Source organism: Dermacentor variabilis, chromosome 7 (genome assembly GCF_050947875.1).
Source record: "Dermacentor variabilis isolate Ectoservices chromosome 7, ASM5094787v1, whole genome shotgun sequence".
NCBI classification, from domain to species: domain Eukaryota; kingdom Metazoa; phylum Arthropoda; class Arachnida; order Ixodida; family Ixodidae; genus Dermacentor; species Dermacentor variabilis.
Genome location: NC_134574.1, coordinates 128,042,173 through 128,317,599, shown reverse-complemented (window position 1 = coordinate 128,317,599; position 275,427 = coordinate 128,042,173). Strand labels below are relative to the sequence as shown.

General features: G+C 46.3%; 8 protein-coding genes across 14 annotated transcripts; 5 read left to right on the top strand and 3 right to left on the bottom strand.

The window, feature by feature from the left end:
* The first annotated feature begins 2,607 nt into the window (after nt 1-2,607).
* Nucleotides 2,608-14,648, top strand: LOC142587122 (uncharacterized). Its single transcript, XM_075698011.1, has 6 exons — nt 2,608-2,699; nt 5,289-5,502; nt 5,983-6,159; nt 12,205-12,302; nt 13,578-13,806; nt 14,493-14,648. Exons 2-6 carry the CDS (start codon nt 5,296-5,298, stop codon nt 14,517-14,519), a joined length of 738 nt encoding a protein of 245 aa, XP_075554126.1. The 5' UTR covers nt 2,608-2,699; nt 5,289-5,295; the 3' UTR covers nt 14,520-14,648.
* A 43,188-nt stretch (nt 14,649-57,836) lies between these two features.
* Nucleotides 57,837-63,777, bottom strand: LOC142588847 (uncharacterized). The gene is made up of 4 exons (XM_075700667.1): nt 63,681-63,777; nt 61,513-61,628; nt 59,175-59,354; nt 57,837-57,845 (listed from the first exon to the last, which is right to left on the bottom strand). Exons 1-4 carry the CDS (start codon nt 63,697-63,699, stop codon nt 57,837-57,839), a joined length of 324 nt encoding a protein of 107 aa, XP_075556782.1. The 5' UTR covers nt 63,700-63,777.
* Nucleotides 63,778-79,040: 15,263 nt separating this feature from the next.
* spn-E (tudor domain containing 9 protein spindle E) lies at nt 79,041-179,540 on the top strand. 4 transcript variants are annotated; one of them, XM_075699224.1, is made up of 35 exons: nt 79,041-79,141; nt 86,506-86,686; nt 95,753-95,931; nt 97,700-97,760; nt 98,727-98,933; nt 101,288-101,509; nt 102,791-102,913; nt 103,767-103,847; nt 104,436-104,594; nt 105,243-105,346; nt 111,427-111,488; nt 112,580-112,637; nt 113,665-113,749; nt 115,526-115,583; nt 119,258-119,362; nt 121,333-121,430; nt 128,737-128,868; nt 132,707-132,869; nt 133,420-133,483; nt 134,790-134,853; nt 136,202-136,420; nt 136,878-137,293; nt 138,030-138,117; nt 139,040-139,147; nt 146,087-146,191; nt 147,442-147,543; nt 149,913-150,035; nt 152,806-152,937; nt 158,357-158,500; nt 160,055-160,125; nt 165,168-165,374; nt 169,446-169,584; nt 171,087-171,208; nt 173,144-173,368; nt 177,657-179,540. In XM_075699224.1, exons 2-35 carry the CDS (start codon nt 86,549-86,551, stop codon nt 177,835-177,837), a joined length of 4,545 nt encoding a protein of 1,514 aa, XP_075555339.1. In that variant the 5' UTR covers nt 79,041-79,141; nt 86,506-86,548; the 3' UTR covers nt 177,838-179,540. The 4 variants fall into 4 exon arrangements, with proteins under 4 accessions (XP_075555339.1, XP_075555338.1, XP_075555341.1 ...); XM_075699223.1 differs by having other exon boundaries at nt 95,750-95,931; XM_075699226.1 differs by lacking the exons at nt 79,041-79,141; nt 86,506-86,686 and adding an exon at nt 91,039-91,227.
* A 7-nt stretch (nt 179,541-179,547) lies between these two features.
* On the bottom strand, nt 179,548-209,888 carry LOC142587892 (uncharacterized). The gene is made up of 6 exons (XM_075699227.1): nt 209,758-209,888; nt 206,371-206,474; nt 199,295-199,499; nt 191,770-191,867; nt 184,037-184,286; nt 179,548-179,957 (listed from the first exon to the last, which is right to left on the bottom strand). The coding sequence occupies exons 1-6, from the start codon at nt 209,854-209,856 to the stop codon at nt 179,805-179,807; spliced, it is 909 nt and encodes a 302-aa protein (XP_075555342.1). The 5' UTR covers nt 209,857-209,888; the 3' UTR covers nt 179,548-179,804.
* Nucleotides 209,889-229,335: 19,447 nt separating this feature from the next.
* On the top strand, nt 229,336-237,037 carry LOC142588846 (mambaquaretin-2-like). The gene is made up of 3 exons (XM_075700666.1): nt 229,336-229,378; nt 231,243-231,425; nt 236,962-237,037. Exons 1-3 carry the CDS (start codon nt 229,336-229,338, stop codon nt 236,988-236,990), a joined length of 255 nt encoding a protein of 84 aa, XP_075556781.1. The 3' UTR covers nt 236,991-237,037.
* Nucleotides 237,038-239,420: 2,383 nt separating this feature from the next.
* LOC142587121 (uncharacterized) lies at nt 239,421-240,750 on the top strand. The gene has a single exon (XM_075698010.1). The coding sequence runs from the start codon at nt 239,703-239,705 to the stop codon at nt 240,315-240,317; it is 615 nt and encodes a 204-aa protein (XP_075554125.1). The 5' UTR covers nt 239,421-239,702; the 3' UTR covers nt 240,318-240,750.
* A 3,204-nt stretch (nt 240,751-243,954) lies between these two features.
* Nucleotides 243,955-254,473, bottom strand: LOC142587889 (uncharacterized). Of its 4 annotated transcripts, none has more exons than XM_075699219.1 (7): nt 254,242-254,473; nt 252,412-252,658; nt 251,729-251,842; nt 250,747-250,854; nt 249,403-249,573; nt 248,679-248,887; nt 243,955-246,168 (listed from the first exon to the last, which is right to left on the bottom strand). In XM_075699219.1, the coding sequence occupies exons 1-7, from the start codon at nt 254,268-254,270 to the stop codon at nt 245,859-245,861; spliced, it is 1,188 nt and encodes a 395-aa protein (XP_075555334.1). In that variant the 5' UTR covers nt 254,271-254,473; the 3' UTR covers nt 243,955-245,858. The 4 variants fall into 4 exon arrangements, with proteins under 4 accessions (XP_075555334.1, XP_075555335.1, XP_075555337.1 ...); XM_075699220.1 differs by having other exon boundaries at nt 249,403-249,552; XM_075699222.1 differs by lacking the exon at nt 254,242-254,473 and adding an exon at nt 253,945-254,201.
* A 333-nt stretch (nt 254,474-254,806) lies between these two features.
* Arp10 (Actin-related protein 10) lies at nt 254,807-275,086 on the top strand. The gene is made up of 13 exons (XM_075699218.1): nt 254,807-255,055; nt 255,619-255,691; nt 256,951-257,030; nt 258,160-258,268; nt 260,143-260,250; nt 261,616-261,683; nt 264,214-264,296; nt 265,586-265,621; nt 267,295-267,383; nt 268,139-268,215; nt 268,959-269,040; nt 270,805-271,006; nt 272,781-275,086. Exons 1-13 carry the CDS (start codon nt 254,979-254,981, stop codon nt 272,909-272,911), a joined length of 1,215 nt encoding a protein of 404 aa, XP_075555333.1. The 5' UTR covers nt 254,807-254,978; the 3' UTR covers nt 272,912-275,086.
* Nucleotides 275,087-275,427: the final 341 nt, after the last annotated feature.

Here is a 275,427-nt window from a genome sequence, read left to right as displayed (position 1 = left end):
ACACACACAGAGGAATCCAAAACGCACTCTAAGAACATTTAACGAAAATGTTAATGGCACAAAACAGGACAAGAAGGCAGCCACTGTGCTAAGATGTTTGACGAAACTGCTGACTCCTGAGGAAAAGTTGCGGCGAAAAAACAATTTTGCATTGACTGGAAAACTTCACACTACAACGATGAATGTGAGTGCCTTCATCGGTGACAAAACTTGACGGAACTTAGATCGAGCGAAGTTGATAGAGCAAGGAGTGGAAAAAGAAAGATAAGCGAGGGGACGCACCGTGGTAGTTTGTCAGCGGTAGTTTGCCTGACGTGGCGAAAACTTTTTTTCGCCGCTCACGAAGCAAGATGACACGGAAGGAGTGCGCGTCTTCACCGCGGCCGGACAGCCACAGACATCGCACCGTCGGGTCACGTGTTTAATCAAGTTTGTTGCACTGTTCTTACATAGCGCTACAAAGCCCATGTAAAAAAACAGTTGAATAAAGGTAGCGTGGAACAGTGCAATAAATGTACTTATACGCGCGACCCAGCGGTGCAATAAATCTGGTTGTGCCCGCGAACACGCTATCAACGAATTATCAATACCACACGCAGGCCGAACTCATATGTAGGGCTTAAGCAACGGCGATAGACTGAAGACAACGGTCCTGGCTGCCTCATTTGCAAGGATGTGTTATCTATTGATGCAATGAAGCAAATGGAGCCGAATGAACACATAGGGGACATTTCTTGAAGTTCTGTCAGCGTTTTTGCTGTTGGACCGCGTTAACGGCGGCAAGGTTCTAGCGTTGGAAGGCGACGCATCGGAAACGGTGGGTGTGGCCATAGCCTCTCATTGTTGGTTGCGTTTTATTCGTGCGTTTCTCCTGCGTGCAGAATTGATCATTCGTTGTCAGCACGTTCGACGGCGCTAAATGACCGCGCGCAATCACCGCTAATGGCACCACGCACCTAATCGCGTGGTAGATTTTTTTTTCTCTCAAATCTCGCACGCTTTCTTTGCAGCTCAGGAAAAAATTGCACCCGCGCGCAGATATACGTTCGCGGAAAGAAATTGTTTGGACATTTCTCGATACTTTTCGCAAGTTCTCTATTGAATAAACTTTGTTTAAAGCAACACTTTATAAGTTGCTTAGGTAATAACCGTTAATTAATAAGTTAAGCTTGCAGTAAAATATGTTTGAGTTGCTGAAGAGGATAGCGAGCAACATATACTAAAGATTCTTGCATTCTTGCAGCACTCGATTGGATGTTTGAAGCCTCAGCATGACTTAGTTGAAGCACGTGCCCTGTGTATACTGGCTGTGTTTTTGTCAATCCTTAATGGATTTTTTTTCGAAATCTACCGTGGCATATGGCACAAAAGTTCACTTATGCTAGAGTACAAGGCGGAAATTATCTGCACGAGAAATCAAAAGACTATTTGACAAGCTAACAATTTTTTTTTTGACTCGGGTTGCCACGCGGCAAAACGTCATAATGGAGTTAAATGTAAGCACGCAGGCCCGTTTCATGGAGAACACTGCAACAGTGACTTATAAAATGTGTTGTCGATAATCCGTCTTTCATCAACGAAGTTACACCAGTTAACGTTTGAACCAATTACTCCACCGCACATAATACAGTTTACGCATTGTAGCTGGCGACTTCGAAATATATGTCTACTTAAAACAAATTCAGATGATGACACCAGTTTAGAGATATGCGTTCCCCAAAAATTGCGACGGAATACTTTGGAATTACAGTAGTTCTCGAGCTTAAATGCACAAAAAAGGCGTTTTGTTGAAAAAAGAAAAAGTAAATGCAGCGATAGCGCATTTTCACCGCAAGTTTGACAGTGCTTATCTCAAAACTGGTGAATAAAACAAATCGTTTCAAGTGAATGTACATTTCAAATTTCCGTGTGTCTGTCTCTAATAGTGACCACGCTAAATTAATAAATTTTTGCTACGTGCTGCAGGACATTAGATAAAAGCTTGTGGAGTGCGTAAACATTTTCGAATCCAAGCCAGTCAGACCCTGTAAATTTCCCCCAGTCGTCAGCGGCGATTTCAATCTTCGCAAGCCCGGAAGTTACTCGCTTGTCTACTTCGTGGCTAAAGCGTATGGTCTCAAAGTAACATGTGCCTCATCATAGATGGCATAAACTTAGTGGACATTCGGTCAACATTCGTTCAACGTTTGGTCAACATTCGGTCGACAACCGTGGTGGTACAGATCACGCATTCGTAAGGGGGCGTATACAGGCGGTCAACTTTCACAGATGCGTTTCCTACTTCAGCGTCCTTGTGTCTATTTTGCCTTGCACGTCCTAGTCGCACCCAGACACGACGGAACTCGTGCAAGAACCAAAGCATGAAAGTCGCGCGCACCAAGTGCAAGACATCATCGCGTCCCCGTGCGCCGTTATGCGTACCAGCGAGCTTTGTCTTCGAGTTTCAACCGTGTTAAACACGCGTGTAGCATGAGTGTACACTAACTAAGGCGTTAACCATTGGTTTAGACTTTCTTCATAAACTCCAAGAAGCTACGTGTCGTTTATGCGTACAAACGTTGCAAGGAATTTGTGCTTTTTTTTGCTGTTTTTATATTGCAGGAACCAATCAATGCGCTAGATAAGGATTTCAAAGTCGACTTCAAGAATAAATGCGTGAAGGAGTCAAAGGTCACTGTTGTCCTTGAAATTTTACCCTCGTAAGCACTCTGCACTTTTCTGCATGTTCTATGTATCGGATTCTGCGGCCCTCTGCCACTAGGGACATTCAACTGAACAAATTAGAATCGAATAAGGTACAGATTAGATTTCAATTCGATTCCCATTCCTTATAATTCCTGGATAACTCATGAAAAGCAAAACGAATCCAAATTTGACTTGCATCGAATTGAATATAAAGAATTTGGTTTCACAAGCCAGCGAAGAACGTTTCACTTCATTTTGAACACAGCCATGATTGCCAAATTGTGTATCTCGCTTAAGACGATCTAAGAAATCTTCAGGCATTCAAGGGAAGAAAAATCTTTGATCAGGTGACTGTGTGGAAAATATCGCAACATAAAAGAAAGAAATTGATAGACACGGTGCTTCTGAAGTCGATGCATCTTTTCATTGGCTCGCTAATTCCAGGAGAGATGCGCTGCAAAATCTCGTATGAGGCGGCCTTGCAGGGTTTATATTGTATTCACGCTACAGGAACTTATAACTTATAACCAAGTACCAGGCACAGGCAAATACGCACTTTAAAGTTCTACGGCTAGGTTCAAGATACAAGGGTGAAAAGTATTTGAAATGGAGAAAGAAGACAGTACAGGATTATTTACAACCACATGATGTCCGCAGACAATGAAACCAAGGAAAGCATGGGGGTTTCATTGTTGGCTTTGTACGATTGTGAGTAACGAAAATCGGGTCACTCGGTTCCCTTTATTGCTCTTTCATTAGAGGATTGGTTGTATCCGATATAATGAATGTACTTATTTATTTATTTGTTTGTTTGTTTGTTTGTTTGTTTGTTTGTTTACAGAAGACAGCAGTCCTTGATAGGCCCTAAAAGAGGGGCAATTTAACAAAGATTAAAAAAAATCAGCGGACACCTAAGCATTTCTTACGAGTTGTGAATGCGAAAGCATTGATGTCCGATTGAACGCCGCTGAGCGGTCCTTTGAGTTTCGCGCTGCGAGTAATGTATGCACAGCGGCGCGTGCTTCCCGAGCCAGCAGGCTGCGGTGCCAACGCCGCGTGCCACCGATGCCGTCCTGCGCGACGAGAGAGCGAGCAAGCGCGTCACGTGACCGGCCCGCCGACGACAGCCCGTGTCGTCACGTGGCTGTCGCGTCACCGGGCCTGCTACGTCGAGGCGCGCTGGTCACGTGGCGTCGCGGCGATGCAGCGTCTGGCGCGCTATCGCTTCAGCAGGTGTTCCGATTCACCCGCTGCGCTCCGTCGAGGCCCGTTCGTGACGCGGCGTCGCATCCAATGGGAATTTAGGTGCCTTTTCGCTGCTACAGACACCGCCGGCTTTTTCGCTGAATGGGCCCATTTGTCGCTTTCGCATAGAAAACAACGGAGTTATGAACACAGACAATGCGATTGTATGGGGAGTGAATCATTCAATAGTAAAAACGTTATTGATGTAGGAATCAAACATAGATGTATGATCAACATAAAGAAACACTGGCCAATAGAAACGCTGTTAACAGCAATAGTACGTGCCAACATCATAATGAAACGGCCAACAAGGAAACATACAGCTGTATTATATGTAAATAAGATCAGTTATTTAAATACTCAGTGTTAGGGCTGGTGGTAGTTTGTCCCTCTCACTTACTGCTGTACGAAAAAAAAAATTATTTAATGCTCTTAGTTGTGGGGTTGTATTAGGTTAGTTATGGGGTTGTAAACAGCGCAGGTGATCATGCCACGTTTCCCTTATAGATACGTAGCTTAGGCATGCTCAGAATTAAGAAAAACCTAGTTGTTTTTAATGAAAAAGAACAGCAATATTCAGTTACATTTACGCTGGATTCCTCTAAATAGGAAGCTTTAGCTCGGCGCCAACGCCGATGCAGCCTTACTGAAATACAAGTAAAACGCAGAAATGCTTTTAGGAGACAGCCCTTGAACCGATTTTAATTTAATGCGTTGCATTTACGAGAGAACGTTAAATCCTAGCAGACTCTAATGAACAAAATCTTGATTTACGCCTGGAATACTTCTGGAAAATTTTGGAAAAGTGGTAAGTCTCAAAAAAAGAGAAAAGAAAAAACAAATAGAAGCACGAAGTGCACACATATGTACCTTGACCCCAAAACAAAGACTGCAGTTCCGTAAACCGAATCTGTTAGAGCATCTCGAGGGAACAAATTTGATATATGAATTTAGAGCTTACGCGAAATTGTCACAATGTTTACCCAAGTTTTGCAAACGACCTCCTTCAAAATTAGTGGAGCGTTTCAGAGTGGTGTATAATAAGTGAATTTTGTCCGCTTATAGATTTATTATTACGCGCAGTTTACAAAATTGTCATATATTTTTCTTTTGCTTTTGATATAGTTGCAGACTTGACAGTTCTCCTTTCTGCCATTTTTAGTTTTCCGATTTCCAACAATATTCATTTAAAAATAATCAGTCGCCTAAATAAAAAGTCTGGCTCCTACCGTCCCAGTGTTGTAAAGTTTCCTACGAAATGACACGCGGATTAGTAAATAAAGGCGCCCCAATAGATTTTGCCGGCTAGGGAAAATCACTCAAAAGAAGGCAGCTACGTAATTTCTCGCTCTTTGCAGCAAATTCATGGAGCTTTGCTACGAGACGGTCGAGGACAGCAACAAATACTTCTACGTGCGCCAGGATCCGCAAGACAGCAAGCTCTACGTGGGTAGCAGGCACCTGCAGTACAGCAACCATCACCGTTACGACCTGACTCTGAAGAAGGCCACCACCATTAGCAGAAAAATTTACGTCATCCAGTTGGAGTGGAATTCCAGTAACAAAATCGAGGTACGTATGATTGTTCACTCTGATTGCCGAGATTGAGGAAGAGGAAGAGAGAAAAAAAAATCTAGTGAAAAGACTTCTTTTCTGCTTCTGCATCAACTTGGTTGCGCAGAATCTTCCCCTTTTTGTTGTTGACACGATGTAGTAGGAGAGACTGACGCCTTTAGGCGGCACCGACTACTCCACGGGGGTCTCAACAGAATTTGTCACAAAATGTGGCACACAAAAAAAAATCGCAAAAAAAACGTCTGTCGGCAATGTGACAGGAGGACGTGGGTCTAGGGACCCACCAAAGATAAACGAGCATTCCGTATATGTAAGCACGTGCGATTCGTATGTTTCCGAGAACGCGCAAAGAAGTTCGCAGTCCCACAGACGAGTGCACATGCCGTAAGTTATTGTGTGCCCTGGCAGGGTCGTGCAAAACGCGAGCCATCCTTAACTCCTCCGTGATCGAGCCTTCCGGGCGTTCCGCCATTGCAGGTGTACCTGGACGGGACGCCCACTATCTCTTCAAGTCCCGCTGCGACCATGCTCAAGGACTGTGCGCGCCTGACCCCCGGTGAGGAGTTTGTAGGAGACACATCCAAGAAGATGCACGGCTTTATAGTTTACGAAGCACACCACACTTCTCCTAAACAGATGACCCTGACAGAACTGGTATGTATTCGACTACGTGTGCAATATCTCTTGTTCATTGAATGAATGAATGAATGAATGAATGAATGAATGAATGAATGAATGAATGAATGAATGAATGAATGAATGGTGTTTCTTATTATTAATAGACAAGATACAGTACAAGGGAATGTTATACAGGAGGATGTACCGAGGTCAAATACTGTAATCAAAGACTGTAATATATATACAGCTGCATCGAAGCATTGCAACAGGTGGGAAATAGAGACTATACATAATTTACGATGAGGAATAAGGGAATAAAGAAAGCATGACAAGTGCAGGTTATCGCGACAAGTGCAGAGGTGCAGATTCGCGCAGATACTGTGACATGGCATCTCAGAGGTGCGAGTAACACCGCTTTTGGTGTAATGTGTCCTACATGTTTATTGTACTAGTGAGAAACGAATTTTCGTAGACAGTCAGCGGCACAAACTTTTGCTTTGCGAATTTTCTCGGCATGAAGGAGCCTCTTTGAAAGAAACTGTGGAGGAGATAGCTGAGTTTGAACGAAGATAAAGGCTTTGCCAAATTATATTCGATACGCGAATTCGAGCTTCCTGTCCAGCCGGTGGCGCTCGGGTAATCGGTCCCCCTCTGCAGTTGGTATTTCAAGGTCCTTGAGGGATATGTTTTATGTATGTACCTATATACAAGCAACCGTCGTGGTCCGGAATTTCGATCCGGACCGGGTGCGATCGCGTTGGAAAGTGGCCGTCTGACGTCGGCAATAAATTTGTGACCGAGTTGGGGCACTGCCTTGTTCTTTACAGTCATCACAATGTGACGCGAGCGATGTAAGCACCCGATCAGTAAATATGGCTTCAAGCATGGCTTCAAGCCGGGTCGTTATGTAGATGGATTGTTTTGCATATAAAAGACGCTCACAGCGCCGCTAATTTAGATTTTCTTCGTGCTCCTACCTGCGGCATGCTACTTTGCTCGCGCGGCTTAACTGGCGCGTGAAATAAGGATCCCTTTCGCGAGTAATCACCAGCGTTTGATTATGTAGAGTGACCCGATTTCCTACAGCACTCAGTCATGTCCGCGACTCAGGGGCACTGCAAAGCACCGACCCATCTTTAAAGATGTCGCAACAGCGAAGCAACACCAACGGAGACGGCAGGGTCAAAAAACACGTACTATCCCGCTTTCCTACAAGTTGACCAGAATGCGAAATGGGGATGCGGCCAGTCTCAGCGCCTAGCGGGCACACGTGACACATCACACCTACCGACTGAAAACAGGCGGTGCGGCCTGCTTCAGCGCCAGCGGCGCAACCAATAAGTTCGGCCGCGCCGAGAACCAGCTGATCTAGGTTCAGCCGCAAGTTCTCACACTACGGTGTGCACTGCAACGTTGCCTCGTAGTTATCAAAACGTCGTGATGCCGCTGTGAACAAGTCCAAAAAAAAAAATACGGCTATCGAAAGAATTTTGCTGTTTACCATCACGGTCATATCGCGGCGGACAGACGGCAACTCGTCATTTCATAGTTTCCCGAAAGTAGCAGACGACGCCCAACGGAGAGCGACATGAATGAGAAAATTGCGCATTGGAAAAAAAAGATGACTGACACTATATGGTGGCTTGTTCGAAACAGTTCGCTCGAGACGATTTCTGTGTTCCCGGCGAGGAGACCGTTTCCTTGTTTTTTTATATACCTTAAACGTGTTTCTGGCGTCTCGAGTCGCGGAATGTACTTTGTTCAGGCAGACGCTTTCATAAATTAGTAATGTACGCTTAAGCTTGATTTTGGTGTGGTTAGTTCCGTCTCCTGCCGCAGCATTTGCGTTACTAATGCCTTAAGCAGCAGGAATATTCTCGTTAGCGTACTTTTGTCCGCAGGCAACGGTGGCAGCAATTACAGATATACATCAGAAGGTCCGAAAGTTGATCTTGACACAAATTATACCCCGAGGCGACACATCGTTTTGTAAGCAAGCTTTAGTGTAGCGGTGTAAGCAGAAAATGCTGTTTTCTCATTCAGCGCGGTGTGCTGTCAATTTGCTCGCAAGAGATTTAGACGCAACTGCAAATAGCGCTCGTTTCAGAGTTGGAACGTTCGGCCTGGCCAAAGCGCCGCTAGTTTGATTTCCGACACTGTGCTCACCGCTAAATTCCATTGCAACTGGTTCGATTCCTTTCTGAGTCATGCACTTGTGCTAATGCAAGTGGAATTGCTCAAAATAAAACAATCGCTAAATTTCGGAAACCCATTGGAAGAAACGCAACTTGGGCCGATTGGTTGGTACTTAGTTCTGTATAACGCTCGGTTCGAGATATCTTCTTCCATCGCCTCCAAGGTTGAGCACTAAAATCGGTCGCGTGCGCCGCCCCATCTCGGAAGCCATGCTTCTTTCCTCCAAACATGTGCCTCAGAGCCAGTGAGACCGCCATCAATTTTTTTTTTTACCTTATCGACCACTGTGGTTTCTTTCCGCAGCTGCAATTGTGTGCATTTGCAAGGAACGTGGAACGAAAAGCGGTGGTGACACTTCTCTGTAAGCACACTGTCCCGAATATAAATGCACAATCATTTCTACGTCCACTCACTCGGGGAGACCGCCGCTGACGCGTTACGCTTTCACTGCACAAAGGAAAACGTCGTATTAATCAAACAAAACAAAAGAAAAAATAAAATTAATAAAATAAGATAAGATTACAAAAGATATAAAACTCAAGGAAGAAGAAGCCAATGACAGTGATTTTCGAAACATGCGATTTCTTGAGCCAAAGTCAGGTACCTTGAGTCCCTGCGCTACCCACCCGCTTCGGCGAAGCGGCGTACCAAACCAGACGTCTATCGTGTTTTCGCAACTGTGCGTATACTCAAGGACCGCGTGTGATGAAGGGCGTGAAGAAAATAATAATAACGTGGTGGTACTAACGTGCGCATATGTAAGTTATTCTAAGTGTGCTAGCACCGTATACCTTTCAATGTTGTCTCCAGGTGTCTTGGAGGTTGGAAAAGGGTATTCTAAGTGTGCTAGCATCGTATACCTTTCAATGGTGCCTCCAGGTGTCTTGGACGTTGGAAAAGGGTATTCTAAGTGTGCTAGCATCGTATACTTTTCAATGTTGCCTCCAGGTGTCTTGGACGTTGGAAAAGGGTATTCTAAGTGTGCTAGCATCGTATACCTTTCAATGTTGCCTCCAGGTGTCTTGGACGTTGGAAAAAGGTGTTCTAAGTGTGTTAGCACCGTACCCGTTCAATGTTGCCTCCAGATGTCATGGACGTTGGAAAAGGGGTATTCTAAGTGTGCTAGCACCGTACCCTTTCAATGTTACCTCCAGATGTCTTGGACGCTGGAAAAAGGCGTTCTAAGTGTGTTAGCACCGTACCCGTTCAATGTTGCCTCCAGATGTCATGGACGTTGGAAAAGAGGTATTCTAAGTGTGCTAGCACCGTACCCTTTCAATGGTGCCTCCAGATGTCTTGGACGCTGGAAAAAGGTGTTCTAAGTGTGTTAGCACCGTACCCGTTCAATGTTGCCTCCAGATGTCATGGACGTTGGAAAAGGGGTATTCTAAGTGTGCTAGCACCGTACCCTTTCAATGGTGCCTCCAGGTGTCTTGGACGTTGGAAAAGGGTATTCTAAGTGTGCTAGCATCGTATACCTTTCAATGTTGCCTCCAGGTGTCTTGGACGTTGGAAAAGGGTATTCTAAGTGTGCTAGCACCGTACCCTTTCAATGGTGCCTCCAGATGTCTTGGACGCTGGAAAAAGGTGTTCTAAGTGTGTTAGCACCGTACCCGTTCAATGTTGCCTCCAGATGTCATGGACGTTGGAAAAGGGGTATTCTAAGTGTGCTAGCACCGTACCCTTTCAATGGTGCCTCCAGGTGTCTTGGACGTTGGAAAAGGGTATTCTAAGTGTGCTAGCATCGTATACCTTTCAATGTTGCCTCCAGGTGTCTTGGACGTTGGAAAAGGGTATTCTAAGTGTGCTAGCATCGTATACCTTTCAATGTTGCCTCCAGGTGTCTTGGACGTTGGAAAAGGGTATTCTAAGTGTGCTAACATCGTATACCTTTCAATGTTGCCTCCAGATATCTTGGACGTTGGAAAAGGGGTATTCTCAGTGTGCTAGCACCGTACCCTTTCAATGGTGCCTCCAGATGTCTTGGAGGCTGGAAAAAGGTGTTCTAAGTGTGTTAGCACCGTACCCTTTCAATGTTGCCTCCAGGTGTCTTGGACGTTGGAAAAGGGTATTCTAAGTGTGCTAGCATCGTATACCTTTCAATGTTGCCTCCAGGTGTCTTGGACGTTGGAAAAGGGTATTCTAAGTGTGCTAGCATCGTATACCTTTCAATGTTGCCTCCAGATGTCATGGACGTTGGAAAAGGGTATTCTAAGTGTGCTAGCATCGTATACCTTTCAATGTTGCCTCCAGATATCTTGGACGCTGGAAAAAAGTGTTCTAAGTGTGTTAGCACCGTACCCGTTCAATGTTGCCTCCAGATGTCATGGACGTTGGAAAAGGGGTATTCTAAGTGTGCTAGCACCGTACCCTTTCAATGTTGCCTCCAGATGTCTTGGACGTTGGAAAAGAGTATTCTAAGTGTGCTAGCACCATACCCTTTCAATGGTGCCTCCAGATGTCTTGGACGCTGGAAAAAGGTGTTCTAAGTGTGTTAGCACCGTACCCGTTCAATGTTGCCTCCAGATGTCATGGACGTTGGAAAAGGGGTATTCTAAGTGTGCTAGCACCGTACCCTTTCAATGGTGCCTCCAGATGTCTTGGACGTTGGAAAAGGCTATTCTAAGTGTGTTAGCACCGTACCCTTTCAATGTTGCCTCCCGATGTCTTGGACGTTGGAAAAGAGTATTCTAAGTGTCCTAGCACCGTACCCTTTCAATGGTGCCTCCAGATGTCTTGGACGCTAGAAAAAGGTGTTCTAAGTGTGTTAGCACCGTACCCTTTCAATGTTGCCTCCAGGTGTCTTAGACGTTGGAAAAGGGTATTCTAAGTGTGCTAGCATCGTATACCTTTCAATGTTGCCTCCAGATATCTTGGACGCTGGAAAAAGGTGTTCTAAGTGTGTTAGCACCGTACCCGTTCAATGTTGCCTCCAGATGTCATGGACGTTGGAAAAGGGTATTCTAAGTGTGCTAGCACCGTACCCTTTCAATGTTGCCTCCAGATGTCTTGGACGTTGGAAAAGAGTATTCTAAGTGTGCTAGCACCATACCCTTTCAATGGTGCCTCCAGATGTCTTGGACGCTGGAAAAAGGTGTTCTAAGTGTGTTAGCACCGTACCCGTTCAATGTTGCCTCCAGATGTCATGGACGTTGGAAAAGGGGTATTCTAAGTGTGCTAGCACCGTACCCTTTCAATGGTTCCTCCAGATGTCTTGGACGCTGGAAAAAGGTGTTCTAAGTGTGTTAGCACCGTACCCGTTCAATGTTGCCTCCAGATGTCATGGACGTTGGAAAAGGGGTATTCTAAGTGTGCTAGCACCGTACCCTTTCAATGGTGCCTCCAGATGTCTTGGACGCTGGAAAAAGGTGTTCTAAGTGTGTTAGCACCGTACCCGTTCAATGTTGCCTCCAGATGTCTTGGACGCTGGAAAAAGGTGTTCTAAGTGTGTTAGCACCGTACCCGTTCAATGTTGCCTCCAGATGTCATGGACGTTGGAAAAGGGGTATTCTAAGTCTGCTAGCACCGTACCCTTTCAATGGTGCCTCCAGATGTCTTGGACGCTGGAAAAAGGTGTTCTAAGTCTGTTAGCACCGTACCCGTTCAATGTTGCCTCCAGATGTCATGGACGTTGGAAAAGGGGTATTCTAAGTGTGCTAGCACCGTACGCTTTCAATGTTGCCTCCAGATGTCATGGACGTTGGAAAAGGGTATTCTAAGTATTCTAGCACCGTACCCTTTCAATGTGGCCTCCAGATGTCTTTGACGTTGTAAAAGGATCGCCTACATGCCGCGGATACGCCTCGGTCCGTGGTGATCTTTAGTGTACCGAGCTGTTGCGCTGCCGCTGCTCTCATCGACGTGTTCGCCTCTTTTTCTTTGCAGAACCACAGCTACACGCTTCCCCCGCAGTACGTCGTGGGCGCCGGCGGTTTCCTGCGGTTCACCGGGAAGTGCATTATGCGCGAGAATCCCACGGGAGAGTAAGGACTGCTTCAATCGATCAATCAATCGATCGGTTTAAACACTCAGTGCGTGTTGTTTCCGAAGTAAAAGAAAAAAATACAGCTCGACGCCAGTGACTCTACAGTTCCCTCTTAAATAACAAACTGGCACGGGCAATTTAATTTTTTTTTATTTTATGGTACAAACGCGGTGATTATTTTTAGGTCTTACAGAATTTTTAACGATTGCCTGCCTGTTGCAGAAAACGTAATCATAGTCCGCGAGTTGGATTATGCTAAGACGCAGGTATCAGCTGCGCAAGAAATCGAAATATATATTCAGTTAATGAAACAAATATTATAATTAGCTTCTTATTTGTTACTTTTCGGCACGTATCGCACATTACGAATTTTAGCCGCCGAACTTGCAAGGCGTATTCACTTGAGATGAATTTTCAGAACGACACTTTATCAACAAGCTATATGCTGAAAGAGAGGTGCCAAACGATTGCGAGGAGTGTAATGGCATCGTTACTCTGGACCGTTTGCTTCGGCAGTGTCCTGTGTCTTTCACAGACTGTGACAAGGAAGGACACTGGTGGTGAAGAGCCCCTCACAGTAGAGTTCCTTTAGATCAACCACAGGTCGTCCAGACGGCCCACGATACGGCGGTAAGGTTAAACCTTACTGTCCCAACTTGGGAGCCACCTGCGTCAACCTAAGGGTTGATCTTCAGTACCTGAACAAAGTTCATCATACCATACCAATTTGGAAATAGGCGCCGTCGAAATCCCTGTAAAGATTCACTGTCGTTCCAGTTTCCCGAATGAAAGAAAGAAATAGGCGCCACTTTCCTGAATGAAAGAAAGAAATGCGCGCCACTTTTCTGAATGGAAGAATGAAATACGTGCCACTTGCCCGAATGGAAGAATGAAATACTCTCCACTTTCCTGAATGAAAGAATGAAATATTCGCCACTTTCCTGAATGAAAGACTGAAATGCTCGCCGCTTTCCCGAATGAAAGAAATGCGCGCCACTTTCCCGAATGAAATACGCAAGAATGAAATTGGCAGACCACCAGCGCTCGTTTAACCACTTAAACGAAAGCTACACTTAACATATATATATATATATATATATATATATATATATATATATATATATATATATGTGTGTGTGTGTGTGTGTGTGTAGTATATTCCAAGATATGCATCGGGTCTGTACAATCTTGTTTTTGTTCGCTTTGTTTTGTTTCCTGTTTCGCGTGCGATCCGAATTCCTTTTTTTGTTCTCGGCGACCCCGCCGCCGGCAGGATCAGAGTGTTGTACGGCGGCCAGGTTGCGGCCACGCTGGGGGGCTTGCAGAGGAACATGGACATGACGGTCGTCATTCAATTCCACGCCGACAAGATGGCCATCTCGCTGCTCGGCGCGCCCGAGCCGAAGTCGGCGGTCGTCGTGCCCTTGACGAGATCGGCCGCCGACCCGACCATCAAGGAGATCACGGTCAGCCGAAACCTGCAGACGCACACCGTGGAAATCGTGAGTGCCGCACGGAGGCGCCTTCCTCCTTTTTCGACGCTTCGTCTTGTTTTTCTGTATTTCTGTTTTTTTTGTGTGTGTGTGTGATGAAGTGCTATACGATAATTTTAGATTACGGTACTTACGAGCGTTCGCGCAAACTCCATTCTAGGCCCTGTGCGTTCTCTTTCTTTCTTTTTTTTTGTGTAAGCCCGGCGATTTGCGAACCCCAACGCTTGGTAACCCTAATCTAAAGACCAAACTACACGTAGCTCGCGCCTTGCGTTTGTTTGTCGCGCCTCGCGAGGAATGCAAGTTTCAGCCCACAAGCCGCGCGCGTCCACTTGGCTACATATTGTCGCCTTTGTAGACATCGCTTCGTATACATTGTTTCGTACCGCAACAATATTTTTTTTTTGTACTGCTTAGCACGTATAGAGCGTTCTATGGGAATATTTATGCCGCGCAATCACAGCCCCGCCGCAACATCGCTTCAATTTATCGCCCCAAATGATGATGATGATTATGATTATGGTGATGATGATCGAGCATTGAGCGAGTAACTACAGGAGGGCCTATCGTTTTGTTGGCAGATGGATCACTCTTAGAGTTAAGAAATCCTGAAACTGAGAGCGCACCTCTAAGTTATTTTTTCGGCACATCTTATCACCTCGCCTTGTCTGATGCGAGCTCCTTCTCGTTCGCAGTACACCGGCCTTTCATCAGCCGTGTGAAACAAGTGCGGGGGCCGGAACGCACGCTGGACCGTTCAGACGCTGGAGACGCGTGGCTCACCTGCGCGCACGTTGACTTTCAACCTTCGCGCCTCCGAGGAAGAGAACGAACGGTGTTCAATAAACGATTGCTCCTCACAAGGTGTTCGCTTCCTCGATCCCTTTCCTTGTTTGATTTCCTTTCCTCTATTGAACGATTACTGACGTGATTTAGCGAGGCATTGGTTTGTGCTAGCACGTGATCCTTAGATTTCGAGATACGAATTTTAGGACGCCGCTTGGAAACACGACACGGCAGGCGCAAGCGCTAACTTCCAACTAAAGTTCAATGCCAGACAGCTTGGATAAATATGCAGAGTCAATACGGGTAAAGAACAAAAGAACAAGGAGCAGGAGCGGAAAGTAACGAGTCGATAACGTGGTAGTGCCAGCACGCGTTCGTTGTCAACAAGCAATCCACTGTCACCAACTGCCATCAAGGAAACCAATTTCATTTTTTTTTAGATGAAGAAACCGACAGAGAACTCAACGCGCACTCATAATTGTCACGTCGCCATCGCTACTGCCTCGACAATCTAGCACGTGCAGCGATCTCTGTTCTCGAACAGAACCACAGCATCGTCAAAATATGGGGCACACTCGCAATCGCGGTAACGAGATGAGAGTTGACCTTCTCCCCCTTTCCACACATTTCTGTTGCGCTCTCTTTTAGACGTTCACTTAGGCAAGTGTCTTCCCGACACACACTTTGCCGCAGGACAACGTAATCTTTGTGTGTACTACGCTTTCAACGCACACAACAAACCTGTTCTTGTGCTTTACGTTGCGCACTCTCTTGCACCTCACTATCGGTGGCGTCGTTTTGCAGAGTTTGATCAACTTATACCAACATCACCTAGAAAGCACAAGGCCTTTTCACTCGGATCCTTGACGTCATGCTAGTGGACCGGCTGCTATAGAATCTAATGGCGATGCTCCCGAGTGCGCAACAGTGATTTTAACGTCACCGCTTTCGGCACGCCAGCCTTGGCAGGGAAAATTCTGGGCCACTAGCATGACGCAGTGAACAGGCCTTGTGTTATCTAGGCGGCGTTGCTTATACGAGGCAGACGAAGCGACCTTCATGCCAGCCTTATTCGCAATCTTCTTTAAGGTGATGTGAAGTTCTGTGTGTAAGTACGGAATGACGGCCACCCATGACGGTCACCCTGTTTCGACCGTGGCTAATTGTGGACACGTGCTTCATTCATCACGCCAAGAGAATAGCCTCAACCACTACGCCGGTCCAATGCCGAGGACGGCCTGCCGCAGTCAAGGCGCTGCGCTTGTACTTGAGAGTTGTCTGGTCTCTTTTGATTTGGCTGCACTTTTTGCGCTTTTCCAGGGAGACCAGTACTTGTTTGTCCTAGAGTTTGCAGCGCAGAGCGCGCCGCAAGCACCGAGCTCTTCGATTTGAGACTTTGTGCAAGGAAAGTTCTGCGCGAGTTCGCGGTTCTCCTGCGCTCGCTTTGCAAGTGCAGGCATCCTTCAAGCTCTCGGTAGCAGACGACGTGGAGCAGCTCTAGTTGAATAACAGCGCGCAGACGCAAATATCTCCCGCTTTGGTTACAGCAGTTTCTGTCGGTGGCATAGGAAATGTGAGGTACGAGTTCGATGCCTGAATGATGGTGAGGGCGGGCTAGTGAATTCGGGTGACGGGCATTAAATTGCCTTCGATCGCATGTGTTTCTCTTGGAAGGAGTTCCCTGACGAAAAAAAAAAACGTTATGCGCTACCATATTTCCGTTCTCACGTCTTAGTACTACCACGATAGCGATTACTGCGATGACAGAAAAGAAAATGCCCCCCCCCCTGCCTTTTTTTCTTTTTATGTGCATATCTATGGAAAAGAGTCACGACAGGCCTGCACTAAGTTGACGCGAGATACTGCCAGATTGCAGAAGCATGTCGGCCCGGGAGCCAGGCTTAGTGCACAGCATACAGGGTCCATCTAAATAAGTCGCGAAGCTTGGAATGAAAAGCGTGCCAAAACCTATCGCCAGAGTGGTGCATGATTGAAGCGCGACTAGATGAAGGGGGTTCAAACACTGAAACTAGAAAACCTACGTAAAAAAAAAGTGTCCGAAATTTTTTGATCAGAATACTGTCATACGAGTAAATATTCCGTTTCAAATATTTTGCTATACTAAAACAACAAATGTCAATTTTTTTTTCTATTACACAATTTATTAGTTCGTTCTTGGTGACCCCTACCAACCAGCGATTCTGGCGCAAGACTGTGCGAACCGGCTATTATGTCGTGCGGAATGACGTTGGCTCACTTGAACGCGGTGGTTTCGTCCGAGTTTTTTTTTTTTATTTCCTTACGTGTTTGTTCAAAGTGTGGCTTCCGCTTCACTTGAAATGTTGAGTGACGTAGCGCACGACATTCATTGCCGAAAGTTGTGAGTGCAGCCTTTTTGTTATCGTGGCAAGTTCACGCTGCGGCATCCGACGCGCTGTCTCTCCTCGTGACCATAAATGCGGAACGCTCCCCGAAGAAACGTCGCGCTATGTTCGTTCACTCTCCGACATGCAGCACAAGTAATAAGTCGAATCTTTTCTAAATGGTAATGTGGGGCAATGTTGTCTGGTCTGTTAACTGTTGGATACGAATACATGGTGTCGCACGGAATTGCGAATGGTTCTGTGGAATGTTTCGCGCACGTTGCTATACATTACGACTGTGTGCTGGCCAAAGTATTTTCATACCCGCCGTGGTTGCTCAGTGGCTATGGTGTTAGGCTGCTGAGCACGAGGTCGCGGGATCGAATCCCGGCCACGGCGGCCGCATTTCGATGGGGGCGAAATGCGAAAACACCCGTGTGCTTAGATTTAGGTGCACGTTAAAGAACCCCAGGTGGTCAAAATTTCCGGAGTCCTCCACTACGGCGTGTCTCATAATCAGAAAGTGGTTTTGGCACGTAAAACCCCAAATATTATTAAAGTATTTTCATCCATTGAAACATGTTTTGTTTGGCCGGTTATATTGGTTGCATTATTCTAGACGAATAAAAGTCAAGTTGCTTTTGAAACCTCTGTGACGCTGCCGTTTATTTCCATCCTCTTCACTCTCCTTCCTAAGGAACCTATTGGAGCAATTGCCGTCAATAACAGACTAATTATGCTCCATTTAATACACAGGCCACTCCTATAGTTTAATGACACGCTGGCACCTCAACTGAGGCGAGTCTCCAAGCTAGCCTCAGCCTCAAAACAAAAATAACTGCTGGCGTAGGGGTCGAAAAGACGGACGCTAAAGAAATTGAAACATTCGCGCCCAGCAGCATAAGATCGTGACGTCACTGCCATTTCCGGTTTCGACGTCACTTTCTTTTTTTTTGCTTGCTGTTAGTTGTCCCTTCGATACAGAAATGGCGATGGTTGAAACGAGCCGTCATTTCCTTGACTTCTGGGCTTCCATGGAAGTTTCGCTGCCAGTTCACGTATACCTTGCCGCTTACTTGAAAGCAAAACCTTTCTCGAACAGCGAGCAGCAGCAACTCAAGAAAGAGCCCGTGCAGGACGATGCGGCGACAACAGGAGATGGCACGACAACGTCCCGCAGTACGCTGTGGCGCGTCACAGGAGCGCACGCCACGACAAAGTGCGCCAAACGCGCAATACGCGCCGAGCAGACAGCAAGGCGCGCACTTTTCTGTTCGTTTTCTAAACATACGTGCAGCGCTATAGTATACATAGTATGCACGCAGGTCATTCAAGGATACTCCGCGACTTCCGGTTTACGGCGGCGCTATGTTGGCGAACCTATAGGCCTATGTGCGCGCCTGTTGATAAGGTTCCTCAAGATGGCGGAAGGTAGCGGAAGCAGACGACAGCAGCGGATGCAGCGGATGTGACGTCACGTGCAAACTATGTATACACTGCACTTCCAACTTTTCGAACTGGCGCGCTGCACTCTGCTGCACCCACGCATGGTACACCGCAACGGAAATGGTGCAGAAAGTGCAGGCAATTCGAAGAGATGTCTCTCGATTGCATGCAAAGTGTGCACGTGACTCTTCTTTGCAATGCGTTATATGCGGGCACGTCTGTGCGGTTCCTTTATTTTTTTACCGATTTCGTGTGAGCGGATATGAGCGGTTTGCTGAACGTCGTCTGTTCAGGTTTCTGGGAAGCCACGAAGCAGAAAAAAAAAAAGAAACCTTGTTATCGTTCGTATCCGCGCTCACACGAAATTGGTGAAACGAGAAATCAAGCGCACATGTCTGCATAACGCTTGGAAAAAGTGCACTGCGCACTTTTCGAACGATACGAAGCGGAAACTGACTGTGTGAAAATTGTCATGTTAATTCAATTAGGGCCCTTTGTGGCTTTTTCTTTCTAGGATTCGGGGTTCTAGCATCTTTCAGCTAACGCAAAAAGAGAAATGCAGAGTAAAAAGATACCATGTCGGTATACTCCTTTAAGCGGAAGTGTGACTTTGTTAGGTCGTCCATTAACTTCCCGGGTCGGACTCTTGGCGTTGAGACCTTTGTTCTTGCTGTTCTCGTTGTCGAACCTTTTTACTTTCGATGCTCCCTTTACTAAATACCTTTTGCAGGGCCTTTGCGGCGTTTTTTGCTCAAGGACAGGGGCGAAGAATATTAAACTTTTTTTATGAATTCGTTATAAGGGACATGCTATTAAAACAACCTTGCCAGAGCTGCGCGGTTGCTAGCGGTCTAGTTTTCTTAGTAAGAGCATTCAAGTAGCACCTCAGTAGAGGTTGTGGGCACCGAGTGGTGATTTGATGTGGAACATAATCTCGGATTATGGTCTCCGAGGTTTTCAGCAACCCACGCGCACCGCCCGATCTCAGAGGTCAGGCCCAAGCGCCACGCAGGTTCTCAGCTTTCTGGGCTCGGCATCATTTCCAGCAAGCCGTAATGGCGGAGGTTTTTATTTGTTTGCCTGTTTGTTTAGGTATAAAAGAAACGTCTATTTTCTTTTAAACTATTCAATTTTGCAAGCATCCCCTCGTGCACAAAACGTAACACTTTGCACAGGCGCTGCTATACATTTAGAACCCGCCGTGGTTGCTTAGTGGTTATAGTGTTGGGCTGCTAAGCACGAGGTCACGGGATCGAATTCCGGCTACGGTGGTCGCATTTGTCCATGGTGGTGAAATGCGAAAACACCCGTGTACTAATATTTAGGTGCACGATAAGGGACCCCAGATGGTCCAAATTTCCGGAGTCCCCCACTACGGCGTGCCTCATAATCGGAAAGTCGTTTTGGCACGTAAAACCCCATAATAAAAATATATATTCAGATTGTGAAACTATGGAAATTGTTTGTCGGCTCGGAAGTATCTGCTTAAAGGCCAACTGCATGGTAACTTTGGACAGCGTAAAAAAGCGTTGTCCCAAATTTCCGTGCAGTGAGCCTTTCGGCAAATAAGTTAGAACTCTAAGCCGACGAACAGTCTACTGTGCTCTGCTTCGTACATAACAGCCAATACGGTGGAACTAAAATAAAAATGAACACGAGTGTCACGTGACAACCATAAAAGTCAACATAAAGTGTCACGTGACAACCATAAAACCTAGTCTTTAAAAATATAAATGAGAAATGTTTCTCACGTGATAGGGAAGCGGTAGCTAGACGTCTGCATACGTGTGCACAGACGTCTTCATAGACGTCTGCCATACGTCTGCTTCGGTGGTTTCATCTCTCGCCTCTTCCCAGGTTGAAAGCGGCGGGATACATATCGACAAGACAAAAGAAAAAGTGCGTAGATCCGAAGCCTTGTCGCAACAATGACAACGCGATTTCGAGGCGCTTTTGCGCAGGCGCTGTTGCTTGACGCTGACGCTTGACGTCGTTTGCGGCAGAGCGCGCAACCGTTCGCTGTCCGCTTCATCGGAGGTCTGCTCCAGGCATCTCTGGTGGTCTCGTCTCACCACCACTCGGATTTGTGCCACAAGAGTGTCTGTATGCAAACACTTCCACGCGTGCTGCTCGGCGTCATTGTTGCCTCCACGCTTGGGTTTTTATTTTACGCGTGTTGTGTACGCCGTGCTTGAGAGGCGTCAGACAACGACCACCAAGCAAATCGGGTAGAGTTTATGTACAGTGTACCTCACCACGAAAATCATCGCAGTTGAAGGTGCGCTGCGGCTGAAATGACGAATCTTAATGACGGCATAGAGCAATACCCGATTTTTCTTTTCTATCTAAATTTTATTTAGATAAAGCATCATGCTGCAGGCACGTTGTGGCCCAAGCAGGAGGGGCAAGGTACACTGGCAAATATGCATACAAAAGGCTAGAACGCTAATGTGCAAAACACATCGAGAATTAGCATAATCTACAAAAAAGAAAAATGTTTTGAGTAAACTCTTTCAGCAATAAGGGGGGGGGGAGGCAACACCAGGTAGAAAGCTGGAAGTGGGCTTCCCCCCAAGCTTCCTATGGCTACGTTTAGGATTTGTACAGGTTGCTCTCGTCATATATGTGAAGTATAAGTGTACATTTCATTTGCTTCACATTACGTGTAAACGACTTCAGCCAGCGATCTTGCACGGTTTCTCTCCTCTGCACACGATTTTGAAAGGAACGGAGTCACTTGCTTAACTTCTTCCTCCATCCTGCGTTCCTACTTTAAACCAACAAATATCGCTCGCTGTGGTGGCCGTGTTGGCCGAAGATGCATTTAGCCAAACACTTCGTACTCGATACCGAAATCTTTTTTTTTCCCTGGTATGTTGATTGTAGGCGACACTCGACAACAAAGTGTGAAGAGTGCGTGGGCAACTCTCGGGCTTTCTGCACGTGCGCTTCGAGGCTAGAGCGCTGGCTACTTCAAAAGAGAAATCGACGACCGAAAAACTGACGATCCGCGCCAAAACCACCGGTTGGCAGGCAAAGATAGCTTCGGTTCGAAATCGAATACCTGAGATAGCCAGCCTCACGTTAGCTAAGACGATAACATACGTGGGCCTATTTTTTCTTTTTCAATTCGTTCCTCCCTTTCTCGTTTCATCTATAGACCTATGAACATTTCCACGTTTCTGAGCAGCATTCAGAACAAGCCCCAGGTGAAACGCGACACATTCTGTCTCTCTTTTCCACTTTCCCCGCCCCACAGCGTAGCCAGTCCTCACTCGATGGACTGTACTGATGACAATTCTTTAGAGGACCTTTGTCTATCCTGCCAACTCCCTCCTACCTTCTTCGTCAGACCACCACCTTCGCTCATCTCCCATAGAATCCGGTGTCTCCCTTTACTTATCTGCATATATCGGAAGGCTAAAGAAAGTAGCAAAACACCAGCTCTTATCTGTGACCTTACCTACCAGGAGTCAAGACTAGATACGCCTTTCTGAAGTGAGCGCGGCTTGAGGCGCCACGATCGCTTCTTGTCTACTGCAAATGTATAGAAAATGTGAATAACTGGCGATATAGATCATATTTCAACTCATCTATCTTTGGAGTTTAATGAAACACGATAATCACCAACTCATGGGGAAGGGCAAGGCCTTGTCTCCTTCACGTTCAACGTTCGCGCTGCATCACCTTCGCGCTGCTTAGTCCTAGCCTCCTCCACACTTACAATCCCCAGCTGCATACATTACAGCGGGGACCGATAGCTGTCGCGTGCACTGCTACGGCCGTTAAGAGAAGCACGCAGTACTGCGCACTTTTATTTGCAATTACGAATGACGTATAAAGTCCGCGAAGACAATGGCGCGTTCCAGTCTGATCCCATCGCCGCGGACGCTTCGTCGTCACTTCTCGTAGTAGAGCTTGTAGGTCGCGTAGGAGCAGTGGAAGGCGTGCATCCCACCCGTCATCAGGCCCGCCATCTGGTGTTTGAAAAGGTGGGCACGTGACAACACCATTGATTGAGCAGTCGATTTATTGACTTGAACACTGGGGCATATCAAGATGCAGGGCCACAGACACGACAATAACAAGCAAGTTGATTGATTGATTGATTGATTGATTGATTGATTGATTGATTGATTGATTGATTGATTGATTGATTGATTCATTCATTCATTCATTCATTCATTCATTCATTGATACGAAGTAACATTCTTGCTATAGGGAGACACCGCAGGACTCTGGGATGACAACTATTGACTCATTCAGTGTTTGATCGCTTTAACATCCGAAAGTAACACTGATGCTATATGGAGACCCACATAACGGGGAGCTAAGGATTAATTTGTACCACCTTGGCTTCTCGACGATGAGCGTAAATCTAAATACGCAAGCCCAACTTCGTTCCACACCGTTTTGGAGTACTCTGAGAATTAAACCTGCATTGTCTTGAGGGTATAATAAACGAAAAAATGAAATAAGAGCATAAAAGCACCGTAGCCACGGCAGTGACCACTGGGGACCCTTTCTTCTCAAAGGAGGGCCGTATCATCCGACGTGACAAAATATTCAAACGATGGTTTGGTTAGTCGGCAAGAGGGCATAAATAAACCATGCATCATAAAAAAAGCAGAGTTTAAGCAGGCACGTAACATAGAGACCCCTGCCGGCTGTTTTATTTATGTAGTAGTTTGGTATTGTTTATTAGTGCATTTTTCAAAGGGACGCTTAAGAGAACAAAATTATTTTGAGCTGTGTCAATAAATTGTCCTTTTACAATACTAACCAAACCTATTTACCATGAGAAGCGTGTTTCTCAACCTTAATTTTTTGCTAGGTGTCATTCTTGTGGGTGCGAGAAGCATGAGACCAGTATACTTGTGTGTATAATGTGTGTTAGTATACTTCGAAACAAGCGCAGCCTGCAATACAGATACATGCGAAATGGCTTCAGTGATGCGAATAAAATCTCCTGAGGTCTAATCTACAGGTCTAAACGGTATACTTTTTGGGGGGCTCTCTGCAAACGCCTCTATAAGCGGAATCACGACTCATATACTGCATCCTTAGAAAAGAGCGCCTACGACTAGCTGGTGGAATTATGGCAGTGTATTCGCAAGCGCTCTAGTAAACGGGGAGAGTGATTTCGCCTGCTCGACTCTGGCAGAGCAGAAGTCCAAGCAGTCGCGGTATGTTTTACTACCAGTTTCTCATCCTCCTACAAAGCTTCACGTCTCAACGCTGGTGCTCATGAGCAGCACACGACGGTTCCCACATCGAGCGCTGTGTTTGACGAGAAGCTCATCAGCGAATGCCTGAAGCGCTTGTAGACTTCCCTATACCGCGGCCCTGATGGCATCCCCTCCGCAATCCTAAAAGCTTACGGCAGTGTATCTGCCCAGTATTGACATCCATATTTAATAACCCTTTGAGCGCTTCCACTTTCCCTAACACGTGGAAACCTGCTCGCGTTCTTCCTCTATTTAAGACTGGCTGCAACAAACGATGTCTCTAGTTAACGCCCGATTTCTCTTCCGTGTGACACGTCTAAGATTATTTAGCTCGCTCTTCACAACGTGTGGTCTTTTACGGTGAAGAACACATCGATTCCGAATCAGCATGAATTCCTCACCAGCCGCTCCACTATCACAAATTTCGCGAGTTTCGTGACACAGATCTCTGCGCCGGTATTTCAAAAGGGGGCAAGTTGACGCCATTCACTGTGGCCTCAGCAAAGCTTTTGATGTAGTCAGCCGCTCACTAGTTATGATCTGAGCTTACTCGCCTGGTGTTGACTCGGCAGTCTCTCGCGCAGTTACCTTCTTGATGCATTACGTTATGTTAACGTCAGTGGACAAACGTCTCATTTTTACGTGGCAGCTAGCGTCGTCCCTCAAGGATCAGTACCCCTTTTATTTCATTTGTATTAATGACGTTCTTTCCGCTATTCAGGGGTGCGATCGGAGATGGTTGTTCGGCGCGTTCGTTCGGTTACCGGCGCGCGCGATTGGCCTACTCCGCGCCGACGTCGCCAGCCGCGGGGCGCCGCCCCGTTTTTGGTGACGTCAAAATGACGACACGCTCCTGTCAATCATCCGCCCACCGAGCATTTCGTCCGAACGCGACGGGAGTTGAGAAGTTTGGAGCGATCATACGGCTTCGCATGGCGCGTCTGGTGGATTGGATTGGATCCAACAGGCGGCCTTTTCGGCTGCGGAATGGCACGTTTGAATCCAATTCATAGTTTAATTCTAGAAAATGGCGCTTCCGTTGGAAACTTAGGTTGTTGCGCTGGCTTTTCTAGAGGAAGGAGGAGAGCGGGTGGCGGTGCGAAACGCGTTTGAAGAGATGGCAGAAAGTGAATTCCGGCGTCGTTTTTGTTTCTCGAAACAAATAATCCGTTGGTTGTACAGAGAAATCGACAAGACCATCGGTGCCAGCGAGCCACTGGGATGTTGTCGCTGCCTCTTGAAAAGTGCGCCACTCTTCCCGTCGTTTTTTTTTCCTTCTCGCTGTGCGCGACACCAGCTAGGGACGACGCAAAGAACCTAATAGTTATAAATTGCAGTAGTCACACGTACTACTATTTGAAAACGTGTTTGGGCTTGAGAAGAAAAAATACATTTTTTTAGATAAAGATTTCATTCAATTGGAAGACGAGAAACATTTGGCTTTGTAGTATACTGTTTGCAAGCAGACGACAAACGACGGAGATAAACTTCCGGGGAGGTCACCGCTTCCTGATTGGCTGCTCTCTCCGCCCCGCTGTCACAAATTTTGCATACTGCAACTTTGTGACGTTGCAGCAACTGAACAGAACGCGTATCGAACAAAATATCTCCGATCGCGCCCCAGAATTCTCCTCTTATTCTACATGCCGTTGACATGAGGAATTTTAAGGAAATACGTGCTGTTGATGGCTGTCGTATATGCAGTCTGACCTTTTCACTATTTTTACATAGTTCGAAGATAATGACCTCACCTTGAATGCTGCTAAGACCGAAATTGTGACTTTCACTCGCAAATGAGCAAGCCATTTATTTTTTCATATTCTGTAGATTTTGTACCATTGTGTAAGGTGTGCGAGATCAATCATGGCGGTGTACTTTCTGGCACACACTTGCACTTTTCTGCTCACACCAGGCGCGTTGCAGCGCGGGGCATACACTCTCTGGGCTATATTTGCCGACTAACTGGGGAATTCAGTTCGCTTACACCGTTCCGTGAGCCCGGAAGTTTGTGCACAACAATCGGCCTTCCTCAACTCGAATACGCGTTCGTCGTCTAAAATGGCATTTCCAGGTCCAACAGTGACCTTATATATCGGGTCCAGAAACAGTTTCTAAGAATACATCATCACCGCTTTGCTAACACAGACATTGGACCTTGTTCTAGCACTATTGGATTATTGGCATTGCCCTTACTTCGCTATCAACCTAATCGCGTTGAGCTTCTGTTTCTTTTCAAATTACGTCAAGGTATCTTCACCTGCCCCGAACTGCTCAGTTGTATGATGTTTCGTATTAGGTGCAACCTCACCAGAGAACACAGATCTTTCCATGTTCCTGCCTGTCATTCCCAACACTCAACTGTCCACAGAATACTGAGGCGTTTTAACGCGTTGTCTTTTCATACTTTTACGCATTCTTCAACTTCCTTTCTCCTCTTTATTTTTAGTCACCTTGCGTTGTTTTTTTTTTTTTTGTGTGTGTGTGTGTGTACACTGTTCTTTTAAGAGGAAACTTTAGCTCGGGTGCTCCTATATAATTACATGTAAAAGGAGAATTCGTTTTTCTCGACATCTATTGCCCCAAGTTTGACGACGTTTGTTGGATTTAAAACAAAAATTTTAAATCTAGTGACTGTTGGTTCATAATTTTCAATTGAGGTGCTCAATTTTTTTATAACAAATTGTCAAAAATAGAAAATTTTCAAAAGACGAAACTATCAAGTTTACACGTCCAACTGAGCAACCAAAAATGATAATACAATTCTGGGAATTTCATCTAATAGTACATCTAAAGCGGACAAAATTCATATGTTACATGTGAATCTCAAAGAAATTTAGTAATAAGTAAATACAGCTTTTGCAGAACTCTTGTAAACAACGTAACAAATCCACCTAAGATATGAAATGACATATCAAATTTGTCCGCTTTCAATGGTCTAATGGATGCCGTTTGCAGAAAGAAGTGCGACATCTGCTCTTGGTGCAGAGCTATCAATTTGTAAACTTATTGCTTCTATCTTTTTCAAATTTTCGAATTCTTGAAAATTTTTGTAACGATATTCAAGATCAATATCAAAATTGCGCTTTAAACAGTCACTAGAACTTAACTTTCTCACTGAAATGAAACAAATTTCATTAAAATCAGTCCAGGGGTTATCTCAGAAAAACGTTTTTGCGTTTTACATGTATTTGAAGAGGCCGCGTCGGAGTTGGGCCGAGATAAAGCTTCCTCTTAACAATTGTTTTATGTACACTCTTTTTATGCACACTCTTCTCTCAAAAATTTTCTTTTTATTCAGTTTTTTTTGCTTCTAATTTCATGCAGTCTTTTTGTTTGTTTTTTGTGTATTCGTGCGCCAGCACTCAGACCTTAGGGTTATTCGTGGGCTTGGTAATTGATTGATTGATTGATTGATTGATTGATTGATTGATTGATTGATTGATTGATTGATTGATTGATTGATTGATTGATTGATTGATTGATTGATTGATTGATTGATTGATAATACCGGTAGCGAAAGGAAGCAGCAGCTCGAGGGGCGATACACGACTCGAGTGACTGTATGAACAAGATGGGCGCATCGTATGTAGGTTGGTGATGTGACGAAGGAAAATTGGATACCACAAAACGTGGGAGCACCACTGAAGATGGTAATATAAGTAAATGTAGTACTGATGACGGTTCGCGTGAGAGAACATCCGGGTACCACGTCCAGCGGGAGCTTACGGCTATTACGTCACGAAGCAACGTAACGTGCAATATGCCCATTAAGAGGACGATCAAATGAGGGCGGCGGCTACGACAACGCGCTGAAGGCACTCGGACTACCGTGTCAACTGAAAGCGTGACCCAAGCAATGCGAAATAATGTGGCGACGGGACAGCAAGCAGCCTGCAGAGTATCGCCAGTTCCTTTGATATGTATTATATGGGCTTTGAATTGTGCGGTTCTTGAGCTTCGAGCGAGGCTGCTCTCTCCCTCGCTCGTGCTTCGCGATATACGATTCCCTTACTTCGGAATACACCGCACTTCTCCACTTTGGACACTGTCTGCCTAACAAAACAATTTCGTATGCTGTCAATGTCGTGGCTCGTCCGTGATCCTCTTAAGGAAGTTTTAATGTTTCCCTAAAATTTATTGACCATTTCCACATCGTTTGAATTACAGTAGCAAGGAAACGTGAAATCGTTGGTCTGCCTATGAAACACACACACACACACACACACACACACACACACACACACACACACACACACACACACACACACACACACACACACACACACACACACACACACACACACACACACACACACACACACACACACACACACACACACACAAACACACACACACACACACACACACACTCACACACACACACACACACACACACAAACACACACACACACACACGCACACACACACGCACACACACACACACGCACACACACACGCACACACACACGCGCGCACGCACGCACGCACACACACACACGCACACTAGATAAAAAGGCAGAAAAATGCAGTAAACACATAACTGCGTTCATCTTGTGCTACTGTTGACGTTGGGCGGCGAAGGCGAACTTACCGTACACAGTTCTACTTCGTGCGACTCCCGCACCAGCGTGATGGAAGTGAATATGTACAGGACGCCAGCCGTTCCGTGGAATATCACGTACTGCGAGTGAGCACAGGACAGACCTCACAAAAGATCCTGTCACAATTTGATACCACGTTTCGTGGGTATGCCTTATACCCGCGAAATTTGCGCACTGCCAATCGAAAAGGACCGATCAGTTGATTGGCTGAGTTTCCACGACAGAGTTAAGCGAGTACTGACACGACATTTTCGACTTGCCATGTTTTTTTTTTTGTTGATAAAATGAAGGTACTATAGAGCTCGCTATCCAAGAGCAAGTATTGGCAAACGCCAGTGCGCCGTAAATATTTCGCCTATAATAGTGTTCTACGAACCAGTTTCTATGAACGAGTTGCGAAATGAGGATGGCTGCCACACACAAACTGTGTACATTCTGGAATATAGCTTTAGCGTTATATATCCAATAAAAAAGTCGCAGTTCCGCCCGAAAGGCCAAGCATCGATTGCGATAGCAAATTGGTACACAGCTATACGCAGTAAAGATAGCTGTTTTATCGCCGCATAAACTTGGGAACATTCGCTTACTAACTGAGTCAACAAGCGTGCTGTCAGCGCGCACAAGCAAACACACATATATACATATAATACTATGTTCTCGATTGCGGTAAGTACGCAAACGCAACAAAGTGAGGGGCAAAATTACGTAAAAAGCATACCGTTACATGCTAGCATTTCGGCCGTGGCGCCGGTGGCTCTGAAGAAGGCGGTGACATGACCACAACGTCACCATTATGATTTCAATCCAGGCTATACTTTGCTGAAAAGTTGCGATATTTCTGTTGTTGATTTTCTGTTTCCAAGTACAAACCGCTGTCTATATATCAAGTATATCCGCTGTTTGTATAGGATGTCCCAGCTAACGTTAGCCCAAGTGTCTAACCAAAAAAAAATAATGAAAAAGAAAAAGCACGGTGCAAGTTACGATTTCATGTACTGCCGTGTTCGATCTTAGGCCTGTAACAACGGAACATCGTAGGTCTTATAATTGAATGTTGCACGGTGTATGTTCGTTACAATTGCAGGTTGACCAGTCTCTGTTTGTTTGTTTGTTTGTTTGTTTGTTTGTTACAATTGCACGTTGACCAGTCTCTGTTTGTTTTGTTTGGTTGGTACAATTGCATGTTGCACGGTGTTTGTTTGTTACTCTCTTTTTGCGCTGGACAGCTTGGACTGACGCTGTAGCCGGGACAAACGACATCGCGACGCGGCGCCAGGCGCAGCACTGCACTCACGTAGAACAGCACGGGCAGGTAGTAGGACGAGGTGGCGCTAAGTATGCTCGCCACCAGCATCATGAAGCCGTTGAACCAGAAGGTGAACGACGTTCCCTTCAGGCAGCGCTGCGAAGACGACTCCGCCCGGTCCACCATCAGGAACACCGCGATGCCCCCGCACTGCGAAGGTCACGTGCGCGCGCTGACCAATCAATACGCGAGAACGCCCAGCGACGACGACGGCGGCGGCGGCGGTACAGCTTCGAGCTGTAGAACTTCACGGCAGATTCACTGACGCGTCAATCCGCTTCATTTTGGAATCTACACTGGCCGAAAAGCTTTCTTGAATCGTGTTCGAGCAAACGCCGTCCATAAACGGGCACGCGGCGCGTGCGATTAAGATTTCGTTTCCAACTCGCGCGATCCTTTACTCTGGGCCACAGGTTTGTAGTACGCAGTGAAACGCTTTTGTAGCAATGGAGCAGATTTTGAAAACAAGAACTCGTCTATATGTATATATAGTAGGCAAAGAGGAATTCTTAAGGCTACCTTTCCAACGTAAAGAACTTGAGTGGTGCTATACAAGGTAAACAGAAGAAGTATTTAATTTCAACAGTTTCGACCACTGGACCGATCTTCATCAGGGTTTACAAAAACATGGCAGTTCGCACCTGGTAATGAAGACACCAGACCGGGTGACCGGTCGTTCTCAGATACATCAAAATGTGTTTCGGAAAATCCATTCTTAATTCCTTTGAAACATGGAAGACGAGACAACTAAAAGACTTGATAAGCCTCTCTTTTTACCGCCGAGGCCTCAATTTCAAAATCGCACTACACAGCGATTACACGATCAATTGTGTAAATTAGACTCTTCAACTTTTTTTTATCGCAATGGTGAAACGGCGTATGCTAACGGAAGACTTAGAACCCATAATCTGTTCCTAACGTCTCCGAAATACAGAGATCAGATGGTGCTAGCTGTTGCTGGGTAATGAATTACAGCCGATTTCGTCCACAACACGCCACAACTAAGCTGCTGAAGCGCGCCGCTGTGTCGCCCGTGGTCAACGTCGACGAGTGACGTATTGTTTCTTTTATGACCATTATAGTCGGACTTTCCACGGGAACCTAAACCTGACCTCGCTGACGTCACCACTAGCCCCCCCCCCCTCTTTAGTCTGTTACTTCTGAGAACTGGAGTGGCGAGCTAGAGGCGCCGAACGTATTTACTACAGAATAATGCCTGGCGACCACTTCCAATTTCCCCGTTCACATATACACAAAAAAGAAATAAATGAACTCCACAAACGTCCGCGGAACAAGATTGTCCGTAATGTAATGCCATTACTCCATGCCAATACGAAATGTAATGGACAATACTCCGCTATGTCCGTAATAAAGGACATTACGGAGTCATTGTCCGTTAAAAGGAAATCGATAAACGGCAATCCAGGCCGTCGCTTACCACCTCAAGGAAGTTGAAGAGTCCGTTGACGGTGCCGACGTAGTCGCTGAAGCTCACCTCGAAGATCGGACGTCGCGCGAGCACCTCCATCGTCTCGGCGGTGTGAACCATCCTTGCAGCGAAAGTGAAGAAGCGCGGTGACACCTTGACGACGCTGACGAGCGGCAAAATGACTCCTGCGCGTATCAAAAGGCGCGGGCGCGCCGCCGTCTTACAGCGCGCACATCGTGCACTACGCGTGCACAGCGAACGTGTATACGAACCAGGAATGGCGCGATAAAGCTGATTCTATCACTCCTCTGCCTGCAAGAAGTAACTTGAAATTGAGGACTTCCGTCCGAAATTTGGCATTGCGAACTTTCCTGCGGGCTTTTCGATTTGAGCTTACGCGCGATGTAATTACGAAAAAATTCTCTTTTTTTTTTCAGTGACCCTGTGTTCCGCATACTTTTGCTTGCGGGTGTACTTCAAAGTACAAAACTAACTTTTAAAGACATACTGAAGGATAACGCTTGTAGAAGCGGTGTGTGGCTATAGGTATCGCCTTCGGATTCCGGTATCAGCAAAAAAATATAAACAATGCCATATTGTCTCCCGCAACGGATCCCGCGACCTCGTGCATAGCAGCGCAACGTGTTCGCCACTAAGCCAACCACGGTGGGCGAACGCGAACACGAGCGATTTGTTTCGAAGCGCTCGTTACTTCACCTTCGCGTTTCAATTGTGTGTCTAGTAATACACCTCTACAGCGCTGTATCCAGAAACTGTTAATACGGTCCCTTGAAAGTCTTAACTCTTCCTGTGCGTTTTCCACTCGCCTGTCCCCGCGGGGTTCCCTTCAAAGACGTCTTTAACGCCACCGCGGACCAGTAATACGAAGGCGCGATAAAAAGGGCAGCACGCTTCAAGTGTACTCCTGACAGCAAAGAAACGTTACCTTCCCTTGCGCCGATGCACCAACCTTTGCTTCGACCTAGCTCGCAGGCAGGCTGATGATGATAACCTCCAAATGGTGGCGCAGACCCACACAAAAGTGTATTGATGATGATGACGAAGACATTTGAACGCATGTTGCTCCTACTCACTAAGGCGGATAGGCGAAGAATCCGGTTGATTCCTTAAGTATGATATATAAAGGGTATTTCTTTCAACGGCAAAAATTTTTTGTTTAATTTTTTGTGGAACATGGCGCAATTCTAACCCTCGATCGATGAGGCGGCCATTACTCCGACGAGAAATCAAAACACCTAGTTAAATAACCCATATAACTACCTTAATCAATATCTCAATTATAATATGGCAGATATATTAATCTATACGAATTGTAGCTAGCGAGTGTGCAAGGCGTACCCATTTGGAACGAATTCTCCAGACTGCACCAATTTCGGGATATTAATTTTCAAAGTGCCCGACGAAATGCACTGGTGTTCCAGTTACTTTTGCGTTTGAATGCATAAAATAGCATTTTTTTTTAAACGTTACTGGAACGCCAATGCATAGTGAGTTAAGTGAATATCACTGAAGGTATCTAGGAAGCAAGAAGTGACTATACTCGCGGACAACTCTCTGGGACCATGAATGGAAATCTACGGGGCGGAGCTTCTGTACATGTGTCACTGCGCCAAATAGTCCGGCAGCGTCCGACAGCGCTTTTCGGTTGCTCGGAACAGACGCTAAATCGACGGAGCTTCCACGTGCGACGGTTTCACGTTTCCCCAGACGCTGAAGGCGAAAACTGCAAAATAATTAAGCTTTTACATTCAGGGGTGTGTTTTATCTTATTTAAACTGTTGCTAATAAGGTGTTTACGTTTTCTCTTCCCCAGCCTAAACCATCGTGAATTAAAACGCGGGACTCTTTTAAGAAGCGCTCTCACTATTGTGCGCGCTTTGCCTCCGCGGCTTTCCCTTCGTCGCCACTGTTACGTTTCGCCTACGACGCGCGGTTTAGCCGGCGCGACTGCAACAAAGCGGCAGACATTTTGGCCCGTTCGGCGTCGCCGCTACGCCTCCCCGCCAAGCGCGTCCAGGCATGTTCCGATGCCACGTGTCTTCATGTGCGTGTGTGAGTGTATGTGGATATGGTGCCCGACCGGCGGCGACACGACAGTAGGAGTCACCTTCTCCTCCCCATTGTGCCCGACCGGCGGCGATACGACAGCAGGAGTCACCTTCTCCTCCCCATTGTGCCCGACCGGCGGCGATACGACAGTGTGAGTCACCTTCTCCTCCCCATTGTGCCCGACCGGCGGCGACACGACAGTAGAAGTCACCTTCTCCTCCCCATTGTGCCCGACCGGAGGCGACACGACAGTGTGAGCCACCTGCTCCTCCCCATTGTGCCCGACCGGCGGCGACACGACAGTATGCGTCACCTTATCCCATTGTTCCCGAGCGGTACAGTCACGTGCTCGTCTATTGAGGGGTTCCTTCTTGCCCTCAACTGCGAGAGTATAAAAGCAGCTGCCCCCGGACGCAAAAGGGGGGCTCCGATTTCTTCTGTTGAGTAAAGTGCACTCCCGTCTCTCTACTTCGGTCAACCTGACCGCCAACTCTTTGCGATGTTAGAATAAACAAGTTGTTTTGTTGTTACCAGTCGACTCATGCTTTGCCGGGACCTTCGGATGCTTCCAGTTGTACCCCAGGCCGCCAGGCCAACGCTACCCTTGGGGCTTGCGACCCAGGTGCAACAACGGGCGTCAGCGCCGAGTTCCCAACAACTCGTACCAGTGGTACGACCACAACACCACAGAAAGTTGCCCGCGAGTACAGCTGCGGTTAATTTTTTTGCAGTTGTTGTTGATTGGCTCGTCTTCGTCCTTTGCCTATGTGTTATGCTTAAATGCGGCGCGTGCCTGCGTTGTGAACTGTCATGTTGTTCATCTTTAAGTTGACGAACCGGCATAGGCGCTGAGCTGTGTGACTACTATGGCGTGAACAAAATGTCGTATTCCTGTTTTTTAAAGCGCGCCTCAATAAAGGGGCTCATAGACCGAAGGACGTGGCGAAGGAGAGAGACAAGACACATGCGCCGACTACAAATGAGCGTTTACTGGAAAAAAGGCGAAAGGCCGAATGTATATATACGTAAGCAACATACAAAAGAAAGGCATTGCGCATTAGACAGACGGTTACGTATAGCTATGCGCAACAAAACAGATTACATCGTTAACGTTTTCCGATTTTTATCATTCTATACCATAGTGCTGCTACCCATTTTATTGAGATCTTTCAGGCGTTGGCAGCTCCGTGGTCGCCGCCTTCTAGCGCGTAATTCTTTCAGTAAAGCAAAGCCTTTTATGCCCTCATGACTGCATTGCGCTTAGTGTTACACTGACGTAACTAATGGATGAACGTAAGCAAGAAGATGTGGACGTACGTGGCGCCTTTCTTCTTCTTTTTTTGTTTTTGTTTGGGGGGTTTGACGCATTTGCCTTGTCGGCTTCTCGCCGAGTAAGGCGGGGTCGGTTCTAGAGATCATCATCATCATCATCATCAGCCTCCCGGATCAGCCTAGCAACTCTGCTGAACCGGGGAAGCACGTTTACAATTGCTAGTAGGTACAGCGGGGCGGGGCGTTTCTCGAGGAGCTCGACGTTTCTGCGCAGACGCAAGTAAGAGCTGGTGCGAGAGAGAAAATCTGGAGATCTTTGCTCCTTGAATATGTGACTCTGCCTAGGCACTGCGGTGGAGAAGTTTATTTGCGCGTGTTATATGCGTTTGTCACTAGGCGTGCCGGCTTTGCGGAGTGGGGTCGAGTTTTTTTTTTTACTCTCAGACGCTGGCTGTCACAGGTGAAACAGGTGAACCAGCGCGCACTGACGCCCCATTTGGTGATCGCTATGGCTAAAGGTACGTCGGACAGACCTTCTCGCACGTGCGGCGCCGGTGCTGAGTCATTCATGCCGGATTATAACTTTGTCGCGCCTTACGGTACTCTACCTTTAAAAAAAATGAGAAATGAAACGTCCCTGATTTTGCCGGGAGAGCAATAGGGGCCGTAGTAGAGGCCGGGCCTGCTCTCCCGGACTTTTAAAGAGCATATTTGAGTGGTCTCCTCTGAGTGAAATAGGCGCCCACAGCGCCTTAGCACCGTACACATACGACGGGTGAAGGCGATTACCTCATGTCTCGCCGTGAGGATTATTGCATTTGCGTCTCGTCCTCGTTAGGTTACGTTAGCGTAAAACGCGTAAGGGGAGCGCGGCGTATTCTCATAGCACATGCAGGGGCGTCGAGCATCATCGGTGCCCTTTCAGCCACTCGCGTTTAAACGCGGTTACTAAGGCGCTCTGCCTTCTAGATTTTCAATATATGTGGACTGGCCTCTTCCACGGTCCCTACTGCTCTCACGGAAACTTCTGAGATGTTATCACCTGTTTGACAGCGCTGGCAGCCAGCGTCGGAGCGTAAACAAACTCGACTCCACTCCGCAATTCCCCCCACGCCTAGGGACAAACGCATAGAACACACGCTAAGAAATCTCCTCCTTAGTGTCTAGGCAGTCTTATATTCAAGGAGCAAAATCCCCGCGTTTTCTCTCGCACCCGCTCTTACTCGCGCATGCGCGCAAATGTCCGGCGCCTCCGCAAGTGCCACGCCCCGCTGTACCTGTACTTACTAGCAATTGTAAAGTTGCATCCGGGAGGTGGCGTAGTTGCAGTGACGCTGCGCTGCAGTACGTCCTGCACACGATGACCAGTGTTACAGGATTTAACTGCCTGCTTCGCGAAAGCTTCGCGTCACATAGTTCCAAAATGTGTGTTGAATCTAAACATCTTTTTTTCGTCTTCATGTTTTTTTTTTCGGCGATAGCTTTTATGAAATCACTCCCCTGGTCTGCCAGTGTCTGTTGCTGGAATAAAAAAGAAACTCAAATTTCGCATTCCGAGGTTCTGTCTTTCAGCCACTCTGCCGGTTTTACAACAGCGAAGAAAAGTTCGCCAGCGCGTTACACTCCTGTAAACACCTGAAGGTGCAAGCATGCTGCGCACTTGGTATACTGGGCCGTCTCGCACCGTCGCGTTGCTGCTTTCGCCGTTCGGTTTCTTTCGGCTCGTTTTCGACGCTTAGCTGCGGCTTCGCGCGCTCCTTTAGACATTTTTCGTCCGCGATGTGGCAGCAGTGCGTTTACGACCCCAGAGAACTTCCGGTCGGCCATTTCCGAGAGTCCAGTTAGCCAAGAAAAAAAGAAGCATTTTGCCGCATAGTGTAGTGTAGGTACGCATTCTCGATGTTTTCAGACGTAAAGAACATGCACTGTGGATCCAACTCATGTGTGGGCTCGCGAAACAGGGTATACAGGGCTTACTGCGCATTGTGTTTCGCCAGCCATCACGCCACCGCTTCGCTTTACAGGCAAATATATATATATATATATATATATATATATATATTCATTCTTGTCTGAGTAGAGTGCTTGGAATCTCCAACGAAGCCTACACTTTCCCACTTTCTGTGCATCTAATGTAACACTGGTACGAAAACTTTACCTTGGTGAGCCTTCGGGAAAACGTGCAAGGTTGACGGGTATAGTCGTTTTCATAAGCCTTACCTATAGGATGCGTGCAAGCGAATGCAATGCCCGAACAGGGGCCCCACTGACTCGGAGAATGTGCTTGCAAGTGGGCTAAACTTCCAGAACCAAGAATGAGGACGCGCACCCAATTTACAAGCGGAAATTTTACTTCTATGCTTTTACGCCCATTTCGAATACTTTAAGTGTACGCGTGAATGCATTACATGTGAAAGAAAAAAGTAAATCTCTGTTTAAAATAATTGGGTGCGTTATCGTGTGCGAGAATATTGCTTTATATTTGTAAATGCCCGTGAAACTAACTACTCTATTTCCACTGCTATAGTTTGTAGAGCAGTGCATAATGTCTCTCTCTCTCTCTTTGTCTCTCTCTCTCTCTCTCTCTCTCTCTCTATATATATATATATATATATATATATATATATATATATATATATATATATATGCTGCCGATGCTGCTGACTCTGTGCGCACGTTCGTTATCTTCCTTAAGATATATATATATATATATATATATCTTAAGGAAGATAACGAACGTGCGCACAGAGTCAGCAGCATCGGCAGCATCGAACGCGCAGCAGAGGCTCGAGTTCGGGAACTGCTCGGTGCATCTAGAACCGGCGGTCGCTACGAACCCCAATAAATCTCCTTTATAATATATATATATATATATATATATATATATATATATATATATATATATATATATATATATATATATATATATATATATATATATATATATATATATATATATATATATACACACAAGGGGGATTGCATCACATTTCGTTTCTCGTATGTCCGCTTTCTCCGCTTGAAATGCTGACTGGAGCAAGAGCCCTTGTCAGGCTATATGCCTTCAGCTTAACTTTCATTTGCACTTGGAAAGAAAGAATGAATTCTTCAAACTTCAAATTTCAAACACTGACAACACCTTAAGTGTTGTTTCTTCGCACGTGCGCTGCGGCCGTCAGTCCGACCACGCAGCATCTCCCATAATTGGACCATTGCAAGACAAAAAAAAAAAAAAAAACAGCCCGGCACTTAGGCCTTCACATAATTGTTTACTATTGAGCTATAGACTAGATCAACCACACCACGAACGGCGCAAGTGCAAGACAGACGCTTCTTTCGTTGCGGGTGTTTTTGCACGTTCGGATGGAGTGGACCGTTTGATGTGAACTGTCGGTGCACGAGTGAGTGCATAATCGGCTACTTGTAACGCGAAGCCGATAAAGAATAACGACTACACGATAGCATCACGAGGAAATAACACGAATCAATAAGTGCGCTGTCTCGACGACTTTCGGATTGCCTCCGTAACCTGGCCGTTTCTTAATTCTGTATAGGGAAGTACATGTATACACAACAAAACGTCTCTTGCATTCCACCCGTACTGAAACGCGGGCGCGCCTTGACCGGAAATCGAACACAGGCGCGCAGCACTGCACAAATTTAATCCGCGATTGCACATGAAATGGAGAAGGGGCGAAGACTATATACGGGGCTCAGTTCGGTGCAGCAGCGGTCCGGCGCTTCGTCGTCACTTGTTCTCGTAGTAGATCTTGTACGTCGCGTACGCGCAGTGAAAGGCATGAAGGCCTCCCGTCGTCAGGCCCACCATCTAGAGTGTAAGAAGGAAAGAAAAAACGCAAAAAAATAAAGAATTCATGCGCCGAGCGGGATTGTTGGAGCTGGAAACACGTAACGGCCGCCGTGTTTTGGAAATATAATTTCGACAACCCGAGTTTCTGTATCGTACGCCCGAAGTTCGGTACGAGTGAGTGAATTCTCACATTTAAAAGCGAACCTTTCTTTCTTTTTTTTCTGCGCGCCCCGCATGGCTGCTGGCTGATGGGTCAGTCGGTCGGTATCTCAGCGTATCTGTGAATATCTACAGGGTGTCCCAGCTAACTTTAGCCAGAGTTTAAGAATATGCAAATGCCACCACGTAGCTGGACAGAACCAAGGTAATCTTGTTTGCCGTAGCTTGGAGATGCTGAAATTGCTTTTTTTTTTTCGTTTCACCTAAATATATAATTGGTCGTAATTAGTTAACTAACTTCTCCAATATTATAATTGGCTGAAAAGTGTCAACGAGACAATTGTAGAGCGACATGAAAAACTCCCGATACAGCTTTCTGTTGCTCAATACGTGCTACATAAAGGTGTTTTTCCGAGCGTGAAAGAAGCTCACGGATACGCGCAAGATTGTCGCGCGACGGGCCTTTGGTTCTTATTCTATGGTTTTATTTTATGACTGGCAGCTCGAAGCACTTTGCCTGTATTCGCGGACTTCTTTCGCGCTCGGCAAAACACTTTTATTCTTTATGTAGCACGTATTGAGCGACAGAAAGCTATATCTGGAATTTTTCATGTCGCTCTACAATTTTCTCGTTGGCACTTTTCAGCCAATTATAATATTCGAGAAGTTAATTAACTAATTAGGACTAATCGTGTAATTATGTAGAATGAAAAATAAAGTAATTTGAGTATCTCCAGGCGCCGGCAAGCAATATTATCTTGGCTCTGTCCAGTTACGTGGCATTCGCGTATGTTTACACGCTGGCTAAAATTAGCTGCGACACCCTGTATATTAGAGGATGGTTTGTACGCAACAGACGAGATCAGGAGAAAGGTTTTTGACGTAATATTCTTTCTAGCAAATCTAGCACCTTCATTTTTTTTTTACTGAGGAAGAAAACCGTGTTACTAGTTCAAGAGCCTTATAGGGTTCGCTGCTGCACATTTCGGCTAACAAAATAACACGTCAGTACTGCGTCACGTTACCATCAAAAGCAAACAGTTATCCTTCGGCGCCACGATGTATGCTCGTCACGCCCAGAATGAGCACTTTTGGCTTGGGAAAGCAGCCGTTGCGTGACGTCATGCTACGCGTCATAGCTTCTTCTTTCCTTCCTCGACGAGTTCGGGAATCGGGGGTGGCAAAATTCACCGGCGCTAGGTCGACCACAGCGGCAGAGGGAACGCGAATGAGCTAGCCTCGCTTACACGCCAGTTTCCACAATGCGTCGGATGGACGTAACCGTTTAAGAGGAAAATTATTTTGAAGTTCCGCGTTAGAACATCTTCGCCTATTGTGAAAGGCGATAGCGTACGGACGTTCATAAAAAAAATGTTGTAGCAAGGAGGAGTTGCTGCGCCGGAATCGTTTGTCGACCATGTGATAATGGTAAGCCTTGCTTTGGATTAGTAGGTAATAGCAGAGTCCCTTCACGAATTCAATACATAATGGCTAATTCACACCGACGGCTTGAGGAGGTCGCGCGACCATTTGCGACTCGCGATCAAAAAGCGACCGAAGGCGACTGACGTTCACACCGGGAAGCCCGGCTGAGGCTGACCCGCGAGTCGCAATCCCGGAGATTATCGTTCTCAGCGAGAACTCTCGGAATCTACGCGGAATTTGTTGCGACGCGGGAGGAGGCCAGATGTAGACACATGAAAGATCACTTCCGGTGCGCCGCTGATTGGTTTATCAGTTTTGCGACCACGGTCGCGCGACTGAAAAATCGCGCAGAGAGCGACTGGCCCAAAATGGTCCCTTTTCGAGAAAAGCGACCGTTTGTGACCATTTGCGACTGGTCGCTTTGCGACCAACTAGGTCGCGCGACCGCTGTCAGTCGCCGGTGTGAATGAGCCCTAAAAAAGCAACGAAGGACTCTGGTTACAGCTAGCGTTGCAATGCGGGCTTGCTGGTACGCCAACTTGGAATACAATGCTAATGCACAGATGCGCACGGCACCTTGTCTGTGCGTTCCTGTACGAGCTGTTCCAAGTCCTGCTCCTGTTCGCGCTATACGCGTGCTCCAAGGATCAGTATATGGTCGTCTGCTCGAGGCTCTGCGAGGCAGACGATTCGGATTTCCGGTTCGGCAAGTTTTCCGCTTCACCGTGAATTCCACTCGCGTATGCGTTAGAAGTTTCAAGCTATCCAGGTACTTTTTTTTTTGCTTCGCGTGATACGTTAATCGTGACACGTCGAGCCTACGGCGCATGCGCTGTATGCGTCTCCCCGCGGTGACGGGCAGAAGTTGCACCCGCAAGTACAGCACTTTGCACTCGCGCCTGCGTGGCGCGGTGAATTGAACGACGCGTAACTTGACTGCAGTTATTTCTATTTGCATGGCCATTTTTTTAGAGGTGGAATCGCGTAACTGCAATTTAATCACGATTGCTTTTGCCTGTCAGATATAAAGATTATACCGTAAAGTTTGTATTTGTGAACGTAATAACTGGCACGATTAGCTCAATTAATGAGTGGTATTTCTTTGGTATTTGGTGTTTTTTGTGAATAGTGTCCACCTGGGCAGGTATAATTTTTCTAAAGGGACATAATTCGAGTAAATAATGTAGTGATGTTGTTTGATGGTCCAAGTAATAATGAAAGAAAGGAACACTGTATTGAGTACAGCGCTGACGCTGGCAGATTTGGGCCATATTGGCGTGTGTTGCACTCACCGCAGGCATGCCGACTTCTTTGTTCGAGCGAACGATTAAGATGCTGCAGAATATATACAGGATGCTGCCTGTTGCCTGGAACAGCACGTACTGCGAACAGACAGAAGACAGGCTTTTTTTGCAATTTGCAGGGCAGTCTGTGTGAGTTTAAAGAGATTTCGCCACCCACTCTATAAACATACTGAAATTTACGAAATAGCAGACGCGCAGACGACAATGGATGGACGGATGGATGCTGTGAGCGTCCCCTTTGGAACGGGGTGGTGGGTCGCGCCACCAAGCTCTTGCTACTATACTCCCTAATGTCCTACCTAGGTTAAACAATTAAAAATACACACTATCAACTCCCACACCCAAATTTTCTGATCCCCTATTGCGAACTGTGCTCTTGTACATCTCGGTTTTTTGTCGTTTCCCTACTTTTCCTCCACCAATCCTCCAATCGCCTCTTACTAATGCCTATTGCGGACATGTTTACTTTTCCACTGCTCTCGCTAAACCCAAGGGCTTCAAGGAGGTCAGTGGTGCCTAAATCGACCTCTGGGCAGACGTCTTCATATTCTAATAAAGCATACTCCATCGTTTCCCTAGCTTTACCGCAGCAAGCACATGCTTCTTCTTCCTTTTATATCTCGGTTTATAGGTGCGGGTTCTAAGGCATCCCGATCTCGCTTCAAAATGTAATGAGCGTCCCTTTGAGTTATCATAAATTGTTTCTTTCCTGATTTCTTTTTTTCATCTTAAGTAGTTACTTGTGGCAGGTTTCTTTTCCATTGCCGCCACCCATGAGATTATTTCAGCCTCTCTGACTTTCCGCTTGACCTTCTTTGTTGCTGTGTTGCCCACCCTACAGGCCGCATACTTGCTGGTAAGCTTCCTAGTTGTTTTCTTCCACTGTGAATCAATGTTTTTCCTATACAGATACCTGGAGAACACTGAAGCGCTGGTAGCGCCATCCTGCCACGTTGAGGTCAACTAGAGGGGTTAAAAATGTTACTCCAGTGAGAGACTATGCGCAGTTTAGCTACTGCTCATCAATGTATCACGGCTTTCTTTTTCTTTGTTCTTTTTTTCTTCAGAAAGAAAAGAATGCCATACACAATAACGTTTCTGATGGTTTGTTCTAGAAACGAACCGTCACAAGATGTTACCAGCGCTCCTGAAGCCGCCTACATGTCTGATATTCCGGTGTTCCCTAACCAGTTCCGTGCAGCGCAGCGAAAGCTACGAGTCGTGTCAGCCAACCAGAATTGAGAACCACAAGAAAGCCTCCTCCAATGTCGGCCTGTCATCGCCCTCCATGGAACACCGACTGAACGCAAGCTCGTTCGAAGCATTAGCAGCACACATAGAGCGAGCCCTCCACACTTTCGCAGAAGGCACTGTCGGCTCTCGTTACTTATTGGCTGACACGGACCCTAGCATTCGCGGCAGTGCGCGGAGCTTGTGAGACGGGGTATTTCGCAGAAGGCACAGTCGGCTCTCGTTATTGATTGGCTGACACGGACCCACGGAGCTTGTGAGACGGGGTATTTCGCAGAAGGCACAATCGGCTCTCGTTACTGATTGGCTGACACGGACGCTAGCATTCGCGGCAGTGCACGGAGCTTGTGAAATAAGGGTATTTAGCTTGTCAGTAAAACGTATTGCCACTTACGGAATACCGGCCGGGTGGCTGGAAACGTAAATGATGATGATGATGATGATTATGATGATGATGATGATGATGATCCTTGGCATCTCGTTTGAAAGGGGGCGGGGGCAAATAGTCCCCTATCCTGCTTGATTTAGTCAGGTTTTACTGTATTTACCATTATCTATCCTTTGCCTATCTGATATCGATCTCAACTTTCGTGTTTGAAAGCTTTATCACTGCGTTGTACCATTACATACGCTTGCAGCGACTCCGGTTCTATCAATCTCTTCCATGCTTTCTTTTTTTCCCACCAATACTCTAATCGTCCCTTACTTATCTCGACTGCTGACCAGCTAATCTTTCCGTCTCCTTTGAATCCCAACGCATCTGCAAGGTATCGCTAGGTGGATATATCTTGACATTCTATTAGGATGTGCAGAGCAGTCTTCGGGCTTTTTTTTGCATCACAATCGTGCCGCCTCCTGTGGCACATATTTGCTCCGGTATGTATTTTGTCCTCAGGCCGTTAGCTCGGGCCTCAACTTGCAAAGGAACTGCGTTCTTTACGTTATCATACAGCCTTCCCGTCCTGATTTCTTTCATGCCATTTTCGTAAATCACCGTGGTTTTTGTAAATCTCCATCCTTACCATCCAATTTACTGTCTCTGTTTCCCTTCCTTCAGGAGCATATTATACCGCGAAGGCGATAGAACTGCCAAACATTTATGTATAGCGAAGCGTTTCAAAAACGTTAGTGTACAACGGGGTCCTTCGTTACAGCTAAGGAATCGCACCAGATGTAGCGAAGCGGCCGGCGGAAGTGTTGCGTACAGTTTTCATGCAAGCGGGGGCGGAGGGGTGGGGGGTGGGGAGGGGTGCGAGGTGCGGCAAACCAGAATCCAAGACTTTCCAAGAGAGGCTCTCTTGAACACAGCGTCGTTGCCTTTGAGGTGCGAGTCGCTCGGATTCGCAAGCATCCGGGAAGTACCTTCTTCTTTAGCGCACAGGAGGTCCGCGGCTATGTATAGTAGAGTGAACGACGCGGAAACTCACGTAGAAGATCGCAGGCAGGTAGTGGGAAGACGTGGCGCTCAGTATGCTGGTCAAGACCATGATGAAGCCGTTGAACGAGAAGGTGTACGCCGTGCCTTTCAGTAAGCTGGCAACGCGCCCTTCTGGCTTGTCCATTATCATGTACATCGCGAAGCCACCGACCTGCGCAGTCGCGAGCAAACAAGAACAGTAATAGCAATGTCTGTCAACCAATGTCTTTGCATAAGTACCTGTGAATTATCAAAATAGTGCGTGCGTGCGTGTGCAAGTGCGAGCGCGCGCGCGCGCGTGCGTGTGCGTGTGTGTGCGCGCGTGTGTGCGTGTGTGCGTGTGCGTGTGTGTGTGTGTGTGTGTGTGTGTCTGTGTGCGTGTGTGTGTGTGTGTGTGTGTGTGTGTGTGTGTGTGTGTGTGTGTGTGTGTGTGTGTGTGTGTGTGTGTGTGTGTGTGTGTGTGTGTGTGTGTGTGTGTGTGTGTGTGTGTGTGTGTGTGTGTGTGTGTGTGTGTGTGTGTGTGTGTGTGTGTGTGTGTGTGTGTGTGTGTGTGTGTGTGTGTGTGAAAACTTTTATTGAAATGAGGTTCGGAGGCTGGACTTTTTAAGCCAAGGCTTCCCCGCTGGCACCGTCAGGCCAAAGCCTTCAGTGCGTGCGTGACATCATGGGTCTCTGGACGGCCCTTATTTCATCTTGAATTGTAGCGCGAAGTGACATAGACAGAGACTAGAAGCAGACAGGACCTGTCTGTTTCTAGTCTCTGTTTGTGTCACTTCGCACTAAAATTCAAGGTCATGTTACCGTACCAACCCGCCCAACTTTCTATCCTTCTGCGGCCCTTATTTGGTCTTGAAACAATGGGCTTTGAATACTTTTCTCCCACTGTGTCCATTCCTCAACGAGGTTGGGGAGAGTCGCGTAACTCCCCGCCAGAATATGTCCGATTCCAATGATGTCATTACAATCGTTGCAGTCCGTCTTAACCTGCCTCTCTGGATATATTTTATTCATGTGGTACGGCGTGGGATATGTATCAAAATAGTGGTATGAAGAAAAAAAAAGACGCCCTGTATATTTTCTGTCTTCTTCCCAACAAACACTTCCTGGAAGTTATAACGCCTACGTGGCTCGCTTCCTTTATAGTTGGGCCATTTTTCCTCTCGTTTACTGCGTCTTCACATACGCCGAAAATTCGGCACGATTCATCTCACGATGACTCCCAACTGTAATGCGTTTAGCATTGAATCAATATAGCGACACAGTGTATTTCCACCGTCGAAACGAGTTACGTATTATTTACTCATACTGTTGGCCTGTCGCACGTTACAGGGTCGGTCAAAAGCAGCACTTCGACAATTAGTACAATACATGAATGTTCCAATATTACATATGGCACAATAACAAAAACAAACAGGTCTATAGCAGTATTTCGGCAATTAGTACAGTACATGAATAAGGTAGTACATGAATAGGTGAACATAAGTGAAAAAAAAAACGATACGCAAGCAAAATATTTTGCACATACTCCGATCAATAATACAAGACTATAAATGCAGCGTTAACAAACGAGCTCATACACCCCCCCCCCCCCTCCACAGAGAAAAGAAAAACGGTGAGCACGTATACGTGCGTGCATCTTTCAATGTAGCTTTAAGATTTCCTCAAATTGTTCTGCACTGGTGCTTCCTCGTGTTAACACTGGTAATTCATTCCATTCTTTAATGGTTCTTGGGAGGAAGGAAAATGTGTAAGCGTTAATATGCATCTGAGGTATTTCAAAAGTATTATATTAGCTTTTCCTTAGCGTTCTACCTTGTGATGCTATCAGATACTGTTCACTATTGATGTTGAATGTGTTTTTAGTGAGAAAAATATTAGTTATGAGTTATGCATATATGACGGCCCGAGTGTTCTTAGGGAAGCCCGAAAAAAAAAAGAGAATCTCTCTGCCCTACATGCCTCATACGTAACTCGTTGGACAACACGTGTTATGTCGCTTCATATTGATTCAGTGCTAGAAGCGCTACCGTCAATAGCCATCGTGACTATGTCGGGGTATGGTGTTTATTTTTTTGCCTATTACTAATGCGATAGACATTCTTTGGGAAAATTCACACATTTCGAGACGTAAGCCTTTAGTGGCTCATGAGCGTCCGTGAACAGTCTGTGGTAGACGCAGGAAAATCAATCGCAGCAGGTGACAGCTGTCACAGCGCTTGATGGACGACCCTAGATGAGCAATGCGTGATCACCATGATAAATAAAAAAATTAAAGAATATATTATAAAATGAAATACACAAAAAAAATATAGCCGAGTCAGTCGGATGTCTCCGAAGAGCGCGCGCCCTGCGCTTGCAACCCATGCTCGCTGCCACGGCGGCGTCCGTTCGCAGAGCAGTTCAGACAACAGCAACAGAGGCAGTCATAGAAAGGCTTTCGCCTATCGTAGTTTAGCTCGGCAAAGTGCCTATAGAATTTTTTTTCTGTATGGCCGTCCACATCTGACCCTTTGCACGCCAACTTAGGCCACTATACAGGTATGTTGCCTCTGGTTTTGTACCCGAATAGACAACTTGGGGAGTCGACAACATGGGTCACTGAGTATCTTCAACTGGGCACGCGTGTCTCGGTTGTGCAAGAATACACAAATTGGGGGGAGGGGGGGGGGGCTTTTGGTATGTGCAGACGGGCGTGTGACGCTATAGGTATGTGAACATTCTTGGCCATTAATCCTCCAGAATGGGCATGTTCCACTGGGTAGGCGTCGGGATAGGCAAGCAGAACAACAGGGAAGAAGCGAAGGAGCCGGCCTCAAAAGCAGCCGAACGTGAAGTGAACGAATTGATACCGGAACGCGCATTGAGCGAGGGGCATTGAGCGACAGAGAAAAGATCAAGATGTCGGCAACAGAGAGTTTGAAGAAGTCGGCTACACGGAAGTGAATGATTTGGCGATACGGCGAGTCTCGCTACATTGCTTCTATGCTAATCGCATTATCGTCGATACATTCATCGTGAGATGAGTTCTACCGGCATTTTGTTTCTTCTTTTTTTCAGCTACGCACAAGTGTGCCACAGAGTTGGGAAGACTGCGGAGCTTCAAAGCGCCGGCGTCAATCGCCTTTTGTTTTAGCGTCTTTTCTGGCTTTCCAACCCTAGTTCTTCTAAACGTGGCCGTTCTGCAGAAGCGTAATAACAAACGCAGTATAGAGGAGTAATGACAGTGTATTTCCGACTTCTCAGTTTGTTTTCTTCTATTTGTTTTTGCGCTAAATGAAGGTCCTAGACCTCTAAACCCAAGAGCAAACACTGGAAAGTCTCAAAACGCCCCTAAATAATTTAATGTAATAGCTCTTCTACAGCATTGTAACATCACGACGCAAAATGTTCGGTTGCCTCCAATGCTGTTGCTCGTTTTGGTGGCCGATGTGTAGAGGTCTGGAAAAAGTATAGAGAGAGTGCTACATTGCACAAGCGTCTTTTCCAGACTACCTTCCGTAAAATACGGTCGTTTTCCTTGCTGACCCTTACATAAGAACAGGATACCGCCGGGCTTACTATCTCAAGGACGTTGAAGAGTCCGTTGACGGTGCCGACATACTCGTCGAAGGTGACCTCGATGATGCGACCCCGCGCAAGCACTTCCATGGCCTCAGCGGTGTGAACCATCTTCGGGTTGATCGTGCCGAGCGCGAAGTTTGTTGACTCCTGCCGACGAGCGTATCGCTAACTCCTGCGCTGCAAGCACAAACAGCAACATCGACATTCGCGTTGCATTTTCAGCTGAGCTGGCGCTATAGAAACCACGAAATCAATTTTACCGTCGCAGTTCATTCTTTTCCGACGGCGCGATATTTCGGACATTTTGTACGAAAAATCAGTCGGCGACTGCGAATGTGTTCGTAGTCGGCCGCCAGTGATTGCGCTATTTCGCATAGTAATCTTGGCGCTGTTCGAGGCTTCAGTGCGTAGCCATAAGCCTGCCATGTGTAAGGCCCACACCCATCAAAAATATTTTTTTAAGTGCGGACCTTACAAGAGTAAATACGATATATACTACTTATTTATAATCATTTCAGCCAAAGCGAAATTTTGCTGCAGTTGGCCTTTAGCGCTGATGTAGTAAGTAAAGTTGATAATCGGTACTTTAGTAAAGCAAGCAGTGTCGCTATAACTTTTTGAAGCGTATCGCTACAGTGACATGAAAAAGTCGGTGAATCCTCGCTAAATTTTAGGCAACGTAGGCGTTTGGGAAGACTACACTATACGCTAGCATGGCGTAAGTCATTTACCAAAACGCTCGCGTTTGTCTAGGGTTCGCGTGAGTGAAGATAAACACAGAATTTGACAGCAGTGTGTAATGAGCCGTTACATTGCTTATATATATATATATATATATATATATATATATATATATATATATATATATATATATATATATATACATATATATATATATAATGTGTGTGTGTGTGTGTGTGTGTGTGTGTGTGTGTGTGTGTGTGTGCGTGCGTGCGTGTGTGTGTGCGTGCGTGCGTGCGTGCGTGTGTGTGTGTAGGCAAACGTTAGTTGCACACAAAAATCAAATGCCTAATCGACTAATTACCAAAAATTCGCTAAAAACAGATTTTAACTAAATACCGTATGTTCCATATTGCAGTTAACGAATTCTACCCGGGGGGTTTGCAAGACGGATCCACTTGGAACGAATTCTGAGGATGACACCAGTTTCGAGATAATAATTACCGGACTTTGCGGAGACATGCACTGGCGTTCCAGTCACTTTCCTAACAAAGCGTCTTTTTATGCATTGGAGCGAGGCACGTTACACGTTTGCCTCGGTTTAGTGACATGCGCGACAAGGCGTCGCCGGCATTCGCAAACGACGTCATACTTTCAGAGCGACCGCGGAATCCAACGAGACATGCCCGCGTGAGACGGCGCGTCTAAAACCATTCCAATTCTTTTTTGGGTGTCTTACCCTTGCGCTGGTGGACCGACACGCTTGCCTGTAGCCAACAGCCAAGTGACAGGTCTTTGTCTTCCTTCTCGGAGCTGTTGTTTACGTTTTTGTTGTTGTTTTTGTTGCACAATGGCACATATTGAGTGCAAAATAGGAGGAAGATGAAATGAATATAGGAAGATGAAGACATGGAGGAAAGAACGAGCACATGGAAGATGAAGTGATCGAAAGAGGCAATTACATAGGGCATAGAAGAGGTACATGACGTTGGTAGGGGGTATCGGCCTAGTGAGTGACGTGGTAGTTGACAGTGGGTAATGCTGTACTTATAGAGTGGGCAATCAGCTTGTGCCTACGCGGCAAGACAGCAACACCGGCAACGGGGGAGTTGGGAGGGGAGGCAAAGAAAGCTTCGCATGAAAAACAAGCTGAATAATTGACATCGCCAAGCGATCTTTAAACGAAGATCGCTAGGCCATCATTTCAGTACAGGAAAACGCCCCGCAGTCTGGCAGGCCTACAGCCAGCAGAGCCACTTATGGGCCGGTCATTGCGCACGTCTCTCAAAGCTCTGCGCGTTGACCTTTGAAAGAATGCGGACGCAAAGCATCTTAAACGAAAAATGCGGAAATTATATAGACTCTACGCGCTGCGGGAGTCGGGTCTAAGCGAAGCTGTGGTGTGTCGGCAAGACGAAAATTCGCCTCTCGACAAGATATGCGTGGCGGAGTTCTTTTGTTTTAACTGTGAGGGTAAATGCCTCAGGGCATACAGGGGTATGAGATGCGTGCGAATAAGGATGATTAAATGAATGAGAAAAATATTTGCGGATCTAATGAAGCCCAAGAGGGATCGAAAACCGCCAGACAAGGTAGAGAAAAGCGCCACCACCGACATCGGCACCTAAGCCATCGGACGCCACAAACGTCTCGCTAGAGAGAGCCCGTTTGCCTCAAAGAGCTAACTGACGGCAGAAGCGCACGTGCGATGGACGCCATATACTTCTCCGACCCAACAAAACAGGAGAAAGAGCCAAAGAAAACCATTCGCTGTGCTCAAATAATGATGCCATCGAAGGCGTAGGTCTGTTGCAGCGAGTTTTTTTTTTTTAATGTGCTAGCAATCTTTGGGCTACCTATCTGCGTATCTATGCATCTATCCATGTTTGTAACTAACCGTTTTCCCACCTGCCTGAGTCCCTGGGTATTCAGAGGTGGAATGGGTAGCGCATCGGGTTGCTGTGCGGAAGTAACTGGGTTCGAAGCCAATCATCGGACCAACTTGAGTCACTGAATGTGACTCAAGTTGAGTCACATTGAGACCAACTTGAGTCACGTGCCGCTCTTCAACGAACCTCTTTCACACCGACATGGACTGCTGTAATTGCGGGACTGGTTAGGTACCGCTGATCGAAGGAACTCTTTGAGGTCGACTTGGAGTTCGGGGTATGTGCCACTCGGTCTTTTGCTGGTCTCGAATGAAACTCTTCGGTGCCAGCTTGGGTCACTGGCTATGCGCCAGTAGGTGTACGCCACTCTTCGGTGAACGCCTTTGACGCTAACTATAGGGTAACTGGGCAAGTGTCACCGGGGAATGTGCCGCTCGACAACGACGAATAGGATCCCTTAAATTTCTCCGAAGCCGAGCGCAATCTAAACCACGTCACAAGCGTTCCTCAAGAACAGCAACCCGACGCATTGGCAGGCTGCGCCATAAAAGCGCTGCGCGTGCGCCGCTTTTCAATCAATGTTTTTCACGCCGACGCTTTAGCGAGCCTCTGCCATGAATTCACTGGGTGTGTACCCCTCTTTAGCGAACGTATCGCCAACTTGGGTCACTGTGTATGTTGCCGCTGAGTGTGCGGCAAGCCAGGGAACAATGCTCAGCGTTCACAGGCACCGCCGCGACGCGCTTCTGGTCTCGGAGGCCATGCGCGGACTTATCGGCGGTGCCACTAGATGGCGCAGCGCGTCCAGAAAGAAACGCGAGAAAGGAGTCCGGTTGCCGCCTGACGCGTTTCTCAGCATTCGCACGCAACGCCGCGCCATGCATTTCGAAAGCCACGCGCAGGGTTCGCGGTGGGAGCGCCAAATGGCACCGAGCGTTCTTTGAGTAGCGCGAAAGAGGAATCATGCTGCAGTACATTGCCTCGTACATAGCTCGTTTCGACAGTGGCAATACGTTGTGCCACTGTATTGATTCGATGCTAAACGCATTACCGTGGACAGTCATCGTGAGATCGTGAAACTCCATGAAATCAAATTACACTAAACACGCGAAGGCTAGAACTTTCCGCGCGCATGCATTGCAGCTTGTTGCATTCTTAACGCAATATTAATTGCAAATTATTAATTTAAGAAGCAGCAAAGCCGTTTGAAGGCAGGAAGAAGAAGTTTGGACAAGGTCATGAACTGTGCCCATCATTGCCATGTTCGCTGCATCGCCATAGTTGCAAATCCGGTGGACACTAGCGCTGGCATTCCTTCAGTTATTTTTATTGTGATAGCAATTATGTTGACACTCGAAGCGCGTTCACACATTGGCGCCGGCGCCGTCGTGCTGTCACAGTATCGATGGCGCATGCATGGTCAGAGCGTGGAAGTTTAGGAGGCCTTCAGAGACGCGCAATGCGTTTTGCTGCAAGAACAACGGAGCAAAGTGGATGCACCGTCGCGCTCTGCTCCCTAGGCAATGCCGGCGCCATGAGCGACGTTCCCGCGTCGCTACTGACTTGAGCGTTGCACATGCAGGCATTATCGTTTGTGCTGAGGAATTGATCGCATACCACAGCGTGCTCTATGCACGGGTCTGAGCGAAACGGATAGGATAAGCCTCAAGTCTTTCTAATCCTTTCATTAGGCGCTGACAAAGGTTGACGGCTTTCCGTCGGTCTTATCTCGTGCACCGTCGAGGCGCGACGCCTGCAACGCGCCGCTGCCAGCGTTCTTCGTAGCACCTGTGATATGCCTGGTTTACGACTTGGCGCTGTTTCTTTGGCGCAGAAGCAATCATTTCGCATGCTGCGTCGGTCCACAATACCTCCGCGCATTGTAAGAACACAGTGCGAGTAGCTCGAGAGCAACACTAAAATTTATCTGATTCCAATGATGTGCCTTCAGGCCAAAGCTAGTTTTTTTCTTACTTTTTTGAAGACCGAGCTTCCTTAGATGAGTTCACGTGGGTTTGGCGCATCTGGGATCGCGGTATCTTGTAACCAATCCCAGAAAAAAAGTTGACGGTCACTTAAGTATCCTTACATGATTTGAAGGGCTGAGGACTTGTCCAAGCTATCACCTTAAATAAAACTCCACCTTAATCTACCTTGCTTTCATTTGTACCAACCTTAATCTACTTTAATCCACCTTGATTAAGTCGCCTTCATTCGCTTTGCTTCACCGTGGGATTTCGCAGTGCGAGCGGCAGTTGGTCCAGCAGCGGGAACGCGACGTCATCGCTTTGTCGCAGAGCAGGTAAAATTGAAAGAAGAAATGGAAATGGATGAAATGGAAAGAAGAATGATAGGCGTAACATTAAGGGATAAGAAAAGAGCAGATTGGGTGAGGGAACAAACGCGAGTTAATGACATCTTAGTTGAAATCAAGAAAAAGAAATGGGCATGGGCAGGACATGTAATGAGGAGGGAAGATAACCGATGGTCATTAAGGGTTACGGACTGGATCCCAAGGGAAGGGAAGCGTAGCAGAGGGCGGCAGAAAGTTAGGTGGGCGGATGAGATTAAAAAGTTTGCAGGGATGGCATGGCCACAATTAGTACATGACCGGGTTTGTTGGAGAAGTATGGGAGAGGCCTTTGCCCTGCAGTGGGCGTAACCAGGCTGATGATGATGATGATGAGGTAAAATTAACGGCACGGCTAGTTAGCGCTTATATAGTTGGAACAAAAACACATTGACAGCTTGTTCATTTGTGCTAGTTGGTACATCTTGTAAACAACAGCTTTAAACATGCGCGGCACAGGACAGAGCGAAAGAACCACAGAACCAGTTTGCATTATATCCCTGTAAAGGGTGCACCGCCACACATATATACATGTTGAGGCAAAGCCAGTGTACGGCACACTTTTCGGTAATGGGGCGAGTTTGCTTGGACTAAGCAGGGCTCACGCGAGGCAATAGTGTCAGGATGATGGCTTCGGCGGTGCCCACAGGAAGTGAAAATTAATCGCAGAATAGATAAAATTAATTTTACGGGCGTAATTAACCCGTTTAGTCGAAAACAAAACTAATTTATCTGTGGGACCGGCCCATCTGGCCTCTTGATCAATCGCATTTAGCGTCAACCAGGTGTTAACGCTAAAGGTCGACGTAATTGCGCGCGAAGTGCGCGTAATTGCCGGTAATTTCACAATATGATTAAGATATGTAATCAGTTTATAATGAACAAGAAAAGTGGCACAAATAGACAAAATAATGAGATGTATCGACATTTCATCATCGAATCATCGGAACCCCCATGTACGTCAATATGTTGTGTTCTTTAGCATCGACGCTTGGTTCACCTTTTCTTTTTATACAGCTATATGCTTGGAATTTGCAATCGGATGCCGGTTATTGTAGACAAAATAACCAAGGTTAAACCAGTCGACAGACTAACCGTTGCCCTGCACGGAAATTTTGACACCTGAGGAAGCACTGCCTCTCTAACCCGGCTGCATCTGTAAGATGCCAGTGAAAACACTTCGTACGCCCAAAATAATGTCTCAAGACTCGTGCAATGTTCAAGGGGCAGACAGAACATCGCCGGGCGTCGAAATTTCGCATATCTTACCAATGACATCCCGAGGTTATCGCGCCTGGATCTTTTTCGGTCCACTCGTGAACATATGTAGTTGTCCTCCCGGAGACATTGCTAGCTTCCTCGGGACGAAATTGCTTTCTCGCTTGTTCAAGTCACGATTTCAAGCTGCCGTATCAGCAGCTCCCGTGTGCATCGTCTTTTGCGCGCGTACTTTGCGCGCGTACTCTGCGCATTTTCTGAAGCAAATTAACAGGAAAACTTCGCTACCTTAAATATGTCGCTTGGTGTCTCGCGGAAGACCTAGACGATCGAGTTCCGAGTACCCTGCACTCCCGCGCTCGCGCGTGTGCGCATATGTGTTCACACGATGCATCTGATCTGGCGCGCAGTATCTACATCACCATCATCATCGTCATCATAATCATCATCATCATCATCAGCCTGGTTACGCCCACTGCAGGGCAAAGGCCTCTCCCATACTTCTCCAACAACCCCGGTCATGTACTAATTGTGGCCATGCCATGCCTGCAAACTTCTTAATCTCATCCGCCCACCTAACTACAGCGAACGTAAATTTACTACGGCAACTGCTGTGCAGAAGTCCCTGACATGTCTGTGCAATGTACCCAGCATGTCCTCCGCGATGCCTCCCGCGTACATACACGAAAATGACGGGATACCCGCATGACGTGGAAAGTGCGGCCGAACGATCATGCGCCCTTCCGTTGGATAAGTTCAGCATGTATCCCCGAAATATCCAAATCCTTGCAGTGGAGGTACAAATCACATCCGCTGCATGTCAGAGCGGTCGCTGGGACGAACCGTCACAGTAATTGTACAGACGCCACCAGCACCTCTCGGTTCATAAGCTGTCGCTGGAGTTCCATGGGCCCAACCTAACGTCCGTTTATGCAGGTGAGTTGGAGTAGGCAGAGAGATTTAATGTTGTTCCCGGCGAGGACCATGTGGGACAAGGCGCCTCACAAAAAATCTTGCGTCGCTCCAGTCGTTCTTCGATCTCTGAATAAAAGACGTGAACGCATAGTCGCGGACCACAACGTTTCCTACAGATATCACCTGAAAGAACTCTGGCGATAGGATCGTATGGCTATGCAATGAGAACTACGGAGAGCACATGCATTTGCTCAATCTTCGTGCTACCGGCTTGATACGCGTCTAATCAATCAATGCGTGCTGTCCCAATCCAAGCGACAGCGACGACTCCCACTGAGTAACTGGAACCAATCTCGAAGGCTACGCCTTTTTAGTTTGCACTCGCCGAAAGCAATCGCAGTGCCGGAAACCCGTCATGGATGCCTTGTTTTGGACATCACCTATTGTTGTTGATTTTTCTTAAAAGGACGAAGGCAACAAGTTTTAGTGCACATGCACACCCATTGTAAACTGTTCCTTTCGTAACGAAAATGTGTGTGCGTGTGTGTGTGTGTGTGTGTGTGTGTGTGTGTGTGTGTGTGTGTGTGTGTGTGTGTGTGTGTGTGTGTGTGTGTGTTTGTGTGTGTGTGTGTGTGTGTGTGTGTGTGTGCGTGCGCGTGTGTGCGTGTGCGTGTGTGCGTGTGCGTGTGTGCGTGTGTGCGTGTGCGTGTGCGCATGTGCATTGCAGGAAACGTGCTTTATGCTGCAAGGGCTTAAAACGAAGATTGTGTGCGTCAAATTTTTTTCGTGAACAATCGTAACAATTATGAGCACATTGACTGAATTGAAAAGCATAAATTAGGAAAGGAAATGAAACGTTGTGTGCGTCACGAAATAATAAATGGCAATAATACACTAACTTTACTAGAAGTGATTCTTGAGAAGATGTGCGGTGTCCGCTTCCTGGATGCGCGAGTTCGGAGCCTCTGGAATCGGTAAGTCCACAGATTCAGTGTTCTTTTCTTTTTTTTTCTTCTTTAATTATAGACCGGGCATGTAACACTTGCACTCTCGTAAGCCCAAACGAGCAGAAACGATACCAATGGCGACACGCTTTAATTGAGACAAGCCCGCCCACGCCTTGCATCTGGCGTATGCCTAGAACCACCTTTTCTCTTTGGGTTCAACGTAGTTCTTGTAGCAGACGTACGCGAAGTGGAAGGCATGTATTCCGCCCGTGCACAGTCCGACAATCTGCAGAGAGCGCGGAGATTCGAGGGAGAAAATAAATTAGTGCGATGACGATATACGGATCATTCAACTGCGGGTTATGGTCGAGAGCAGCCGGCAGAGAGGGAAAGGCGCTTGGACCAACATCTCCGCCAAAGTTTTGCATATCTGGCGTTGCGTGTGTGGCAAACATACGCGGAAGCCCGGCGACGAGATCGCGAACGTTCTCGCAGTATAAGAGAACAATAAGCAAGCACAGAAGACTCATGTAGCCTTGACGAAACGCTGTCCAATTTCTCTGTGAGTGCTTCTATTAGTAAATATCTCCCCAAAGCCGTAAATAAGCCACGGGCCTTAAACTTTGCCCACCACACATCACCCATAACGAACCCCCGTTCCGAGGTAGCTTGAAGGGGTTATAATATGTTTGACTATTCATTTTTTTCCGTCGTTGAATGAGCGTCCCATACCTTCGAACCACAGAAAAATAATAAGCACAAGCTCCAGAGCACCGCAAGTAATTTAATATAACGGCTATTCTACCGCCAGTTTTGTTTTTCTTTCCTTCAACGATACTGTGCTGTGACGTCACGACACAGTATGTGACCACGTGGTAGCAAAACACCGCGACGTTTTCACACTCGCTTAAGCTCCCTCGGTCGCTTCGTATTCTGTTACTCGTTGTGATGGCCGACGTACGCATACACAATAGATTCATCTGTTTATCTATATAAATTTATCAATACAAGGTGTCCAAACTCACATGCGCAAAGATAAAAATATGCAAATGTTACGTAGCTGGACAGAACCAAAGTAATGTTGTTTGCCGTCGCCTGGAGATACTCAGAGTATTTCATGAACACAACCTAATTACATCATTAGTCTAAATTTATTAATCAACTTCTCTAGTATGATAATTACATGAAAAGTGTCAACGAGAAAATTGTAGAACGACGCGAAAAACTACCGATGCAGCTTTTCTGTCGCTCAATACGTCCTGCATAAAACTCTTTTTCCACGAGCGTGAAAAAAACCCACGAATACCCGCAAAGTGCTTCGAGCGGCCAGTCGCGCGGCAATTTTAACGCACCATCCAGCTCTTTCATTGCACCAGCGGCAAATCTATAGTCTGCATTGTCAAACTTTTGGCTCTGGGACAGACAGTCCTCAAGCGCCCAGCCCTGGTCTAAGGTAGTTGACATGCTCTCCCTTCAGAGTGATAAAAAATAAAAATTGTACTCACGACTTGTAGCGACACGTCGTGGGTCTGCCGTGCGACCATGAGGCCGCTGATGATGTAGCAGGCGGTGCCCACTCCCTGGAATAGGACGTACTGCGCAGAGGCAACAACGACCGCGAGGGCGTGGCGCGTGGTTACCAGTCAGATTAAATAAACACGGACGAAGGCAATAAACTAGGAAGGATAGTTATGTCACACAGCCAGCCTTCGCAAGCCAACTCTCCGCGAAGCCATCCGCTTTCGTACTTACTATGCTTAGCAGCGCAACACCATAGTCGCTAAGCCTCTGCAGCGGGTATGTATGTATGTATGTATGTATGTATGTATGTATGTATGTATGTATGTATGTATGTATGTATGTATGTATGTATGTATGTATGTATGTATGTATGTATGTATGTATGTATGTATGTATGTATGTATGTATGTATGTATGTAGGTATGTATAGTTATGTCACACAGCCAGCCTTCGCAAGCCAAATCTCCGCGAAGCCATCCGCTTTCGTACTTACTATGCTTAGCAGCGCAACACCATAGTCGCTAAGCCTCTGCAGCGGGTATGTATGTATGTATGTATGTATGTATGTATGTATGTATGTATGTATGTATGTATGTATGTATGTACGTACGTACGTATGTATGTATGTATGTATGTATGTATGTATGTATGTATGTATGTATGTATGTATGTATGTATGTATGTATGTATGTATGTATGTATGTATGTATGTATGTATGTATGTATGTATGTATGTACGTATGTCATGACTCATGCGGCTTCCGAATAACGAAGCTGGTTCGCAGAAACGAGTATTGTTGAAAATTACTGCTGTCGCTCACGTTGTTTGTGCCAAGTTTGTCCCAATTTGACCCAATTTACCCCCATCGAGCCATGCGCAAATTGTACCGTTTTTACACTCAGTGCAAATTCCATTTCGCTTTTGTGCGCCGAGTACTCTTGCCCACAACCATATTGGTGCATGCACTACCATGTTTGACGGTATGCTCGACATGCTACGTTCTGTAAGTGATGGGGAGAACATCGTTTTTACTTTCTCGTTGCACCTCCAGCCGATAACTCACTTGATGGTGCTTTGAGTCGGTAATTCTATCCTCTCTAGAAAAAAAAATTTTAAAAAAAGCACGACATGAATGCCTGTACACTTGAGCGATGAATAATTGATGTGTAATGTATGAAAATGTGCTATGCATTAACCTACTCCCTCGACCTCCTTTCAGTGGAATCTGCAGAGGCTTGTAATAAAATAACTGACACTTTTATTGACAGTCCACCATAATTCGTGACTGAAGGGGTTATTTGGGGCACACTGGAATTTACAAGCGTCTTTTTTTCTTTTCTTCTAGGGTTCGGAGGGCTTATACCATTCATTTCGTGCAAAAGTAAAAAAAAAAAGTCATTCAGATCCCACGCACTGTGGGAAGCGGTCTAAGCGAAGCTTTGATGAACCGGTAAGACGACGGCGCATCACAATACGAAGTGCACAGCGTATTTTCCAGACGAACGCGTCTCGTAAAAGTCATCAGCTACGGTGGCATATACCTTGCAGAAGGAAGTGAAGCTTTTTCTTTTTGTTTTGTTTTTTCTGAGTTGTTGTTCGGGGGGCGACATTCTCGAGCGGCCACTTCCGATGACACTGCGTACACCGTGACGCTGTCAGCGGCATGCGCCGACTTGTCCGGTGCACAGTAAACCAATTTACACCTTTAAAGGTGTTTTCGGTTTATAAATAGCACATATACACCCTTGAGGTGAAAAGGTGTGAGTTATAGACCGATTTGAATAAAGCGGCTTACAGTGGCACCGGCTTAATTATTTATTCATACCTCAAGATCCCCATTTGGGGTTTTACACGAGGGGTGCGCATATCTAGGTCACGTTTTTCAATGAATGCCTTGAACGACGAATGACTGGAGTGGTGCATCCAGTGGCGTAGCTAGGTCGTCTGGCCCCCGGGGCCCTTAGCGCTTCTGTCAACCCCCCCCCCCCTCCCCGAGTGTAGTCGAGGAAGGCGAGGATATCGACAATTTTCGGGTGTCTTGCGACGTATATGACACCCCCCTCCCCCCTACTGGCCCCGTGCACCCGGGGCCCACGGCCCCCCGGCCCCCCCTGTTGCTACGCCACTGGGTGCATCCCTTCAGCAGCTAGATGGTTCCAGTCTTGAGCAGTTTGAACGAAGAAAGAGTTCAGATCAGCCGTGGTGCGAGCTGGAGAGGGAGGCTGCAGCTCGCAGATTCGGGCGAGACCTCGCAAAAGTTGATCGTATCTCCCACATAGGCACCTACCGTGAGACGAGGCAGCCGACGAAGACGCGCAAAATTGACTTTCAGTTGTCTTTCGCACAAACGGGCGAGCCGGAAATGTATCCCACGTCCGTACTCCTTCAGACGCGAACGTGTGATATACGCAGTGTAGCTCACTTACGTAGAAGAGCGCCGGCAGGTAGACGGCCGAGGTGAAGCTCAGCATGCAGGCGACCATCATGTAGAAGCCGTTGAAGCTGAAGGTGTAGGCCGAGCCACAGAGGAAGCGCTGGGCCTTCGAGTCCCCCGCCCTCCTCGGGTCCGAAGAGGACAGTAACACGGCCAGCGTGACACCGCCCAGCTGCGCGGGTGGCAACGATAAGTGTACCGTCGTGTGTATCACTGTAAAATAACTTACACCCTAAAAAAAGTAAATAAGTGTGTAAACCAATCTATAACTCGCACCATAACCCCCATGAAGGGTGTAATGGTGTGAGCTACCCGTCTATTCGCACAGTCATTCTACGGGCGTAAATTATTTTACAGTGTAGGCATGTAACATTATCGGAAACTATCGAATAACTAATCAAACATTGGAGTGAGCGAGCGTAATAAGAGAATCCGAGGGACTCGATATTTTTTTTTCTATTTTTTTTTTCCGTCGCGACCATACGAAGAAACAGACAGTGACGACACCAGTAAGTGCAGAAACAATAACATAAATGGAAACGTAAGCGGACTAAAAAGATAACTTGGCGCAGGTGGGAAACCTGGTCTTCCACGTTACGCGTGGGGCATTTTACCAGCTGAGCCACCAACACTTCCATTCTTCCCGTCCACTTTCTTGAGTATTTGCGTTTGCGAGCACAAAAACATTAGCCCCGGGAGTGTTACAGCCAGCGCTGTCGCGGGAAAACGCGGCGGATGTAATGTCCTATTTCATTCTCTCCGCGAACTGAACGGCCAAATTGACGGCTGCGTATACTTTGCATTCAGTAGACACTTCAGCCTTGCTATTGCCTGTATTTGTAATTGCATCGTTATAGGCACCTTTTCACATTTTTCATTTAGTTCGGACTTTTCAAGCCTTCGTCGGACGCAGTGCGAAAACGCAATGTAGGTGACGCAGCCCCGATAGGCAAACTGGGCCATTTAGCCGCCATCTCCCGAGACTGATACGAGAAGAAAGGAAACCGAGGGGCCCGATTTTGGTTAGTCATATCATAAGTGTGGGCGCGTGCGTGCGCGTGTAACGCTCATCAACTTCTGCACCTGGATTTCTGAAAGAGGCTGACATTACTTAAACTGGAAATAATTATGCATAATTGAATAATAACTGTTTTAAAAATGATAATAGTGTCTATACTGCAATGCACGACTTGAAGCAGGTTATTTCACAGCGCGCGTTGACTCGTGGAAACAAATTTTGAAACGAGCGTCAGTTTTGAGATATGCGCACTCAAACTTAGGGTAAAAGTGCACTGTTGTCCCACTACGTCTTAAGGAAACGCCTTTTTTGTTCATTGAATTGCTAAACTTACTGAAACACCAATGCATTTTGTCTCAAACTTCGGGAACATGTATCTCGAAACTGATGTCATTGTCATAACCCGTTCCCAAGGAGATATGACTTTAGAAATAGCTGCCTAGAATTCGTAAACTGCAAAAGTGTGCAAAAAAATGTAATTGGTTTAACAGTTAATTAGCGATAAATGCTAATTAGTCAAGTCACCACTTTGATTTCTAGTGCAAGTGCGTTCTGCCTTTGAGAATAATGTACCTCAAGAAGCTAAGTTGTGTTGAATGCAACGGGACATCTTTTTTAATTATGTTAACAATTATGAGAGTATGGGAGTATGAAGTATGGGAGAGGCCTTTGCCCTGCAGTGGGCGTAACCAGGATGATGATGATGATGATGATGATGATGATGATGATGATGATGATGATGATGATGATGATGATGATGATGATGATGATGTAGAAATGTGCCAGCTAACATTAAACAGGCTGTTAAACGAAAGAATTGCTCGAAGAAACACTGTACAAAATTTCAATTTAAGACCTATGCTGTTAGATTGTCGGAACTCCGTCGACCAAACACCGTAGTTCCTATATTTGTATCTTGCACCATGCTTTTCTTTAACATCTTCTTTTTCGTTGAGCAGCTTGGCTAACGTTAGCTGGGACACACGGCATATACAGGCATATTTTTGCTCACGAATATCTAGATGGCGTTCTTACAATCGCGTAAATTGCTTTTGCCCCCTGCTGCACCCTTCTCCAATGCTACCACGGTAATGATGACGTTAGAACAAAACAATTAAAATGTAGTTAACGAATGTTTGTTATTTAGCGAACAGACTGCGACAGCTGTTCGAACGTTTATAATGTCTGCCATGCTGAAAGAATGTCTAGCGAAGGAACTGTCATCACATGGTTGAAATTGTACTTTTCTTTAACATCTGTTTACGTTAGAACTTTGCGACCTGGCGTATATATAAGCGAGCTCACAACTTACGATCTCCATGAAGTTGAAGAGACCATTGACCGTTCCGATGTAGTCGTCGAAGTTGAACTGGAAGACGGGCCTATCTCTCTTGAAGATCGGAACTGAACCCGGCAGCGCCTCGTATGCTGCACGAAAAAGAAAAGAAAAACTAAAATATCAAGCAGTGATGTTCTAGTACATGGAACGAAGCAAGAAGCCCCGGGTTCGATCCCATTCCGCGGATTCCAACGGGGATTGACTACAAGGACGCGTGTGTGCGCAGTTCTGTATATTTAGGTGATTGTAGAACATCGACTGCTGGTCTTCGCTAAATTCGTATCTCCATCAAGCCCACTCTCACAGATACTGACGGCAGGTTAAACTCAAGCCGGTTGGTCGGTCATGCAATCAATCTACAATAACCCGTCGAATAAATGCGCTGTTATCCAGTGTATACGCAAAGAAAGAGAAAAAAAAATGTTTTGAATACGTATAGGGGGCGCCACGTACTCCATGGTCTTCGTCTGAGTTACTATTATTTATTTTTTTTGTTACCCGGTGCTTGTCCAAGGGTCACCCAAACCCCAAGCGTGGAGCGGTCCATCTGTATACGCACGCCCTGCCGAACTGGAGGGGGGGGGGGGGGGGGCAGGCGCGCCCTGAAGTGTTGTATTGCATGGAGCACTGCCTCTAACCCCTCGCCCCTGCCTCGCACTGAGGTCCTGCTTCTCGTCAAGTATAATAAGTTAAGCCTCCGTTTTACAATTACACACGCACAAAAAGAATTTCGTGCAGGCGAAAAGAGCCGCGTCTGCTCCGCCCCGGCGCACATCCTGTTACATACTTCCGGAGACACTGAGACTGAGACGAATACGGCGCTGTCAACCTGTGAGCTTTGTGAACTGTCAAGCTGGGTCTGGCTTGCCAATCTGCGATTTTTTTTTTAAATCCCACCACCTCTGGAATAGTGTACTTGCGTGCGTGATTGTGTGCGTGCGTGCGTGAGTGTTTAGCTGCGCCATTTTTTTTTAATATGGCCGGTGGCAAATAGCAACTAAACGACTCGATGCATCGTGAGTGCATCGCGACTGGCGACGGGGAAGCGGCAGGGCTTTCTTCATCTCCTCGGCAGCGCTCGGCCAGCAGCATGAATTTGCGCCGTCATCCGACGAGAGCCGACTTTGTCCACCGAACGCACGCTTGCGAACAGCGCGATCCTTCTGCGCAAGCGCTCCGTCACGTGGCTTTGTTTCATATTCCGCGGGCTTTCTTTGGAACCCGGAGAAAAAGGACTACGTGAGGCGTATCGTACAGGAGACAACTCGATCGGTGGTTTCTGAAGGTGCCCTACAAATCTGCGTGTCACGCTGACGGTCCTCAGCCAATGATTAAAAAATTGAGTTACTAAAACTAATTAGTGAGTGAGCTATTGGGAAAACAAAAAAGAAATGCCCGAGTTACTATAGGCCTGAACGAATAGTGTGCGTTCGGTTCAATTCGCTTCCGACGCGTCTTTCGTTTTTAAAATGCGGGTCAAGTTACGTGGGGCACCCTGTATCGCTTTGCGCTGCCGCAAGAAGGTGGCGCAAGCACAATCATATCTTCTTTTCTGCGCGCATTTCCTTTTTCAATCTTGCGTCGCGCCATATTTCAACGTTAAGAGCGTTACAACATTTTCGCGAATAGAATTTACTTTTCGTAAAACTTGGAGCAGCATTTGCAAAATCGTAGAAGGAGCCCAAATTCGTAAACATTGCGTAAAATTTGGAATGGTTGTCAGGTATGTAGTATATAAGGCGGTATATAAGGCTGACGTTAACGAAGCTCTTCAACAACAGCAACAACAACATAAATTATAAAAGCGCAATGCCAGATACCATTTTAACATCTACGGTGTTCAGTCGTCAGACCTCTCACAGCAAAGCACCGCCGCTGTTGTAATTGTAGCTTGCACCGTGTTTTTTAAATCGTTTTTTTTTTGTTCTTTCATTGAACAGCTTGGGTATAAAGTTGGCCGAGACACACGGCATACGTCATTGGGCTCTGCGCTGTCCAAAAAGGCCTCGTATTCATACCCAACGTAGAATACGAGTGATTAGCGGGAGAAACGTGACGCTCCGCGCTGTGATCGCCTGTCACGATTTCCGCGACAATATAGCGGACAGAGGAAGGGACATATGTACATCGGATCCAAATACCTGCTTCGGTAGAGTTCATTCTTTTTCTGCTTGCGTGGCTGCGGTGGCCGAGGACGCCTCTTCTGCTTCTTCTCGCCTCCACCGCGTGCAGCGTCCGCACGTGGCGCTGCGGCAGATATGCAAATTGCAAGGAGAGAGAGAGAATAAACATTATTATTAGGTAAATGCAGCTTTGGAGAGGCGTCCTCATTCCAGAATGCCTTGAGCTCGGGCCGCGTCCTGGGCCCTCGCAATCAGCCGTTGCTGATCCTCGAGGTCGGAGCTGGCCAAGGCTCTTTCCCAAAGCTCGTTAGTGGGGTAAGGGTTCGGAGGATTTAATGGTGCCGCTCTGCAACCCCCTACTACCTGAGGGACCCGGGCTCAGCGCAGAAGCGGCATTGCGGAGAGAATTTTGTAGGGTGTATGAGGTGATTTCTGGTTGGGTGGGGGAATGTATTAACCTGTAGAGCTCGGAGGAATCGCTCCTGCTCTCTAGGTAGTGACTTGTGTGGGGGTGCATATGTTCTGCGGGTTAGCTTGTAGTGTTGTGTGATGTCTTGGTAAGAGACTAGAGGGTGCACGCGCTCAGGTTCAGATTCCTCGCCGTCGGCTCGGTGGGTCAGATCTCGAGCCACCTGGTTGGCGACCTCATTGCCAGGAATGCCTTGATGAGCTGGCGCCCAGATGATCATGACTGATCTCGTTGGCGGCTTTTGATTGATGATCCGAAGCGTAGAGGTGTGAATCCTGCCGCTAGCAAAGTTGCGGCACGCCTGTTGGGAGTCGGTCACTATGACTTCAACCTCTGTTTGGGAGAGCGCGAGGGCTATGGCCGCTTCCTCGGCTTGGAGGGGATTGTTTCGTGTGAGCGAAATGCTGCTCCGATGTTCTGTTTTGACGACTACGGTGGCTGTTGTGGCTGCGCGTCTGGAGTAAGAAGCCGCGTCCGTGTAGGCTGTAGATGGTAAAGTTCCGTATCGCTTGTGTATGGCCAGGGCGCGGGCCTCCCTTCGCTCTGCGTGGTGCACTGGGTGCATATTGCGAGGTAGAGGACGTACGGTGATGTTTCTCCGGATGGCATGGGGTAAGCTCACAGTCTGAGGCGGCGGATGGCTCAGAGGGGCAGAGAGCCCCAGGCGTAAGAGAATGGACCTCCCTGCTTGCGTAATCGCCAGCCTTGTTCGCTGACTGGATAAATGTGCCTCGATCAGCTCCTCGGCCGTGTTGTGCACACCTAGTCGTAGTAGGCGTTCTGTGGACGTACTGATTGGCAGGCCCATCGCCTGCTTATATGCCTTTGTGATCATTGTGTTGATTTTCTTGAGTTCCGTCTCGTTGAGTAGTGCGTATGGAATAGCGTAAGTTATTCGAGACACGACGAAGGCTTGGACAAGCCGAAGCGTGTCCGCCTCCCCCATGCCTCTTGTCTTGGTTGTTATTCGCCGGATCATGTGCGTAACTTGGGCTGTTGTATTCTTAAGCTTTTGAATTAATATTGTATTGGTGCGATACGACTGGAAAACCATTCCCAATATCTTTACGCTCTGAGACGGAACGTGGTGTGTCCCTCCAGTTGTATGGTGATAGTGGGCGAGTCGGATGTGTGCTTCTTTCGCAGTGAGACCAGGAGTAGCTCCGACTTTTGGGGGGCGCAGCTGAGCCCGCATGACTTAGCATAGTCGCTCACCACGTCTGCAGCGTCCTGCAAGCGGTTCTCCATTTCCGCGATGGACCCTGTGGACGACCAGATGGTAATGTCGTCGGCATATAGGCCATGCCGGATCCCTGGGATGTTATCGAGGAGCGGCGGTAGGCCTATTAGGGCGATATTGAAAAGGAGAGGGGATAACACTGCGCCCTGTGGTGTGCCGCGCCCGCCCAGTAGCAAGGGGTTTGTGGCATTGTCCCCGACCTCTAGGATGGCTTTTCTATCTGAGAGGAAATCTCTGATATAGGAGTACGTCCTGGCCCCACAGCCCAGCGCGTTTAGCCTCTGTAAGATTGCTGTGTGCTTGACGTTATCGAACGCCCCTTTAAGATCTAAGGCGAGGATAGCCGTGGGGGAGTTGCGTGTCGCTGGTACAATCACCTCCTCTTTCAGCTGAAGTAGGATGTCTTGAGTTGAGAGGTGTGGACGGAATCCTATCATCGTTGTTAGAAGTTTCCCCGAGTCCTCCAAGAATGGTTGTAACCGATTGAGAACGATGTGCTCTAGCTTTCCTACACACGAAGTGAGGGAGATCGGTCGTAGGTTCTCAATGGCTGGTGGCTTGCCTGGCTTCGGTATCAGACGAACCTCGGCTATTTTCCAGTCCTCGGGAAGGTTTCCTTTCCTCCATACTTCGTTAAGATGAGCGGTAAGCTCTAGTAGCGAGGGGCTGTCAAGATTTATGAGTGCCTTATTGGTAATTTGGTCCATTCCCGGGGCTGTGTGGCGTCTCAAGCCCATTATCGCCGTTGTTACCTCATGTAGATGAATGTCCTCATCTAGGAGCTCGTTAGGGGTGTCGGTGTAGGGTGGCAGAGGCTCCGATGGCTGTGTGGGGAAGTACTGGGCTTTGAGAGTCAAAAGGAGGTCCGCCTCGTTTCCAGGAAATTGGTGAATTACTCGGGCCATATTGCGGTGGGATTCCGTTTTGCTGCTGGCCGGGTTGATTAAATACCTCTAACTTCCACGTCTTGGAAGTACTCAGTCTTCCTCTCAAGCTGTCGCAGAGGGATAGCCAATTCTCTCGGCATAGCGTGGTAGCGTATTCCGCAGCCTCTTGTGTAAGTAGTGCTATTCGCCTCTTGAGCTTGCGATTTAATCTTTGCCTTTTCCAACGCTTCAGCAGGCTACGCCGGGCTTCCCACATGTGGAGCAAGCGAGCGTCGATGCTTGGAGTGGTGGTGGATGTTTCAAGCGTTTTGGTGTGCGCCTTCACATCCTTCTGAAGCTGAGTGATCCAGTCCTTAATTGACTGAAGCTGTTGGCTCTGTTCCTTCGCAGCTCTTTCTTCTCTGATCTCCCGCAGCTTGGTCCAATCCGTGAGGCGAGCCGTGCCTATCCTGGCTTTGTATTCGAGCCCATGGAGAGTGGTGGCTAGCAGCGCGTGGTCGCTGCCTAGGTACTCCTCCAGATTGGTCCAGCAAGCTTGGGGGATATTTCTGGTGAGGGTTAAGTCGGGGTTCGTGTCTCTCTGAACACTTGTGCCAAGCCTCGTGCTATTCTTTGGATCGTTGACGAGTGTGAGATCCATGTCCTCAATAACTTTGTGAAGCATGTTTCCCCTGGGGTTGGTGTACGTATAACCCCAGAGGGGGTGGGCTGCATTAAAGTCGCCCACAATTAGAAGTGGATGGTTGCCTGCTGCGTGCGTGGCTTGCTCCAAAACCAGTTTGAGGACCGATGGCGCGCTTTTCGACCGACAGTAGACGTTTAGAACAAACATGGGACCCTTCTTCTTTGTTGCCTGTGGGATAATTTCGAGCAGAATGGCAAGCGGTTCGGATTGCTGGAGGTGGTGTTGAACGGCCACTAGCTTCTTAGTGACCAGGGTGTGAAGGCTGCTGCCTGTATCGCTGCCATAAGTGACGTATCCGGGTAGGCGGACGTGTGTGTTCGTTTCTTGCAGTGCGATGATTTCAGGTGGTCTTGTTGATGTAGCGATGCATTGTATCAGTGATCCACACTTGTGCTTGTAGCCCCGGCGATTCCACTGCCGCACCGTGGTTTCGCCTGGGGAGTCCCCGCGCTTACTGCATATATGTTGAGGCGGAGCCATCTTGGTTATCAAGGGGTGGTGATGCGTGCACAAGATGGGGTTCTGGGGAGCCCAGAGAATCTGGCAATTCTGGTAGGGTCTGATGAGCTGTTTTCTTGAGGCGCCGGCTCTGACGAGCTTCCAGTGCTAGTATGTGTTCCTCTAGCCTCATGATGCGTTCCGCCAACTGAGTGTTAGAGTGTTGTTGTTGAGTTGCGAATTGTTGTTGTTGTGCCGCTGACTGTTGTATAGCTGTGAGTTGTTGCTGCATGGTAGCTTGTAGGGATGTCTGAAGGCTTTGAATAGCTTTTGCTACTACCTCTTCTACCTTCTGGAGAGTGGCATATATTGGACGGGTATGACTCCCTGCGGTGCAGTGGGCTGCGCGGTTGCTCGTTGCGGTGTCGGGTTTGAAGTGACTGTGTGAGCTGGCTGTTCTTCCCGTTTCCGCTTCTCCGGGGGTGGGGTTGAAGTGTTTTGTGTAGGGGTAGTGCTATTTCTTCCAAGCAATTCATCTTTAAGTGCTACGAATTCTGCGTGTACGCTAGTGATTTCTGATTTGAGTTTTGCGTTTTCTTCAGTGAGACGCCTAATTTGGGCATGTGCCTCTGCCAGCTCTGTGTCAACAGGGGGGGGGGGGACGAGCTTTGGGAGAAACAACCTGTACCCAGCTCACCTGCTGCGTGACCTGCGCTGCTCCCTTGCTTCCCCACCTGCCGCTTGCGGAACGACCACGGCTCGAGGTCCTGCCATGGGATGGCGTCCGTCGTCGCGATGAGGTCCCTACGCCTGGAACCGGAACGCGGCCTCGAGCTGCTCCTCCCCTGGACAACTCCGCGTCGTTTCGGGGACCGCGACTTGCGGGATGCTGAGTGCTCGCCACGCGGCCTCGGAGACGAGGAGCCTGCTCTCAGGGTCTGCTGCGGTTTCCGGCGGTTGACGGGCGGCAGGAATTGCAAGGAGGTTTTACAAGAAAATTCTGGAGTGGCAACTCCCACAGATTCCTACCGGCAGAGGTGGGTGGTGGATGGATGGATGGATGGATGGATGGATGGAAAACTTTATTTGGTCCTGCAATTAGTGATAACCACTAAGCGGGCCGCTCCCACGTCGGTACCGGAAGGCCAAGCCTCACGGCCACGTCGTGAGCCTGCTGGACAGCCCAGAACTTTTCATCCAGGTCCGGCCTGCGAAGTGCAGCCTCCCAACTGGACGCATCCTTGATCGCCGAGTCTTCAATTTTTTCGCAAGACCAGAGCATGTGTTCGCGCCTGGTTAAAGCACCACAATCTTGGCGATAAGGCGTGGCTAAAGCGCCACAATCTTGGCAGAGGTGAAGCCAGCGCTTACTTCATCGTTAAAAGCGTGGTGAACTAGGCGGAGAACAGCCGCAGTGCAGCTGCTCTTGCTCTGTGATAATAAATTCTGGAGTGATCGAAATAATAAAATTCGGGCTAGAATATTGCCATTGGTTCAGTCGTCATATCGCGACCTCCCATAAGTTGTCCAGACGTTCAATTTTGATCCTAAAGTGAGTGGCACAGACAGAGACATCAAGAATCATCTGCGTGGCAAAATTGGCCGTTTCGAAACAGCTGAAAACGAAAAAGAAAGCGCTTCCTCTACTCCGCCACATCCTAACGTTAATCGGTTCCCTTAGTAAGATGGCGGCGGCCGGCTTCAATTTCAGGGCGCCATCTCCACTCCAGAATTATTTTTGAAACCTCCTTGGCAAAGTGAGCGAACTCGATGATGATCATGATGATGATGATGATGATGATGATGATGATGACGACGACGACGACGACGAAGGTGGTGATGAGATGCTTACGATGATTCTCCTGCAGTGTGCTGCGGCATATATACCCACAAAGGGTGCGTTGGCCAATATTTGGGTGACCGGCAGGGCGCTTAAGTCACCTATATAATATTCAAAGGGGGAGTACGAAATACGCAAGAGACGCAAACAGAAGAAACGAGAATACTGGATAATTGGGCAACCGTGAACTCCGCAAGGGACTACACAACAGCGAAGCATCCGAGCTTTTCCTCCCTTTATCATCTGAAATATATATATATATATATATATATATATATATATATATTGTAATTAAGAAGAAGAGCACAGGAACAAGGCCAGCCAGATCGTCTCTTCCATGCCTGCTGTGCAACCAGTGGGCCAGCCGGATCGCCAGTGCTTGGCACGAGTGTGAGCCGTTCGAGCTACCAGCTGCTCCTGCTCTGCGTCACCTGCCTCCTCGGTTACGAAGAGACGTTACCGTCGGAACTGTTCAGTGCACCCATTACAATTGGTGGAGGTGCGGGGTACTCAAGAACATCTACACCCTGGAACTCCGGTCTCGGACTCTGCCTCCCGTCATGCCTGACTCTCGCCAGCCGACGCCGCCGCCACCCCCCGTTGCCTGCTCTGGCGCTGTCCCGCAACGCCATCCAGCGGTTTTCAGCGGTACGGACGAACAGGACGTCAATGACTGGTTGGTTACGTACGAACGAGTGAGCTTGCACAATCGATGGGATGATACCGCCAAGTTAAATGCCGTCATATTCTACCTAGCGGGTGGCTCACCTGTGGTTTAAGAATCACGAAGCCGACTTTCAGTCCTGGTCCGCGTTCAAGACCAGTTTCGCCGCAGTTTTCGGTCGCCCTGCCGTCCACAAGTTGCGCGCCGAGCAGCGGTTACGAGAGCGAGCGCAACAACCCGGTGAAACATTCACCTGTTACATCGAAGAGGTTCTCGACCTGTGCAAACGTGTGGATGCTTCTATGCCCGGAAATGAGAAATTAAAGCACATTTTGAAGGGCATCGCCGATGACATTTTTCAAATGTTGATCGCCAAGAGTCCGCGCACCGTAGCAGAGCTCATAAACTTGTGCCAAAGCTACGACGAGTTGAGAAGGCAACGCGCTTTGACCAGGCGCCCCTCAGTGGCCGACGAGGCCCTCTCTTCCATGACCGTCCTCCCTGATCGCTCCCCCCTGCTCACACAAATCCAAGCTTTCGTGCGGGAGGAAATTGCACGTCAGCTCTCTCTAATGCCCTTTGCTGAGCTACCCCAACAACAGCCGCTGCCTTCACAGCCTCCTACACAGCTCGCCCCTACGCTCCGGCGGGTTATTGAAGAGCAAGTTGCTGAGGCCCTACCTATGCAGCATCAGCAGTACCCTGTCGCCGCGCCACTTACCTACGCAACCGTCGCCGCGCAGCCTCAAGTTGCTGAGGCTCTACCAATGCAGCATCAGCTGTACCCTGGCGCCGCGCCACCTACTTACGCATCCGTCGCCGCGCAGCCTCCTCGTCAACCACTCGTTGCGCTACATCCACGACGCTACCACCCGTTCGTCATCTCGTTCATCGACCTGCTCCTGCGTTTGCTAATCCTTGGCGCACACAAGACAACATGCCCATATGTTATGCCTGCGGTATTCCCGGCCATGTTGCACGACTCTGCCGCCGCCGCATGCTGCACTCTGATGGGTTGGTGCAGTCGCCTCCCTACGCCGACGTGCAACCTTTTCAAGACACTTATCTTAGTCGGCAGTCGAACAGGCCACCAGCCGAGCGCCCGGTCCATCCACGTCGTACGCCTTCCCCGCGTCGCCGCTCGTTATCCCCCTTGCGTCGGCGCCCTTCACCCACGCAAGAGGAAAACTAAGCGCCGCAGTTCAGGAGGCAAGAACTGCGTCGCCATCGATCTGTACAAGTCCTCCATTGTCGCCTTCGAACGTTGTCGATCTAACTGTGGACGGCCTCCCTACCGTTGCGCTAATTGATACAGGAGCAGCCGTGTCTCTCCTAAACGAAAGCCTCTCTCGCGCCTTACGAAAAGTTACGACGCCACTTTCTGGGTTTTCTCTTCGCACAGCAAGCGCCCAGCCAGTGCAGCCTTCAGCAGCTTGCACAGCTAGAGTTGTTATTCAGGGCGTTCTCTATATTGTGGAGTTTGTGGTTCTTCAGTCCTGCTCTCACGACGTGATACTTGGGTGGGACTTCCTTTCGCGAAATAACGCCGTCATCAATTGTGCACGTGCTGAAGTCGAATTATCGCCTCTGTGTGACGTACCCCTCGTCGGCGCCACATCTCTTCCCGCTAAGCTAGTCCTTCGGGAAGACATCACCATACCGCCGTACTCGTCTGCCGTTGTTCCCGTCTTCTGTGGCGCTGTCTCTGGAGGCACTGTCCTCTTCACTCCTTCGGAACTCTTCATAACCCGCGAAGATGTTCCCCTCCCTTTCGCCACGCTTGACATTTCAGCCGGACTCAGCGCCATCGTTGTCTGCAATCCGCTTCCTACAGCCCTGACGGCTCTTTGCGGTGAAGCACTTGGCCGTGTTCAGCCTCTTGATGACATGTTTATAACCGACGTGCCAGACGCTTCGTATACAGAGCTCACTGACTTCTGTGCACTTTCCACTTCTGCTCCGCCATCAGGTGACTTATTCACACCTTTCATTGCCGGTGACCTTACTTCCGAGCAGCGCTCCCAGCTTCTTCACCTGCTTGCCCAGTTCCGTTCTTCTTTTGTTGTCGCTCAGCCTACTCTGGGTCGCACGTCAACCGTCAGCCACCACATCGACACTGGCTCCAACGCGCCATTGCGGCAGCGCCCGTACCGCGTATCCGCCAAGGAGCGTCAGGTGATCAGTGAGCACGTGGACGACATGCTTCAGCGCGGCGTCATTCGACCTTCCAATAGCCCGTGGGCAGTGGCGTAGCTAGGTCGTCTGGCACCCGTGGCCCATAGGTCTTCTGTCACCCCCCCCCAGGTGTAGCCAGCGGAAAGGGTGTCTTCAGGCGTATATGACACCCCCCCACCCCCCACTGGCCCCTTGCACCCGGGGCCCACGGCCCCCCGGCCCCCCCTGTTGCTACGCCACTGCCCGTGGGCATCACCGGTGGTTCTTGCCACAAAAAAAGATGGTTCCATTCGGTTCTGCGTCGATTATCGCCGTCTCAATAAGATAACGCGCAAAGACGTATACCCTCTACCGCGCATTGACGACGCTCTGGACAGCTTGCAAGGCGCTAAATTCTTCTCTTCGTTGGATTTACGCTCGGGCTACTGGCAGGTCCCGATGTCAGCAGTTGATCGCCCTAAAACTGCACTCATTACGCGAGATGGTTTATACGAATTTAATGTGATGCCATTTGGCCTATGCAATGCACCTGCTACCTTTGAACGAATGATGGACACTATCTTGCGCGGCCTCAAATGGAGCACGTGTTTGTGCTATCTCGACGACATCGTTGTGTTCGCCCCTGATTTCAGCACGCATCTTCTTCGCCTTAGGCAAGTGTTGACGTCCTTGACCAACGTAGGCCTGCAACTGAACCTGAAAAAGTGCCAGTTCGCCGCGCGCAAGCTCATGATTCTGAGTCACGTCGTATCACAAGACGGCATTTGCCCCGACCCATCAAAACTTCGCGCCGTGGCAGAATTTCCGAAACCAAAGACACTCAAAGACCTCCGCGCCTTCATCGGCCTCTGTTCTTACTTCAGGCGCTTTGTTCGCAATTTTGCCTCGATAATATCACCTCTGACACAACTCTTAAGTGGCGCCAACAACCTATCCTCCTGGTCTCCTGCATGCGACACCGCGTTCGTGACCTTACGCCGTCTCCTGACGTCTCCGCCTATACTGCGACACTTCGGCCCCACCGCCCCAACTGAAGTGCATACCGATGCCAGTGGTATTGGCCTTGGCGCTGTCCTTGCGCAGCGCAAGTCTGGCTACTCCGACTACGTCGTTGCTTACGCCAGTCGTGCGCTGACAAAGCGGAACGCAATTACAGCGTCACAGAAAAGAATGCCTGGCCATCGTTTGGCCACTCGGGAAGTTTCGCCCCTATGTATACGGCAGGCCTTTCAATGTGGTTACTGACCATCACGCCCTTTGTTGGTTATCCTCTTTAAAAGACCCGTCTGGACGCCTTGCCCGCTGGGCTCTGCGCATTCAAGAATACGACGTACACGTCATATACCGCTCCGGTCGCAAGCACACTGACGCTGACGCTCTGTCCCGCTCTCCGCTGCCTGCCGACGCGGCCTCCCTCTCCACCATTGAGGCGGTCTCCTCGGTCGACATCGACACGTTCGCATCAGAACAGCGCAAGGATCCTTGGGTGGCCTCTCTTTTGGATCTCCTTTCTGGCTCGCCTGCATCTCCCATCTCCCGCTCCCTGCGTCGCCAGGCTGTCCATTTTGCTGTCCGGGATAAACTCTTGTATCGACGGAACTACCAGCCCGATGGTCGCCAGTGGCTCCTGGTTATCCCTAAGACTTTGCGTTCCGACATGTGCGCGTCTTTCCATACTGACCCACAATGTGCACACGCAGGCGTTTTGAAGACGTACGAGCGCCTGCGGCAACGTTACTACTGGCGCGGAATGTTTACTTTTGTCCAAAAGTTTGTCCGCTCGTGCCCGCAATGCCAAAGCCGCATATCTCCGCCTCATCCAGCCCACGGATTATTGCAGCCGCTTCCGTGCCTTGCTCGTGCCTTCGACCGTGTGATAATTGACCTGTACGGGCCGCTACCACTAACACTCGCTGGAAAACGATGGATTATTGTCGCAGTTGACCACCTTACACGCTATGCCGAAACCGCTGCTCTACCTGCAGCGACCGCCAGTGACGTTGCATCCTTTCTGCTCCATCGTTTCATTTTTCGTCATGGACCACCTCGGGAGCTGCTGAGTGATAGAGGCCGTGTGTTTCTGTCGCAGGCGGTTGAAGCTCTGCTTGCTCAATGCCGCATAGTTCATCGGACCACCACGGCGTACCATCCTCAAACTAACGGACTTACAGAGCGTTTCAATCGCACCCTTGGTGATATGCTCGCCATGTACGTTTCATCGGAGCATACAAACTGGGACATCATCCTCCCATTTGTCACGTACGCATATAATACGGCTACACAAAGTACCACAGGATTTTCTCCATACTTTCTTCTCTACGGTCGTGATCCTTCCCATACCATCGATACGGTTTTGCCTTATACACCAGACGCGTCAGAATGTGCTCCCGTTTCAGCCGTCGCCCGATGCGCCGAGGAATGCCGTCAATTAGCCCGAAAGTTCACCTCCGCTGACCAACAACGACAAAAAGCCAATCGTGATGGCGACGCTACGAATCCGAACTTCGCTCCCGGCGCCCTTGTCTTGTTGTCCGTGCCTTCTACCACGCCTGGACTTTCGACAAAACTTCTCTTGCAGTATGATGGACCATACCGCATCGTCGAACGGACCTCTCCTGTCAACTATGTCATAGAGCCGCTTACATCGACATCCGACAAGCGTCGCCGTGGACGGGATGTTGTTCACGTGCGCCGCCTGAAACAATTCTATGACCCGCTCGTCTCCACGTCTTAAGTCGCCAGGATGGCTCCGCTTTTGCACCGGGGGTAATTGTAATGAAGAAGAAGAGCACAGGAACAACGCCAGCCAGATCGTCTCTTCCATGCCTGCTGTGCAACCAGTGGGCCAGCCGGATCGCCAGTGCTTGGCACGAGTGTGAGCCGTTCGAGCTACCAGCTGTTCCTGCTCTGCGTCACCTGCCTCCTCGGTTACGAAGAGACGTTACCATCGGAACTGTTCAGTGCACCCATTACAATATATATATATATATATATATATATATATATATATATATATATATATATATATATATATATATATATTTACAGTGAATGTGTATATGGCTAGGATCCCGAGATTCTTTCGCGTCCGCCGAAAGGAAACTATCATCATCAATGGCTCATACTTTCGTAAGCAAGCAAGAGATAGAGAATTGATATGAAAGAAGAAGGATGTACAACGGTGAAAGCAAGTTCAACATTCTGATGTTAAACATTCAGAAATCATATCCATGAAGCCACTACCGGGTTCCATATCTTGTCCGCATTCACTAGTTCAGGTGAACCTAGAGAAGCATGCAAAAAATACAATGGCTACATGCACTCAGCAATGTGAACCGACCAGTGCATACATTATATGGAATCACGCATACAACATACAGAACAGAATGCGTTTCCATAAAGAACGAGCTCAAAACAAGCATCCGAACCGCATAATTGGTGATAGGGCGCTCATGATAGCAATGCGAAGCATGTAGTGCTCCCCGCATACGTTTCCCGATAAAGATTGCTGTTGCTCAAGCTGCCGCGGCGACGGCAGCTTGCGAAGTGGGATGTGACGTCCCTAGCCTTTCGTGTATAAAATAGCCTGCTAAGCAACTGCTTTCAATGTTGTTCCAGTACCACTGTGGGCGGCGGCGTGCTGTCAAAATTACCATTACTCCCATTACTACCTTTACTCTAAAGTCATAAAGCATTACCACCCTCACCAATTGTAGGGGTGGTTTTCAACAGCGTCGCTCTACATCCACTTTCGCAGGGCCAGTATGGCGAGTCATTCTTTTATGTTAATTTGAACAACAATTCTTAATTTAATTGCAGCTGTGACAGATATAGCGAGTTTCTGCATTTCTTTCGGTCCATGCCTGCCAACCTGTGAACATTAAAATTCGTAAACATTTCGCGGAAATTACAAGAAGCGGGGTGGGGGGGGGGGGGGGTAAGAGCAAGCATTACATTAAGTTTTGCTCTGAAGAAACGCCTTTTATGGGATACATACGCACTTTATTAACGATAATTTGCCTCTAGACTGAGAAGCGACACATAATTATTAGATCACGGTTATTTCATCGGTGAATGTACTATTGCCGATTTCACCTGCTTTAGGAGCTTATTTGACTGAACTTGCTTGAAGCGAGAACCCCACTAGTACATGGTAGAGTTGACTATAGGGCTGCCACAAAAGAGCGACGCAGACACTACCGCAGTTTGTTTCTTGTATGTATTCTTTTTTTTTTTTTTCACCTGGCGCCGCACCGTCCTTCAACACGTTTAAAACTTTTTTTTTTTCGTCAACTGAACCCATCTTTCGTAAGAAGAAATTGACGCAACATTCGTAAAATCGTAAAAATTCGGGAGAGTTAGCAGGTATGTCGGTGTATTCTGGAGAGAGGCGAAAACCACGTGCATGAGAAGTCGCTATGTTCAGGCAGGAAATTAAAGATATTCGTAAATTATTCTTCTTTTTACTTATCAGCCGGGAGACACATCCGCGAGGAGTAGTAAACTCACGTCTGCTTAGCAGGAATATCTTATGGCTGGACGTGCTTTCTGAGCATTCATGCCCCAAACCTGCCACAAAATGCACTAGTTTCCCGCCTAACATAGTTCTGAACGGCTAGAGGAAAGATTTCAGGAAACTTTCAGCTAGAACTCCAACGATGTATATCGCAGCACATTTTTAGAACGTATGCGTATATCTAGAAAGTTGCACTAGTCACAATATATTTCTGCTAAGCTGACATAACTTCATTATACACTGCTCGGCTTCAATTTCGCAACTACAGTTACGCCCTGAAGTCAATATTTGAAAATTTAGTTAGTGAGTCTTTTCTTTTTCTAGTCAGCTACCTGGGCAACGCGATTTCTGACTCAGGTAATTTCGCCTCTTCCATAAGCCCCCTGAAAAGTTGAAACAGCGCTACCTATCGAAGGCACCTTTCTTTAAAACTGTTTGAACTAAAGAAAGAAAAGAACTGAGACAGCTATAGGTTGCAGAAGAGTACGCATTTGGGCTGTTTGGTTCATGATTACGAGCAGTAAACAGCTCAGACTGTGGATACAGACCACAGTACTGTGGTCTGTATCCCTTTCTTCGTCCTGTTGTTTAGCGCTGTTTACTGCTCGTAAGCTATAGGTTGTGTTTGTTTCTGAGCGTGCGATGCCTGAACAGAATTTAGAAGGGAGACATAGACAATGGGTGAGCGCAACGCCATCTTAGTTGCACCAAAAAGTGAGCTCGAAAGGGATGGAAAGTGGTCGCACCTGATTTAACTTCTAACAACTAGGAGACATGCCACGACCTGCCCGAAATACGGATCCTAGACTCAAACGACAGTTATTGCCGTCGATAGATGCTCTTCGGCAGCGAACAGAAGAGGAGGTGAACTATACACTGGCACTCACCGAATCATACGAACGCGAGGAGTGGTTTTCATCCGTGAACTCAGTGAAGGACAAACTACATAACGGTTTCTTGTGATCGCAAGCGATGCGCCATCCTGGAGTTCAATTCTGATCGCATGATCCCCTATTCCCCAGCACAGGTATAAAGCCATCACTGGGAATAAAGTTATCCGATCAACGAACTCACTACAGATAGTAATTCTGACTTCTCTACTTCCCGATAACATTCAAATGCGTACTACCAACGATGTCACTCGGAAAGAGCTGCGTCTCGCGCTGATTTGCCGGGATACGTGTTTTAAAATAAACGCAGTGACCAGAAATAAACCAATGGCCAAGCACAAGTCCCATATTTGCCCGTGCACCCGTGGTCCATGCGTAACGTGCCACAGCAGAGCCAAATTGGGGTGAAGACTGCGAAGTCTCACATCACAATAGTGCACCTCTTCTTATAACTCCGGATACGTGCGGTAGAAACGAAATCTAGAATCGTTTCGTCGCAACCGTCAATGACAAGCGCTACACTGAATAACCTATCGACATGGACTCCGAGATTGGGTGGCGCGCACCACCCCTATCTCGGAGGCCGCCGTCTTCGCATGAATGGTTTGGACAAAGTCGCAAAAAGTTCCCATCAGTCCGTACATGCACTCCGATTGCCCGCTTTGGTCTCAGATTGATCCAAAAGATGCACCAGCTAGCCCAGGAAGAAGTTGGACCCAGAGCTGAGAGCGAATGTATTTGCTTATGCGATGCAAAATTTACCCGAAGATGGCGAACACCATCCCACCTTCCCCGTGAAACTTAAGCTGAAGCGAATGTCGGCACATGCGTAGAGTTCTATTGAGCGATGTCAAGTGTGATGACCTCGTTCGCTACATGTGGCCGTAAACGAGTTCTCAGAGTGGCGGCAGCCGTAAGGACTTGCGCCCGCAATGCGTTTATTATATCCAACGGACGGTCAGCTCCTCTCGCCTGCAGCGTTTACCATACGCCAGAGGTATCCGCTGAATCGACAATCGAAACAACATGTTTCTGCACTCTTATGTATGACAGAAGATTTGGTTCACAAAAAAAAACGAAAAAAAAGAGACTAGTGTCTCAAGCCGGCGAATCACCTCTGGAAGTGTCGCAGTACATTAACAACCACGACGAGTACAAAGCGTTCGGCTTGACGAAACCGAAACTGTTCTTCAGAATAACGATACCTTGATAAACAAGAACATATCTTCTTCATTATCTCTTAATTGCACTTGCGTTATTGCAATCTGTATTAAGAAATTTGTGGAGAGAATTGGAGAAACTATATTCTGTATTTTGTTAAACTAGACGGGATAGTACACCTTGATGGATATATTCAAATGACTTGTACACTGCTGATCTCGTTCAGTCTGATACGATACACGCATGTCGATCACGTTCGTATACCTCGTCGGTCTGTTATAGTGTCTTTCTTGATTATTTTTTTCGCTAACAACAAAGCTATCTTGTTCAGTCTTGAGCGTCTTGAGCTAGCTTCCACAAAACACTAGTCTAGGCGGCCGAATCAGTCATCATGACGTCATTGGTGTTCGAACGATAGAGATGGATAGAGCTTGTCGAGCGTCCGCTAGCGAACGCGTTCGACGCAGCATTCGTCAGCCTATTTCTGCAGCCTGTGTCAAGACGCCAAAACAAGGTACGGAAATGTTACTTTCTTTTTCTATTACGATGCACTTGTTAGACCGCATGCTTGAGTGTTGAGTGACCGCATGAGTGTTTAGTGCGGCTCACAGAAAAGGCCATTCGGCAGCATTTCCCCCTGCGAAACCACACGCAGTCGGCGTTGCTTCGTTACTTGCCAAACACTTTGAATTTGCGATAACAGAAGCAGCTTAGGTATTTGACGTGTGGTACGCATGTTGTGACTTGTAAAATGCAATGAACCTGTGTTATTTATGGTGTACCGTGCACTGCGGTGCGCTTTTGTGTTGCACCGAGTCGGCGTCCGCTTCGTATTTTTTCCTTGTTTAGATGGATCACAAATAATTCAACTTGTGTCCGAGTCGGTGCGCGAACGACTGATTGCCGTATATGCGTGGATAATGTGCGAAGAGCACGTATCACACAAACCTCGTGGGCTCGACTGGTGGATATATTCATAAATGGGGTCCTCGCTGACCACGTCTGTCGATCGGGTCGTTCGTCATCAGAGATGCTGCCGAGCGGAAACAAAGAATGCCTGCCTTTCCACTTGCGGGGCAGTGCACGATGGCAGTTGCCTTGCCGGCTTTGTTACGCAGCTCGGCCCACGTGCGACGAACCCGCAACCTTTCTCTATGGTGCAACTTTTACAAGACCTTCTTTCTCGCGTTTTCCCGGCCATTGCGCGCATGCGTGAATTACGCGAGAGACATGTCGGGACTTTTTCTCCAGGAAATGTGCCGTTCCCTACATGTATACCCTGCAGCACAGCGGAGGAGGGCGCGCTTTGCTCCATTTGTCCCTAGCCGAGCTGCACTAAACACGCGGGAGTGGATAAATGCGTAAGCTAGCCCTCCGTTCGCCCAGAGTCATTTGATGCTTTTACACCTTGGTGCTTCGAAACATATATATTAGAGTTAGTCCCCCATGGTGAAAGCGCAGCGGTGGGAACGTGAATAGTGCCAGATGGTGGCAGCATGTGTATTGACGATTGTCTGGAAATAATAATAATAATAAAAAAGATAGAGTACTCTTCTTCAGCTTTCGTGGCGCCGCGCCCAAGCATTCGACCTCGTGACTGAGAAGTCCTGTGGTCGACTATGCCGTGCTTGAACTTTCATTTTACTTTATTTTCTTCTTTTTTTATGTTTCTGCGTTATTGTATCATGTACCCCATAGAGTTTCTCACTATAACACCTAGAGGGTAATCTGGCGCCACCGTCTATGGGAGTTTCTTAAGGGGGCACCGTGCCGTCATGTGAATGACGGTATATGTGTCTGCGACGCTCGCGTTGGCTGGTGTTGTAAGAGGCTTCGTCTAAAACGTGGATATGGCTACGCAAATAACGCGTTCTCAAAGTAAAATCTTCATAAAATGTTTCCATTCACGCATATTACATCTTTACTCACCCACGATGCATGACCAAGCAAAGAAAAGCTAGAACAGACGACCAACTGTTGCAAAGCGAGCGCGAACCTTGTCGTCTGTCCTCCAACTTTAGCGACCCGCTGATACTTTTTACGTAATATGTAGTCGTACACACAATAACAAGTTCTCATAGTTAAAACAAAACATGTTTTCGCGTAATAATAAAGCCAAAACAGCTTTTCACGTGCTGTTTTAGTAGAAAATGAATCATTGTGACAGACGGGAACGGTGCTTGCCAAGTGCGTCTTCAAGGTGTCCTGTCTCTATGAGAACGATGCCAATCCGAATCCACAATATACCGGCATTCCCATGCATACCACAGCGCAGCAGCGCCAGATTTCCCTCTAGGTAATGTAGTGAGAAACTCTATGATGTACCCCTTTCACATCTACAGTGACTTTTCTCTCTTTTTTCCCCCCTATATGGTTCGCCACCACGCCTCACAAGGAGGGTTCCTGCCAAGGGGAGCGAAGCCATCAGGCGCGCAGCGCGGGGGTTGAGTCATAGATAGATACCGCTTTAGCTGCCGCAGACCAATAAATAACGACACGTTGTTACTGCGAATTCGCTTAGTGGTGAACAATAAATTGCACGTTATACTGACGGCACTTTTTCGTGGCTGGGCTGCGAATACGGAGAGCGTGCCCACGCGGCACGTGCTCCTCCCTTCGGCGACGACCGGGCCACAGGCTGAGCGCCGAAAACGTACACTGCGAAGCGGCAAATCTTGTGTTACGTGCACCTCAGTGACACGAGCCATGCACGCGCTTACGCTTCGCCATTACACACTCTGTATCGGCCACTACGATCCCGTTTGCAGCACTATACGATCCCGTTTGCACGAATTTACTATAGGCGGCCGTCGTCGCATGCCTTTCGTCCTCGGTATTTACTCAGAGGCACATATTGTGGCGCAAGAGAGGCTAGATTCCCTAGCAAACAGTCTCCGCAGAGGTCGAGACTCCCCAGCAGTATGTCCCCGCATTTCTCTCTGGGGACTTTCTTGGGTCGGGTGAACGGGGGAAAGAAGCTCTCGTGCGACTTTTCGTGTGTTTAGGGAATAAAAGAGTTCATGATGCGAAGGCATCGAATGGCCCGTTGAGCGAAAAAAAGCCGGCGGCGTCTGTACCAACGGAAATTCCCATTGGCCGCGACGCCACTTCACGAGCGCGTGACGCTGGCTCGTGCCTAGACGGAACAGAGAGGGCGAAAGGGCACACCTAAGGCCGCTTTAGGAACACCTGCTGCCACGGAATACTGCGCGAGAGGACAGGGCATTGCCGCGACGCCACGTCTACCTCGCTCTCGCAAGCCTCGTTCCTTCTCTGCGCAAGCTCTCGCCTGCGTTCGAAGTGCGCCTCGGTAAGGCCCAGCGAAAACGCGCCAAGCGTCTCAACGCGCTCGCTTGCCCGCGAGCAGTTCACAACTCGAATGACCGACTCAGCTTTCGCATTCTTAACTCGTGCTTAGGCGCGGCCGCTGGATTAGCAAAAAAAAAAAAAAAAAAAGGTGCGGCCTGCCGCGTGGGGAGGGCTGCTAGGAGCAAACGTGACAGCCGTATAGTTGCATTCAAGGCCGCCTGTCTGGGCCGCAGAAGCTTGATGTGGGCGAATTGGTTTAACATACTTGAAGAAAAGAAGTGGGCGCTACAAAGACGCGGACTGAATGGACGCGCCTGTCCGTCGCGCATGTTCTTCTCTTAGTCCGCGTCTTTGTAGCGCTCATTTCTTCTTTCTTGGCTGGGCCGAACAGCGCTAGCTCTCGGGTGCGGGACCCGTCGGTTTCCACGGGCGACGGCGCTCGAAGCGCGTTCCTCACGCATTTTATATGCCGATACCAGAGAACAGTGCCCGAGTGGAGGCGCAGGGGCGGATCGCAGCTTTTTCGATGCAAGCGTCAGGCCGCAGAACTTTTTTTTTTATCCAGTGGCCATGGCTTAGGTGTCGTCGGATTTTTTAAATCGTCTAGATATATATAGTTCGCGTTCACTGTAGAGTCAGATATTGTAAGCACGGGAACGCTGTGCGAAACAGTGAAACGACAGCTGAGACGATCGACACGTGTTACATTGAGTGTGCCCCGCGAAGGATTAAGATTAATGTTACAGCAGATATTGTCTACGAACTATTTGTGTGCCTATTGCAGAGAATTAACGACGCTTTGTTAAAAACGATTGCGCGTTCGTTGCTGTCCTCGTTAATCACAAGATACACTTCTTGAATTGCAGTTGTTGGCATTCTGGATGTCCACGCATTTGAGATCTACTGTGCCCCAATCTTGGAAGCCTTGCTTCCTGTGTTGGAACTGCTGCTACATTGCGCCACAATTGCTACAAAATGCAAAATCTGCTACGTGATGCTGCAAGTAGTAGTTCTGCGGAAACCCGCAAGGTGGAGAGAAGTAATTAATAAAGCGAAAAATCAGACATCCACCCATTCGTCCCCAGCCAGGACGAATTTCTCTTCAACTGCGAAGCTTTTCTTTCAAGGAACCCGTATGGGTTTCCATTGTAGCAATTGCTACGATTGGGTGGATGTCTCATTTTTTCCCTTTATTAATGATGCTGCAAAATCCCGATTTTTGCAAAAATTGGGCGATGTTTGCGCCAGAGGGGGTTTCAGAGGATTCTGCATAAATAGGTCTTGTGGTAGCGATTGTGAAAGCGAACAAAGTGGGGTGTTCCCGGGCAGCACCTGGGTGCCGCTGCAGTGGTACCCTCAACCGGCGGCAGCGGAGGGGGTACTCCGGGATCTGGGTTGACCCGGAATGCTTCCACGCCCAAGCTCGAGGCGCTTGGGCGCAAGGCTGACCCATTTGCGGATCTAGGAATTTCTCGTCAACACTGCTAATCACAGTCACTTCCGACTACAAATCGAGTCATTATATTAAAATCCTGCTAAATATGCACCACGACCACACTTCGTACAACTTCCAATAGCTGTATGCATATACGAATAACTCTCCAGAAGGAAAGAAAGTGGACCAGCAGCAGCTTAGATATAAAAATCGGAATGCAGCTCCGCCTATCCATGTCATGGTTGCATACCATGGCACAAAAGATTCAGCATTTCATGCGCAGGGCAGGACACTGTCATCATGTTTATAAAAGCTCATGTTCGAGTAAGACTTCTGTACAATGTCCAAAGATCACTTGAACATAATGCATTCTTCTATTGCACCCAAGCCTAACGATGATCACTTAGTCTCTCCACTGTACACTAGAACAAAGTTTATGCTTTTGCTATGATGTCAATCTGAGGCTAACACCCATCTATCCACAATCGCAACCAGCCTGTATGAGAACAAATTTATACAGTATCACACCTTGCGAGCAATTCATGACCATGTAAACCACTGAAGCCCACTGATAGCCCACTGAAGTGGGCTATCGCTTTGTTTCTACGAGAAAAAAGATCCGGCTTGATGCAAGAAGTTTTTAGGTATCAGCTGCTCAGTACCTGCTTTCTAGACTTCTGCACAGGTCGTGCTCACTGACCTTAGGTTTTCTTTTTCTTTTTTTGCAAGATGAAAGTTTGTTAGCGTCACAGGGTAACTTTGCGAAACAAATGCCGCTAGTAGACAGTTCTAGATTAAGGGACGCAAGCAACTTGCGTACGCAAGAACTAGGGGCCACGGTACTGCGCAGGCGCAGACCCCTACGTCTGGGTCTGCGCATGCGCAGTATACCCTCGCCCCTAGTTCTCACGTACGCAAGCCGCTTGCTTCCCCTAACCTAAACCTCTCCAGTATTTGCACTATACGCTAAATCTCCTCCCTGATTGACGGGTTCGGCCTACTGATGACGGGAAGTGGTGAACACTACCCCCGTGGACAGAGTTGGTGACTTCCTGCAGAACTTTTTTTTCACCTAACGTTGCCTGATGTGACGAGTAATAACGCCTTGCGGTGAAAGTTTGGAAAAGCTCTTCTGAGCCTGTCGCACGGACATGTGAATGTACAGAGGGGCTTTAACGAAAATAGACGCATGTGATATGCGAAAGCGAGCCAACTCTTCAATAGCCGCGTGCATGCATGGACTCCTCTCTGTAATTTCACATTAAGAAAGATTTGGGTGGGATCCAAGAATGATTCCCCTGAGGAAGGAGCTCATCAAGTGAAAGGTTCGAGATAACAGTTTTTTTTGTTACTGCCAGCTCTTACAGAGTGTTTTTTTCTTGCTTCTTGCAGCGTTTTAGATTCAACTGAAAACGCTGTGAGAGTCATAGATTGTCTTTGGACATAGTGTAGCGATCCAAAAGTGTGCAAAATAAAAACCAATATATCTTCTACAAGGGCACATTCTTTCCTACTCCAATAGCTGCTTCCAAAGGGCCTTTCTCCCTGTTCCACCGCTGTATAGAGTCGTGTTGTTTAAGTTTTGCTTTTGCTATGTGCCCATCCCGCTCGCTTCACCGAGCTTGACCTCTGATGTGGATGGCGTGGCTGTCGTGTCTCGCTGCTGAGCGCAGGGTCGCGGGTTCGTCTCCCAGCCGCGGCGGCCGCACTCAGACGGGGCCGGGATGCAAGGAACGCTCCTGTGCCGTGCTTTGGATGCACGTTATAAATGACGAAAGGATGTAACTAATAATAATAATCAGCATCTCTCCACTATACTCAACAACGTTTCTCCTAGCCCATGTGAATAAAAAGAATGGTAGGCGACCCTAATCTTTGACTTGGTGTTAGGCGTCTCTTGGTGGCACTCGCACCTCGGCGTTGGCGTTCGTTAGGTTAAGCGAGCGGACGTCTTTCCCCTGGCACGATGTGCGGGCGAGGAGCGAGAGAGGGCGAGGAGGAAGCGCAGCGCGCGCCACCAGGCGGGGCGTTGCCCCCTAGCGAGCGGCGCACGAAGCGCGCCTTACGCGCCCTCTCCTGTGCTGACGTCAGAGCATGTAACGAGTTAACACCACCTAGTCTAGGTGGTTCTGAACGAACAAGCCCGCCGGGAGAGGAGAAGCGAGAGAGGAAGTAACGTCACATCCGCTGTGCTAGGCACATATGTTCACTCTATGCAAGGCAACTGTTTTCAATTGATCAGCAGGTTAAATATCATGCCACCTTGTGTGTGACGTCATTAATTCCGCTTTCCACTTCCGGACTTCCATGACTTTTGCCAAAGTCGTGCTTACTTGGCGGGCCTCTAAAAGTCTACGATTCCGTGTTTCGATGTGCGGTAATCGGTGATTTCTAATTAATTTTAATTATTCCAGACACTTCAGTAACTAAACTTATGCTCTGATATCACATTTATAGTAAAACCCATGAATTTTGTACTGTACCATTTTTTTTTCTTTTTTTCCCTGGTTTATTTTGAATATCGTCCCCGGTCGCCTCGGGAGGTGAACCGGAAGTTCTGCGCAAGAAACAAGAGTGTCACTCAATGCCCGTGTAAAAAAAACTAGAAAGCCATTATGCATTACTTAAACAAATGTAATACGTTCGCATTATATATATATGTGTGATCTTATCCTCATCCTGCCAACCCATATCCTATCATTCACTTGTTCCAAAGCACCATATACTCTTGACAACGAAATCAACTCATTCACTTTGTTCGCTAATACCCAACCACTTTCCGCCAAATAAGTGGAAATGTGTTTTTGATAAAAATATACCCAGTAAAGGGGGGAGGGGACGTCGAATAGCGCCGGGTGCACTCCTCCTCACCAAAATATTCGAGGTGGTGGGCTCGTTGGCGATCGTCATGACATCAAACGCATATCATTCTCATCATTCTCAACTGTCACTTTTTGGTCTTCAATGCCTACAGTTGCCGAACCGCCGTCTAATCTAAATAAGCAAAGTAAGTAAATGAAGCAATTCTAACGAGCGTCTTTTATTCGATGCCTTTCGTCTCTTCCGTTACCTCGATCGTTGAAAGAAAAGTGTTCTCAACAAAATAAAGCGATGAAACGGACACGGTCTCGCAGGTAAAGAAGGCGTTCTGCACCAGAGTTCACCTCGCCGGAAACAATGGTAGGCACGGAGCATCAACAGCCCCACCGCAGCGAGTTGCTGGTGGGCCAGGGTCCACCAGAACCGGTTCAGTCGGACGGCACGATGTCTCCGAGCTCGAGTTCTGGCACCCAAGAGGACGACCGGAAGCCAGCGGTAATATTTATTTTCTATGTAGATTTCACTTCTGCAAAAGTCGTGCTCTTTAATTTCGCAGTTTAGGATCATCTAACGTCGCTTCAATTTATTTTTCTGGAAATTTGTATTTTTTTTAACCCTTGAGATTCACGCCTTCTCGCTACGGAACAACCAACCGACTGGCCGAACCTTATCTATTATTTCTTTTGTTTTGACCTTAAATCATGTGATCTCAAGATACGTTACAGCTTTCTTCTCGGCTATACATTATTTTCTTTTTCTCAGCCGCTCTCTATTATGCTGAGTTTTGATTACAATAATAAAAAAACGCTAGTAAAACCACCTGCTTCTTAGTCCATCCCCCGCTGGGGATATGAGTCATTGTTTAGAAACAAGAACAACGAGCCGAACGATTTTGTTCCGGTTTCCCTGAGCCTTCGGATTACCACGACTCCCAGAAAGCGATCGCAGGAAACCGTGGAGCAGCTGGCGGTACTTCTATACTCGTGAGACCCCTCTGTGTATATACTGTGAGCATACATCCAAACCCTAACGATTCAGAAACTATATACTCCAACTCGTTCCTTTTGCAAGTTCACCTGGGCTGCGACTTCCTAGCGATGTGCCCTTTCCGATCGATGACCCGCCGTGGTTGCTCAGTGGCTATGGTGTTGGGCTGCTGAACACTAGGTCACGGGATCGAATCCCGGCCACGGCGGCCGCATTTCGATGGGGGCGGAATGCGAAAACACCCGTGTCCTTAGATTTAGCTGCACGTTAAAGAACCCCAGGTGGTCTAAACTTCCGGAGCTCTCCACTACGGCGTGCCTCATAATCAGAAAGTTGTTTTGGCACGTAAAACCCCATAATTTTTTTCCGATCGATGCTATTCGGAAAACGCTCCGCTTGCGTTATCAGTGGGGTTATCGGTGAACGCTTGTGGGTACGAGCGGCATATAATCGAGCGCAAGGCATCGCTATACGAAATCGGGCTGTTAATGAGCACAGCGGCTTATTTCAGACTCCGGAACATACGTACACTCCGCATTACTCCATGCCTAGAAACCATCATGAGAGCGATCACACTTCTCACTTCCTCTTTTCTGCACGTAAAAAGTGTGATCGATCGATTATTTCCTGTTCGAGTTTCGATGTATATGCTGATGGTATATTCTAATGCACGTTGCCTTCAATGCAGATAGCATTCGATCGTTTTTCATAATTGCCCGGGACATGCCCGATTAAACAATGTATATATATATATATCGCGCCATAGTCTATAGACATGAAATCAGACAATTTTCATGCAAGCTGACGGCAATTAGTTTCGCATGCGTCCGACTCCACGTCAGGGACGAATGTGTGTGTCTATATATATAGACACCCTGCTCGCAAGCCGCGACAACACGCGGCTTGCGAGCAGGGTGTGCTGTTCTACAACATCGGGAAATGCCGCAGTATTGTCGGATTCGCCATCTTGTCGGTTCTGATTGGCCCAGAAAACGTCTTCGGCCTCTGTGGTTGGCTAGAATTACCGCCGTTATACCAAAGCGGACAAAATGGCGGAATTCGAGAATGTCCGGAATAGCACCCCAGGTTTTCTTATCGGCGCGCCTTTAAGACATACGTATTGTACGCCGCTGCTGCAATCGGAGCATGGCCACACGATAAGAAAAACGTCAGTTTTGTCTCTAAACACCATGCACGAAATGAGCCGTTGGCAGTGTCGAAAAAAAAAAAAAGACTGTGCAAGCGCAGGATATCTTGTTGGGAAGAGGTAAGAAACGCGCACGGCCAGTGACCACCGAGTTCGCCAAGTTACGGACACCAACACCGCATTGTGGGCGCAGCGTCGATTATTAAATCCAACATACACTTTTCCAATACTGTCGGTTTCGATTGAATATATGACGCCAAACAAGACTGCATTTCTCTGTCAGCAAAAAGTGTGACGTTTCCTGCGAGAGTGGGGCCCGTACGTGAGGCTCCCGCAGAAGTTAGTTCCGGCCGTCGCTGGTTCTGAGTTTACGGTAGAGTCAAAGCACTGTCATGAAGTGCGTTTCGAACACTGCGAGTTGACACAAAAATGCCAGGACGTTGCGTGAAAATTCCAACCTGCCACACGGATGTTGCGCCTTCATTGCCGCGTTTAAGCAATGAACATCTTTTTTTACGCCAATAAGCATGAGGAGAGGGGTATAGGAAGTTTACAGGACGGCGGAATCCGCGAAAGCGTTGCATTTCCGAGCAGTTTGGGACCGTAGCGAACAAAACTGTACAGTATATATGTTGTTAGCATATTACCAGTGTACAGGCTAAGAATTGTAATACCCGATACTGGACCGAGTTCGGAAACTGCGGTATTCAGATATCGCGGTCCGTAGACTTTTGCGGTTGGCTCTATACATGGAGGTGCTGTAGTCATGTCAAGCTGAGGCGACATGTCAAGCTGCGACATAGAGTCCATCAGCGAGGCAACATGCGAACGGAATGGCATCGAGCTGTCGATATCCTATAGCGGCGCCAGTATCTACGCGTTTGCGGACATCACGCCGGGGGATAACTACTACAATCGAGAGTTTTAGCGCGTCCGGTATTCGGGTAAGCGCAAGCGGACTGGCGGGCTGGCCGTTTTACCGGATAAGCGGAGGCGCAAACGTGAGCGGTGCAGCCACCTGGTGGCAAAGAGCTCAATTAGGCAAACACAGAGCTAAGATGGCAGTAACCAAGTGTAATGTGCTTGGCTGCTGGTGTAAATGTTTGGCAGAAGCGTAATCGGGAACATGTCTATTTAAATGTTTAAAATGTTTTGGAATTTGTTACGACAATAGTAGCTCTGTGCTTGGCTGGTTAAGCTCTGTGCCACCAGGTGGCTGCACCGTGCAGGCCGCTCACGTTTACGCTAAAGTAGCTAAAAGAGAATTTTAGTGCGTCGGGTATTCCGGCAAGCGCGGGCGGTTTGCCGGTATAGCGGGGGCATAAGAGAATTTTAGCTCGTCCGGTATTCCGGCAAGCGCGGGCGGTTTGCCGGTTTAGAGGGGGCGTAAACGTGAGCGGCCATAATGGTGGCGCAAAGCTCAACCACACAAACACAAAGCTAATTACTATATTCTGCTCAGCTGCTGGCGTAAATTTTTGATAGCGGCGTAATCGTGTTCGCAATTACGCCGTCGCCAAAAATTTGCACCAGCAGTGAAACAGGATATAGTGGGTTACTGCGGTTTTAACTGTGTTTGTCTGGTTGAACTCTACGCCACTAGGCGGCTGCACCGCTCCGACCGCTCACGTTTACGCTCTCGCAAGTCCGGCAATCCGCCCCCGTTTGCCGGAATAGCGGACAGGCCAAGAGAGAGAGAGAGAGAGAGGAGAGTTCAGGAAAGGCAGGGATGTTAACCAGTCAATAGTCTGGTTGGCTACCCTACACTGGGGGATGGGAGAAGGGGAAGAGAAAGAAGGGAGAGAGAAGGTGTAGATACGTGTACGGACAGCACTTCAGTTAGAGTCGCTCGAGCAAACCAGAAGTTCTGAGAAAACACAAAAGTGCCTTCACTGCCTTCTGAGCCGATGATCGGTCGGGACGGTGCTCTAATATGGTCTGTTCACTAAGAACAGGCCAAAAGTCTCTAAAATCCCTTAATCACAGCGGTAATAGTATGGAGGTGCTTTAGCTTACGCCTCTGCTCATCCGTCAAAACGCCCAGCTTGGCTGCTGGGCGTTTTGCTGAGCGTTATGTACCGGACACACTCGATCGGCTCTACTACAGAGCTATAGTGAACTAGAATGTACTTTCAAATAGGAGACGGAATTCACTTAAATTGCGGCGCTAATTTTTTACTGTGGCTGTACCCTACGCGTCTACAAAGTATGTCCAAACCGTTTAAGGGAGCCTCTAAAAACCAGTGGATTAACGCTGCCAAGTGTTACATGTAGACTCCAAAACGAGATCTTTCTTCAAAACGTCAGCAAAACAGTGCAGCGGTGAGCACGAATCTTTTTTTTTTTCGAACAGTTAAAGGGAAATATGCACGCCTATGTACTATATATACAAGCGAGATTCACGTCAAAAGTGCTTTTTTTTTTTCACTGATTACGTAAGGCCCCGATTTCGCAACCGCTGTTATCCGACTGTGTTTCAAAAGTTTCGGTAACATAAAAAAAAATGAGTTGTGGCGTAACCACTTCGCGACGAGCCGAACTATGAGTAACGTAATGCTACCGTATACAACGCAACGTTTTTGATATCCCGATTTTAGGACGTAAGTACGGTACCTACTGGAGGGTTTCGCCACTGACCTGATCGGGTGCGATCGCGCAAACAGCTCGCTTTTTATAGGTGATCGGTGGGTTTCGCTTTTGTTTTGCCGCCAGAGGGTTCAGTGTCGGGTTCGGGCCGTTCGGTTACTCGCATGGTGCATGGGTGCGTGTTGGTTGTGGCGGAAAAAGCTGTGAATTTGTGTTGAACGCGGCGATTGGAAAGTTCACCAATGTGTCATATTCAACGAGTGAGTGCCACCGAACGACTGTGCGAGTGACTTCGCCCTCGACATCAAGACCGCGCGTGAGTAGTGCAAGAGTGTTTGACATGTGCTTTCCATACAATGCTCACGGTGCAGCTGTCGTGCACCGTGAGCTGTCGTGCAATTTCACTCATTAGAGAGAGTGATTTCTTGAAACGGTTGCGAGTTACGCCTTTTCTCGTTCTCTTCTTTGTTTTAGTTTTCTTGGGTTTGTCTGACTTCCGTACTTTCAACTAACCAGTTCATTCAAGAAATGAACGAGCGTTACGGCGTTGAGCGTCGAATGACATGTAAAACCACCAGGAACACTTCGTAAAACTACCAAGTCGCCCGCAGCTTTAGCGAGCGACTTGGTAGGTTGTTGTGGTGGCTTCAAATTTCAGTCAACCCGCATGCTCGTGGCATGCGGATTCGCTTGCTCGGTTATCACTGCGTTGAAGTCAAAAGACGCGGAATGTTTGTTGTCACTACGCAAGTCAGTTCCTGACGTTGTTGTGGGCGAGCAATTGCGCGGCATTATGGCAATATTAGCTAAAAGTGTGGAGGTATGTTCTTTTAGAATGGGATAGTGTCATGTTACATGTGAGTTGCTACATTCATTATACGTGAATGGCGGTGCCTGTGCTTCAAGGCAACGTACGTTAGACACTAGGGCTTTTTTTTCCTTTCCTTTTTAGCTGGTGTAGAAAAGGTGTAGCCCTGCCCGTTTACACGAAGCCATTTTTTTAGCAGTAGTGTACCATGAAAACTACTTTCTACACCGCAGTTTCGATGAGTGTTGGTAGCAGACGACTAACAGGCCCGCGTTGCAAACGCATGGCGCCATTTTGTCTGCGACTGTTCGCACTGATGTGACAAGTGCGGGGTTATACCAATGACGCATGCACTTTCATTTTTTTATGTAAGTAGGTGTGAAACAATAAAATATATTGTTGCAGTGCGAAAGGTTGTCAATGAAGCAAGGCAACTAATGTTCTGTGTTGTAGACAGACTTATTTGCTTTGTGTTCACATATGTTTAAGCGTTTATCTCGAGAGTTATGTATGAAAAAAATCTCAAGCTTCGGATGCCAGAGCCTTCAAATTATGCCATGCTTAAAAGCTGAGAAGATTGACGTTATCAATCACTCAGTTCCAGCCTCAAGCAGCTGGAGCTAATACTATTCTGTTAGACAGGATGACTTTTGTATTGCTAATATTTTTTGAAACCTCTAGAGATTCACAATAACTCATCTCCCAACTTCAGGGCATCTTTATGCTGTGGCATAGCCAGAAACCATACTCGCATTTCATACATGAGCAAGCAACACTACAATTAGAAATTGTGCATTGCATATGAAAGAAAGATGCAGGTATTGCATCATGTGATTCATTGTAACATTAGGTCTCGCACCTTTTATGCCCCAAAATATGGCCTAATCACTATACAAACGATGTCGCAGATTGAACAAGTGGTGTGACGTTTCTGTGATCAGCGATTACAGTTCTCCACTTGCGCTCGTGACCAACACATGACAATCTTGCTTACCGAATGCACAGAGGCGCACAGATATATGATTTTGGTATGACCATTGTGGTCCACAAGTTGTAGTTGAAGAATGGGATGGGGCCATTCCCTCGAAAGTGTCACAGATCAAAACCAGCTGTACTGCGAAATGCACGGAGTGTGACTTTCATGCGTTGGCACTGCTTGCATAGCTTTCGCAGTGTTGCCTGCAAAGTATGAAACGGAGTATCCTTTCAATGTGATGGGTGAGGTACTTTCTTTCTTGCCTAGCTGATTTTGATGTATATATATAAATACATTTTCATATGTCCTGCCCACAAGTTTGTTTTTCAGAGGGACTAGTCCATGTACAAAGGAAGGAAACTAAGAGGAAGCGATAAAATTGAAGCCTGCCAAAGTCAGCGAAATTTATTAGTATCCTGACCCAGCAGCTCTTAATTTTGCCCACTTCTCCGTTCAACACGTGCTCCTCTTAAAGAGACAACAGGTGCCATAGCAACGCGCGGCTGCGTCGCCCGCATGTTGCAAAGAAGATAAGTATATACATACAAGAAATTGCCTAAGTGCCGCAGCATCTAAGGAGAAAATGTGTGCAGCACGGTTGGCAAAGTGCCTGAACAGGTGCACTTTGATTTAAACCTAACACCAAACATACCGGACCGAACCGAACATACCGGACTGACATACCGTGTGCGAAGCCTTTCTGTGGGACGTTGGACTTCTTTCTAGATTCTTTCCTTACTTCATGGACTAAACGGAAGCCAGACACGCATGATGATTCAGCTTGTTGAATGCTGATTCAGCTTGTTGGTGACTGTAACGCTGCGCAGTGTCACTGACTCGTGCCACACGCGGGCATGTCACCGACGAGCTTGCTAGTGGCATGATTCTTTTGCAGCGCAGCAATGTTGCTGTTTTCTGCAGATTTAAATCTGCAATTGAGCATGTCATGTGAATTCACCTTTGAGTGCCACTTTAGACTGGTGAAGTGGTCTTCCAACACTTTCATTTTTATTTATTTGAAGGAAATGGCTTGGTTATTAAATACCTATCAACTCTCCCAAATTTCCTGTAAGGTTCATGAACCTGGGCTCAAGTTACAATTTTACAAATGTTGCATCATGTTATGCAAAAAAAAAAGTAAATTCGGTTCGACAGAAGTTTACCCATCAGTCTCTTGGCATACCCTTTCAAGTCAGCGGAAGGACATTAGATGGTACCTGCTTTTATTAATTTACTCAAGCGGTCGAAATCAGCAACAACATTGTTGCTGTCTAAAAACAATGTGTTACTTGTCATTTGGTGCTGTTCCAAATTTGGTTCTGCTTCTGTGCTAAACCACGAGAGGTGTGCGCTCGGGGTAAGGGAGGTTGAGGTTCAGAAGGGAGGCATCATACTTCTGCGTCTCTTGTTCACCTCAACCTCCTGCCCTCCCACCCCGAGCGTCCACCTTTTGTGGTATATGTACGTGCTATAACAAAACATCCTTTCTTTTCCTCTTCCTGCCCCTTCTTTGGTTGTTGTGTCTACAGGATTCTCGTAAATTTTATTTCCAGAAGTTTGTGGATATGTTAACTGAGAGGGCCAAATTTTCTCTTATAGAACTTTGTCTCCACAATTGCAGCTGCAGTGTCAGTGCAACATAAGATTTCAAATCATTTTTGCTACTATTGGATTCTTGTTGCTGAAAAAAAAAAAAAAAACTTGCGCAGTCAGTTAACCACCTTGCAAAGTTGAGACTTTAAAGCCGATGAAACTGTAGCAAAGCAGGTTGCAGTCAAGGTGCCTGTTATGTAAAGCAAAAGGTCTGCATGTTCAATATGGTATGACGGTGTAAGGAAAATATCCAGTGCAAAAAAAAAAAAACAAATATTTTAAAAAGACACTTTAAGATAAGCGTCAAAATGTAATTATGGTACATAGATTGTTTCATAACCAGAGTTTCCTTTGTTTTACTGGTGTTGTTATTTGCGTTTTTGTTTTGTAATTTCACTTGTTTCTTGTTTCTCTCCTTTATTTTTTCTTCACAAATGCTCTTGTGTGTGTAAACAGTCCCGCCTCTGCTCCTAATGTTTGTATGTGTCTACTCATGTTAGCATATTCTTAGTGTTATAACTATGGTGTATGGGTAGGTTGAATTTGTGTTTTTTTGTCCTTGCCCTTTGGAAGGCAATTTCTAGCACGTACAGGCTCTAGTAAGCTGTGGCTGCTATGTATAAAAGCCTTAGAGGTACGCTAAACACACACAAAAAAAAATATTATTTCAGCTATATTAGTAAATATTATGTTACACCAGCAAGGAAAGTCACTCTCACCATAAGGAAAGGCTTGTTAAGCCAGAGGAAGTGCACAAATGTGGGCAGAAGTCACCGCTGCCTTGAAGGTTGCCGCACCAACTTGCTGCGACGGCGGTGACTGCCCGGGCCTGGATAACCTTTTTTTTTTCGATAAAGATTGACTGCATTGCATTCTTAAGGAGCCCAAGGTTGCCCTTGGCATGTTTTGAGAACTTGTACTAAGCCACGACAGCCCAAACATGAAAAAATAAAAATTTGTAGAAATCCGTAATGTCACAATGATGTACCACCTCTGGGGTTTTGGCACGGGGAAAAAAAAAATGACACTTTGGACTTCTTTTTCTCTTCTAATAATCAACCTGTTACCATGAAATTGACGAACGTAAGGATTTGTAGGAGTATTTCATCAGTCCAAACTGGTTTTGTGTGCAGTGTCCCTTTACTTCCCCAAATGCTTTCACATCACCGGCATTCACATCACCGGGCACAAGAAGCCGTCTGTATTGCTGCTGTTGATTTGGTTTTTGAGCTCCATTTGGAGAGGCTTTTGGTTTTAAGAGAGGGGCAAAAGAAGGTAAAAACTTCAGGTGTGCAAACATGGGACACAAGTGGAACAAGAAGGACAACACAAGTTTTGATGCTGAAGTCGTTGTTCTCAATTCTCTTGTGTCCGTGCTTGCACGCCCGCCTTTCCGTAGAACGAATCCAACATGCACAACTTTTCAGCCGTTCGTAAGACTGCGATCGCATTCTGCTTCAGCAGGGAACCCCGGCAGCCGCCATGGCCGAGAAAACGGCAGCCCAGATCACACTCGACGACATACTGACAGTCTTCAGCGCCACAAAGACGGTTAAGAAGGTCGCGTCGAACCAGAAGCTCTTCGTTCTGCCAGAGCCATCGTCCGACGACATCAAAGCCCTCGAGCCGCCAAAAAGAGCATTGTAAGTGATGGACGTTCGAATAACTAATTACACACTGTGATGAGCAAGAAGAGCAAAAGAATCCAAGGGGCTAGATTTTTTTTCTTAGTCACAACCATGCAAAGAAAGACACTGAAGCCAGAGAAAACATAGAGGAAGATAGTTGTTACAGTTAGTTGAAATATAGAAATAGTAAGGAAAAGGGTAATGAAAGGGGACGAAAAAAACAATTGCCACAGGTGGGAGCCATGCCCACATCTTCCGCATTACAGGTGTGGTGATTTGCCAAGCCAGCTACTGTGGCAACAACCTTCCCGCCCACTTGGGTGCCATTTTTTTTTGTGTGTGTGCGGTACTATCCTAGTGAGTGTTAGCCAGTTCCACTCAAAGCGAAGACAGTGGGCATGGAACATCCTTTCTTTTTTAACAGCAGGCATCGCTTAGTACACAAGCTTGGGTGCAAGCAATTGGCCAGTAAACCCTCGTATGTCACCTTGTGGCATCAAGACTGCCAAATTCAAGGTCCTGACTATGTATGCAGTGGCGAGAGGAATAGGAGAATCCGAGGCATGTATTTTGGGAGGTTACAACAGGCAACACATTAGCAGCCGGGGATGACACGTGCATCACAAAGAAGTTGTTCTTGGAGAGATGGCAGGACCCACCTCTTGACAGTAGTGTTGCTGTCACGGTAAACGAGTTCAGAGCCAGAGAAAAGGCTGAAGTGTGACTAAATTTCTTTCTCCTAATTCACTCCAGTAAATAAAGTGCAGTGTTCCTAAATTCAAACGCAAACATTTCCGAAACTACTTCCATGCATTGGTATTTGTAATGGGGGTTTAATTCACAGTACTCCAAAGCATACACTTGGGACTAATACGGCCTTTTAAACCAGCTACAGAGCAATTACATATCACACTTTCGTGTAATTCTGCATAGAAGGTGGTTGTTGCTTTTCCCATTTCAGTTTATGAGCACTGTACCTGCATTTTGTATCTATTCCAAACTGCCGTTTTTTTATCTCCTAAAGGAGCCCTGGAAAACCTTTACTTCAGAACTGGCAACACACTGGAGTGTGATGACTTCCAATGAATGTATTCCCCGAAAAATTTTGCAAATGATCTGATAAGATGTGTGTGTGTGTGTGTATTGCTTGAGAGTGCAATGTCATTTCTCTTCACACTGGGTTGTTAGAGGTAGTCGGAACTATTCTAAGTGCAAAAGCCAGAATTACCCTGATGAAACAGGACTTGAAGCCGGAGAAACAAACTTGCACTTATTAGGTTGCCCTAAATTGGACGTGTCTTTCTGTGAGAACTTTGCAAATATGTGGTGGCTTCGGTGATGACGGTGCATACTCCTTGTAGTGACTACTTTTGTTGAGCGAGGGAGATGGGTGGCTGCGGGCGGTGACCCTCCACATGGCCTATGCTCCATCTCACTGGCATTATTCACTGTGGCAAAAGCATAGTCAGATCACTCGGCAAGAGAAAGAAACCAGAAGAATGGATCCTCTGTTGACCTCCTGTGATTGCCCTCCGCATAACATTAACCGGGTGGACGCTCCATGAAAGGATTTGTAGCGCAGAGTAGGTTCACCCACCTCCCTTCTCTGGCACACCCAGCTGGTTCTTGTAATTGATTGGCTTATGCAAGCCTCAAGTCCTTGTTGCACTGCATGGAGTTCGCAAGAGGGAAGCGCAGACGAGGTGGACAATTTATTCGAGGCTTGTCGCTGGGCGCGGCGGCTGGTTTGGCTTCTCTAATGCTGAACTGTGCACTTTTGCAGCTCCAGTGGAACGCACTACGCCAAAGAATATCAAGAGAAGGAGCTGCAGCTGTTGAAGCAGGTGTGTTTTTCACCTTTCGTGTGCTTCAGGACTGAAGCATAGTTGTCGTGCCACACAGTGTTTTACAAAAATTACTGGAGAGAACTCTAGCACTGCTAGCTTGCGAGAGCTGTGAGCATAGCGGTTGAGCCAACATAAAAATGAGTAGTAGTACATGGATTTGTTTTAACTCTGGCCTTCTGACTTCAAACAGGTCTGTGACTTTGCACAAATGGACTATTTCTAACGAACTGTATTGCATTAGGAAGGCAGTAGTTTGCAACTGTTACACATGTGTGCAGAAATTTATTGCCTTGCGATGTTTACAAAACAACAATTGCCTAGAAATTTAGAAAGATAAAGTGTAATAAATAATGCCATAAGCTATTAGCACTAAGACGAAATCTTGTCCTATTCGTTATTCCCATGGTAGCTGCATGATTGCAGCGCCAGAGTTCTGTGTTAGTCATTTTAGTGACGTACTGCAGCAGAAGCTCGTTGATATGTTCCTGTTTGTTACATTTTCCCATTTCTTACGCTCTCATATGCCAGTCTCATTTAGTTGCCATAGGATCATGTTTATTAGCTTCCCATTTGGTTGTTCAGTCCAACAACAGCAATGATGCATCACTGATGCTGCCTCGCTTGTCGGCATCGACTACTTTACCATCACGTGTTGCCATTAACAAGTCACCTCCAGGGTTTTCAATTGTTTGTTCAGTACTTCCAATTTACAGATTTCTCAAGGTTTGTCTTTTTTCTATTGAAGTTCAAATAAAGCCTTGTGTGGGAGCAGCTTTCTACCCCTTCTATAGTGCAACTGCAGGTGTTATCGGACATTGTTTTCCCTGATCATGCGTTCTTTCCTGCGGACGATCCCCTAAGGAACGTATCAGCAGTGCTTTGCTGTAAATGGTGATGCAAGGCTTTTTGTGTGCATCCGTGGCTTTGTTCACGCTGTCCTACTTTTCTCTCGCTGCCAATCAGTTGGAGCCAGTGGACCCGGCGGGACCATCGAGGCGACCCGGGGATGGTGTGGGCGACGATCTCCTTGCTGTGGCGGGGTCCCAGGCCGGCCAGTCTGCCGCCCTTTCGGACTTGGCGGTGGAGAGCACCCAGCAGATCTATGCCACCTACTGCCAGCGGGCGCACGTGCCGAACATGGACCTGCCAATCATGGAGTGCAAGGAAGATGTCAGTGATGTGCCCACAATCTTGCATGGCAGTTGAAAGCTTCTTGTCTTTCTGGAACTGTCAGATGATAGTTCAGATAATTGGAGGGGAAAAAAAATTTGGCAGCACATCCATCCTTTGGAGATGATTGACAGTGTTTACGCAATTAGCAGTCTTTCTTATGGTGGGAGTGTAATTGGTGATGACATGTTTTACATGTTATGATTATAATGATGAAATTAACGAGACAGAGTTATGATGTTAGATGTTGTACAAGTGCAGAGGGTTCATTGAAGGAATTGATGAGGCCTGTGGAGATGCCAGGCTCCTCTTCTGCTTCTTTTTCCTTTTCATTGAAGAGGGGCATATGCCCAGTAGCACAAACCTAGGGCCCAAGTCAGCGGGAAAGAAGTTACGAATGGATGTTTGTAAAAGTGCACATAGTTCCCAAAAGAATGCTTATCGCATGTGAAAAGGGTTTATGAATTGCCATGTGCATACCTGCCAGCTCTCCGGAATTTTCCGCAAACTTTTCAAATTTGGGCTCATTTTATTTCGCAAATGTTGCATCAAGTTTATGAAAAATTTTGTTGAAAAAAAAAGTTTTCTGCACCTTCCGTTCAAAGTTCTCTAAAAAGAGATAGACACTAGAGGGATACATCCTTCAGGCAACTTTTCACAGGTAGGTTTCTGAAGCAGGCGCAACTGGCAACATTAGAGTTGCTGGGAAAGTCGCTGTGATAAAAAAAAAAAAAACATTGCTTGTCACTATCTGCTTGCGACTGTTTGTGTGCTGCCTGTGAAGGTATGTCATTGCTAAAAGAGAGTTTTAGTGCATCCGGAATTCCAGCAAGCGCGGGCAGTTTGCCGGATGAGCGGGGGCGTAAACGTGAGCGGCCAGATTGGTGGTGCCCGCTGGTGTTGCAAATCTCAGCCACATAAGCACAGAGCCAATTACTATATTCTTCTTAACTGCTAGTGCACATTTTTGACAGCGGCGTAATTGCGAACACGATTACGCCGTTGTCGAAATTTTGCACCAGCAGCGAAGCATATAGTAGGTTACTGCAGTTTTAGCTTTGTCTTTGTCTGGTTGAGCTCTATGCCACCAGGTGGCTGCACCGCTCCGGCCGCTCACGTTTACGCCCCCGCCCATCCAGCAATCCGCCCAAACCACCCCCGTTTGCTGGAATAGCGGACATGCTAAAAGTCTCTAAAAAAGTAGTATGTGTGTATCCCACAAAAGGGCATGTGCTCAAGGCAAACTTAAGTAAATGGCCAAGTTTTTCTCAGTTGCATTGCCAAAACGTTTCTTTATGTGAGCTTTTCATCGTGAATCCACTCATACATAAAGTGGAAACTGGAGGCTGCACTATATCCACGCTATCAGAAGCTGGGCTTTTTTGACATTCGAAATTTTCGTTACTGTTGGCTTGGGATTTTGACACTATCGGCTCGCCATCAGTTATCATCACTTTTGATGAGCCCACTTTGTTGCTGGCATTTCTCTATTTTCTTAATGACTTGTTGCGTACGAAACACCCAGCTAGTGTTTTTATTCTGGACTAATTCCTGGTTTTGTTTTCGGCTTACCACGGGTGCATTTAGATGGGAGGGGAATGCAAGAATGCTCGTGTATTGTGCCTTGTGCGTACCCTAAAGAACCCCAGGGGATCGAAGTTTAATCCGGAGCCCCTATTACGGAGTACATTTATAGCCCGCTATGGTAGCTTTGCATTGCTAAAGTAGCGAAAGCTTTAAAAAATTACGATATTCAGTGCTTAACTTGGTAAAAGCCAACTGCAGTGACATTTTGGACTGTGTAACATGCCTAGTTCCAAATGGCATATATCTAGGGCAGCTTCTGTACGGAATGTTGTGCATGAAATACGAGAGAACGTGTAAGAAGAAGCTAGAAGAAATAGGCATTCGTTATGCTGAAACGAGAAGACACTGTCATAACTGCTTGCCGAAGATGATACAGAAAGCAGATTGTTGAATGAATGCAGAGCCCTGGGCGTGGCCTCAGAGATTAAGCGGCACTTCCATGGTGTGCTGGACATCTCTGAGGCCTGCGTCATATCTGCCAATCGAGAGGGGCCCACGTTGTTAGCTAAGGTGCTTCGCTTGCAGGATGTTTATAAAAAAAATAGGCAATCGCGAGCTGTGAAACTTTGCCAGAATGCTTCAGCAGCACATAACTACTCACTTGTAAGCCAATTGCTTTAGCTAAAGTGAAATTTCGTTGCCGTTCCTGTTTCAAAAAGGTTAGGAAATTACCATATTGATGATTGTTCGCTCTGTGGTGGTATGGCTGCATTAAGTAAAGAAAAAAAATGCCTTGAGGTGATTTTTCACGTGCCTTCTTGCGGCAGGTGCTGCGAATGGTGGACACATACTCCACAGTGGTCATCCGGGGAGCCACGGGTTGCGGCAAGACAACGCAGGTGCCCCAGTTTGTGCTGGACCACTGCGCCTCCATGGGCGTCCACTGCAACATCGTGGTGACGCAGCCGCGCCGGATCGCAGCCATCAGCGTAGCACACCGCGTGTGCCAGGAGCGCCACTGGACACTGGGCAGCATCGTCGGATACCAGGTGTGGGGGACGCTTCCTACACCAGATCACCGTCTTTGCCTTCACTCTCACTATAGTTGTTGAACTACGATATAGTGAATTACTGAATGCAGTCGACTCTCGTTAATTTGACCCCTGTTAATTCGACTTTTTGCCTAATTCAAACCCACGGGAATGTCCCAGCAGGAAGCCATAAATTGCTATAGAAGGAAAACTCCTTCATTTAGAATACGATAGCATGTCACTTCGGTGAACGCCAAACCGGCGCTTTCTCATGCATGCAGAGACGGTTTTGCATCTCCGTGTAGAGCTTGAAGACCCAAAAGAAATTCAACGGATTGCGCTACTGGTTCCCTAGGTAATGGGGGCGACAACAGCAACCTATCCTGCAGTGATGATGACAATTTGTGCTGAACCATGGGCGATGTTTATTTTGCAAAGTACGCTTGAGTTAGGTGTACAGTTGATTAGTAGGCTTATATGTACCATTAACATAAACCCAAATGTGAACAGCAACAAATGCCTGTTACTTGTAGTTAAGTGGAAGTGCGACATGTAATCACACTGTAGCCGTTTTCTAAGCATGAAGTAGCCCCGAATGTATGCTTTGGAGGAAATGAAAATTGCTGGCGCACCGGTCCATTGGAAATGACCTCCAATGTTATTGTGATTGGCACTCTATCTTAGTGATTCAAGTTGGTATCAAAGAAGTCAGTTGAAGAACCACACACACCCAGTGACAAAGAACCCATGGGACACACCCAATGGCGCGTGCCCAGCGACCAAAGTTGGTGTGAAAGGAAAACTGTTATAGATCCCGACAACGATATCGGAAAGTGCTTGAAGTATCCCAAGGATGCTAATCGCATTGAAAGACGACTTACTGCAGACTAGATCTGAAGTCACACCTTACGCATTATGCGTGCGGTGCTCTACCGGGTAGGCTAGTGAGATGGCCATCCTTCTGCCATTTTCTTGGGTGTTTGTCTACACGTACAAGGTTATCGCGGGGAGTGTGATCCAGCGTCGCTCATGGCCATGGCAGCAGGTGTCGAACCACAGCTGCGCTGCAAGGCTACCGCCGTTGTGGCCGGTTCAAAGGGGAGTGTCTCCCAGCTTCGGCATTCTGCCACAGTGTTCTGGGGTTGGCAGTTTCTTGAGCATTTGTGTGGAAGATTAGCCTTGGCAGTGTTAGCCAGTGCCGATTGTTTGTTTTCTGATTGTGATTGTGACTAGCGAAAAATCTGCTTCTTCGCATCTGCTTATTCTCTTTACCAATTCTCTTTTGCTGGTGACTTGCAGGTCGGCATGGACAACCAGACTTCGGCCGATACGAGACTGGCGTATGTGACGACGGGCGTGCTGCTGGAGAAGCTCATCGGCAAGAAGGACATGAATGATTACACGCACGTGATTATAGATGAGGTGGGCTGCTCTTTGTGTACAGCGTGCAGTGCCTTGTGATGTTGCAGCTTCGATGCTGGAAATTTGGACGATGGAAAGCTGAATGTGTGGATAATTGTCATGCATGCGTATTCGAAAGCCTAGTGCGGTGGGAATGGTCTTTGACATCTACTGTACCCTACGATATATATGTGTTCCAAGCCAGACACCAACTGAAAGTGATCTTTATTTCAGGCAACCCACATGTGTGGATGTGCACTGGTGGCGCCATCTCTTGATGGCAACATTAACTGTAACAGATCCGCCTTGTGTCTGTGTTTAACATCACAGGGCCCTCAGAATTCATCAGACTTGTAGGGGTTTTGTTGCTGTTAAATAAAGCAGCTTGTTGATGGCAGTGGAGAAGCTTCTGCAATTTCTCGTGGAGCTTTTGCACTGCTATAGCATTGCCGTCAACAGCATGCGTTTCTGTTGATGAAAAAAACCAATGCTGCAATCTGCTCAATTCTGCTATTCCAAAAAATTATCTTTCACCAAGCTCTGCAGTATACAGATAGCATTATGGCGAACACTAGGCAATCGTTCTGTGCTACAGTAGAGCTCTCTATTTAATTGCGGGCTCACTATTCAAAATAACACAAGTGAAGGAGCGCCTTCTGGGGCATGTTCATTTGTTTGTGGTGAATTAACCTTTCTAGGTCATTTCCTTTCTTCTCAGTCTGTTAGGCGAATGCTGCCTGTACACCTTGGTACAGTGTTAGGCTGTCTGCTCTGACGTGTCCCCTAATTTCGTTATCCGAGCTTGCCTTTGTTAGGGCTTACAAGTTGCTTTTTTTTTCTTTGTTGTTATTTTTCGTGACTCTCTTTCCGCCAGGTGCATGAAAGAGACCAAGAAACGGATTTCCTCCTGCTTGTGGTGCGCAAGTTCCTGCGGTCCAACTCTCGTGGCGTCAAGGTCAGTCGAGTGCCTTCCTTCACTACTTTCCGAGTACTTTCCTTCAAATCTACACCCTAACCCATCGCATGTGGGTTTCTGCTGCTAAGCTGAGCGCAAGGCCACAGGTTTTATCGCCTGCTGCGATGGCCACATTTCGGTAGGGACTGAATGCAAAGAGGCTTGGGTACCAAACTTTGAACCGATAGTTAACCAGGGTTCAAAGTGACCCTTCAAAGCTGTGATAAACCTTTGAATATGAAACTGCCATATTCAAAACGTTGAAAATCCTAAACTTTATTTCGCACTGCTTAAACATTTTTCAATTTAGCTTTCAGCTAAGCTTAGTTGATTTCATTATAAAACTTTGTTTCAGCATGTCAATTTGTTGTAACTGTGTCAACACATTTTTTTGTTTCGCATCCACTTGTAACGCACGGGCAGGAAAAAGGTGCACGGTATAATTGCGGATACAACACTGCGCCCAATGAGCACCAAATCCAAAGATATGGCAATTCCTTTTTTTTTTCTTCTTTTTTCTTCCACGGGACTCTAAGCATGAATCTGTACCTTTGTTTCAATCTTGTGTCTACGGTGCATCAATTGCAGGTTATCCTTATGTCGGCCACGATCAACGTAGACTACTTTGCGGAGTACTTCTCGTCGTCGCTGTTTGAGCATCTGGAGCCGGCGCCAATAATTGAAATTCCAGGCAAGATGAAGGAGGTCAGGGAGTACTACATTGACAGCCTGCGGACGCTGGGCGAGGTAAGCACTCTGGTGCCGTCACCAGACTTTGACCCCTCATTTCTGGTGGAGTCGGCAATTTGGTGTTTTGGAAGGGCCACCAGAGGAAAATAGGAAGCCGAGCTAGATCGATACGTTGTTTGTCCAGAAGCGTACCGACATTCACTCTGTGCCAATATACGACTTTGTTGCATCGAAAATTGCCACCAAAGGCCTCGCTGCTGCTTCTGAGTTTCAATGGCCTATGCGAAAACAGACGAATTGATGTAATCTCCACGTGACCCCCCCCTCTGTGCCGTTGTGCGGCCAAGGCCGATGTCGCATGAGGGATACCATAGTCCAAAGTAAATGGGGGCCACTGCGATTTTTATTTTTTTTGCCATTTTCTCGCTCACAAAAGCTCTTTTCCCGCTACCAAGTGGTGTTTCTTGAAGCTGCTGAACTCTATTCCTAGAAACCTTTCACTTGTGCAAATTATTGTCTGAAGGAATCTGTGGGCACTCCGCCTAACTCTACATATCAGGCCACTGACTGTGTTGAGAAGCGGTATGACTGATCACTGTCAAAACTATCGGTTGGCGTCTGTAAAGCAAAATAATGGTTCTCGTATAGCGTGCATGCTTCGCTGTACAGTGACTCACTTTGTTTTCCTCTTGCTCATGCCAACAGCTTCCAGAGTTTGTCCCGGAAGACCCTGGCATTGCACCAGAGTCATTTCGCATTGCCCACCGTCTTATCAAGGTCTTTGACAGGATCGAAGCGGTGGAGCAAAAGTAAGTTCACTCCTTCACTCCAGCAATGGATTTTGATACCTTATGTATTAAACAATTGTTTTTGTGAAGTTCACAAATTCCTTAGTACTTTGGCCATGACAAACTATAGAGGTATGATGCGCATACTAATTTTTTAGGCCAAACTGTATACGAATAGAATAGTCAAACCCTTTTAGAATGAACTCGATAGTTCTGCAAAAATTGGTCGTTGTATCAGCAGACTGTTATGTGTAGAATCACCCTTCAAATTGCGCGAAAATTCAGGACACTAAACCTGGTGCCACCAGTTATGATTCAATGTCACTTTGGTCTCAAAATCGTGTTTTCAGCATTTTAATTTTTGTTCCCGTCAGTTTTCTGCACCTAGTTGAAAGCTTCTGTTAAGAACGTTTCCTAAAGAACGAAATGCAGTGTTGTAGCTCTTCCAAAATGGCAACTGGCCGGTTTCGATCAACAGCCATTTGGAAACTACGGGCACAGCGGCTGCCATTCTTTTTCTAGAGATTTACATACAGTCAACGACCAATTTTTCTGACTCTCTAGGTGCTGCAAGAACGTCTGAAAAATTGGGCAGTCCGAATTAATGAATGTGTGCCTTTTACAGCCCCCAAGGGCTCAAACCTACACAAGCACATTCAAAGTAGCTCTGAAGGCCTGCTGGTACAATAGGTGTACCAATTCTCATACTATGGCAGGACATGGCAGGTGCACGTGTGTATAATTAAGGAATACATATTGTGTCACGTGACAGTGGCCCATTTCCAATCTTGGTATGCTTCACCCCAATACATTGCATGTGCCTCACCGCTTAACACCGCTGTATTGCGGCAAAGCTGACTTTTGGGAACCGGAATTATGCAACATTTAACCTCTACCATTCTTTCTGTGCTTCAAAGCCACCGGCGAGGTATGACAAAGGCAGGGTCCCAATACAGTTACGCTTTTTTACCGGGGAATTAGATCTCGGAAAACGCTCCCTTTTGGCACCAGCGTTCAGTAAGTCGCCACACTACGATCGTGCAATACGTTTTCTGCTCTCTGGATCCCTTGTAAACGAGAAAAGGATCGAGGCACGCGTGATCAAGAGCAGCAGGTGCCTACCGTGGCAGCTTCCGTGTGGTATGTGCCTGTCCGTGTCATGTGAAAATGCCGGCACGCCGTCAGTTTCCTCTTCTGGTACTGGCAAATCTCATGTGTTGCAGCGCGCTGGGTCTGCAGCTGTCGCCGTGAACCCGGCCCTGATGAGCATTTACCTAGCCGTGTGACCACGCGTCTGGCATAGCACCGTTGGAAGCATATTGTGTGCATCTAATAGGCCACAACCCAAATGTGCTGCCGTTTCCTGCTGCAGGTGGCGGGAAGTGAACCACCATGTGTCGCTCTGGCGGCATCATATTGTGGCATTGCTGAACAGCTCGATTTCATTTTGGTTTCCCATTTCCGTCTTCGAACACTATGCGTTAGGAAAACAACAAAGTGCACCTCAAGCCGCTTCGGCCCCACCTGGTCGATGTGCGTCGGCACCTCTTGCTGGGTGGGCACGAGCAAACATCTTGCCAAAATGCCTTGCCCCAAGAGACTGTCTTGACCCAGGCTGAATTCCAGAAGTGCAAACATAAGCTTGCCAAAGCTGCAAAAACAATGCTAGTCTCTGGCCGTGTGGGTCCCACCAGCTCGGCACGCGCCTGCGTCTCATGCTGCAACACCTTGTGTAACGCTTGCATTGCGTAGACGTCGACTGCATTTTTAAGTCTGCCAAATATTTTTTTTTATGACTTCGGATTGTACATTTTCTCAGTATGCTTTCTCTCACATTTTCTTCCGAAACGTATAAAAAAGGCTCCGCTCTATATCCTAAGCGAGGTATTCATATTGAATGACTCGAAATTATCGAGAAGAAATTTTGTGCCCAGCGCATTCGCTCGGTGACTGAGGCCTTTGCAGGTGTCCCAGAGCAGAATCATTCAGACTAATCATCATTTGCATCAGTGTCCAATAAGTATTATCTCTTGTATTCGAACGGAAACTAATATTTAAAACTCGGAATAGAAAAAAAAATTGCTGCCTCAAATATGAACTGAATATCAAACTTTTCTATTTGTGTTCAGAATTTTGAATATTCACGTGCCCCTACTTTGTTTAAAGGGCCCCTTACCAAGTCTGGCCATTTTGAGCTGACAAGCCCTGTGCATACAATGTGTGCTAACGATCATGTCTGCTAAGTATTACATTGCTACACGCCGCGGTAATAGCTGAAATTTCAAACTGAATGCCATTTGCCCTTCTCCTCGTGGGCACTGCGCTCCTAGCCGAAGAGTGACGTATGTTGCACAAGTGTGCCTACGTATATCGCACTGCTGTGACGTTGCTTGTAGTGGCACGTGACTTCGAGAATTATTCAAGGCAGCATCTGTTATTTGTGAAATCTGTTGCTTCAATAGACAAATTAAAGTTTAGAGAAATACATGTAACAAAACACAAAGCGAATGTCTGCGTGTTGTTTTACTTTGCACTGCAGCAAGAGATATGTATGTACTTCTGCTTTGTCTGCTTGTTTCCATGTCGTGCACTCGCGTGCACCGACCTTCGAAAGTATGCAATTTTCTACCGAATGTTCCAGCGCGCCATCGTGTTCTATGAGCTGCTTGTGTCTGCCTCAGTATTTGTGTAGCACTGACTTATGCCGCTGGTCAGGTGTTCTTGTGCACGGCGCACTAAATTGTGTGCCGTGCGAAATGTGACAAACACGACAGCTCACGCACGATGCCGTCAGTGCAGTTGCACAGCGCAGCAATAAAGAGGGGGGAAAAAGTGAAGGCATGGCCCGTGACGTATGCGTGACGCAATCTTCGAGCTTCGGTGTGGAAGAACGCAGGGAAGGAATTTCGCTTCGGGGGGCTATACGGGGCAAGTGGAAAGAGTGTCTCTCTTGGCAGTGCCCCTCTCCTTCTAAAATCACGGGTTTGCGGCGCTGAAATATTTTTATCTCGGCTATTAGTGAACCAATTTGGAAAGTTCTTGCGGCAGAAAGAACGCTGCCTAGAGGGCACATAACCTCCAGCGCATAACCGAAATTTGCTGTGTGGCCTGGTGAGGGGCCCTTTAACGATCGGAGAGAGTCACTGCTGAAACACTTGGTATTGCAAACTGTGGCAGCATGGCCTCCACTGCTGTAGCTGCTTGGTTCATTTCAGCATGACATGAAAAATACGGCATTTCTTCTACTGTGGCTGTGGCTAAGCACTCGGGACTAGGTCTGCTTGGTCAGCCGGTCCAACTGGTTCAGTTACACTGCAGCATTCGGAGTTGGGCCCTGATCCATGCATTGTTTGTGCAATACAGTAAAACCTCGTTAAGCTGTACTCGCTTAAACAGTAATTTCGTTTTAAAAGTAGTAAAGGGAAATTATAGACTCAGCGACAAATGGACATAAGGCGTTTTGAATCTTCATAAACCATGCCAGCTTATTGCACATGTATCTGTTAACACGTAGTGTTTACACTTTTCATCGCAATATCATGGCGGTACGTCGGCCTGGCAGAACAACGAGCCTCAGAGATCGGAATGGCCTCCTAGCGTAAACGCAGAGGGCGCTTGGAAGGGTGAAGCCACATAAACATCACTTCGGTGCCGTGACAAAGTCGGAGCATTGTGCCCCGTGTTGTGGTCTTCTTTATTCTATGTTGTGGTTTTGGGCAAGCTAGGACAGTAACCGGACGCTCGGCATAGAAGAAAAATTGGACATCATTCATGCTATCGAATGTGGCACGAAGAAGTCGGTGCTGGCACGCGAGGGGGATCTACCGTTGACTATGGTGTGTGGCATTTGGAAACGCGAAGAAGTTGGTAGGCAATGCTGCTGCGACTGTGAAAATATATATGTCGGCTACGAGGTTCCACTTTTCGCCATCGTAGCCTCTGTTATTGCCGAAGTGTCGCCTAGTGACAGTGGTGAGGACGGCACGGAAAGCTACAGCACGAGTGATTCAAGGTCAGCAGTGGCACATGTTGGGTGCTACGTCAGCCTAATGCAAGTGTTTGCGGAGGAGAGGGGGCTGGTGAAAAAGCTGGCTCGTAGCTTGAGTGAGTTTGAGGCCGTCGTCATCGTCATCGTCGTTACTGCTATAGTCGGATACAACTTTAGAAAAAAGGGTGCGTTTACTCCTCCGAGGCGGAAGCACACAAGAACCCACCAATGGGCGCGCACTCTGGACTAACGTCATCAGCCGGACGGACGGTGACTCCGCCGACGGAGAAGATGGCCACCCGCGCTTGGAACTGGGCGAGGTTGCGTCAGCTGTGTGCTTCAGCCCCTCGTCAAGGTGAATTCCAGAACTGTTTGTGATGGTCTATCATGCCGTAAATATTACTGCAAGCTTACCATGCAGCATTTGTGCCGCGTGCATTTATTCTGAGCCGTGATCTGGCGAAGGAACATTGCAGCAAGCATCGCTGGCACTGTGCTACGCTTTGCCTGAAAACAGGATCCTGCGGTGACCGCTACGAACACACATCATGCGTGTTTGTTCCATGTTGTTTTATTTCGCTCCCGAGTGAAGTTACGACGAGAAAAGTTTTCCAAAGACGGGTGCGTACTGTTAGTGGCGGGTGTGTTCGTGTACTGTGTCGCTGCGTTTTTCGTCAGACGGGGTGAAGTGATGGAGCAAAACAATTCTCAGGAGAAATCGGAAAAGTGTGCGCGCATGAAACAAACCTACGAGTGTCTCAACAGAAAATATTTGCAGAAGAAGCCTTCAACGCAAAGATTTGTCGCCGTCAACTTGGCGTGAACGATCATTGTCAGCAGTGAGATAGCCAAGAGTCTAGTGACGGTGTTCGAGCATTGTGTAGCACCGTCGATTGATTGCTGTCCACCAGTGCTCACTGCACGCGCAAGCTGTAGAATGCGTGCTGTGAAATTGTGAAAACACAGAACAAGAAATATAAATTTCATGGCATTTAAAACCAAGAGTACTTACTTAAAACAATGAATGAAGCATTTTTGTACCTTCCTGCCTCGACCGTATTCTCGCCCTGGGTTTGTAATGGTTGCGATAAATGCATTGTTTTATATAAGTACTTTTTCAATAGCAACTGATTCATTTTAAGCTTGGAAAACGAGTAGTAGACATGCTGTGTACATGTGAACAAGCGCAAAAGCCTTGCAGAGCTGCTCTTTTTACTTTTGTCACTTGCAATGAAGCTAAAGAGCAGAAGACGGGCAGCGTTGTAGAAGGCACGGGGTTATTTTTCTCTCGCGATCTGGCATGTGCTGTAGCACATGAGACCTCTACTAAACCAGTCATAAAAATACAAAAGTGTTTATTTATACCGAGAATTACGCGCTTCAGGAGCACGATTTTTCGAGCATGACTATTTTAGTCGCGGAGGCAATCGGCTGTCGCGCTTCGGTCATCTGGGCGGGGCCTCCCCTTCTTTCTAAATTTGTATCCGACTATAGTGCACCGCAGCATCGGATGAAAATAACATGCATTTGTCGCGCGAAGTGCATAAATACTGCACGATTTCTGCCTTTTGATCGCAATATCTCGTTGTTCCGTTTTTGACAGGTAAGTGAGCAATCTTGCGCTATTTCAATTAAGCAGTACTACCGTTTGGTACGTACTTTTTCCAAGCTTCGGCCAACTACGGTTTAGTGAGGTTTCACTGTATAGGATATGGATAGCAGCAGCATTTTACTGCAATGTCTCATACCAATGTCATCTTGTCACCGTGTCACTATCATTATTGTTATACTTGTCATTGTCAACAATGTTGTCATGCCATCATTGTCATTATCATGCCATCGTCACCATGCCATGGTTGTCATACCATCAAAGTTATTATGCCCTTATTGTCATGTTGCCATCACTGTTATGCCTTCACTTTCTTCGTGTTTTCATTGTTATATACAGTGGGGGAGTTGAAACAAAAATGCAGGATTTTTGCATAAACTTGGGGTCTGGCACGAGTCATTGAAGTAACTGCTGTTGCAGTAAATGAACCAAGGTGCGTTACAGTCACTGAAATCTGCTTTTTTATCTTATTCTGGTTTCTTCAATTCTTTTCTTTCCTCGCAGGGTTGATGTGAACAAGGAGAGGTTTGCTCCGAATCGCGGGGCCGTCCTTGTCTTCCTTCCCGGTGAGTGGCACAACAGAGTGTGTTTTGAAAGTCCAGAAACATCTCACTGCTGGCAGCAATGATGACAGCAACATTATTCCTGGCAGCATTTTTTTAATTGCATAGTGCCTTAGAACTGTTGTGAAATGACAAGTCGCGGGTTGTCATGGGTTTTATCCCCTGCAGCAGTTGGGCCCCATTCTTTGAAGCATTGTGACATATGTGACATTTGTGCTCAGTAAGAGGACTCCAAACCAGCCTTCGATCCTTATGACGCCTCTCGTAGCCCGAGTGTTTCTTTGGCAATTGATAAATCAGTCTGTCAATCAACTGACACATCAATAAATTTTACCTGCAGGAATGCGCCAAGTCTGCAGATTGCGGAATCTTTGACAGGGGGCATATCACGCCAAACCTGACAATGAAACAAAGCAGGCGGAATTTTGTCTTTGCTGTAGGCATCGGCAACACGAGTCACATGATGCGTGATCCTTTCGCCTGTCGCGCAGATTGACCTTACGATAACCGACCTGCCGTAAAGTTGGGATAGTGCTTCTGCATTTTGGAGAAAAACTGGAAAGCAAAACTTTCAATGCAATAAATAAGATCGCTGCACAGGTCCACTATTAAACATAGAACCTCATTGGTATTCAATACAACAGAGCATCACTAATTCATTAGTTTCAGAGGAAAAAAAACATTTGATTCTGTTCAAAAGAAATTGTATTGATAAAAAAATAATATTTTATAAACCTTCGTATACTACGACTGAGCTGTAATCAGTCCTTGCACACTAATTTGGGGTTCCCTTTAAGAGTAGACCATACTGTATGTCTTGATTATTAATGATAGCTTGCTATATTCTTGTTATGCAATGCTAGAAGACTTCCGAGCATTATTCGGTCTGCCGCGAAGCAGACCGAATAATCGAGCATGTCCGAATTTTTGGAGTCCGAAAAATCAGTCGGCGACTATATCTTGATTAGATCTTAAGCTTTTCTGGCTTTGGCTTTCATATTTATCATTTGGTCAATAGGTCTGGCTAGGTGATATGACCACTGTTGCTCCTCTTGAAGTAATTTACCAGTTGCGTCCTTTCCTTTTTTTCCCAGGCTACGAAGAAATTTCTGTGTTCACTGACATGCTTCGGGAGGACTGTATTTCCCTGAGGTACAGTACAGTAATACTTTGATCATTCGAATTTCCTGGGACTGGAAACAACGTTTGAATTAACTATACATTTAATTATTGAATGCGTAGAGGAAATGTTAAACAGATGCTTGCTACATCAGCGTGCCCTTGTTTACTGCAAAAGCCCACAACTCCCATTTACATTTTGCACAAAATCGGCTGGATGTGCAGTTTTCATCTTGTCTCAGATAGGCACACACGACATTGAGGGTTTGACGACTTCCTTCGCAGTGTAACAGCAGCTTGAAACGCTGGTGTTAATTCAGTAAACTCTCTTGGCATGATTTCACAATTATTTATTGTCAGTGAGCTGATGGCAACTGATCATTCATTACCATGTAGCCAGTGCGTCTGACGCCAGCAATCGGGCCACAGTAGAGTTGCTTTTCATCCTCAACGGCTTCTGCCATCACATTGCACATACTGTGCACTGAATAAAAAATTTCTCGCTGGAAGCATTGCAGATGAATCCGTGGTAGCTATCGACACGATCACTGCTGACCACGCAGTTCTGAAAATTTGCAGCCAGCGCGGCGTCGTACCAACGTAACAATAAACAGGTGCAAAGTGTTATAAATGGCATTCCTATACGGTTCCTGCTGACTAGCACGCTGTTGACTTGGCCGCTTTGTTTCGGTCGAACGCTAGTGCTGCATACGGTCTCTTGCGTGGCACATTTGTGGTGCCCCATGCCTGGCACACTGGTTGTCCAAGCTACCTGGTACATGGCCAGATGCATCCGAATTAATGAATGCTCGATGCCATTCAGTGATGCATAAGCCTGCTGGAACCAGAGGGCGGGTCCGAATTATCCAGATGGTCTAATTAACGAGAGTCAAACAGATTTTACTGGAGCTCGAAATTCTAATCTAGCTCAGAATGCTCTGGCGCTACAGCTCAAAATGCTCTAGTTTTGCTCAAGCATTGCGGAACAACGCCACTGCTGTTTTGCTGTTTGCCTCAGTTTCTTCCTTTCCCAACTTTAATAAAATGTGCTTCTCTCTAGGTGGACAGTGCTTCCCCTTCACTCCACAGTGACTCAGCAGGAACAGCAGTCTGTCTTTCTCTCTCCGGCCAAGGGCCACCGAAAGGTACTTGCAAGATAGAAATGATTTATTTGCTTACTTATTCGGTTGAGGCTGAGCACAGGGTTTGTTGGTTTCTCACCGTCGCCAACGCTGACAGAAAGCAAGAACACTCATTTGCCGTGACCTCCACGCTAGTTGCACAACACTGAATAGCTGCTGTTGACCTGGTGGTGCCCCCTCCACTATGCTGTGTCTTAAAAACGGCTGTAACTGCATAATGTGAAAGCTAGGGTTCTGTGAATGTTTGAAATTTCAAATGCAAATTATTTGAATAGTCTCTGCTACTCTGTTCCTACATGATGCATGTTGCTTCTCTCAGTAAACACAACACTTTATGTGACCTACTATCGAGTTGTTCCCATATTTCATTGCTGACATTGCCGAGAGGCTCCAGGTAATAAAAAGCCTTTTACAATTTTCAAGCTCTTCAGTGAATTGGCCTTGTTATCATGAATGGTATTACGTGCATATGTCAATGTGTGCAAGCCCAATTTCTTATCTTTTACCCAACGGACTCCATGCAATCTTTGTATTTGATGTTGCTTCCCAAATGAGAAATACGCAATTTGATATTTGAGGGACATTTTCTTGAATAAACATTTGTATTCCATTTGAATTCACTGTTCAAACACTTCTGGTTAAAGATTATTTAAATAGGGCCATGACATGGTTGTCCTCTACTCTCAGTTCATCATTGTAACTGAGAGAACAATGATGGAACGATGATGAAGAGGGGTCAATATGGTTATATGTACAAAAAATTCACAATTGTAAATTGCCGCAAAAGAGTTTGCCAAACTAATGGGGGCGTAGTCAAATTTGCAAATTTTCCAGTTTGTTTTTTTAATGCACTTTGTTTTTGTAATGACACTAGAAATGTAGATGTGGCACTCATGGTGAAACTGTGCACAGGAAACAGCCCCACATTGTCTCAATTTCAAACATGACCATTGCTGCTCTAATTTGCATGCGAGGCAGAGAAGTGTTCTTGCAGATTAGGAAAGGAGCCTGTTTTGCTTTGTACTTTTGCAAAGGTTGAAATGTTGCTGCGTGTTGTCATGTTGTGGGGATACATTTAATTTTTTTCCATTCCGGTTATAATCGAAAGTTCAGGTTACCACGCACACTCGAGAGCCACAGCCCCAACTTAGTAGCCCCCCTCCCCCTTCCCAAGAAAATGAATGCTTGAAGAAAAGAAAGTAAAAGGAAATGCCCGATGGCACTGCCCGTGGCATGCGTTGTCTTTGGAAGTTGTTGTGGAAAGCTTTTAAGTTCCAGGCATATCTAACACCATGGATAGCATGAAACCTGACTGTATGCGCGAACGCACTGCTGGACCAGACCTGAGCATTTGCGTTGAACAAATTAATGCATCGGAGAAACAGTTGCGTTCGTTCTTTTGGTATAAAAGGGATCACAGGGATTGCGCATGGTGAGAAAACTTGGGCGGAAATGGCCTGCACTCGGGCAAGTTCCACACCTTCTCAAGATTGCAAAAAAAAAAAAAAAAAAAGTGGGGCCTTTGCACAAATGTATAAGGTATATGCAGGAGCAAATTGTGTGCTGGTACATACTAAAGTGGGCTCTCTTTAAATGAAACCTCAAGAGACCAGGGAAATTGGCTATGTTTATCAGGAGTTCCATTTAGGGACAGACAAAGCTGAATACAATTGCACGAATACAAAACCAACCAACCATGAGGATGATGCAGTTTCGTTTAAATTATTTCTGTTTATCGAGATTCCACTTGTGCATACTTTATTTTCCATCTCTCTGCAGATCATTCTGTCAACAAACATAGCCGAGAGCTCCATCACCGTTCCAGACATCAAGTATGGTGAGTACCTAAACGACTGCTGGCTTCTGCTTTTGTGCTACGCTCTTCACTGCTCACCAGTGTCAAGAAATTGCTTTTTTGTTAGCAATTACCGTATTTGCTAGAATCTAACGCGCACTTTATTCCCGATAAAACGGATCCAAAAATTGTGTGCGCGTTAAAGTCAAGTACGACCCTAAATCTGCGTTATCATATCGCCATAGGCACTTCAGAATGGCCGCCTCGTATGCGCTTCAAGCCCAGCTGCCGTAGCTTCCTCCATGTGCTGTAGTATGTGTGCTTAGTTAGGTTAGTGCACCGTCTGTCTTCCTGGTCTTCCCATTTTCTTCATTTGCTCTATAAACATGGGAGTGCCGACTGCAAAGCCGAGTTCATCACGATGCCGCAATTAAATGGAAAGCGATCACGTGTGCCGAGATGGACGGAAATCGGGCCGCATCACGGGCGTTTGGAGTTCCTGAGACTTGCTTCTGGGGCTGGCACAAGCAGGAGAGGCGTTCTACTCCGGCAGCTGCTAAGTATGACGCGGCCGCGCGGTCTCCATCTTGAAAGCGATCTGCGATGGAGACAGTCTACGCATCTAGGCGCACCGCGCTGTGTTCTCCTCTCTTAGTTTGCGTTGAAGCGAGAGGCCGCACAAAGGTCAATTCGCTCGCTCCTGCTACCACGCTTCCTCACTCGAGCGTTTTGATAAAGAGTTTCCACGGTCATTGCACGAGACGTGTTCATGTTTGCTTGTGTGTGCGTGACACCGTGCTTTTTAATTTACTTAGTAAGCGAATGTTCAAAAGTTTATATGGCCGGTAAAACTGCTGTCCTTACTTTTCATATAGCTGTCTACCAATTTGCTATCACAATCGATGCTTCGCCTTTCAGGTGAAACTGCGACTTTACTGTTTATCACAACTTTAGTGCATTGGGAGTAAATATTTGTTTTTCCAAGTGAGAGAAAGTTATATTTACGTATGAAAGAATGAGGTGCTCAATGCCATAAAGGACGCTTATTTTTTTTAGGTCACGTCAAGTGGGTGCATGTTACAATCGAGAGCGTGTTAGAGTCGAGTAGATACAGTATACGAATACAGTAGAACCTCGTTGATACATTCCTGTTTGTACACTTTCTCGGCGCCAATGCTCACAGTCGAGAACACAAAAATGACCCAATAGAATTACCCTCATTTATTGCCGGTTCATGCATTCCCGGAAAACACAATTTTTCAGCACCAACGTCAGTATGTCGCCAAACTGCGATCGTATGATACGTTTTCCGGCCGCCAGATCCCGTGTAAACAAGAAAATGCGCCAGGCGCATGCAATTGAGAACAGTATATAGCTGCCCGCCGCGGCAGCTTCACAGCAATACTCGCCTGCCTGTCTCCCATGAAAATGCTGGCATGCACTCCGTTTCTCATTTCTGTACCAGCAAACCTTCTCCAGGGTTGTTGCACGCGGCATTCACAGCTATCACTGCCAATCCTATTGCGATAAGAATCTTTGCCTATCTGTTTCACAGCGCGTGGTGCCATCGGAAGCATAGTGCATGCTTTTAATAGGCGATAACCGAAATGCGTTGCCGTGCCCTGCTGCAGACTGCGATTGTATACGTTTTCTGGCCACTAGATCCCATGTGAACAAGAAAAGGTGTGAGACATGCTTACGGGAACAGTATATAGCCGCCTGTCTCACGTGAAAATGATGGCGCACAGTTTCTTATCCTGGTGCCAGCAAGCAAATCTCCGCCCGAGTCGTGACATGTTGCATTCACAGCTATCGCCGCCAAACCTACTGCGATAAGCATCTTCACCGATGTCTTTTACAGCGCGTGGTGCATGGTGCCATTGGTAGCATACTGCACACTTTTACTAGGCGGTAATCCAAACTCACCGCCTTTCCCTGCTGCAGGCGTCATGATGTGGGCATCACGTTTCGCTTCGGCAGCATCCAGCGTCGTCCACCAGCTTGATTTCGTCTCGGTTTCTTGTCGCCCTCTTAAAATACCACGCAATAGGGAAACAACAAAAACTCATCTTGTGCCACAGCGATCCACGCGACGCTTCACATTATGTAAGATGTCAACAATAGTTGAGTCTGCCAAACTTTTTAGTTACTTTGGATCGTGTGTTTTCACGGTTAGTATGTTTTTTCTCGCATTTTTTTTTTCCTGAACAAATGAAGAAGGTTCTACTGTACTCGAAGCATGCTTGCGCTGCCTTCGCCATTGGGGCTGTCGCGCTGTCACGATGTCAACTGTGTGTGCTTGACTCAAGCATGATGGGCTACAATGTTTCTAGAAATGTGAGGAACAAACAGTGAGTTTAGCCGCTAAAATGATGGAGCTAAGTTGACGCACTGTCATACTCTGCTCAATTGGCTCAGGGGAGCCAGGGTAGTATTCCATCGTCCACAGCTGACATGAGCATTGTGCCTACAGACTCTAGTGTTCATGTTGTTCAGCTCTGTGTCTTAGCGTAATGGACAGTAAACTTCAAGCTCCAAAGGCTGCAGTTTCCTTTTTGGTTTCATCTTGTGCACCGTTGTGGTAGGACACCAGCAATGTCAGTGTTGGTGCTTCTCGTCGCGACAGCATTCTGAGATGCCTGGTATGGCTGCCAGGGTGCTGTTTCAGCTGAGCAGAAGCAGTTGCATCGCATGCTCTGTCACGCCAACACGTCACACCCCTGCAGTATTGTTTTAACACTGTCCAAAGAGCTTCAGCACAATGTTAAACCTTGCTATCACTTTTTTGTCGCTTAGCAGTGTCTGCAACTGTCTAGTGGTGAGCATCGCACGAGAATGAATCCTTGCAGTGCTCTGCTGGTGCACTAGCGAAACACTGACAAGCCAAGCCATCGCCAAGAGCTTAAGAGCAAGACTCAAAGCAAGATGCGAGAAAGATGCTGGTGACTGATGTGCGCAGCAGTTAATCTCTGTCGCGGTCAGACATTGTGGTATGCACTGGAGGCTGGAAGAATCGGTTAGCACATGTGAGCACTTCTTAACATTTTCTAACCAATTGAAATTCTGCATGGTTTGTAGTGCACAGCAAGGAATCTTCATTTCATTTCATTTCCTTAAATACCCCATTGAAGGGGTATTACATAAGGGGTGGGTTCATACATGAAAAATTGAAGGTCATATTTTTATTACAGGGTACGGTAATTTGTTACGGTGTTTAAAAATGTGCTAGGACAGGTTATGACTGCGATTTCATTAGAAAGGCTGTTACAGTCTGTTGCTGTGTAAAAAAAGAATGAAGTCAAAAAAGTGACAGTGCACATACACAGACGTGCAACTTGTTGCGGATGACCGGTGCAGGTGACCATCTTCGACACGAAAAAGAACAAAATGTTGAAACTGCCCTGAAAAATTCCAGTGTGAGCTACTCCAATCACATCATTTATGCAGAGTTGGTGTTACTCTCACACTAATTTCCCCTCAGTGTTAGTACAATATGTGAATTCCACCTTCCTCATCTTTACATATCATCCTGCATAAGATTTATCTTTGACCTTTCTCATCTGTGAGTATCATCACTGCGGGTGACGTCTTCTTCTTTGGCACCAGTTGGCTTTCTTTATTGTTGTAGCTTGTAATGACCAAAATAAAAGCTCCTTGTTACACAATCAGTCAAAACTGCACGGCATCTACGTACAGTATATTTTGCCTCCCTTCAGTTGTGGACTTCTGCCTGACCAAGTGCCTGGTGTGTGACCCGGAAACGAAGTACTCGTGCCTCAAGATGGAGTGGGCATCAAAGGCCAACTGCAAGCAGAGGCAAGGTCGGTGTCCAGCAGTGGTTTGTCTCTTAAAGTAGAGAGAGAGAGAGAGAGAGCTAAAAAAATAAGTGTGAGCTTGCCGCATAAGTTTGCTTGGTTCAATCACTCTACATTATGCAGAATGTTCAGTCTGAGATCTGAAGAGAATGTTAGCATCCTGCTCAGCATGACTAAGCTGGTGGACAGGCACGCTCAGTGTGCTATAACTTCATTAAAAAGTAAAGGGCCTTTTCATTTTTAGGTTCAGAAGCTCATCTGGTAAGCAAGCTATCACGTCAAGTCGTTGACCTCAGACTGTGACCACTTTGGCACGTGGAGCGCAAGCTGAACATGTTCGACCACCCTTTCGGAAACAAAGGGAACAGGACAGGAATGTACACAAAACAGAGGGCAAATACAGTTAAACCTCGATATAAGGAAGTCGGTAAGATTGGTAATTTGCTTAGTTATATCGGAATTTCGTTGTATTGAAGTTCGACCTTAAATGCAAATATCTATAGTCGCCAATAGATTTTTCTTGCATGGAAAGAGGCCGCAGAATTTTCCAAATTATTGGGCAATTGAAAAAGAAAAATTTGAATGAGAAAATAATTCATTAACATCAATTTGGGAGTCGGCGACACCTGACATGGTTTCATGCAACATACGTCGACGATATCTTCACACTGGCGGTACGAGTTAAGCAAAGCCAGCCACGCTGTTGCAGCCACTCTGCCCCCATGGCTGATAGCGCCGCCCGCACTGGAACAACGCTATCTGGAAAAATGATGGCAGCGGGGAGCGAATGCTTCGTCTGCCTCTCGCTCCAACGGGTCACGAAAACTCCACATTACACAACTTCCAATACCAAACCCGGGTAGACAGCTTACATGGTGCCATCCCATCTCAGCACGCCCACTCTTTGCACAGGCAGCAGCGGCTGCGCGTGCGCTCAGCTGCGCTCACAGCCATGCCCAGCTATGGCCGAAGCGTGGGCCAGGAAATAGAGACGCTCGCCAACTTACTCCCCACTCTGCCCACTTGCTCGCACTTGATCGCGTTACAGTGAGCTCACTCCCTCCCCCTTTTTCCCTTTGCTCTCGCGGGAAGGCGTCACTCGTGAAGTCACCATCTTTCTTGTCTCACCTTGTCACACAGTATGCAGGGCGCAATGGGATCTCATCGCACTTGGAGTTCATACTGAACATGATGTGGCTCCACTTCGACGGTCGCTATTGTTGTGTGGCGCATGATTTGAGAGATGTGTCTGCAGGTAGCTGCTTGTAAGTCAATGATTTGGCCATCTGCATCTGCGGAAGCTTGCATTTATTGTCTCGGCATTCCTCTGCGGCGGCAGTGAAATTTTGTTACATTGAAATCGCGTACAAACACACTTCGTTATATTGAGACTCTCAATACATGGTGTTCTATAGACGAGAGGTTATGAAAAGTGAAAAACTTCGTAATATTGAGAATTTCTGTGTATCGAAGTTTGTCAATGTCTAGGTTTAGCTGTAGTAGTATTTGCCATTTTTATGCGGTAATGCCAGCCAACTGAAACACAAGCATTAGTTGCTCATATTCAACAGGCTAACAAACTGAGAATGCTCGATTCTTCATGGAGGGGCTCTGAGTGAATGTCTGCTCACGTCAGACTCCAAAGCCTAAAGCAGCGGATGCATAGTACAATGCAATGTCTGATAAAACGTGCAATAAGTCTGAATGAAATATGTTTCTCTGTTGGAAAATATTTTTTCTTGTGCTTCCTCTGCATAGTTGCTCATTGCATGCTGTTGTCAAGAATGAACTCATGTTGTGTTTTCACCTCTCCAGTGGTCACTCATTGTGGTTGCTTTTCTTGGCAGCTGTTCACTGTAAACCATGTACTGTTTCGTTCTTTTGAAGACAACTCAATAGGAAATGTTTGTTGTACAGGAGACCCAGAGTGACAGTCTTGCATCCTCATTTCCCTCTCTTTGTTCTCTCGAATGCAGGTCGTGCCGGTCGTGTGTCCGAAGGTCGCCTCTATCGCATGATACCAGAGTCCTTCTACCAGAACGTCCTGCAAGAATATGGCATACCTGAAATGCAGGTTTGTACCAGCCTCACGGCTTTCTCTTCTGCATATACAATTATATATATATATATATATATATATATATATATATTGTAGCTAAGAAGACTGGCGCACCCTATGGACGCACTATAATCATCAGCCTGCCGACGAAGAGGGGCTCGCGCTCTTGGTGTCTGACGCTCGACTGAGACGGTCGTGTTTCTGAGTACTCAATAATCCGCATTACATAGTTGGTTTCAGTTTCAGTTTATTGATGCGTTTGAAATGTTTTACAGAAGTAACTAGGAAGTCCCATAGTCAAAGACTGGGGAGGGACCTCCAACAATAAATACATAGAAAAAGTATACTTAATGCGATTGACAACAGCAGTAGCAATCCTAGGAACAGAAAGTATTAACAAAGTTGAGTCATAGTAATAACAATAAAGTATAAACACGAAAAGCAGATCCAAGGAGTATTATTCGACATACAGAAGCGTAAAAAATATACAACACAATCACTTTCCCAAGAAGTGGTGACGAATTTTCCTCTTAAATAAATGAATGGAAGGAGATGATTTAATGGAGGGTGGTAGTGAATTCCATAGTGATGTTGCCAAAAAGTTCGCAGTAAGTTTGCCGTAGTTAGTCCTTGGTGGAGCTGTGCTGGGTAGTACTTCCCCAACCACCCTGGAACTACGTAATCTGACGCTGCCGGCCATCATGCCCGACGACGCCAGCCAAAGAACACCTCTGGCATCACCAGCATTGATTTCTCCTGGCTCAGTGCGTCAACGCGATCCTCTCATCTTCAGCGGTTCCGACGAATACGACGTAAAAAATTGGCTCTCGATATATGAGCGGGTGAGTGGCCACAATAAATGGGATGATGCTGCGAAGCTCAGTTACGTGAACTTCTATCTCACGGGTGTCGCTAGCGTGGTACCACAACCACGAATCCGACCTCAGCAGCTGGCCAGATTTCAAGGCGCGCACTACACAAGTCTTCGGTTGCACTGAGGTGTGGAACCTCCGTGCCGAAGAGCGCTTGCACAGCCGTTCCCAGCAACCCGCTGAAAACTTCAAGTACGCAGAAGACGTTGTGGACCTTTGCAAGCGCGTCGATGGATTGATGACTGAGTCTGACAAGGTTCCGTTCATGTAATGAAGGGCATCGAAGAGGACGCATTCCAAATGCTCCTCTCGAAAAGCCCGCAGACCGTGGTCGGAGTCGCTGAACTTTGTCGAAGCTACGACGAACTCGGGAGGCAATGTCTACTCACTCAACGTTCTTCGATCCCCGATACTTCCATTGAAAGTTTAGCCACTGTGACTAACAACGACCATCTGTTTGGCGAAATCAAGGAATTTATACGCTCCGAAGTCACGCGCCAGCTATCCCTACTCACTGCCGTCCCAGTGCCTACGCCGTCCTTGGCTCCTACGTTACGTATCCGAAGTGTCCGAAGCTATTCAGTCGCCTCGTGCAGCGCCAACCATGGCCTGTAGCTCTAAGCTATGCCGAGGTTGCAGCACGACCACCTCCATCGACTTTTTCAGCACCACCGTTTGCTGCACTGCCACGTCCAAACCCTCCAGTGTACACCACCAGATCACCAGCTAGCATGGGACCCTGGCGTACACCTGACAATCACCTTGTGTGCTTCTGTGGAATCCCTGGTCACGTGGCATGGACCTGTCGCCATCGCTTATGGCTTCAAGGTAATGACCAACCTGTCCGCTCCTACGTTTCGCCAACTTCGTCTTCTCGCCACCAAATGACTCGCACTTGTCTTCTATGAGCAGCGTCATTCCTTCTGCCTGTGATCGTCGCTCGCCATCCCCTCGTCGCCGCTCACTTCCCCCTTGTAGCGGCGTCTGGCCTCATCGGAGCAGGAAAACTAGCTACCGCAGTTCAAGAGGCAAGAACTGCGTTCCAGTCGAACCACACAAAGCCTTGCTCTCTTCCGACAAACGTGATCAAAGTATCTGTAGGAGGAGTCATCGCACTGGCATTATTTGACACAGGCGACGCCGTTTCAGTAGTTACGGAAAAATTTTGCTGCAAGCTTTGAAAAGTAATGACGCCCTTATCTGCGTTGTCACTCCGGACAGCAAGTTACCAGTGCATTACCCCTGTTGCCGCATGTACCGCCCGCATCGTCATTCAAGGATACACGTATACAGTCTAGTTCGTCGTCCTCTCATCCTGTTCATACGACGTCACCTTGGGGTGGGACTTCCTTTCCGATCATCAGGCCATCATTGATTGTTCTCGCGCCGAAGTTGAATTTTCTCCGCTTCCCGATACCCGTTTACATGACCTTGACGATTTTGGTGACAAACTGGCCATTACAGACGACACCACGATCCTTACGCACTCTTCTGTGATTGCAAATGCCTGCTCTACTTTTTCCACTCACACCACTGCCCTGTTTGTCCCATCGGACATTTTTGTTCGCCAACGATGTTTCCTTCCCTTCGCTGTTCTAACTGTCAGCGGTGGCTGCACGCGACTGCTTGTCTCCAATGTCAAGGCCACGCCCCTCGTCTTACGTCGTGGCAAGTGCCTTGGAAATGTTCAGCATCCTGACTCAGTAACCATCTTTGACGCACCTCTTGACAACACCTGTTCAGATGTGAACTCGTTGACTTATAGTTTGCCTTGTTCCCAGCCCATGCAAGACATCTGTCATAGCTCAGTAGATGCCCTCCTGAGCCCTACGGAACATTCGCAGCTTCTCAGCCTTGTACGGAATTACCAATCTATGTTCGACTGTCAACAAGCCCCATTAGGCCACACATCGACTGTACGTCACGAGATCGACACCGGCACCCACGCATCACTGCGCCAGAGGCCTTATCGTGTATCACCCGCGGAGCGCCGTGTTATTGAAAACCAAGTAAGCGAAATGCTTGAGCGTGGAGTGGTTCAACCCTCTAATATTCCCTAGGCGTCACCTGTAGTCCTGGTTAAGAAAAACGGCGGCTCAATTTGATTTTGCGTCGACTATTGCCGTCTTAATAAAATAACTTGCAAAGACGTCTACCCTATACCGCGCATCGATGATGCTCTGGATTGCTTGCAAGGCGCAGAGTATTTTCCTTCGCTCGATTTACGCTCGGGCTATTGGCAAGTGCCTATGAATTCTGCCGATCGCCCGAAGACAGCCTTCGCGACCCCAGACGGTCTATATGAATTCAACATTATGCCGTTTGGGCTTTGCAACTCCCCTGCTACATTCGAACGAATGATGGACAATCTCCTTCGTGGGCTAAAATGGAAGACATGCCTATGTTACCTTGACGATGTCATCGTCTTTTCTCTAGATTTTCCCACACATCTGTGCCGTCTCGAACAAGTCCTGCAGTGCATCACCGAGGCAGGCCCCCAGCTCAACTTGAAGAAATGTCGCTTTGGAGCCAAGCAGCTTGCAATACTCAGACAAGTCGTATCGAAACGTTGCATGCTTGATGCTACCTGATGATGTTACCTGATGCTACCTGATGCTACCTGATGCTTCCAAACTTCGCGCCATCGCCGAATTCCTGAAACCCACGTCCCTGAAAGAACTTCGAAGCTTTATCGGGCTCTGCTCCTACTTTCGTTGTTTTGTCCGGAATTTCGCTTCTATCATTGCTCCCTTGAATCAGCTGCTTCGTGACGACACACGACTTTCTACTTCGACTACAGCTTGCGACGATGCTTTTGAAACAATGTGGCGTTTGCTCACTTCGCCTCCCGTACTGCGCCATTTCGACCCCATGGCCCCCACGGAAGTCCACACCGATGCCAGCGGCGTAGGACTTGGTGCCGTGCTTGCACAGCGAAAAAGTGGGCCTGATGAACACATAGCAGCCTACGCAAGCTGAACACTAATGAAAACGGAATCCAACTACTCCGTCACCGAAAAGGAGTGCCTGGTTATCATCTGGGCCCTTGGAAAATTCTGACCCCACCTTTACAGCATCCCCTTCGATGTCGTTACAGATCACCATGCCCTATGTTGGTTATCGACTTTAAAAGACCCATCTGGCCTTGAGCGATGGGCTCTACGGTTACAAGACTTTGGCATATGCGTCATTTACCGGTCTGGCCATAAACACACCGACGTGGATGCCCTCTCTCGGTCGCCCACACTAAGTGACATGACTTGCATTTCAGTCATTGAATCGGCGTTTTCGTCGCCTGTGCACGTCAACATGCCAATGGAGCAATGCAAAGATCCCTGGATTGCGGCACTTATGGATTGCATTTCTGACATTTCAACAACACACCCTTCACGCGCTATCCGCCGCCAAGCTTCTCCTTTTGAGTCGCGGGATGGTGATCCCTATCGTTGAAATTACGCTTTCGATGGCCGCAGATGGTTATTAGTCGTTCCCCGCCATATGTGCACAGATGTATTCTCCGCTCTCCATTCAGACCCGCAATGCGCCGATGCTGGCCTCTTCAAGACTTACGCCAGGCTTCGCTCCCACTTTTATTAGAGTGGCATGTATACTTTTATATGAAAGTACATTCGTTCGTGCACAGCGGGCCAACGACGCAAGCTTCCTGCCCCTTGTCCTACTGGTCCTTTGCAGCCCATTCCTTTTCTGTCCTGACCATTCGACCGTATCGGCATCGATCTCTAGGGTCCTCTTCCCTGCACATCAGCTGGCAATGGCTGGATTATTGTCGCTGTCGACCACCTCACCCGCTATGCAGAAACTATGGCACTACAAACAGCGACAGCCCGCGACGTAGCGTCCTTCCTCCTGCATCACTTTATACTGCGTCATGGGGCACCGCGGGAACTTCTGAGTGACAGAGGGCGTGCATTTCTTTCCGAAGTTCTTAACGCCCTTCTGACCGCGTGCCATACCATCCATCGCACCCCTGCAGCTTATCATCTGCAAATGAACGGCATAACAGAACGGTTCAAACGTACTCTGACCGACATGCTATCCATGTGCATTACATCGGATCATACCAACTGTGACCTTGTTTTGCCATATGTTACGTATGCCTATAACACCGCTTCACAGGCCACAACGGGATTTTCGCCATTCTTCCTCGTCAAATGCCGTGAACCTACCTGTACGCTTGACACCATTCTCCCCTACCGGTCTGACCCATCAGAGGGCACGCCTCTCTGTCTGAAGCCTCCAAGTATGCCGAGGAATGCCGTCAGCTGGCCCATTCTTTCACGGTAGAAGACGAGAGTCTCCAAAAATTGCGTCGCAATGATGACCGACCTCCCTGCACCTACCAGCCGGACTCACTGGTCTGGCTGTGGATACCTTCAAACACCCCTGGTCTATCCTCTAAACTCCTCGCTCAATATCACGGTCCCTACCGCATCAAACAACAGACGATGCCAGTCAACTACGTCATCAAGCCGCTAACGCCGTCTACTGACATGAGGCGTCGTGGACGCGAGACAGTGCACGTCCAGAGGCTTAAGAACCCTATTACACCCCCTTGTCCTCGCTTCTCCTTGAGTCGCCAGGATGGCTCCTTCTTCTCCAGGGGGCAGTTGTAGCGAAGAAGACTGGCGCGCCCTATGGACTCACTATCATCATCGGCCCGCCGACGAAGAGGGGCTCGCGCTGTCGGTGTCTGACGCTCAACTGAGACGGTTGCATTTCTGAGCACTCAATAAACCGCGTTACAATATATATATATATATAGTTTTAGAAACGAAGGTGCCCAGTTACGAAAATTGCAGCTTTAATGGTTTTAATGTTTCGGCCGTGCCGCGGTCGCAACGTTAAGACCATTAAAGATGCAATTTTCATAAGTGTGCACCTTCGTTTCTAAAACTACCTATGCACCGGATCTACAGAACTTCTCATTGAATATATATATATATATATATATATGTTGGCATTAGAGCGCTCATGTGGATGAAAACCCGTCTAGTATTGGCTTGTGTACGGCCAAAGAGAGAATAGAGAGGAGAAGGGTGCCACGGCTAAATCCGAGAGGAGAAGCGCTCCCCTGGACCTAGGGGAGCACCACCGCACCGCACCAATGAAAGCAAAGAGGGGGTGGCAGCACAGTGCACTGGAGTGCTGCCCACGCAGTTGGCACTCGGTCGTCAGCAGGTGCACTCTGCTACCAAGCAAGTCCAGACACATGTCGTGGGTTGAGATGTGTTCTGTGTGCAATAGTTAAAGGTAACGATAGATGCCGCGCCCTTCAACGAGTGGTATGAGTGGTCCTGTACAAGAGCGTCGACGGAAGAATGCAAGGCTATGCAGCGAACAGTCTGGCACGTCTCGCCATTCTGCGCAAAATGGGAACGTGCAAAAGGGGGCAAAACAGGGGAAAGCTAATGCATTGCCATCACATGAATCCCATTGATTGCCATTGATCCTTTTCTTTTTTTTTTTTACCTAGTGGGCTGCAGTCTATGAAATGCCATGGTTGTCCAGTGGCACAGGGTTAATGCACTTCCACAGTGTTGAATGGGTGCATGCAAATGCCATGCATTAGGCATGGTTATTTGCAGAGCTGGTGGATTGACAACCTAAAGTGACGATGGTTAATATAGCATCTGCTGAAAATTGTTGATGAATACCTCATGGAGAACAGTTAGTTGTGCTTGGACCAAGTTTGGTACATCGAAGTACGAAGAATGGTTTGCAGTGGCATTTTAAACTTTAGAAAATCACAAAATATTCGAAGTGCCATTTATCAGACATGTAATAGAAACCCTTCATTTTCACCAAGTGCTTGAAAAACCCTCGCAGTATAGCTTTTGGGCAAGCTTAGTGGCTGGAGATTTGTCTGGCCTACAAGATTAACGCAATCCAAAAGGTGAGCCAAACCAATTTAGTTAGGCAGTTTGTGGCAGAGAGCTATGCTATTCGGTGTGTCATAGTTAGATTTTTGCTTGCTAAACCTTTTCCTTGTTAGCTTTCTTGCATTGAAGTGTAACAAACGCTCTAGCTCGTTAAACACAAATGTTCCGTTTCAAAGCTGTGGTACCACAATGACGCTTTTGTTGTCAAAAATACGTTGTCAGGACCTCGCAAGTCCTCAAAAAATTCCTGTAATTGTCTTTTTCTTCAAAAGCTGCTACGAACTTTACAGTGTCAAATATGACGCAAAGGCTGTAGCAAAGTCACGTTATGGACTTGTGGTGTTTGTGTGTCTTCATTCTGACGTAGTATATTAAACTTTATTTATTTATTTTTTCTGCCCTGCATTGCCGGTCCTCTAGGGGCACATTGCTTATGTCCGTTTTCACTTGCAATGTTACACAACAGAGTTGCATCTTTTGCTTGCCCTCTTACGTTGCCCTGCCTTATGTTATGCTGCATTATGTTGTGTTGCTCTGTTTCTACTGCAGCGTTGCCCCTTGGAGCTGACTGTGCTGAAGGTGAAGAAGCTGGCGCTGGACGAGCCTCGGGCTATACTGGGCCTCTGTCTGGACCCGCCAGACCTGGGTGACATTGAGCGAGCGATTCTGGTTCTTAAGGAGGTTCGTTTGTTCCGCAGCAAAAACTTCTTAATTCGGATTTCACGGAATGGGAAAGAATATGCGTGTTAACCAAATGTTGAGTTTTCGAGGGTATCAAACAAACAAGTGCGAACTAAATCGGCATGTATTTACAGTAGAACCTAGTCAATGTGATGCAGTTTCGTATGATTTCTAGGCGCCAGTGTTCTTGATTAAGAACGCAAGAAATGACCCTCCGTATTTTAGCGCATATAACCCGCCACCGTGTATAATCCGCACCCCCAATCACAACATCCTGGAAATAAAAAAAATATATCCCTGCTCATTATTCATGGAAGTAACTGCACAGAGCACTGCTCAAATCCTTACAAAAACAGTCTCCATTCGTGGATGTTCGACTTGTCCGCATTTTATCTTTGGCCAGTGGCTCCGTTGCCCCATTCTTCAACGATGCTGACAAAGCTGGATTCACATGCCAGACTTTATTGTGGACGGACAACAAGTCACATGATATCTGACGTGAATAGGATCACTTGGCAGCTAGCACTCACATGACAGTGATTGACAGCGTGGACGGAGAAGCCCTCGCATCAGCAATGGCTACGGAGCAAACCCAACCGAGCTAAAAATCACGACGATTTGGCTTACCGCCACATCGTGAAGTGTATCGCGCAGATTGTTAGACTGCCACAGGAACAGCTGACGTACGAGTTTGCCGGCACCGCATGCACCATTCGCTAACTGCTTAACACAAAATGGCGACCCATAAAGTCGAGGTGAATAGGCTACCGGGAAAGAGGGGAGAAGGGAGCTTCCACATTCAGGTGTGGGGAGGAGGTGGGATTCCCTAGGAGATTGAAACTGAATGGCAGAGAACCTTGCTTTGAGGTGTGGCTTCACAGCAGTGCGAGGTGCGCTGCCGTGAAACACACTTCAAGGTGAAATTTGCATATAATCTGCACCCCCACTCTACTGTTAAATTTTTCTAAATTTTGGTGTGGATTATACATGCAATAGTACAATTTGTTTTATGTTTGAAAACCAGCGTTCAGTGCATCGCCAAACCGCGATCTTATGATGCATTTCCAGCCGCTAGATCCCGTGTAAACCAGAAAAGGTCTGCAGAATGCACGATCGAGAGCATTAGGTGCCAGCAATGGCAGCTTCCCTGCAGTACTTGCCTGCCCGTATCACGTGAAAATGCCACCACGGCACCTACAAATCTCCTCGTAGGTCGTTGTAGGTCACCATTCACAGCTATCGCAGCTAACCCATTGCTTCAAGGATCTTCACCGGTCTATTTCATAGCGCGTGCAGTGTAGGAAGCTTACTGAACCCTTTTATGGGGGGGCACTGCTATTGAAATAATGTTTTTTTTTTTCATCTATATTAATAAAACTTTGCAGTCTTACTGAGATTTTTGGGCCGATTTCAAATATGTTATTATTTTTGTTGTAAATCAATTAGTTCCTGCGATAATTAACATATTAATTCCCTTGTTTAAGACCACAATAAAATATGAATGGCACAATAAAAATTATTTGTAAGCCATGTTTAGATAGCATAAAGAGAAAGGAATAAAGGACAGCAAGCACTTTTTTTTTATCTGATCATTAATAAATATTTCACAGTCCATTGAATACAAGACCACAAAATCTGGCAACTATGTGGCAGGAAATGTAACAGAATAATTGATTTACAAAGTGAAAATAAAAAGAAATTTGCTTGCTATACTTCATAGAGTATACATTAGGCTCCGTTCAGCAAAAAAGAAATTGAGAAAATTGAAAATTGAGAAATTGAGAAAAGTAAAAAAAAAAACGAACAACCATTTTTTTATATTCGCTCTAGACACATGAAACTTTCAGGACGCATCCAATATCGTGTGCTGCTTACAAATATGCAATTAGATTTTTTCTGAGGTCAATAAAAAGAAAAGTTGTTTCGATTCTTGTGTTAGAAATTTGGGATGTGATGTACAAAAATATGTACTGCAACAAGATGGCCAAAATTAAACAGGTATGTCCCTGGGTGTTCAAATACTGCAAGTTAGCATTTGGATGTTTGTATCTACACTTTTGCCAGCATTATGGAATTCTACTGTAGCAGCTTTACAGATGTGAGTTCTTGTTGATGATTTCTACAGGATTTCAAAATATTTCAGTGTCCTTTAAGAAGTAAGATTGAGTGCTCGCCAAACAAACTGCGCCACAATGGCCAAGCTCTTTTTTGCTAATTATGTCGCAACACCCAGTGCGGCTAGCACACCCTATGCCTAAATCGCTTGAAATGCTGTGCAGACTGTCAAACAAAATTTTTCACCTTGGCATGATCCAGCAGCACAGGCGTGCTGTGTCAAAGTGCAGCAGGAAGGCAAAAATAGGCCGAGAGCCCAAGAGACCAGAGCTACATCAAAAAAAGACAAAGGAAACGCTGAACAGGCGAACAATCACATGTGCAGCTGTCCTCGCTTGCTTCGGTGGCATGTCTAGCGCATGGCGCATACATCTGGTGTGTCTGGCGTTTCATTTGCTTGTCGCTAGGCGATGCAAGAAAAATAAGTCGCAAAGCACAACCTCATTTATGCGCTAAGTTTTTTTGTTTTGCATTGCTTTCGGTGCGGGTCGGCACTCAATCGTTGTGGCAGTTCAAAACTTCTGTGTCTCCGCGTCGAATACACCATCGAGCGACACAGGTCTTTTCCACCGCTGCGCATAACTGCACATAAGCGGCAGCTTACTATTGTACTTCTCCACTGAGCTCTCTGTACTGCGACGCACTGCCTGGGCTGGCAGCTGAGCGTGGTCTCCGAGATTGCGTCGGCCCTGGTGCATTCATGTACGCCACGAGCCGGTCGAGCCAAGCCGTCGCGGCGTAGTTCGCCTGCCTCCTCCATGGAGGAAGGAAAATGATAGGAGGGAGCATGCCGCAATGCGATTGAAGCTGAACTTGTCGGCCAAACACGTGATCACACGTCAAAGTGCGTGGTTGGTTTTAGTGTTCCTGCTCTGCAGGCAGAGTCACGGCAAAGCAGCTGAACAAATGCGTACCAAATAATAACTACTGGCATTGGGAACCAAACGTCTTGGCAAATCTCAATTCTTGCTCCACGATCTCGACGCAAGAGGTCACATGTTGGGCCGTCGACGTGGCTTCACGGAGCATTCGCTTGCCAAGGCTGGCAGCGTGACGTAATGCTCCCTCCTATGTTTTTCCTTCCTCCATGGCCTCCTCGACCACAGTGGCGCACTGTGTTGAGTGCCTCATGCTGCTTGACCATGATGAGCCAAGTGGAAGGCGGAAGCGGAAGACTATCACATTGGAACAGTCGTGGCATAAGGAGTTGTGTGTTCTTTTATTAAAATTTATTCACACATGTGGTTATGTAATGGTTCTGCGGGCCACGAAGCAGTCTTCTTATTTCCACGTTTGTGATTGTGCACCCCATTGGCCATATAGTATTGCAATAAATTCACCCGCCATGGTTGCTTAGTGACTTCGGTCTTGCACTGCTAAGCACGAAGTCGCAAAATCAAATCCCGGCCACGGTGGCTGCATTTTGATGGGGCCAAATGCAAAAACACAGTGTATTTACATTTAGGGGCACATTAATCAAACCCTAGGTGGTCGAAATTAAACCAGCATGCCTCATAATCAGATCGTGGTTTTGGCACGTAAAATCTCATAATTTAATTTTTATTTTATTGCAATAAATTGCAGTAATAGATATAATGAAATAATGGATGTAATGAAGTATCTTCAGCTCACCCTTCAACTTTCTTGTAACGAGCTTTGAGTGTATAGAGAGCTTGATAGGCAGGTTTTGCGGACTTTCGCATAACTTCCTTTAACTTTGTAGGTGAGCGCCTTGACGACTGTGATTGGCGGTACCTTCTACCCGTATGATGGAGAGCTGACCTTTGTGGGCAAGGTCATGGCCCAACTGCCCATGGACGTCTGCCTCAGCAAGATGATCCTGTTTGGGTTCGTCTTTGGCGTGATGGATGACTGCATCATCATGGGTGTGTGAGGATTTGATCATCGATTCAAATGTACTCTATTTACTAGTGTCTGATGTGTCCCCGAATGTAACATGCACAGTTTGAATATAATGCACACTAACTCTTTGCTAGCTCATCCAACGAAGCACACAAGTCTCTGGAAGAACAAAAAAATGCAACACTGCTTCATTTTCACTAGCTTAGCACATAAAATCACTTTTTCTTTGAATAAGCTTCTGCTATAGAAGCAGCGTGTTGTCCTCAACCTACGCAAAAGATTTTCTGTCGCCATCGTATAATGAATGCACTGATGCGGCTTAAAATGGCGGGCTGTTGCCAATGCCTCAGATCAGATTTTAGATTCCCCCCTCTCCAGTTGCAACATGCAAGTAATCTTCAGACACCCTTTTTTTGTGTCTTTTTTAATTTATTTATATAAGTGTTAGCAAGCATCAAATGTAATTTCTTGAACTTGCCAGATTTTAGTGTAGCTTTAGCTTACGTTTACATTACTCAGGTTTTATGTCTTCCTATTTATTATCTTTCTTTTTCTGTTTTTTCTCATGTGCAGCGGCTTGCCTCTCAATCCAGTCCATGTTTTCAAGGCCCTTCCAGAAGATGCTTGAGGCGTACAAGTAAGTATTTGCGCACATACAGACTGACAGACCCATGTGCACACACACATAGACATGCAGGTTTCTCGAGTCCGATCACTCGTGTATTATCACCTAATGTTTACAAAAACTTTGTGCTTCGAAACTTTAATGCTTGAAGGTGTGTGCCAAGCATCGGAAAAAAGCTGATCAACTCTGCACAAGCCTTGCGCGATGCAAGTTGCGCCTTCGTATGCACAATGACATGAAAGAAAAAATGGTCGTCTGCCCAACTCTGGCATGAAGTTACAAAAGAAACCCAAACAGCTTTTTTTAGAAAAAAGCGTCGCAGCTGAAGGAAAGCCGCTCCTCCGCTTTCCTGGGCAAAGCTTTCTTTCTGAGAAACTCGTATTGGGTCTCCTTTGTAGCTTCGTGCTAGTCTGTTGCAGTATTGTTTCATGTGTTATCATATGTGGCTTTTTTTTTTTTTTTTTTTCATGTCATGGATACTCTGGTGGCATCCCTGGCGTGTGTATGCAGTAGACCTCTGTCACTTCAACTTCAGTTAGATTTTTTTCCGGTTAATTCGATCCCTACCGAAGGTCTCAGCAGGCACCCATGTGTTTCTACAAGAACCTAAAATTGACCTTAGCCGGATGATTCGAATTTAACCAGTTGGCATGCACATGCCTGATTCCTATGGTGACCCCAGTAGCGACCTTTTTACTGGCAGCGTCTGTCTTGGCAGAGCTTAGGGGACAGTGATTACCGTATTTACTTTATTGTAATGTGAGTTCTTCTAATTATTTTCTTTGCTTGAACGCTACCCTCGTGTTACATTCTAATAACGGCAAAATTCACAGTCTTAAAACAAGTATCCTAAATTCTGCTGTTTTTAGCGTTACGTTGCCAACCTGCACCTTTATGTCTTGAATCAATCCATAGACAAGTCGACCGCAGTCATAAGTTGTTTTTGTTGGAATCGACGCCATTTTCGCTGTACTTGTGACTCATGTTACGGTTACGGTGCTCCAGTAGCCTGTGGTCTTTCGTACTTTGACTCCGCTTATTCAGGAGTTGAAACCATTGATAATGGGCTATTAATGGGCATAGGCGCAGACAGGAAAGTGTTATATATTCTATATATAACACTATATATATAACACCTCTATATTCATTCACTTGGCAGAACAAGTTTTCATTACTTGCGAAGAAAAGGATAGCCAAGCTTCCCTTGTCCTTAATTTCATGCCGAAATATGAGTGCCATTAGCAGCCTGCCTTGAGCGTCGAAACTGTTGTGGGAATTCTCAAGTTGGGCGTGATTTTTTTGTCTGTCCTCCTCCTAGATCTCGCATGGCCTGGGCCGAGGGATCATTCAGCGACTGCTTGGCCATGCTGAAGGCCTACAAGGTACAACTGTGCTTGCATGGGCATCAAATGTGTCATTGAACTTGTTTAGCTGCATCATAGCTTTTTGGGGCAGACAGAAAATGTGCCTGTGGATGTCTGACACCCAGCATACAATTTCATTCGAGGCTGTCAAAAGCCTCAAGGTGGCGGGAGTCTCGATCGGTATGGACGTCGCGAACCAGCTTTCGGTGTGAGCACAGTGAGGCGAGATCTCATTTGACAAGGGCTGTGGAAGCTGCTAGACAACTTTATAAAATCATATTGTAAAAATTCTTGCATCATTCTGCATAGCAGTGGGTGTATAGTTGGAGACTTCATTCAGTAGCCATAAGTCGGGATCGTGTGAGGCCCGCACCCTGTAAGAGTATGCTGAAGAAAAATGTAAGTGCAAGCCTTGCATTACTATATAAAGTAGAACTTGTATTTTAAAGCTTTTTGACACCACTTTTATGATATTTTATTTGTCTGTGTGTGTGTTTTGCTTTGTTTTCCGACTTCTGGCAATTGAAGGCCAACTGCAACGGAATTTCATTTTCCCTAAGGTTGTCATAAATGAGTAACACATAAAATTGAAGCAGTCTCAGTAGAGGTGCTGCATTGGTAGCTAATTTTCTTATCGGAACCATTTAAGTAGCACCTAAGAAGACAGTGCATCCAGCCGGCGGTTAGTGGTTATGAATCAAGGTTCGTACACTTCCTTGAAATCCTTGAAAACCGTTGAATTTGGAAAAACGAGATTGAAGGGCCCTTAGAAATAAAAATGAATGTTAAACAATACTAACCACCATGTCAGTAGGCGATTAACATCATTACACTGGAAAAGTTAACCTAGAAAAGTGACCTGAAGAGATTAAAGCATGTGTTCAACTGAGCAGCTGCTTAGCTGCAAGAAATTGCAGCTAAGAAGATGTCACTATTTTTCAGTGCATGTGTATGAGTAAGATTTCTTTTCCCCCTTTAAATAACTTCCATTGGCATCCGCGGAATCCTTGAATGGTCCTTGCAGCTGCAGTCTCCGCCAAATTTCAAAAATCACGCCACAGAGCTGTGCGTTCTGAGTTGTCTGTCGCTTCTGGTGAGCAGTAATGGTGGCCTTCGTTTTTTTTTTCTTTTTTTTTTCAGTGGTATCAAAATGCTTACTTTTGCAAGCTTTTCGTGATGCATCTGTACATACTTCAAATGTAAAATTTTGCGCAGAGGCTGGTCTATGTCAACGATATCTGGAACTGACCTTTTCACTCAGTCCAAGGTTTTCAAGTTGCAGTTGGTCTTTATTGGGTGTAGTATTCGCAATTAAATCATTGCATTGCTCCTTCACGTCCACCCCTCCTGTCTCCCACGCTCGCAGGTGTGGCAGAACATGCGCCTGCAGGGCGTGTTCTCGAGACGCGATGGCCTAAATGAGCGCGAGTGGGCCTCACGCAACTTCCTCCAGCTTAAGCGCCTCCTCGAGGTGGAGCAGCTGGTCCGGGAGATCCAGATGCGGCTGACCAAGTTCAACATCCACTACCTCGACCGCCCCAACCGGCCCCCACTTGACCCTGACCATCACCTCGTCATTCTCCGGGTGGGCTTACTTATGGATACGCCACATTCAGCTGGTCGTCTTTGAGGTGCTGCACTCCGGCCGTGCACTGTACATTTAGCCGGTCGAAATCAAAAGTTCGGAGCACGTTGAGCTGGTCCTTTCAGAGCGTCATACTGAGGTTCAGTGTTTGGAGGTGCTTTCACCTCCAAAAAGTCCTCATCATACGGCAAGCTTTCTCACCATTCGACACACTTGTGCCCCACTCTCCCATCTCCCTTCCACCTCTCCAAAACTCGACAGCACTGACGACCACCCTCGACAACACCCATTGGGGAGCTGTTGGCACAGCAGACTCGTGTTTCGCAGGGGTGGAAGGTAGACTGGAGGTGCACAAGTGTGCCGATGCGGCTAGAAAGCTGGGCACGTGCAGTGGCATGGTATGTCTCTGGACTTGAACTTAGTTTGCGGGCTTCCCCGGCACGCCTCCTGTGCGCAGATGGTGATCGGCGGCGCATTCTACCCCAACTACTTCTACCAAGAGGACCTGGACGAGGCGACCTGCTGTCGGGGCCTGATGACAGACCCCCTGTGCACAGTCATGGTGCATGGCATTCCGCAGAACCAGGGGGTGCTGTACGACCACGCCCTGCGCTCCCTGCTGGCGCCCTGCAGCAGCCGCATGAAGATAGTGTTCGAGGAGTCGCGCGCTGCCATCGAGTTCCTGCAGAAGGAGCGCCGCGACGGCGTCCTGCCCGCGGTGTACACGGCCGTCAAGATGCGCCAGCTGCGCCTGCCCCTCGAGCTGGCCCTGTTCCGGCCCGAGGACGCCAAGGAGAAGCTGGAGCGACTGCTGAGGTTGCGCAGCCTGGAGAGCAGCGATGGCGATGGCGAGAAGCGGCTCAAGTCCAACCGGTGGGTGGTGCGGTGATTGCAGGCATAGGCCGTAAGAACAAGGCACCAACAAATGGGGCATGGAAAACCGGACAGGCACCGGCGGTTCTCGCAACAACCATTTAATGAAGAGAATGCGTACATACTGCGTTTATTCATGTGAGGGCTGCATTTTATTTTTTCTTCCCTTTTCGCGGGGGTGGCTCTTGCATGAGTTGGGCAACCTACAGTCGAGCCCGGATATATCGAACTCGAAGGCGATAGCAAAATAGCTCGACATGGATATATAATTTTAAAAAATTATGTATGCCTGTCTGAAACCTTGGCAGGCTTTGGCCACTTTTTCTAAGATCAATAAGAGCAATTGTGAATTTATGTGTTTGCTTCTCCAAGGCTGTGTCATTCATGCAAAAGCTTACTCGAGTAAGTTTTTGCACATTAGTGGAGTCGCTCATGCTTCAAAGTGGCCTGCCGATCGCAGCGCTAACTCTAAAAGCCCACGTTGCCCGGATGCGAGACCGCGGGGCACCTTGCACCCATTAAAGTGCCTTTTGTGCATTTTTAGTCGAGGTAAAAAGGAAGTCCTCTGCATGAATTTTTTTTTCTGTCGTCTCCTCCCCCCCCCCTTTTCAAGCAATGAAAAGTAAGTCCTCTGCATGAATTTTTTTTTTTCTGTCGTCTCCTCCCCCCCCCCCCCTTTTCAAGCAATGCCAAAGTTATTGCTGAGGGATGATGTAGCGCGTTTCTTCTTCTGCAGCTTGGTCGTGGTGCCCCGCATGGATACCCTCAAGAAAGTCCCTCTGCCACCAGCGAGTCAGATAACAGTCAACATGTACTGTACTCACGTGAGCACTGCTTTTTGCCTTCTTTCTTCCTTTCTTTTATTTTTGTTTTTTTTTTAATTTTTTGTCATGGTAGCGTTTGGAAGCTCATCAGCCCTCCTGCTCCTTAATGTTGACCGCATGAGACTGGCTACTTTTCAAAATCACGAAGATCTCCTGCGCTGTATTAATGAAACGCCCTCCACACTTACAAACCTTCTAAGGGTGTTGCTGTATGCGGTGATCCTCCTGCAGATCTCAGCCACATCTTGATACCTTGGCGTCGGTTCTGTTAACTTCAACAGGCCCATGAGTTGTGCAGCACAGAACGAAAAAAAAAAATTGGGGTGGAAAGAAACTGCCATTTCTTGTGGCCTCTTTTGTCAGTCCCAGAGCTTATTCGTCCCAGATCAGGAGGTCTTCTGCTTCTACAGCAGTGCCTGAAATGTTTGCCACGTTACTAGGACACGCCTTGGCAAAAGGCGATACCCTTGAGAGCATAGAACAGTGCTTCTTAACAGGCATTTATTAACCGAAGGTTCGGAGAAGACGATTGAAGTTTTCAGCTCGCAACAGGCGCTCGACCTACTCCACTGTTTTTCCTTTTCTTCACTGACGTTAAACTGAATAACTGCGTATTTCTACAACTGTTTTGGCCTGTTGTGGACTGAAACGGTGATAGTGCCATTATTGTTGCCACAACAACTGAGAAACTTGCACAAAGTTTTCGTGCCACTGAGTCGTGCTTCATTCTCCCTCACCTTTCTCTGCACTAGGTATTTTGATCTGTGAGTTGATGACTCCAGTCGAGTTTGTGTTGCCGACGAGGTCCGTATGCTGTCCACAAAGATAGAAATTTTAAGGGACAAGAAAAAAAAGCAATTAGTTGCAACTGAGTGTCACAGCACCATTGAGCATGTCTCCCGCTCATTGCGGCGTTTGGCAGGTGGTGGACTGCGGCCACTTCTATGCCCGATACTCGGACCAGTCATCCCAGCTTGTGGAGCAGCACATGAACGAGATAATCAACCACAACTCTGGCAAGAACTTAAAAGTGAGTTTGTGTGTGTGTGTGTGTGTGTGTGTGTGTGTGTGTGTGTGTGTGTGTGTGTGTGTGTGTGTGTGTGTGTGTGTGTGTGTGTGTGCTTGTGTGTGTGCACATTTTTTTTTCTTTGTGTAACCTGCACCCCTAATTAAAGCTGCCTGGAAAGAAAAAAAGGAATCCATATACAACCCCCGGAAAAAATTGCATACACTAAAGCCTAAGTCTCTCCAATATCTCCGTTCGTGCATGTACGACTTGTCAATGTCGTATCTTTGGCTACCGGCTCTGATTCTCCCCCCCTTTGATGCTGATAACACTGGATTAACACAATGGACATGATTGTGGACTAATCGGCCACATGACAGAGCATGACAGCGTTGACGGAGCAGCCCTCGCATGCACAATGGTGACCAAACAAACACCACAGAGGTGAAAATCCGAACTGCGATTTGGTTCTCCACCAAATCACGAATTGCTTCACATGGACCGAGGGACCACTGCAAGAACAGACAAACGAACACAATAAAATGAACCATAAAGAGGAGGAGAGTAGGCGATCATGAAGGAGGGGAGGAAGAAGGAGCTCCGACATGCAGTGGGGGGAAAGGGGGAGAGGGGGTTGCCTAGAAGATAAGGAAACTGAATGGTGGTGAATCTTGCCTTGAAATGTGGCTTCACGGCACCGTGGCACACGCTGCCGTGAAACCGCACTTGAAGGTGAAATTTGCATGTAACCCCATCTCAACGTTACTGTTACATTTCTTACATTTTTGGTGCTGGTTATGTGCTCAAAAATATGGATGTGCATACATGGACAAAACCTTGCTGATAGAGATTGTGTATTATGCTAAACCACTCCCTCACTGCCATTTTTCTCGCAGAAGCTTACTGTGTGCAGTAAACTCCATTAAACCGTTTGAGGGTCAAAGACAAATATACGGCAGTGCTCTCTGTATGTTTGAAAAAATGCGCCAATTCTTCGACTCTTTGTTGCCCAGCAAGTGCTGCTATCCTGTGTGGATACAAGCATTCTCTCTCTCTCTCTCTCTTTTTGTGTGGCAGGCAGTTGCCAGCATCGCGAGCACGATTTTGGTTTCACATTCGATTTTAAAAGCACACATTATTTTTGTGCCAATTTCCCAGGAGAAACGGCACATGTTAAAATGTAGTCCATATAGCATAAATAAATTTCACTTGCTAGAAGTGTTCAGAAGTGTGCGGAGCTTTTTGTAGTCGAAAACATTGAAACATCACTTTAACGATATTTTCAACATAAGCAATGCACCGAGTCTCCAGATTGTAAGCTGTTCCATGTGCATGGATCTATGAAGTGTGTGCTATTCTACTGCCGTCACTACATGGAGGATTGACAGTGGTTGACTGGACGAATGTCGAATTATCGAGGGTATCAAGAAAAACAATAAACAAATGCTTACTATGTGAGCACGGTCTTATTAACTGAATGGATTAGCAAATCCTGTTGCTATTCTGTACAAAAGTAGTGCAGAAGCTGCAATTCTCATCTCGTGACTCATTGGCGGCCATGGCGCATGCCTTCATTTGAGACACGTTTTTCACTACCACGCTCACATCCCGATTATCTTTTTCCGAACCTAAGGCCCCATCGGCAAAAGCTCTGCCGGACTACAAATAAAGTTGTTACCAACCAAAGTGGGCGGGTTGCAAACCGATCGTCTCTCCATCATGATGTAGCCGGTGCTCTTCATCCTCGACAGCATTGCAAGAAGTCAAAATGAAACTACTGTTTGCCGCAACCGCTGTGGACAAAACCGCGATCGCCATCGGCGCAATCATGGTGGCGACTACGCAGTTGTGAAGGCACGCATCTGACACGCCACCAAGTCAAAACTAAACTAATGTTTGCCGCAACCGCTGCAGACGAAACTGCAGCTACTATCGACACGATCGTGAATGGTGATCTTGCAGTTCTAAAAGCACGCAGAGACATGCTCATGACTATGGTGACGACTTTCCGCTAATGACTATGATAATGTGGCCTTCGCCACTTCGTTTCGGTTTGACACTAGCGCTGTTTTTGTTGTTACGTCGCACATTTGGGGCACTTCGCGCACTCCGAGCTCCGAGAGTTGTCCGAATTAACCGATGAGCAGCTAAATACGTCCGAATTGTGGAGGGTCGAATCAGAGAAGTACTATTAGTGTAGAACCAAAACATTTTTCAAAAGCTGTGCACGTGCAAAACGTGTAAATGCGTGTCCCGAGGTTGAAGCATACGACAGTGACCTGCCCTCACTTTCATTAGTGAGCAGTTCCTCCACTTTCCAAGTGCTGTAAAGCCACTGCGAAACATTTAGTTTATTCTGCTCCAGAGCGCGGCTTCGGCCGCAGACTCTCGACGAGAGGGTGGTGGTTAGGACTAGTCGGCGGGGGTGCCTGGTGGCATGCTATCATGGGAAGCTCGCCCTTGTTGTATGTTCATACCAGTAGACAAATACATAAAAATCTGACGGTAGATCACGTGCACAGGCAGCATGCATGAAGTGGGATTCACGTGTGAATGTTCCGAACTGATGAACTCACCTATCTGTCAAAACTGACAGCGTCGCAGAGTCAAATTTGCAGGTGCAATATCTGCACTTTACGGTGATGTGCATTGTGACGGGTGAACGTGGAACACACTCACGGCCTTGACTGATTTTCCTGCATTGCTCGAGCTGTAAAAAAAACTTATTTTATCGTTTAATTTTTTCTGGCCTGACCGATAATTCACATTTTTGAGACCCCATCCTTCAGGGTGTCTACCAACCAGGAAAACCGGGAATTCTCAGGGATTTTGAGTAGTCTGGAAGTGTGCAGGGAAAACTCGGGGAATTTCTGCTTCTATCAGGGAAAATTACCTGTTATTTTATTGAAAGGGAACGAAAGTCGCGCTAATGCTCGCTCGAGTAACAGAGAGGAATCGTAATGAATCGACTTTGATGCCGTGCCGTCGGTTCGAGGAGTTGACAGTGTACAGTCAACGCCCGCTTTTTGGGACATGCCCGAAATTCGGATGGCTTTGCGTACCTCGTAGAGTCAATGTATAAGAACATCTGAAATTTCAGATGCAAGAACCCTTCGTTGTCCGATTTTGCGGACTTTTTGCCGTGACTGCAAGTCTAAAACGGCATTAATCAAAGCCACCACTGCAGCCATTTTGATTATCTCGATGCCTCGAACCGGTGCTCTCGCACACAGGAATGCTAGGCCTACCTGCTTCCACTTTCTTGCTGTCCAGTGTTGCGTTTTTTATTAAATCAATTTGCCACTGTTAACAATTGCGCCGACTCGGGCTTTGTAATCCTCGCCTATGAATTCGAAGCTCGGAAAGCACGGCGCATTTAAATACCGGATCCCAAAAGTCAGCTTCGCCTCAATACAGCATTGTTATGCTGTGAAGCATACACAAACGCATTTGCGGTGAATTGTAAGTGTGGGAAGGTGCAATTGTCATGGGACACAGTATGTATTCCTTAATTATACACACGTGCACCTGTCATCTGCTGTCACAGTACAAGCACTGATATGCCTAATAAGTGTGCTGGCAGGCCTTCAGAGCTTTTTCGGATGTGCCTTTGGCAATTTGAGCCTTAAGGGTAGTAAAGACGTATTAATTTTCTTAGATGTTTTCGAGGCACCTAGGGAGTCAGAAAAATCGCACGTTGACTGTACAAGAGAATGCTTCAATGGTCCGTGGGGCAAACGCACGGTTGAAAGAGGACGAGAACAGAAAGGACCTACAGGCATTGAGGAATGAACGGGAACTGTGCCGCATTTTCTTTGAAGGAGCTTGAGCTCAAAAAGCAAAGTGATGGCTGACGCCATGATGCAGGCGACCCTCATCCAAACCAAAAATAAAAGTCCTGAAAGTAGTGAAACGCAAAACAAAGGCATTGTGCGCAATGTGAGAGTATGCGAGGACAGTTGAGGCTGACTTTCCAGCTGCTGAGAAAATTTCACTTGTGACAAAGTTCGGGCCTAATACCAATGATCTTGCTATCACTTGATAAAAATAGCTCATTTTCGAAAATAATACTTCTGTACACATCTCTTTATATTAGCACTTGAAGATATGCGATTCACAATAGGCTTTATCATTTTTCTTTTTCGAATACATGTTATTTGCTGTGCATCCTACTAACATGTCCCTTCTGTTTTCTTTTTGAATAAAAAAAACGCTACTCCTTACTATTCAGAGTGGATTACTTCGTTCTTAAAATTTTTTAATATGCGTGTCAGCCCGTCTTGACATAAAACAAAATTCTGTGTCACTCGTGAATTTTGCTAAGGCACTTGGCAAAAAAATGGAAAACTCAGGGAATTCGGAAATGTCAACTTGGTAGACACCCTGATCCTTGTCCAAAGCTATCAGTCGGTGACTATATTTACCTTCCGCACATAAACTGACTATCCAAAGAGCGACAGTGCTCACGCGTTTGGTGCGGAGCATGCACCACTGGTAAGCAGTCAGAGCAAAAGGCATCTCATGTGCGGGCTCTCGAAGCCAGCATGTTCAACCGTGTTTTTCCTTATTCCCCCCGTCTCTTCGTTGTTTATACACTCGCTCCACATCACCTCCTTCTTCGCATCATTCTCATCGCCCTTGCCTAGGCTGGCACACCTCGTTCAGAAGTTGAGAAGCATGCTTGCTGCCTTGCTTGTCTGCGGGATTTTCCAGTAACTGCATTACAATCAGTATTTTGTATCGCACAGCTCCAATATAAGTAGTATGCATATATGTTTAGTTCTATGGGAAGATGAATGGGGGTCAGAAAAGACCACATTACATGTGGTCCTGCAGCATAAGTGGTTACGTCATGGGTGGTCTGAGCTGTATATTGATTTTCTTTGCATGAGGTTTCTTGGTTGAGCATGAGTTGACTGCTCCCATCTGTAACAGTGAAAGCTCGTTACTACAAACACCACATTAACAAACTTTTCAGAAATCCCCTGCTGACTTCTTAAGGTTTCAGTGTGAAAATATTTCAGTGCTACGAACTTCAGAATAACGAAATTTTCAGAATAACGATTGTTACTCAGTTTCTGTGTCATGTTAACAATTCCTGAGTACCACAAAATAATATTCCCAAATCTGTGGATTCTTAGATTTCCATGTATCCTTCACGGCAGCCAGGAGAGTAGGCTGGCAGACGACAAGGCACAGAAAGCTGATGGCGTGGTACACGGGTTCGGAAAACCTGAGGTGGCGCTTAATAAAAAAAAAATGCAGGAGAGAATTTTTTATCTATTGTGGAAGCATCGACGCATCGGGTTTTCCGAGCGCATGCTCATGCCCAAGCATGTGTCACCTAGCAACAGAGGCACGTCTCTTCCTTCTCTTGCCCTTCTTTTTGTGCACGCCTTTTTGCGCTTCTTTCTGTGGTCATACCAGCTATGCGTGCGGAGAAATATAACCTCTGTTCTCGTGGGGATACCACATGGTCGCACTTTGCTCTTTCAGAACGGTGTCGTTTACGCGCGCTTGCGCTTCGGAATAGTTCAGGTGTCAGCCTGGAGTGAGGCAGTTGCGATGTTCATGGCAAGGAATGTAAAAAGCATACAACAAGAAACATTGCGCTTTGGAGGTAACAAGGAGCTTTCTTTTTGTCACTATTTTTCTCGGTGTCAGCATGTGCTTTGTACTCGTCATTCTTATTATATGGTGCTTCGGTAGTGCATGGCAGCGAAATCTATGGAAAATAGCAACAGCGCCAGCTGAGAGCCAACAGCGATGTTTTCGGGGATAGCTCAAACAGTGATAACTTATGAACTGATGGGTTGATGGTAGGGTTGTGCGAATATTTGAAAAGTTAGGATATTATCAAATATTATATTTTTAGTCTTTGTATTCAATTTGAAAAATTTATGTTCAAGAATGTTTGGATATTCGGTTGGATAGGAATGTTCGAATCAGATCGAATACATTGCTGGCTGAGCAGGAGCAAACACGTTTCTTAGCATTTGTTTCTACCTAATCTAAGAATATTGGGGCGATATTGTGCTGAATTTTGTGATAATTTAATGCTGCTAGCGAAATTTCGCTTGTAACGCACACTTAGCCACTAAACGTCCAAAGTGTGCGGAAAAGCCAGCCTCTCAGCAGCAAGGAGCACAGACTTGTTGACACTGAGGGTGCACTTTATTTATTTATTTATTTTCTTTTTTTTGCAGCTCCCTCCTCTCTTATCTCACCCCAATTCTGAGCTTATTGTTTGGCAAGTGCGATAAGTGATGACTGGCACAGGGTCAAATGCCTCCGAGTTTACTGGCATTTGTATTCGAGACAGCTTGGCTGAACTGTTCGGTCACAATATGCGACCTGGCATCTCCTGCGTGCAACACGAGGTCTGCGCATGCCCGTGATTCCATCGGAGGGCACACCAACGTCAAACAGGGAGTGTGTGTGCATCCTATGCTGAGGCAAAGCCTGTCCTCCACCCATACCCGCTGAGAAGCTGTGTATTTGAACATGTGTTTTTCTCAACAGAGACGTCATTTGCGCAGGCATTTCATGTGGTATAATAGGGCACAAGCTTGTGAAGATGGCTGGTGGGAATTACTAAATTTTCCACGTTAACATGAGCCCAATACACGATGTTTCAGTATAACCGCTTACTAGTCGTTATTTAGCATTGACAATGCATTTGAGACGTTCCAACATAACCAATTAACCTAACTTGCTAATAAATGAACGTGCATATCATTATTCAACATTTGATTCGATATATGAAGGTAAGTATTCCTATTCTATTCGTATTCGAGAATATTTATATTCACGCACCCCTAGTTGACGGGCAGAATGGCTAATTTTGGGGCTTTCACCATAACGACCTTTCAGAATAACGAGCTATTTCCGGTGGTCCTGTGTGATTCGTTATATCGGGATTTGACTGTATGATTGCACAGTTTGATGGTTGCTTCTGTGCAGCCCCTGACGACCCAGCCAGCCCCCGATATGCTGGTGCTTGCACCATACCGGGGAGCCTACTTCCGGGCGAGGATCGAGGAGATACTCGCCAACAAATTTGTGAAGGTGAGTGGCCACTTATTTATTTATTTATTTATTTATTTATTTATTTATTTATTTATTATATCTCCCCAACCAGTGTTAGGAAAGGGGGACGCCATTTGAGATTACATGATCTGCACATAATACATGCACAATACAATACATTAGCAATACAGCCGAACCCACTTATAACAATACTCTCGGGGGAGCATGAAGATCAGACAAATCCACTTACTTCCCATCATTCCCATGGTGGGTCAACCATTGCAGCACCAGAATTCCCTCTAGTATATTGTAGGGAACTCTGTGCAACAAACAGAATGGCGATAGCAGGCCATGCACGGGGGTGCCAGAAAAGGATGTGATGATCGCGATGTTGATGCGACCTCACAATTCAGGCAACGCCTCCAAGATTGGCATTTGCAGTTGAAGATCATAGGCATAGAGTGGCGACCAAGGCAAGGCCTCAGAAATAACCATTTAGTCCAATCTCTGAGGCCGTACTTCTTGTCTCATCGAGGTTGCCAGAGAAGATGATGGCGGCCAAGCTGGAATACGCTGCAGCCACGGATGGAGTCCGGATAATTGAATGTGGAGCTAGCGGGGCTGTCTGAAATATTGGTCGTTTTTACACATTAGGTCTATGGGGCCATTGGTGGTGTCGCAAAGCTGTCCGAATTACCAAGCATGTCCGGATTATCGGTGTTCGATTCGTCGGTCGGCGACTGTATATATGCAGGGTGTCCCAGCTAACTTTAGCAGGAGTTTAAAAACATGCAAATGCCACATAGCTGGGCAGAACCAGGGTAGCGTTGTTTGCTGTCGCTTATAGATACTAAGACCGTTTTTTTTATTCTACCTAGTTACATATTTATCCTAATTAGTTAATCAACTTCTAAAATATTATAATTAGATGAGAAGTGTCAATGAGAAAATTGTAGAGCAACATGAAAAACTTTAAATAGAGCTTTCTGTTGCTCAATACGTGCTACATAAGTGTTTTTCTGACCGTGAAATACACACTAAGTGCCTGGAGTGGCCTGTCAAGTAGCAATTCTGCATGCATTTGCGGGCTTATACCACCTCCTACTATTCTAGCACTGTGGTTCAGAGCTGGTGATGTGGCTGCCGATTACTTTTGCATTTTGGTGCAGGTGTGTGGGGTTGAGGTGTGGGTGTGGGTCGAGGTGTGGGTTGTGGGTCGTGTGGGTGTGTGAGTGTTGGTGCCAATGCATGAACAGTGCGTGATGTTGGGCGGCTTCAATTCCTCACAGGTATTTTTCCTCGATTACGGCAATACCGAGAATGTCGGCGTAGCCGCGCTTAGGAACATTGACCCGGATACTCATGTGGATGTTCTCATCACACCAGCTCAGGTGAGGCACGCTGCAGTGCGTGCTTACTCTTGCTTGCCTGCTGTGTCATTCTTTAACACCCTGAGAAACCGTACGCACAATTGTGCATGCCAAGATAGCGCATCAAAAGCAAAAGCTGCGATATCGCAGAATTTCGTATATTATAAAAAAATTAGGTTTAAGATGTGTCGCTCCATCTTGAAGCACTTCTGACTGGACCTGTGCTGGAAATTTGAATAACATGTGTATAAAGTGTTCTAATCAAGTAAATTGGAAGGCAGATGGCTTTGTTTTTACTCTCAGTGCCAGCATGTCGTCACCCAGCTCGTTTACTCCTTTCGTTGCTTTTCAGGCATATTTACAGCTGGCCTTCTTTTTTCAAGTGGCTAGATGGGTGCATGCGAAATATCGAAACGGGATGTAACAAAATAATGGGTGTAACAATGTCAATGGAATTCCCCTTGAAATCTCCATAGAGATCCATGTTGTATTTAAAGCCTCGTTTTAACGAAATGAAATCGTCCGGCCAGTGGATATAATGAACTAGATTTGTTTTCGAAACCAAAAGGTACCCTACCCTTGCACACCGAGTACATTGCTTTCCGCAGGATTCAGCACGGTTTTGCCGCGGCAGTTCATAAGTCCCGTGGAGAATGCATTGTTGAGCAAAGCTGGTCTTGCGCACCACCGCACGAGCAGCAGATCACTATGTACTATCGTACTTCTCCATTGACCTTTCTTGTGCATGCCTGGCTGCGTGGCTACGCGCGGTGGTGCGAAAGATTAGTGCATTCACTTTCCTGCGGCACACCGCGCAGGCAGGTGCAGTTGAGTGTGGCCTTCGAGATCTCCTCGGCGTAATTTGAAGGGTCACGCGCAAGCCTGCGTGAGTTGTGCCATGCTGTGCGGCTACGTGCGGCAGTGCGAAGCACGAGTGCATTCACTTCTCTATTTGTCTAATGCACGCTGCACAGGCAGCTGCGGCTGGGCTGGCCTCAGAGACCAGCCACCCTAACTCAATTTCGTAGGCACACCCAGGCCATGTATTCACTTGTCCCCCTCTCCCGGCAACACATTGCGCAGGCTGGCAGCTGGGCATGGCCTCTTCAGGCCGCAAGGCCGTCTACTTATTTACATGTTTACAAATGTGCACCCCTTTCCACATGTATTGCAGTAAATGGCAATGATGGATATAATAAAGTAACAGAGATTAATTTCAGCTCCCTCTTCAACTTCGTTACAATGAGGTTCGAGTGTACTTGGTGTTCTCATATCTGACGCTCCTGTAAGGAGTTCTCGCATGGAATATCAAGTATCAGAATTTTTCACAGAATTTAATGCTTTCACATATTGGGCAAGAAAATATGGTGCTCCACATGCTCGGGAGTCTCATAGCATTGCATAACAAGAATGTAGCAAGCTATCAGTAACTTAGGTACTTGTAAATTATGGTATACTGTGCGGTCTACTCTTATTAAAGGGAACACCAAATTAGTATGACAGTACTGATTACAGTTCAGTTCTAATATATATATGAAGGTCTGGAAAATATTTTTATAATCCTTAGAATTTGTGTTGACACTAATGAATTGGTGTTCTGATGTACTGAACACCAGTAAGGTGCTCAGTTTAATAGTGGACCTGCATCTTGTGGCAATCTTTTATTTATTGCACGGAGAGAGATTTGCTTTCCAGTTTTTCTCCAGAGTGTAGGAGGGCTACCCGAACTTTATGGGAGGGGGGTTATTGTAAGGCCGATCTGTGCGACAAACGAAAGGCCCGCTCATCATGTGATTCAACCCGCGCTCCGCATGCAGCCGGTGCCGACGGTAAAGAGCAGGCACCGTCCGGAGCCATTTAATTGTCAGGTTCGGCGTAATTTGCCACTTTCCAAGGTTGTGAAATCTCGAGAGCCATGGTAAGCTTGCAGAGTGCATCTAGGCCGTCATTTCCAGTTTAGGCCATCAAGCTGAGGCCATCATTTCCATGCTGGCTGCACCACAGTGCTTGCCGCTCCCATGGACATTGGCGCCAGAGCTCCCTGTAGGAAACTCTGGGGCCCTAACCAAGCTGGCCGTGCCCTTGCTAATCCATAGTGCTGTTGCCGCTGAGAGACACGTCTAAAGAGTCTGGGTGGTCCGAGGAACGAAACGGAGAAAGTCTGAGGCCTTGTCTAAGATTACTAGCCCGAGGTCTACCATCTCGGCTAGGGTTAGACGAGACTTGTGGAAAGCGCACTTTTGTCTTTCACTTACTGTCCTGAAGTCAGACTGCAGAGTAACCAACACAGATATACAAAATTATTGACTATAGCTTAGCACATTAAAAATTTGGTTGTCGAAGTGACCACATCTCTTCGTAATGTGTCTGTGCCCCCATGTTACAACCAGGCGTTTGAGTGCAAGCTGGCGGAAGTGCGGCCTGCAGCCCTGGCCAGCGGGAAGGACCAGTGGACGAAGCCTGCCCTGGAGATGTTCAGCCGTTTGGTCATACAACAGTACCTCGTGGGCCGGGTGAGTTCGTTGTGCGCCCCTGCTCTTGTTGGGTTTCAACATCACCTTTGGTCTGTTTGCCATGGTGGCTTGGTGGACGCAACCAGGCCATGTTGGGATGGGAAATGACATCGACACTTGTGTGCCCTAAGTTTGAGTACGATTCACGCTGCACCATTCATGCTTCATGCCATTCATGCTTAAATGGCATAGAAACTTAATTCTACTTGCAGCGTATTGCATTCTCGTAACTCTTTCTGCTGTCAGGTGCTTACTTCTTGTTCCCGAGTCGGCAATTACGGCTGTTCATGGAAAACACATTTCTTAAGTCATTTGAAATAATTAAACTTTAATAAGCCCAACAATGTTCCTGGTGCCATTTCATTAACTTCTACCTTTTTGGTAATATTACGGTATGCTAATAAACTTGCCACCACCTACCCCATAAAGGCACTATATAAGGGCATCTGTATTTCACATGCTGAAACCCTTTGCCGTTCTATTTTTAAAACTTTTTGTCGTGACCACAGTTCCGGAACTGCATTAATTGAAGCCACCACTGCCGCCGCCATTTTGATTCTGTCTTTGACATCCTCGCCAATGGGGTCGGAGTGCTGAAAGCACTCCAAGGGCCTTGCATAATGCCCTTTTCCGAAAGTCAGCTTCTCCGTAATACGGCGGTGTTATGCAGTCAAACGTGCAATGTATTGTGGTGAAGCATATGCAGAATAGAGTGGTACCACCGTCACGAGACGTAAAATGGGTTCCTTAATTATTCAGAAGAAGCTTGTTAATTCAACCCTCAATAATTCAGAAAAATCTGATAATTCTGACTCATCCTCTGGGCCCCGTAGGCGTATGCATTATTCAATGCAATCAAGCGCTCTTTAATTCGAACTTACTTTGCTGCAAATCGTTAATTTGGACGACTCTTCGAGCTTGGCAAGCGAGGAACGCCATGAAAGACCAAAAACAGCGCTAGTGCCCAACTGAAACTAAGTGATGGAGTCTGCATTTTCTTAGTCATCAGCGGAAATTGTACATGAATGACAGCAGTGCTGGAACATTTCGTGCGTATTTATGCCTTTAAAGCCTTTATTCTTGTATTCACTGCCATGCATAACACTGTGTTGGCGGCATGCCTTCAAAGCTTCCATCCATGATCGTGTCTATAGCGACCACAGTTTCATCCACAGCAGCAAACGCTAGTTTGCTTGGTTTCACTTGGTGTGTGCGCGGCCGCTGTTTCGTCAGCAGTAGTTACGGTGAACAGTAGTTGAGTTCGCTTTGACTCGGCGCAAAGCAAAGCTGTCGAGCATGAAGAGCACCGGACAATCTGTTGGTGACCAGCCCACTTGCGAAAAATAATCGGGATGCATGCGTGGTAGTGAAAAGCATCTCGGATGAATACGCGTGCCGTGGCCATGCTGTGAAGGAAGTCCCAAGGCCTTCGCCACTGGGAACACTAATCAGTCACACCATGATGAGGATTGCAGCTCGTGCACTGCTTTAGTGCAAAATAGAAACAGGACTTGCTGATCCATTCAGCAAACAAAAGCGTGTTGATGTAGTAACCATTCATTTGTTTTCTTTGATACCCTTGAAAATTCGACATTCGGTTAATTTGGCCATTTTTTTCTGTTCTGCGAAATCTGAATAGACCTAAATACCGTACTTACTCGCATAATGATCGCACTTGCGTAATGATCGCACCCCTGAATTTTGTCATCAAAATTTGTTTGTTTTTTGATTTCCCGTGTAATGATCGCACCCTGAACTTGCCGCAGCGATATGTCGTGTGCAAAGTCTAGGTAATAATGATCACGCTATCTGTCGAATGCTACGCGAACGACTCTTCAAGGCAACCTAAGCGGTCTGCACGCGCCAAACATTGTTAAGCAGATGTCCCATTTCATTCCTTTCATCACTTTCCGCACTTCCATGACAAAAAAGAAAAGCTACAACCAAACTTGCCTTTATTATGTGTAGGCTTTATAATGGTTGTGGTCAACAACAACAACAAAAAAGGCGCCTTTTGGTTCTTGTCTGCACTCGTGGGCACGCAACAAATCGTGAGCGGCAACGATAGCAGCCACGTTTACACTGATGCGTTAGAAGTGTACCCTATTCATACACCGATGCTGGTAACACAGCTAAGATATTGGCCCACCCTTAGCGGAAACATGCCTTATTAGGATAGTAGTGAAGAGAGATGCCGCAGTTTCCGCAGCAAGCCTGCCATGTGTTTCTATGTCACTGGCAGCTAAGCGCGCCCATCTCTGTTTCTGTCCCCTCAAAGTGGACATGGCGACGTTATTGCCGCAGAATTGCCGATAGTAACGATAATATTCATTACTGATACGGAAGAAACTGTTTCAGTGCACGTAATGTACACACAAGAAGAAGAAAAAATCTCGTTCGGCGCGTTCGGCTTGCTCTGCCGGCCGCCATTTTTGTTTTGGTGTACCGCACTACATACAGCGCCAGCCGCCTATTTGTTGACCTGTTGTCCTCCTGCATCAAATACTGGTTGAAAAAAATTTTTTTTTGCGGGAAATTTAACTCTCGTAATGATCACACCCCTAAATTTGCATCAATTTTTTTGTCAGAAAAGTGCGATCGTTATGCGAGTAAATACGGTATACACACGTGTGTGCTTCTTTCTGCAGGTTTGTGTCTAGTTTCCTGTGTTACCTTTAGATTCAGTATTGCCAACTAACCTGGTGTGCTGTCACCATCACAAAAAGTTCGGTGACATCAAAATGTATTAGTTTCTTTTTTTTACTCCCAGGTGTACTCGGTCGTTGATAATGTTGTCCGCCTGCATCTGATTGTGGGCAGTGGACCTTCGCAAGTCAACATCAACGACGAGCTAGTGAAACGTGGCTTCGCCGACTACTGCGAGGAGAGCTTCCTTTCCAAGGTGCTTATTTATCCATTCATCCTTATACTTTGCTTGTACAGTCAACTCCCATTAATTCGACCTCTCCTAATTTGACTTTTTGCTTAATTTGAATGCACATGAAAGTCTATGCGAGAAACCATACACTAATAAGGGGGGGCTATTGAAGGGAAATTCATTACTTTGAGCAGGCCACCCCCACCAACACTGCAGTGGTTACTAAAAGCTGGAGACACAAGAAATTCAGCAGGCTGCGCTACTGTTCCCTTGACGCGTAGTTGTTTCATTCTTATATTTTAACAGCCAATGCTCTTCTTGCTTTTGGAACCGTCGGTTCCCACTTGTTTTGTGTCATGTTATGTCCCCATGTTCGGCGTTCAGCCTGGCATCACATGGAAACTACACAGTACTGTCCATTGAGATCAAAGTAATTCTTCAGGCTCTGTTTCTTGATCTTGAAAAAGATGTGAATTTGTTCGTTTTGCTGCCACTAGGTAATTTGACCTTCTGGATAATTCGACCAAATCTAGCGCTCTCACAAGAGACGAATTAATGGCAGTCTTCAAGCATGCACTTAAAATATACTCGGGCATTGCAGAGCTTGTGCAAGAAGCCTTTTAGTAGCGATGCATAGGGGAACAGAAGAGATTGTTTAAAGTTTTGCAGCAGGGGAAAGGCAACTATGTAGCAAATTGCCTCTGGAGTTTTGTCTTGTCACATTATTTATCTAGACCAGATAACCAACTAATGTTAACAGTTAACAGAATGGGTGTCACGGGAAGGCAAGTGCAGTCGTGGGTGGCAGAGAAATAAGTGGTGTGATGAAATTGTAGAATTTCCTAACATAACTCGGAATCGGCTAGCGCAAGATGGGGTAATTGGAGATCACCGGGAGAGCCCTTCTTCCAGCAGTGAATGTGAAGTGCATGGCGTTTCTTACACAACTTACTAGAGGAAACTCTGGCACCATGATGGTTCAGCTAACATGTAATTGATGGTTGCAGTCGACGACCAATAATTCGGACTCCATGGGAAACGTAAAAAAAAACTGAACTATCGAATGACTGAAAAAACTAATGTATCCAAAAAAATATTGTTTTAAGGCCCCTGGATTCTTTCACGACGACAGTGAAACCTCGTTATGTGGAAATTGTGTGTAAACACGTTTGTTATCTTGTTCAATTATGTGGTGTTCTATGGGCAAGAAGTTATGAAAAGTTTCATTATATTGAGAATTTTGTTATACAGTCGAATCTCGTTGATTCGAACACGCTTAATTCGAGCTGTTGGTTTATTCGAATTGACGCTCTTGTCCCGTCAAAGCTATGTTTATTCCAGTGGACGAAAACGCCCGGTTATTTGAACATGCAAGCATTTGCAACAGTTAATTAAAACATACTGCACTCCGTGAATGCTCAGCAGCGCGCCAAATCACGCGGCGTCGCCTCCGACTAGCATTCCTCTGACTCCGCCATAGAGGAAAAGCGTAGGAGAGACTTCTCAACGCCGCGCGCGAAGAAAAAAAAAAAGCCGTGACGGAAATTTGTGCGCAGGCGTGGGCAGGCGAGCATCACCTATTACTTCTGTTTATGACGGGTTAGTGACTTCTGTTTGTGTCGCGGCACCACCATGTAACCCATAGAGTCAATGTATAAGAATGTCTGAAATTTTGGACGCAAAAAATCTTCGCCGTCTGACTTTCCGGACATTTTGCCATGACCGCAGGTCCGAAACAGCATTAATCGAAGCCACCACCGCCGCCATTTTGACTATCGAGCCGGCGCTCTCGCACGCAGATCCTCTGGCAGCCGTAGCCACCACCGCGGCAAACACTAGGCCGAGCTACTTCGACGTTCGCTACCAAGCTTCTTACTGTTCGGCGCCATTTTTTTTTTCATTGAAACAATTCGTGGCTGTTAGCAATGGCGCCCACTCCACCGTTGTGATCCTTGCCAATCTCTTCCGAGCGTGGAAAGCACGGCGCGTTGCATAATGCCGGTTCCCGAAAGTCAACTTCGCCCAAACACAGCAGTTTCACGCGGGGAAGCATACCAATAGTTTGAAGGGGCAATTGTCACGGGACGTGATATGTTTCCTTTTTATTAAACACGCGTGCACCCGCCGCCTCCTATCACAGTACAAGCGCCGATACGCCTAATAACTGGCTGCAATTTGTAAACACATGTGAATAAATCTTGTGGAACTTCCCACTCGTGTGTTAGCTCAGTGCACACCCACCACTGCAGACGAGTCCTCCATTCAATTAGCTTCCTTTAATTCGATCCTCTTTTAATTCGAACCAATTTTCAGGACCCCTTCGAGTTCGAATTATAGAGATTCGACTGTATTGAGGTTTAACTGTATGTGAAGTTTCACTGTATCACAACTTACCACAACCCTATAACAGACCTTGGATATATCCGAACAGACCTTTTTTCACTAGATTATCACAGTCTGTTGTAATGGGCATTGTTTGTACTTGTTATCATTACTTTAAAAGGGCTGGACCAATTTGCAACAAAATTTTTGATGAGCTAAAATGCCCCAGTTTCTGATAAGGGATAGATTCAAAGCAGCTTCTGTACAAAATTTTACTTGGGAAACACAAGCAGGTGCTTTGCGAAAAGCTTGCAAAAAATAGACATTTTCGATACCGAAATGAAGACATAAAAGCTGCCATTATTGATCACCGGAAGTAATGCGGAGCCCGAAACGTTAAATGCACAAAACTTTTGAGATTGGGCCGCACTCGTAGCATTTCTAAACACCAAGGCCATGTTCTGGCACCTTGGTGTTGCACTGCTGAGCTGGTGGTAGGTCATGGGTTCACTCCCAGCCATGGGGGCTGCATTCCGATAGGGACAAAATGCAATAACATTTGTGTGCTTAAACTGAGATGCAAGTTAAAGAACCCCCAGGCGGTTAGAATTAATCTCTAGTCCCCCACCAAGGGGTGCCTCGTACTAAATAGACTTGTGCAAGGACTGCGCTTTTTTTTTCTCTTTCTTTCCCTGCAATTTTGACGAGGTCGACGGGATCATACCTTTAGGTCAAAATGGTGCAGACGCAGCTGGCAACATCCTGGTAATTGAAAATTTGAAAAACCAGACCTACGGCCTTGCCAAGGTTCCTTTGATAGTACTACGCTACCCATTTTAGTCAATTTAGGCAAAGTGAAACTTTGTATGATACTTTAAAATCGACAGTTTTATGATTATTTGCAGAAAGCTGCTGCGTGATGGCCTTGCTGCTTCTCTTGTAAATTTTTCTAAAACTCATTTTGCACAAGGTGGTTTGCAGTGATAACACCATTTTATTAAGTTTGTTTGATTCACCTGCACCACCTGAACCAGCTCATAAGGCGCAGCACCCTGGCATTCATTTGAGCGGGTCAGCATTGGCACCCTCTGAACTGCGTTATTCGTTTAAAAAACTTTAGGAAAGGTGCAGGGCTGGTTTACGATTTTTCTGCACTGTTCCTAGTGACACTGTCAACTTGGCGCGGACGTGCAGGTTCAAAGCAGCAGCAGCACAGCAGATGACGGAGCACAACAGCGTAAGAGCCGTTGAAGCCCCGCTTACATGCGTTTGCCGTGTCTACGCAAGGCGGAATGTGCTTACACCTCAGAAGGCGATCGTACCTGTGGCTGCCAACCTCTGAAACTTACGTAGACGGTGCAAATTAGGCGGACAAAACAATGCCTGCACTACATCTGCATCTCAGCATTTGTTTGAAGTGTCGCGTCGTGACCCTCCACCGCTGAAGTCGAGCTGCACAATTACGTGTAACTGGTTCACAATGCCGCAGTCGACTCAAATGGACCTATTATTTCTTCCCCTGCCTTATGGTCATCTTCATTATTGTTCAGAAGTCTGGATTATTATAAAGGTTAAAACGATTACCAGCTCTGGCTTTGCCGTGACTGCTTATGTACTACAGTCGAACCCGACTATATCGAACCCGTTTACATCGAATTATTCTATATATCGAACAATTTCTGGTCACAGTATAGTTACAATGAGTATGTATAGCAAAAATTACGCTTACATCAAACAAATATTGCAGTGACTCCGGGTATATTGAACGTCAAGTGGCGGAAAAGTGCCCCCAGAAGTTGGCTTTCTCTCGCGGTAGCAGGGAAACCCGGTGGCGCGGCTCCATCCAACCGCTCTCCCTATCGTGACCGCGCTGCCTTGGGCTGTTCGGGCGAGCCGTCGACACTCCCCCTGTCGCGCATAGTGGAGTTTATTAGGCCACATCCTCCCTCTTTCTCTATCATTTTTCACTTCCCACTCCCTCTCCCCTGACGAAGCTTCGCCGTGCTCCCTCACAAGTTGCAGAATCAAGCGTCCTTCCTTTCTTTAGATCATTACCTATCGACACTCCCCAGCAAAATATGATCCTGGCCCGCCTACAGTGCTTGCTCAGACAGCCAATCAGAGGCTCTTGTGCTCTCTTCGTGCAAGATGGCGAAAGTGTGAGTTGTCCGGCTGCTTTTCTGGTTTATCGTGTTTGCGCCTTGCGGGCCTTCTCCCACAGTGTTGCCGTGATGAAGCGGCAGAATTTGCCTTTCGTCGTGAAGCTCGAAATCATAAATCACGTCGAACGCGATGAGAAGCTGGATGTCCCCGCATCGTGCAAGATTCCGAGGAGCACTCTCGGTATGATTAGGGCTAAAGTGGCCAGACTCGCAACCCGGTGCCCATGGCGCCCGACTCGTACGCACGGCCGTGTACGAGGGGTTCTTCATACGTGCCGGTTTCCGCGCGCTCGGTGATGACTGTAAATTCTGGTGAATGTGACGAAGCCGTTGCCGGTGTTGCGAAAGTTTGGAGCGAGCTGTCAAAATTTCCGGGACATTCGAATCAACGGTAGACGAGTTTGTGAGTGCAGATGATGGTGTCGCGACCACGGTAGAGCCCGGAAACGAAGACTACATCGCCGACATCGTACCGAGCACAAATGAAAGTAGGCACATTGAGGAAAGCAACTACGGTCCTTTGCCCACATCCTCTGAAGTGATTGGTGCACTCACATTAGTCCGGTGCTTCTGTGCGAATACGGAAGGTTGCGGCCTCAGCTGCTTCAACTCCTTAGACAACATGGGGAAGTGCGTGCATCGCAGGCAGCAAATTTGCCCAAGCAGAAGAAAATGCAGGACTAATTTACGCGAAACTAAGCTAGTGTCTTCAATAAAGTTATTTTATATAAATGGTATGTGCTTTTATGACATCCAATTATTTAGCAGGCTTATGTCGAATTATGCTCTATATCGAACTGATAGGCGTTTTTTTTTTTTGTGAGTTCGATATAGCCGGGTTTGACTGTACTCATTTTAATGTTAAGTCTTGTTGCAGTTGGCCTTTAACTTTCTCGGCCAGCTCTCTTCCACAAGGCAGCAAATGACTCTCGTTTTTGTTGGTTGTTGCGCAATGACAGAGAAACCACCAACTGCGGGAGAGGGTGGAGTCCTACCACCAGTCGCTGACGTCGGAGGCGGTCGACCCGAGCATCATAGAGACAATGGACGAAGTCGACTCCACCAAGCTGGACATTGGCATGCCGCAGATGTCATCGCGCAAGGTGAGCGCACTGTCGGAAGCGTCAGGCCATCTTTCCTGCATTGCAAGCAAGCACTGGGCTTAGTCTGCATACATACCTGCCAGCTCTCCTAAATTTTCCCTAAATTTCAGATTCCCTAAAGTTCCCTAAAGCTCATACTAACGTGAGGAAACGGTAATGGTCAGGTCGCCAACCTGTTTTGTTTGAGCGAGTGTACCGCTTGCTACTGTGGCCCCACAGAGTGAGGGTGAGCATGTGCAGATGAGGAAGACGAAGTATGTATGCAGCGCTCGCACTACAATTTTACGGATGTTACAGGTTTAAAAAAAAATTTATTCCGGCCGATAAAAATTATCGCTCCTTGGTCTCCAACCATGCCCTTGGAAGTCAGTGAAAGGATGTGAGAGGGGCACTTGCTTTGAGCAAGTTTATTTAGACAAGTTCCTAAAGCAGGTGAAAATGCCAACAGCAAAGTCATCGTGATCAAACACCACTGTGTTGCTCATCAACCTGTGCTGTTCTGAGTTGGCTGCATATAAAGGTGGATTATGGTTAATAATGTGTGTACATATCCCTCAAAAGGTATGTGCTGAAGGTAAATTTTGAAAAATTGCATGTTATTTCCTCCCCCTTTGTTCTCATGTTTGCAGTGTTATATTTTTCACAAATTTTTATTTTGGCAGGTATTTATTTATAATGTGTGCTTGCATGCACTTGCCATGATCATGAATGTGGTGCTGTGGCTTAGTATTTCAGGCCTGCGAAAAGCGATGGCATATTTGAAACTGGTCACAGGTACTGGTATGAATGCGCTGCTTTGAATTGACTGCTTTAAAGCTGTATTACAAGAACAAGTGGGTCTAGTAGCTGATAACCTCGCCTGGCTTTACTATCGACATTGGATCCCACTTACGCTTGGAGTAAAGCATTGTTACTGTTTTACATTACTTTTTTTAGTGCTGCAGGAGGGCACTGAAACAAGCAGGGGCAAAATTCCTGGGTAATCGCTTTCAGGGATACTTTCGATTCTGCGAGATTCCTCATGACTAACACCAGAGGCGCCGGCCCCTACAGACAACAGCATTTCTAGCAATGCACCAACTGTGCTAAAGACAGCATGCATTTTATGTTTGCTTGTCACTCTAAATCTTATGAAAGTAAAGGTATTTTCAAAAGCAATCGCCCAACCCTACCGCTGCAGTTAAATGCACCATTTGAATCCACGATAGAGTGTGCCCCACTTACTCAAATTTAAAGGAGTAGGCGCACGCATTGCTGAAGTTGTAAAATCTGTAATGCACACTTCTTAGACTTAAAGAAGCGACACTTAGCCGGTGTGCTGTACATCAACCATGCCAGTAATCTTGCAAAAAAAATTGTTTTCTCACATCTATGAATTGGACAAAAAAATGCTTTTAGTGACTTATTTAACTGCTTCAATTGATCCTTTGGGATAAGCTGATCTTTAGCAGTGTGAAAGTAATCCGAAGTTTGAGACTTGTAAAAAGCAGCAGTAAAGAACCTAAATCATGTTCTATGAAATGTGTTCCTCGCACTTCTCTTTTCCTCTGGCAGGCAAAGTTGCAGGGACCATTCAGTCCCTTGGAGTCAAGGCTCATTGGCATGTCGAAGCTGTGCTTCCTCAGGTGAGCAGATGTACCGCATTTACTCCCGTAATCCCCGTGCTTTCTTTTTTATTAGGTGCAAGCCTTACGCAAGGCAGGCTTATGACTACTCTGAAGTTTCGAACCGTGGTCGGACTGCTATGCAGAGTAACGCAACCACTGGCGGCCAACTCTGACCACTTCTGTTTCAGTTGCCTCCCCTTGGTTCTGCTGCCCTCGTCGTTTGACGAGCATAGCCTTGTTGGTGCTCTTCTGCTTTGCCATCCATTACTATTTGGGATTCCTGTGACCTTGAAGCTCTCAACGACAGTCTCAAACGAAACCACGTGCTTGTGCATTAAAAATTCACGTGCACACTTCTTGCAGCGAATTCCTTCTTGATGTGCCCGAAAGCACCGTGCAGTTAAACCTGCTAAAACAGCACTCCCCGGAACAACCAATACTGGCGTGATTGCAATTTACTGGGATTATAATGACGGTGATGTTGCCATTGTCGGCGGGGCAGTAATTTCTTTCGTCTAGTAGCGGCTTACGAAAGGGCAGAGTGTGCCTAACCATCAGTGTCACTTGCAAACTATCACATGAAAAGGGTTCATGACACTTGCTGTTAAAAGTATACTCATTTGCAAGTATATGTTTGTCGAACATCGCTTCGCTGCATCGAAGTGTGTAGCCTCGATAGCAGAAAGGGCAGGGATGGTCCCAATTGTGGAACCACTTCTTTATGTGTGATTTCATGTTATAAGTTGGGGTGTGCGAATATTCGAAAAGTTTGAATGTTATCGAATGTTACATTTTTGTATTCGTATTCGATTCGAAAAATTGATGTTCAAAAATTTTGGAATGTTCAGTTGGATATGAATATTTGAATCAAATCGAATATATTGCTGGCTGAGCGGGAGCAAACAACGTTCTTAGCATTTGTTTCTATCTAATCTAAGAATAGTGTGGTGATTTTCTGCTGTGTTTTGTGATAATTTCGTGCTGCTAGCAAAATTGTGCCTGTGAATCACACTTAGCCACTGAACGTGTAAATTTTGTGGAAAAGCCAGCCTCTCAGTAGCAAGGAGCACGGGCTTGCTGACAGCGAGAGAGCACTATTTATTTATTTCCTGCAGCGCCCTCCCACCTCCAATTCTGAGCTTATTGCTTGACAAGTGCAATGGGTGACGATTGATACAGGGTCAAATACCTCCGACTTTGCTTACGGGCATTTGATGCGGTATAATAAGGCACAGGCTGGGTGAGGACAGCTAGTGGGAATTACTAAATTTTCCAAGTTAACTTGAGGAGAGTACACAATGTTTTGGTGTGATGGCTTACTGGTCATCTTTTACCATTGACTGTGCAATTGCAATGTTCCAACATAACGAATTAACCTAACTTGCTGATAAATGAATGTGCACATCGTTATTTGAGATTCGAAGCTAAGTATGCGTATTCAATTCGTATTCAAAAATTTTGATATTCGCACACCCATAGTTATAAGCCCAACTGTACTGCTTGTAGCTATCCGCAATGGAAATTGCCATATTTCCTTACTTGCTTTGGATGCAATGCTGTCTTCAGACGATCGATTGTGTTAACTATAACACAGTGTTATTTTAAATGTTGCCTAAAGTAACAAGTACAGTAGACTTTTGTTAATTCGATTCCGGTTTGTTTGATTTTCTTGCTTAATTCAATCCCACACAAAGGTCCCGGCCAGCCCCCAAGCATTTCTGTGGGCCCAAATTTTTGTTATTTCGATCCTAAAATTATCCTTCACCAGAATGTTTGAACTTGACCAGTCAGCCCGCACCTGCCTTCATTTTTAACGCCAGTAGTGACCCCTTTAGTGGCAGCATATGTCTTGGCAGAGCTTAGGGGGGCAGTAAATGTGTTGAACATGTCATGTCCCATCAGAAACATTAAAAAAATTTTTTTAATGAATATTGGGTTGCAAATTGCCTTCGCAGCATTCGTATGCTTTACCATATAACACGGATACATTGCACCAAAGCTGATTTTACGAAACTGTCCATCAATTTGCAACATACAGTGAACTCTCGTTAAGACGAACTCTGTTAAGCTATATTCTCATGTATAGCGAAAAACATGGGAATGTTTGTTTGGTTTTCCATTGACACAATGCAGAAAAAAAATCCGCATAAGACGAACCGTCTCAGACGTGCTCTTTGGTTAAGATGAACAATTGTAGTGACCGCCACCACTACTGATCCTGGAGGCACGCGCATCCAGGCACACTACTGCTGGCCTGCGGCGCACATCGGCCATGGACAGAGGCGAAAACAAGCGGAGGAAATAAGAGACGGTGACATATCACTTTGTGAATGCAAAACTATCGGCCCTTGGTGCGCCTAGACTGTCCACATCACAGATCGCATTCAAAATAGGGCTCACACGGCCGCGCCCTACGCAGCAGCCGCCGGAGTAGAATGCCTCCTTGTAAACATTCGCTTACTAACTACATTAACAAGCATGGTGTCAAAACGCTGGCGTGAGGAATCGCGACAGCAGCAGCAAAAACACTGCGCACGCAAAGCGACGAGCCATTGACCTATCTAGACTGTGCCTCCAAAGCAGATCGTGTTCAAGATGAAGCCCGCGCTACCAAACTACAACACCCTGCTTCCTCCCCTTTCCTCCTTTGCTCACGCAAGATTGAGCCGCCATCGTTGACTCACTGTCACATGCTTGCACTTGCTCACTCAGCTTAAGGCACTCGAGGACGATGTTATCACGGGACGAACCCAGTACGTCTGTATCACAAACGAAACCTGTAGCAATGGTGTCATCAGTCGCAGCGACAGGATCTGAGCTTCTTATCTGAGAAATTATGTCTTCGTCCATGAGCGCACCACACACCACTGCACTTGCGTTCACGTCGACTTAGTCCGCAAAGCCGACTTCTTCTAAAATGTCTGCCATCGAGGCGGTGACGCCATGTTCGAGCGCAGGTGGCTCGTTAGCTTGCAGAGCTTGCGTGCCGAAGCCGCAGTGGCGATAGCAATTTGCTATCGTAGTTGCCGTCACTTGCTCCAAAGCACACACAAGCATGTGTAGCGCACTTAGGAGCGTAACTTGGTAGTCGTTGCATAAAATTATTCGTTCCAACATGTGGCGCCAATGAAACGATTTAACATTTTTCCTTTTTAACTGGTCCATGGGCTGCAGTGCTGCTGTTGTGTTTGCTGGAAGGAAGGCCAGCTTAAAGGCCTTCATCTCAACCTCCGCCTTATGAGCCGAACTCTTGTCTATAAGAAGCAAGACTCTGCGGCCACAGTGTTCAAGCTTCCTGTCAATATTCGCTAGCCACGGTGCAGACAATTCCCTGTCATTTTCTGTTGGCTGCGTAGTCCTCCGAGTGGGACTGGATGTTCTTGAAGCAACAAGGACTTCTTGATTATCACAAACAGCGGCAGCTTTTCAGTTCCAGTCATGTTTGCTGCAACCATCACGGTTATTCTTTCTTTACTTCTTTTCCCTCCCGTGCACTTGTCGGCTTTATACGTGATGGTTTTGGCGGGTAGCAATTTGAAAAATAAGGCAGTTTCATCCACATTAAATATGTCCTGTGGAGAATACTTCTCTATGTAGCCTTGAAGCACCTCAGAGCACGAAACTTCACACGTTTTCATGTTCACAGCCTTCATTTCTCCTGACACAGCACGGTCATAATGCTCGCGAAAATGGTGCAACCACCCATTTGAAGCAGCGAAGACATTGTAGCCCAGCTGCAGGGCGAAGTCTGCTGCCTCCACCGGTATGACGGTGCCACTCAGTGGCATGTCCTTTGCACGCATTTCCTTAATCCAAATGAGAAGCGCTTTCTCGAGGTCGGGATACTTTGCGGGCCACACCCTTTTTCTTTCGCTGGCAACATCTGTCTCTAAGGCATCTTCAATAGCCCTCCTATTCTTTATGTAAGTGAATAGTGAGTTTTTCGGTATTGCATGCTTCTTTACGATTTCTTGCTTAGACAAGAGTCTGGCATCCACTTCCCGCAGGATGTCACTTTTCTCTTGTAGCGTTTCAGCGCAGTATTTGCTGCGGGCACAAACCATCTTCAAGAGGCAGCCACAGAAGATGCTTCTGACACTGAAAACTGAGGCATACGAGGCTACACCCGAAATGGAGACTGCAGAGGCAAAGGTGCTAAACGTAACATTGGAAGAGACTCCTATTTGTCGGTTCTTGAGTGCAGACAAAGCTGCAACACACCTGGTCACGGTGCTTTTATGTTGGTCGTGCCATCTGTCGCTCAAGAGTAACAGCTACCTAAGATTTGCAAAGCCTCCGAGATCGGCGCTTAAAGAACCAAATCTTGGAGGTCACGTAGGGCGGAGAGGGGGCAGCCGCCACTCTCCTCTGGCTTCCGTGCCAGTTTGGTTTTACCCGATTTTACCTTCTCTCTTTGTTCTCTCCATCCTAGGTCAGTGCAGCCTCGTCACTAGGCAGCCGCCCTATCGCGAGTGCGTTTCTCTGGCCGTGTGCCAGACGCCAAGCTGCTGGTGCGGTGGTGCTTAGTTCAAATTATTCGTGGCGGAACCTACTCGCATTCTAATTAACAGGCTTTTTCATTCATTGACTTGTATGGAGCTTTCCCAGACCAAATCATACAATTCAAACTATCCATAAATTTGAATTATTGAAGTTCGAATTAACGAGCTTTCACTGTAGTACATATTCCTGATGGTCTTTTGTCATCTCTACACTGCGGTGCTTGTTGCTGCTGCTAACTAAAATTTTCAGAAGGTAAGTAGTTTCATGCTAGTCTTTTTCTTGCAAACAAGTTGTTTATGGCATGCTATAGTGGAAACAAGTCATTCACAAAGGGTTGGGAGCCTGCACACACTGCTCAAAGTCTTTGAAATTTCAGTAGAGCTCCACATAACTCCATCCCCTCGGCAGACTATTGACTCGGCAGCCATTTAGTCTGCCTCTGTAAGCATCGGCTGCCTTGAAATTCTCGTGTGGGCCGGTATAATGTTGATCGTTATCCTGCCACTAGCAAGCTTCTTTCTTCTTTTTTTTTTTCTCTCTCTCTCACTTGCAACCAGGGGCGTACACGTCGACCGCAACAGCGTCAACTCCGTGCTGCTGAACGGAGAGCCCCAGAACCGGCACCCCAGACTCCTCGTCGCGGGCACTGTGAGCCAGAGCGCTACGAGCGACCACGTTACGCTGCGTAACACAACCCTCATGCCATCCGTGCCTGGCCTCCACTGCCTCATGCCGTTGCTGTTTGCTCCCTATTGCGAGCTCAGGTATGCGTTCGTCGGCTTTCTTTTCTTGAAGAGATACGAGGAAATGTTTGCCAAGTCGGTTCTGTGGAATCTGGTGTGAACCTAACCAAGCTCATGATTGCAAGTGTGTTAGGGGTGCAGATGCATTCAACAAGGTGACTGTAAAGAGGTGAAAGAGGCCCTCTATGAGTTATTTCTCGGTGTCTGAACTTTGGTATTCAGTTGAGGAGGATGTTTCAGGACTCGCAGAGTTCCTACATGAGGACGACACATTAGAAGCATAAGAACTTCTAACCAATGAGGCAGTCACTGCGAACCATTGTAGTTTTCTGACAACACCCCTGCCATCCCCCTATTTTTCTGTCTTTTTCTTTTTTTCATGCAACCTGGTTATAACAATTGGCAGTTATAACTATGGAATTTTCATGGCACTTGAATATTGTTAGGAGTGATTTTGACTGTAACAATATTCAAGTTCTAGAAAAATTTTGTTGCTATAACTGATAATTGTTATAACCAGGTTGCACAAAAAGTACAGCAGGGACTGACATCAAACATTTTAATTAGGCAGAAAGAAGAGCCTTAAAACCTGTTTAAAGAATTGCTGGTTTTAACAATACTCGGATGTAAGAATGAGTAGGCATAGTGCAAACTTTTTTGAGTGTTTTATGGTAAAATAAATCTGCTTACTATAATGTTTGGTATGCCGCAATATTGGTTATAATAATTGAATCTGGCTACTGACTGCGACTCAGTTTTGAGAGCTTGAGTTGGGACTCTTGCTGTGGTTCACCAAGTTTTCCTAAGCGGTCTTGCGGTCTTTATGGAAGCAACTTCATCGTACTGGATGCAGTTGCAGGGTCAACGAGGTCACTCGGCCATGGACGGTTGTCAAAGAAGGAATGTTGAAAGCCATGGCAGCATTCCCTGAACCATTGCACGGAGAGATTACAAAGCACACTTGGAGAGCATGCTTGATGAAGGGGAGCCGCGGTGGTGGGATCTCGGTTAAGAGGCTAAGAAATTTGTGCTGGGTGCTGCTTTTCAACCTGTGCTGCTGCAGAAGATCGACAACTGATAACTGCTTGCTCAAGCAGGTGTTGACCGGTGGCTACCGGCAGCACGTAGCTTGAAGTGCTTCGAGGTTTGGCAGAACGTTGTGTCGCTCCCACGGGGCGGGAGAAAGCAGGCACAGTCCAATCGAAGGAGTTATACATGTTGGTTGTGGTTGTTATGTGACTCTGCAGGAGGGTGTGGAGATTGACTAGGTGATAGACTGAGCTAGATCAAGCTTTTAAAAACGGGCGCTCAGCTTGGCATAGGGCTTTTTGTCCGAGCGCAGTCTAGGCAGACACTTCGCTTCGGAAATGAACTCTTTCCTCCACCGGATGCTGGCTCCTCCTTTGCGATGACAGCATACACTTGAGCCATCGAGAGGTGCTGTCTCGAACCACCACTAACCACAATCCCTAACTGTTCATGCCAAAAAGAAAAAAATTAAATATCCTTAAAAACAAAACAGCGAGCCATGCAGTGCCAGCCTTCAGATGCGTATTTCAAGAGTGTGGAATGGAGATGCACGCGGGGAGGTGCGGCGGCCCACTAGTTTCTTTTCTTTTCCAGGATTTTCCATTCTTTCTTTCTTCATATTCTTTCTGTGCAGACACCCAGTAGCTAGATCTAATTGCTATAACCGACAATACAGCATGAGAATATTGTAGTAAGCAGTTTATTTTACTATAGAAACACATGGACGTTCATGGCGCTGTGGCTGCTTATTGTTATAGCCAATACGGTCAAGCCTCGATATAACCAATGTTTACCTTCAGAGAAAAACATAATTAAATTGTGAATTTCATTAATTCGGAATTTAAAATTTCAACAGTAGGACATTCCTAGGGGATAGTATCTTGTATTGCAATAGTAGTACCGCAAGAAGGGCAGGCAGTAATGACGTTGTTATGAGCACAAGCATGAGCGGTACAGATAGCACCAAGAGCAGTGCATCAGCGTAGCTCAAGGCATCCAAGACTCGTGAGTATTGTGTCACGTGGCACCGTAAATCTTGGACGCCATGGCAGATCACGGTTACTGCCCACAGCCGTCACCAAATTGCACCCACAAATTAAAACCAAAAGTGGGAAAAAATAGACATTCGTCCTGAAAAACAAAAAGTTGCAGTTTCACCAGGAAGGCTGGGCATTGATAGAAACAGCAGGGGGACAGCTACGCCAAGTAAGGTTTGTAGTTTTATCAGTGTCACGTGTGTTCAGGCAAACATGGACATGTCTCACTCGATGACCGTGAACACTCGCTGTCACAATGTGAGCAAATGCTTCGTGCCATGTCTCGCAATCTTGACATTACCCGACCGCTAACACAGCACACATGGGAACACATTGCGCTTCAAGTCACCAAGCAACTCGGCTGGGTCTTTGCTTTTGCCATAGATTACCTCAAAGATCCGGCGCTTGGCTCAGCTATGGACATGGCCAAGGTAGAGGCGTTTTTGCCGCTAAAGCTTTTCATATGGAAGGACGCTTGCAAGTAGCTTTTGCCTCGACTGACATTTTGATAGTCTTTTACTAGATTTGCCAGCCATACAGGCTCCAAGTACATGCTTGAAATGGCCGAAAACTTTGTTCACTCGAAACTGTCACAAAGTTGCTTTGTTTAATTGCAAAAAAAAGAAATACTGTTCTCTGTGGAACTAAAATCGGGAAATGAAAATAGTTCGCTACATCTTGAGTTTCAGTAACCATCTGAGGGCCGAATTATATTGAAAAAAACTTTCCCAGGTGGTCAGATTACTTTATTGCGGATCTTGAATTTACAAAATGTATAAAGTCGGTAATAAACAGTAAAAAATAATTAGGAACAGTATTTTGGTGTCGGCATCACTCAGAACTGCAAAATGCTCAATAGTATTTCCGGGCGTGCTACTCCTTGAAACACGGGTCCACGCACAGCGCCTTATCGCAGTCTGCACACCTAAAATGCGTACTCTTGGAGCGAGGAGTTGTGTTGGCGCACAAATGACATCTCTGCGTGTGGCTGCCTTGGGCAGAGGTCTGAGGCACCCTCTCGCATAAGCGCGTTGCCGCGGAGAGCGAGAATACCTCGTGAGCGGTGGTGATAAACAAGGTAAGAGCAGTGCCAATCAAGATAGAAATCAACTTCCGCCGCCCCTGCGAGAGCGTGCCGACAAAGAGAAAAACCACGTTTTGCGCGCCTCTGTTGCGATCACGCGGCGGAACCGAAACCGCGAAAGCGCGTTGCCACTGAGAGCTAGAATACCTCGTGAACGTCGCTGATAAGCAAGCTAAGAGTAGCACCAGTCAAGATATAAATCAACTTCCACCACCCTGCAAGAGAGTGCCGACAAAGAAAAAAATGACGTTTCGCGCGCCTCCGTTGCGATCACGCGGCGAAACCGATACCGCCAAAGGGGCGTTGCCGCAGTCTGAGCGACGCGCTGAAGCTAGCAATCAGCTCTGTTTATCTCCCCAAGAAGGTAGCACCAATTTCAAACGCATCTTGTAAGTGCTAAGAGGTGGCAGCACCTCCCGATGAGCACGCATCGTCATTATGGCGCGAAATTTCAAACGGAGGGTCGGGACCGTACCCGTACGGCTAAGACCTTGCGGGACAGAAAACCGCAGCCGTACATGTACGGCAAAAACCTTCGAAGGGTTAAATTGAAGTTTGAATGTATATTCGGTATCGTTATAAGTGGGTTCGTTTATAATTTGCCCTCACATTACGACCTGCAAGCCTCCTAGTTAGCTCAGATGGTAGAATGAATGTACTGTACACAAACTGAAATGCACGTAAAAGTGCCGCCCTTTCTCCTGTTGAGCTGAAGGAGTGTAAGAACTTTGTTGTGTTAGAAATGTCAGTCAACCAGTGGTCTTTATGCAGGGATTCGACTGAGCAGCCTTGTCCCAAACGAACTATGTCTGTCTCATTTGCCATGGGCTGTACTCAACATCCTAGTCTCTTCAACATTCAGTTTTGCTGTTTCACCTCGCAGAATATTCTGTTGCAGGTTTGCCACTTTGGTTTTGCATTTGCACACTTCCCTCTGCTCAGGGTGAATGCGGAGCGGTCCGAGTACACGGGCGCGCTTTGCGGCCTGGGCTATGAATTGTCGTCGAACTTGCCGCTCTACCCAGAGCATGACCTTGAGGTGTCCTTCGACATTGGCTTCACTGACGAAGACCTCTTTATGGTATGTTTCACGGGAATTATGTTAAAGATCATTGCATTCTACAGGTACTACCGTATTTACTCGCATAATGATTGCACTCGCGTAATGATTGCACCCCTGAATTTTGTCGTCAAAATTCGATTTTTTTTATTTCCCGTGTAATGGATCGCACCCCGAACTTGCCGCAGCAATATGTTATGTGCCAAGTCTAGCTAATATTGATCGCGCTTACCATCTGTCAAATGCTAGGCGAACGACTCTTCAAGACAAACCAAGCAGTCGGCACGCACCAAACATTCTTAAGTAGATGCCTCATTTCATTACTTTCATCACTTTCCGCACTTCCATGACTAAAAAGAAGCTGCAACCAAACTTGCCTTTATTTGTGTAGGCTTTATAATGGTTGTGGTCAATAACAACAAAAAAGGCGCCTTTCGATTCTTCTCATCTGCACTCGTGGGCACGCAACAAATCGCGAGCGGCAATGATAGTAGCCATGTTTACAGTGATACGTTAAAAGTGTACCCTATTCATACGCCGACGCTTGTAACACGGCTAAGATATTCACCCACCCTTAGCGGAAATGTGCCGTATTAGGATAGCAGTGAAGACAGATGCCGCAGTTTCCGCAGCATGCCGGCCCTGTGTTTCTATGTCACTGGCAGCTAAGCGCGCCCATCTGTTTCTGTCCCCTCAAAGTGGACATGGCTACGTTATTGCCGCAAACTTGCCGATATTAACATTATTATTCATTACTGATACGGGAAAAATTGTTTAAATGCACATAATGTACTCACGAGAAGAAAAAAATATTGCGTTCGGCGCATTCGGCTTGCTCCGCCGGCCGCCATTTTTGTTTTGGTGTCCCACAGCAAACGCGGAAAAAATTTTTTTTTTTCTTTTCACAAGAAATTTAACCCACGTAATGATTGCACCCCTGATTTGGCTTCAATTTTTCTGACAAAAAAAGTGCGATCATTATGCGAGTAAATACGGTTACCTGTTCAGCTTAAACTTGGTGGCAATAACAAAGAAGCTTAAGAAGCTAGGTACTGCACAAGAAACGATAGGCATAACATTAAAAAACAGGAAGACAGATGTGTTAGGCTAGAGACTAGCGAACGCGGGCAACCGATATCCTAGTTGACATTAAGAGGAGGAAAATGGTTTGGGTGGGCCACGTTATATGTAGACTGGTGGTCTATTAGAGTTACAGAATGGGTGCCAAGAGAAGGGAAGCACAGTCAAGGACGGCAGAGGACTAGGTGGTGCACTGGAATCGAAAAAGTTCGCAGGCGTAGGATGGGGTCGGCTGATTCAAGACGGGGAAATTGGAGATCACTGGGAGGGGGGCCTTCATCCTGCAGTGAACACTAAATAGGCCAATGATGGTGGAACTGATTCATCTCATAGGCCTCGTCTCGTTCACCTCAGCAGCGCCATTAAAACCCATCAATCATCATTCATCTCACTGGCATGGAAATTTACGTGTGGCATAAGCTGCTTGCTCTCGGCTCTTGCAGGTCAACAAGGTGCGCATGATGATCAACATGGTCCTGCGTTCTGACCCTGGCATGTCCGTCGTGAGCTGGAACGGCGCCGGTCTTGCAAACTGCCAGGACAGAGCGCGGCAGTACCTTCTCGAGTGAGTACACGTCGATGTGGCCCCCGCGGCATGTCTTTGCTACAAACGCTGCATCAGCGGCAGCTAGTTTGGCAGCTTCCAAAGTCCTCGAGCTCCACCAAACTTGGAGGCTTCGTGGCTGTCAATGTGTTTCAGTGTTGACAGTCACCGTTCTATAAATGTGGACTCTATACAGGAACTCTGCAGGAATAATCGGGAATTTGAAATATCGGATCTTTAAGAAAATAAGTGACTTTATTTCACAAATGGCCAGAAAAAGCATTCTCAATGCATTACTGTGTTTGCACACACTTGCCTGTGACCTTGACTGTCCGTTTTTCAACCATCGTCATGCTGTCGCTACAGATACACAAAAACACAATCAATGCATGCAACTCGAGTCTCCATTTCCTGGTAAGATAACCGAGGTCAACCATGCTATGATAGCGAAATGATCACTGTTTTGCTCTGCTACAGTCATTGTCGGGCACTTCCCTAACTTAATTACTGCCCTCGTTGGCATGGACATCGAAGGTGGGGCTCGTGCTACTTGAAGCTGCTTGATGATATTGACTGACAAGAATTCAAAATAAGGAAGTTGCCCAGAGCACACAGAATTTGCGTGGCAAACTGCAGATGCAGCCTTTAGGAAAACTTTTACTGTGAGATAACAAACAAGCCGGAGAGTGCCACATCTGGGCTATAGGACGGGTAAGGGAACTGTTTGGATGCTTCAGGAAACAGTAAAAGAAAAGACATTGCTTTAGCATAGATCAAGGTGTACTTAAGACGGTGGAGGCAATGTTTAGGAAGGTGGCAAAAGATGGCTTCACTTCCGTTATCTAGGCTTGGTAGAAATGGCCTCGTATGTTTTGTGTGTGCTTACCTGCTAGGGAGCCTATAGAAAGGGATAAAAGCGCCATTTAATAATTTTCGAAAATAAAGATTTCATAACGTTAGTCTCTTTATTGAGCGAACCTCTTCTTTTTTGTAGTAATCTCTCGTTATAACAAAGTCAACAGGACATTGGAAAATTCGGTGTAACTTGTAATTCGATAAAAGTGGCCACTGTGTAAAGGCTGAACAAAGAGATGAAATAGCGCCACTTCGGTGAAGCCTAATACGGGTGTTGCGTGGCGCAATTTCAGTGGCGATCGAGCCAGATTGGAATCGAACTTTTCCTTTGCACATGCTGTGGGAGGGAGTCAATGTGGTCTTGGTTCAGGTGACTTTGGACGCGCAGAAGGCCAGCGTGAAGTGACGTTTGTCTGTTCTGCTACGCACTACTTCCTCAGCACCGTGGCCACCACAGCCACGATGCCGCCGTCACAACCTTTATTTCATTCACGGGGCTTAGGAATGAAAACATGGAAGAAAAGAGTGTGCAGTTGATGCGGATGGCATAGCTGCCGATGAAGAAGATCACTCGTTCACCCGGCGCAAAAGGCTTCGCTCAGCGTTGAGCGTCGTCGGTGTGCACGGGCCCCTTTACAGTTCGCTTTTAAACGGAGCAGCTTATCAGTTTGCTTTAAGTAATCAAGGTTTAAAATGCATGCATTTGAGCTGGGACTGAGAGAAAGTTCAAATAATGCGATAATTCAAGTGGCTTCTTATTATAACGAGTGGTTACTGTTGTTGCATCTGGAATAAAGTGTTCTGTTATGTATATGCAATAAAAATATGCAATACAAAATTCGTAATTTCTCAGCATGTTTTTTAAATAGAAAAACTGCTGCTTTGAAGGGTTAATGCCGCATGCTAACTACTTCTTCTTTGGGCTTTCTTTTTTCTTTCTTTCTTGACGACTACGGGCATGTGTCTCTGTCACTATCTTCAAACGCACTGCAGATGTGGCTATGTGTGTGTGTTGTGAAGAGCAAATACAACATGAATAAATCAGCCGATCGACGTGTCAGCCTGCGTCACGCGTGGTGTGCACCCTGCTGTTGCACGCAGCCTGATGAGCCGTAAGCGGCAGTCGATCGAGCCCCGGCTGCCCCCACGGCGTCACACGTGGAACCTGCTGCGGGAGGAGTGGCGTGTGCACGCCGTCGTGGACGGCATCATGGCAGTGGAGGCCAACGTGCTGCCCCTGCTGGACGGGGTCACGCTGGAGCCGTCGCTCAACAACCTGCGCGTGCTCCGCAAGAAGCTGCAGGACCTGCACGTGGAAGCCAGCAAGTGAGTGTTGTCATTTCATGTTACTCTCTCCTGAATTTTTCCATAAAGTTTGCGAACTTTTGGCCTGTTTTACATGTGTCAAATCTTGCGTTAAAAAAAAATTATGCACAGCCCACGTACTGTAGAAATCAAAGTTACGAAAAACATAGTCCTTGCGGCGGCGCGCCTTGACCGGCTCCTTGTAGGCGCTCATTGTGCAGCTCGGACATGCTGAAGGTCTGAAAGAATGTGGGCTTGTCTAGCCGCTCAATCATTTCGAACATGTTTGTCTTCCTTTGCGCCCCAGTAGTTTGCCACCCTTAAGCTGCTCAAGTAAACCACTGAGGAACGCGATGTCCAAGTTGACACACTTCTCAACGAAGAGCTTCATTGTGAGCATCAGGAGCCAGTTGGCGTGCACAGGGTGGGAAATTTAATTTTCAATCGCTGTTTGTACACAGGCAACCTGTGTTTTCTGTGTTGTTCCCCATCTTCCCAAGCGCGCCACCTGGCTCAGTGCAAGTTGTGCACGAGAATCGGGGGCGAGAGTCGTAGGATGGAACTCGAATGGCAACAGTGCTGCGACCACGCCAGCAGTGTGAACATAAGCATATACCCAGCGACCCAAGTTGGTGGGCACTACCAGGCTCGCAGCGTAGGCAGCTAAACAGATACACCCGAAGTGCCTTAAGTTCACAAAGAATGTTTCACATTAATAAATCCTGTTAGCAAAAAAAGTTTTGCTTATTGGTCTTCAAACCGTCCGTTGGAGGTCACATGATGGCAAAATGAGTAAGCTTAAGCAAACAAGTTCCTGAAGCAGGGAAAGTCGGCAGCAGCGGCAGAGTTGCTGTTACCTGTTAGTACCTGTTACCAGAAGCCACAACGCTGTGATTGCACTTGCAACAAAAAACGTCTCATACTTCAAGCACAAAGGGGCACGAGTAACGCGTGATTTGACATAACTTGATGTCCACATGTTGTAGTATTATACAAGAGAGTTATTCGATGGGAAGTTTCGTGTATCAATTACACTAGAACCTCGTTCATATGTTTTGCAAGAAGATGCGAGCCAAAATGTACTAGCCAGGGGAAGGTGTGACCCCAAGTCAGAAAAAAAGTTTAGCCAGGCACAAGTACAGTTGACATCTACGTGATGTCATTTGGCGGGACATTTGGCGGGATTTTGGTGGGACACTTTGACATGCCCACTCGGTGAGAATCGTTGCGCCACGAGACGCTGACGTGCGTCGATCTGGTGGGGCTGGAGCAGCCCGGTACGCATGTTGTCCTATTGTGTAGTGTTTTAAGATGGCCACCAGGAACCAAAAAAAAAGTCGAGCTGGCAGGTGGCACCAGAATACGATGCCACCAGAGTGAAACACGGCGCCTGCTATGTGTGCAGTATGCTTCAAATGGCACTACGCCACAGGCGCTTTGAAACAGGTAGGTGACGATGCTCATCGCAATAGGGTTGGCGGTAATAGCTGTGAATGCAATGTGCGACAACCTGCATGGAGATGGTGGCACCAGAAGAGGAAACTGATTCTATGCCGGCATTTTCATGTGACACAAGTGGTGAGTACCGTGGAGAAGCTGCCGTGGCGGGCACCTATTGCTCTCTATCGCACGTAACACGACATGTGCTCTGAAGTTGTTACATTATTAAAGGAGTTCATGTCTCTAAAGCTCACTGTGATGGCCACTGCAAACATTGTCAGCTCTGCAGCAAATTACTTGGAATTGTTACTGGAACATCTGGTTTGTTGAAAAAGTAATGTGTCATGCAAGTCCACCACTTTTTATTTGCTTATGCATCAGTAAAGTGAGAGAAACAACCTTTTTCCAACATTCCTCTTTCCAATGCTTGGAATTGTTACTGGAACACCTGGTCTGTTGAAAAAGTAATGTCATGCAAGTCCACCACTTTTTTTATTCGCTTATGCATCAGTAAAGTGAGAGAAACAACCTTTTTCCAACATTTCTCTTTCCAATGCATACCTTGTTTATTGTCATTCTTAACCTTCAACTATAACAATCTCAATACGGCAAATGAGTTCTGTGGAATCCCACAAGGTATATAAATTTTCATGAAAGGGAAAATTGGTCATCCATCCAAATGTAGCACGAAGCTACATTTGCCCTCACACTGGGGTCTGCTAGCCTCCTGGTTAACTTGGATGTTAGAGTGACCGCCCCGGAAAGGTGCTGGTCCCAAGTTCAAATCCCGGACCAGGGCGAATTTTTCCTTAACTGTGAAGCTTTCTTTCTTAGTAACTCGTACAGGTTTTATATTTAGCTTTGTGTTCAGGCGGATGACAATTTTCCTGTTCAGTAACCAGCTCATCATAAGATAGACCCACCTGCCATGATGGCATAGTGGCTTTTGCATTATGCTGTTAAATTCAATGCCACAGGATCGAATCCCGGCCACAGTGGCTGCAGTTCAATTGGGATGAAATACAAAAAAAAAAAAAAAACATACCGTGCATTGGGTGCAAGCTAAAGAAACCTGGGTGGTCAAAATTAATCTGGAGTCCATGCCTTGCCTCATAATCGTATCATGATTTTGGCATGTAAAACCCCAGAATTTAATGTAATCATAAGATGGACCACATTTACTCGCATAAGACCCACACTTTTCCTTCGAAGTATGGCTCTTGCGAGTCAGACATATGACCACCCACAAAACCATGGATGGATCAGGGACGATGTACAGTGTAACCTTGTTCATACATTTAGAGAAAAAAAAACCGCACTAGCGAGGAAAATGTGTGATCTGAAGCCATTCAAAAATTTGAGACTCAGCTGTAGTTCCCACCTACATAACGTGAAGTGTTGCGCGAAACTCCGTCAATAAATATACACAGTAAATGTAGGCAGAAGGGCACTGATCCAAACACCCTTCTTGATTGACATCAGCTCTTGGCCAATAGCAGCCACATATGAGAATCCGCTATATTATGAAATAACACATCCAGAAAAAAGTGAGGAGCAGGCTTTTGTTGAAAAGAGAGCGTCTGAGAGAAATGTGGCTTAGTGCTCCGCTTGCAAGTTCGACACAACGGGCACGACTTCAAAACTTGGCCCAGATGTTGACAGCAGCGTATGCTATCCTCAGGCTATGTTTTCTCACCAAGCTCGAGAGGTGGTTGAGGGCCACTTTGAGGGTTCATCAGCAGACTTCTTCCCAAAAGTAGTCGTCCTCAGTGCCATCCGCACTCTTACATATTCCAGGAACATTGAAACATTTGTCGACTTTCATCTGATGCTGAACACCATGTGCTGAAAATGCAGTCCTTGGTTAAACTGTTTTTCTTTTTCAACTTTCTGACATCAAAAGTTGGGGGTGCTGGTCTTGCACCATGGAGGGTCTTGTGTGAGTACAGTCAATGTCCGATCTTTTTGGACTGCCGAGGTGCTGTGAAAACATCAGAAAAAATCTGGCTGTCTGAAAAAAAAGTAATAAGTGCTTGCTTTTTACTGCTCCCAAGGGCTCAAATTGCCACAAGCGCGTCCAGAACAGCTATGAAGGCCTACCGGTGTACTTATTGGGTATTGGGGCTCGTACTGTGACAGGAGATGGCAGGTCCACACCTCTATAATTAAAGATGCCCCGTGACAGTGGCCACTCATCATTCTTGGTATGCTTCACCGCAATACATTGGGTATCCTTGACCTCGTAAGACTGCTGTGTTGCGGCAAAGCGGACTTTTGGGAACCGGCATTATGCACCGCTTGACCCTTGCTGTAATTTCTGCACTTCAAAGCTGTCTCTGCGAATGTCAAAGGTGGAATCGGTGCCATTGCTGACAGGAGCAAATTCTGTAAATGAAAAACATGGCACCGAACAGCAGGAAGCTTGAGAGCAAACATCAAAGCAGCTAGGCCTAGCGTTGCTGCCGTGGCTACGGCTGCCAGCGAATGGGCTTGCAAATGTGCTGGTTCAGCACTGCAAGATAATCAATATGGTGGTGGTGGGGCTTCTATAAATGCCATTTCGGCCCAGAGGTCATACCAAAGAGTCTGGAAAATCGGACAGCAAAGGGCTTCGGCATCCGAAATTTCAGATTTGCTTATACATTGGCTCTGGGGGTTACATGGTGGCGCCACTAAGGTTTCCGAATTATCGGGCATGTCCGAAAAATTGGTCATGGGCTGTAAATAGGATGTGATGTTCATAGATCTACTGATCTTTGATGTGGATCATAATTTTCCACAATTAAGTTATTCATAATCTAAGTTTCGCCCTGCAAGACTGTTACATCATGAAACCGTTTCTTTCCTTCTTTTAAAAAAAATTTTCCAGTTGTCGCACCTCAACCGAGCGCATGCTGCGTTGTCCCGTGTGCGACGTGATGTCCCTGAACCCGTACGACCTGCTGCAGCACCTGCGCACCAAGAGCCACTTGGACAAGGAGCGGCAGGTGCTCGAACTCTTCGAACAGTACACTGCAGAGGCGGAACGAGAACCCTTACCGCACAAGTAGGATGAATCGGCATCCCCAGACGGTCTTCAAAGCTGCTGCAGCAGCCAACGTTTAGTTCGCTAGGCAAACTGGCGGACACTTGGAAGTCCCTTAAACGAGCTCTTCTGTGAAGCGCTATGTCGTAGACGGCATTGTATTTCGTGCCACGCGGAGGTGTATGCACAACATTTCTTTTCTGTTACCGCATTGTTTTGATAGTGTAACGGCCTTTGGTTATTACATTAATAATTAAAGCATTGAAGTACAATGCACAAGTTTTCACTGACCCTCAGTCTTTATGGACGTCGACCTATAGTAGTGCAGTTCGTCCTGCCGAGTAAATGAAAATAATTTGGAAATTCTCACTTAAAACTTCCGCATGCGGTGCGGTGTTACTGACAGGAGTAGGCCGCCTTTGTAAGGACAGCGCCCCTCCTTGGAGCTTAATGTTCTAACCTCGTTTGTTTTGGTTTTAGTGTACAGGCGTGTTTGTACTGAAACAATTATGTGCATAAGTTCTGCACATGGTTTGTGCATGTGCGTGCGTATGTGTAGATGTGTTTGTTTGCACCCAAATGTGACCTTTGTGCACAAGTAACGTGCGCATTGACTTTTTTTTTTCACGATTACTTGCTGGCAAGCGCTCACTCGAAAACAATGTGCTTAGCTCATTTTTCTTTCTCGGTGTTTGGCTGCCGAGATCATCGTTGACTCGTGACGCACATTTTGTAATGGGATTCAGCTCGTCTTGTAGAGCAACGCGACAAATCCCAGACAAGCGCACAAAAATAAAGACAGATTGCGGATAGCACTAAATACTTTTTCTTGTTGCCTTGTTTATGCTGTGTTGCTCCACAAGATGAACTTGAAATCAGCTAGCCTGACTTGCCATCTCATTCTAGGACTCGATGTTTGAAATCAACATGTACAGTACCTGAATATTACAAGATTACAAGTGCTTCTTGATTAGCTTTTAATTGAAAGCCGACTGCGGGTTTTTCCAGCGCAAAGGTGTTTCTGAATAATAAAATTCTGCGCAAGCTTTTGTTGCCATCGTACTCGACTCCTATGTTATAGCTTTTATCTTGCGAAATATTCTATGAACAACCCCCTATAAATAAACCCCTTTCCTGAAGTAGCTTTAGCTAGTACATATTAACTATTGGAACATGACTGCATTATGTAGCTCGTTTATCATTTTTTATGGGAAAGAAATGAGTAATGCAGCATAGAGAATACTACACCCAGTACGTGAATTTTCATTTCTTAATGACTGTGCAAGAAACGAGGCAGCTTGGCACTTCAGTGATTTGGAGATCACTTTGTCGCTGGGAGCTATCTAGCTTCAGTTTGTTACGACATATTTTTAGTCTCTGTTTTAGTCCTTTCTTATTTGTTAGTTCAATGCTCTTTTCATCGCATACATGTTACAGTGACATTTGTATCTCCGTTAACTGGCTTTGTTACCAGCTTTTGCTGCTCATCCAAATTAATGCGCATACAGTTAGTCTGAACACAAACTTGGTAGAAAGTCACGGTCGGTTTTAGTTTTGTTGTCATTCCAGTAGTCACAAGCCTGTGATCACTTTAGCCAAGCATCATCATGCTCAGGTATAAATATTCACATTATGCATCGCCATTGCATTTGTTGACACATTTCCAGGCGTCTTGGAATCAGTGTGGAGATCGCATTGGAGTTTGTTAATAAAGAGTTGAACACCAAAGCCCAGATTGTACTATTTCTTGCCTACCTATGTCCCAAGATGAAGTCGATGCTGAAAGGAGTAGTGACATATTTTCTACATTTTATTGTTGTTAAATGGAGCATGTAGACCTTGAAACTTTAGAAAAAAATACTGGCAAGCCTCGCAGCGCCTGGCCGGGCACTGTCCTGGCTTCTGTTGTATGTGCCCATCTCATTTGCATTATGATGGCTTTCCCAAGTATCAATCAACTTGCTCAGTTTGTTTTGATGAGTGCTGCAAGGACTATTTATTTCCGCTATCAGTGAGTCCGCGCATTCTGCTGGCAAAATTAGAAAATGTGGAATGCAATAATGTATCGGGTGCTGTGGTGCGAGTGGTTGAGCTTGTGCGACGTGATGGCCGGGGCTGTATAGGTGTGAGGGTCATGCCACTGTACTGGAAAAGAAAAGAAAAAAAAAACATTGAGAAATACATTCAGAAAGACTTTAATCTTGCACTGCATGGCATTGTCACATTGCAGTAACTGAAGAATAGAACTGCTAAAACCGTTAGTTAAAAATGAAATTATTTATTGAGTGAACCTTTGCCCACCAAAAAAGCAGCATTGTATGGTGAGCAGTCGTCTGTATTCGAAATCTCATCTACGGGTCAAATTTGTTCCCTATTTATACATAGCTCTTCGTACATTAGTGTTATAGCTGGCTCTCGCATACGTTCCAGAATTTGCACCACTTTTCACTTTGCGCACTTAATCTGAAGGCTCTCAAGTTGGCGACAACACCAGAGAAAGTTACGATATAGGAACTTGGTCTTGTACTGAGCGATAACTTTGTAACAGTGGTTAGCCAGTGAAAAATAGTCGCCAGGAAAAGATAAACAGTGAACACATGTTGATGCCCCCCTCTTAAGAAAGCATCGTCCCAATGCTGCAAGCAAAACATGAATGCAGAAAAATAAAAATGTATAAGAAAAGCACACTAACAAAGCAAATAAGAATGTTTCTACAGTGCATCAGCACACTTAGAACAGCTTAGGATGCACTGCGCGGATGACTTCAGGTGGCGTACTGCGCCGCTACGATTGCACGACACCTTCGGGCAGGACCTTGCAGTCCTACAGCAAAACGTCTGGGTATCATGTTCATCCCTAAATAATGTCACAGTATCTTTTCACTGAGTTCGTGCCAGCGTATTGGTGTTGAAGTCCTGATGCTATCGCCAGGCTGGTATTTCAGATACTGTCAAAGAATAAATGTTGTATGTATGTCCTTTGCTGGTTCTTGATGCTTAGGCAGGCCAGTTGCTAGGCTTTTCCAATGCACTGGAGGTAGGCAGCGACGTCAAGATAGTCTTCGACACTGATGTTTGGCAGCATGGTACGTGTCAAGCGTCATTGTCGGCTTGCTTCTGTAAGCCAGCCTGAACGATGTCATCTGCATTGTTTGTTGTACTCCCGTGTTGTAAGCCAATGTTATACGGAAGAACGGCATGCATTATGTTACATTGACCACGTCTTGTGGTTGATTTAATATTTAGCCGTTCTGTAAGGCCACTCTTCTGCGGGTGGTAGGCAGTTGTCCTGAAGTCACTTGTGCGGCCATATTGCAAGCTCACTTGAGCAAACTCTGATGTAGTTGACATTTCTCTGTTGGTGATGAGTACTTCTAGGGCACCATATCATAGCAGGGTGTTCTCAATGAAGAATTCCGCTTTGACTGCAGTACCTTTGGGCAGGACTTTTATTTCAGTGTGGCAGCTAAGGTAGTCGGTAGCCATGATGTGGATGTTGACGTCAAAATTAAGGCGAATAAAGGCACAAAAAAAATTCATCAACGATTGCATACTCCCTAATGTGAAATTTGAACACAGCTCTACTATATGCATTTCGATTTTGCGATGTATTGAGGCAAAGAGACATGTAGCAGAGTCGGCAATCGTCGAAAATCTGATCTGTGGGTCAAGCGTGTCGGCTTTTATACATGACTCGTCCAAGGTCCCAGTGTAATCATTAGTGCCACGGGGCTTCCAGAAAGTAGTGCACAGTTCGCGTCGTGTGTACAATTAGATTGCAAAACAATCGCAAACCATGACAATCAAAACAAGTGGGAGTGAGGCTAAACCAAGCAAACCAAACAAGCATGAGTGGAGCTGACGCGAGCAGGCGATAGTACGAAACGAGCAGTCTGGCTGGAACCAGATGCGAGTATGCATCGAGCGGGTCCGCATAACACCAGTTTTCTGCAAGCGCATCACTGAAGGCACCACTCTTATTGGTCTCCACCGTTCATAGCTCGCATCTTTCATCTCCCACTCAGGGTTCGCCCTTTCATCTTTCCCTGTGCTCGCTCGCTTGGTTACACCACCAACGCTCGCCGCAGGATCACGCACCTAAGAGCTGTGCTCTAAAAGCGCAGTAAATAAAGCCGTAAGAATGTTTGAAGCTACAAGCATGAAGGTTGGACGTATCCATGTGCAAACCTCCATTCCCTTTGCCAACTGAAAACAATAGCAGCGCCAGAGTTGATTCCCTCTAGTAACGAGCAAAAAGCAGTGCTAAACGACAGGACGAAGAGAAGGATGCAGACCACTTCATCCTGTCGTTCGGAGAGAGGAGGTTGTCAAAGAGAAGGTTCAGACAGCCTTCTCTGCGTCCTGTCATTTAGCGCTGTTTTCTGCTCGTAATCATGAACAAACCAGCCCAAATGCGTTCCCTTCTGTAGCCCTCTAGTAATTTTAGTAGGAGACTCTATGGTACCTCTACTCTCCAAAAGTATTCGCGATGAACGTCTGTATTGGAAGAAGCTCGCCTCTGCCGGGACCTCATGGAATGGAGGGAAAGTAAATGGGTGGCGCATCTATACAGATTCCCTTTGCCATTGTCATCACCTGTAGTCCAAAGTTCGGTGTCAGCCTCTTCATTCTTATATTATTTTTATTTATTTATTTTCTTATTTATTTATTTACTTATTTATTTATTTCATCTGCAAGGAATATTCGTTCATGCAGCACCACCTGATTTCTTAGAAAGGTGCTACGCTGTGAAAAAATTGGCAGTTTTGCCCAAAGGTTGAAGCACTGACAGCGATGGAAAGGGTTAACTTTGCGTTTGAACTACGCAGTGTTCTCACTATGCGCCAGTGTGACTATATGGGGATGTGACATACGCACATACGCCAAAATTTCGCACCCTTGAAAGCTTTGACATGCTGTGTAGGGTCTGTAATGACATCGCACGGGCACCATTGTGCTGCTCGTGAAGAGCGAATTCAGGGCAATTGCATTGCTTTCAGAGTGTGAGCATTAGCATTGTATTGCACTTTCTAATAGTGTGAGAAGATTTAAAATAAAGGGCCTGAGCTTTGAATGAAATGTTTCTTCACTTCGTTTGCCTGTTGCAATTCCAGAAAGATTCTTGGAAAAATTTCTGTGAAAAACTTAAGACCTGGTATGAGTAACTCTGGCAGTGAATTTACATATCTCGCCCGAGGAAGTAACTGGTGTGGTAGCAACCTTGGATGTTTTTACCTTGCATACAAATATCTTAACCTACAATTCAAGTGTTTTTCTTCAGGCAAAAGATAAATCAGGTTAAATTCTGTGAGGTGTACATTTGGCACAAAACATCCTTTTATCTTGGAAAGCATATTTAGTGCCAGCGAACAAGGACAGAAGGGAGAGGACACCACAATGCGCTATCGCTGTCGTCTCCCTTCTGTCCTTGTTCGCTGGCGCTAAATATGCTTTCCAAGTCAGTTTGCCAACATGCGCAACAAATGGCAACCCTTTTATCACCCCAAAATTAAATATTGCACTAAGGGTGTTCTGCTAGTGACTATCCCCATTTGCGTAATTTTCAGAGAAACCATGAATGCAAAAAGGGTGTTCCGACACCGAATTCACCCTAGAGGGTGTAAATTTCCTTAGTTTAATGGTGAGGTCCTATTTCCCATGAGAATTTCCTTTGTTTTTATGACTAGGCTTCGAAGCTGTTGCACAATAGTTATTTCTCCTCTTATCTCCGAGACCGATGCCTGAGATTCTAGCTTATCAAACGCGGCGCACTTGCCGCGTACCACCACGCTGCGAGATGAAACGTCTGCAAGGCAGACGTTTCAGGATTAAGTGCTGATCTGGACAAGTTGGGACTTGCGAGTCCACAGTGGCCTTCAGTGCGAAATACACACGGGAAAAAAAATATTAAGCATGGTAAACGCAGACGGAGTGTTGAAAGCAACACTAAAGCATCATTTACACCTTTAAAACTGAATAAGGTGTAAATCTGTCTATAGTACACCCCATTCGAACCCAGAAATGGTGTAAGCGTGCGAGTTGTAGACCAATTGACGCCCTTTTTAGTTTGTAAGGGTGTGAATTACAGTGTTTACTGCATATTTTTTTAATGTTTCTAGAAAGTGGGGAATCTAGATGACCGGACTTAATACGAACGCTTTGCTAAATGTGCGCGACACATCCGGGTGATTCTTTTCTTTCTGAAAAGAATGCTTGTATACTAACCACGAAGACGTTGTCCAATTGGAAGTTGCGGCTGATGCCGATGGCTCTGACCTGCCCCTTATCATTCGGATTGACTGTGCCGTCGTCGTTCTTGATGAAGCGCGAGATGACCCAGGGTGCCTGGCATGTCGAATCGGCCAGGGAGATGGTGATCCTGGTGCCGTAGAATTTAAGCACCAGCCAACCCTGGCGGTCGAACGGCGCACCCTCCAGTTCGGCAGCCAGCTTGCCACCGTAGAACACGGCAATCCTGCAAAGCATTCATCATAATCATCGAAACATGTCGGATCCACAGCGTTTCCTGCAAAAAGAAATCACTGGAGGGAACAGTCCATGGCACTATGTCTATGGAAGCTGCAAGCCTGCTGGTTCGACCTGAAGGGGAACGACTGTATAAGGTCCTTACAAATTTGTAGCGACCGTATGTAGGCATTGATTTGCCTAAGCTTTACCCTTATTGCTTCGAAAAGTCTCGAGTTAAAAAAAACTGTGATAATTTTCAACGAAATCTCGCGTTATAAATGCAGCAACTCTCAATGACTATGCAAGTGGACGGATATTTCTATAGCCTTCGTCTTTAGAAAAAAAAAATTCGGGGCGAACCATTTATATCTGGAGGCGGAATGGCCAGCGAAGCTGTTTAAGCCATTAGGTTTCCCCATTATAGATCATACAGTCACACAAACATATACATAGAACTTCTTATTTATCTTATTTCGAAACTATTCTGATCACAGCTGGTTCTCCGGCCGTGCGCACAATACGTGGTCTTCCCACTTTTCCCAAGTTCGTTGGAGTTGCGTTCTTGATGAAGCGCGAGATGGCCCAGGGCGCCTGCCATCTCGAATCGTGCGGTGAAATCGCGTGTCCTTTCTTCCTTCTGTGCCGTGCTGTTGTTCGTTATCTTTTTTGTTAAGCGGTGTAACTCTGCAATGCACAATCCGGTTCTTACACACCGCGGCGCACATCTCCGTGTTTTCCCGCCACAACTGCCGCGCTGTTGTATTGAAGGCCGAAGACAGCAGACTTAGGCGGCGGCCAGCACAGGTGCACTCCCCCACTGTGTAGGTGCGGTGCGCGGTGAAATCACGTGTCCTTTCTTTCTTCTGCGCCGTACTGTCGTTCGTTATCTTTTTTTGTTCACTTTACGGACGTTAGCCGGCCCAGATAACGCCCTCCCCTCCCCCCTTCGAGACTACGCATACGGCTCATTCATACAGGGTCCGTCAGGTAAACAGCTTCGCCGTAAACCAGGATTTGCTTCGAAATTCAGGCAAAGCAGACGAAACGTACTAAATAAAGCCACGAGAGCTTCCGCATCTACAGCCATGAAGATCGGACAAATCTGTATACTAACCGTAATTGCGTGAAACGTCATGTGCGTGCCGCTGACGGTGTATATGCGCATTGTGTGCAGAAATGACGTAACCAGATTAAAATCTCTTGATAATTTGACAGTTCCGCACCTCTTTGAACTGTGCTGCCACCGCGCGACCTCCTCGGCCGTGGCGCGTCTTCAAGTTCCCTCCACGGTAACCGGTTTTGCGCCCGTTTTCTGCACTACGATTGGTCTCCCTGCCGTTGCCCTTGGAAACGCGCGGATCTTGCGTATCGCTTGTGTTTTGTGGGGATGCGCGACTGTGATATGTTGTTTTCCCGCATAGCTCACGTCTCCTGTAATCTGGCTTCGCTGCGTGGCTTGGTGCCAACGGCGGTCGGTCTGCTTGAAGCGCATTGCGAGAGATGGCGCGATTGTGGCTCTGCTAACGCCACTTAACGGTGGGGTTACTTGGGCGCAAAAAGGAGAAGGCTCTTCCTCTTTGGCTTGCGATCGGCAAGCGGCGCAGCCGTTCTGTGCGCGCGCCGATCCATGCTTCTGCGAGACCGTATCGCGGGGCCTACCCCGGAATGGACGAACACGATCGTTCGAACGCGCCACCGTTCGCGTGACCGTACGCGCGAACGACCAGGCGTTGGTGTCCAGCACGGGGCGATCATATTCGCTTGTTATGCGTTCGCGTTGAGTCGGACTTACGCGATTTGTCGCGCGCCCATCGGCATGTTTTGTGGGTAGCAACTCGGCTAGCAGGCATTAGTCTATGAAACTTGCAATAAATGCCCTTGTGATTGTTTGCACTACTGTGTTGTTGTTCCTTTGTCTCAAGAGCACGGATGAGAACCCCACAGTTTTAAGCATGAAATGCTTTTAGCTCCCGTTGTCGGCGGCCTTCATGAGACCTTGAGCCAAAAGCCAGAGCCGTTATCCGGGCACCCAAGGTGAGAACGGAGCGAGAACATCCGGGCATCGTTGCGCCGTTGTCAGATGGGAAGATGGCTTGGCACCCGGAGGTGCTGCGTCCCAGAGCTTACATGTACTCAACCCAACATCATTCGGTACATTGACCTCGGCGCTCCCCCTCTACCCGGGTTGATTGGGCAGGGGTCTTTGTTTCAAGCCAACGGTCCTCCCCGGGTAAGGGGCTGCTGTGGTGCAGCACAACTGAGCCATTGCACTCAAGACAGTCATGTCGGTCTTACAGGACACGAGTCTGACGACCCTCGGATTGCCTTAACACAAAACAGGTCAAGACATACAACCATGGAGACCACCAAAGGCATCCGCGGAGCAGCGTGACCACACGAGGGTGCGCCACGACCGGTTCCGGATCTCGGTTCCACTGAGCCAAACAAAACCCCGTGGATCGACTGGCACACACGGCAAAGTCGAGCGGCCTTAAGAGCATGCATCATAACCTAATGGAGAGCTTTCCAACTGACTCATCAAAAATCACGGCAGGACGAGTCCACACTTCCAGAAACTTGTTGCCCGAGTGATGCCACTCCCGGGTGAGATGAAACAGACCTCCTTCCGTGCTTTCGCAAGCACTTCGTGAAGGACCGAGGCCCGCCCCCCGAAAACCGCTTCACAGCATGCCAACCAAACTTGGTATGAGCACTCGACAAGGAGAAGCACGAACTGGTTAATCGCCTGCTTAGGCGAAGGGTGCAAAATCTAACAGGCTGATATGGAACACCTGGGAGACTAGAAAAGACTAGCAGTCCGCTGGAGAAGATCTGCGGGGAGGAAACATTGCGTAAAGATATGAACCGAATCCTCACGACCGCCACAAAAAGGGCACACTCCACGAGCCGGGATGGCTGTGAAGGAACTCATCGGCAAGCACCCTCGCGCCAGGTGGTACACGAACGTAGCTCGCCTGGCGTCGAGGAAACTGGCCGTAATGAGCTTCCAGCTTGGCGCGTGGATGGACATATCGTATCTTTGGCAATGCGGCGGGAGACCTGGGGTGAGGATATCGACTAGTTCTTGGAGTTGAAACTACTCCGGTGCCGGGGTGAACCTTGCGGAGGCGTACCAGAGCGTTGGCAGCCGCCGCATAAATGGTGGACGGGGGACCTGCGCAAGGCACACGGTGGGAAAATGTGCTTTGCGAAAATAAACGGAGTCGAGTACTGAGAAAAAAAGAAAGTAAAGCTTCGAGTCATTAGCATATCCGAGTAAAGAGCGACCTGGTTCCCCCTGACGTGTAGTGCAGTAGCCACGATGCCCAGGTCGGGAATTCCGAGTGCTCCCTTATCCTTGGCAACTTTAGCACCTGCCGAGCTACACAATCAGCTGTCCCTTTCCAGAGGAAACGAACGAGGATCCTCCCCAAGATAAGCTTCGTTCTGGTTGGAACAGGAGACACACGCGCCACGTACGTAAGGAAGGAAAGCAGAAGTGAGCGAAGAATTGTCGCTCGAGCCGTCAATGGACATGACAAAGCGCTGAATTCCTGAATCCTGGTGCCCACACTACCGAATTTTTCATTTAGTTTACGAGTTCGCGCTCGCTTTACGAACATTGCGGCACGTTTTACGAAATAAAATTATGTTCGCGGAAAAATTTAATTCGACTAGTCTTCAGACGACGACATGACGCCTCATTCGCGACTCCAGCAATTCATGCGACATCTAGCGGCGAGTGCAGGAAATATCGCACGAAAGTCGGAGAAGCGAAATTTCGAAAGCGAAAGCATTAGTGGCCGCGAACTTGCGATTTCGCCGAGTCGGCGCTCCGAGGAAGCACATGACGTCACAACGCGCGCCTCGCCGCGGATATTTCTCTCTCTCTCTCTCGCTCCCTAGTCACTACTGCGCATGCGCCACTAGTAGCACCGAGCCACAGGTGTACCGCCGCTGCGCAGCGCCGCGCCTTTCCGCTGCCGCCGCCGTTTGGTGTGACGTCACACCGCGTTCCTCGTCGTTGCGCTCGCCCCCGCTCGCTTCGCCAGCTGCGTCGCATGCCTGATAACATGTCGGAGGATTGAAAGGGAGAGCTCGCGTGCGCCGCAACCACAGCTGAGGCGGCAGTATGGACGGCGACAATTCTGATAAGCAGGAGGAGGCCTGGAATCGACATGGGAACGAGATCAAGAGGAAACTAATCGCCCAGGAAACAGACGAACAGCGCGCCCAACGACTGGCTGAACGCCGCAACATAGCTAGACAACCAGACTAAACTGGACTTGCAATCAAGATTAACCAAGGCTAACCGTGTTATATGCCTTAGATTTCGCTACGTATATCCTGGCATAGCTGACCTAAGCCACTGCCATTTTTTTTTCTAGTGACTCTAGTCGCGCTACGCCGCTTGCGCTCTGCGCCGGCCGAAACACCATTATTGACCCCTTTTCGCGGAGCAGATTGTTCTAGAGAAACGAGATGGCACTTTCGGCGGCGCTCCGCCACGTGACCTCAGTGACAGCGCACGAATGCGAAAGCACTACTGCTTCCACCTTGCTTCTCTGCGATCAGCCGCGGCGATGCAACTGAGTTTTCGTTAACGCACTGTGCTCCAATCGTGCCGGATTGAATGACGCGGAACGAAGACGCGTGTGCGGCAGTTGGCTGCAAAAATAGTGGCTGGCGTGTTAAGGAACGGGATGAGCCTGTGTGGCCAAGTTCGCGGACGGCTGCTGCAACTGTCCCGGTACGTGTTACCGGCACTTCCGAGACGTGTACTGCTTCCCTCGAGGATACGGAACTTCGCTCATCCTCCAGCGATGTATCGCTAACCCTCAAAGGAAGCGCTTCTGCCCCGGAATGTCGGCAAAAGTGAGTACGTGCGGCTCGTTAAACAGTGACAGAAGGAGTGGCGCCGCTTCCCGCCACAGTAAGTTTCGCGCACAATATCTACACACATCTATGCTCCAACTGGCACGGAAATTCACTCCCACTCTATCGCCAACGTGTCGATAAGTGAATGGGGGCACACTTGATGGATGGATGTGTGTTGTTTAGTGGCGCAAGGGCCAGGTATGGCCAAAGAGCGCCGCCATGACTGATAATGTGTTAAGCGCTGATTTGTGAGTTGCGATGGTGGGGCGCACACTTGAATGTATGCGCGCTGTATACGCAGAATAAATGAGTGACTACATCGATAGCGCACGAGCGGTCGAAGCTGAGTGTTTCGTGACGGTCCACAAGAGTAAGCGAGTTACTGGCGATAATACATCTTTGCTACGAGGTGTTACTGCGTACAACGCGTCCGGTGACACTGCACTGCGCTTGTAAGTGCTCTCAGCACGCAGTGCTCGAGGTAGGGCCCGGTCTTGGGAACACAGCGGACGCGTACGGCCCGTAGAAATTCTCAAACCCGGTGAAACGTGAAAAGTGAATGACAGCCAATGGGACAAAGTTGAGTTCCTTTCAACGGGTTTCCAAAATTTAACGAGGGCTTCCTTTCGGCAAAGTCGGTTGTATCAGTGTAAATGCATCAGTTGTAAACGAATTGAACCAGTTGTAATGGAATAAGTGTGCACAGTGTCGGAACGCAGACTAGCTGTTCGCAGGTCGAACGCTACAAAGCTTGAACGAGTGCTGTTTACACTTGCTTCTAAATTTCTTGCGAGCAAATAAACCGACAACTCGCCGCGTTGAATGAGGAAACAGCATCTTCTGTTTGTACCGCCAAACTAAATCGTGCTATGAAAACGGTGTGTCGCTTCGCGGGGTAACATGAGTCGTGATCTGCTTGAGACGTTCCGAGGCAGTTGTAATTCCTGCTACCGAGCGCGCAGGCAAAAGTACATCAGCGAGAATAACCCTGCTGCGCCTAAAGGATTAGCGACACTAATGCTGGGGCAGAAAACTATAAATGAACAAAAGCCAAATGAAACTCAAGCGTACACCGCTATAACTTATCAAAGCGTCTGCCTAAACAAAGTACATATTCTGTGATTTGAAATGCCAGCGAGATATTTGAATTAAACAAAAAAAGCAATGACCTACTCGTCGGGAATAAAGAACTCGACCCGAGTGAGGTGTTTCGATAACGGTATAGTATCAGTTACCTTTTCCCAATGCGAAAGTTTCTCATCCAAGACACTCTTCGATGCGCGTCGTTTGCTTCTTTTTAGAAACAATGAAATCATACATTGCTGTCTTTCCACCGCAATGGCACGCATGATAGTGCAAAACAAAAGTATTTCGACATCAGTCTTTTTTCACTTCGGGCTTGTATACACGGCGGTATCACGATGATTTGAGAACTACCAGGAGTGCAGCGCATGCCGTGATTGAAACCCGTTAAACTTTGTAAAGTAGCGCCATGCTTTAAAGAATGCCGCCTCCTCCTCGCGCGCTCCGGCCGAGGTCAACGCCGCGTCGCTATTGGCCTAATAGCATCACGTGGGCTCTCGCGCCGTGCTTCAGCGCCATTTTGGCTCGAGAAGCGTCTACGGAGTGGCGAGGAGCACATATTGGCGCCGTTGCTGCGCTCGAGCGGTGTAGACGGCGCCACGGTCGAGGAGGGAACGGGAAAGAGAGGAGAAACGAGGAGGAGTGAAGGCGGAGGAGGAGAGCGTCGCTACTTTACGAAGTTCAAGAGGTTTTAGCCGTGATGGGACACCCTCTTTCGCTTCAAACCTGAACCTGGATCGGCTGTTTCTCGGCGTGGCCGCTAGGTAGCGGGCATTTATTTGAAGTCGCGAATTGGTACACAACGTCAGCAATTTTTTGCTCGGTGTCATGACGTCGTGGTAATGCCGCTGACGTCAGGTCCGACATATTGAAACCAGCTCTAACTCTATTGACGTAGCCCAAGGTGTAATTTTTATGTGCCAAGTTTGACAAGTCCAAACCCTTGATTTATGCGCGGAATAATTAATTTAATGCGAAGGGTTCTTGATATCTTGGGACGTAACTTCTTCTTGGGCTTGTTGGTGGATACTTGATGAAGCCGGTGTAGCTCAAATAAAAACAAACACAAAGAACTCAAAACTGGACACCATGTTCTTCATGTTTTTTTTATATGCTGAAGGAAGCTTTTAGTTGTGAGTAGTTCACTAAACATTTATGAACTACTATACCAATTATTTCTTTGCCCTAGAAATATTGTTCTTTGTGTGTTTGCGACTGTATAGAATGGCTAGGAATAAGGTGAAATTACTTGTCCAAATCTTTTTGCGCAAGGAAACCTGTTTAAGCTTTCTGGGGGCTAATATCAATTTCAAATAACTTGCAAGTTCTCTTGACGTTCATACATACCAAGTGTCAATATTTCATTGGCGGGAAGAGCGCGGCAGAGCGTCCACAACTTCGAGAATGTGTATGGGTAGGACACTCTTGGTAAAGCGTGTTCTTTCATTACTCTACATTTATTTAGAGGAAAAATATACCTTACTACACATGTGTAACCTTTTCCTGGAAAAGAAAAAGAATGTGCTTACTTGTCGGTGGCGTCAGAGCGTCCGTGGAATCTTCCGCTGAAGATGACCTCGCCGCCTGTCCCAAGAAACACGAACGGTGGTAGAGTGTAATTATCGCCCTGCATTAAAAAGAAGAAAGAAAAAAAGTGACGATTTTGGCGGCAAATGCAAGAGAAATGGGTTAGGGCGTTACGTCGCACATCTTTGTGGCTCCGCGAATGCATGATTTAAACCGCGTTCAACACACTGCCACCGTTTGTTAGGGAGCTCGCTCGACACATATCTCGACACATAACAGATCATCGCCAGCTGCACTATCAATATGTGTAATGCGTAGGGCAGATATCTGGCGGACCATTAGAGTTACAGAATGTGTCCCGAGGGAAGGGGATGAGTGCAGCCGAGGACGGCAGAAAATTAGTTGGGGCGATGAAACGAGGAAATTTCAAACGAAAGTTGGAATCAGCTAGCGCAAGACAGGGTCACCCCTGTCTAGAGGTCGCTGGAAGAGGCCTTCGTCCTCGCACTGGACATAAATATAGGCTGATGATGGTGATGGTAGTAACGACGATGATGATCATTATCTCGTAACACCCGGCGCCGAATATATATGACCGTGAAGAAAGGAAACTGAGGGTTCCGATTTAGTCATATCATAAGAAGCCTACAAGCAAAGACACCGAGGACATCATACGGAAAATTACTCGTGCCTATCAATTGAATAAAAGAAATTATAAATTTATGGAAAATGAAAATGGGTGAGAAGACAACTGGCCGCAGGTAGAGCGCGAACCCACGTCTCGCATTGCGCGTGCGATACTCTTACCATGGATGGATGGATGTTATGGGCTTCCCCTTTGGAACGGGGTGGCGGGTTGCGCCACCAAGATCTTGCTATTATACTGCCTAGCGTCCTGCCTAGGTTAAAGAAGAAAAAAGAAACACTATGAATTCTCACAACCAAATTTTCTGACCCCCTATTGCGAACTTTGCTATTGTACGTCTCCGCCTTTTGTCGTTTCCCTACTTTTCTTCCACCAATCTTCCAATCACCTCTTACTAATCTCTATTGCGGACACGTTTACTTTTCCACTGCTCTCGTTGAACCCAAGGTCTTCAAGGAAGCCAGTGGTGCCTAAATCGACCACTCGGCAGACGTCTTCACATTCTAATAAAGCATGCTCCATCGTTTCCTCAGCTTTACTGCAGCAAGCACATGCTTCTTCCTCCTTCTTATATCTCGCTTTAAGTGATGTTTGAAACAATGGGCTGTAAGTGATGTTTGAAACAATGCAACACCAACTAGCCCGTACCCAAACCCTGTTCATGTATATAGATAGGAGCCTAGAAGTTAAAGCTCGCTCTTAACTTGAAGCCCATGCTTGACTAGTGTTCCCGTATACAGGGACACTATGCTTGATTAGATCTAGCTAGACGATGCCTGGCGTGAACGTATTCGTGACGCTTATTGAGTCTCCTTCGGCGCGTTTAACGTACTTAGGCGCTGTTTTGACTGAGTAACGCATGGGGCATCAAGTAGAGATAAAGAAAGGAGCATAGACATGCAATCACAGTCGGTCACTGTCGCGCATGCCCGAGCACGTCACCGCGGCATTGAGTGACCGTGCGCAATTTCGCGAGCAGACTGTTCGTGCCGCTACAACACAGCCCTTCTCTCTACGCACAAATGTCGAGCGAGTTTCAAGTGTCGCTGCGGATGTCATCACAAGAAAACGTCGGAAGATTGCAGAAGTTTTGGAACGCAATTCTTAGTGATCGTCGACCACGTGTGAAGTTCTACAGTGGACTCATTGAAAGAGCCTGGACAACTCGTTCTATTTACTGTATTCGTACAATTTTGATGAAAGGGGGAAGAAAGTAATCAATTACATTTTTAGGAATTGCAGAGTTACTTTTGTGAGACTGTAGTCGGTAACTCTAATCAATTACATTATCCAAAGAAGTAATTTTGTTCGTAATCGGTTAGTTTCTTTTTTCTGTAACATACCTGACCAGGACGCAGTTCTTTCATAGCATTCATCATCGTCGCCAGCCTTAATTTCTTTTTATTTCTGTCCACTGCAGGACGAAGGCATCTCCCAGCGACCTCCAATTACCCCTGTTTTATACTAGCCCATTCCCCAACCTGCGCTTACAGATTTCCTAATTTCTTCATTCCACCTAATTTTCTGCCGTGCTCGACTGCGCTTCCCTTCCCTTCACAGCCATTCTGTAGCTCTAATTATCCACCGGTTATCTGTCCTACGCATTCCATGGTCTGCCCAGCTCCATTTTTTTTCTCTTAATATCAACTAGAATATCGGCTATATCGCCGTTTGCTATCTGATCCACATCGCTCTCTTCCTGTCTCTCAACGTGACGCCTAACATTTTCCACTCCATCGATCTTTGCACGGCCCTTAACTTGTTCTCGAGCTTCTTTGTTAATCTCCAAGATTCTGCCCCATATGTTAGCACCGGTAGAACACAATGCTTCTACACTTTTCAGCGACAGGGGTAAGCCACCAGTCAGGATTTGGTGATGCCTGCCGTATGCACTCCAATCCATTCTTATTCATCTGTACATTTCCTCCTCGTGGTCGGAGACTTCTGTGAGCAGTTGACCTATATAAACGTGCTACTGTACAGACTGTAGAGACTGAGTGGCAATCCTGAATTCTTGTTCCCTTGCCAGGCTATTGAACATTATCCTTGTCTTCTGCATATTAATCTTCAACCCCACTCTTACACTTTCTCGGTTAAGGGCCTCAATCATTTGTTGTAATTCGTCCCCACTGTTGCTGAACTTGACATCATCTGCCAACAGAAGGTTACTGAGATATTCACCGTTGATCCTCACTCCTCTGCCTTCACAGTCTAATAACTTGGATACTTCTTCTAAGCATGCAGTGAATAGCATTGGAGGGATTGTGATTGTGTCTCGTCGCCTGACCCCCCCTTTTTTATAGGTATCTTTCTAGTTATGGAGAACCAAGGTAGCTGTGGAATCTTTTGCACGTGTTGATTGAAGATATACATACATATATACATACATGCATATGCAGGGTGTTTTTTTAGCGGCACCGCATTTTTTAAACATCGCCTCTGGCAGTTGCCACAGTTTTAATCCATGATATAAAATTATAGACCGATCAGCTTACTGTCCGTTGCCTACAAAGTATTTACTAAGGTAATCGCAAATAGAATCAGGAACACCTTAGACTTCTGTCAACCAAAGGACCTGGCAGGATTCCGTAAAGGCTACTCAACAATAGACCATATTCACACTGTCAATCAAGTGATAGAGAAATGTGCAGAATATAACCAACCCTTATATATAGCTTTCATTGATTACGAGAAAGCGTTTGATTCAGTCGAAACCACAGCAGTCATGGAGACATTACGGAATCAGGGTGTAGATGAGCCATATTTAAAAATACTGGAAGATATCTATAGCGGCTCCACAGCCACCGTAGTCCTCCACAAAGAAAGTAACAAAATCCCTATAAAGAAAGGCGTCAGACAGGGAGATACGATATCTCCAATGCTATTCACAGCATGTTTACAGGAGGTATTCAGAGGCCTGGAGTGGGAAGAATTGGGGATAAAAGTTGATGGAGAATACCTTAGCAACTTGCGATTCGCTGATGATATTGCCTTGCTTAGTAACTCAGGAGACCAATTGCAATGCATGCTCACTGACCTGGAGAGGCAAAGCAGAAGGGTGGGTCTGAAAATTAATTTGCAGAAAACTAAAGTATTGTTTAACAGTCTCTATAGAGAACAGCAGTTTACGATAGGTAGCGAAGCACTGAAAGTGGTAAGGGAATACATCTACTTAGGGCAGGTAGTGACCACGGATCCGGATCATGAGACTGAAATAACCAGAAGAATAAGAATGGGCTGGGGTGCGTTTGGCAGGCATTCTCAAATCACGAACAGCAGGTTGCCACTATCCCTCAAAAGGAAAGTGTATAACAGCTGTGTGTTACCAGTACTCACATATGGGGCAGAAACCTGGAGGCTTACGAAAAAGGTTCTGCTGAAATTGAGGACGACGCAACGAGCTATGGAAAGAAGAATGACGGGTGTAACGTTAAGGGATAAGAAAAGAGCAGATTGGGTGAGGCAACAAACGCGGGTAAACGACATCTTAGTTGAAATCAAGAAAAAGAAATGGGCATGGGCAGGACATGTAATGAGGAGGGAAGATAACCGATGGTTATTAAGGGTTACGGACTGGATTCCAAGGGAAGGGAAGCGTAGCAGGGGGCGGCAGAAAGTTAGGTGGGCGGATGAAATTAAGACGTTTGCAGGGACAACATGGCCACAATTAGTACATGACCGGGGTAGTTGGAGAAGTATGGGAGAGGCCTTTGCCCTGCAGTGGGCGTAACTAGGCTGATGATGATGATGATGATGATGATGATGATGATGATAAATTACTCGATGAGATGGCCATTACTTCTGCGAAGAATGGCAGTTGCCACAGTTTTAGCCCTTGATATAAATTACTCGATGAGATGGCCATTACTTCTGCGAAGAATCAAAATGGTTAATTGATTAATTAACATAATTATGCGAAATAACTTTTTAATCACATTACGGCACCTGTTTCAATCTACGAGTTGTTTCTGGTTCAACCTACGAGTACGCAATTGCATATCGACATGAAACAAATTCTCAGGACTCCACCGATTTCGAAAGAATAATTTTCACAGTGTCCGACAAAATGCACTGGCGTTCCAGTTACTCTAGTACTTCAATGCATAAAACAATGTTTTCTTTTAAAAAAGTAAGTTGAACAACAGCGCGTTTTTACCGCACTTTGCCGGCGCATATGTCAAAACCAGTGCCATCCTCAGAATTCGTTCAAAGTTTTTATGTCTTGCAAGCTCACTAGCTACAATTCGTAGATTGACATATATGTGCCTTAAAGTAATTAAATAAAAGTTAAGTAACCCAGTCGTGTTAATTATTCAACTAGAAATTTGGTTTCTTGTAGAAGTAGTGGCTGCTTCATCGCAGTTTAGCTCGAAGGTTATAATTGTGTTATCTGCCACAGGCAATTTTTTATAGCTTGGTGGAGCTGAAAAAAACACCTTATGTAAGAACAAATTATGGCATAACGAACTCCACAGCTCCTACGGCTGTAGCGCCATGTAGATTGTATTGAATTACGACAATGTTTGGTGACCATGACGATATCGTCTCACTATCGTAACATTGATTTGTTACTCGCTTCTAACGCGTATGTTGCTTTCTAGCAATTCTTACTCTTGAAAAAGTGCGCGTTAGAACCGGGTAAATTCGGCATGTGGTATTTCTTTTGGGGAGCCTATCAACGCTGTTTACCCGAATTCGGGGCTGGTCACCCATGACAAGGACATACAGGGAGAAGCGAGCAAGTTGGCCGCTCACCTTGTTTTTGGAGATCTGTTCAAACATAACCTTAGGATCGTCGGAGACGTGGTGGAGCTCGTAAACCTTGAAGTTCATCATTTCGGTCGAGTTTGGGTCGTCGAATAATGGCACGCCGTGCCTGACCCGGGAGCACTCGACCATTGGTGAGCAGGGGACCTGCTCGTCTACCAGGTCTGAATTACCGTCAATGAACGCCTGCGACCATTTGCGAGGTGTTCGAAATACGCTGGCTTCCCAGTGAATGTTTCCAAAGACGATACCTCTATAGCAGCGCGGGGCAAAATGAACTGAATGGAATGGGAAAACGAATGGCACCCAACCTGGACTGCGACACGACGCTACAAAGAAACCACTTACACTAGTTACCGTTGCAACCTTATGGATCGTTGTTATCCTCGTATCTCTGGGTCGCTGACCACGCGGGAAACTTAGCGTTGGGCAGGCAGGTGCGTGGCAGACGTGAGTTCCGTGCGACATCGCTAGAGTCTCTGAGGTCATGCGGTGAGCGCGGAAGTCTGCGCTGGCGCTCCTGTTTTTCCCTCACGTGGTTTAGCCAACAACGTTTCTACCGTGGCAAGTTTCTGCTGTGCCCGCACCTCAGCCGGTAGGTAAGTCGGAAATCCCCCTTTACCTAGCGTATTCTCTTCGAGGTATCCCTCAGGGATGTTTACTATGGCTAGCTGGCCTGCTAGAGGCATTAGTTGCAAGCGTAAAAGTCGCAGTTTAGCCCTAAAGGCGATAGCATCGATGGCGATAGCAAATTAGTGGACAGCTATGCGAAGTAAGGATAGTAGTTTTATAGGCCGTATAAATAACTCGCACAACTTCGCTTAGTAACGAAATAACAAGTATGGTGTCACGCACGCACAAGCAAACATGAACACATCTCGCTCGATAACCGCGGAAACTCGCTGTCAAAACGCTCGAGTGAGGAAGTACGGCAGCAGGAGCGAGCGAATTGGCCTCCGAGCTGCCTCTCGCTTCAACGCGAACTAAGTGGCGAAAACACAGCGCACACGAAGCTATCGGCTCTCGGTGCGCCTAGACGCCTAGGCTCTGTCCCTGCCTTCTACTAATTTGCTATCGCAATCGATGCTTCGCCTTCCGGGCGAAACCATGACTTTTTTAACGAGCATACAACAGTTTCTTTGCCTTAAGTTAACGCCCGAGGCTTAGAACTGTGCAAGGTCCCGAGCGTTAAAAAGGTGCAAAAAGAAGTCACCGTTTCGCCCGAAAGGTGGAGCACCGACTGCGATAGCAAATTAGTAGATAGCTATACGAAGTAAGGGTAATAGTCTTACCGGCCGTGCAAACTTGTAAACATTCGCTTACTAAATAAATTAACGAGCACGTTGTCACGCGCGCACACTGCAGGTAAAAATTAACACATCTCGCTCGATGACCGCGGAAACTCGCTGTCAAGACGCTGGAGTGAGGAATCGCGGCAGCAGCAGCGACCGAATTGACTTTTGTGCATCTCTCGCTTCAACGCGAACGAAACGTCGAAAGCACAGCGCATACGACGCTACCGGCACTACGCGCACTCTGCAAACATCGCAGATCGCTTTGAAGATGAGGCCCACGCGGGCGCACTTTTTGGCCACGTCATAGATAGCTTTCGTTATTTGGCGCCCGCACGTAAGCAGCACCCATCGGAGAAGAACGCACCCTCTTCCTCTCCTCACCCCCGTGTCTCGCGCGTGGCAGTAGAGACGCTCTTCCGCCCCGCTTTCCTCGCTCGCGCACACGAGATTGAACCGCGTTCGCCGGCTCACACTCGCACGTTTTCACTCGCACGTAGAGCATACGGCGCGCGGTGACGATTTTATCGCCCGTGGACTTTACACGGAACCTCACGGCGACGGCGACGGCAGAAGTGCGCTTGGAGTGTCCATATAATCGCTACCGCAATAAAAGCACTAAAGATGTGTCCTTAGATGTGTTTTTTAGCGTTATGACACACAAAGATGGCGTTCCGTTCAGAGTAGCCTCGGAGAAAGAGGTGGCGCAGAACCAACGTAATACTAACGTTTACGCGATAGCATTTCACACGTGAACGATGGCATATTTCTCGCCGGAAAATATCGAGTCGGCAATAAATTTGCGAAATCTCTCTCACGTACCATGAAGTAACCGTTGCTCTTGTGCGCGAGTGTAATGATATGAACGCCGCTACTTAAAGTTGGGCTGCCTTTCAGCTTGATGTCGTAGCGGTGGTGTACTTTGTAAACGAGTTGCTTCGTGCCGATCGTTATCTTGCCGTCCGCTTGCCGCGTGAAGTAGATGTAGCGGTTCTGATGGCCGGTGCTCTCGTACTGGATCTCCATTCTGCGCGCATTTTTAATTGAACTGAGCGTTAGTGACATGAAATGTATCAAAACAATTGGAAGATGTTTCATTTGTCCATGAAACAGTGCAATACCTGTAAGTTTTACGTAGCTATAGCACATAGTAACGGAGGCGGGATTATTTCGACACAGAGAAGTCCCAACGTGAAAGAAAAAGGAAGGAAGGGAATGAAAATTTCTCTAATTTCTAGAGTAATTACAGAATCACGACGATATACATGGTCACGATCTTCAAAAAATGTATTTCGACTCATTTGAGATTAAAAAAGAAATAAGAACGGTGCTACTGTTGCCGAATTTGTGGCGCATAACAGCTTGTCGGTATAGTTCGTACAACCGACGTGATGATCAAGTTTCGTCATTTCCAGCAATGCCAATGTGAGAAGAGATCCACTGAAACATTAGATTGATGCCTTTCTCGCCGAAGTCTTTTGCGAATGACGGTGACTTGCGTAAGGACTTGCTTAATGGTAAACCGCGACCGATTGAATTCTATACATGCCGCCTTCGAGTCCACGAGGATTACAACATCTTGTGCAGGCAGGGTTTTGTGGCTTTCGTAAGGCAGCAGCTATTGCCACACCATCGACAACTGTTGATGAGACCACGTGGTCCAGCCGGCCAGACCATGGGGCTCGCAAAGAGGGCCTACAAAATGCTGCTGCGCAGCGGTCTGCGGCCGCTTTGACGGAACCATGTGAGTACATTCCGCGGTGATTTTGGTAATTAGTCATCAAGTGCTCCAGAACGAGGGGCTTCGCTTTTGCAGATGGAACACTGTTCTTTGAATGCTGTCCCGGTATGCTTAAGCGGCAGGTTAATATGTTCGACTACTAAGGGCATGTCCTATCGTTTGCCGCTGTCTCGAGCAGCCCAGCCCTGAGGCGCGAAGCATCTTCAGCGCTGCATGAAAATGTGTATGTGTCCCGACTCTTGAACATTGGAGAAGTGCTTTGCTGGGCGAATACCCATTTAGTAGTAGCAGCTGAGTGAGGAGAGCCTCTTCGTTTTTTTTTGTTCATTGGAAGCATCAGAAAGGGACGGGATCACAGACCACAAGGACTTCTTAAACATATTGTAGTTTACGAAATTTCGAATGTGTTCATCCGTGGTTGTAATAGAGCGGGATATTTCAAAGAAGAACGGAAGATGATCACTATCAATCAATCAATCAATCAATCAATCAATCAATCAATCAATCAATCAATCAATCAATCAATCAATCAATCAATCAATCAATCAATTTTATTTACCAGAAACAAAAGGAATTGGAGGGACACCTGGGCAAAAAGCTGTCGCAGCAGCTTGACGGAGGCCCAGGGTCCCTTACATGGCAGTAGCACTCACATGATATATACACTGAAATCTTTATACACAACAAACATTACAATTTCGTACGTATGCATGAAGATGACATTTTACACTTGAATGCAAATGTACTAAAGTGCCACTATAAAGAAAGAAAGTAGTCACGCAAACCATTTTTATTTAGCGTAGCTGTGTGCTTATATTTGTTTAGTACAGTCGGTATATTATGTGTTAAGGACTGTAGGCTGTAATTGTTTCGGAACCATGGTACCTTCCACACCTCGGGGTTTCGTGTAGTATGTTTCGTGTGAGTGCAGAGTTCTAGCTGAGCAAGGGATGCAAAATAATTCTTAACATATTCGGATGAGAAGTAAATCGTTTCTAGTAATCTGTGTTCGTATAATTTATCAACGCGGTTTAGTCGGTATTTGAGAAATATATTATCTGTTGGTGAAAGCCGATTAACGTTATCTATATACCGAACGATTTTCTTTTGAAGTATTACTAGCTTTTGCAAGTTAGATTTAGATGTTGTAGCCCAGACAAGGAAAGAGTAATTTATATATGATAAGAAGAGACCATAGTATATTTGAAGTTTTGCTCTCATAGGTAGAAATGTGCGACAACGTGCCATAGCACCGGTAACCGCAGAGAGTTTTCCGCAGAGATGTTTAATATGGGCATCCCAACGTAAATTAGAAGAAAAGTATACTCCAAGAATTTTAAATTCTTCAACCAGTTCAATGCGTTGGCTCTGAAAATAAATCGCATGATTAATGTTAAGTGGTTTATTTTTCGCGCGATATATTAGAACTTTTGTTTTCTTTGAATTTACTTTAAGCTTATTTGTCTGTGTCCAATCGGACAAACTTGCCATAATTTTATTACATTTTTGCACAAGTTCATTCGCATCAGGACCTGAGACACACAGTGTGCAATCATCCGCGTACATAATGAATTGAACCTCACTGTTTATGGTTACGATATCATTTATAAAAACGTTAAACAAAAGTGGCCCAAGAATACTTCCTTGAGGCACACCACATACAATACTTAAGAGGGACGAGTTATGTTTATTAATGGAACAGTACTGACGTCGATGTTTCAGATATGATTTGAGTAATTCTAGCGGTTTCCCACGAATTCCATACAAATGAAGCTTCCGAATAAGAATCTCGTGATTGAGGCTGTCAAAAGCTTTACTGAAGTCTATAAAAATGCCGACTGCGTAGTAGTTGTTTTCGAAGCTCTGCAAAACGTATTCTTTCAGCGCAAGAAGAGCCATTTCTGTGGATCTGTTTTTCCGAAATCCATATTGTGAATCAGTAAGCACACTCTGTTTATTGAAAAATTCCGTCATTCTAGCAAAAATAAGCTTTTCCATTCCTTTTGAAAAAATTGGGAGCACCGATATCGGTCGATAGTTAGACGCAGTATTTCGATCACCACCTTTATAAATAACCGAGACTTTCGCGTGTTTCATTGCATCTGGAAAAATTGCAGTCTCTAAAATTAGGTTGTAAATGTGCACAAGCGGAGGTACAATAAATTGCAAAACATGTTTTATAGGTTTAATCTGCAAATTATTTACATCTAAAGCTTTACTGTTTTTCAGCCCCATGTACACACTGTATACTTCATATTCATCAGTAGGTGCAAAGAATGCGCTTTCGCGAACAGCATCGCTATGACAAACCACCCCTATGCTATCATTTCCTTCAGCCATATCGCTTTGTGCAGTCACGAAGTAGTGGTTAAAGTAATCAGAAAGCGCTGTGCCTGTTATCTCACGTGCGCCCAGCTTCATCGATGTCAAGTGCGTATCGTCCTTGCGGCGGCCTGGAACAAGATTAATCGTTTGCCACGCAATCTCTGGGCGTTGTCTAGAAACATTTGCAAATAAGTCCTCATAGTACGCCGCCTTTGCTTTTCTTAGTTCAGCATTTAGCCTGTTTCTAAATTTTTTGAATGTTTGTAATGCTAATTCACACCGCGTGCGCAAGAAGGAATGATAGAGATTATTTTTTGTTTTGATCATTTTTGCAAGCTCATGAGTAACCCAAGGCTTTCTAACTTTTTTGGAATATTTAGCTGTCCTCATTGGAAAATTGCTGGCGTACATATCGGTAAAAGTTATAATAAATTCATTATATGCCTCATTTGCATCTGTTTTGTTCAAAACATGTAACCAATCGTGATTCATAACGTCATTCCTGAACTGCTGAATCACGATTGGTTGCCTATTGATTGACTATTAGAGGCACAATCAACAGTTGACTGCGAAGACACGTAGAGACTACGATTAGAGAATGTGAGATCGATTGCAGACTAATTTTGGCCATGCACTAATGTACTTGATCGAGAATTTGCGCAAGAAAGGTAATGACCAATTCCACATGCGGTTGCCGCGTGAATCTGTCTTTAAACCCCATGAAACGTGATGTGACTTGAAATCGCCAGTAAGTAAAACATCACGCCCACAGCTAGCTAGAATACTGTCAGCAAAGCGAGTGTCCTGCACACCGGAAGGAAAATGAGTATTTAGCCCAGGAGGACGTTTCTTGTTTGTGCTAGAAGTATTAATAAATTTGAAGTTGAAAGTGGGCAAAATTCAGGAAGAATGCGTTCTACAGCCAGAATTTCGCACTGAGGATCCATCAATTCAAATAAAATTTTAGCTTTATGACATGTTTTAGCAGAAATATAATTAGTGCACCCCCTCTGGTGCGGTGATCTAGTCGAAAAGATCTGTAAAATTTTAAATGAGAACTTTTCTCCGTTGTCAACCAAGTTTCCTGTAATATTATTATATCTGGATTAAGTTGATTAATAAGAGAAAACAAATCTACAAAAGCGGAAAATATTGAGTGGCAGTTCCACTGAACCACCTTCAGCGATCCTATGAAGGAGGAGGTGCTGCACCCTTTCATACACTATCCTTCAAAGTAAACCTCGACTGGCATTTCTTGGGCTTCGAATGGGGAAATGGGGAACAATCCTCACTGATAGTCCACGATAGCTCTTTTTCGAGCCCGAGCGTTATGTTCTGCGTTTTTCATTTTAGAATCTTGTATAGTTGTCAGAAGCAGAGTGAGTGGGAGGGGAGACGCTATGCCATCTATAGAGTTGTCTCCCTCTTTCCATCGCCAGACTGTTGTCCCGAAACTATGAGTTGATTCGCCACAAAGCATAGACCAGTAGCCTGCATTAGCGCATTCATTTGCAAAGAAATAACCTGCGCGATGCTTTCACCGAGACTCACCCCCCCCCCCGCCCCCCAAACATTGATCCATTGCCTTAAGCTTAGCCACGGCCTTTTGAACAGCATTTTCTATGGCTGTAGCGAGGGATAAGTCAGGTACTATATTCTGTTTAGCTGCAACTCCACCATCGCCAAATGTTCTTTCTTTTACAGTATCCATAGCTTCTCTCCTGGAGCAATGTCTCCATAACTTCGAGTACCTTTACTTCCTGGGCACGCACAGAACAGTTCGCGTAATCAGCCGGACGGCTTCCATCGCACAGGCAGCATCGCTCGTTTTTGGGAAGTACGATCGCTTGGAGCGTGACTTTATCCCCACGCGTGCAGCACCGTTGGCTCGATTTACATCCGCCTATACTATGGCCAAAATCGCCAGCAATCGCGACGTTGAAGCGGTCGCGACGCAAGCGGCTCTACTTTGAATACAAGGGGTCATAACCTTGATCTCCGATCGGTAGGAGGTGTCAGCAACAGTGGCTATCCCTGATTATGTTGGTGCTCTGTTACGCTCCGTGACTCGATTGCAGCGATAGAGGGCAATCACGCTGCAGCCGCACGGGACTGATAGAACAAACTTCCTCCCATCTGTCGGCTTCAAGCGATTGCGACTAACAAAAAAAATCAGGTCCCTCGATTCCCCCTCCTTCTCTGGTGTTTCCTTTGAGCGGCTGTTCACAGTTTCTTGCTTCCTTTATTCTCTCACAGCGAAGCTGCAAGTGCGACTATAGAGGCACTCGAAAGCGTTAAATGGGTGGTTTTGCGGTGTCACCGGGTTCACACCTATTAGTTCAGGCCGTCAGGTAGTGGTATAGTGGCCTTTTGAGCACCCGTCAACAGTCGGTGTCCAGGCTGCGTTAGAGCGAATGGGGGGGGGGGGGGCACGTTAGGAGTAATATGAAGAAAAAAATAAAGAGAGTTGAAATGTGTGGGTGATGTAGGGGTTAAATGAATGTCGCTGCAAGCGTCGTTTTCTTGTCCGGACATAGCGGCCTTGTAAGAAAGGCTTACGAAAAACTTTTTTTCAGGCCCGCAGGAGAATAAAAAAAAGTTACGAATCGTATATTTGCAGATAATAGGGGCCATATGTTATGGGTAATGTGTACCGCAAGTGTGAACCGTGTAATTTTATCGCAGCTTTTGTATAAAAAAAAGCATTACTTGCACAAGCATTTCGGAGCTTTACAAGCGCATTTTACAAGCTGCGCAGAAAGCTTGCTCAATGTCTTGAGAAAACTCTTCGTGATATAAAGTTTATATTTTGAGCGAATAGGCAGAATTTTATGCCTGATGCCTAGGCAAGATCTTAAGGAGCGTCAGTTAACTATATATATACGGCCTTCGCGGAAAATTCCTCAAGCAAGTGCTCGAAAGCGTGATACAGCCTTTATTCGCATTGTTTCCCATTATCCCGCAGTTACTCTACGACTCACCATGTTAACGTTTAAAAGAAAATTCAGGCCAGGTTAAGTGTAACGCATGGTGAAGCTTTAACGATTCTTGGTTTATTATGAGCAATGTGTGTGACCGGTCCAGTTAGTAATCCAATATTAAAAATGATGATGATGATGAATGATGAGTGGTTCTTGTTGCTTTTAGTTTTTTTTCTCTCTCGTTTTAGCTCTGCCAGCAACTGGCCACGTGACAGTTCGACTGTGATCACGTGGTCGAGTATTCTTTCAAATGTACCATTTTGATAAATCCTTAGTAGGAAGTCAGCGCTTGTGTTCGCATATTCTTTCCGTCCTCCGTCTGCAGTATTCTTTTTTATAGTTGACATGAGCTTCGAAAATCAGTATTGTACCCTCGTTTTTTCCCCTGTTCTTGTGCGTTATGCGAAGCTTTTGTGGCGTCCCGGGTGAACCAAGCGATCCACTTAACTTGTTTTTATTTCGTGGAAATATGGGGCATTTTAAGGGTGATGTGTATGCAACGTTGAAAGCTAGGGCTGTCGGAGGAAGCGGAAGCTTCGCTGAACATTGGGTTGTGATTCTAAGATCGCACAAGCCTGCCTTATTATTTTTTTTTTGCTTTTTCGTAGCGAAGTACCACGCTTTATAAAGCACGGTCACGATACACAACTTTTTTTTTTTCTTACAGCGCGTTGCCTTACACAAATAACGCTTCGTTATTGGTCGTCGACATGTTGCGCCCGCTGCGGTCTGCGTGGCATTGAATGAGAGAGAGAGAGAGAGAGAGGAAAAAGGGAAGGCAGGGAGGTTAACCAGACTGAGTCCAGTTTGCTACCCTACACGTGGGGAGGGGAATGGGAGTACGTGCTTACGCCTTGTTGGGTTGGACTTCGACGACTATCCTGAGCATGCTATTCTTGATGAACCCCTTGGCGAACTCAAAGTTCAGCTTTCGTTTTAGGACGTCGACGGGCGTCTGCAAATTAAAAGAAAAGAACAAAACGCAATAAAGCTTGGTATGAGGCAGCTTTTGTATTGCACACTGTTTGCAGTAAAGCTCAGGGACACCGTGCTACAGAACAATATGGAGGCACTAAATATATGTTTCAGATGGCGGAGTCAGACGGAATAAGTATAAGGGGTCTTCCCTCAGTTCAAGTTTATCATTGGTTTCTGAAACGAGACATGTACGGCTCGATTCGGACACGTGGGACCCAGTACCCGTTACGCTCCTTCCGCATTTCGCGAATTTATTGTCACGTATCACATATTCAGTGACGTTCATACGGTTTATATCTTCCGATATTTACACGGCAGTGGAATCATGCTATCCGATAGAGCTAATAGGGATTTTCTTTTTACCTACACTTCGTGCAAGTTCGTGCAGACGAGTGTGCTTCACTTGGCTCGCTGGGCTGTGGCCAACCAGAGCAGACTGCACGTCGTCTTCTACATCAGCAGACGAAAAGCGCGTGACACCGCACTTAGCCTGACTTCGAACTTATTGGTTGCGTATATGCCCTTGCCTGAAACTAAACGTAAGTGCACGAGATTCAGTGCACGAACACAAGAACTACACATGTTTCCCCTTATTTCTTTTTTACTCGTCTACCGACCATGTTCTACCAAGGTCTTTTCGCAGAGCAGCTCGTAGGCCGACATACGGTGGCTAAATCGCTCTGATTTTCAATGAAGAGGTTTCTCTCTCTTTCAACTTGTTCGTGTCCTGCATGTTCGACACTTTATTCATTTAGTTATTTTCTGATACGGCACACTGCAACTGTTAGAGAGGGTCATATGTTTCTCGAAAAAAGAGGCCTTGTCTGCTAAAAAGTTGAAGCTGTTAAAGCGCTTATTATCACATTTGACGCACGAGGATATAGTTAAGCGTCCCGGCCACGGCGGCCGCATTTCGATGGGGGCGAAATGCGAAAACACCCGTGTGCTTAGATTTAGGTGCACGTTGAAGAACCCCAGGTGGTCGAAATTTCCGGAGTCCTCCACTACGGCGTGCCTCATAATCAGAAAGTGGTTTTGGCACGTAAAACCCCAAATATTATTATTATATAGTTAAGCGGACGGAAACAGAGAAACATGTGTAGTTCTTGTGTTCTTATCGGCAAAGTAAGCGCCCCAGTAGATGAAGGCAGGTAATCGTTCATTCTCGACAGTTAATCAAAACAATTTCTCGATGAATTGAAGCTGGTGGGTCACAGTTTAGACAGTCAGCCTATCGAATTGACGTACAATGACAATGAAGATCACGACTTTGCGATGTTTCGATGGTCAAGGCATGGGACACAGCGTCGACTTCAAAGGCAAGGGCGACCTTTTCTCAAGTTCTTGCACCATCGCTTTCGGTCGTCTCTGTAAGCTGGGCACTCAAGCAAGATGTACTCTAGAGACTGTACATATATGGCTCCACAGTTCTCGCAGTATGGATTTGTGGTCCAGCCATTGCGAAAAGGACCACTGTTCGCGTACGCGACGTTTAGTCGAAGCCTGTGATAGAGGTGCTCCAAATGCCGCGGTAGACATTGGAGTAGCCATGATTGGAATTCCGTGTCATATAAAACGATAATAAGACTGAACTGAACTGTAAACTGATACGTCTGCGAAGACGAATTAAGACGACCTTACGTTTCGTTATGTGAGCACACAGCGCTTCGCACTTGTAGTAGAATTTTTTTAAATGTTATTATTATTACTATTACTATCATCGTGACCTTTCTTTTTTCTTTTTTTCAAAACTTCTTCATTTACCTTCATTTCTTTTAACTTCTTCACTTACCTAATCTTCCTAAAACTTCTTCCTAAATCTTCTTCGTTTACTTAATCTGTGCCCGTAAAGGATCCGGTCGTATCAATTTCTTCCATGACTCTTTTCCACCAATACTCTAAACGTATCTTGCTTATCTCGACTGCTGACCGGTTTATGCTTCCGTCCACTTTAAATCCAAGCGCTTCTGGAAGGCGTGCGTTAACCACGGATCTCAGAGGGTGAGTCCCTTCGCATTCCATCAGGGCGTGCTGAATAGCCTCCGGAGTTTTGCTGCAGCATACACATGTCTCATCTTGTTGCGAATATTTGCTCCGGTATGTTCTTGTCCTTGAACAACCACATTGAGCCTCAAGTAGCAATTAAGGCACTGCCCTTTGTGTTATCATGCAGATTTTCCCTTTTGATTTCTTTCTCCAAATTCTGGTAACTCTTCATGCTCTTTTTTTTATTTGGAAAACTGCTCCACGGTAGCTCGTTTTGGTAAGAGCAACGCATTCCTAATGCGAAAACGTGGGTTCGTATCCCACCTGCAACCAGTTGTTTTTTCATCCATTTTCATTTAAATTCATTTACCGCTTCTTTAATTATAATTTTCTCTATGCTGCCCTTGTTGTCATTGTTTGTTGGCTTATGATATACGAGCGTATATAGTGCCTCATAATCAATGTGGTCCTGGCAAGCTAAACCCCATAATTTAATTTTCTAATTATGATATATATAGACCTTGAGAGAGTGTTGTTAACAGTTCCCTGAAGCACTTGCGGAACAAAGAAAAAAAAAGAAAGCAGTATATATAAGTTCGCAGTACACGTGCCCTGTGCGGATCAAATGTTACACGAAACGAGTGAAAACACCACGAGGGTAGGCTAAATTGCGAACTTAACTAAGCTCCGCCGCAACATTCTTCCCGGCGCTCAGATGACGCGCGTTGGCGCAGTCACCCGTTCAAAACTTGACCGCGTTTACGATAACTCCGTTTCGTGCTGTTCACGCTTCAGCGACGGGACACTCGTAGGCGGGTTCGATTCGCGCTTCTGTTTCAGTCAACGATATTGCTCAACGCCCTTAATCTTCGCCTCAATACAGGGCGCCTCAATACCGAACCAAACCACTCCTTCCCACCCTTTCGACGCTATGGTATGTCTGTACAGCACATGGTGGCGTCGGGGACATCACGTGAATACTCCCGGCGATGCTTATACGTTTCCGCTGGCGAGGCTTAAACAACAGTGCGCAGGTTGGCGACTTGGGTCAGTTCAGATATGGTCCATAGTTCAGAGCTTGCGTACGATGCACCCTACGCTCCCTCCTGGTAAGTGGCGCCTCTTGCGGCCTCCCGCCGTACTACGCCCGAAGCCAGAGAGCATGCGCCCAGCAGCAGCTGTCGCAATGTGCGTGGAGTTAAGTGGAGAATGATTGCTTCGCATCGAAATGAAAGCGTAATGCGTAACTTATGTAGCTTGAAGTTCAAACTTACGGAGAACATGAAGTGGACACCGTGTTGCATTCTGGTTTTCATCAGTATGGCACGCTGCGCGACCGTCAGCCTGGGTAGTGTCAATGGGCTTACCATCATTTTGGAGACTGCTTGATTCGGCCGACGTACGCAGAACGCTGAAAGCAACGCACGAACACTGTTATAAGCAGGTAAGAGAGATAGGACTGCGTCTACGCCTAACGCCGCTCTTATTTCACTTATTGACTGCCTTTAATTGGCCAATTATAAAAGGCTGGGAAAGATTAGCGGGTGCGGATTCTTATTTTCAAATTAGCAGCACCAGTCTTTATTCCGCATTTACGTCGCTCTCTGGTTTTACGAAAAATTCTCATATCAACACAGCTGGCACTTTGATAATATTCAGCAATATTGTAATACTTTAGCTTGGTAGATACTGGGCGTCAGAGCGCCGCGTCAACTCTGACATCCAGATTAAAAAGTCCACAGGCAAATAACAAAGCTGCAAACCTGAGCGCTAGTCTCCTTACAAGGCCTGTCCTGCATTATTGCTCTTTTTTATTATTGATTTCTTTAGCCAACGGTAGCCGGTGAATGGTACTTGAAACACGCCTCAACAACGGTACTTGCACGCGTCTAACGCACGCGCTTTTAAGCTGGGAGCTTTTGTTAGACCCAGATGCTGCCCAATACTTACAAGCATTGCAGGGGAAAGCCAAGTAACGTTATCCTCTTCGTTTCTCACGTCTTAACCTCTAGCACATCGGCTGAATTTTACATGCGCACACAATAGCCGAGAACATTAACCATGACAACTCCTAGCGTTCACACGCACCACACACGCGCAAAGACAGACAGACAGACACAGACAGACAGACAGACAGACAGACAGACAGACGGACGGACGGACGGACGGACGGACGGGCGGACAGACGGACGCTGGCAGGACAGACGGACGGACGGACGCTGGCAGGACAGACGGACGCTGGCAGGACAGACGGACAGACGGACGGACGGACGCTGGCAGGACAGACAGCCGTTAGCGTGGGGCTGCATGCCTAGTGTGGGATACGTAGTTGTGTCGTCGCGACTGCTACGAGAATGCACAGAAAGTACACTAAAAAGTTAGACGTCGTTCCAATGCCCCCGTTATCTGTAGCTCATCTCCGTAGCGACCGCAAGCAAGGCCTCCGACCGATGGCGCTACGGCCAGCTGTATAAACTTTGCGATCTACGTCCGCACGCTTGGAGAGTTTTTGGCGTCCGCCGAAGGGGCCCTCGATTGAAAAAAATAATAATAATATGGCTCTGATATTAAGCTGGAAACTGCGCCTTCACTCACTCCCCCTCCCCCCCCTTCCTCTCTCGACACCGTGGAATCTTTGGACAGGACAATATAGCGTCGGTGACATCACGCAAGCGCTCCCAGTGATGCGTACGTTTCTGCAGGCGAGGTTCAAACGACAGGGCGCTGGAAGGTGGCTTGGGTCAGTTCAATGCTTCTGTTAGGCCTATTCAGGCGACTCGTCGGCTTGCGCGATCCGCAAGTGCTTGTTCTGTGCTGACCAATCGCAGAAGTGTGTTTGCCGGCTCGCTCCGCTGGCTGTCGATCGTCTTCGACGCCAATGCGAGGGACGGACGGACAGTCTGGTTTACGAGCACTTCACTCGTTTCGGGCTATGCGGCGCACGTAAATCTGTGTTCCTTGCCGTTATAGATTAGCGCATTCGGGGCAGTGAGCCACTAACTCACGTCGCGAGGATTTCTTTCCTCACTGTGGGCTTAGAATGATGGTTAAGCTAGAATAATGCGGCGAGGATATCCATCGACAGATTTATTATCCGCGCCGCCTATAGGCGAGCAGAGTTATGTGCGGGATGTGAAGCTATACTAATACGAAGGCCGCGTCAATCAACGATTGTGGCACAATATATCGACAGCGTACCGTACCCACCAGCGAGAAACAAAGCTTAAGTGGCGAATTTATTTGTTACGTTTTTTTTTCTGTAATGATATGGTTACCGAGGAATGGAATGGTAATGGCAACGGCGCGCCACCATTACACCGAGATTGTAGTTCCGACGCAGTTGAGTCAGAGGTGTTGTGGCTTTGAGTAACAGTACGCAATTGAGGACAATGAAATATATCAAGTAACAGATGTCTACATTCATTTATAGAATTTTTTTAAATCCAAACTGCAGACCAAGGTATGGCCCTTGGTCTGCAGCAGCAACAACAACAACAACATATATTGTAGTCCAGGGTTCGCTAGAACACCGTAACACTGTCTGGCGTGGGGTATACATTTCCTTCTTGACAGCAAACAAACACTCCTCAAAGTTTGAACACTGTTCATAGTTTTCAAACTTTGGCGACTGCTTGTTTGCTGTCAAGAAATATATATATATATATATATATATATACTGTACTCTGACGAAGGCTGGTCCACCAGCCGAAAACGTTAAGTAAAGGAAGTCTCCCAAAAAGTTCGTCGTCTCTTTCCTGCGTATTTTACGTCGGGTCCTGCGTGCTGAACTTTGAAGAAAACCCCTATATATATATATATATATATATATATATATATATATATATATATATATATATATATATATATATATATATATATATATTGTGAATCGTATGCACGAAACGAAGACATCTTATTGTTCCGACGTTTCGACCGAGATCCGGCATCCCTTAAGCCAATTGACTCCGCTTTAAAAAGATATGTTCCGAAGGTACCGATTTTGTTTATAACTGCAACTAACTTCGGCAAAACGCCCTCAGCAAACAAAAAACTGACCGCCTTTCTACTATTGGGAAGAGAGGTGCAAGCTAAGCTTGTGTTGATTCGTTTGATGTTTGTGTTTTAATGTATACGTGTAATTTTAGTGTAACCTTATTTATTTATTACTACAGCGCGTGATGAACTGTGTCACTCTTGTTTGCGTAAGTATAAACGCATCACAACACAACCCTGGTAACTTGTTATGGTTTCCATTCATTGTTCTTTTTTACACGGTATTCACGCTGCAAATGAACATGATGACTTTCTGATCACTATGGTACACAGGTAGAGGTTGCATCATCCGTATATGTTACACATTCTATTAGAAAATGTTAGGTCTACATAGAGCTTGTGATCTGCGGCTCTTCGTTGACGTTTGGCGTCTGCTTGGCGCTCACTCAGCTCGGGATCTGCGGCTCTTCGTTGTCGTAACACCTCGGCTTCGCGCTCCCTCACGGCGAGGTAGGTACGTCGACGACGAGCCCTTTCTCGAGCGAGTTCCCGGCGGCGTTCATCAAACGCTGCATGTACTTCGGCCGAACCAGGCCGAAAGCACGACGCGCGGTCGACCAATCGCAGCTCCGTTAGTGTTCTGATGCGAGAAACACTCATTCCTCTCACGTTACCTAGACACACGACCCCTATTGGCGGAGATAATGACGTCAATAGCGCGGCAGGATTCTCCGTTCAACGGGTCTATTGCTTGTTTTTTTTTTATATAGCAATCCCTGCACCTGTGCAGCTCTGAGAGCAGCTGGGTTTTTGAGCGTTACATCGCCGGCACATGCAATCTAGCTAGCGTATACAAGAGAGAGAGAGAAGGATGCATAGAAAGGCAGGTAGGTTGACCAGAGGCAGGTAGGTTGACTAGAGGCAGTTCCGGTTGACTACCCTGCACGGGAGGAAGGGTGAAGTGGGATAAGAAGAGAAGGAGAGCGGAAGGGCGAGATAGAGAGAAACAGAGACGAACACGAGCAAACCGCATACACTACGGAGCGGTAGGGGGCGGCGTTCTTAAAGTCTATCGTGAAGTAGCGTATACAAGCTTCGCTTGAACCTAAAATAGTTGACGATGCTATTGAACGTGCCGACGGAATAAACCGCAACGAACTTGTTAATCTACGCAAGCTTTCGGTGGAACCGTCACTCATACTAACCTAGTTCTAACACATTCGGCATCAATACCAAATGTTAACGTCATCCTTCAGAAGCATCACAACTTACTCTTGCGAAGCAACCGCCTCAAGGTAAATTTTTTGTCCGCGAACCACCACGTGCAGTGCACCGTAGATCGAGGAACTCACCCGATTTACTAACGTCATCAAAGATATCGCCATCAGCTAACCTTGGCCGTCATCCTCGCAACAAGCCCAGCCGCAAGCTACGTACACCCACATAATAGTTCTGCGGAAACCCGCAAGATGGAGAGGAGTAATTAATAAAGGGATAATGAGACATCCACCCAATCGTAGCAATTGGATGGATGGATGGATGGATGGATGGATGGATGGATGGATGGATGGATGGATGGATGGATGGATGGATGGATGGATGGATGGATGGATGGATGGATGGAATAACTTTAATCAAAGGTTCTGCGAGCTGCGGGACACAAAGTCCCATAGAGCGGGCTACTCCCACGTTGGGACCGGGAGTTGTAACTCCCTGGCCGCATCGTGGGCTCGCTGGACGGCCCAGAGCTGCTCCGCCAGGTCCGTGCTGCGTAATGCTTCTTGTAGCCCGGCGGAGTCTTGATTCTCGTTTGCGCGGGTCCGACCACACGGCCAGAGCAAGTGATGTACGTCTAGTGCATCACTGCACTAGCCGTCTAGTGCGTAACTGTAAATATGTAATTGAATAACCGCGATTTCTATAGAAATCCGGATCCACAAAGCAGTGTTCCTTTTGAAAGGCAGTAGTTATTTTCTGCGAGCTTTCCTTTCGACGAACCATGGGTTTCCTTTGTAGCAATTAGCTTCGTTAGGGTGGATGTCTCACCCACATGAGCATTACATTTGCAGCGAAGAGCACAGCGTCGAGGTTTCTATAGAAATCCGAATCCATGAAGCGGTGTTCCTGTTGAAAGGCAGTAGTTATTTTCTGCGAGCTTTCCTTTCGAGGAACCCGTATGGGTTTCCTTTGTAGCAATTAGCTGCGTTTGGGTGGATATCTCACCCACATGAGCATTACATTTGCAGCGAAGAGCACAGCGTCGAGGTTAGAAGGTCTACGCTGTTGACAGGTGTAATTAAAATGCTGTTTGCACTCCGCAGTTCACCAAAGTTCGAGCAGTCTTTACATGAAAATACTCTAGCAAGCCAGAGAAACTTGGGCGTCGCTAGCATACTCTTCGGGCTACGCGGATACTTAAATCGGCTCGCAATAGCACACAAGCACATCTTGCATTCTGTACGAGCTCCTACCTCAAAACAACAAAATAAAAAAAAAATATGTGGCAGTGCCTATTGCACGTTGTCTGTCGACTGTACTGCCTTAGCTTTGAATAAAAAGAATTACTGCAGAAACTCTCTAGTGGTGCTTGTCAATTAGTGCGTAAGCATTCTTTCCAGTCGCTTATGTATAATCCCTATATACAGGGTGTCCCAGCTAAATTTAGCCAGAGCTTAAAATATGTGAATGCCACGTAGCTGGATAAAACCAAGGTAATGTTGTTTGCCGTCGCTTAGAGATACCCAAATTATCTTTCTTTTTCAGTCTGCCTAATTACATAATAAGTATTCCCTAATTAATCAACTTCTCAAATATTACACTTAGATGAAAAGTTTCAATGAGAAAATTGTAAAGCGACATGAAAAACTCCCGATACAGCTTTCAGCGGCTCGATACTTGCTACATAAAAGTGTTTTTCCGAACGTGAAAGAAGCCCGCGAATGCACGCAAAGTGCCTCGAGCGGCCAGTCGCGCGGCGACTTCGCGAGCATTTGCGGACTTCTTTCACGTTCGGGGAAACACTTTTATGTAGCACGTACTGAGCAACAGAAAGCCGTATCGGAAGTTTATCATGTCGCTCTACAGTTTTCTCATTGACACTTTTCATATATCTATAAAATTATAACGATCGCACATAAAGCACGCGGCGCACGGCGACGGTGTTATCGCCCTTGGACTTTGTACAGAACACCACGGTGTCGGCAGAAATGCGCCTAGAGTGTCTATCAGCACATCCCCATATGCACGTAGAAGTGCTGAGTTCGCCCGAGGAGATAATTGTGATGCCACAGCACCGCAAATTGTTTTAAAGGTACGGAAGCGTGGTGTGGATGACCAAATAATAAATGGCGTTGCTTAAATCGACACAACAAACTTGCGTACAGGCTGCCTAGGAGTGAGCCACTCAATATGAATGACTGAAAAGTATTAAGCACAAATTATCTGCTCCCCGCGTTAGCTACACGGAGCTGGCGCCCCAGTGCAGCGCCAGCAGCTCTGCTGCATGCATAATCATTCGGAACAGTTCTGACTTCCAGCATTCTCTATCTTATTGTTACCTTTATATATTCGGGGTAATAAAAAATAAAAGACGACTGTCCGACTATTTCGAACAATGAACTCTCGATTGAAATGGAAGTCGGATAGCAAGGACTATTCGATCCATATTCGAAATTTCGAATAATCGCGCAACCTTTATTACTTTAAATCGTCAACTGTGCCCAATCAAGAAAGCAACTTGGAGCAAAAGTGCAATGCATTACATCTTGGCAGCCGTATTAGTAGACGTAAAACATGAGAAATTGGGTGGCGGGGCACGATGCAGGTCGCTCTGGGAGCCAGACGTGTCCGACTCAACCGCTGTCATTCTCAGTCACCGAAGAGTCCTCCAGTACGCGAGCGGCGTGTTTATTTGTTCCTAGTTCAACATTTCTGCTTTCTCTCATAAACGACGCTTCGTAATGTCCACTGTGTTCACAGGGGCCCGCTAATGTCGCGAATATACTGAGATGTGAACACGGGTTTCATATTTATTAATGCCTCGCGTGCTCGTGACGCTGGCTCGCGCTTGCTGGCTCGGGCCTCGACGAGAGAGAGAGTGTGTGTGTGATTGTGAAGAGGAAGAGGCGCAGAGCGAGCGAAAGGGGACACCTGCTGCCGCGGTATTGCGTGAGGGGAGAGGGTGAGGGGACGCTATACTAAAACCCCTTAAACTTCGTAAAGTAGCGACACTCTCCTCCTCCACCTTCACTCCTCGTTTTTCCTCTCTTTCCCCCTCCCTCCTCGACCGTGGCGCCCCCTACATTGGTCGAGCGTAGCAACGGCGCCAACATGCGCTCCTCGCCACTCCGTAGACGCTTCTCGAGCAAAAATGGCGCTGATGCACGGTGCGAGGGCCCACGTGATGCTATTAGGCCAATAGCGACGCGGCGTCGGTCTTGGCGAGAGCCTGCGAGGAGGAGGCGGCATTCTTCAAAGCGTGGCACCGCTTTACGAAGTTTAAGGTGTTTTACGCTATACGTCACCCTTGCTCTCGAAAGCTCGTGTTGTTCTCGCGTTCCTTGTCCACACAAGCTCTCGCCTGCGTTCGGACTGCGCCTCAGTCAGGCCAAGCGTCGCAACGCTCTTGAATTGTATATGTAGTCGTAAGTGCGTAACTCTAAATATGTAATTGAATAACCGCGATTTCTATAGAAATCCGGATCCACAAAGCAGTGTTTCTGTTGAAAGGCAGTAGTTATTTTCTTGAAAACTCACAAGTTTCGAGAAAGTATAGCGTAATAAGCACAGCAATTCGCGAGGAGTATGCATGTATGCAGAGAATAATTTCCCTTTTAGAAAATTATGAGTGTTTGAAAGTACGAAAAGGCGAAACCCAATTCAGGACGTCGCAAAAAACGTTTGAAGCCACAAACACGAAGATCAGGTAAATTAATGTACTCACCATCGCTACACCATGGTAATTCATCGATCACCGCACCAAAGCTTTCTATGGAAGTTTTTGTAAGAGACTCTATGCTGCGGTCTGGATTGCCAACATCGGCATAACCAATACGAGTGGGCGTGCCAGCGTTGCGCGTTGTTGTGCACGCTGTCCGTAAATAAGTCCCGTTTGCTGCGGATGTGGAAGCAGTTTCAGGAAAGCGGTTCGAGAGTCTGCGAGAGTCCCGATCAATGTTGTAGGTTAAAGGTCCAACGCTGCCGATGTATTTCTTTCGAACAGTGTACTGGTGTGAGCGCACCTTTTAGAAGAAAATTTTACAGATTCAGTCAAAACCCGCAGACACCTAGAGAAGCTTTTTCGGGGTTAAATATAGACCTTAGGCGACGCCGATAATAGGGTTGACTTCATTGACCGATCGACAACCTAATGAATCGAAGCTTCTTTTTTTTTTCTCGTGACCGTGGTATACTATGTACCTGTACAAAAAATTCTTCAGGAAGGCGTAGGCTCTACATGTACCGTTGTAAGCAAGTGTTTATGCTCAAACTATGTGCTGCGAGAGCAGATTATAGGTGGCAGCACCGTCTCCGCGTTAGTGTGAATATGCGGTCGGTGACGCTCGTGGGCCGATCCCGAAGGTGGTGCAATACCGGTCCAACCCGCGGCGGAGGTGAAGCAGGCGTTAAGCATTCCCCATACGTGAGCCAATCCCGAAGATATAGCAATACCGGGCCGATCCGCAGCGGAGGTGAAGCAGGCGTTAAGCATTCCCCATGCGTGAGCCAATCCCGAAGATGGTGCAATACCGGGCCGATCCGCAGCGGAGGTGAAGCAGGCGTTAAGCATTCCCCATACGTGAGCCAATCCCAAAGATGGTGCAATACCGGGCCGATCCGCAGCGGAGGTGAAGCAGGCGTTAAGCATTCCCCATACGTGAGCCGATCCCGAAGATGGTGCAATACCGGGCCGACCCGCATCGGAGGTGAAGCAGGCGTTAAGCACTATTTCCAAATCATCAGTTTGGAGGATTCTAAACGACGGCCTTTCACCCGTACCACCTTGACCAGCACCAATGCTTGAAAGATAGGGATCTGTAGAATCGTCTAGATTTCTTGAATTGGGGCCTCACAAAAGCCGATGAGTCACCGGACTTTTCGAGCAACATCATGTGCACAGATGGAGCAAATTTTCACAGAAACGCCCAGGTAAATTGGCATAATGCACAATACTGCGAGAGAGAAAGATAAAGAGGAAAGACAGGGAGGTACGTTAACCAGATATCAGTCTTCGGTTTGCTACCCTACTCTGGGGATGGGAGATAGGCGGCAGAAATATGAGAGGAAAACGCTAAAAAACAAAGAAAAAATAACACGCACAGACGGAGACACACACACAAAAGGCGTTTCAGTTAAAGACGTTCACAAAGGCCGTTAGATCGCAAAAGCGCAATAGCGCTTGCACTACCTTCTTCTGCATGTGACGTTAGGTCCTTTCAGTAGGGTAGAACTCTTTTTTTCCGATAGCGGTTGGTCGTCCAGCTGGTCAAGTTCGTGGCGAAGGCATTCCCGCTGTGGACTGTACTGCGGGCAGGCGCACAAAATATGGTCAGTCGATTCTTCATGCCCGCAGTGGTCACAGGTTGCGGTGACGGTCACGCCTATGCGGGATGCATAGGCTTTGGTAAAGGTAACGCCCAACCACAGTCGATGCACAGTCCCCGGCGAAGCGGTGATGGCGCTCGAAGACTGAATGTTGGATCAAGGGGGCATACAGTCGACAATTTCTTAAAAGGGGGTCATTCCATTGCGACATGATGCACTATCGAGCAAGCAGGCGGAGCTTCCGTGCTGCGTCAGTTCTGGTAACTGGAATTGGTACGTGCTGCTCCTCGGTATGGGCTGCACGGGTAGCTTGATCGGTCCGTTCATTGCCGATAATCTCGCAGTGACTTGGAAGTAATTGGAAAGTTATTTTATGTACTACATCACTTATATGGTGTAACGTCTCTGCAAAGTGAAATATTAATTGTTCGTGGGGTTCGTGATAGATCACGGCACCGTAGTGCCGTCATCTATCATTTTGCAGCCCCGAGCGCACTAAAGATGCTAGATCCGGTCCACCATCTAGGAATCCGACTGGCCACTGGAGCTTTCAGAACAAGTCCCATTGAAAGTCTATATGCAGAATCAAATGAGTGGTCACTTCATCTGCAGAGAACATACATCAGCCAAACATATTTTCTGAAAGTCCACTCTAATCCTCAACATCCGTGTTTTAATACCATTAACGATATGACATATGCTACACTCTTTCATAATCGTCCCTCCGTAAGACAGCCTTTCTCGCTGCGTGTGAGGGAGCTTAGTGATGAAATGCATGTCCCACTCCTCGAGCTCCGCCTAATGCATCCAGCCAAGCTGCTACCTCCTTGGGAGTGGCAGCTCATACAATGCGATATATCTTTTGTGCAAGTCACAAAGCATGCTCCAGAGATTGAAATCCAAATGCATTTCCGGGAACTCCAGTACAAATATTCCTGCATGGAGTTCTACACAGCTGCATCGAAGTCACACGACGGGGTGTCCTATGCAGCCATCGGTCCATCCTTCTCGGAATCCGATGTACTACATCCGGAAACCAGTATCTTTACGGCTGAGGCCTACGCACTGTTGTCGGTTGTAAAGCATATAAAGAAATAAAAACTCTAGAAATCAGTTATATATACGGACTCCCTTAGTGTTGTGAAGGCCTTGATGTCATTCTGTAACCACAAAAATTCGGTAATTAATGAAACCTACTCTGTCCTGTGCAGAGCATATATATCTAACCAACATGTGATTATATGCTGGGTGCCTGGACATAGGGACATCGAGGGTAACGTTCTAGCGGACCAGATGGCCACATCAATTTCAATGCATGCAGTTAATCCTACTGCTTCGGTCTCTGTCACAGACCTGAAGCCTTTCTTAAGAAGAAAACTGCGAAACTACTGGCAACGCTTGTGGGACCTGGAAACAAATAATAAGCTGCATGTAATAAAGCCACAATTAGGTTTCTGGCCTCCTGTAACAAAATCCCGCCGGACAGATGCCCTATTCTGTCGTCTAAGAATAGGACACACATTTGGCACACAACTTTTTACTCACGGGAAACGAGCCTCCAACCTGTGGTAGATGCGGGGAGAGGCTGACCGTCCTCCACGTCCTACTGGAGTGTCGGGAAGCCGAATCTGAAAGAAAGAATCATTTTCTCTTGGCATACCGGCAGCACATCCCCCTTCATCCTGTTATGTTACTTGGTCCAGAACCACTCTTTGACACCAACGCAGTCCTAGGTTTTTTGAAAGAGGTTGTGTTGCATGTTATTAGCCCCACACGTTCGTAACGCCTCCTCTCTTCAGAGGATGCCGCTGTGATAATTATTTTGAATAGCACATGCCTCTAGGCCCTTGTGGTTCAAGGGCTCTGGCGAGGCAGTAGTGCCGTAAGCAATTTAACATCTCGCATATTTTAAATAATGCATCATTCTTCTACGATGGATTTTAATGTTCATAGTATTCGTCATTAGTCATCGCCATAATTTTATAGCACGTAGATTTTACGCACTTTACAGCGACTATTTTTACGCCCCTTTACAGCCAAGTCACATCTTCACAGAACTCATCATCATCACCGCGAAATCACTAACACTGTCTTGGCGCTCTTTGGCCATATCTGGCCCTTGCGCCACTAAACCACACACATTCATTCATTCAGAGCTTGCTTACTGGTTGCCTTGGTGCCTTGCCTCCCGCTTCAATTGCTGCCTCTGAAACCAGTCTGGTTACGGTTTCATTCATTACCTCTAGGTCATCTTCGTCTCTCTAAGGCTGCATATTTGTTGGCAAGTACCAGCCTGGATTTGTTTGCTTTTACCCTTACTGCCTCTAGGTTGACTTGTTTCTTCTTGACCAATTTTACTCTTTCTCTCCTTAAATTGAGGTGAACCCTAGCCTTCACTAATCTATGATCACTGCACTTTACCCTACCTGTCACTTCTACATCCTGCACTATGCTGGGATCGGCAGAAAGCATGAAATCAATTTAATTTCTTGTTTCACAATTAGGGCTTTTCCAGGTCCACCTTAGGTTGCTACGCTTCCTGAAAAAGGTATTCATTATTCTATGTTTATTTCTTACTGCGAATTCTATCAGCTATTGCTCCTCTAGCATTCCTAGAATCGACGCCGTAGTTGCCAATTGCTTGTTCCCCAGCCTGCTTTTTCCACACTTTTGCATTGAAGTCGCCTATTACTACAGTATACTGAGCTTGCACTTTTCTCATCACTAATGCAGCATCTTCATAAAACTGATCTACTTCATCATCATCGTGACTCGATGTTGGAGCGTAGGCTTGAACTGTCTTTAATCTATACCTCTTATTAAGTTTGATTACGACTACTGCTACCTTCTCATTAATGCTGTAGAATTCGTCAATGTTGCCCGCTATGTCCTTATAGATTAGGAATCCTACCTTGTATTGCTTATTATCTGAGAGACCTCTATAGCAGAGGACATGGCCGTTGGTCAGCACTGTATAAACAGTTTCCCCAGTTCTTCTAATCTCGCTAAGGCCAATAATATCCCAAACGATGTCTGGCAGTTGGTGATGTCGCAGCAGGTGACACGACGTAGTATTGCTTAATGGTTCTAACATAGTGGTTTCAGAGTCACCCGTACGCATGCGGCCATGAACGCGGCTAGATATACGATACATTTTCGGCGAACTTGAACAATACTTAAGCGTAGTGCAGAAAAAGAAAGAAAATGAGAAAACAAAACTTTTCAGCGCTTACCGGGAATTTACTAGCCGCGTATTTACGGGGGTACCCCAAACAGCTCAGGGTCTCGGCTGCCTGTCTCACGCATCTGAGAAGTCATTCCTGGCGAGGTGGAACTGATACCGAATCGCCGCCCAAGGCTGAGGCGCCAAATGGGAGAAGGATTCCGTGGTAGGGACTTACGCTCGAAGGGCAAATCCTCAGAGTGGAGAGACGGGCCGCTAACAATGGTGCTGAGTCGCGCGTTAGAAAGGCGTCCTCGCAAGGCGGCCTTGCCCTATGGTTGAAAGCGCCTATACGTCGCCTCCTTTAAGCTACAGCGCATGCGTCTGTGATCGGTTAGACGTTGTACACGTCGCACGGGGAATCTATTGAATCTCGCTTTTACCGCCGCACTTGCAATAATTGTAATTTAGCATTTGCGAATACGCGCCCGCGATTTACAGGAGCACAAACGAAAACCCGCGGAAACTAATATAAGTGCAAATGTAGAGGAAATAGATGGGTGCAAATTTAGAAGTTATTTGCTTTCTTGAACGCGTCGGTTTTGCCTTTTCTCTACATGCGGGTCGCTTCCCGGTCTGTTTATTTCGCTTTTGTTTTTTCACGCGAACCTGTTTTTGCAGCATGTATACACTTGCATGAAAAATAAAGTGGTCACTTTAATTTGGCTTTGGTCCGAAGCAAGCTTCTGGCGCAAGAATATAGCTTCGCGCGAAATCTTTCGGTGCGGTGCGAGTGAAGCCGTGATCTTGGAAACATTCTGTGCCTATACGGGGTATGCACTGACGTCATCGAGGTCGCCATAATGTAGTACAGCGAGCACGGTGAAAGCCTGCGTGTTATCTAAATGCGCTTATCTCCAGCAGCACAGTGGAAGCTGTGAATAGGACTACAATATGGCGTACGTACGATATGGCGTACGGTTGCTGCGTCACTTGAATATTCCCTAATAAATTTCTTTTCGCATTTCATGCGTGGTCAGAGCGGCGCTTCGACCGCGTTATTAAGGGGCTTTTGTTATCAATGTGATCAGTCGGCCTTGACGGACGGATAAGTGTGACGTAGAAATGGAAGGAAGGAATAGCTTCGAAGCCGCGAAGCCTACTGTTGGTGCTCCTTCCGCACCATTATCAATGCGATGCGCTGTCTCTTCGGTTTTGCGACAGGCAATGCAGTTGCTTTCAATCAGCTTATCTGAGGGCGCTACATTATGATGCGGGTGGGAGCGCACTCACGTGGTATATTGCGTACTTCGCGAGGTTTCTTTGCCAGTCTGTAAAAATTGTACGCAATCAGTACGTCGCTGAAAAAACCGCAGTTTGACGTCATTTTGGGTGCCTACAAATGCATCATTGACACTTTGAAAATTAGGAGAGTACTTCTCGGGTAAATAATTGAAATTACCGAATTAAATCTCAGTAACGATATAGTTACTGGCGGCTACTCCACTGTACTTGAAACAACATGTATTAGGTTTTCTTATAATAACGCAAGTGCTCTTTTTTTAAATTCTTGGTGCATGATAGTAGGGGAACAGGATATAATTCACTAAGCAACCGAAATGAGGCCAAGCCGGATTCACTCGAAATTAGAATAAACTGCAGTCATGCGTAGCAGCGCTGATACTCGGGCTTACAGAAAAAGAAAAGAGGGAGAGAGAGAGCCGGCAGTTCTCGGGAAAGGCGAAGCAGTATTAGTGATAGCCACATATGCGACAATTACACGAAGGAAGGTTACACCACCGAGAGGACTCAGGCTGTGAAATTGAACTGTCTCCCACTATGAGGTGTTGTATATACTCATATAACGCCGTCACTTCAGCGCTCAATTCTTCGAGGTCATACGAAGTTCCTTAAAGTGCATATATATATATATATATATATATATATATATATATATATATATATATATATATATATGTGTGTGTGTGTGTGTGTGTGTGTGTTTTCAGCTGGCAGCTGACCACCGTTCCATACGTACCTTTTAAAAAAGATCTGCAACAATTGATCGCGAGGTAGAACACATAAAACGGGGAACGACGTACGGGCGAGGCATTTCAACGAAGTCTTTGTAAGGAAGAACGGGTGGGATGTGGTTGTATTCTACACTAGAACACAGGTGTCCAGGTTTCAGAACTTTGATATGCGTAATTGAATAGCTGTGATTTCCAAAGAAGCCTGGATCCCCGATGCTAGAAAAGACTCGGGTGTCTGTAGACAAATGCCTTACAGGCAGGCCACCGGATCCCCATCGATTCGCGCGATTATTACGATCTTATTTTAAACTGCCGACGATAGGTATTGCCCTTAAAAGACTTAGTGATGGACACCATACTTCCCGCCGTAGTTACTGTACTTTTGATTATGCTCCATGGTGAGTGCTGTTACCTTCTTGTATCTGTCGAAATGCCACATAGCGGCGCATGGTTGTGCAGGCTTCAAAAGCGTCCTTTAAGTTAAAATACGTTGGCGGGCTAGTTGATTTGAATCCATGCTAGAGTTTGTAAGCGCGACTTAAAACATACACAGAGACAGCGCTCTCTCAGTGTATCTGTTTCTTTCTACGTCCTCGTTAAGTCGCGTTTACACTCTCTCATGGGTCCTTTAAGTACCTTGTTCGTTTGTATGTTTGTTTGTTTTTGTTTCTTTGTTTACAGAGATACAGCTAAAGAACACTGTTAGAAATGCCAAAACTGAATTCGTAATTCTCAAATGCCGGTATTTCGAACGACACAATAAATATTCGTAGGAAAAAATCTGCCCCCTGTCCCTTCGAACGAACGAACCAAACTCTAAACTCCTTCACGGGAAGAGGAGCAGTACAAATCACTTTATCGATGATCTACCATGATCAGATGATCGGCCAATTAAGGAGCTAAAATGGGTGGTGTTGGAGATGTGATAATCAGGCATTTACCGCGGAAGTGCTTTGATCACAGATGCATAGACATTAAAATGTCACGATGTACTAAATGCACAAGTAAGAGCGCAGACGGGAAAAAAATATCTCACCAGACAACCGACCCCAATGCAGTACTTGAAGCCCTTCATCAGAAGGAGTGTACAATCGCTTCCATATGCGCGACCACTCATTTGACGCCGCCATAATTTCTGAAATTCCTCGTCAGTTGCGGCTAATTTCGCCCACAAGACCGTAACATAACTGCCGAACAACGTAACCGTGTCCCGCTTCAGACAGACATCCAGAGGTCGTTCTCGCCTCACCGTAGGGCGAGGATGAAGCGATCGCCGCTCGATCGCTTCATGCTTGACGCTTTGCAGCGTAGAGGGCGCTTCACTCGCGGCGCCAAGGAAGGAACGAAAAAGTGGAGAAGGAAAGGCAGGGAGGTTAACCAGTTTAGCTGTAGGGTTTGCTACCCTGCACACGGGAGCGGGATGGGGGGGATGAAAGATGGGGAAAGGAGAGAGAGAGAGAGAGCACATAGCACACACATCGTCCATTAGTGTTCAGTAGTAGTCAAGTAGTCAAGTAGTCCAACGTTGTCCGTATCGAGCCATGAGATAACTGTGCTGTCAGAGATAGAGGAAAGGGATAAATCAAAGGCAGAGAGGTTAATCAGCACATAGCCCGGTTGGCTGCCCTGCAATGGAGGAAGGGAAAGGGGAGGGAAAGATTGAGAGAAGAAGAGAAAGTCCGCTGTGGACATCGCCCACGTAGTAACAGTTCTCTGCTCTGTATCAACTGACGACCACCCAGCCCGGACTACGGTCGGTCACTCAGGCCTGTATATCCTTCAGAAATCGCAGCAGCGCTTTTGTGGCGATATGCGAGGTCCTGGTCCCAAGACCTTGTTCAAGGTGAATGGTTTTCTGTCCAACTGATTTAGGGCTGTGCGGAGGTCGTATCTATCGTTTTCAAATGATGGGAGCAGCACAGGAAGTGTTTCAGAGTCTGCTCGACACCGCAGTCATTGCACTCGGCGCTATCGGCCATTCCAATAAAAAATGAATATGCGTTGGTGAATGCAACGCCCAGGCGTAAGCGCCATAGCATTGTTTCCCTACTTTGCGGAAGCCCTGGTAACAGCCGCAGTTTCATAGATGGGTCGAGAGAGGAGGAGGAAGAACTCTATTTGCTCTAATCCAAGCTTTCGACACAGGATGTCCTTTTCCAAATTAAACATGAGGTTCTGAGCAACATACCACACAACGGAGAACACGTTTTAATAGCACTAGACATAAAAGGAGCTTGTGACAATGTCAGCCACGCGGCAATCCTGGAAGGCCTTAACAGCGTAGACTGCGGGAAGAAAGTACACGGATACGCCAAAGCCTTCCTCTCCAATAGAACAGCAACAATAGGTTTGGGAGCGATCCGATCGCAAAAATTCCCCACACCAAACAAGGGGACACCCCAAGGTTCAGTAATTTCCCCGATACTCTTTAACATCGCAATGGTTGACCTAGGGCATAAACTAAGCAAAATCGAAGGCCTACAACACGCCACGTGGGCAGATGACATCACCATCTGGGCCACTAAAGGCTCCCTGTGCCAAAAAGAAAGCTATCTGTAAGAAGCAGCCACTTGCGTGGAAGAATACGTCGGGGAAAGAGGCCTTGAGTGCTCAACGGAGAAATACGAGCTTCTGAAAATTACACGGGGCAAGAAAAACAAAGAAAGCCTTAACATGTGGCTAAAGGGGCAGCCGATACCGGAAAGCCAACAAATCCGGATCCTTGGTGCAATCCAACCAGCGCTGCACCCACACGCTGAAAACACTCAAGCAGTCAACAACCAAAATAGCACGCATGATCACGCGGGTGTCACAAAACAGATATGGGATGAAAGAAGGAGACACACTTAAACTGGTTGGGAACCTGGTGGTCAGCAGGGTCGCATACTCACTCCCGTACTACTTCAACTGCACCAAACAGGAAATGCAAGAAGCAGGCACCATTTTACGCAAAGCGTACAAAACAGCACCCAAGACTGGTGAGCTGGGGACCACCCAAAACACCACCTCCGCACTCGGGGAAAGATAATAATAATGGAGTGGAACTTAAAAACCTTAGAAAGGAAAACGAAGCATATCGCAAACGCATAGAACAGCTAGAAAGACGGGTGGAGGAGCTAATTAAAGCCCTGCAGGATCAGGGGACCGGTAGTCGCCCTAGACCGCAGACTCCACCGCAACAATAACCACAGCAGCCAGAATCTTTCGAAGACCAAATGAGAAAATTTATGATGTTTATACAAGAGAAAAGAAACGCAATAGAACACAAAATGGCAATAATGGATTAGGAGAGCCGAAGCTAACGCAAACAACAAATCTCACAACAAGCTAAAGACAAATTTAACCTAAGATGACGGGGCCTCGAAAACTACAACGCGTCTGACACCGAGGACTAATCATGGCCAGACACGAAACAATAGAAATTTGGCAATGAATTGCAGGAGCTATCGCAAAAAACAAGGGAACAAGGGCAACTCCTACAATACATAAACACACAACTCACACCACCCGATATCATAACACTACAGGAGAAAGGGAAAACCACACCGACGCTAAAAGGCTACACGTGCTGTGAAAAAGAACGCACAGCAATACTAATCAGTAAATCCCTCACCGCCATAGCACATGACAGCATAGCCGACACGGAAATAGACCACGGTATTGTCGAAATCATTCCAAAAAAGAAAAGAAAAGACAGCAGTGTCTTTGTCATAAATCTCTATAATCCTCCAAGCCAAAAAAGAGGCGGACTTCCGCAAACTTTTTGCAGGAGCGAGCAAATTAGCCAAAACAAACCCCCTAGTGATTGTAGGAGATTTCAACGCCAAAGATCTGACCTGGGCTTACAAAAAGAGAGAATAAAACGGATGGTGAGTGAATTGCAGGTGTGTGCCACGTACTTCTCGAATGTCACACGGTGCCCTAGCCTGCTTGTAAGCATTGGGCTGCGCCAGTCTTCGATAAAGGTACAGAAATAAGGTTTGTTACTTAGTGTGCATTCCTATATAGCAGCTCCGTCGGCGAGGTCGTTGCCGGAGATACCGCAATACCTGGCAGCCACTGAGACACGACGTTGTGTCCTTTCGCGATCACACGATAGTGCATTTCTCACATCTCCGACATGAATCGTTCGCAGGACCCGCGATGAAGAGCTGACAAAAGACATGGTAGGGCCGCCTTGAGTAGCACAGTATTGGCCACTGATTAGCCAGCTGGTGGTTAATATAATCAACGGCGCTTCGGAGGGCAACAAGCTCCGAACCGAAATCTTGTGTCTGATGATTATTGATCGTAACAGGATAACCACTGCGTCGGTGGAGCTGGTCTGAGTGGAAGAGCCATCCGTATATATAAGGACTCGGTAAAAGTAGAAAGTATGCAAAAAATCCAGAGTTGATTGCTTCAAGGTCGAGGTAGGCAGGTCAGACTTCTTATTCCTGGAACGGAAAGGCGCACTTCAGGTTGTTGTAAACGTCATAAGGCTGACGGTCAACGTATCGAGAGCGTGAAGCTCGACGGTAGTGAAGCACAATGAGTGCTGACTGCTTTGGAGAATGACGCCCGTGGTCATCGTTCTGGCAGGCAAAGCAGGATGGTTTGATTGCATTCGGGAAATGTGGCGAATATACGGCCCCATCGTGTCGGTGGTATAATGTAAGTCGTGATCGGATGGTCGCGATCCATTATAACTGTTCCTGCTGTCGAGCCCCTCCGCTTAAGGCCGAGATAAACGCGCAGTACATGTGCTTGCACGGTCTGAGGTGCTTGAAGACTTGACAGCAGGTTCTAGTTTTTTTTTAAAGAACGGGAGAGCTATATCGTATAAATACAAAAAAAATGTGCTCGGTACAACTATAGCATGGAGCCCAGTGATGATCCTCATGTTTTGCCGACGATGAATCTGAAGACATGGGCAATATAGGTGTGAGCTTGTTCTTCAAGTGGACAAACTAAGGGCTCCAAGGGAGGCCCCGGTCAACTATGACATCCTAAAACCGATTATTTCTCTTGTGGAAGATAAGCTGGCCATTTATGCATACCAGTCATCACTTTTCGCACGAAAGCGACTAACACCCATTTTTCTGTCGAGATGGTTAGACCTTGTGTGCGAAGATAGGCGGATGCCTGCGTCGCTGCGTTCTGTAGTCTTGCTCGAACCTGCAAGTGAGTCACTGCTGATGCCCAGACGCTGGTGTCATCGGCGCGGATTGAGATACAGACTGCTTCCGCTATGGATTCGGCCAGGCCAAGAAGCGCGATGTTGAAAAGAATAGGGCTTAGAATACTGCCTTGGGCGGACAGCACGGCTCCTGTGGTGGTCGGTAGTCGCACCCTCTTCAGTGCGTACAAACAACGGCCGTGGTGTCAAGTAACTTCGGATCCATCGAAATACTCGCCCTCCTAGTTCAATTGCCGAAAGTACGTCTATAGGATGGCCTGATGGGGATACGTTGTCGTACGCACCACGTCGAGAAAGAGTGCTACTGATAATCGCTTCCCAGATTTAATTTGCTGCTCTGCAGATGACACTAGGTCGACGACAACGCCAATCGATGAACGGCCTCGTCGAAATTCTGCCACGGGATCAGGGTAAACTTCGCGTTTTTCAAGGTACCACTCGAGACGTTTGAGGATCATACGTTTCACGAGCCTCCCGACGCAGCTGGCGAGTGCCGTAGGTCGATACCGTACCAGTTCCGCCGGTGACCTTCCTGCTTTTAGCAGCGGTACCAGGCGGCTGCGTTCCCATTCCTGTGGAACGATGCTATCTCGCCACGACCTATTGAAAAGGTTTGGCAGCTCTCGTCGTGCTTCTTACCTAGGTTGCGTGACGTGCTTCTTGACCTAGGTTGCGCAAATCAGTGTTATGTTATTCCGTCGGGTCCTGCCGAAGACGACTGCCTATGGAGCGCCATAGCAGCTTCTAGCTCCTTCCATAGATTAATGGAGCGTCTATACTTGTTTCTCGTGGAGCAAGATTGCGATTCGCTGATGATATTGCCTTGCTTAGTAACTCAGGGGACCAATTGCAATGCATGCTCACTGACCTGGAGAGGCAAAGCAGAAGAGTGGGTCTAAAACTTAATCTGCAGAAAACTAAAGTAATGTTTAACAGTCTCGGAAGAGAACAGCAATTTACAATAGGTAGCGAGGCACTGGAAGTTGTAAGGGAATACATCTACTTAGGGCAGGTAGTGACGGCGGATCCGGATCATGAGACGGAAATAATCAGAAGAATAAGAATGGGCTGGGGTGCGTTTGGCAGGCATTCTGAGATCATGAACAGCAGGTTGCCATTATCCCTCAAGAGAAAGGTGTATAATAGCTGTGTCTTACCAGTACTCACCTACGGGGCAGAAACCTGGAGACTTACGAAAAGGGCTCTATTCAAATTGAGGACGACGCAACGAGCCATGGAAAGAAGAATGATAGGTGTAACGTTAAGGGATAAGAAAAGAGCAGATTGGGTGAGGGAAATGGGGGGGGGGGCATGGGCAGGACATGTAATGAGGAGGGAGGATAACCGATGGTCATTAAGGGCTACGGACTGGATTCCAAGGGAAGGGAAGCGCAGCAGGGGGCGGCAGAAAGTTAGGTGGGCGGATGAGATTAAGAAGTTTGCAGGGACGACATGGCCACAATTAGTACATGACCGGGGTTGTTGGAGAAGTATGGGAGAGGCCTTTGCCCTGCAGTGGGTGTAACCAGGCTGATGATGATGATGAGCTACTCTGAGGTCGAGAATTGACTTCGTGAGCCTGTGCCTCCTTTTATCTCGCCGACGTGACGCCACGAAGCCTTTCCAATTCAATATCAGACTCTGTGCGCTTCGATGAACATGCGCTTCGATACGTTTCTTGCGTCCATCTTCGTGCTGTCAGCGGCCCAACTAAGTATTTGGGAACTCGTTCTCAACCGACACCGACTTTATATAGTAGTTGGCAGAAGTAGCCGTCGCTAAGATGGCTAGTAAAAGGACTCGCTAGGCTGAGCGACTTTCTCGATATATGTGCACTGGCGCTCGCAGGTTCTGACGCAGTGCCCAAGTACTGCTCGTTCCGCAGCCACCCGGGCATGTGCCTGATGGGCGTGAAGCGCTTCTACTGGGACAGACGGTCCAACAAGTGCCGCCAGTTCCACTACAACGGCAGCTTCGGCAACGCCAACCGATTCGAGACGTTCGACGAGTGCCGAAGAGCTTGCGACATCCGTGAGTCCTCACGCTGTCCGTGATGCGGCGGTGCGGAGAGGGCTACTGACATATTTCATTTCATTTATTGATCTTTAAGGGCCCGGAGGGCATTATCTAAGGGGGGGGAGGGGGGAGGGCATACAAATGTGTGTGATGCAATCATTCCAGAAACAAAAATTAGAGAACATGACCATTTCAGCTATATTCAGCTCTTCATTCCTTTCTTTTATGCGTTAGACGAATGTACAGGACTGCGATATTCCAGAAAGAATACTAGGAAGCCTCAGAGCGTCCTAGCTAACTTACTATACAGGGCCCTTACAACGAACACCTGTATAACGAAATGATCTGTTTAACGAAGGATTAAATGTGTCCGGGTTCCGCTGTGAGCGGGCCAGTGCGATACCTTTACAACGAAGCGACCTGTATGACGAAAGATTTCGGAGGCCCCTAATCACTCCGTTATAAAGGCATTCGACTGCAATAGCTTTAGCTGCGGACTACTTCCGGTTTCGCTTCCCGGGACGTGTGCGCATTGTGACGTCAGGACACCGATGGTGGGGACGTATGAGCCACATTTTCGTACTAGGTCCGGCTTGCTCGCTCGTCTATACTGTAAAATATTGTACATCCTTATTCACTTTTAAGGGAGTGAATTATTGCACAGCGTACTGTGCCAGTGTACATCGCGCCGTGCAATGGGTAGCAGCATATCAGGCCCCCCCCGAAATGAGTGCCCATGTGATCACCTTCTGCGTCATGACGTCATTACACGTATACCTCATAGAAGCTGAAACTGGTTCTGGCAGAAAGGCTAATACGGAAAATTTTCAGGACCACCCAAGGCTTGCCAGGATTCTTTTTTTTTGGGGGGGGGGGGGGGGATCCAAGAGGCAGTTCTTTTCACTTAACGTAAAATATGAGGAATCCAAAAGTTCATGTCAATGTTTCTTTAAAGGAGTATACTGACGTGAATACCTGCACAGTATGAAATGTTTACAGCCTTTTGGGGCTTACCCTGTCCCCAAATGATGAAAGTAATCTAACTTGCGCGCACTTTCAGGTCGCGAGCGGCGTAGGCGTGATCGGCGTGCGGTACCATTCTTAACAGGAAAGTCGCGCGAGCGCCGAGTTTTCGAGAGAGGAAACGTAAGCCAGACAGATGACGATTATTGTTTGGCGACAAGACACGCCCCAAAGTGTGCAAGATTTTTTTTTTTTGAGGTATGTCGGTACGCAAGTACGTGTTAGATGTATTTTCGAAGCTATACAGTGTTATCATCTAAGTGCTGTGGAATTTAAAAAAAAATATCACCTGTGGCAGGTTACATAATTCTTGTCCTTGAGCTGGATTATACGAAGAGGCAGACATTACCAACACGAGAAATCGAGACACATAATCAACGATTTAACAAAAATTAACTAATTAAGCGGTTAATTAATTACTTTACGGCGCGTCTCGTAATTTACGAATTGTAGCTGGTGAGCATGGAAGTTGTATCCCCTTGAAATGAATTTCCCGGATGACCCCAATTTCGAGATATTATTTCCCAATGTGTGGAACAATATAGATGGGCGTTCCAGTTGCTTTTGCGCTTCAATGCATAAAAGAGCGTTTTCTTAAAAAAAAAAAAAAAGCGGAACAACGGTGCATTTTTACGACAAGCTCGATGGTGCGGATCTCCAAACTAGCGCTGTTTGGAAATTCCTTCCAAGTGGATACACCTCGAAAACTCACCGGCTACAATTCGCAAATCGCAATATGTGCCGCAAAGTAACTAATTCAAAATTCAATCAATGATTGTTTGTTAATAGTTTAATATGTGTTTCGGTTTCTAGTAATGTCCGCCTCTCTGTGTAATCCAGCTCAACGACTAGAATTATGTTATCTGCAACAGGGTATTTAAAAATTCCATAAAACTTTAAAATGATCACACTGTAAGGAGCTCATACCACACATTTATCGCACGCATCTTCCAGGATGACGACACTTGGCAAGCAAGTATGAAATTATGGGAACACGTTCTTCCAATTTCACATCGAAGTCGGTCTCTAAACGCCGCACCTGTCGTCGTCGACGTTGTCGCGGCGTCGTGTTACCTAAATATGATGACGTCGTGTAGCGATCAGGCTAGAGATGGTGACGTTGCTCCTCAATAAGTAGACGGGAGCACTGTGCGCGTTTATTCTGGCGGCGGTGCTGGCGTGTGACAACCGCAGCAATCGCAGGAATGGGCTGAGGCAGTGTACAACGACGTCACGATGTGTGGACTTCCTGGGTGCCGAAACCAAAATTGGTTCGTAGAAAGAAAGAAAAAAAAAACGTGTTATAGTAAATTATCTAGGACGCTCCCGGGCTTCCTGGTATTTCTCTTTTTCTAGGGCTTAGGGGGCTTGGTACCTTATTCGGAAGGGTTGCTAAGCCACCTCTGACGGTTTCCACACATTCTGAATATAAATTAGCATGCGTATCGTGTACAAAATGCCGTGAGGATTAGCTTTGCGAAAGTGTTCTCTTATACTTGCACGGACCTCGCATGTGTTCCTCATGCGACGCAGTCCCATGCTACAAATCAATATCTCGAACCAGTGGTGTAACCAGGATATTTTTTTTCTTTTTTGAGGGGGGGGGGGGGTCGTGGGAGAGGGCACGTACTTGATCGGGAACGAGAGAGAAGGGTGCTGGGCAGGTCCTATCCTGGAACACAAATTTTGGAGAGGGTTAAGGGGGGGGGGCGAGCACGTGTTCTGCACCGGCCAATCGGACAGTGCAGCAACTTCCTATGTACAGGGTGGGTGTTTCAGCGAACACATTAAATTTTATTTTAAATTACCTACGGCAGATAGAACGATTCTAGTCCATGGGCTCGTCTACTCGAAGAGGCGCGCATTACTTGCACGCACGAAAAGAAGTGCATAATGGACTAATTAACAAACATTCACTAATTAATAGTGGTGTGCGAATATTGAAATTCTCGAATACGAATCGAATACGAAAAAGGCAAAAAACTGTCTTCGAATATCGAATCGAATATCGAATATGTGTGTAGCATAAAAAAAGTTCAAGACGAGGTAACAATAGTTTTATTACCCTTTTAAAAATAATATTGTATTTTAGAAGGCTGCTTCAGGTTAAAGAGGCACTCATTATAGGTAATGCACTCAGGTAATGTCAGGTAATGCGCTTGTTACAGATTATTGTGAAGGAAAATTAACTGCTCAACATGTTCAGAAATTAAGCGCTCTCTATGCATTGTGACAACATTTCCACCGGTAGAAAATACTATTTCACTAGGAACTGAGGTGGCAGGGAGGGCCAAATACTTCTGTGCGAGTGCACTTAAAAGTGGGTACTTGAAGCGGTTAATGGACTGCCACCGCTCACAAGGATCCTTGACCCTTTCCAGAAGAGGCTTTTTCGCATAGGCGGTAACTTCCCTCTGAGGGCCATATGCCAAATGTGTCTTCTCCTTGTTCATCACTAGATCGTCAGAAGCATTCCATACACTCACATTTTACACACACACACACACACACACACACACACACACACACACACACACACACACACACACACATATATATATATATATATATATATGTGTGTGTATGTACACTACATATTATTGCGTATATTTACAGAACCCGAAAGTGCATCATATATCGTTATGAAAGAGTCCTAGGATAAAGCTTGGGAAAACAGAAACCGAAACTGATCATGTCTCACAGGCGTGATGTAGATAGACTGAAACAGAGCCTACAGATAATGAGCAGATCATGCGAAGTTCATAGTGAACAAACATGTTCTCAGGAGAATGTGGAGTAAGCATATAATTCGTTAATTGCTCAATTATTCGCAGTCTCTCCGAATATTCGCCGTTTCTACCCTTATTCGGCCGTCCTCGAATATTCGGGAATTTCCGAATATGCATTCCTCGAATCGAATACGCTTCGAATAAGGAAAATATTCGATTCGTATTCTAAATTTCGAATATTCGCACACCCCTACCAATTAAGTTTTAACTAATTACCTTACGGCACATATTGCAATTTACAAAGTCTAGCGGGTGACACTGCAAGGCATATCCACTTGAAAAGAATTGTGCGGATCACACGATTTACGAGATACGCGCCGTCAAACTTGCCGTGAAAATGCACTGTCGTTCCACTCACTGTCTTGTAAAAAATGTCGTGTTATGCATTGAAGCACGAAAGTAACTGGAACGCCGATGCATTTCTCCGCAAAGTTCGGGAATTAATATCTCGAAACTGGTGTCACCCTCGAGAATTCGTTCCAATTGTGCATCCGGCTCGCGAACTCCCCAGGTAGAATTTGTAAATTACAATATGTGCCATAAGGTAATTAGTTAAAAACTAATTAGTAAGTTTCTGTTGATTAGTCGAGTACGCATATCGATTTTTTTGTGCATGTAGTGTCCGCTGCTTCGAGTACGGAAGCTCATGGGCTAGAATTGCGCTATCTGCAACGGGCATTTTTTTTTTCTTTTCTAAATTTTGAAAGTGTTCGCTGAAACACCCGGTATATATCCACGAATGGATCCGCCGCGATACCGACCGACCCACTAACAGACCGCAGTCACACCAAACACGGCAGGACAGACAAAGAAGGCAGTTCACTTAAACACACACACACACACACACACACACACACACACACACACACACACACACACACACACACACACACACACACACACACACACACAAGCACAAGCACAAGCACGCGCACACGCACACGCACACACACAATCCCATATTTCTTTCAGGATTGTGCGCTGGTGGCGTCACCAGCGTACAATCTGTTGATTGGTCCCATCGACGAGAGGTCTGGTGACGTCACCAGCGTACAATCTGTTGATTGGTCCCATCGACGAGAGGTCCAGGAGAAGGCGAACGTGACGAGAGCCGGTAGTGTGTCCTTACAGCACGGGAGGGCGCGTCGTCGCGTGGAAGGCGGTCAGAGGAGGACAATGCCTTTTCTGCTTTTCGATTCTGGCCGCTTGACGCGACCCGTATAGTTCTCGCTGAACTCACTGCGCGGAGTTGGTGCAACGTAGTCATTGGGCCTCTTCGATTAGCCGTCCCTGTCAGTGCCGGAGTGCCCGAGGCGGTGCTTTCAGCCAACGAGGGTTGCGCACGCAGCGTCTCGGAGCAGTCCTGGACAGTCCGGGAGAACAAATCGAAGAGGTCCGCCGCATGGACGGAGTACAGAGAAGTGCACGTGGAGGAGAGAGCAGCTCGTGGAGAGAGAGGGTACCGAAGGTGAGAGAGAAGCTGCGGCGGCCACTTCCTCTCTTTAGCGCTGTGCACCCCAGATACTTTCCTGTCACGAATATGTCATGTGACGGTGATACGCGCCTGTCGTTCGTGGCCTAAAAGTGTACTGGGAACCAGCGTTAAGGAAAGCAAGTGTGCGCTAGATAGAATGACGATTGCTGTTTGGGGATAGGATAAGCGCTCGAGCATTTTAAATGTCTTAGCGCGTGTTCTAAATGAGAATGAAATATTTTTATGATGACTCCTTTCAATGCAGGAAGAAAGTACAACCCAGTATACAGGTGAAAAGAAGACGCGAGTAGATATGAAGACGTGCATCCTCGACTCCGATAGCACATAATAAAAAGCAAGTCCATACGTTCAATTTGTCGTTGTTGTTATTTATTAATTATAACTGCGACAGCACAGAAAGTTTGGTTACTGAAGAGCCCGCTATTGCAACATTGCAGCCTGGGAATAATAACACTAAACGAGAGAACAATATTTAAAAAAATCTAAATGTTTCACAATCGCTAGGACTGAAGAAAAAAAGACTACAAAAAGTTCTACAAGCATATTAGAACATGTAGAAATTGTTGCAGCTTAGAGTGGCGTTAGGGCAAGGAATCCAACAAGCCCATCGACGGCTACGTCAGGTTGTACGAATGAAGGAAAAATGGTTTAGTTGCTTAGTTACACGGCTCCACTTACGGAAGCCCCCTCCATGCAGGAGCAAGTTAAACGTCCGAATTCACATCAGGACCCTCTGTCCCACTGCTCGAGAAGTCTCCGCTTTTAGTACAGTCTTTCCTAGGCGAGTCGACTAGGGGATCTGAAGACTGTCCAGCAGGAAATCACAATCGTCGAATGCGTTGCGATACCACGCCCGTGCTCACAACGCTCCGCAGTAACCCCAGCTCCGAAGCCCGATGGTATGGAATATGCGGCAGGATAGCAACCTGTGCATCCCAGGTCGCCGTTGTTGTTCGGTAGCATTGGATGGGGGTTTGCCTCGTGGCAAATGTCTAATTAAATGCGCATCCCAGGTCGCAGTCGTTGTTCGGTAGCATTGGATGGGGATTTGCCTCGTGGCAAATGTCTAATTTACTGCGCATCCCAGGTCGCCGTCGTTGTTCGGTAGCATTGGATGGGGGTTTGCCTCGAGGCAAATGTCTAACTGCGCATCCCAGGCCGCCGTCGTTGTTCGGTAGCATTGGATGGGGGTTGGCCTCGTGGCAAATGTCTAATTAACTGCGCATCCCAGGTCGCCGTCGTTGTTCGGTAGCATTGGATGGTGGTTTGCCTCGTGGCAAATGTCTAATTAACTGCGCATCCTAGGTCGCCGTCGTTGTTCGGTAGCATTGGGTGGGGGTTTGTCTCGTGGCAAATGTCTAATTAACTGCGCATCCCAGGTCGCCGCCGTTGTTCGGTAGCATTGGATGGTGGTTTGCCTCGTGGCAAATGTCTAATTAACTGCGCATCCCAGGTCGCCGTCGTTGTTCGGTAGCATTGGATGGGTTTGCCTCGTGGAAAATGTCTAATTAAATGCGCATCCCAGGTCGCAGTCGTTGTTCGGTAGCATTGGATGGGGATTTGCCTCGTGTCAAATGTCTAATTAACTGCGCATCTCAGGTCGCCGTAGTTGTTCGGTAGCATTGGATGGTGGTTTGCCTCGTGGCAAACGTCTAACTGCGAATCCCAGGCCACCGTCGTTGTTTGGTAGCATTGGATGGAACCCCCCTTCATCCTTAGTTCAGGCTGTCAGGTAATGGCGGAGTGGTGGCTTATATTGGACCTGTCAAGAGTCGGTGTCCACGGTGCGTGGACGTCTGGATAGACGCTGATGGATGGGCGGGTGTTTGCCTAATGGCAAACGTCTAATTGACTTCTTTGGAGTGTTGAGACGTAACAGAAGCATGCTTAATACAGCGCATGACCTGTGACAAACATATACTAGTCTCCCCTGGTGGACACACTTTGTCCATGTTACAACCAATTAAATAATGTCTTAATATGTGTGCGCCATTTTGGTGAGAAATAGGACATCCGCCGGACATCCCAATTTGGATATCCTATCGAGGTCGTCTCAAGAAGTAGTATCGTATCTGCATCTTTCTTTCGGCTCACATGTGAACAGTTCTCTCAGAAGCTTTGGCTTTCGGTTTCCTGGCGACAGAAGAACGTTTTCTCATATGGTCAACTCGTGCAAGCCGAGGCTATCATGCCTACAGCTGATGCGTACATCATAAGTTGCGTATGACCTGGTGCAATTGACTCACCAATCCCCCATAGTAGGTTATGCCTTCTATCCGCAAATTGTTCCTCGTATTTCCGGCAAGTCCTTGTTCCCTAGTGAAATGGCGCAACCCACTCTGGGGGATAGACCATGAATGTATTTTTACCTTTATCAACCTCAAACCAATTATCATTTGGTGCAAGGTTGCGCTGCTGGGGGTGAAAATAATGGTGTACTTTTTCTTGAGCATTAAGTCAAACCAAATTTTACTGTCATTATGCCACCTAAATTTTTTTTCATCTTTCGTTCTTTCCGACTTCGTGCACTTCTTGTCCCAAATTTCGTGAGACCGATTCGCACCTTTGGCACGAGCCATATTTTGAGGCCACAACAGCAACCCCCTTACTGTCGCTGTCTCCCTTCACCAAAAAGGCAATGTTCATCTTTTCCTTACATTTTTTCTCTATCCACGCAGACAAACAGCTATGCTTATATCTCGTCACGCGCGTTGTTGGTCAGTTCCGCTCATCCCGCACGTGCCATATGCAGACGATGTCATCTGGCATGCCATCAGCATCGACATCAGCGTGGCCACATTCCAACCGCGGGTGGTCCCGTTGCGTCCCCGTCTTCCGCCGTTGTGACAGAACCGCCGGGCGGTACGCGGCGGCGCTGCGCGCCGGAGCATGAGGCCAACGTGACGTAAGCGCCGGTAAGCCTGCCTCCGGTGTGTTCGGCTACGTCTCACAACACCCCTTGCGGAGAGGTACCAGTGCACGGGTATGCCCAAGGCGCCATCATGGCAGACCCTGGCGGCGCTCTTGCTGCTACTGCCGCTGGCGTTACCCAGCTGCATGTGCTTCGTAGGAGTTGCGAGCGCTCGAAGCCGGCGAGAGGTCTTCAAGCGCGCCCGGCCGCCGGGAGACGGATACGACGACGGCGGACGGCCAATCGCGGGCCTCCGAGTTGCCGCGCGCAGCGACGACGCCGGCGCCAGAGTGAACCGCACATCAGCACAACCCAACAAGCGACGGCCGCGCCTCCTGGACGTCGGTAGGCTCCTGCAGCTGGTCGCGACGGACAACGCCACCGGTCACCACCGCAGTGGCGATAACAAGTCCCACCAACAGCCAGTGATGAGCCGCCACATCGACGCGTCCATGGCCGAGCTGGTGGCACTGCAGACGTTCGACGGGGGCATCGCCTGGATCGAAGCCAAGTTCGTCAACGACTCGCACGGCGCCAGTCGTAGGCGCCATCACCGGACGAGGCCGTACAGTGTCGAAGAGAGGCTCGCGCTGCTCATACCGGTGGTCGCTTTTGTGCTGCCGTTCCTGATTTGGCTATGCTGCATGGTGATCTGCATCGCGCGAGCCTCGGTAAAAGGGCCGTACTGAAGAACACACACGCACTGCAGCGCCGCTCTAATTCAAAGATAATGCAGCGCAAGATGTGCATCGATCGTGATGGTTCTGTGGAAGACTAGCCGTCTAGGAAGAGGCCACGTAGTCCACGTGACGGTTCCGCCACTCCTTGCTTCTTGGACCTGAAGAGCATCGTCTGCAGATGGTGCAGCGCAGCCATGTACAGCTTCAGTGAAGCCAAAATGGTTTTAAGTTTGATTATCCACCTGCGTTTCCATGACACTTCATTCGTGACATGTGGTGCAAGAGTGGGGGAAAACTCGACGTGTACAAAATTTTTTCTCAATAGCTTGCTGGTTCGTCAGAACGTGTCCAAACGCAATTCATTCGCGGTACGATTCGTTTACTAGTTGGTAGATCATTTAAATATTTTATGTGAAAGTAAATTACTTGCTGTATAGTGACAGTCTGTGTCCTGTCTTCGTGCACCTTGGACGCTGCTAAACGAGACATTTAGACTCTGATAAATACAAGGCTGATTTCAAATTTGCAGCTCAACGTTCTGTGACTTTTCATTGTAACTAAGGCAACTACACACATGCTGCTAGGCTACATTAAGTCCATTATACTAGAGCCATGTACATTAAAAAAAAAAAATAAGAGCCAGTGAACCTTTGAAAATGTATTGTGAATGGGTAAGATATGGAGGCGGGGCGCCAGATATATGGAGGCCATTTCTGTCTGAAAAGAGATGAGCATCGAAGTAGAGCCCTACATTCAAAAGATAATGCCAAGAAAGTGGCCGGTCGCTATGGCATACCATTGGTTTCTTTTTTGACACCACGCAAGCTTGCTGGCCTGTGCCCTCACATTCGTGCCCTCGTAAACCAGCGAATACACACAAAATTGCTGTGCAGCTGGCCGCTCGAGGCACTTTGCATGTATCCGTGGGCTCCTTTCATGCTTGGAAAAACACATATATAGCACGTATTGAGCACCAGAAAGCTGTATCGGGAGTTCATGTTGCTCTACAATATTTTCATTGGCACTTTTCATGTTATAATAATTGAGAAGTTTATTAACCGAGACTAATTATTTAATTAAGCGGGATGCAAAATACACTCAGAGTATCTCAGAGCGACAGCAAACAACATTACCTTGGTTGTGTCCAGCTACGTAGCACATGTATATTTTTAATGTTTGGCTCAAGTGAAACACCCTGCAGGCATCCTCCTTGAAACTGCAGCACATCCGGCACCAACAAGAAAAGCGCACAGCGGCAGTACATTATAACGTCTGTTGAAGTGAAATGCAATAAAAAGTGCAACAGCAAATTAAGAAGCTACGACATTGGCTATATAGAGGTTAGTGCTGCTCCGGTGACTTTCAGGATAATGACTGCGACGGCATGCTTTAGGTTTCGGTTTGATTTACTACCGAGGCAGCATCAACAGAAGGCTTTCGTACTTACGTTTCATTCGGCGCAAGCTTGGCTATATGTTTCGTTAAAATAAGTTTTTTGAGTGGGATGGCACAAAGGGTCGCTCTTGGTACAGCTGTGTTACCACTTCGTCATATCACAAGTACTTTAACATCCCACTTTGTATCCACAGACCTTAAAGGAGTACCAACATTATATTTCCCATTTCTTAATTTTTGTATTAAATGAAATTCCCGTACCTTCCCAGGAGATGTCCACATGTCATGCTCGATAAGGTGGTCATGAGGTAGCAGAGCATCACAACCTTTTGGCTCTTGCTCGCTCAATTGCCTGCTACGCAGCTGTCAAAGGAATATTGTGTACAGTGCCGCCCACTGCTGTATACAGCCCGCAAACAGCCAGCTTTGCTCTGCGGGACGACGCCTAGTGACGGTTGCTGGGCCTGTGATAGCATGCGCAGGAGCATGCGCGGCCTAATAAACATGCAGACTTGCACGTATTGCATCAACCAGCGGTCATGTTCGTAAGCACCTTCGTTATCATGAACAGTCCGTGAGCGCGTTTCATTTGTTGCGAAAGGACGGACGCGCGTTATCAGCCCATTCTATGGCATCTACAAGCGCGTCAGACTGAGTGCAGACTGGGCTAAACAAAGGTGCTTCTCAATGTCGCCCCTCGTCAAAAGCAGTTCTGCATGTCTGTTAGGTCGTACATGCTCCTGGGCACACTATCTCGTACCCAACAACTGCTGCCAGGTGTCGCCCTGCAGAGCAAAGCCGGCCGCTCACGCGCTCTCCACAGCAGCGGACGGCACTGTACATGCTTATGTGTACACTCACATTGGTGTTTACGAGATTACTAGTAGAGGTATAACACTGTTGCTTGATTAACCCACATCACAGTCTTGTGTGAAATTATCAGTGGCTCCATGCAGTACAAGTGTTGTGCTACTTTTCTGCTACTTGCTGAAAGGAAGTATGCTGAAAGAATTCCTACATTTTTTTTTTAATTCGTTCTAGTACATTACATTCACAGATTCATGCTGACTGTACAAATGGACAAGGATATTCAACAATGCTAACAGTACCACTGACAAATATAAAGTACTAGGTATTTTTAAGAAATGCCTTGGAGTGCTCATGTCAATAGGAACACTGCTCGCAGGTCAGCCATTGAAGGACGGTTATTATTGCACATATGTTTAACTATTTCCAATGCTATACATTCACCGCCACCACTTAAGGATGCTGGAATTTTCTACTTCTGAGAAGGTAAGTTCTTGCAGTTGAATAATGCGATTCACTTACGCATAAACAGTGCATTCCAAATTGCATGAGAAATCAGTGAACTGTCAGAAGTTTAGTCATTGAATCTTGGCAGTGCGAAACATCGGTAATGACGAGATGAGAGGCTGTACATTACAAGCAAACAAGCTGCACTTCATTTCGCGCTATTATAAAGCACTGTTTTACTGCTAGACGGATTGTAATAGTTGATCAGATCATATCAACTTGTCACTTAAGTGTGCTTGTATTGATGTGTAGAAGTCGCAGCACATCATAGACATGGCGCACTCAGATTTAACATGCACCTCAAAAGAATTAAAAGGAAAGAAAAAAAAAAAGGTGTAGATTTGTCAGAAGGGGCGCGCACCATACTCATCAACGCTGACATCATTCAGCATGCATCATCAAAATGGCAAAACCACTCAACAACCGTGCACCATATGAAGCATAACAGCAAGAATTAACTCTTTCGTTACAGTGCCTATAGAAAGTGCACAATGAATCTTTACCAACTAGCTCAGCTTTCTGTCATTCTAAGATCAATATGATACAGGTTTTCAATGGGTTGTTAAACATATCTATTGGAATTCTACTCGCAACATCATGCACCATCTGCAATGATGACTGAACTCTAACCATTTGGCAGATTGGGGAGTGTGGAAAAAGTTTCGACTAGAGGTATCATCAAATCTAGCTTACAGTGCTCCTAGCACTTTTTCAAACAAAAAGATCTAAAACTGGCGCCTTGGTCGACTCGGCAACGATTTTTCAATGACAGCAGCAGTGAATACACAGAAGCTTCTTTTGGGTTATCAATTTTGCATTTTCTGATCCAACATATAGGCTGTTTTAACAATGTCTCAACAACGGTGGATGGTCACGGGTGCATGTTACTTTGATAACTGTGTTAGAACAATATCAAGTGCAACTATTTCCTCCCCCCCCCCCCCCATCATGGGTTGCCTTTATCCATCAGCGCTTTGACAGTGTATGTAAATGTTACTACAACCAATCCATCCCACTGTGCTGGGTTTTCACTCAAACAAGAGCATTCAGTCAATTTCAGACCAACCTTGACCGACGCTTGAATAGCTGTCCGATTCGTTACATTTTGAACGCTGCATGTGCAAGCGACATTCATTACTGCACAGTAATGTGCAGCATGCCACATTACTGTAAAGCACTGTACAGAGCACAAGGAGGCTCCAGTACCAATGTAACACCTTGCTAACACAGTGGCACCTTACAGAGTGCCAGTGTAATAGCTTACAGTGTAACACACTGTAACACCCTGCTTACACAGAAAAGGTGATTGAACTCAATAATAAAGCACGAGGCTTCTGCATGCTCCTTAATCTGGCAGCCATTGCTTTGCGAGCCTAAAGCATGCAGTAAAAAACAAACCAGGTGCTTGCAGCAATGAATAAAAACAAATTCTATAAATAAAAACAAATAGGAACATGCCCACTTTCACATTCGTGAAGCTACTGCCTACCCGCATAGCACGGACATCGCTACAGCTAGTATGGACGCCAACAAATCTTCATACGAATTCTAATGAGCAATCCAATTTGCCAAAGTTGGGAACTAGGAACAAGGTGCACATTTTACACATTTCCAACTTTTTTTTTTTACTCTGCATTTGTACTAAAAATAGCAAATTATTACTTTCAGTCGTGTTCCTTGAGGCGCTTCTTTGAACTTTCGCATAAGGATTCTCAAAAGTTGTCTGGGAAGTTATTACTGGTACGCATCCATTTAAAACACCAATGATCAGGCCATAAATTTGCGTCGCAGCATAGGTTGCAACAACTACGGCACGAAATAAAAATTTCGAACACAAAGGCACCAAAAATGAGCACATTTCTAGTGGTAGCAAAGGAGTTAAGAAGTTTAAATTATACTACACTAAAGGCATATTAGGGCAAGAGTGACCGAACAAAAATTATGGTTGATGAGCAAAATGAGAACAAGGTGAAAGCAGGAGCCAATATTTCGACAAGTGGACTTGTCTTCTTCAAGGCGACATATATTACATTTGCATATGTTGCCTTGAAGAAGACAAGTCCACTTGTCGAAACGTTGGCTCCTGCTTTCACTTTGTTCTCGTTTTGCTCATCGTCTTGAATTTCCATCTCCCGCCTTCTGCGTGTTTTCCCAGAACAAAAAGTATGGCATTTTAAACAGGATATACTCACCCGATTTTTTTGAGTTCTGCGAGTCTTGCTCTAAAACCTGTTTCAATAACTAAAACACAAACACTGGCACAATACTATACAATTACAGGAAGTGGAATGGTACCAGCTGTCAATTTGTGACAGCGTGAGGTGGCACTTCTTTTTTGTAGCGCAACAGTTTGCCAAGCGCGATGTCACAAGATAAAACTTGTGCTGCGAGCCTTTGTGTCGGCGTTGGCGCCATCTTGCATGCACTCTGTGAATGATGGCTGTTGCCACTGAGATTTTGGTGCACATCTTTGCAGATTTCCCCCCCTATTAATTTTTTGTGATTAGACACATGACAAAATATAGGCTTCAGACAAGCAGACACAAACAAATGCAAACATTGATTATCGCAACATAAATTGTGCTTAGGCATACCAGAGACACTTGACAGGAAATATTTACAAACCAGCGCAACCACTAAGTATAAAATTCACTATTGCAAGTAAAAGGACGAAGCTGTGTTAATGCAACATGCACCAAAACACAGCCAACCACATTTCAGGAATCCAAAGGAGATAATTTACCCTGCATTAAGACTTCACAGTACTGAGTTTTCTTCTCCTAAGCACAATTCTGAAGGTGTTGCAATGTTCACTTTTTAAGCAGACCTCGAATATAGCCGTCACGCCGCAGACGTCCCACTGGTGGACTCTGTGTACACAGCGAGCGTGTCGTTCAGACAAAGGTCGTCATTGCGGATGTAGAGTCGGACTGACTGCTGGTCACCGTCGGTCACAACCTCGGCATCGAAAAAACTCCCTTCGAACGCGACGTCCTTGGGTAGCCGGACCTTGCGCAGACCGTGCAGGGTAGTCGGAATTGCAAAACCGGGAAGCCGCTCGAAAGTGTTTGGCATTGGGCGCAGGCAGTCCAGAGGTACGTCGTCCCAGCGCCCGTAGTCGATGAACCACACCCGCACCTTCTTTATTGGCCTGTGCAGAAACCGAGTGACGACATTTGCGATATGACAAGGTGTCAATGACAATGTATAATGCTTGTCCTTGCTTCTTTACTTCGAACAAGTACAAACATATACTGCCTTCTGTGGCAGGCATCACCAATTCCCTCCCTTTGAGCACATCACACCTTGAATAGGTGAAGATTACAACGCACAAGGTAACCAACAAAGTTCCACTAATTAACTTTTTGATCGTGCACTTTAAGGCACATGTTAATACTACACAATACAAGCCCAGCTGGTAATAAAGTCATATACATTCAGCAGAAATGTTAAAAGTTAGCACCAGTTGACAGCAATCCATCCTTTAAAATGTGGTACGAAATTCATCAATGTTCCCATTAGGTTTGTCCTGCAAAGTACTATGGAAGTGTTAAAACGTTTGTGAAACTATCATACTTTGTGTGCATGTGACCTTACTGATGGCTTCCATGCAGGCTGCTTTGCTTTCCGCGCCGGAGCCGTACAAACTCTCCGGCTTCCCCACCGGAACCTCCAAGGTGGAGCCAGCATAGTGCGACACGAAGAACAAAAATTACGGATTACTGGCTAAAAAAACTTAAATAAAAGCTGCGTAGACGTATAAGCAGTCTATTTGAGCGAGATGAGGAGACCAGAAGCAAGCATCACAGGCTGTCATTCACACTTCCGCCATGAAACCGAAAACAAAGCTTGCAGTACACATTTCGTTTCTGCATTGCTTCGAAAACTTTTGTTACTGTTTTACTTATGATAATTTGAGATACTTTGCTTAGCAGACTTTAACAATCAGTCCTTCCGCAGTACTTGCTTAATTTCAAGTACTAGTCAAAAAAATACAAATTAACCAACTTTCAAATAGGAATACAAATAGTGGGCTGTTCATAATATTTCATTCGTATTCAAAACTTTGAATATTCGCCCATCCCCAATTATTTTTATAGGAGTCTATCATCATTTTTCGTGCGCCGATGTACGACTGATGCATAAATATTGCACTGAATGCCCCGCTCCTGCTCCGCCATTTGAACTGCCCTCGCCAATACCGGGAATCCTTATGCGACCTCCCTCTCTGGCACCCTCTGTGAACCAGCCAGTGCCGACATCACACGAGGGATAGCATTGTTCAAAAATATGTGGCACCACTAAGATTTTTCATTTGCATCATTTTCTTGCTTAACGGCAGCTCTGTACTCGCTACAAATGCCAAACTTGTTACTACGGAAGCCTAATCTTTTGACCTAACTCGACCATTTCCTTTTAATGGCGCTTTCATAAACTCAGCCATGCACAACGCTCGCCTCCAGTGTCCAAGCGTGGCCGCAGAGTGTATTCATCACTCAGTGGCAAGGAAAAATTGTGCAGCATTCCACATCATCTTGCACTGTCTACTCTTGCCTGCTCATCAGGATGTGTGCGCTACTGACGGAATGCTGTACCCATCATTGTTTGCCATGCTGTCTGAATGGACGTCATCAAATTTCGATATTGTGGTATTTGCAACATATGATGTAAGTAAGGTGACCAGACGTCTCGCTTTTACTGCTGTGGCCCCGCTACCCCACGACTTACATGCGGGACGATGTTTTGGCCCCCCCCCCCCCCCGAGTTATCCTGAAATACTGGCCCCCTGGTGCCAACAGGCTGTTTAATTTCTCGCCATCTTCGAAAAACACTTCAAAGGCAGGTGGCAAAGTGAAACGCTGCTAGAAGTGAGGCACCAGTGGGCGCTGAAATGCATGACTACTCGCGGCTCGTATGTTTCATTGATCCAGCTACAAAAAGACTTCTCGCACGTTGGCTAACGAGCCGCAGCCAAGTCAAAGCGCAATGATCTTGCCGTCTTGCTTTTCAGGCATGTGGTATTAGAAGCACATAGAATAATGCCTAAATGGAAGTGCAAATTTACTGAAAAGCTTAAAAAAGAATTTCCCTTCACATCAACGAAAATTGGAATAAATGTTGAACCTTGTTGAATAGCTCGCCGCCCCTTGCTGTCTTGCTTTGGCGTTAGAGGAACCTGGTCACATTAGATGCAAGTCAATAGGGGTGGCTTAGATCTACAATTTTTCGTATTTTGCGAGGTTTGTAATCGGTCGGGTCACGCACAGGTATAGGTCATGTGTGCAAAAATACGATATTAAATATCAGCACTGTTTAAGTTATGAATCATGCCGTCTTTTACCACGAATGCAGGCTGGCCCGCTCAACGTCCTGTCCATCAGCTGCACTTTTGACACAATCTTTTGGGACAGTATTCTCGGTTGAAAACTTCAGGGAATAAATTGTTTTCACGGGATTTCGAGTGATTAGCACTGGACGCGTTGGCATTCTATGGGCAAAAGCGTTCCTCGTACTGCGCCAAGAATACTGTCAAGCCCAGTGCTTAGTAATGCAAAATCATGCGAAAATGATTGCATCTCTAGAAACACTATATATCCTGTATCCCTAGAATCCCTAGAATACTGCCCCTCTATTCTACACAGACTGGAGTGCCAAACGTACCCATCGCCGCTTGCTGGATCATTTTCCTCACACTGAACGGAGTCAATTTGTCCACGGTACCATGTAGAGTCCTTTTCATGCAGAACGGCAACGAGGGCACCTGGAACGGGCTCCTTGATGTGTTGGCTCTCCTTGGAGGCGACAGCGTTTAAACACTTCACCATTTTGACTAGGTCCCGCAGAGCCGACATCTCTTGCAGGTAGATTACCTAAAATGCAAAGGTGACCAAAGAAACAACACTCAGCATTTTTAATCACCCAACTCTATCGGTCATAGCACCGAGACCCTGACTGGTTATTTGGGGCAAATAAAGGTATTGTATGGTAAACAAATAAAAATTCTGCAGAAAAGCAACACTATGCTTGAGAACATCCTGCATAGATCACAACGTTCCTTGAAGGACAGTTAACGTGTAAGAGAATACCCAACAAAAGACAGTACCCAACCACGAGAATTAAACCCCCCTAAGTTATATGGTTAGAGAAGCTCACTGAATTAACACAGCAAGCTGGGCGAGTTGGCGACTGAGCATACATGTATTCCTACGGGTGGGCAGCGCAACCAGGACGAAGGACAATAGGAAGTGCATGATAGTGCTCGTATCCTGCACATCCTTTTGTCCTTCGTCTGGGTTGCGCAGCCCACCCCTAGGAATATGTAGAGAAGCTCTCTTCTGGGAGTAGGAAAGCAAGAGGTAAAAGGAATTCTTGCAACAGGACTCACCTTCTTTCCCTCTCCCAGCCTGAGGAAGACGACTGGAACTCGAGTGCCAAGTGGAAGCCTCGAACACGGAAATTGACCAATGCTGCTCTCGCAGTCCTTTTTCGAGGGAAGCTTGGAGGATGGGAGGGCCACCGACGAGTTTTCGCCACCCTTTGAAAATGCACCATGCATCTGAGAAACCATGCGCATGCACTTCTAAATACTGCACGTCTCTCAAACACGAACTCTTTTGGTGCCATCATTCAGTAAATTTCCAAATTGTGAGTGTACGTAACATTTTCCGGTGGCTACATGCCATGTAAAAAAAGAAAGGCACAAGGCGCACACGCGATCGAACAGTAGCCGCCCGCTGCAGCAGCTTCCCTACAATATGCGCGACTTCCCGTGTCATGTGTAAATACCAGCGTGCACTCTGTTTTCCCATTTCGGTACCAGTAACTACCCTCCTGGGTCATTGCACGCCGCATTCAATGCTATCGCCGCCAACCCTACTATTGCGATATGCATCTTCACCCATCTGTCCCACAGCGCATGGGGCTTAGTGCTGTTGTAAGCGTACTGCATGCTTTGAATATGCGATAACCGAAATGCACCGGCATTCCCCGCTGCAGGCAGTGTGAGGTGACCAATGTTTCCCTCTGGTGGCATCGCAGACATCGTATTTCAGAGTCACACCCACCAGCTCAATTTTATTGAATGAGGTTCTACTCTATCTGCACATGTTTCATGTATTCCTTGATTTCGCAGTGCCTCTACGAGTGCTGGTATCTCTGCTGAATCAAACGCCTTTTCATAGTATATGAAAGCCATATAAAGAGGTTGATTGTACTTTGCAAATTTCTCAATGACTTGATTGGTGACACAGACGTGGTCTATTCTAGAATATTCCTGCCTGAAGCCAGCCTGTTCTCTTAGTTTATTAAGTCAAGTGTTGCCCAGATTCTATTGGAAACTATCTTGGTAGATATTTTATACAATACTCAAAGCAAGCTAATGGGCCAGTAATTCTGCAATGTCTCCCTTATGAATTAGTGTAACATTGGCATTATTCTTATTAAATTTTATAATATTCAACAATTCTTGCAAAATGATCGCAATAAGAAATCTGCTTGCTAGGATCAGTAGGCTGTAACCTTTTATTTTAGACGCAACAAAGCTCATCGAATTCAGTACAGTGGGTGCAGAGATAAATGATTTCTTCATTTCTATGTATTTAGACAGGAGCTCCTGAAGTAAAGCTTCCCAAGAGAAAGCTTTATGTACAGTCATGACCTAGTAAATGACTATCAGTCATTTCCCAAGCCATGACTGCTGCTCAGGCCAAAAGAAATAAAAGAGTGTCACCTTTTCACCAGGCTCTGAGACCTGGTCCAGAACTGGGGGTGTTGGCGAGCTCAGCAAATGCATGGTTGGTTTCTTTCGTGCTTGCCTTTCAAGCAATTCCTTTAGACGCTGTCAGGTTGCACCAAACAAACAAATAAATAAATAAATATAAGAAACTAAACAAACAACAACTTAATGAAAGCTCATTCTGCAGCATTTTCTTATTGGATTGTGTATGAACAGAAGCGCCAAGGAAAAGAAATGTCAAAAGACTGTCAGAATGAAGGTATCTATTCTCTGCGACCACCTATGAACGCAGCGACAAAAATAACACTGCTGTCTGGCTCCAACGGTCTGTCTAGATGTGTCGTAGTGGAGGCAAATTTCTTTCAACATCATTGTCTCTCAGAGATTACGCTTCGGGCAGAGGCACATGGTGAAGTTTCACTGTGGTTTGAGGGGCAGAGCTTGTACTGAATTCTCACGTCGCTAGGTATGGCAAGCTCAGTCATATGCGACGATAGCGACTGCCAAAATTTTTTAATACAGCTGGGGTGGTATCCTTGGGTGATCACTTTCGGTGATCGTTTCACTTTCACTTACAAGAGCAAACGAGTGCCTTGTATTTCCTCAGTCCTTGTGCACGTATGTTTAATGCCAATTCTTGAGAAATCTCGCGAAAGAAATCTCTGAAGCATATGTGCAGTATTTTTTGTATCCCTGTATCCTGAGTTAGTACAGTACTTTAAAACACCATTGATCCGCAAGTGTTCAGCTCAACAAATAAGCCAACACTGTAAAACTTGGCGTACGACAGTAAAGTAACATTTTACAATTACTACGCTGAAGGCGAACAGTTTTAGGCAGCCCCCAAAAGTTCTGTACACACAGTGTTAACATGTGGCTAATGAAAAGTGACTAAACTGCCAGTTGCAAGCAACGATTAACTACCATATGCAGTTTGACAAAAAATCCAAGTTACCACAGATATGACACCACTGACCTTTGCTTTTTCTGATGTCTGTTCTGGTGATGTAGTTCTGACTGGTATATTGTGAACTGAGTCTTTTTCGCCACAGTTGTTGCTGGCCACTGGTACGGCACAGTTTGGCAGTGCCTGGATAGAATTAAGCATTTTATGTTGACATATGACTGAAAGGCAAACTGCTATGAAATTTCGCTTTAGATAAATTGGTTATAGATGTGCAATATATAATACTGAAGAAATCGTGGCAAAGCTGCCAGGCTGGTAATTGTTTAATTTTCCTAGTATAGTAGCCTTTCAATAGTGCCTCAACATACGATGCGTGCACTTGGTGGTCAACAGATATGACGTGCAAGTTCCACCAGCACGTTGCCTCCTCGATTTTCCAGTACACCTCAGGCACCCTGATCTCAGAGGCCATGCCAAAAAGCTGTGCATTCCGAGTCGTGCATCACTTCCAGCAAGCAGTAATGGCGGTACTTTTTTTTCTTCTCGGTACAAAAACAACAACAACAAAAAAATGCCTATTTCTGCAATCCTTATGAGACTCATCTACTTGCATATCAAAAGTAAAAATTTAAACAGATGGTGCCTTATATCTATGCTATCTGAAACTAAGCTTTTTAGGCATCCAAAAATTTTATTGCAGTTGGCCTTTAAAGGAACTGGAATGATACGAAGGTAGGCCATACACAACATACCTCTTTGCAGGAAGCACCTTGCAGGGCAACCGGCATCAGAGGTGGTGGTAAGTCCTGTGGGCTAGCCGCCTTCTTCCTCCTGCTTTCCTCGAGCACGGCTTTGAGCCGGTCGAGCTTGCTGAGGCCGCCACCCTGCTCAGTGTTTGAGAGTTCGCGCATCGTCTCTTGCCGCTGGTCGTGTTCCCCTGCACTGTCTGTTTGCGACAGCCCGGATTCTATCGGTTGACAGCTTTGTATGCTGCCGGTCCTGGGTGCAAAAAGCGCTGGTAGTTTGTGTCTTTCATATTGCATTAAACGCTGAAGAATGTAAACATTCACCGTAACAGCACCGCCAATTATCGTTAATTGACGCAAACGGCATAGAAAACTGCGATCGCTTACATCGATTGCCACAGTGTGTGGGATCCACATAGTAGTAGTAGTAGTAGTAGTAGTAATAATAATAATAATAAACAACAACCTTATTGTGGGATCCACATAATTATTTTTCTTCCTTTCTCCTGGGTTTTACACATCCTACTCTCGCCTGATCACGGAATGTGTCATTACGTGCTAATTACGGGTAATGCCGATGACAACATGCACCTGTCGACACGTCCAACAAATATGGCCGAAAACCACTTCTGTCTGCACTGAAGATCTGTCGGTCTAAACAGGTTAAACAGACAGCGCACAGCTTGCTTTCTTTGCCCTATTAATTAAAGCACACCGCAGAGTCTAGGCGACACTACGGAAGCGGTCTCACGTCAAATCAAGACTTCTGTGCCCGCCGCGGCAGCTTTGCGGCTATGACATTGCCCGTGGTCGCGAATTTGACCACATTTCGACGGGGGCGAAATAAAGAAGGTTCAAGCACTTAGATTTAGGACACGTTAAAGGACACCATGGCGTCAAAATTAATCCGGAGTCCGCCACTACGACGTACGTCATAATGCGATTGTGGTTTGGCACGTACAGCCCCATAATTCAATTAAAGTTCAATACTTCTCCCACGATGCGATACGCCATGTGAGGCAATGACAATGCTCAACCCTCTCAGAGATTATGAAATGCGGCGCACAACAACGCCTCAAGGAACCATAGGAAACTCTATGAAGGAAACACCTCTCCCTGTGTGTTCAGACAGTAACTACGCAGACAAACAGCAGTGGCGCACGCAAGGGAACGGTTAACATCAACTCGCCACTCTAGTGTTGGACTAAACGTTCAAGAAATGAAACATTCGCTGTCAACATCACCGCTAATTAAACCAAACAGCACAGAAAGCTCCGCTTACATCGATTCGCACAATGCCTGGGATCTGCATTATTTATTATTATTTTTTTTTTTTTTCACGGACGTAGTCCGGTGGACCATCGATCGATTGTCAATTAAAGAACGAATGCTAGAAAGTTGATCGTGAAATAGTTACGTTCGCAGAATAAATAAACGTAAAGGACAACGTTGACCTTATACAGAGGCGTGCAAGGGACAGTGAACAAATGCATCATTGAATCAATTGAAAGAGATGAAAAAGGGAATCGGGTAACTTACCGACAACGCTGGAAAAAAATAAAATAAAAAGAGCTATTAGCAACGCAGCATCAATAGCGTGGTCACATTTTCTGCAACTCCTCAACAAAGTTTGCTGTCGTTGATCAACGAGAATTAAGCTATTCACAGCAAACACGCTGTCTCGCAAACAAAGCGCAAGCGCGATCGAAAAAAGCAACAATCAACCGACAGCTTCAGCTGAACGACATCAACATCCGTGTTTACGTCCCACATGCCAAAACACCAGCACATGTTCCCCGGCACGGCTTCCCCGACCGCATTTATATACTTTCTTACCGGTGGCGAACCGATGATATCGCTGGCATTTGTAGTGTGTTGATTGGGCGAGCTGACTCCACTTGCAGCGGATCTTTTTGCTTTTGCCAGTACGGCCTTCAGTTGCTCCAGCTTCGTCGATTCCGACGCCATTTAGTGCACGAAGCGTATCGTTTACATCGAACGCAGCGCGAGACGCACCTCGCGTCTGATATTATTTGGCCGCCATGTTTCACATGCATCACCGGCTTGACCAGCTGCTTTTTTACTGCGTTTGTTTAAACAAGATAAAGATTTCCTGCTCCTTATCAACACTTTCTTGACGCTAAGCGGAGACTTCCGGGCGGTTGTAACTTGTTTTTATTGGATTCAAGATTCCACGGTGCAATTGAAATAATAGATTGCTCAAACTCACACAACATAAAAATCAGATTTTTGTTTTTTGAAGCAGACGACAAAGTAGTTCTGACAGCTGACACTAAACAAAAATGTAGCGCTGCGACAATGCTTAACATTATTCTTCAAGCACAAGAAACAGGCTACCTCTACCATACCCTCTAGTATTTAAATAGTGCTATTGTATGTCTATGCACTCATTGCATTATGTCGGCTGCCTTATCGACAAAATGTTCTTTCGGTTCCTTGCGTAGACTCGCGTAGACTCTTTGGGGCGTGTATCATTGCTGAAATGTGTTCCGTCTCGCGGTCATGTTAACTTGCTCATCATAGTCTTCAGGGTTTTGTAAGTGCCAAGCAAGATGCCGATCTATGAAGGAATAGGCATGGTGGCCGAGAAAAACTCGGTGGTGTTTGACTTCGGACGCGCCTACACCAAGTGAGGAATGGTTCTTTGTGGGCGTTCCTAATGTAACCCACGATCTGAATTGTTTAGCCGAAGTTTGCGGTGGTGCAGTCAGATCGCTGCGAATGCATGCTAGTTCATCTGCACCTTTGAACTGTAGCGATGGTTAAAAAAGAATGGCTAGCGCCTGTTGTTGGTGTGTCGCACCCTTCACCGGCGTGGTTTTTGAACGTCGTGAGTTCAATCGTGTGTGTGCTGCCGAGCGCATTGCGTTGTCCTTATTGTTTGTACCCGCCGCGATGTAGATAATGCATGCCATTTAATTCGAACTAAGGCACGACATCAAACGCGAGACTTGCGCTGCCACAAGAGAATGTCGAATGTGCCCGCAGATCAACACCACATTGATGAAATGTTGCCGCTTTTATACCGTGATAGCGTCTGTGTTTGCATGGCCTTCCGGTGTCAATGTCTCGTTACGGTGTGGCATACTTCGTTGTCGTTGTGTGGCGTGATGATTTGTCATCACGCCACACAACGCTGGTTGTGATGTTGTTGGCTGGTACAGCTGTGAAACTGGTCGGTTATTCCTCCAGGTGTGGTTTCGCGCGTGAACCGAGCCCCCGATGGATCATACCAAGCAGCGTTCCATTGGGTCGTAACAACCAGGTATTGAATCATTATTATTTTTGCAGTTGAAACGTTCATCCTTGTTGTAAAGTGACGTACAAGAGAATCTTACGAGCACCTCAAATATAACCCTTTGACTAGTTAGGGAAAAACTTGGGAACTGTGCTTTATGCACCACTTATAGAGCACTACGTCTGGAACATGCGACAGTGTTTACCAACAATTCGCATGCCTTTTAAAGTAGTGCTGACGTGACAATTTCGACTTTTAATTTTTTTTTCCATAGGCTGAACGTTCAAAGCCTCCAAATTAAAAAGAAATACTGGCAAGCGTTTGAGTGCCCCATATAATTTACTGTAGTAGCTTTTTCTACGGACCAGTTTCAGTTTTAGTACCCAGGAGGCAGACAGAGGTAGATGCTTCATGACCCCATGATACATTGGTTCGCTCCATTTCTGCGATCGCTCTAGCTGGCACACCCAATCGCAGCCAGAAGAAACGTGCCTAGCCTTAGATTGCTACATGACTTAGGAAAATTTTTTTTTTTTTTGCATTGTAACGTAATGGTAATGTCAAGAACAGGGAAGCATTTAAAGTCTTCCTAAAGTACTGCAAATCATTTTTCAAGCTGGAGCAACTTTCACAAAAGGCAACCCAGCCCTCTCTTTTCCGTCCCCCTATTTCCCCCCTTTCTCTAGCTTATGTTTTGTTGTCTCATATAGCATATGATAGAACACTGGACTTTTGTTAACGGGTGTTAACTGGGTTTGTTAAGCACGAAATACAGAGGAAAGGGTGTGGTTACATGGAGGGCAAGACGCAACTTGATACTTTGTCTTCTCCAAGTTCATAGAGGAAGAGGGTTGCCAAGGAGGAGCGGAGGATTCAGAAAGTGCGGGGAATGGTGGTGCCATCTCTTGATCTTCCTTGTAACAGCTTATCAAAATAAAATTAAGATATGACTGTTTCCTAAACTTTTGCATTTGACAAGTCTCAACTTTTTATGTGTGAGAAGCATGTGACGAGCTTGTGCAACTTTGGAAATGTGTGTCAGTACTCTCGTAAATGCTACGTCATGTTTGTGGTGCTTGTTAATGCCAAGCCCACTGAAGGGGCTGCGGGCTTGCTTCATGTAGCACCTGATCCCTGTCAGACCAGCAAGTAATGAGTGCAGTCTTGCTTGAATGGCACCATTCGAGGCACTTGGCAATTTCACAGCTAGCTGGCATGGAGCTAGTATGAGCAAATGAAAGCTAGAAAAGGAAATTCACATCAAGCCTCCTTTGCCTGCTCCACAGATGCAGCCCATCTGGAACTACTGGGCCCAGGATGACCTCACCACCATGCTCAAGGAATTCATGTACACCCTGTACTTCAGGTGGGTTGCCATGGATGCTGATTCTGTATGAATGGAGGCAATATACTACGCGTTCAAGTTCGATGGAGGACAGAGATGGAGCAAGTGGAGATACGTGCAAGCACTTCATCCATGTCCTCTATCACGCTTTGTGCTTGTGCCTGTCAACTTGCTTAATCTGTATTTTTTATTGCATGTGAGCATTCTTCAGGATGGTTTACCAACAAGGGCAAAACTGTAAACCCATCAACATAATTGAGGTGTGCGTAGTCTTATCCAGCGTTATTGTAGGCCATATGTCGTGAGGCGTAAATGGTGTACTACATTGATCACATCACGCAATTGACCGACATTAAGGTTGTGAAACCACTAGGCAGTTATTTTTGCACACATTGTTTGTAACTTCACACTACGGCGGGCAAAAATTGATTATCACATACGGGAGAGCTTGAGCTAAGATAAGAGATAGCGGCTGCGATACTGGGTTTTCTAGATGGCGCTAGCTATGGCACCATATTATTTTCAATTACAAACTGGTGCGATTTTTAAAATCCTCAAATCTAAGCTGACCCTAGAGTTTGGTATATGATTATTTGAATAGAGTTATCAGCCTAGATTTGAATAAATATGGTAACTTAGGAAATGATGAAAGCTGTTATCCACAGGTATCGACACAGGGTCTGAAGAAGTTATGGCAAATTGTAGTTACGAGACAGATTGACAAGAAGACAAACAACATGGGACACATCTGTCATCTCTTTTCTGTCTTTGCCTCACTACTGTGCAATTTATCATGATTCCACAACAGTGAACCAAAGCATCCACAATTAAGTACGTCCATGTGTGAAGCACAGACGAGTGAAGTGGTGCATGGAATTTAACCAGCTCTACTGCAAAACGCGCTCTCCGAAGAGAAGGTGGCTGTTGCTGCAGGTATGTTAGCTTTGAAGAGATCGACAAAACAAACAGCGTTCCAGGAATAGCCGGTGTCTGTGCAATGCAGGCGTGCTCTGTCGTTTTCACTTTCAGAAAAGCTGCAGCAGTTGCTTCCCGTTCCCAAATTTGTGAGCTTGTTGACGTCTCACTAATGCAGCTGTTACCAGATGTGTACCTTGATGTCCACTTCTGTTTTTTTCTTTCTGTGTATTAGGCATCTCTCGGTCAACCCCAAGGATCGGCGAGTGGTTGTCGTCGAGTCCGTGCTGTGTCCAACGCTGTTCCGCAACACAGTTGCGCAGGTGCTCTTTGAGCACTTTGAGGTAGGTCTGCGTTGACGAACTCTAGCCAGTTTATTTCTTTGTTTTTATACCCTCAGAAATGTTCTGCCAAAGACAAGCTTGTAGAATAGAATAGCAACGTCTTTATTCTCATGTTGATCAGTATAAGCTGCATCAGTGTTGCCTTTACCGCCTTATTTTCATTTATGTGTGTTTTATTGTGTGTATGCTATGTATATGCTTATGTACGTTACATGCTGATATTTACACAAAATGTTTTAGCTTTATTTCATTTAAGTCCATGTTCATTAAATTGAGGTTCGAATGAACATGTCTGGCCTTCCACTGAAACGGCATGGCTTCTTTTTTTTTTTTTTGTCTTTTGGCTAACATGCTTCTGGGCTATTTGACAGTGCCTAGCACTTCAGTGGCACTGCGGATCGTTGAAGCACTCGGGCATCCTGAAGCAAGTGAAAAATCGTTTGCAGATGTATGCCAACCCTGACAACTGATACATCAAAGGAAGCAAAGCTGTATGAGTGCCTGCCCTCAGTTTTTTCTGTGTCCCTTGTCCTGCAAGCTGCACCACTCAGCCTCATATATAAGCGAGTTCTCACGCCATTCGGAAGTACAAGGAGTCTATTTGCTGGCTCACGGCCTCGCTCGAATGCAGCAGCAGCATCCGAGCGAGGCTGACGCTGGGTTTTCTTAGTGAAGGCTCTGGCGCAGGCTGCGTTGCAGCAGCAATGCATCCGCTTTCACCGGCGTAGCCATACAATCACCTATCTGACATTCATTGTTTAGCCGACATAACGCAATGTGAGAAACAAAAATTACAGATTACTTCTTTTTTAAAAAAAAAAAAAGCTGCGCATATGAATTGTCTATTTGCCTGAAATATATGCAAGGTAGGTTTTATTTTAGGAAGATTGTTTGTTACATTTCAAAGCAAATTTCGGGCTCTGACACGTGCCGACATTCGGTGCATGAAAACCATTGCAAAACCCACTTTTTCCTTTGCCATTAAAATTTTACAGCTTCACTGTAAAATCTTGATAGGGAGGACAAGACACTGTTGAGATGCAAAATGTACTCTGTTGCTTGGTGTTCCATTACCAATGTATGCGTGGGAGTACTAGAAACTGAGGACTTTCGATAAGCTTAATCCTTGAGGAGCCAGAGCACCTTAAAGACTCACCTCACGAAAAGTCTACCATCTGCCACAGTGGCTGGGTCTTAGCTGAAAAAGAACATAAAACGTTTTTGTTTCTCTTTTATGATTGAAGAAATTGTTTTCCTTAGAACATAGGCACCCATACAGTTTTAATGGATGGGAACAGTGCCTTCAGCAGGCCACCCAAGCTGCTTAGAACACAGGAAGGTCCATGCTCACTGTACATTGGATCCATTTGTATGTTTTAAATTTCTTCGTCTTTGGGTTATACATTATGTGAGTAAACGTCAATGCAAGATAAATGTAGGAGAACTGAGAAATTTTATGAAGGTTTCATTCTAAGAACACTTTGTCACGCAGCTTGCTTGCTTAACGTGCAGCTAAGATAGTTCTTTAGGCCATGCCAGGTTTGCAACTATACTATCTTCCATATCACGGCGTTTCCATGTTGGCATAGCGGCCTCTAGGAGACGCACACCAATGCCGGTGCCCTCTATACTCTACAGACGCTAGAAAGTAGTCTTTCGTAGTGTTGCTTGTTATGTAGGAAGCAGAACGTAGGGGATGTTAGAAACTTGATGGCAAAGTGAAATAAAATGGGGAGGTTCACAAGAGACAGGTCTCCAAAGTTGCACAGGCTATTGCTGTTACTGCCTCGCACATTGTGTATGACTGTGAATTGTTTCTCCATCCCGCATTCGTTGTCACCAATGGAAAAAAAAAAAACAAATAAACTGTACAGGTTCCAGCCATAGTTTTCGTGCCGTCACATCTCATGGCCTTGTACACCCTTGGGATCAACTCTGCACTTGTCCTCGACTGCGGATACTACGAGAGTATCTCACTGCCGATATCCTTTTACTTTTGCGCTTGTTTTCTCAGGAGGAAGGAATTCCTCAACAGCTTGGGGATAAGTTAGCGAAATTTCTTGTGCTTTGCTGTTATTGTAACTGTGGCTCATCATCAACCTCATCAACCTCTTGAACTTACCTTCACAGTATGAAAATGTATTATTTACGCTTAATTTTCATTGCTGTCACTCTCAGATAGTGCTTCTCTGCAGGCCACAGCATGCGATTGTTTGTACATTCAACTTGTTTCTTGAACAACTCCACAACCATCGTAAATAGAATAGTTTCAGAGCCTTGCGTCCAGTTTCATCTTGGACGCAAGGCTCTGAAACTATTCATCTTGGACGTCAGAGCCTTGCGTCCAGTTTCATCTTGGACGCAAGGCTCTGACGTGCTGATCACATGTGACACGGCTTCATTGCTGCTAGCTGAACACGTAAAATAACTTTTTACGAGGGAGCTTTTGTAATTGAAGCAGTGTGTTGTCGTGTTGAGGCCAATGTATGCTACTGTATCTAAGGAAAACTTGTTCTGTCACCACCTTGTATGGTGATTTCAGTGGTTCTGACAGACTTGCCGCAGCTGTGAATGAGGTTTTGGTTTCGTATCCAGTTGTAACGCATAAGCAATTTTTAGATCGGTCTGCTTAACAAAAAATGATGCACATTAGAATTGGGTAAATATACCAACATTCAATGTTCGCTGCCGTTTTGGTTTAAGATTCTGCCGAAGCCATGGCAAAAATTGCCATTTTCGGTGAGAGAGAGCATTTCTTCGACATACCCGCTGCTCTGTAGCACCGTCAAGGCAGTTCTATTCTGTTTATTGTTTGTGACGGTGATTGGCCAATCTCAGGGTTTCGCACTAGAGAGTTGTAGCTTCCCTTTAAGCTTTTTGCTGTTTACAGATTACCAGGTTACTGGAGCTGTGGACGGCAGTGGCATCGACACCTTGGGGTGCTTTGTCCAACTACAGTGCATCTGACAAAAAAATTCTGTTGCTTGAATGTTCTCATCAATAGTAAAGCATAAACGGACTGCTAATATGATGAATGCACCAGCAGCTGAGCAGAATGTAATAGGGCACTGCAATATATTACCTCTGTGTACTCTCGCGTTAAATTCAGTGTCACCAGATGTTGCTACCGACACTGCTGCTGCCCCACGCCTGTCTGGTAACCCGGTAATTCGTAAATGCATTACCATTTACAGAGTAGCTGATACCCTCCAACGTCTGGCGTTCCTCAATGTCTGCATCGAAATTCATGTAGCAAACATCATTGAAAGGCTCATATCTCTTGCAGTTTGGTCTGCAGCTGTAAAGTGTTCATCTGGTCTAAATTTCTTAACTAGCATCATGTTCACGTTTATGAAGGAGTCTGCATCCTTAGTGCCTGGCAGGCCATTCCCCTTGGGGGACTCGCCATTCACAGGTGAGCTTGTTGCTTCACGCTGTATTCCGATTTAACCTTGTAAACTGCAAATACCGGCGAGTGTAGACATTGATATCTGGTTTTTGTTACATATAGTTAGTGTTAGAAAGGAGGGCATGCAGGTACAGAGTTTGTAGTATAGTTGAAGAGTGGCAAATACTACACTGCAGTCCAACTCAAAAAGGATTTGTGTAGGTGTACCACGCAATTATGTTAATTCGTTTCCCCAACGACGGGGCGGAGATGAATTTATTTTTATGTCAGGGTTTCTTGGCAACAGTGATTTGGAACGATGAGGTGCAAAGGCGAAATATGCTCTGGTTTAGTGGGCAGAACTCGCACTGAATTCCGAAGTTATCAATGACACTGTCGCCAGTGTGAGCCATATAAGGCTATGTCATGATGTCTTTATTTTCCCCTTGTGTTGTGCTTAATCTTGGGCTATTGTACGATCTGCTACACCCTTGCCTAGAGCGCTTGAGTAGCATGCTCCTAGGTGAAGAAAGCAGCGTTCTTGCATTGCTGGTTATAATGAAAGGCAATGCTTGTGGGCAACTGTAGTCACCTGTACATGGATTAAGTTTGCCGCGTGTTATTTTGAACTTAGCGGCTGCCTCGATATTACCATTTTATTTGCTTTGCAGTGACGGGCTCAAGTGCTCTAGCCTTGACTGTGGTTCACTGTGCTGTTGCTTCTTCCTATCTTTCTCTTTCCCTTTCAATGCCCATTTCACATGTGCACAAAAATGACAATAACTGTATGATGGCTTAAAGTTTAATGCCATTTATGCTGTGCCACGTGCGCATGCTTTGTAGCATTAAAACTTAATGGCACTTGCAACATAGTGTGTTATTTGGCCATTTGATGTACACTTCTCACTTCTCATGTTAGCAGTTAAGGCTTCATGTGAAAGTTACCTTTCTGTAGGGAACTGAAGTAATCATAAAGCATACGTGTTAATGCTTGTAGTGGGTTTTCTTGTACATTTGCCCACTAAGTAACTTTATTTTATGACATTAATGCGAAGCTTTCTCCACGCCTTCAACACAACTTACGGATGCTACCTGTTGTCATGAACAGTGATTTACAAAGGGTCAGCGCTTCGACTATCCTTATTGGTCGTGTAGTAGTAGTGGCTGACTGGAGGGCCCGGTTCAACACAGGGATTTAGAATGCGAGTGCATGTTGACCTCTTAATGCAAAGCCGAGCAAAGTCAATTCATGTTGACGAAACACCAACAGTACAGGACTGTGTCATTTATTCGCGGAACCAACTACTTTGAGAACCACTTCCTGCTGGACAAGTTCGGTTCAATGTGTACCGTGTGTGTGGTAGACTCTCGTTTCTGTCAGTTGTGTCTGCGGTGTTCAAGTGCCAAGCTTACGTTGATCGGGGTGAAGCGTGGCCTAATAAAGCTTGTTGCTGGGCTGGTGGGTTCATAATGTTTAGGAGACGATACTGCGTAGACTAGAAGGAAGGGAGGCGGACTAGCACAAAAGTCCGCGGCGGTAGACTATGCGCTAGTCCTCTGTCTCGCATTTCTCTTCTTGTAATCCTTTTAGCACGGTATCTTTTTCTAAGTATCCCTGGTGAGAATATGTCCACGTTTGTCGTGTAGTCTATACTTGCAAATGTTTCCTAATAAAGAACAGCGTCAGCGTTCCTCGCATAGCTTAACATAAATAACTCTAGAGGAAAAGTTCCCCACAGCGCCCATGCATTGAAACCAGCAATTGCAAGAGCTCCGCAGTGTAGCTACTCTGTACAGCCGTGCAGGAGCACAGGCGCATAAGACAAGATGCTATTCAAGCGATGCTAATCAACATGATCCCAAGCCTCCCTCAGTATGGTGACGGCATCTAGTTCAGGCACCTGTGAATGCAGCCGTTCACGCACCATAAATTTTTACATAAAAACTTTCTAAATAGCCATCCGATCTTTATGAAAAATATGCAGAGTCGTCTCTACATGTTGTTCAAATGTATGGGCTACCTGTTAGCGCTTGTTCTTGCATAACATTTTGAATATATTTAGCGTTGCAAAAGTAAGTTGTGGCAACATGGTGGAATGTTTGCATTTCTAACTTTTGTCGCTCAAACTTTTCCGCTAGAGTTAGTGTACTAACTCTGTGGTTCCTCGTAAACATCGAAGTAAGCTTTGCCTAAACCTATACCTGCAGTGTGCAGGTTATACATAATTCTCTGTGATTGTAAAACAAACTTGCTGCATTCACTGCAACTATATTGTCATTGCAGTGTTTAATGTCTTTAAAGAATGCTCAGGGAGTGCCAACTATAGTCTAAATAGGCATTGAGACACGTGAGGCCTGACTTAAGAGACTTGAGATGTAGCGTGTCTAGACCTCACTGTCTTTCAGTTTAGCCACACCCTCTTTCTGCCTCTTCCTCTTCTCATGTTGTGGATTGCATGCAGCCATGTGCTGCCGAATATGAACTAGCTGCCCCAGCAGTGCAATGTTAAGCATACCTGCAGTTTCTTTTGTGTTTTTGTCTCTTTAACACACCCAGGCGGATAGAGTCTGAGCTCATGGAGCTGGCAACAGTGCGAGGTTCATCTGACGGCGAGTTTTCGCTTGCAGAGGTGCTTACTGGTGAGCGAGCTTCTCCTATTAGTATTATTTTTTTAAGTTGTGAGCCACAGCCATTTGCTCATTCAGTTATCAGTGTTTGTAGAACACCAGGAAAGGTTACAAAGGTGTTTAATATCCTTTTACTTGGAACAGAATGTTGGAATTTCTGTTCTTAAGTTCCAGAATTTGCCACTCTACATATGTAGCAAAAGAAGTGGAAAGGAAGGCCATGGAATAAACATGTGGGAATCTCAATACAGCGAACTTGTATCGAACACGAAAATATCTTCATTATGCCTGGTATTCGTGTTGGGCATGCATTTGTATATGTATTTGTATGTATATATGCTGATATGGGTGAGGAACATTTTGTATGTGCTTCATTATATATCCGTTGATTTATCCATTGCCGGATGCACAATGAAGTTGTTTCCGTCCATTTATTAAGTCCGTGATCATTATATTGGTGCTTGATTGTACTGCAAACGGTGACCTTGCAAAACTGTTGTACATGAACCAATAAGTATAGTCCTCTGGAAAAAAGCCTGAGCCTAGCCTCCGTCGGAATAGTGCACCAGGTATCCAGGCCAAGTCCCAAGGCATGCCTCTGTTCACAAATACATGAGTTTCTTACAGACTACACAAGTGCCAGTGCATAACGAGCTGCACTTACAGTTGCCAGCAAAAACGTGTCGTTATGAACTGGCGCTATGGGCCTACAAGTATTTTTCAGGAATTTCAAGAAGGGACAGGATTTTTTTTGCTAAACATCAGCGTTTGTGTCAGTATGTATAACAGCTTTTGCTGCCCTCTTTGCAACTTCAAAACAGCATGCGATCAGTGTTGTAATTCGGGGCTGTTGGTGTGTAATCACAAAAGCATTCAATGTTGTGCAACCAGCAGCACGGACACAAATGCCCACAGCACTTTGTGTTTGTGTATTCCTGTGCACGTATTCTGTTGCTTCTCTGTGTCTATGCACTGGTTGTGCTAAACTGAATGCTTTCATAGGGGAAGAGCACTAGAACACGAACAAAGAGAAGGCACATATAATAAACAACACATTGGGCTTTCTTTCTGTGTGGCTTCATTTTGCCTGTGTCCTTAGCACTGTTTTGACATTAATACTAATAACCAATTAGCTAATGCTTTCACATTAACTGAATGCTGTTGTGAAAGCATGCGATGCTGCAATCCTCACCAATTGCAGTGTTTCTAAACAGTGATGAAAAGTTCAGTGAACTGTACTTATCATGTCAACTATTATATCTATACCTTATACCTTTCTTTCATGTTTTTTTGTTGCACAGATCCTATCAGGGAATCTGTTCTAGAAGACATAAAAGGTAAGAATGCACGTTTTGTTGAGTTTGTTTTTGTATAGAAGAATGAAATAAATAAGGTGTGTGTTTTTAAGGTTCGTCTAAACGCTGACAGTGGCAAATTTGTCCGTATGAATCCAAAGCCCTACTGCTGGGGCTCGCTGAGGTATACATAGAAAGAGTAGGCAAACTCCTGGGGCCATATTATAGGACGATCACTTCTGAGGGTACTTTCCCTTTCGCTAGATTTCGCGCGACTGTCGCTAGACGCATTGGCATCTACAAGCGACATCATTCGTGGCACAGTACCAAGCATACTGTCTTAGCACAGTGGCAGTAACACTGTCACCTGTGGATGCCAAAACCTCCTGTGTTAGTCACGCAAAAACTCGTAAAAGTATCCCCGACAGTGATAGTCTGAGAACACTATCCCTGGTAAATTGCTTGAGAGTTGAAATCTGAGACGCAACCAGAACCATGCTCGTGGCGTTAGTGACATCCTACCGTCAAAGCCATTGACTTCACATGATGGCAGCTGAGAAAAATTTTGTCTATCATGGCGACGATGATGTGCCACTTTCAGTCTAAGCTAATTCAAAAGTTATTTCGCATTCTAGTTTAACTAACAACGGTGGAGTAACAATAATATGTTTTTGGCTCTCCGAAGTGTTGAATGTCTCCAGAGTGCTGGAGACATTGGCAGATGAACTGGCAAAGTGGTTGCTCTAGGCATGGGCCACCATCGTGTTCGCAATTGTAGTGGAGTGATGCAGGAGATGCAGAATGGATTGGCTGCAGTCAGGGTGATATGTTGTGGAGTAGCGATGACATGTTGTCCGAGGTTGATGACAATGGACATTAAAAGTGTAAATAAAGTTCTAGCCAGTGAGGGTAAACTTGGCAGGCTTCATTTCATTTCTGATTGCCAGAATCAGAGGCATGCTGCATTTTTTGTGTTATAAAATTATATGCCTATGAGACTTTCATGCATATTGTTTTCTACTCTGAACCCTCAAAAACTGAATGCGTTAGAATTGGATAAATACTGCCCTATGAAGCAATGGTGTGTTTGGATGTTTTTTCTCTGTTTTAATTTGACTGGCGAGATCATTTGAGCGATTCTGTCTGTCTAGTTGAGGTCAAATTGATGGAAGTCAACTGTACTGCGAATACCTTTCCCCGCCAAAAATGGTTGCACATCAGCACATCAAAGCACATTGCTGTTTGAGCACAGCATCATCAGATTTCACAACCGGCACTGCATTTGCAATTCCATCCTTGAATTCTAGAAGCACTTAGGAAAGTTTTGCACAAACCATCGATGATGATTGTCAATGTAAGCAAATAGCCGAACGCTTCTGGAAAGCTATTCACTTTTTTAGAGGAGTGATGCCTTTGACAACATATATTTGTTGTAGTTAAGATGTAGGTAGCATTCGTTGTTTTATTGCGTAATTCCATAGAGAACAGAGCTGTTAGCCAGTACATCTGTGGCCACCAATCACTAAAACGGGCAAGAGAGCCAAAAAAAGCTATTCACTTTAGAAAAACATGCATACTGAGGCCCGACTGCCCGACTGTATTGTGTCAGCACACTTTTTACATTGAGGCTGGAAATTTTCATTATCCTAATAGAAAGAAGGCAAAAAAAATAGAATGTTTAATTTTATTTTTGTTTCTTTGTTCTTTCTTGGCAGTTCGCACATGTTTTGTGACCACCCGCGAGAGGGCGCTAAAGCTGCAGGTTTGGGGATTCACAAGGAGCAACAATGCTGAAGTCATTCCGGTGGGCATCATTTCTCTATATCTTGTGTGTTTTCTTGTTTAAATATGACACTGGTCATTTTGTCTTCCATAAACTTTCATCCACCCTGCAGACTTCTACAGAACTGAGTTGCCTTGTTCAGTGTCCCTCCGCTTCGAGTTGTCGAATAATTGGTCTTCGCCCTACAACCCACTAGCCTCCTGGTTAAGCTCACATGGTAGAGCGACTGCCCCAGAAAGGCGTTTGGTCCTGAGTTCGATCTCCGGAACAGGACAAATTTTCCTTAAACTGTAAAGCTTTCTTTCTGCAAACCAATATTGGGTTTCTTTTGTAACTTCGTGCTACCGTCGGGTTTGTCCACCTCCTCTGAAGGTGGACAAATTTCATTTGGCGAAACAGCTCAGCTACAAAAAAATGCTAAGAAATTTGTGGGATCACACTGACGTGCCCCCGATGAGGCTTTGGCTTGAAATTCATGAAAGAAAAGTTTGACCTTCATTCTTGTCAATAGTAATCTTGCAGCTCTTTTCACCAAATAAATGAGAATGGACCTTTCAAGAAATGCTTTACTTACTGAGAGTAAGTTGCCCTTTAGTTGCCTGTTTAATCTTGGCATCTACATTCATTGACATGATGCATTAAAAGGATTGTGCCATGGATCATAGCAATTCTTGAGAAGCTCCTGTAACCTTTTCACCTTTTTTATGCATGTGTTTTAATGCATGTTTTACCGCCTGTCTGTTATCATGACTCGGTGCTCTTCTGCCTTTCGTCAGGATCCTCCTCCCCCACCACCAGAGGTCAAATATCCTTTGGACGGCGACAAGATCATCACCATTCCGGGGACGCTAAGGTGAATGATTTTTCAAGATATGACAGCTTCAAAGTTTTATGTTGGCAGCAGGGCTGGAATTAGATTTATTCCATGTTCGTTTCAGTTAGTCGAACCTCGATATAACAAACGAAGATATAATGACTTATTGGATATACCTATGTAAATCTAAAATACTTCTTGCCAACATCAGCATGTAATGAATGCCTACCTATAATGAATATTGGATATAACGAAGATATTTTCATGTCACACGAGACTTGCTTATGTCGTTGAAAGCGAGAAATTGAATGGAAATGTAATGGTACCCAGTCGTGTGCGAATGGAGCGGGAATGGAATGGCACGGTAAAACTGAACGTTCGTTCACTTTTACCCTGAACTCCCCCACAAGCACTCATAGGCACTCGGATGAGTTGACCATTGCTTAGTGGCTGTGGTGTTGCGCTGCTCAACACGAGGTTGCAGGTTCGACTCTCGGACACCGCAACCACATTCAGATGAGGTGCAATGCAAAGATGGCCCGTCTGCTTAGATTTAGGTGCGTGCCAAAAAAACCCAGGTGGTCGAAACGACCAATTCATAGCTCTTCCCTCCCCCCCTCCCGTCATCTCTCATCTTAGCTTGTGAGTGCTTTGGGATGTTAAACCTTGGAATTTGATTTTAGAAAAAGCTACTGTATGTTTTAATGTCTTGACTGCACAAAGGTAAAGAAATGTACTGAATACTTATTGCAGTATTTTTACTCTCTTCCTGTTCTCTACAGAGAATATGCAGCTGAAGCTCTGTTTGAATTGGATGGCGACATGAAGTCCATAGCAACGCTACTTCTGGATTCCATTTTAAAGGTAAGTGAAGTCCTTGCTGGTGCCACAAGGTCGTCAGTTGCCTCACTTTGCTGATGGAAGTGAATTTGTTGTGTGTCATTCATGCATGAAAGACTCGTGAATGCTGATTGAAGCCATAGCTAGTTTGTGTTCCGTTCGACTCTGAAATTAGCAGTCTTTAATAAGGGCTAGTTTGGACAGCAACTTACGTAATATTGAATGATGTGAGAGAAGGTCTGCATGCGGAAATGCTTACTCTTGGGGGGGTTCTCTCACCCGTACTCTTGGGACAAAGGAACGACAACACAGTAGTGCAAACAATCACAAGGGCATTTATTGCACCTTTCATAGATCAGTGCCTGCTAGCCGAGTTGCTATCCACAAAACATGCCGATGGGCGCGCGACAAATCTAGAAGTCTGACTCACCGCGACCGGAAGTGAGCGAATATGTTCGCCCCATGCTGGATCCCAACGCCTGGTCCTTCGCGTGTATGGTCACGCGAATCGTGGCGCGTTCGAAGGCGGCCACGTGAGGCGGTCTCGCAGAAGCATGGGTCGGCGCGCGGGACGTCCTCGCTGTTAGCTGACCCGCTGGGAAAGAGACAGCCCGTCCTCCCCTGCGCCCCCAAGTAACCCTGCCGTGAGGCGGCGTTAGCAACGCAACACTCGCGCCATCTCTCGCACTGCGCCCCAACCACATCGACCGCCGTGGGCATCACGCAGGCCACGCGGCGAAGCCGGATTACAGGAGACGCGCCATGCGGGAAAAACATATCAGGGGACGCGCGAGAGTCGCGCATCCCCACACTCTTTACAGTGAAATACTGGCCAAAACATATTAGACCGTAGCCAACTGCAGCATGTGTTGCTTTGTTGGCCATTATCAATATTGCATTCAGAACTTCATGGCTTGTTAACTTTGTTCACTTTTTAATGTAGTTAGGAAGCAATGTTTTAGTGGCTTTTTATATCAACTTTCAACTTTGACAGCTCATTATGAAGCGCCCCCTCCTACTTAACGGATAACTCAACCAAATATGGTGCCTCCCTTCCTCGATTCCGCATCAATATTGAATATGGCGGCTAAGTATAATGGCGGCCACTGAAAGTATGCAGCCCAGTCTGCACCGTATTAACAAAACTGATTTCTGAAGGTTGTTTCCTTGCAATCTTTAGCTTCTTATTCAATGCCAAAACCATTTAATGATTCCTTGGAATCCTACCCAAAAATGAGATCGACATACTTGTCCTTCAGCCATTCACGGACTCTCTTGTGATCAAGCTTGAACTACGAAACGTTCGATGCGCATTCTTGTCATTCAGCCTGTGCGACTGGACGACCACTGTGACCACTGTGCCTCAGGATGTCCAAGCGCCTTTCCACACTAAAAAAAAAATAATTAAAAAAATAAAACAACTTGGTCACCTTGATTTCCGACCACAGGGCATATATTTACGCTAAAACAATGAATTGATTTTTATTTATGTTTAAAATAACAAATATAGTAGTTAACTAAATTACATAGTAGTATGCTGATATAGTAACTGTATTAGCAATTTGTTTGCTGAGCTATTCACTACTGATACTTTGCTTCAGCGTGTGAAAAACACTACTGTGCATTTTGTGTTAAGTTTCCCATGTCTAAATCAACATTTTGATGTGTCAGACTAAGCGTATAACAAATGGTACATTCGGCTATGTGGGGTTAAACAAAAATTGCAAGGTCCTGAAGAGAGAAAGTCAAAGCAGGAATAGCAATTGTAATTTTATGGTTCTGTTCCAGGCTCCGATGGATTCGCGGAAGGTCCTGGCTCAGAACATTGTGGTCATGGGCGGGAGCTCCATGATGCCGGGTTTCAAGCACCGCCTCTCCCAGGAGCTGAAGAGCTTGGTCCAGGACCCGGTGTACTCACGGAAGATGAACATGAACACGTTCAAGTTCCACAGCCCGCCCAGCAAGGAGAACTACACTGCGTGGCTCGGAGGTAACATGCGCGAAACTGCGTTACCTCACATTTCCCTACCTTACATGATAGGGAAATGCACTGAATGTGTATTCTGTTCGTTAGTCTATTCGGTTACATTCATCACCTGTGCTGCCGTCATAAAGTGCATGCTCAGAGTAAAGTTGAAAGAAATGCGGGATTCCTGTCTCATGTTTAAAGCCTCTCATATTTCGTGTCTCATATTTAGAGCATGCGAAAACCAGTGCTGGTGCATCATAGCTGGAATGGCTGCTGCACCATTAAAATGGAAACAATTTATTATAATCATCATTATAATTGCCCCTTCCCCCACGTTTTGTTGTCATGTGTGCAAGATATTTACAGATTTTCAAGTCCACAAGTGCGGGCTGTGCAGAACAAGGCACAGCAGCAAAAAGAGTGAAAGCGTTTCAGAACAGTTCATGAAGAGTAGTGAACAGCAAGGTGAAAATAGATGTGTTCTCTTTGAAAATGTGTCAGAAGGTGGTGCAATCGCAAATATTCTGAAGAAAGTGCCAGTTATGTGCTTGAAAGTGCACCGAGTGTGACTATCAAAACCATTTGTTAAATACTGTGGAAGTTCATTGGCAGCTTGAGGAATTGATATGTTTTGTGGGCTTGGAAACATAGGATTCACAATACACTGTACTGGAAACCGAAAAAAAAAAGGCATTTATTGCCCCTTCATGCAAGAATTCCAGCTAGCCGATCTACACACTAGAAATGAAACACGCTGAGGAATCGAGGGGGTCTGACTCGCCATGCAAGCATAACGAGCGAATAGTGTTTGCCCGTGCCGGACACTGATGTGTGAGTGGTTTGCAAATGCAGTCTCGTGAACAGCGCACCATTTGAGCCATCGGGCCGCCCTCCAGGTTTTGGTCCCACAGAGTAGATTAACAAGCGGTCGGTCGGAACCGTGCGCGACGTGCCGAAGAAGAGGAAGCGAGTTTCCCTCGCACCTGAGCATCCGTGCCATCATGTGGCACTAGTATCGGAAGACTCCTCGCACCATCTCTTGTTGTGCTGCGTAACTAAGACTCCCTCCGCCGTGTGTGTGCTATGCGAGGAAGCTGGATGCCAGGAGACGTGAGCCATGCAGTGTAAATGCCAGGACGTGCGAGAGGTTCGAGCGTCTCCACAGTTTTCAGGTGCGAGTTGGTGGGTGACACTGAGTCGATCACCGACGCTTATTGTGTACTGTATGTGTAATTACTATGAGTTTCACACTGATGTTGGCAGTAATTGAGTTAAGGGAATCAAGGAGTCACTTGAGTCTGTTTTCTCTTCCCCCTTCTATAATAGATATATTTTTGTTGTAGTTTTAGGACGCACGTGTTTGGTAACTGCAGTGTTGCTAAGGTAAGAAAAGTCATCTAGATGGAGTGCAGTTAATATTGCTGTACACAGACCATGCTATTGGTGTTGAGAGGTTCAGTTCATTTTTGTTCATATATGTTTTCTCTGCTCTCTTTCAAATTCTTCATTTAACTTTCACAAAAAGAAAAGGTGCCATATGTGTGCTTTTTGGTTTAATATTGATTACTAAGTTGCCCCTCTAGACGATTCGGCTTTTCTTTGGATTTAATTTCTTGCGGCACATCTGCATGGTTGCATACATACTCTCGTTCTTTTTTTACTTGCATAAAGTTCTGAATCTGTTATGAAACCCAGTTTAAGGCAGAACGCCAAGTAGAATTACATCTAAAAAGGTATGCGTTTTCATCCCTAAAAGAAATTGTTTGTTGCACAAACATGTCACGCATCTTTGCAGCTTCCATCTATGGCTCTACGGATGCTGTGAACGTGCACTGCATCACCAAGGACCAGTTCATCACCAACAACCGGCACATTCCAGACTGGTCGGACCAGGCTTGGCAGGCCCTGTCAAGCAAGACAGCTTGAAAAGGCTTCCCTCTCCGAGGACCAAAGATGCGTCCATTTCATCTCCCACGTGCACCTCTGTCGCCGTTCCTCAAAACACAGCTCCTTTTGCCAAACTGTGTCGCGCGAGTGCCGAGGCCATGGTGAAAGTTCAGCAACGTTTCTTCTGCAGTGATCTGACGTGCGAGAAGTTTGCGGCGAAGGCACTGCCGGCTTTATTTTGGTGACTCTTGGCTCTGGCGTGTTGAAAACTGGAAGCTTGGTGTTGCGGCTCTGTTGTGTTGTTCATTTTATGTTGACAAAAGAATCTGTTGCTCAGTTACATCTCATCATAATGGTGTCTGACTTTTAAGCTGGTGTGCTTTTTCCTGAATTACTCAAGAGGTGTACTGGTTTCTTGCTGGATAAAACCTTGAGAATTTGTGTCCCTACTACTCAAAGAGAGACACTCTTCTTTTTTTTTTTACTATTTAATGCAAATGGTAAAGTTAAGTCTGGGTTGGAAGGTCCTGTATTATTATTACCTTTATATACACTCTTGTGCCTTTTTCATCTTTCATGCGGCTTCTTTGGCGACCTGTGTGATATGGTATCAAACCCAGGGTCTTTTGAATGAAAAAAGGGTGAATTGGTGTAATTTGGTTCCTTGCAGAATGAAGTGCTTTGATGAATGCCGTGCTTGCAAGGAGGTATCGTGTTCATGCAAAGCTTTTTTTTTAATCTGTTAGCTTGCCATTGAATTTCTTGCCTGTTTACTGCTATGCAACGCAATCGTACATTATACCAAGTTTCGGCATTGTTAGCATGCTGAATCAGCATTTCTTGCTATATCTGGCCGCCATGTTGTTGTAATGTGCTGCTGCTTTGAGATGTAATGTCCTGTGTGCTGTGGACACTCAAAGTGAATTTGGAATCAACCTTTGCTGAGCCTCCCAGCAGCAACAAAAACTTTAACAGTAACTAACTATCTACCCTGGCTTAGAAACAAGACTGTGCAAGGTTTAAGAGGGATTGAGGGTTGCATTCCAACTTTAGGGCTTTATTCAAGTTGGATGGATCAGATCAGAGCAATATATTTAAATGATACCTAGCTCAATACCTAATTCAAGGGACACTAAGATGAAAAATAATTTGAGATTTACTGCATGGTTAATTACTATTTTATAATATAAAAGAAAAGCTGCTCTTACTGTCAAGAGTGGTTTGGTAAACCATAAATTCCGCAAGAATGAATGACAGTTGGCAACATTGCTTTCAAGTTTTCACTACATCATGAATGCTAGTTAACTTTTTGTCATAAAACATTGCAAGATTGTTGAGGTTGTGTGTTCATTGTAGGCTGGCACACCGATGCCATTATATACAAACTCTTTAAGGTCACGTGGTTTAGGGACCCTTCAAAGATAAGCAAAACTATCCTTCCATGTCTACAAGGGTCATTTGTATTATGAGCATAAAGTCAAACATTAACAACTCAGAAAAAACCTGGAATTCATTACTGCATCCCCATGTTCACCTGCATTTGGCTCGGTCGACGTCCAAAATTTAGCAAATTCTAATTGTAATATGTAGGTTTGCATTCGGGATGCACCATGCTTATAGGAACTAGTTACATGAGGTAATTGCACATAATGCTTGTTCTGACAGCCTGTTCTTCTTTACATTTAAGTTTAGGCTGATGATTCCCAACGTCACAGGTACTTTAAATAGTTTACTGTTTGTATTCTTTGCCAGGCATGGGTAATAGTAAAGCTATCGTCTGATGTGTAAAGGGTCAGAGGGTGGAGATTTTGGATAAGCATGTTATACAAGTTTGCACATTTCTACGAGGCCTGTGATTCACATATGTGGCAGCGACGGTGTCGATAGGTCTGCGTGAATGGATGGTGTGTGTTCTACATGAAAGGTGTCATGTTTTTGACGTCATGTGGTGTACTTTTTCTTTCTTTTTCCTCCAGCAGCTATGCCTTGGAAGTGAATGATTGTTTTACTTAGCCACAATGTCAGCATTACAATTCTATTATTGGTAGAGCTAAACTTCTGCTATAAATTATCATGTGAAGGACACTTTTCAAGTGTGGCATAGCGAGCACATGCAACATGAGAATGTGCTTCTGCTTGACGATAGGTGGGGCAGGGATCTCATTTTATTTTGAGGGGCTGAAGTATTCACTGCAAATAAAGTAATTTATGAAATAAAGAATGTCTAAGTTTCCTCACGTAATCGCAAAAAAGAATGTATAATCAAAAGAAAACAGAAACCCCAGCCGAAAATGGAATGGCCTAAAAAACAAATGGAAAACTTCAAGACATTCCGGCTTTCATAAGGAAGCCTTGTTTCTTGTTAACAACGTTGTTAAGCATTGTTTCTTTTCTGGAAGCCGAAACGACTTGAAGTTTTTTTTTAAACCATGTCATTTTTGGCCGGCGTTTCTCTGTTTTTCTTTTCATTTGTGCCTCCTCCCAAACAGGTGAATTATCGGCGAACCACCGATTCAAACTTTCGGGCTGATCCGCGGGCAAGATGTCAAAAGCAT

Coding starts and splice junctions, on each gene's coding strand:
- LOC142587122 (XM_075698011.1), top strand. CDS start 5,296: ATGGAGCTTTGCTACGAGACGGTCGAGGACAGCAACAAATACTTCTAC. Junction 5,503..5,982: donor ATTCCAGTAACAAAATCGAG/GTACGTATGATT, acceptor CCGCCATTGCAG/GTGTACCTGGACGGGACGCC. Junction 13,807..14,492: donor AGACGCACACCGTGGAAATC/GTGAGTGCCGCA, acceptor TCTCGTTCGCAG/TACACCGGCCTTTCATCAGC.
- LOC142588847 (XM_075700667.1), bottom strand. Junction 59,355..61,512: donor TCTTCAACTTCATGGAGATC/GTAAGTTGTGAG, acceptor CCACCCGCGCAG/CTGGGCGGTGTCACGCTGGC.
- spn-E (XM_075699223.1), top strand. CDS start 86,549: ATGGTAGGCACGGAGCATCAACAGCCCCACCGCAGCGAGTTGCTGGTG. Junction 136,421..136,877: donor ATCACCTCGTCATTCTCCGG/GTGGGCTTACTT, acceptor TCCTGTGCGCAG/ATGGTGATCGGCGGCGCATT. Junction 138,118..139,039: donor TCAACATGTACTGTACTCAC/GTGAGCACTGCT, acceptor GGCGTTTGGCAG/GTGGTGGACTGCGGCCACTT.
- LOC142587892 (XM_075699227.1), bottom strand. CDS start 209,856: ATGATGGTAAGCCCATTGACACTACCCAGGCTGACGGTCGCGCAGCGT. Junction 199,500..206,370: donor GAAGTCCAACCCAACAAGGC/GTAAGCACGTAC, acceptor AAATGCGCGCAG/AATGGAGATCCAGTACGAGA. Junction 184,287..191,769: donor CGCTCTGACGCCACCGACAA/GTAAGCACATTC, acceptor AATGCTTTGCAG/GATTGCCGTGTTCTACGGTG.
- LOC142588846 (XM_075700666.1), top strand. CDS start 229,336: ATGCCTGCGTCGCTGCGTTCTGTAGTCTTGCTCGAACCTGCAA. Junction 229,379..231,242: donor AGTCTTGCTCGAACCTGCAA/GTGAGTCACTGC, acceptor TGGCGCTCGCAG/GTTCTGACGCAGTGCCCAAG. Junction 231,426..236,961: donor CCGAAGAGCTTGCGACATCC/GTGAGTCCTCAC, acceptor CTTTCAATGCAG/GAAGAAAGTACAACCCAGTA.
- LOC142587121 (XM_075698010.1), top strand. CDS start 239,703: ATGCCCAAGGCGCCATCATGGCAGACCCTGGCGGCGCTCTTGCTGCTA.
- LOC142587889 (XM_075699219.1), bottom strand. CDS start 254,270: ATGCCAGCGATATCATCGGTTCGCCACCG. Junction 251,843..252,411: donor AAGGTGCTTCCTGCAAAGAG/GTATGTTGTGTA, acceptor AATTCTATCCAG/GCACTGCCAAACTGTGCCGT. Junction 246,169..248,678: donor GATCCAGCAAGCGGCGATGG/GTACGTTTGGCA, acceptor GTTTCTGCACAG/GCCAATAAAGAAGGTGCGGG.
- Arp10 (XM_075699218.1), top strand. CDS start 254,979: ATGCCGATCTATGAAGGAATAGGCATGGTGGCCGAGAAAAACTCGGTG. Junction 268,216..268,958: donor ACCATTCCGGGGACGCTAAG/GTGAATGATTTT, acceptor TGTTCTCTACAG/AGAATATGCAGCTGAAGCTC. Junction 269,041..270,804: donor TTCTGGATTCCATTTTAAAG/GTAAGTGAAGTC, acceptor GTTCTGTTCCAG/GCTCCGATGGATTCGCGGAA.